Source organism: Phoca vitulina, unplaced genomic scaffold, assembly GCF_004348235.1.
Source record: "Phoca vitulina isolate PV1807 unplaced genomic scaffold, GSC_HSeal_1.0 scaffold2, whole genome shotgun sequence".
Lineage (NCBI taxonomy): Eukaryota > Metazoa > Chordata > Mammalia > Carnivora > Phocidae > Phoca > Phoca vitulina.
Genome location: NW_022589705.1, coordinates 66898881 through 67186213, shown reverse-complemented (window position 1 = coordinate 67186213; position 287333 = coordinate 66898881). Strand labels below are relative to the sequence as shown.

Genomic DNA, 287333 nt, shown 5'->3' with positions numbered 1-287333 from the left:
CATGATCCCGGGGTCGCGGGATCGAGCCCTGCATCAGGCTCCCTGCTCAGCGGGAAGCCTGCTTCTCCCTCTCCCGCTCCCCCTGCTTGTGTTCCCTCTCTCGCTGTGTCTCTCTCCGTCAAATAAATAAATAAAATCCTTAAAAAAAAGTTATTGTTTTTCTTCTAATTATAAAAGCATTTTAAGCTTATCACCAAAAAAAATGGGAACCTACAGCAAAGAGTAAAGAGGAAACAAAGCCGCAGAGCCCCCTCCCAGAGGTGAGCACCCGCATGGGATGCACCCCCTCCTTTCTTCATGCACAGACTCGGACAGAGCCCAGATTTCTACCCTGGGCTACGGCTCTCCTCTGGCTCCTCACTCCCACCCTCCCAGACCAGTGTCCACTGGATATTTTTGTGAATTGTGAGCTCCCTCCTCCTGCTCTCGGTGGACACTGAAGAATCCTGGAGCCGCCTGGCTGGGCGGGCCCCGCTGGGATCTAGAAGGCCTCTTGTTCAGAACTCTGCAGCCCTGGGGTTTGCTCATGGGATGAAGTCCCATCCAAGACAAACTTTATGGAGGAGGACAGACAAGACCCCACATCCCAGACTGACCTTGAGCCAAATCCAGATCACCGGCAACTTTCTCTGAGCCCTATTGGGGAATTCAGGCAGAATCGCCATTACAGTAAATTGTGGCTGCCTTAAAAGACCCCACGACCTCCCCACACCCTTAGATTCTTCTTCCCCCAAGTTCTCTCCCTTTGGTCCAGGGACCAGGCTGGCCCTTAGGTAGCACCCGCCCTGCAATGACAGAGCCTTCTGTCCTTTATCTGGCCTCGCTGATCCAGATCTGGGAAAGAGTCAGGGGCCAGGGGTGGAGGAGCAGGACCATGGGAAAATCCGCCCTAGGCCAAGCAGTACTCAGGGGCTGTTAGTGCCTCTTGCCTCCAGGAAAGCTTCAGAGCAAGCTCTGGGCACCTGTTAGGAGTCCAAGCCTTCGTAGAGGAGGCTTGGACTCAGGAGAGAGTCAGGAATAGGAAAATTCCAGGCAAGGCAGAACTACAGAGATTAGTAGATCTACTGAGGTTGCCTAGTCTGTCCACTGATTTCATAGTTAAAGACGCTGGGTTAGGAGTCCAAGCCTTCTCACCCCAGGTGAGAGAGGCAAGGGCATGCCCTGTGCTGTTCTGCCCAGAGCCCTGATTGGTGGGCAGAGACCTGCCAACACTGCAGGGAGCAGACAGAAGATGCACCCCAGGCTCGCCAGGCTCTGCTCCAGGCCCTGGGGAGCAGTGATGGCGGACACTGGGTGGGCCCTGCCTCTAGCCCTGGAGAAGCCCAGCAGCCCTGCCTCACACGCAGCAGCTGTGGGCAGTCTCTACCCCAGACAGTTGGCAGTGGGTCTGGCACTCGGGGAAGTGGCTTTGGTCTGTGACCCTGGCAGTTCTGAGGTTTGAGGGCAGCCCTGCATAATGTTTCTCCCAGACCCAACCCAGGTCTTCCCAGAAGACATTCCTTCTCTTGCCTTCTGAAGGTCAAATCAGAATGCTCTACCGGGCGGGGAGGATGGCTCTCCCTGTCCCTTCACACTTGCTGCCATCAGCCCCATTGTCCCCGACATCTGTGCCCATCCCCAGCTTCTAGGGATGAGGCCACATGGGTGCCCACCCCGTCCGGGCACTTGCCGGGGACACTGGTGAACGTTCTCTGGGGTCTCTCTCTCCTCCCACCTGAGACCCCCATCCCATCCTCTTCCCCCACCATCACTGCTGAGTCCATGTACCATGTCCCCCTGCCCCCTTGCTCACTCTCCCCATAGGAGTAACTGCCGTGGCACGGACAATGGGGCTGTATTGATTAGTACAATTCCTGGGCACCTCCGGCCCGTCTCCCCGGGAGCTAGGACAATGCAGCTTTGATACACAGAGCAGATTCTCAGCAGGTCCTTGGGCTGGGGGAGCGCTCACCCCCCCCACTCTCCTCCCCCAGGCCCCCCACCGCACAGCTAACTCTTCCTGCACTCCTTCGCACACTTGCAACTTTCTGGGTCACTTTTGCTGGTGTCTGTCTCCCTGGCTGGCTGGGCCTGCCCCTCCCTGGCACAGACCACTCAGCCCCTCTCCCCACCCCCCAGCCCAGCCTCCCAGACCGCCTGGCTCCAGGGAGGGGGCTCAACCTTCTGGAAGGTGACTGACCTGTCCTGGGGAGGAGGGGGCCACAGGTCCACGAGCCGAGGCCATCCCAGGAGGAGCACTCAGAGCGGAGCGCGCGTGTCTCCGCTCTCATTCACACCTCTGCCAGCTCCAGGCGACACTGACGCATCCCCTGCCTCTCCCGCTACAATTACTCTCACCTCATCTCCTCCCGCAGCTCTGCCTACCCCTCCCCGGCCCTCCCCCTCCGGCCAGTCCCCATGCAGCCCAGCGCGGGTGCTCCAGAGCTAGAGTGAGGCGTGGGGTTTGTTGTGTTTTTCCCTTGTTCCCAGCAAGTTATTGGAACAAAACACACACACACATACTCACAACCACAGAGTGAGGCAGAGCGAGCTCGGAAGAGAGCGAGCGGCCTCGGGGCCCAGATGCTTCTGAGCTCCCAGGCCTGGCACTTGGTGGGCCCCTGGTAGGGTGGTTGGGAGCCACTGGGCACTAGACTTGGTGAAGGGCAGGAAGAAGGGGGGGCATAGTCCACAGGGCACTACCAAAGCATCTTAGACTTCTTAGAGTGGCGTGGGCGGGGGGATGGTGGGCTCTGGAGCTGTTCCCTCCCTCCCCCCGTAGGAGTTGGAGACCCTCAACCAGCCAAGATGATTGAGTGTGTTCACAGAAGAATGTGGCTGACCACGCAAGAAAGATCTGGCCCGGGGAACTGCAAGGTCACCTGTCCTAAGAAAGATGGCACTAGCCCAGAGAGTGGTCACCACAGAGTCCAGGCAAAGGTAGGGCCACAGGACAGGAGCCTCGGAGATCTGTACTGCATTGCCCAGAGCCTGAGGACTCGCTCCGCGAGTATGTGCTGTATGGGCTGGGTTCAGTCCAGCAGGTGTCACCGTCACTGGGGCGGACGTCACTCAGACCCATCAGTCCCACTTCCCTGAGGCCACACTCACGGGTCAGTCTCCAGCTGATGCTGAGATAGCACAGACCAGTGGTCAGGAAGGTAGGCACGAGTGTTCTGGCCCCAGGAAGGCGGACCTCTCTTTGGAAATTGATAGGGTGGCAGAGGGCCTGGTACATGGGAGGGTCTCAGCAAGCCCCCACCAAACGGAAGCATGCATGAATTCTGATGTAAAGAAAACCTAGCTTTTCTGTGAGTTTGGTAAGTATGGTGACCTCAAAGGGAACATGTCAGGATGGTTTTTTTTTTTTTTTAGGATGGCTTTTTAAAAAAAAAGAGCACAAGTTTAGAGTCAGATAGACCTGGTTTAAACCCCAGCACTGCCAGTTTCTCACCATATATAGCCTTAGGCAAGTCACTTAACATGTCTGGTCTTAGTTTCCTCATCTCTGAAATAGGAATAATATCCACCCATCATCAAATCTAGTGAGAATTAGCACTAACAGTAATAGATAATACATATTAAGTGCTTACTATGAGCCAGACACTGTCCTAAACACTTTACATATATTCATTCATTTAATTCCCCCCCCCCCCCCGCCTGCCCGCAAATGCCTTGATGTAGATACCTTATTATCCCCATTTTGGGGGGTAGACAGAGACCAGTCTTGGCTCAAGCAAGTCACCTAAGAATGGTCTGAGACCCCACTGACTCAGCCTCTCACTGGGCCAGCCTCATGCAGCCAGGTCCCCAGACACGCTCCGCTGACTTCCTGCGCGCACAGACTGTGGGCCAAAGCCCTGGCTGGGCCACTGGCTTCAGGAAGGCCCAGTCACCCATGATGCCCAAATGCTCACTTCCACCCAGGGTGGGCTCTGGGCTCTGGCTGCCCTGGCCTGGGCAGGGTGCCCAGAACAGACAGCCCTGGCTGGACGGCTTTCTCTGGCCCCGGCCATGGGGACAGGAGGCGGCAGCAGCCCAGCTGGGCCCTGGCCGTAATGAGGCCTCATTAGTGGGATCCAGCTGCTCCAGCCCCACTTTGGGAGGCCGACTCCCCCAGCCCCCGCCTCTGACTTTCTTAATAAGAGTGGGCATGTCTCCAGAGGGGCAAGGAATCTAGTTGCTTTGTTGTGCCCTGTGCCTCCAGGGGGAAGGTCCTGCCGAGCTAGGACTGAGCAGGGGGGAGGGCTGCAGGGAAGCTGTGTGAGGGGAGGGGAGGGCACAGGACTGAGCAGGTGTGCTCCAGGGAAGGTGGGGAGGGGAAGCAGCCCAAGGGGAAGGGAGGCAGGATCTTAGGTCCAGAGAGGAGGCCTGAGGAACACTGGGTCTAGATATTGTCCATTTCCCTGGGAGGGCGTAGTTACACATCTCCGGTCACCTGGTTGGTCATCTAGGTCATAGCTCAGGCTGTCCCGGCTAAGAGAGCCCCCCTCCGTGCTAGGCCTTCTATAAGGAGAGGGCCCACTCTGTGCCAGTCCCTGAGCTGGGAGAGTACTTACAGTGTGCCAGCCCCTGTGCCCAGAAAGCACGCACTATACCACCAGGACCTGTGTTAGCAGAGCCCCCACTACGCACAGAGTCGGATGTTAGAAGAATACACAGTGTGCCAGGCCTGTGTGAAGAGAGCAGCCACTTTATATCCACCCAATGCCAGTGAGCCTCTGCGGTGGGTGAGGTCCTGCACTAGAGGAGAAGCCCATGTAGGCCAAAATCTGTGCCAGGCGAGCACCCAGTGGATGCCCAGCCAGGAGCTGGGGGAGCGCCCACTGTGCGCCTGGCACTATGACAGACGGGTGCCCACTGTGGGCAAGTACGTCCTAGGTGAGCACCTCCCATATGCCGGGGCTTGTGCCAGGTGAGGGCCTGGTCGTCGACAGGCTCTTCACCTAGGAAGTGCCCAACGTGGGCCAAACCCTGTACTTGGTAAACTCCCAGCGAGGGCCAAACCCGTATCAGCTGAGCACTTGCCACATGCCAGGATGTGGGCTGGGTGAGCACCCACTGTGTGCCAGGCCCTGCAATGGATGGTGCAGAGAAGAGGTGTACAAATCCTATCAAAGCAGAACAGAACAGGTCAGGGTGCGGCAGCCCCCGGTGGCCTGTGGTGCTTGCAAAGCCTTCTGGGATGATTTAGATCTCTGGCACTCACGGCCCTAGCCCAGGTGACTGTGCTCTTATGCATCACAAGGTTTCCCAATGGCAGCAGCAGCCAGTGTGCTCAAAGACACGGGGAGAGGCCAACGAGGCTCACCAAGGCCTCTGTTGCCCAAGACTCTGTGCCAGTGGGGAGCAGGCATGGAGAGGGGCCTGAATCAGCCAGCTTGTGACCTTGGTGTGAGGCTGTGTGGTCACAGCTGACCCAGCGGGGCTCTTCTGTCCTGGGCTCCTCTCCCCCAGCTCCCTGTCCTCTGAGCCCAGGCAGCCCCACCCCACGCGTATGCAGAGGCACTAGGTCTCCATGGAAGTATCACCCCACCCACCCCCCGGTGCCCCCAAGCATCCCAGCTGCTCCCAGGCTTGGAGGCACCCTGGCCAGCTGGGTTCTTGCATGGCCCTGTCCTAGGAGCTGCTGAGGCGTGAGGGAGGCAGCTGAGCTGGCCCGGCAGAGACCATCTGGGCTGGGGGTGGGCGGAGGGACACGTGCACCAGGCATGTGGGCCTGGGCACGTGCTGAAGAGGGGCTTGCTTCTCGGTGGGGCACCTGCCCCATGAAGAAAGGGCAGGAGCTCCAAGGATGACACAGGGTGTCTGCTGATGCTGAGGAGAGTGGGGGGACCCATGTCTTCACACCCAAACCGGAGGCAAAGGGGATGGAAGTAAGGACCCCACGGCAAGGGCTAGCTACCCCCTCCCCACATACGGGGGCACAAATGGCAGAAGAAGCCACAGGCCTGGGACTGTCCAAGCAGCTTACATGCGTGGCCCTCGGTAGCCTCTCTTCTACCCCTACCACGGCATAGAGAGGAGGGCATGTCTGGAAGGAGTGTCCTCTGCTCTTTGCCTTTAGGGGAGCACAAGCGTCTAATAAAGTGTTGGCTCAGCTGCCTACACCAGCCAGCCAGGAGGGATGGCGCTCCTCGGAGCCTGTGTCCTGGAGACAAGCCCTGAACGGAGATGGCTTCAGTTTCCAAACTGGGGCCCGAGAAGAGAGTAGCCCAAGGTCATCAGCAGAACTGAGAAAGAGGCAGGAATAGAATCTCTAGCAACCGCTGTGGTGGTGGTGGTGGGGGAGGGCGGTAGAGCCCAGGGGACAGATGTTATGGGCCTCAAACCAGCAGTGGCCGGCAGAAGCCAAAGGGCAGAGGGCATCCGAGCCCCGGCTATCTTTAGGCACATCCTGGGGCTGGGAACGGGCGTCCCAAGGCAGCAATCCCTTCCACAGACAGGCTGGCCGGGCAGAGCCCAGAGTCCGGGAAGCTCAGCTCCGGGCAGGGATTATGGGACGTGATTGATGCTCGCTCTGTGGCACACAAGGCTCCCACATCTCAACCGCTTGCCTGCACCAGTCCTTTCAGGGTCACTCCCGAGAAAGAAGAGCAGCCAGGGAATACCCAGAGGGTTTCTCAGGTTTCACAGGGCTCGGAATCTCCATGTAGCAGGGGCAGGGCCACACCCCACTTCCTATGGACCATAGGCCTGTGGCAATTCCCGGACTTCTCTGGGAAAGGGAGGCCATTTTTGGCCCTATCACAGCATCACCTCCAGCAAGTGTTCAGGTCACGAGACTTCATCTCTGCCCATTTATGAGCACCCCAAGTTCAGGTTGGCTCAGGAATACTTTCAGAAACTTGGTTCATTCAGACTGGTTCCAACCAGTAGGAGCCAGGCCAGAGCAGGCCTGAGGGGCTGAATGTTAGAAGTTCAGAACGGAGCAGGATAGAGGGTCCTTACCCTGGAGCAAAACCGCCCATCTACCTCTCCCAAACCATTCCTCTGGACCAAGTACTCTGAGCCCCAGAAATCTTTGGTGAGAGACAGGGCCTATTTAGGGGGTGGGGGAGCTCCGCAGAGACCCTAGGCCAATCGATCCTTCACAGAATGAGAAAAGCAATGGAAGGAACTGATGTGGGTGAGAGAGGCCAAGGGCAGGGCTGTGCTCAGTCACCAGCTTTTTCCCCTGACAGCTGCCCAGTCTAGCTTGTCCCCGAGGCAAGATCCCCAAGAGAAGAAATACAACCACTGCTCTTGGGATCGGTTCTGACATCTTTTTCCCGGTTCCTGCTTCCAGTGCCAACCTGCTCTGTCCCTCAGTGAGTCTTCCTCCTTCAAGCCCTGACCAGGCCCGGCTCTTGCCAGCTGCCTCTCCCGGGGGCTCCCTAGCACCTCTCCTGTGCTCTGGGGTAGCGGGCAAAGGAAGGGCCATGCCTTGGGGCAGGGGGAGAGGGGAGTTTTCTGAGGCCTCAGAAGAAGATTCAAAATGAAACGTTCTTTGTTACTTTTCAGAGTGAGAAGGAACCAGGGAAGGAGAGAAAAACCAGACAGGGTCCGAAGACCCTTTGATTAGCACATTGGAATGCTCCCTGCAGCGGGCAGAGCATGGGGTGGGGGTGGGGTGCTAGGGTGCCAACCGTGTGACTGTCCTGGGTGTCCTCCTGTCCTGCTGGCCAGAGCACCTCTTGTGATGAGGATGGGGAGTGTGCTCCTGCCCCCTGACGTGCCGTCATAGGCTCTGTGGCAGAATCGGCCCCGTTATGGGCTCTGAGCCGCAACACCATCCAGCCTGTCGGGTAAGGGGCCACCTGCTTGGGGCCTGGGACAGCCCTACTAGTCAGGAGCCCTGGCATGGCAAGCAGCCGGCAGGCCTCAGAGGGGGCGGTGCTCGTGATACCCCCTTCCACCCTGCAGTCTGGTTCCTGTACTCACCAGCATCCCTTTGGCACCTTTTCCTACCATGGCAGCAGCAGGTTGGGGAGCGGCCCTGGAGTCCTGGACCACACTCACAGGCTCTGCTTCCAGCACCTTTCAGACCACAGACCTCAAGAGCTGTGGAGAGAGCAGAGAGCCGGGTGGGAACCTGGCCCGGGAAGGTGAGGGCAGGCCAGGTGTGGCTGTCAGGGTTCTCCAGGACAGGTAGTGCTGGGCCCGGACCACCAGCTGGCAGGCCCTCACTCCCCTCCCAGGCTGGCCCACCCTCTGCCAGGCCCTTTCCCATCTCATCCTTTTTGGATGACCCTCGATCGGCTCCTTCCTAGCCCTTCTTCCAACCCTTCCCCTGGATCCCTTGGTCTCCAGGGATCCCGTCCCAAGGGGCAAAGGTCTATTTTTACCTCTCCAGATGCCCAATTCTATAAAAGATTAAAAAATGAACACAGGACTGGGACAGTGTCCAATTCCTTCATCGTCTGTGTGGATGGCTTCAACCTTTCTCCTGAAGGGGAGCCAGCTTGGATCAGCACGTGCTCCCCAAGCTCACCCCAGCCGGGCAGTCAGGACCGTCCTTCCTCACCCTGGTGCCACTCAGCTTGGGCTCCAGGACAGCCGGGCATGCTGTTATGTCACTGCCCTGGACCATAAGCTCTGTGAGCACCAAACACGCCGTGCACGGGACCACTTCCCTGCCCTGGCTCAGGCCTTCCCCTGCCTGCAACATCTTCCCTCCTGCTAACCCGGTAAAATTCTGCAAATCCTTTAGGACCATGCTGAAATGTCACCTCTTCTCTGTAGCCTTTCCTGGCACTCTCCCCAACCACAGTGAACAAACTGCTTCCTCCTTTCATTTTTTTTAGCAGGTTTCTACTGGTGTCCTTATCAACTCATACTAGACTTATTTGCTTCTGTCCATCAACCATGAGTCTGTGCGTTCCCTGCGGGTTGGGTCCGTGTTTCATTTACCCTCGGTGCCTGCCCCTAGCCCAGGGCACACTAGCAGGATGTCTTGCTTGAATGGGATTGAAGGGCAATGGGTAAGACTGAAGTATTGGAACGATGGTCCAGGCCAGCCAGAGACCTTGTAGGAAGCATCTGAGACACAAGGTGGGCGTGACGAGCCGGACGAGGTGGCAGACAAACGGAAGGAGTGGCCACAGGGCCATGCTGGTGTATACAGGTTTAATGTCAGACACGGATGTAATAGGGGGTTGTTTTTGACGGGCCTCAGGAGAGGATTCAACCTTCAGACAAGATCGGGCGCGTTCAGGGTGGTATGGCCGTAGAGGATTCAACCTTCAGGGAGGAATTCTCTCATGGGAGGAAAACCCTGGGTTAGGTGGACAAGAATGTTCAACCTCCATGGGGCCTGGTCCCAGGAGGGACTGGATTCATCTTCTGGGGCCTTCTCTACCCTCCCAGGGAGTAGACTCTACTCCAAAGGCTGTTCTGTGGCACTCCGTCCCGCCCACAGCCACCTGCCAAGGGCCGCCTCTCTCCTACAGGTCCGGGAAGGTTTTAGAAGGCCAGAAGAGACAAGGAGGAAGGTCCTTGCCTGTGAAAATCAGCACTTGGCTTCCTTAGGACTTGGCCCTGGCCACGTGATGTCGCACAGCCTTTTCCCCAGGGTGGGGGTAGGCGCGGATGTGACCTGTAACCATTTCCCTTCTGTCAGTCACCCAGGCTGGTCTCTCTGCCTCTCAAAGGGTCCTCCTAAAGAGACCCCTGCGCATGGCTTTGGTCTTCTGGGGGCATCAGGAGAAGAGGGGGTTTGTGCTCCGTTGTCCTCTTCACTCACTGCACCCCTCCTTAAGCTGTAAACTTTAGATCTGACTGTCCCAAAGCTGTCCCTCTTCGGCCAACGAATAGTAATAACAGCAGGCAGCATTATTAAGAGCCACCTCTTGGGCTGGTAATTATTATGCCCCCTGCTTAGGTAAGTAAACTGAGGACATTCTGCCCAGAACTTAGGCTCCAGGGTGTTCTCACTCAGGTCATCCCTGAGCACTGACTGCAGATACAGTCCTTGTGCTCAGAGTGTTTACAGATTGGTTTACAGAGGCTGCGTGGTGGTGGCCTCCAGGAGAATGAATGAGTTGGGCAGAAAGTTTTGCTGCTTCTCCTGCTTCTGCCATTTCTGCCATTCTGTTAAATGGCCCCGTCCATCCATTCAAAAAGTACCACATATGGACCACCACTGGCAAGTGGTCAGTTTAGCACGTGATGAAGAGCTTGGGCTCTGGGACCTGGTAGGCCTGGGCTGGAAATCTGGTTCTGCTACTCACTACGTATGTGACTTTGAGCAAGTTACTTAACTTCTCCGAGCCTCAGTTTTCTCAATCTGGAAGATGGGGCTAGTAATACTTCCTTTGTAAGTTCTGAAGTTTCTGCTTACTTTTGGACTCTATTGCAAGTCTTCCCCTCCAGTCCACTAATCTCCCCAAAACCCTAAAGCCCCGATTCCCCCTCATTGTTCTCCACGGCCAACAGGATATAGGCTAGACTGTTTAGCAGGCATTTAAGGCTGGCCACAATTAAATTCACTTATTCCACAAATATTTATTTCAGGCTTGCTCTGGGCCAGACCTGTGTTGGGCAGTAAGAACTCATCGGTCTCTGCCCCCCTGCATCTTGCAGGCTAGGGGGAAAGAGGGAAACTCGTGACTCAAACACAGACAATCAAAGATTGAAGGAGAAAGATCCTTCTATGAGAGTCGAGAGCAGGGGGATCTGGCCTTGTCTGAGAGTCACAGGGGGCTTTCCGGAGGAAGCAATGCTATATGGTCAGAGGGACTTATTTAGGCAAAGTCACAATAGTGAGGAAGAGAACAGGAAGAGAGATTCAAGCAAATGAAATATGTGCAAAGACCCTGAGGCTGGGCTCAGATTGCCAGGGAGAAAGTGGCCAAAGATGAAGGTGGACAGATAAGCAGGGTCAGGGCCTTTGGGGCCTGGATTTTAGTTTCTATCCTGAGGGCAATGGTCTCGATCAAAGGCTTTAAGGCAGAGTTGCACCTGGCAGGAGCAACTGGTGGAATGTGCATTTTGAAAACTCACCCTAGACACAGTGTGGAGAAAGGACTGGAGGGAGGGGTTAGTGGAAGAGAAGTCAGTCAGGAGGAGGCCAGGCCAGGGATGAGGGGGTGTGGACCAGGTCGGTGGCCATAGGGTGGGGAGAGGTGCACAGATCTGAGAAAAATATAGAAGGTGACTGGTAGGACTTGGTGATGAATTGCACAGGAGGTGAGGGACAAGCGGGGATCTCTGGTTTCTGCAGGTGCAACAGGAAGAAGCCCGAGCCAGACCCCGAGACAGGAGTGCCAGGTGCTGCAGGCCTAGGGTGGGGAGAGGGAGAGCTGGGTGTGAGCTGCCTGGGAGCCACTCAAGGGTGGATGGTGAGAGGGCAGTCATAGGACCCAGCTACTTAACTGGCTCATTGCTCTGTCCTTCCCTGTCCCCAAACGGGGCTGTCTGTCAATCAATTGTAAAGGTCCATCTGAGCCAAGCCCTGGAGTCCTCTCTGGGAATGGAAAGGTGACAAGCTCTTTCCCTGCCTTCAAGGACCTCACAGTTTAGGAGAGGAGGCAGCATAAACTCTATGTGCTGTGACGAGGGAGCGGAGGGGCTGTGGGGGCAGGGGAGGGCTTCTAGTTTTGCCTGGTGCCCAGGTCAGCTACCTGCAGCCACCTGTGACCATGTGGGACTATTCAGCATTCCCAGAGGTTCTTGCCTCCATGTTTGTGCAGGTGGTTCCATTGTCCCCATTACCATTGGTATATATCCTCCCCAGCTTCAAAACCTGTCCCAACGGCATTCTCTTCAAGAAGCCTTCCTTCCTCCTCCAGTTGCAGTCACCTTTTCACCGAACCCGCAAAGCACGCTGTATACATCTGATTAACACGCTCTTCACATGTAGTGTTGCGGCATGGTTACTTGTGTCCAGATCTGGCTCCCCACGAACTGGAGAGATCTTCCAGGGCAAACGTGTGATTCTTCTGTGTCCCCAGGGCTGGGCACAGAGCGGGCACCGCCGCAGTCGCAGTGTAGGCCGAGTAAGGGGGCGTTTTCTCTGCGGTCCTTGGAAATACTTGGGCATGCTCAGTGTCGCCCATTAGTCCCTTCCTAGAACCAGTTCCCTCACCCACTATTCTCCAACCTTCCGATGCTCCCTCACTTTGGACTTCTCAGACCCTTCTTCATTTTCCATTCCTCGCCCCCGCCTTTACCCCAGCCTTTATCTTCTAGTAACCGCAGCATCAAGCTTGCCTCAGCAAAGAAATAGACCCAGGCTTTGTGCTGGAGCTGTCAGCGAGCCGGGGACGCGGCTCCTTTAAGAGTGACCAGCGAGGGGGCGTGGTCTGCGGAGAGCAGGCCCGAAAGGGGGCGCGGCTCCTTTAAGAAGCAGCCGGCGGACTGCGAGGAGGCCCCGGGCGGGCAGGCAGGGGCGCGGTCGCTTTTGGAGCAGCGGCACCGCCTGTAGCACCCCGATTCCTCGAAGCGGGGTGCGTCCGCTTTAATCGGGGTGCGAGGTGTCGGGGGGCGGTGTTACATCAGCCGCCACGTGTGGGCCTCTCAGCTGGTGTGGAGGCGGCGGCTCCGCCCCCGGCCCCAGCGGTGGAAAAGTACCGGGGCGCCGAGGTCCCCGCCCCCTTGCCCCGCCCCCAGGCCGGCTCCGGCCCCTCCCGGCCCTCCTGGCTAGCCCCCCTCCCGTCCCGCCCCGGCCCCGCCGCCTTCTACCGCCCCGCGGTGGCTGCGGGGTGCGGGGCGCCGGCTGGGGGTGGGCGCCCCCGACTGCCAGGCCCCTGCCCTCACCTGTGGCCGCCCGGGCCCGCCCCACACGCACCCGGAATGAAGGTTGGGGTAGGGAGGGCGCGGATTTTCCCTGGAGTAGCAGCCCCAAAATAACTCCACGGCCGTAGTCCCTTCCCAAAGCCGTGGCCGGGAACCGCGGACAAAGATCCCGAGGGCGTCGGGACCCCCTGGCGCGGCTTCCCGGGACCCGCGGGCGCGCGGGAACCCAAACCGGGCTGGTGGGTGGGCGGGCAGATAGGGAGGCAGGCCGGCTGGAGGGGCCAGATAGGCAGCCAGGCCTGCCAGCGGTGCGAAGAGATGGAGTGGGAGCCCGCACGCGGGGCGCAGAGCCGGCCCGCCGGTTCCCGGCCGCGCAGGCCCCCGGCGCACAGACCCACTGGCGCCCCAGACGGACCGTGACACGCTCTGGTTCCGGCGCTATCCGCACAGCTCCGCGCCCGCCGCCCCCGACCGAGCCGGCTTCGGCACGCAGCGACCCCCCTTCGGGAGCGCGCCCCCCCTCCGTTCTCGCCCGCTTTAGCTCCTTGGTGACAGCGGTGACACCCAGACGCGCGCACCTACCCCCGATCTTTGCGGCGAGACAGACATCCTCGTGCGTGCGCCCACACACTTACCCACAGATGCCCGCATGCAAGCGCGATCATACACACACACACACACACACACACACTCACTCACTCACGCCCGCTGGTCCTGGGGCTTAGCCCCGCGGAGCCACCAAACCCAGACCGACGGCAGGACTGACAGAGGCGCGGGCCGCAGCTCTCCGTTCCCCAAGCCCCCTTACCATGCTGCAGCCCCCGGCCCAGGCGTGCTGGGTCCGCACCGCGGTGCGCCCAGGTGGCTTTCTTAAAGGGAAAGTTGCATCAGCCTCCTGAGGCTCAGTGCCGCCGCGAGTCCGCCCGCCCCGCCGCGCCGCTCGCGGCTCCTCCAGAGCTTGTTGTGTTTTGGTTTCGGGAAGGCGGGGGCCAAGAGTTTGGTGAAAGTTTGGAGAGTGGAGAAGGCTTGGGAGACCTAGCCAAGTCCCTCCCCTCCCTGAACAGCTCCCCTGGCCGCTCTTCCCCCCTCCCGCATTTCATCCCCACCCCACTGGCCGACTTCTCAGGCTCCTCCTCCCAGGGAATAAAATTACAAGCCTCTCCAGCTTTCAGATGATTGATCCCCAGGAACCCCTGGGAGTGGGCTCCACAAAGGAGCCCCCTTCTTCTCCCTTGCCTTGCTGCCCCCCACCCACCCACCCAGCTGGGGCCCTTGGAGGAAGCAGATGTCTTTGCCCACTTCCGACTAGGCTTGGAATAAAGCCAGAAGACCTGGGGCACTTTGGGGGGGCTGGGGCTGGAGTTGGCCCTCCAGGCCCCTGGTCTTCTGCGCCTGCGTTGCCCCCAGGGAGAAGTCAGAGCGAATTCCATTCCCTTTGGAGCGGTGCCTCTGGGGACTGTGGGCACAGCTGGGTAAAGCCCCGGTCCTAATCCTCGGAACTGGAGGTCTAGGGGTAATCCTTCCTCCAGGGACACTCCTTGGACCACTGGTTTGGTCAGCCCTACTCTGCTGCTTGTGTGGCTTGGCTGCAGACACCAATCTGGGCCCCTAATTCCCTCCCTGGGGAGACAGACCTGGGTTCCAATACTAGATAAAGGAAACTTTGCCAAAAGGACTTCGCTGAGCCTCAGTTTCCTCCCTTGTGAAATGGAGAGGATGAGTTGAGGTAATGCGTATCCTTGTATATAAAACACATCGCTGCAGGCCACCTCCCTGGGCAGCAATGCCGGGCTGTTGGTGGAAAGTTTGCTTCCCTCGTGAGAGCCACCAGTTAGTACTGGCTGTCAGAGGAACAGGTATTGCCCCAGCCTGAGTGGGGCATCTGCTCAGCAGGGGCCCAGCCTAGAGAGATAGTACCTGCCCCCCCGGACCCTGAGTCTGTTCCTCACTGTTGTCCGGTCAGGAAACGTTTTATTTGTTCCCTGGGGACAGTCAGCCTCCGGGAAGCTGGTCACACACGCCAAAGTCACACAAGTGAGATTCCACTTTATTAATTTACGGTCAGAGGCATGGAGCAAGATAATAGGTATCAGGCACAGACATTTCCTGCCCACAGGAGTGCTCTCAGGCCATACACAGTCCATTTCACAAACTTTCCCCAGGGCTGTACGCTCAGACCTTACAGCCTATTTACATTGGAGACCTGATTAGATCTGGAAAGACACTTTATCTCATCACCAGATTATTTGCATTTTTACTTTGTTCCCAAACAGCATGTTTGGGAGTTCTGTTCTACGAACGAATCGCAGGTGTCCTGTGTGTGTGCGCGTGCGCACGAGTGCGCCTCTTCCCGGGGCAGTCTGCTTGGCCTGTGTCCGCTTACCCTGTGGATTTGTGTAGGTGGATCTGTGTTTGTGGAGGGGTGATTGTGCACTGCAGCGACTCTGTGTGTGGGGGGTGTGTGTATGCCCCCAACTGCGGGGACTGGGCATATCTAATCCAAGCCCTCCTTGATTCTCCTGCCTAGGACATACATTCTGTTTCTGGTCTCTCTCTCCTTCCCTCTCCCCTGAAGCTTGTCAGAAAGGGGCCACCATACAGGGAAGGCAGAATGGAGGCTCTTGGAAGAGGCCCCCAGGTAGGGAGGGGGGACAAGGAAGTGTGTGAGAGGGTGTTTCAATGGCCTTCTTCCCTCTTGAAGCAGTAGCTGGAGGGTGAAGGGGCACAAGAAGAGGGCCTTAGCATTATCAGTGAAGTTTCTGATGATTATTATGGCCCAAGGAAACCGAGACTTCCTACCTCACACTAAGGTGTCCATATGAAGCAAGGCATGTTCAGGATACTCAGAGCCAGCCGCCCAGGAGGTCCTCAGGCTCTGGGGCTGGGGGCAGGGGAGGGTGAGGTGCTTAGGGTTCAGCTCTCTGAGGCCTTATTGGGAGGATCGTTTGGCATTAATTCCGGGGGCAAGGAGGCAGTTATCCCCTTAGTCCATGGGTTGGGAGGAAAAGATTTCCCCTGGGGTATTTGGTGGGGAAGTTGGAGATTTGCCCATGAGGGTTTTGCTAGAAAGAGATGACATAACACAAAATATATTTGTATGCATATAGAGAGACTCATGGATGTGTGCACTTTAAGCACCTTGATCCAGAAAGGGCTTTAGGCAGCCATACAGTGAGTTGAATCCCGAGGAGAAACTTGAGAAAGATTTTGGCTCCATGAGACAGGGATGAGAGCGGCTGTTTTTTTTTTTTTTTTTTTTCTTCCCCCAACTAGAATGAGGCCCCAAGGGAGGCAGGTCTGGGCCGAGCCCAGGTCAGAACTGGGATGGCCTTCGTCCCTGGCTGTGAGCTCCTGGCCCTGGGCAGCTGGTCCACAGAGTGGGAAGGGCATGGCTAGCCTGGACCACTGTCAGGAGAGTAGGGGGATCAGGCCTAGGACAGACAGGAGGACCGATGGGGTCCGACGACCTGCTGACCTGCTTCTTCCTGGGGCAGGGCAGCAAGAGGGCAGGCAGCCTGCGGCGGGGCCCCACCCACTGTGGGCTAAGGTGTGTCTCCCAAGCCTCCAGTTACAGTGCTATTTCCTGGGAAGGCTGCACCCAGTGTCAGATCCCCTGGTGCTGGCTGGCTTCCTCCTTTGTTGTCGTCAGCCTGCAGGATCAAGGCCTCTGTTGGGACACACAGAGTTGGCTTAGGTGTATGTCTGTGGCAATAGGGATAAGGTCAGACTTGGGCCACTTCTGGAGGGTACTGAAGGAGCTGGTGGCATGGGGCACTTGGTGGAGGGGTGCAGAGGGGCCCTGCTGAGACACTGGGGGAGGGTGGACATTGTTTTGAGTTGCAACCTGGACTGACCATTGGTCTCCACCTCCTTGGAGTCCCAGCCTCAGGAACAGGGCAGGATTACTGGGAGTGGCGTGCCTGGGCTTGGCTCTCAAATTCCTTCTCCCTTGAACTTGGAGCCCAGTGGTCAGGGCCTGGCACCTTCCCTGCCCTGTCCCAATGCAAGGGAGCAGGTTAAATTGGTTCCCGATCCAGGAGATGTCTGTGGGGTTCCATGTGTCCCTCAGACCATTCTGTTGTGCTGTCTATGGCCCTGGTCCAAGCGAGCAGCACGAGCCAATCATGGGGCTCAGAGCAGGGTGCCAGGCTGGATCTTAGCAGCTCCGGGTGAAATTAGGTCTATAGACTGGAAACGTAGGCTTTGGCCCTGTCTGGGGGGTAGCCCCAATGTCCAGAGCATGCAAAACCCAGATTCGGAAACACTGTAGAACTCCCCAAATCCAGAATTCCCAATGCCAAGGGTGCTGGAGCTCCTAACACTGTAGAGAACCCCAAACCCAGAGCCTCACGGGTCCAATACCCAGGGGGCCTCATGCCCAAGGTACCCACCATCTAGACCACCCAACATTCCTAATACCCAGCTCTGAGTGCCAATGTCCCAACCCAGTGGAGAACAACCTGGAGGAGATGGAGCAGTGCCCTGCATGGCCCAGGACCCTTCAGGGACTCATATAATCTGAGGAGTGGCCATCACTGAAGTTGGGGCTGTGGGTGGTGCTGGAAACAGCAGTAATACTTCCTTGATGCCCCCATCTTGGGTCTGGGGAGGTTAAGAGGGGCTGCAGGAAGGATGGCTTTCCCCCGTGCCTCTCCACCCCTCAGTCACAGGTCCCGTATAATCAGACGTCCATTTGCTCACCACACAGGAGTGTCCATCTGCGAGGTGCCGGGAATTTGCTAATCTCTAGGAATACAGCCACGAGAGGAGAGGGGTCCCCGCTCTCCCATGTGGGAGGTATGACAGTGTGTGTGTGCCAGAGCGTTGGTGTGGCTCACCACGTTGCCATCTGTGGCCCACCTGGGGCTGGGGCCATGGCCGTGAGATGGCACGGCTGTTGGCGTGTGATGGTGTTGGTGAGAGGCTGTGAACATAAACTTGCTGACACAAGCAAGCTGACGCATGTAACTGTCAGAGCAGGCCCGGCTATGTCCATCCATTGGGCCATCCTTAGAGTCCCTCCCTGCCTCGCCGCTTTCCAAGGGAAGTGATGCAAGGCCCTATTCGGCAGGATCAGGCCTCCCTGCGGGGCGCAGGGGCCAGGCTCAGAACGAGAGGTTGATACCCAGCGCCACCCTGCAGTGGGCCCAGAGATTCCTCCCACTGCTCCTGCCCCTGCCGGACCCAGAGCCTCTTTGGATTGAGAAGACCGGAAGAAGGGTGGCTATAAGTGAAGCAGCCAATACCAAAAATAGCCAGCCACCCTGGGGAGGGAGGATGCTGGGACACGACCCTCTCTTCCCAGCCCAGCCCAGCCCAGCCCACCCTGCTGACCTGGAGCCTGATGAGGACTCCTGTCTGAATCCCCTTCCCCAACTCCCATCTCAGTGGCCCCTTTAGACTCGAAGGAGGGACAGAGCAATGATGTCGCCACAAATGATGACATCACAGGGAGTTGTGACATTGCAGGGAGGGACACCAGGCTCTGGGTGTGGGTGGCATAGGGCTGGGTGGGTGGGGCCCCATCTGCTGGCAGCTCCCCAAACTCCCAGCAGCTGGGGATGGCAGGACTGGATAAAGCTGTGTTCAGGGCCCTGCCTTATCTGTCCCCCCCAAATGCCTGATAAGCCTCTTACAAGGGCAGGCCCAGGGAGCAGGCAGGGAGCAGGCTGGAAGAGGGGAAAGGGTCAGCTGGGTCTGGCTGAGCTCCAGGGCAGACAGCAGGGGTCAGGGCGTCCTGGCAGAGCCCCAGGAAGCAGAGGGGAGGGGTCCCTGGGAGAGCAATGCAGAGTGGTGGTTAAGAACAGGGATTCTGAAGCCAGGATGCCTGCATTCCTATCCCAGCTCTTCCACTTAATACGCGGGTAAGCTGCGCCCTCGGTTTCTGCAATATTCCTCAACAAGAATACTATTAGTAGTGATGATCAATCATAGTATTGTGAGGATCAATTACGTGTGAAGTAGGCATAGAAGAGGGCCTGGTATATAGTAAGTACTTGTCCTGCTTCCTACGTGAGATCGGGATCCTCACCAGGAGGTGCCCATCTTACCCAGCAGCACATTCTGGTGGGGTCTGGGGTTTTGGGGGGCTGTACAGCCCCGTGTGCATCCCTGTTCGCACGCCCACACCTTCCCAGTCTGCACCTGCCTCAGGAATCCTTCCCAGGAATCCCAGCCTTTCTGGCCTGGTTTCTTCCTGCACCCCTTATGGACACCTTGGAGCCCTGGTGCCCTCTGGTGACAAAAGCCATACATGGCAGTTGCAGCTGGATCCCAGGGCACATCTGGCCAGACAAGGTGCTGTCACTTGTCCTGTTATTTTGTGTCATCCTCACATCAAGTTTACAAGGGAGGAATCACCTCCATTTTCTAGAATCAAGGCTCAGGAAGGTTAAATAATTTGCCCAAGGTTACAGAACTAGTAAATGGTAGAACTTGAACTTGAACCCATGTTGTCCTGTCTCCCAAACCTACGCTCTCGCCTTGCTAACAGTATGCACACGGAGTTGCATGGCAACTCAGTAGATGCTTTTTGTGCCATACTGATAGCTTGAGTGTAACCATGACTGGGTGTATGGCCATTGAAATTCTCCAGCTGCGGATATAAAATAGGAATCGGTTTCGAGGACAATAAGGTTGGGTGTTTGACTACTGGGACCTTTTGTGTGGCTATGATGTGGCTGATTGCATTGTGTGAGTATAAACCATGGCCGGGCTTGTCACTGATGTGAAATTAGCCATGGCAAAATGTGTGGCTCGTCCACCCGCACGCACGTGTGTGTGTGTGTGTGTGTGCGTGTGTGTGCGTGTGTGCGTGTGTGTGTGTGGTTATTGAGACTGTGCGGGGGAAGGTGACAGAGGGCCCCGAGTTCCCAGCACCGTTTGCCTTTGCAGTCCCAGGCCTGTGTCTGCTCACCATGGCACACATGACGGATGACTTCACATGCCTGGTGTACTCCCAAGGGCCAAACCACTTCTTACCCCTCTCCCAGCCCCTTTTTGGAGGAAGTAAAGCAAATAGTACCACAAATGGAATTGACTTTCATTTTTTCCATGGGATATTTGAGAGAGCGTTTTACAAACCTCTGAATGATATCTCAAAAAAAAGTCATTTAAAAAGAAAAGTAAATACAGCTACTCTAATTCTTTAATTCGAATTTAAGCACCGATTCTCAGGGTGTTGTTCAAAATTCTCTGGGGGTCTCCAAAACCCTTCTAGGGGATCCACAAGACAAAAACGATTTTTATAATAATGCCAAATTATGATTTGCCATTTTCACTTTGCTGATGTTCACATTAGTGATACAAGGGCAGCAGTGGGCAGTTCTAACTCCGGTGCCCAAGGAGGAATCAGGGCGTGGCTCCCAACAGTACCAGCAAACTTTGTAATTTGTCTGCCATTATGCATGCACAGAAAAAAAAAAAAAAAGAGGAAAAAGGATAAAGGGAAAAGAGGGCCAGTTTCACTTAAAAATGTCTTGAGAAGCAGTAAAATTATTAATTTCTTTAACTTTCAACCCTTATGTGTCTTTTCAATATTTTTGTGACAAATGGGAAGTATCCGTAAAGCATGTCTTCTGCATACTGATGTATGATAGTGATCTTGGGGAAAAGCACTTATGCAGTTGACTTATGAGCTGAAATTCACTTTTCTCACTGGTTTTACTTAAAAGAACAAATGACAAAAAATAGTTATTCAGGCTTGGGTATTTGGCATCCACTTTCTCCAAAGTGAACGATGTGAGCCTGTCACTTCAAGGAAACAAATTCTTAGTGCTTGTCACCATTGATAACATTAGAGCTTTCAAGTGAAAATTAGAATTTGGCAAATATCTAACTGCTACCGTGAGTTTGAAACCTTTTCAATTTTGATGAGGTTGGTTATGACATCAATGAATGTGCATGGGTTTTTTGTTTGTTTTGTTTGTGTTGTATAATGAAATGTGTCAGTATTTGGAAGATTGGCATAACTCGGTGAACCAGTATCTTCCAAATGACCAGTATGTGATGTTAAAAGTCATGCATGGATAAAAGATGCATTCAAGGTGCGGGACAGACCAGTGGGTTTTCTTGTAACAGAATATGAAGAACTCATTAATGGAGTTTCAGATTCCACACTGCAACTAACCTTTAAGAAACTACACGTGCCGAGTTTTGGTGTAGTATGAAAGAAGAATATCCACAATGGATAAGGCTATTCAAACACTTCTCTCTTTTCTAACTACGTACGTTGTGAGGCTGAATTCTCTTCACATAGTTCAGCCAAACCAACATAGAGCGACAGATTGAATGCAGAAGCGGATATAAGAATCCAGCTGTCTTCTATCAAGCCAGACATTAAAGAGATTTATAAATATGTAAAACAACGTCACTGTTCTCATTAAAGTTTTTGTTTTGGAAAATACATAGCTATTTTTCATAGACATATTTTTTTCTGGAAACATGTAATACGTTGATATTGTTATTTTGAATTAATATGTATTTTAAATGTCTCTCAGTTTTAACTTTGAATACAGTGAATATTAATAGATAAAACCCGCTTAAACAAAACTTTTTGGGTCCTCGGTTATTTTTAAAATAACACAAAGGGGTCCTGGGATCAGAAAGTTTGAGAACCACTGAATTGGAGTTTTAATTTTATTTTTTATAAAGATTTATTTATTTATTTGAGAGAGAGAGAGAGAGCGTGAGCAGGGGGAGGGGTAGAGGGAGAAAGAGAATCTCAACCAGACTCCCCTGCTGAGCACGAAGCCTGACTTGGGGCTCCATCCTACAACCCATGAGATCATGATCTGAGCCGAAATCACCTGTCAGGTGCTTTAACTGACTGAGCTACCCAGGTGCTCCTGGAGTTTTATTTTGAAAACAGAAAAGACAACAAAATTGTATTATAAACATTAAAATCGCTAAGAGACTAGATCATGATTGTTCCCACCACTAGAAGAAATGTTAATTATGTGACCCAATAGAAGTGCTACAATGGCAGTCTCATTGCAGGATAACTATATCAAATCAATATGTTGTTTGCCTTCAATTTACACAACGTTATATGTCAATTATATTTCAATTTTTGAAAGAGAGCCCCTTTTTGGCCTAGACCTTTATGATTAGTGTACTATGAGAGGATAAGCTCATCCTACTGCCTACGTTACAAAGCATGTAAGCAGCAGAGTTTCAGTGTGGTCCTAGTGGGCTTGGCAGCATTCCGTCTCCCTCGTGGAGGGCGCACCTTCTCCCCACACAGCCTGGTCTTTCCGAAATGAGCACAAAAATGGATCCTCACGAGTTACTGCCCTCCGGACTGATAACATCGGCTGGCGGGCTGTGTTCTGCGTGGTTACAGCGGCTCTTGCTTCACACCGTCTCTTCCGTTTCTAAGGGCACTTCTTTTACACTATTATGTATTGAGTACATTCTGTGTTAAGAACTTTACATTCACTTTCCCATTTAGTCCTCACAATGACTCCACAAGCCAGTTACTATTCTTCCCATTTTATAGATAAGAAAACTCAACCCCAGAAAGGTTAGGAGAAACCTCTAGGAATGTAACTGAATTTAAGTCTCTTTTGTTTAAAGAAACAGGAATTTTTTTAAAGATTACTTATTTATTTATTTGACAGAGAGAGACACAGCGAGAGAGGGAACACAAGCAGGGGGAAGCAGGAGAGGGAGAAGCAGGCTTCCTGGAAGAGCCGGGAGGCGGATGCGGGACTCGATCCCAGGACCCCGGGACCATGACCTGAGCCGGAGGTAGACGCTTAATGACTGAGTCACTCAGGTGCCCCAAAACAGGAATATTTTTAAAATCATTTTATTTTTTTTCATCCCAAGGGCTCTCCCTAATCCCTATCCCCTATTTCCCCCATCCCCACCCCTTCCCCTCTGGTCACCACCAGTTTGTCCTCTAGAGTTAATAGTCTGTTTCTTGGTTTGTCTCCCCTCCCTTGCTCGTTTGCTTTGTTTCCTAAATTCCACATATGAGTGAGATTAAATGGTATTTGTCTTTTTCTGACTGACTTACTTCACTTAATATAATACTCTGAAGGTCCATCCATGTTGTTGCAAATGGCAAGATTTCATTCCTTTTCATGGCGGAATAATATTCCATTGTATAGATATACCACTAAAGGCCCTTTTGATTTATACATTCAAAAAGTTGTTCTTCTGAAGTTTAGTACTTTAACAATTATTTTTCATAACAAGTTACTACTGTAGGGAGATACCAGTACAGATCCTCCCCCGAGCCCCATTGGAGCCCTCACATTTGGGTCCTTGTCCCTGAGCACCCACTGAAGTCCCCTGTCATATTTAAGACATGTTTGCCCCAAGCCTGAAGTCTTGCACCTATGTCTTGCCTGGATTTTTTCCAGAACCTTTATGCTGAGCCTTCACACCCTCTCTTTTCCACTGGAACCTCTCTGAGCCCTTACCCTGGGGCAACATGCTTGAGCTCCTCACCCCAGCCTCCATACCTGAGCCCACTGATCAGTCCTCACAAGAGAACCCTGCACTTGATGAACTACAGGTGGATTTGGCCTCTGAGGTAACCCACTTCAGGGAGCAGCAGGGGAAGTAGAGGCTGGAGGGTAGGAATGGGGCCTGAGCTGAGAGAGCAGGAATGGAGACAAACCTGGGCACTCACTCCCCAGCCATGGTCAGGAATGTTCCCAGAGAGCATCGACCTCTCACCCCAACCTGCTGCAGTTCGAGGATCCGCTGCCTCCAGTATCCCCACTTCAAGGACTGGCAGCCGCCTTTGGAGCAACTGGGGTATCACCATGGCAACCAGGCCAGGCCAGTGTGGATGGGGCTGCTTAAAGACTTATTGCCCAAAACCCTAGGCTTGATTCTTTCATTTTGGTAATCCTCAGGGGCCCTGTGGGTGAGGGGTCCAGAATAGGAGGAACCATCTGCTCCCCACCATGTCTCTCAACCCAGAAAGATGTTTCTCTGGACTCAGCCAGATCCTGCCTAAGACAATCTAGTGGGAAACTCAAGCTCTCTATCCAGGAGCCCTGGCACCCACCAACACTGCAGATTCTGGTGGATCTTGCCCCCTCCTAGCACTCTGGTAGCAGAGCTAGAGGGGAGGCTAGAGGGTCTGACCTCTTGCCTCTGCCTCCCTGGGCTGTGATTTCTCAGGGGTGAGATCTTGTCCACTGAGTACCTGATGGGAGGAACAGAGGAGTGACTGTGGGGGTGGGGCTGCTCAGGGCTGGGTGACCTAGACAGAGGTCTTGTGTGGACGATTAGCTGTCACATTGGGTCTAAGCTCCTTACCCTCAGAATCTAGCCTCCCCACCCCCAGGTCTAATCCTGAGGTGGGGGGAAGGGCCTTGGTGCGTCCCTGATGACCCATTTAGCATAACCAGCTATGGCCCTCTTGGCGGGGTAGAGCCTCTCTCGGTCTCTGGTTTGTGTTGGGCATCTGTGTTTCTGTCTCCTCGTCTCTGCCTCCGTGTGTATTTTGCACCTTGTCTCTGTGAAGAGCTCTTTGGCCCTGACCCAGTGAAACTCTGGTTGGAGACAGAGGGCAGGGAGACACCGCTAGGTAATGGGTTACACAGAACTCAGTGACAGGACTGGTGACAGGAAGTTTTGGGGACACAGGCTGGTAGGTGACCTGGGGTTGTAGACAACATGGGGTCTAGGTGGCAATGTGTTGCGGGTGACCCAGGGTGTAAGGGAAATTGGGTTGTTTGTATTTGGCACCTGCACTGGGTCGCCCTGACTTGTGGCTATAACACAGGGTCGGGTGATTCAATGGCAGCAATTCAAAAAGAATCTGGGAGACCGGAGCGGCAGCAGTGGTTGTCAATGGCGGGGGGGCAATTTGTCTCTGTCTGGAGACAGTTTTGGTTGTCACAACCGGGAGAAAGGTGTGCTAAGCATCTAGTGGGAAGAGGCCAGGGAAGCTGCTCACATCCCACAGTGCACAGGACAGGCCCCTACAACAAAGAATTATGGGGCCCACATGCTCCACTCTGAAGCCGGCTGCCCAGGCTGAAATCCCAGCTCTCGCACTTTGCAACCTCGGGCAAGTTTCCTCCTATCTAGCGTGGAGTACGCTTCTGAGGTTATTGGGATTACTGAGCCCATACCTGGAAAGTGTTCATCATAGTGTCCAGCACTTAGTAAGTCTTGTTCATTGACTCCTGCCCAGAGAGAATAAGAGTAGATCTAGATTCAGGGACTCAGATATTCTCTCCCTTTCTCATTACAGCTTCTACTTCAGTCGGGATTCTTCCATGGCAGGAAACCATACAGCCAACAGCAGCTCCGGTCTTACATCAGCAGGGCTTAGTGGTGGGCAGAGGAACAGAGACAAGCTTTTCCCTGCTGCAGTATGTCTAAATCCTGAAGAACTGTTCTGATTGGCTTGGCTTGGGTCATGTGACTGCCCATATTTGGCAGGGCGCCATATAAATACGTTAACTCTTGTCATTTCCACACCACCAATGTGGTGGAGTAGGTAGACGCTCTCACCTTCCTCTTTCAACAGCTAAGGAAACTGATGCACAGGGGCACCTGGGTGGCTCAGTCGTTAACCGTCTGCCTTCGGCTCTGGTCATGGTCCCAGGGTCCTGGGATCAAGCCGCACATCGGGCTCCCTGCTCAGCGGGAAGCCTGCTTCTCCTCTCCCACTCCCCCTGCTTGTGTTCCCTCTCTCGCTGTGTCTCTGTCAAATAAATAAATAAAATCTTTGAAAAAAAAACCAAACTGATGCACAGAGGTTAAGTAACTTGCCCAAGTCCACATGGCTCATAAATAGCAAAATATAGGATTTGATCTGAGGCAGTCTGGCTTAAAAACATGCATTCGCAAAAGCCACCATCTTGAATATATTTATGTTTAGATATGTCCGTTTTTGTCAAAATGTACAATAAGAAGTAATGTTTTATTATCAAGGCTCAGTCATAGAAATGTTTTCAATACAAAAGTTTGCTCATTTCTTTTTTCTTAAGATAAAGTAGTGCTAATAGCATTAAGCCACCCATTCCCTTGGGTGAGCTAATGATAGATTAGTCCTGACTTTTGATATAACAGCCTTGGGGAGAGGAAACAATAAGAGCTGGCCCTGGGACAAAGGGTTGGGGTAGGAGGGAGGAGGGGAAGCAGGTGGGGGTGACCAGAAGACCTAGGTCTAGATAGAAAACAGCCTTGTCATGAGGTAGGGTTGCCAACAATGTTGACATATCTTTTATGTTTGCATAATGACCCTAGAACCAACTCAACGCTTTGACTTTTTCTGGAGCGTTGACAGGGGTCCAGCACTGTCAAATCAACTTCACTAATAACACATCTGCATCAGTCAGATACATTTTGAGGGAAAGAGTGACTGGATAGTGAGTGTATCCTGCCCTGGGACCAAGGGCTCAAGAATAAGGGGATAGATAGTGGTGCTACATTCCTTCCTTATTCATGCCACCTATTTCTTTCTTAGGTGCTTAGTATAAGGAATACTCAGATAGGAATGTGTAGGTGGGCTAGACAGGAAGAGGAAGTTTCCCTTGGGAATTCACAGAAGCCATTCTGCAGCAAATTGGTGTTAGAGGTGGAGTCATAGTGCCCTCTAGTGGACACTTCAGGAATTCAAGCAATATCAGATCCTGGTGTGGCAGGTTAAGGTCGGAGGCTAAATTCACCAAAGACAAGATTCACCACCAGAGGGGTGGCTTCCAGAGTGTTTGGAAAGCAGGCCCACAAAAGACTGTGTGTGTGTGTGTGTGTGTGTGTGTGTGTGTGTGTGTGTGTGTGTCGGGAGCTGTGTGGCTTCTCCTAACTCCATCACGTAGATGTCAGGAAATGGTTATGGAGGCAAATTGTGGGAGTAGCTGATGGCAATGGCCCAAAGATTTTATTTAAAAATGTGAGAAAACCAAAGGCTGTGGAGATAAGAACTTTTCCCCTTTCCTAAAGTAGACTAAGTACGGTGGTTTAAATAAGAAAAGGAGGCACAGCCAGTAACTTTCCAAGCAGAATTGGCTGCGTGCCTGGGGTCAGTTAAACTGAGAAATGCCCTGATTCCACAGATTCCCTTGGTTCACCTGGAAGAGACGGAGGACTGAGGGATATCATACCCACAGTGTAATAAAGGGATGTTTTTGTCAGAATGGGGAAATAAAAAGGTTTTGGGGGAAGAGCAGATGAGTTAGAGATTTCTTCTTAATGGTGAATGCTTTTGTCTAGAAATGTGCGTTTGACGTTTTCTTCTTCTGAGAAGGTACCACATTCTGTTTTTCGAACCAGAAACTTTCTCTGATATGACTGGATTTAGAGTTAGTTGGTTAAAAGTTTGTATTTGGGGATTGGGAAAATGTTCTTTTTGCTCCAATGGCTTCTCTTAAGTATGTAAATGAATTGCCTTACTCTGAGCCTAAATTTCTCTTGGTGAAATTGTCTTCATGTGTTTGGCTGAGGTATAGTTTGTTTAATTTATGAACACAGTAAGATGTATCTATGAATTAAAGATGTTGAAAAGTTAATTTATTCTGATAATAAGAAGATTTTTTGTTTTATGTGTGTAAATAATGCATGAATGCATTAGCCTAATAACCCTTTAATTGAAATAACTCACACAGAAAAGTTCATAAATCATAAATATATAGCTTAACACATCATTTCAACTTGAACACATCTTGTAAACTTAATTGTTTTAGTCAGCTCAGGCTGCTATAATACCATAGATCAGATGGCTCAAACTTCAGACATTTATTTCTCATGGTTCTGGAAGCCAGAAAGTCCAAGATCAAGGTGCTGGCAGATTCAGCTCTTGGTGAGAGCTCTCTTTCTCGCTTTCAGAAGGTTGCCCTCTTTCCACTGGGTAGGAGGAGGGGGGAGGAGAGCAGGAAAGGAAAGAGAGAGAGAGAGCACTCTCTCTGATTTCTTCTTATAAGGGCACCCATCCCATCATGGGGGTCCCACCTTCATGACCTCATTACCTCCCAAAGGCCCCACCTCCTAATATCATCACATTGGGGGTTAGGGTTTCAACATATGAACTTCAGGGGGCACAAACATTCAGTCCACGCAATAACCATTTTGTAAAGATGCCTCCCAATCGCCACCCTCTGTCCTCCCCAGGTAACCACTATCCTGACTTCTAACTCCCTAGAGTAGTTTTGACTGTTTTTGAACTTTGTATATAGTTAGAATTATACAGTATACATTCTTTGGTGTTTGTGAGATTCATCCACATTGTTATGTGTAGTAGCAACTTATTTCCATTGCTGTGTGGTATCCCATTGCATGAATGCACGATTTATCCATTCTAGTTTTCCAGTTTTTGACTATTATAAGTAATATAAATCTTTTGGTACACATACCTACCAGTGGAATTTCTGTCCCCCATCAACTTTAGTAGATATCATCAAATGGTTTCATAAAGGGGTTGTGCTAATTTATACTCCCACTGGCAATGTGTGAGGGTTCAGCCATGGTAAAAAAAAGTATTTACGCCACAGAAATTGGCAACTTCTACAAATCAGAGTCTTTCTCAGAGAGCCATTTGTTCAATAGTTGTCAACATACCGCTGCCAAAACCCACTGTCACAGAAACCACACATGCTTTCCAATACTTGGTAGAGTCAGTCTTTTTTTTCCCTCAAAAGAAATGATAAAAAAAATTTGATCAAAATTTTAATTGAATATATTTTAAACTCTGATATAAGAATTTAGAGAGATAATTTTATTTTATTAAGATCAAATATATGAGTCAGACATCTCTCATTTTATACACATATACATACATAGTTCAAATTTAAAAATAGTAACATTTTCCAGGCCTTTAAAAAATCATGTATCTTAATGTCAAAGATGAGGAAAAACCAGGACAGTCTTATATAGCTGGAGAGAGTGTAAACTGAGACAACTGCTTTAGAAAACTTCTGCAGTATTTACAAAAACGAAACATGAATACCCTCCATGACCGGCGATTCTACTCCTGGATATGTATACCTAATAGAAATGAATGCTTCTGTCTACCAGGAGGCATGGATGAGAATGTTCATAGCAGCTCTATTCATCTTAACCCACACTGGAAACAACCCTGATGTCCATCAACAGTAGAGTGGGTAATTACGTTTTGATGTATTCATACAACGGAATAATACATGGCAATAAAAAAGAACAAAGTATGGCTAATACAGCAACATGGATAAGTCTCACATAATTTTGACTGAAAGAAGTCACACATAAGAGATTCCATGCTGTATGATTACAATCATATGAAGTTAAAAACTGGCATAGCTAATCCACAGTGGTAGAGATCAGGTAAGAGTTACCCACGGGAGGGGTACTAACTTGCTGGGGACACGAGAGACTCTTCTGGGAAGCTGTACTTACTCTATTCTTGATCTGAGTAGTGATTACACAGGACATATGCATTTAAAATCAATTTGTACACATTACCATATCTAAATTACACGCCAAAAAAATGGAAAAGATTGCCTAGCACCGTGTTATTAAGAGTGATATTACTGAGTCAGATTCTTAAATTTTTTTAAAAGGTTTTTATTTATTTATTTGGCAGAGAGAGAGAGCACAAGCAGGGGAAGCGGCAGGCAGAGGGAGAGGGAGAAGCAGACTCCCCGTGGAGCAGGGACCCCAATGCAGGGCTCGATCCCAGGACCCTGAGATCATGACCTGAGCGGAAGGCAGACACTTAACCGACTGAGCCACCCAGGCGCCCCCTGAGTCAGATTCTTATGTCAGGTGCAGCTTCAGTCTTTTTCCATATTTCGTTGACATTGCGGTGTGACATGAAAACACCATCTTCCGTAGCTTAGGCGTGTGGTAAGAAAGGGGAGAACAAAGCTGTTTCTTCTGCAATATTTGGGACTACTTTTCATTTAGGTGGCTCCAGAGTTCATTAATCATAAGGTTTGGCAGCGGCTTCGTTTTTGGCTCGTATCTGCTATTCAGCTGTGGCTTTGGCCTGAACCCTTAGAAAGGTGAATAGCCAAACACTTACTTCAGTATCACTTCTGGTGTCTTTGAACTTGTGTGTGGTCCATGATCATGATTTCCATCACACCTTATCAAGGTAACAATGTCTGCAAATTTAAGTAAGCCATGTTATTTAGGTTTACTATTAATATCTGAATATTTGCTTTCAAATATGGGCAGCCGTTCCAGATGCAGCTCAGTGAAAATGTCCTTCTTTACTTTAGTTGCTGAAATTCTATCATCACTTGAAGTACAAATGTATATTTAATATTTCATGAATAAAATGCTGTAATAATTGATGATTTGAAAGCTGCTAATTGTGTGTATAAAAGCAATGACTAAGAACTTTCAAATAATTAAATACAGAAGTAGATTAACAGTTAATGCAATTTTTAAGGAAAAAAGATGTTAACTAGGTATTTTTAGGAAGAACTTTATATTATTATTATATTATTTTTTAAAGATTTTATTTATTTATTTTTAATGTTTCAAGTTTTTCTTTTTTTAAGATTTTATTTATTTATTTGACAGAGAGAGACACAGCGAGAGAGGGAACACAAGCAGGGGGAGTGGGAGAAGGAGAAGCAGGCTTCCCGCAGAGCAGGGAGCCCGATGGGGGGCTCGATCCCAGGACCCTGGGATCATGACCTGAGCCGAAGGCAGACGCCCAACGACTGAGCCACCCAGGCGCCCCAATGTTTCAAGTTTTTATTTAAAATTCTGGTTAGTTAATATATAGTGTGATATTGTGTGTATACACACACACACACACACACACACACACACACACATACCACATCTTCTTTATCCATTCTTCAGGCACTGGGCATATGGGCTCTTTCCATAATTTGGCTATTGTTGATAATGCTGCTATAAACATCGGGGTACGTGTGCTCCTTCAAATCAGAATTTTGTATCCTTTGTAAATACTTAGTAGTGCAACTGCTAGATTGTAGGGTAGTTCTATTTTTAACTTTTTGAGGAAACTCCATACTGTTTTCCAGAGTGGCTGCACCAGTTTGCATTCCCATCAACAGCGTAAGAGGGTTCCCCTTTCTCCGCATCCTCACCAACACCTGTTGTTTTCCGTGTTGTTGATTTTAGCCATTCTGACAGGTATGAGACGGTATCTCACTGTATTTTTTATTTGCACTTCCCTGATGATCAGTGATGTTGAGCATCTTTTCATGTGTCTGTTGGCCCTCTGTATGTCTTCTTTGGAAAAATGTCTACATTCATGTCTTCTGCCCATTTCTTAACTGGATTGTTTGTTTTTTGGGTTAAAAATTTTATTTTTAAGTAACTCTACACCCAACATGGGGCTCAAACTCATGACCCCCAGGCCAAGAGTAGCATGCTCCTCTGATTGAGCCAGCCAGGCGCCCCAAACTTTGTATTATTTTAAGGTCTAGAACTGTTTATAATAATTTAAATAATACAAATCAGAAACTAGTGATCAGATTTTATCATAATTCCAATTTTGAAGAATTGTTTGGTGTAAAAGTATTCATAACATTAATCAAAATAATCTTTTTTTTTTTTTTTTTTTTAAAAGATTTTATTTATTTATTTGAGACAGAGAGAATGAGAGCACATGAGATGGGGGAGGGTCAGAGGGAGAAGCAGGCTCCCTGCCGAGCAGGGAGCCCGATGCGGGACTCGATCCAGGGACTCCAGGATCATGACCTGAGCCGAAGGCAGTCGCTTAACCAACTGAGCCACCCAGGCGCCCCAAAATAATCTTTACTAGTGCACTACTTTCATTTATTAAAAAGACACCTCAGAAAAAATAAAAATATAAGACACAGCAAAGGAGAAGATAATTGTAACACATATAACCAACAGAAGATTAATATCTAGTGTATGTAAATAACTACTATAAAAGAACAAGAAAAAGAGAAGGTGCTCTCGTGTGTTCCCTCTCCCTCCTCAAATAAATAAATAAATCTTTTTAAAGGGGGGGGGTGCCTGGGTGGCTCCGTCGGTTCAAACTCTGACTCTTGGTTTTGACTCAAGTCATGATCTCAGAGTCGTGAGATTGAGCCCCAGGTCGGGCTCAGGGGGGAGTCTGCTGGAGATTCTCTCCCTCTGCCTCTGCCCCTCCCCCCACTCTCGCGTGTTGTGGGCGCTCTCGCTATCTCTCAAATAAATAAATCTTAAAACAAAAAAGAAGGAATTCAATAGAAAAATTTAAAAAAAAGGGGGCGCCTGGGTGGCTCAGTCGTTAAGCGTCTGCCTTCAGCTCAGGTCATGATCCCAGAGTCTTGGGATTGAGCCCCACATCGGGCTCCCTGCTTGGTGGGAAGCCTGCTTCTCCCTTTCCCACTCCCCCTGCTTGTGTTCCCTCTCTCGCTGTGTCTCTCTCTGTCAAATAAATAAATAAAATCTTTTAAAAAAAATTGGCAAAAGACATTCTCAGAAAAGAAAACATGTATGGTCAATAAATTGATGAAAAATGTTTAACTTTATTAATAATCAGGAAATCAAAGACCAGAATGAGATACCATTCTATATACAACCAGTTGGCAAAAATTAAGAACAATACTTTCTGAAGAAAACATTGATCAAAGAGATCTCTTACACATTGATGGTGGGTGTGCAAATTGAACAACTACTTTGGAAAACAATTTGGTTTTATTTTATGCTATTGAATAATCATCTACCTGGAAATTCAACTCTTAGTTATATACCCAAGAGAAATTTTTGCCATGTACATCAGAAGACAGGTGACAAGAATGTTGCCAGTAGCACGTTGTGTAAGAACAAAAAAAGGAACAATTCAAATGCCCAGTGGCCACAGAATGAATAGACTGTGGTATATCCACACATGGAATACTATACAGCAGTAAAAATGAGTGATATTCCTTTGTATGCCACAACATGGGTAAATCTTAGTAGCATAATTCTGAGTGAAAAATGACACAAATGACTATGCTTTTCATAAGGTTCAAAGATAAATAAAGCAAAAACAATATTTTATTTAGGCATCTGCGTATGTGATAAAGCCCTCAGACAGTAGTGACCTATTGAGGGAGACACGAGTCCCAAGGAGCACTTTGGCAGACCCACTTTACTGATAATATTGTAACTTGGGATGAGTGTTGAACTCATGGGTGTTCATTATATTATTTAAAAAATTAAAACAACGGGTAAGTAGTTCTCACTATCTCATCTGCTGTTACTAATAGGACCTTCAATGCCTTCAAACCCCAGCCAGGTCAGATGACCAATCCCACTCATAGACCAGACTCCCTGCTCCCTTGAGCGTTAATTGCTGCAGCCTTCTCGTGTGGATCATTGTACTGGTCAACGTTCTAAGTTGCAGGCTACAGAGTCTGCAATATTCAGTTTAAACAGGAAGGGATTTGGGCGCCTGGGTGGCTCAGTTGGTTAAGCATCTGCCTTCGGCTCAGGTCGTGATCCTGGAGTCCCGGGATCGAGTCCCGCATCGGGCTCCCTGCTCTGCAGGGAGTCTGCTCCTCCCTCTGACCCTCCCCCCTCTCATGTGCTCTCTCTCTCATTCTCTCTCTCTCAAATAAATAAATAAAATCTTAAAAAAAAAAAAAGAAATGATATAAGAGAAAAATAAATAAATAAATAAATAAACAGGAAAGGATTTATTACCAGGTATTAGGTACCCGGTGAAGCTGAATTTCGAGAGACAATGGGTTGTGGCTGAAGGGGGTCTGGGGTGATGCTGGTTATGAGTGACACAGGGCTTTCTAGACAGGCTGGAGTCTCTAGAAGAAAGCCTGTTATGGAGATTTTTTTTAAGTTTAAGTGATTTACTGGATGAGTACACGTGGGACAAGGTGAGTGAGAGGAACAGAACAGGTCAGAGGAAGAAAGTTCAGCATGGATGTGGACGTTGCCTTCTCTGGAGACTCCTCAGCCTGGCTCCCAGGGGAACATTGGAGCATGAATCGTACCACGGAATCGGTTCCTGTTTTAGGCAAGTGGGACAGGACAGCCCTTTGCACCCCAGGGAGGGTGCCTAATGTGCGGGGAAGTTGATTCCCATGTGGCTGAGGGCTATTATTTAGAGAAGGAACAACCAGCTCTCATAGCGACTGGGACTGGGTACATTGACCAGGGCACAGCCCTGGCAGTGACCCGGTGCCGACCTGAGCTCTCTGGGAAAGGTGGGGGTGATCTGGGACCAGATTGGGACTAGGTGGGGGGATGGAGGAGGGCAGCAAGACAGGGGGAGTAGCAGGGGGTTGTCTGTATACCTTGGAAGTATAAGCCTGGTTCCTTAAGACCCTGGGGGCTTGGCCTCCTGCGGCAGGGACCGCTCTTCCTCATCTTGGCACGGAGGGATGGGCCAAGCTCTTCCTTAGCCTTTCATTCCAGTGAGGGCCGAGCTTGTCATCACCCCACCCCCCGTCATCAGTGTCACCCTCCCAGTTACTCAGGAAGCGAGAACGCAGGCTCCTCTCTTAGCAACCTGCTCCCCCCCTCCCTCACCCTGTCCTTCTCCTTGATCTCGGGCTCTGACAGTGCTAGATTCAATGTGATATCTGATTCATTGGGTGATGGGCAGTTTCTTCCCAAGCTGCTTGCCTCAGTCTGGAGTGGAACATTCTGGCCTCATAGAAGGGCAAACCGGGGCGGGGGGGGGGGGGGGGGTTAACTCCTGCTCTGCCGGCATGATTCTCCAGGGCCAGAACCTGGGGTTCTGAAAATTGTTTTCTCCCAGGTGGCAGCAAAGGAAGCCTTGTAGAGGGCTGTAGATGCTCAACATACTTCCTCGTTTCCACCCAGGCCGGCCGAGAAGCACTGAATCTAAGAGAAAACAGTGTGTCCCCTGCCCCACCCTCCTTTTCAACACAATTGTCACCCTCTGCCCTTCTGTCTATACTTTCGGGGGTCACCCCTGCGACGTCATGAACCAGGTGGCCTCCCCTCTGCACACATTTCCCCCTCCCCCAGCAGCAGGCCCTGCTCTCAGTGGCCAGGGCCCCTCCTCCAGCAGAAATGTGTATTTCAAGGGTATTAACACAAAAAGTCAGAGCCAGCACACCCTAGCAGCAGCAATTCAGAGGCTGAGACAGCCCTGGGTGGGAGACATTTCAGTTCTCCCATCTTTCCAGCTGATGGATAGGGGGCATCTCGGCAGGTGGGGATGGGTATGGGGGCCTCAGCAGAGAGAGCTTTCCAGGGAGGGGTCTTGGCCAGAGGGGGCTCAGCAGGCTCTTCCCAGGCTGGCGGTCTCTTCTTCTCTCCTTCACCCTCAACCTTGAGGGTGCTGAGGGAAAGGCTGCATTTCTTTTTAGCCCCAGCTGCTTGGGTGGGTCAGGGCCCAATATCCCAACCCAAAAGGCACCAATGTCCCCCTTTCTCTCTTCCCGACTCTTGCCCAGCCTTAGCACCTGCCCTGCTGCCTTCAATGTCTGTCCCCTCCTTCAGACCCAGTGCCCCACGGTCCCTCGCAGTGGTGGCCACTGAGGTCAGGGGCTACTCCGGCCTCGGTAAGCACATGGGTGGGGACTCCACATCCTCAGCGGTCCTTCCTGGGCTCCAAATCCCCCCACCTTCATCCCCCGTGTTTTATTGATTAGCCCTTCTTACATGTTTAGCCTTCAAGAATATGGGTTTCTGTCTATAGCTTGTCAACATGCAAAAACCTCCTTCGTTTAAAAAAAAAAAAGGCCCCACTCTGTGTCCACCACACAACCCGCTCGGCGTCCTCCCTTCCTTCCTGTCTCCATCAAAGCCAAACCCTGCTGGGCCACCCAATGGACGAAACAGGCACGTCCGTGGGGCTCCACCAAGGAGGAGCAACCCTCCAGAGAAGGAGTGAGATAGCCACGGCAGAAGTTATTTTCAATGAAAAGTGGCAATATGTTAACTTTGCATTTAAAATAATTTAGAAAGGGCTTATTTGAATTTAAGCATACATGCAAGTTTTACATTAGCTTGGAAAATCAAAAATTTATTTTGTGTCATCTATAGGAGGGATGGGAACCTAATCTTTTAAAGGTGTTCGTTCTCTCTTTCCTCACCTCTCGACCTTCAACCCTGTGTGGCTTCAGACACTGTGGGGTCACTAACTGCTCCTGCCAAGGTCACCAATGACCTTCACATTGATATGTTTTGGGCTTGGGCTGTGACCACCTCTGATGTTGAATAGCTCTGCTGCGGGTTCTGTGACAACTGCTCTCTCCCACTGTCTTCTCAACTTCTTAAGCCTCACCTCTTCTGACTTCCTCTTGGTTCTTCTTCCCCGAAATGTTTGTGCTCCCCCGAGTTCTGGGCTAGGCCTTCTCCCCCTCTGGCCCTCTGGTATTCATCTTTCCTGGTCCAGCTCCCTCCCTTCTCGGGTCTCAGTTACCATCTGTAATTAGGTTACTTCCAAATACCACCCCCACCTCAGCTCCTTAGCTCTAGGTCTGTGTATCCAACGATGTGCTCTCTCAGGCACTTAGGTTCATTAAACCTGAACCTGATTTCTCCCCTCTCCCACAAAGCCTTCCATCGCCGCTGTGTGGGTGGGTCAGGCTCAAGTCAGCAGCACCTCAGTGAGCAGCTACATCATTCATTCCGTCCCCAGGTTCAAAGCTTTCTCTCCCACATCCTGCCTACAGCCAACTCCTGGGTCCATTGTCTATCTCCTAAGTATCTTGAATGTGCTTCTCTGTTTTCTGGGTCACCATCATCTCTTGCTTACCCTATTGCAACAGCCTCCCAATTGGTCTCCCCCGCCTCCACGTGCTCGGTCCATTTTCCACGCTGAAGCCAGGCTGGTGAGGTTTTGCTGAGTCCTCATTAGCTCGGAAGAAACCCAAGCTCCAGAGGGTGACAATCCAGACTCCCCCCCTCTGGTTCCTGATGTGCCCTCAGCATCAGCTCTCTCCACTCTTTGCCACCCACTCTCTGCTCCAATAGCATCTAACTATCTGGAGCTCCCATTCTGCCCCATCACACAGTTTCTTCCCTTTGCTGCCCCTCCCCCCACCCCTCTCTGATGATTCTTTTTGGGGGCAATCATAGCCAGGCCAGAGATGTGGGTGGCTTGGACTAGGGTGCTGACAACGGATTTGGTACAAGATGCTGGACCTACTGAAAGGAAGGTACAATAGGACTGATTGGGTTTGGAAGTATGGGGGAGAAAAACATGGTTGTTTTTAAGGGATTAATTCTGCTAACAGATGAGAAGGTAGTGGGAAGAATGGGTTTGAGCGGAAAGAGAGGGAGTTCAGTTTTGCAAGTGCTGATGGAAATGGCCGTTAGAAGTCCACTCAGGGAGATGAGTCTGGCTTCAGGGGACTGAGCTGAGCTGGAGCTGTACATTTATGAGTCATTGGCGTGGAGGTGGCACCTAAAGCCACAAGACTCGGCGAGAACACTGAGGATGTAAGGAGATTGAAAGCAGATGAGGCACGAGGGTTCCCACAATTCAGAGACTGGAGAGATGAGCCTCAGAAGGAAAAGATAGTGACAGAGGAGGAAAAGCGAGAAACTGCAGCACCCTGAAAGCCTAGTGGAAAAAGGATTTGATGGAAGAGGGAGTGGTCAACTCTGTCAAAGTTCAAATAAGCAGAGGTCTGAGAATTGACCGCTAGATGTAATGATGGGAAGGTCATTGATGCTGCTGACAAGAGCAGTTCAGGAAATGGTGTGGGCAAAAGCTTAGGGCCGTATGTCTGGGAGAGAAAGGACAGAGAAGGGTGGGAGTCAGGTGGATAGACAACTCTTTCAAGGAATTTTGCTGTAAAAAGATAAAGTAGATGCTAGCTGGAGGGCGGGTTAAGGACATGAGAGGTTTTTTTTTTTTTTAAAGATGGGAAAAATAACAGCACATTATTTCTAGGGGATTGCTCCAGTAGAGAGGAAAAGATTGATGGAGGAAGAGAGAAGAAACTTGGAAGAACGGAATCCCGAGGGGCTGAGAGAGGAAGGGACCTATCGGCAGCAGAGAGGTCGGCCTTGGACATCAGCTCTTCTGAACTGTTTGCATGGCTTCTTCTCTCCCTTCACTCTGCCCCAATGTCTGCTCTTTGGGGAAGTGTTTCCTGACCACGCTTCTAGAAGGTGCCACCCATCACTCTATCCCTTTATCTTGCTTTGCTTTTATCTGTAGCACTTCTTATAATAATATTCTATAACACACTTGTTTATTTTCTATCTTCCTCACTAGAATATAAGTTCCATATGGGAAGAGACTTGGTCTTGCTCACCCTTGTATTCTCAGCACCCTGAATAGTGCCTCACACAGTAACTGCCCAGTAAATAATTGAGCAGGAAGGAACAAGTGAATCTTCCCCCGAGACCCATTGCAACACATTCAATTCTCATTCCGTTCTTATTTTTATTCCATTCTTCTATAACTCATATGTCCTCCCCCAGTCACCCAGGAAAACATTCAGTCCCGTGTCCATTGGCATCCCTGTCATCCCCATGCCATCCATCCCCCATACCATCCTATGTGTACCCATCCTCTTCTAGGTCTGATTTCCTCTATCCCCACATCTTAATTCCCCTCAGACCCCTGTGTCAGCTCTCTTTCCATCCACATCAGGCTCCTCATCCTGACCCCAGCATTAAGGCTACCCTCATCCCGGTTCCCACTGTCTATACTGTCTCTGTCCCATCCCCCCCAATGCCAGCAGTATGTGGTCTCCTCCCCCACCACTGTTTCCTCCCCATTCCCTTCTGCCAACACCCTCACTACCTAACCTGCTTCCTCGCTCTGCTTGGAAATCTCCAGGGCCATGGTTGATACAAGCAGCTGTGGGAAGATAGACTGATGGGACTCCTTCTCATAGTGACTTAAGTAAATATTAACAAGCATACCTTATGAACTAGCATTATTCCTTACAATAGACAGAATAAACGACTCTCTGAAATTTTCTGAAACATGTTTTACAAATATTGGCATTATCACAAACCTTGGGACTAGGGGTTCTGAGCCTGAGAGATTAAGCCAAACTCTGTGGTAAAAACAATATGGTTTGTCAGAGGGCTTCCCCCCCCGCACCTTAATTTCTAATGTCAGGAAACACTGAGAATGTCTGTAAGTTATGATAAAAAACAGAGCAATTCAAATTGAATCTTACTTGGGACTCTGGTCTCTGCTGCAGACTGACTAGTCAGCTAACAAGCCTTCTTGTACTGTTCACTGGGTTGTAAGTACTTTGTCTTTCTTTATCTTCAAGAGAAATGATCAGCCCAGCACCTGAACAAACAGTATTTTCAGCTTCTTGAGATTTTTGTTTTTATAAGTCTTTCCCTTCATCCCAATTTGTGACCTAGAATTTCCTTGTAGTTGAGGCTGGACCAAAATATGTATATAATAAAATTAATGAATTAGGGGCCCCTGGGTGGCTCAGTCGTTAAGCGTCTGCCTTCGGCTCAGGTCATGATCCCGGGGTCCTGGGATCGAGCCCCGCATCGGGCTCCCTGCTCAGTGGGGAGCCTGCTTCTCCCTCTCCTCCCTACCTGTGCTCTTTCTTGCTCTCTCTCTCTCTCAAATAAATAAATAAAATCTTCTAAAAAATTAATGAATTATTTAATTATAGGCATACCTGGCTTTATTGCACTTCACAGATACTGCATTTTTTTTTAACCAGTTGATGGTTTGTGGCAACCCTGTGTTGAGCCACTTTTCCAACAGCATTTGCTCATTTTGTGTGTCTGTGTCATATTTTGGTAATTCGCACAATATTTCAAACTTTTCACTTTATTATATTTATAGTGATCTGTGATCAGTGATCTTTGATGTTACTATTATAATTGTTTTGGGGGACCATGACCTGCACCCCTATAAGATGGCAAACTTAATCAATGAATGTTGTGTGTGGTCTGACTGCCCCACTGACCGGCTGTCCCCCCATTTCTCTCCCTCTCCTCAGGCTCCCTATTCCTGAGACACGACAATACTGAAATAAGACCAATTAATAACCCTACAGTGGCTTCTAAGTGTTCAAGTGAAAGGAAGAGTCACATGTCTCTTATTTTAAATCAAAAGCTTGACATGATTAAGCTTAGTGAGGAAGGCATGTGGAAAGCCAAGATAGGCCCAAACTAGGTGTCTTGAGCCGAACAAGCCAAGTTGTGACTGCAAAGGAAAAGTTCTTGAAGGAAATTAAAAGTGCTACTCCAGTGAACACATCAATGATTTAAAAAAAAAAAAAAAGAATAAAGAAAGAAAAGCAAAACAACCTTATTGCTGATATGGAGAAAGTCTCAGTGGTCTGGATGGAAGATCAAACCAGCCACAACATTCCCTAACCCAGAGCAAGGCCCTCACGCTCTTCAATTCTCTGAAGGCTGAGAGAGGGGAGGAAGCTGCAGAATAGCAGAGGTGGGTTCATGAGGTTGGAGGAAAGAAGCCATCTCTGTAACAAAAAAGTGCAAGATGAAGCAGCGAGTGCTGATGTAGAAGCTGCAGCAAGTTTTCCAGAAGATCTAGCTAAGAGAATTCGTGAAGGTGGCTACACTAAACAACAGATTTTCAGTGTAGACAAAACAGCCTTCTATTGGAAGAAGATGTGATGTAGGACTTTCATACCTAGAGAGAAGTCGAAGCCTGGCTTCAAAGCTTTCAAGGCCAGGCTGACTCTCCAGCTAGAGGGTTAGTGAAGCAGCTGTGACTAAATTGAAGTTCATGCTCATCTACCATTCCGAAAATCCTAGGGCTCTTAAGAATTATGCTAAATCTACTCTGCCTGTGTTCCATCAAAGGAACAACAAAGCCTGGATGACAGCACATCTGTTTACAACATACTTTACTGAATAGTGTCAGCCTGTTGTTGAAAACTGCTCAGAAAAAAATATTCCTTTCAAAATATGACTGCTCATTGACAAAGCAGCTGGTCACCCAAGAGCTCTGATGGAGATGTACAACAAGATGAATGTTGTTTTCTTTTTTCTTTTTTTAAAAAGATTTTATTTATTTATTTGACAGAGAGAGACACAGCGAGAGAGGGAACACAAACAGGGGGAGTGGGAGAGGGAGAAGCAGACTTCCTGAAGAGCGGGGAGCCCGATGCAGGGCTTGATCCCAGGACCCTGGGATCATGACCTGAGCCGAAGGCAAACGCTTAATGACTGAGCCACCCAGATGCCCCATGATGAATGTTGTTTTCATGCCTGCTAATACAACATCCATTCTGCAGCCCATGGATCAAAGTTTAATTTTGACTTTCAAGTCCTATTATCTAAGAAATACTTTTCTTAAGGCTATAGCTGCCATAGAGAGTGATTCCTCTGATGGACCTAGGCAAAGTAAATTGAAAACCTTCTGGAAAGGATTCACCATTCTAGATGCCATTAAGGATAATCATGATTTATGGGAAGAGATCAAAATATTATCATAAACAGGAGTTTGGAAGAAGTTGATTCCAACCCTCATGGGTGACTTTGAGGGGTTCAACACTTCAGTGGAGGAAGTAACTACAGATGGGGTGGAAGGAGCAAGAGAACTACTAGGTTCAAAAGTGGAGCCTGAAGATGTAGCTGAAATGCTGCCATCTCTTGATAAAACCTGAACAGATGAGGAGTTACATCTTATGGACGAACAAAGAAAGTGGCTTCTTGAGATGGAATCTACTCCTGGTAAAAGATGCTGTGAAGATTGTTGAAATAACAAAGAATTAAGAATATTACAGGGGTGCCTGGGTGGCTCAGTCGTTAAGCGTCTGCCTTCAGCTCAGGTCATGATCCCAGGGTCCCGGGATGGAGCCCCGCATCGGGCTCCCTGCTCATTGGGAAGCCTGCTTCTCCCTCTCCCACTCCCCCTGCTCGTATTCCCTCTCTTGCTGTGTCTCTCTCTGTCAAATGAATAAAATCTTTAAAAAAAAGAATATTACATAAACTTAGTTTATGTACTAAAGCAGCTGCAGGGTTTGAGAGGATTGACTCCAATTTTGAAAGAAGTTCTGCTGTGGGTAAAATGCTGTCAAACAGCATTGCATGCTACAGAGAAATTGTGAGAGGAAGAGTCAATCGATGAGACAAACCTCACTGTTGTCTTATTTTAAGAAATCATCACAGCCTCCCCAGCCTTCAGCACCCACCACCCTGAGCAGTCAGTGGCCATCAACATTGAGGCAAGACCCTCTACAAAGGAGATTATGGCAAAAAGATTATGACTCGCTAAAAGCTCAGATGATGGTTAGCATTTTTTAGCAATAAAGTATTTTTAAATTAAGGTATGTACATTTTTTTTTTAAGAAATAATGCTGTTACACACTTAATAGACTATATATAAATGTATCTCTTCTATGCACTGGGAAACAATTTCATTTGAATCACTTTATGGCTGTATTTGCTTCATTGCATTGGTCTGCAACTGAACCTACCATATCTCTGAGGTACAACTGTATATAATATACAGATATTATAATAATTATATATTATTAAAATTACTTGATATATAACTAGTTATTGTCACATATTAATAAGACTGTTATTTCCAATGTAATTATGATTCCTTATGTAATTTTATTCCTAGTTTTTTTAGCAAAATACCAGCCCTTGATCATAAGTCATAATTCTCAATCTTGGTGCTTAATACTTTTTTTTTAAGATTTATTTATTTATTTGAGGGGGGAGGGGCACAGGGAGAAGGAGAGAAATTCTCAAGCAGACCCCACACTGAACAACCTTGAGATCATGACCTGAGCTGAAATCAAGTGTCAGAAGCTTAACCGACTGAGCCACCCAGATACCCTCTGCTTATTAGTGTTCTTTACCAATGAACACACAAAACCCTTTTTCTTGGCTAGAATAAAATCAAGAGACATGTGATTTTGTAAACATCACAGTTGAATTTGCTACCATTACTGTTGTATATAAATTTAACATATAAGAATGTTTATTTGACTCAGGATCTAATAAGTGTTTCTAAAGTAGGGACCTACTGCCATAGAGATCAAGCAGGTAGAGTCCTTGACCAAGTCAGTTTCTCTTCTACACAATGGGTAAGCATCACCAATGTCATTATCACCTCTGAGAATCCTATTTTGTTTGAGGTCCATACTAACCAAGATCCTTCAGATTGACATATTTTATTTTCTTATAAATTATAAAACAGAGGGGCGCCTGGGTGGCTCAGTCGTTAAGCATCTGCCTTCCGCTCAGGTCACGATCCCGGAGTCCTGGGATCGAGCCCCGCATCGGGCTCCCTGCTCAGCAGGAAGCCTGCTTCTCCCTCTCCCACTCCCCCTGCTTGTGTTCCCTCTCTCGCTGTGTCTCTTGCTGTCAAATAAATAAAATCTTTACAAAAAAATTATAAAACAGATTATTTTTTGCATCCCACAGAGTAATATAACAAATAAGAACACCATAGAGAATGATAATGTATGAGGACTATACGGCGTAAATGAACACCAGTGTGCCCATCATCCAGCTTGGGAAGGAGAGCTTCATCAATAGTTTTGAAGCCTTTTAGAAGATCCTTCCCATTGCATTCCTCTCCCTCCTCTCCAGGGATAATAGCTATTCTCAATTTTGTGGGTATAACCTCTTTGCTTTTTGTTAACATTTTATTACAGATTATATACATGACTTTTAAAAGTATGTTATTAAATTCCATGTATCTTTGAATATTATATGAAAGGCTTCATAATGTGTGTTATAGTTCAGTGGTTTCCTTTTTTCAATTCACACTTTGTTCTTGAGTTTATCCATATGGCTATGTGTAATCACAGTTTGTTCATTTTCAGTGTGTGTAGTATGACACGGTAAGAACAAACAACCATCTATTTGCTCATTCTCTTGCTGATGGGCATTTTTTTAGCTACTTCCAGATTTTGACTACTACAAATAATGCTGCTACAAACGTTTCTTTGCGTGTGATGTGGTTCCCATGTGCACAGATTTCAAAAAGTGTGAACCTGGGAATAGCATTCATTGGTGGGCTGTGGGGTCCATGGATTGTAAACTTGGCTGCCAAACTTTTTCCTGAAATGGTTGTGCCAATCCATCAGCAGTGTATGTGAATATCTTTTATTGTGACACAAACCTCGTATGCCTTCAGATTCCCTCAACTGCCTCCTTTTCCCTCTTTCTCTTCCTGAGCACCCAAACCGGCCCCTGGTCACCTGGCCAGTTCCAGATTTGGCTGAAATCCACACCATGGAGATCTGCCAGAGAGCCATGGGAAGCAGCCTGGAAACAAGAGAAGGAAATGGAAACAAGAGAAGCTAGGAGCCAGGAGCCTTCTTTCTCTCTTCCAAAGTGTAGTTCATCTTGCAACCCTTCTCACATGAAGAATGACCCTGTTTAATGAATAATCTGCAGTGTCTCTTCAAAGTTGGTTGCAAAGCACAAATCAAAAATCCGTGCACATGTGAAGCAGATCGCAAGAACAAAAGTTTATGGCCGCATTGTCTATGGTGGTCAGTAAGCATCCCACCACACCCTAGCTTCCCTTCCCTCCCTTCCCTTCCCCCCTCACCTCCCTGACCTCAGCTGGCGCATCTAAAATAAAGCATTCCTCCTTGTCTTAATCCTTGTCTCAGGCTCTGCTTTCTAGAGGGTCCAGGCTAAGAAAATTTTCATTACCTACTTCTTCACCAACTCTTGAGATTGTCAGGCTTTAAAAAAAATTTGCCATTCTGTTGGATGTATCTTACTGTGGTTCTAATTTGCATTTTCCTGAATCCAATGATGTTAACCAACTTTTCATACATTTATTGGCCATTGTATTTCCTCATTTGTGAAGTGCCTGTTTAATATTTTTACCCAATGTACTATTGGAGTGTATAACCTTTTTCTTTTTATTATTCATATGTAAGATGTTTCAGTTAACTCCTGGAGGATTAGAAAGTCTGACTATATAAGAGCACATGGGATGGGAGATATTATCTTTGGAAAATATGTTTGCCATATACAGGAGTTCTTTACATTTTCTGGATACCAGTCCTTCACTGAGTATATATGCTGCAACCATCTGCTGCCACTCTGAGGATTAGTTTTCCACCGTCTTAATGGCATCTTTTGTTGAATAGTACTTTAATTTAGTCAAATGATCTATCTTTTCCTTTATGGTTGGTGCTGTAAATGCCTCTGGGATACTGAGGCCATGAAGCTCTTCTTTTATAGTATCTTCTAAAAGCTTTATGGTTTTGCTTTTCACGTTTATATATTTATGCAGTTATCAGTTTATTAGTGCTCAGCTCCACAGGCACCCTCTTTTGTCCTGCTTTGTAATCCTGGAGCTGGACCTTATGAATGGTTCTCCTTTGTCAGCTGACACAATTCTAAGTCTTGCCAGAAGAGGGTGCTGGAGAGACACTGCAAGAGGAGGGTATTTTTCCTGGTCCTGGGGCTTTCCCTTCTGGTTCCAAAGGCGTGGCTGCCAGTAAGGGGCTTCCTTGCCATTGGGTGGCTTCTCATTGAGTTTTGCTGGCACTTGACAGGTGATTTCCTAACAAGTTTCTCCAGCACCCCAGTGGGAAGTTTCCTGCCAGCAACCGTGGTCTGGGGCACCTTCTCTCTCATCCAGTGGAGCCCAGCGATACCTTCTCCAGTGAGGTCTGCAACTCAGCCTTGGGTGGGGGGGGAGGGGGTGCTCTTCCAAATGTGTTCCTTTCTTGGGTGCTCTGCCCTGGCCACAGAGGTGGGGGCTGCTCCCTGCGTCTGCGATGCCTGCATTATTTGTAGTTCTCTACTCCTCTAAGTAGTTAATCCCCTTGTAACTAGTTAGTAGTTCTGTATATTAAATTTTTCCGGTTCACGTTACTCATGTGGTTTCTTTTGCCTGACTGGATCCCGATTGACAAAGTATTTAGTCTACCTAGAAATAATTTAGTATATGATATGAGACAGGAGTCCAACTTCACTTTTTCCAAAAAGATAGCCAACTGTCTTGGCACCATTTAGCGAAAAGCCTTCTTTTCCTCCATTGCTCTTCAGGGACAGCTCTGTTATATAGCAACAGTCCCTGTGTGCGTGAGTCTCTTTCTAGGATGTATGCTTTGTCCCATTTTTCTGTTTGTCTGTGCTTGCACTAATGCCTTCATGTCTTAATCATATCTCAAAATAAGTCTTGGTATCTAGTAAAGCATGTCCTTCCACAACAATCATTTTCTTCAAAATTATGTTGGATTTTTATCAAATGCTTTTTTTCTATTTTTTACCTAGAAGATAATCTTCTACGTGGCGCCTGGGAGGCTCAGTCGTTAAGCGTCTGCCTTCGGCTCAGGTCATGATCCCAGGGTCCTGGGATCGAGTCCCACATCGGGCTCCCTGCTCAGCAGGGAGCCTGCTTCTCCCACTCCGCCTGCTTGTATTCCCTCTCTCCTGTCTCTCTCTCTGTCAAATAAATAAATAAAATCTTAAAAAAAAAAAAAAAAGATAATCTTCTACTTTCTTCTTTAATCTATGGCGGATCACACTGATTGCTTTTTAAATGTTAAACTCTAGGGGTGCCTGGCTGGCTCAGTCAGTGGAGTATGCGACTCTTGATCTCTCGGGGTTGTGAGTTTAAGACCCACATTGGGTGTAGAGATTACCAAAATAAATAAACTTTTAAAAAAAATGTTAAACTCTAAACTGTTTTGTTGTTTCTATTTCTGCTGCTTCTATTTCACGGTGGCTTATTTCCTCATGTGGTAGTTTTTTTTCCTTTTTATTGCTTGCTCATATTGGGCTAAACAATCTGTAAGATTAAATGATATAAATTTGAACGCCAGACTCATGAGAGGGCAGGTTCATGGTTAGAACTCTGGACAGGCTATTATTATTATTATTATTTTTTCACTCAAAGTCACAACAGAGACAGGCAGGTTTTTTCATATTCCCCTTATACAAACCCAAAACTTACCCCCATTCCCCATAATGTTTATTTACCCCCCAAAGCTCTAGGTTTCTGATATTGACACTTTCCCCATGATAGCCTAGATTCTTTCTATGTTGGTATATCACCAATTCCAGCAATCTGTATCTGTTTTAGACCCCTGGAGGTTTTCTTTAGTGTCTTGAGGTCCTAGCAAAGAGTATGAATATCTATATTTGTTGAAATTTATCCAGTATCAGTGTTTTTAAGCAGGAGAGCATTTTCTAGTGAACCATACCGCTGGTGGCAGAAGTCTTCTTGTTGTACTATCTTCCAGAGTGTTATTATATGTGATAGTACCAACTTGTTCTAAGATCTCAGATAATTTTTCTTAATGGGCCTGGCAACACCATATATTTGGAAAGTTAATGTCCAAAGCCTTTCCGTTTCACTTATTTCTCTGAGATTCTATAATTTTGCTTAGGGGAGAGACTAGAAGTGGTGCATAACCAGGATAATATCCCCATAATCACATACGCCAGACCAATTCCGTGGTTGCCAAAAGTCAGCTCATGTACCACAGATGAAATAAGTCCCAATAAATGATCACCGACAGTCTAATTGGGCAATTGAGCAACTGAATAGCGGAAGATTAAGATACAGTGATGTATTGAATTCAGGGAAATATCATAAGGATTAATACAACATTCGTTATAATTACATTGGCTACTGGCCACAGGAACTAATCCATTTTGAATGAAACACTGAAACACTTTAATGGCAATGGCTATTTGTGGAAAGAGTATGGACGTATGGGAAATTACACTGGGGAAGGTGCATTTAGAGGGCTTTATTGGTCCTATTCCAGCAGCAATCAAAAGCAACTGTTTTGCATCTCTGGGCTTCAAAAGTCTTCCTAGAGGAGGGGCATCAGTATCTTGGGTATCCCATGAGAACTGACCCAATGCTTGGAGATGTGAAGTTTCTTTATGAACAGAAAGAACAGTTTTAAGAAGTGTGATATTTTTACCCCTGGATTTTGACATACCAAAGCCATACAACAATAATCAGACAAAGGCCCATCAGTGATTTTGGAATTTTTTTCTAATCTTTTAGATACTCCTTTTCTCTCTGGAGGGGAAGATCCTTTTCACTTTGGAATGAAACATTTTCTATACCTTATAAGCAAGAACCCAAACCAAACCTGTACATTCAGAAGGGACCCCGGGCCCACTGCCATGGTGACTTGGCAGAACTGACCTCATCATTTGGTCTCTTCGCCAAAAGAGAGGGGACCACACCCTCACTGTGTCTTTAAATTTTCGAGGTAAGAATCAAGCAAGGCCTTTTTTTACCCGATGAAATACATTGCTAATCTGCTTAAGTTTTTTTCCTTGCAGAAGAGAGGTTAGTGACAGAATTACTCCTTTAAAGTTGTAAACTCATATATTGCTCACAAAATGGCCCACGCCCAGACTCCATTGTTAGGATAAGTGTCAGCTGGCATCCAGAGGGCAAATAAGGAGCCGATATAAAATATCAGCCACGTTGTTCTTACGGCTAAGGTTAAACGTCCACGAAGTAGGCCTGAGAAGCTGCCATGCCTCTGGCACGGATGTCTTCTTGAGGTGGGAAGCCTGGACCAGTTTACGTGGATGGTAAGTACAAGCTCGGATGGTTCTCTCCAGGGAAGTTCGAGTGATGCTTCTTTCCTCTGATGCATCTTAAGGTCTAGGCAATCTTCAGTTTGTAGATTATAGTTCAGTTTCACCAGGGTGATCTTGCAGGCTTCTTGTTCCCATGAATAGAAGTTCTGACACACTTCAGTAGTGCTTTGGAAAAATGTAGCAAAATGCCATTGAATGCATAAATCTTTTCCAACTGGATGGCCACTGGCAGGGCAACGAGAAGTTTACACGAGCCTATCCAGTTCTTCTGTTGGCTATAGTTCTTATGATCTTTTTTTTTTTAAAGATTTTATTTATTTATTTGACAGAGAGAGACACAGTGAAAGAGGGAACACAAGCAGGTGGAGTGGGAGAAGGAGAAGCAGGCTTCCCGCTGAGCAGGGAGCCCGATGTGGGGCTCGATCCCAGGACCCTGGGATCATGACCTGAGCCGAAGGCAGACGCTTAACGACTGAGCCACCCAGGCGCCCCTAGTTCTTATGATCTTGAGAATTATGGGCAAGACATCTGACCATTTTGGTCTAAACATTTTGGCTAATTTCCTTTCTGAAATCCCATTTTGGCTTTCTACCACCCTGAGCTAATTGTGGGTGATGTGAGCAATGCAAATATTAGTTTCAGTAAGGCTTTACCCACTTCCCTTACAGTTTGACCTGATCACTGCTGAAGGATAAAGTTGCCTCAACCTGGGCAAGAAGTTCTTCAGAAGTCTTTGATTCATGGTGACTGGGTTAGCCTTTGCTTGTTGCTAAAAACATACTTGAATTACCAAGGCATACTCAAATGAACAACATTTCTTTGCCTAGGTAGAAACCTAAATATTTACAAATGTCCTGTGGTGGAGGATGAGCTACTCATATTTATGGGCAAGTTGGCATTACTGTTGGTTCAATGAGTATTTATTGAGGACCTGCTATATGCCAGACACTATTCTAGATGCTGGGGAAAAAGTGGTGAATAAGGAAAGAAGGCAAAAATTCCTTCCCCCATGGAGCTCACATTCTAATGGGAAGACAGAAAACAAACACAGTATGGAGGTAAAATAGATTAGGTTGGGTGGACTTCGTGCTAACGACACAAGTAAAACAAGGAAAGCGGATAAAAAGATATATGTGGTAGGCTGGAGGAGTATTGCAGTTTTAGATAGACTAGTCAGGGCAAGGCTTCACAGGTTCGGAGACCTTTGAATAAAGCCAGAAGGACATAAAAGGAGATGAAGAGCAGTAGAGGCTCTACTGAGGTGGAGGGGTAAACAGGAGACCATGTTGTTCCAGAAACCAAGAAAATGTGTTCAGAAAGGAGACGGCGGCCAACCCTGTCAAATGCTGCGGGGCAGCTGAGAAAGAGGAGGGCAGAGAGTGGGCCTGTGCTGCAGGAGTAAGGGGGGAAATCCTGCCTGAGGGGGCTTCCGGGGAGACAAGATGCAGAGAAATTAGAGATGGTGAGAACAGACCATTACTTCGAAGGATTTTGCTCTGAAGGGGAGCAGAGAGACAGTATAATAGCTGGACGGAGAAATAGGGTAAAGGGAAGTCTTTGCCTTCATGTTTTCTGGTTTTGGGGAGGGGGTTGGGAGATAATACAGCATCTCTGAATGCTGGTGGCAATTATCCACTAGCGAGTAAATATCAATGCTGTGGGGAAATTGCAGGAGCAGAGCGAGGGCACAGACAACTGAGGAGAGAAGGCAGAGTGCCTGTGGGGAGATGCTGGGAGACTGGCGGTCTGGAGAGCAGGCGCAGTGGGATGCTCTCCTGGTGGCCTCTGTTAGTGAAACAAGGAGCAAGGTCATCAGCGGGGAGTTAGGGATGAAACCTGTGTGAAGAGGGAGGAAAAGATGTAAAATAATTAAGTAGGAGAGTTAATGGACTAGAAACACGTAGAATAATTGCTAGGAAGTTAAGTGCCCACTGGAGGTAAGTGGTCAGGAACGTGAAGGAGTCCGGCCATCACAGCTGCCATGTTTTTCTGCAGACCTGGAGTAGCTGGAAGAACTGGATTCTGCCAAGGTTTGGCTTTTGCCAAGCACGTAATACAAATTGAGATCTGGCCAAGGGACTTGAGGGCATTTACAATGGTTCATTATGATTGATCATGAAATTTTCACTGGGTAAGGAAGTGTATGAGCTCAGGCTGCCATATCTAGAAACTGTGGATTGGGTGGCTTAAACAACACATTTATTCTCTCACACTTCCGGAGGCTGGAAGTCCAAGATCAAAGTGCCAGCAGGGTTGGTTTCTGGTGAAGCCTCTCTTCTTGGCTTGCAGACAGTTGCCTTCTTGCTGTGTCCTCACATGACCTTTCCTATGTGTGTGGACAGAGAGAGGGAGAGATCTCTGGTGCCTCGTTTTCTTCCTTTTTTATTAGGTGTAATTGACATATAACATATTAGTTTCAGATATACTACATGATTTGGTATTTGTACACGTTCACTACAATAAGTCTTTACTTAACATCCTTCACCATATATATTTACACTTTTTTTTTCTTGTGGTGAGAAACGTTAAGATCTATTCTCTTAGCAGTTTTCGAATATGCAATACAGTATTATGAGCTCTAGTCACCATGCTGTACATGATATCCCCACAACTTATTTATTTTATAACCAGAAGTTTGTATTTTGACCCCCTGCACCCATTCTGCCCACCCCATCCCCCACTTCTGGCAACCAGCAATCTGTTCTCTGTATCTATGAGCTTGGTTTCTTGTATTGTTTTTTGATTTTAGATTCCACATGCAAGTGAGATCTTAAGTATTTGTCTTTCTTGGACTAATTTCGCTTAGCATAATGTGTTCCTCTTCTAATAAGGATACTAGTCCTATCAGATGAGAGCCCCACCCTTATGACCTTATTTAATCTTAATTACCTCCTTAAAGGCTCTGTCTCCAAATGCAATCACGTTGGAGATTAGGGCTTCAACCTCGGAATTTTGGAGAGACACAATTCAATCCATAACAGTAAGGAAGGAAGCGGTCTAGGAGAATGACAAAGTGGTAAAATGAATGGATTGTAGGTAATGGTGAAACCAAAGGATCATCAGAGTTGGAGTATTAGAAGGTGTGAGCTGGAAATAGAGGAGGAGCTGACTGGAGAGTGGAGTGTATGAAATTAGGATTATAGGCGGTTGCAATAATTTGTAATGACAAAATCTAGGGTGTGACCATGGGGCTGAATGGCTGAGGCAGGACGTAAGTCTCCTGGAGGAGAGGACATGGAGGAACTGAGAGGCCAAGGTGTGAAAAGGCACATCTCTGGCTATGCTCAAGTTACAAGGAATGGTCACAGGGGCGGCAGTGTTGCGGAGACTGATAGTGAGCCAAGTGTTGAATCGCCAAGGAAGGAAGGGAGCATCACCTATGGGCAACAGATGATGCCCATAAGGCAGGACTATGTTGGGACAAAATTGTAGCGAACCAATCATAAGTCACAGTGGAAAGTATTTGTAATCCATATCCCAGATGCATTTTTGAGAAGCAGATGCTGAGATGTAATTTGAGGTGCAAGAAGCTTACCAGGGATCAACACATGTGAGTGGAAGTGGGAGGAAGCAGGACTGGGCAGAGGAAGAACTTGAACTATGATGCAGGTCCTACAAGCCTCAGCTAACCCAGCAGGGAGCTCGAGCAAGTATCACGCACCGCACCACAGTGATCGGTAGTCGGTGTTGGGCCCGAATAGCTGGGCCTTTGCCTGTCACCGCCCCTCTGGTCACCAGGTAGGGGATGCAGGCAGGCAGCTTTCTGCAGATGTGGCCGATTCTGAAATCACCGGCAGCTGGAGGCGGTCTGCCTAATGAGCTCCCTGCAGCTGGAAAACCAGCTCTCCCTGCAGGGGCATCCGGGTGGTGCTTCTCGGTGTCTACCATGAGGAGACCTGTATTTTTTTTTTTAAAGATTTTATTTATTTATTTATTAGAGAGCGAGCGAGAGAGAAACAGCATGAGAGAGGAGAGGGTCAGAGGGAGAAGCAGGCTCCCCTCTGAGCCGGGAGCCCGATGTGGGACTCGATCCCAGGACCCTGGGATCATGACCTGAGCCGAAGGCAGTTGCTTAACCAACTGAGCCACCCAGGCACCCAGGAGACCTGTATTTTATTTTGGCAAATATAAAAACCCCTATATGAAATGACAAATATAAACCCCTATATGAAATATAAAATAAATATAAATAAATACAGATAAATATAAAATAAAATAAATATAAAATATAATGTTATAAATAATAAATAAATTTAAATAATATAAAATAAATTATTATATATTATATATAAATAAGTATAATAAATATATACATAAATATAAAATAAATATGAAATATAAAATAAATATAAAAACTCTATATGAAATATAATATATAAAAACCCCTATATGAAATGGCAAATATAAAAACCCCGATATGAAATCTAGGTTGCTAAGGATAGTGGTGGCTGCCCAAATCTGAATCTCCTCACCTTCCATATAACATGGATGCACCTAGAAGGTATTATGCTAAGTGAAATAAGTCAGAGAACGACAAACACTGTGTCATTTCACTTATATATGGAATCTAAAAAAATAAAACAACCGAACAAGCAAAAGCAGAAACAGACCCATAAATACAGAGAACAAACTGGGGGTTGCCAGAGGGGATGGGAGCGGGTGTGGGGTAAAATGGAAGAAGGGTGTGGGAAGTACAGGCTTCCAGCTATGGAATGAATAGGAAGCAGGGACGAAAGGTACAGCATAGGGAATACAGCCATTGGTGTATTAGCGTTGTATGGTGACAGGAGCTACACTTGTGGTGAGCACAGCATAACCCAGGGAGATGCTGAATCACTATGTTGTACACCTGGAACTAATGTAACATTGTGTGTCAGCTATACTTCAGTTAAAACAAAAAAAAATTGAGAGGGGCGTCTGAGTAGCTCAGTCAGTTAAGCGTCTGCCTTCAGCTCAGGTCATGATCTCAGGGTCCTGGGATCCAGCCCCGCATCGGGCTTCCAGCTCAGTGAGGAGTCTGCTTCTCCCTCCCCCTCTGCCCCTCCCCCCTCTGTATCTGTCTGTCTCAAATGAATAAATAAAATCTTTTAAAAAAATTGAATACCCTAAAGAGCTTTTGTATGGGGTTGCCTCTATCAATATTCAATATTGAATATTAAATTAGATATTAAAACTGAGAATAATAAAATTCACTCAGTAAAATAATTCAATAAGATAGCAGGGTACAAAATTAACAGGCAGAAATAAATAGCTGTCAGGTATATAAATAATAATCAGCGGATACGATGGTAGAGAAAAAGCCAATTTATGACAGAGAAGACACTTAGGAATAAACTTAAGAAGTGTGCAAAGTCTATCTGAGGAAAATTTGAAAGTCTCCCGAAACATACAAAAGTAGACATAAGCAAATGGGAAGATGTCCCTTATTGTTGGACAGGATGAATCTACATAATTAAATGTCAGTTCTCCCTAGGTTAGTTTATAAATTGAATTGTGATCCCCCAAACTGTCATCAAGTTGGTACTAAAGTTCATATGGAAAAATAAACATGCAAAAACACGCTGGAAAAGTATGAGGGAGCAGTAGCTCTATCAGTAATTAAAATTAATTAAACCACATTCTAAGACCTCTCTAATTAAAATAGTCTTGGGTTACTTTTGCAGGCAAGGTGTAATTTTTAAAATCGTTAAGATTTGGGGGTGCCGGGCTGGCTCAGTCGGTGGAGCATGCAACTCTTGATCTTGGGGTTGTGAGTTTGAGCCCCACATTGGGTGTAGGTATTACTTAAAAAATAAAGAAAAATTTAAAAAATCAGTAAGATTTGTAGTTCTTTGATTTATTTTGTGTCTTTCCTATTAAAATTCCTGTGTGTGTTTGGGTTTTTTTTTTTGGAGGGGGGAGAGTGGGGGAGGGGCAGAGGAAGAGGGAGAGAGAGAATCATAAGCAGGTTCCATGCCCAGCACAGAGCCCGACTCGGGGCTCGATCCCAAGACCCTGAGATCATGACCTGAGCCAAAATCAAGAGTCCAACACTTAACTGACTAAGGCACCCCAGCGCCCCCAAATTCCTATGGTTTTGATAGATAGGTTTAATAACCTGACAAGATAGCTTTAGCTTATGTATTTTATTTGCTTGAGCAAATCAGCTCTGAATTTTAGTTGTGATAGATAAGCCAGAGCTTTTAGCGAAATGTAGCATCTGGTGTTATTGAAGAATCACACGTAGAGTGAAGTTAATGCAGAGCATCTCTGGGAGATTTATGGATTGAGGTAGTGACGGTTTTGTTTTGTTTTTTTAATCTGTTACATAAGTTTATTAATTTAGTAAAAACAATGTTTTTAGCCTAATGTGTACTCTACTAAATTTATATTTGTATTATTAATACAAAAGCAAATAAATATGCCTTCAGTGTTAAATTCTTCAACTGAATTTACAGGGGCTCTAATGCCAAAGTCAGATATTTTACCTTCAAGAGTAGGACCATTTAAAAGTTGTATTTTGTTTTATTTTTTTAAGATTTTATTTATTTATTTGACACAGAGAGAGAGATAGCGAGAGCAGGAACACAAGCAGGGGGAGTGGGAGAGGGAGAAGCAGGCTTCCCGCTAAGCAGGGAGCCCAATGTGGGGCTCGATTCCAGGACCCTGGGATCATGACCTGAGCCGAAGGCAGACGCTTAACGACTGAGCCACCCAGGCGCCCCCATTTAAAAGTTTTACTTTGATTTAATGAATTGAATGAAAAAATCTACCCGTTATTGACATCAATATCACTGATTTTTCTCTTAGATGCATATGATGCTAACTGATATCAAATTGGCATAATTTACACTGTTTCTATAATTCTCGTACTAGTGGAGCTGACACTTTAACAGCTAAAATCATGCAAGAAAACTGAAGAAATTGAAATGATTGCAATTAATTGAGAGCAAGCACTTGACCCAGATGAAAATCATGTTTAACAGAATGATTTTTAAATGTACCTTCTGCAGTGACACAAGTTAAATCTGACCTTTTTTTTTTTAAAAGATTTTATTTATTTATCCAACAGAGAGAGAGACAGCGAGAGAGGGAACACAAGCAGGGGGAGGGGAAGAGGGAGAAGCAGGCTTCCTGACGAGCTGGGAGCCCGATGCGGGGCTCGATCCCAAGACCCTGGGATCATGACCTGAGCCGAAGGCAGACGCCCAATGATTGAGCCACCCAGGCGCCCCAAATCTGACCATTTTTTTTAAAGATTTATTTATTTATTTTTGAGAGAGAGAGAGCACTCGTGCAAGAGCTCGAGTCGGGGGAGGGGCAGAGGGAGAGAATCTCAAGCAGACTCCCCATGAGCTTGCAGTCAACTTGGGGCGACTCGGGGCTCAATCTCACTCACGACCCATGAGATCATGACCTGAGCTGAAACCAAGAGCTGGATGCTTAACTGACTGAGCCACCCAGGCTCCTCACACTGACCATTTTTCAATGTAGCTGCTAATGTCTTAGTTTTTATGCAGCGAGTGATTTCACTACATCCTCCAAAGTGGATGGTAAATGTCAGCAGACATTTTGTGCAATTTACACATTTACATAAACTTTTTTGGGAAATGTAACACAATACATGTATTTTTATTAAATATGCACTTTTTAAAAAGTCATTGCTGTTGAAAGGATTTATGGAAAAATTTAAAAATAAGTTACTGAGCAATCATATAAATATGTATGTACAACTTAAAGTCAATGATAAAATCAGCTAGCAAGAACATTCTATTATTCTCTATACCAACTATGGTGCAATTGTTCAACCTCTATTTCCCAAACATATTTAATGGAAAGCTAGCCTAATTTCCTGATTCCTGCTAATACTATTCATTGGGAAACTGATGTCTGGCTTGTGGCTAAAGGTCATGGTGCACACAGCCTACGGCAAAATTGGCTGGTAACCAAGTGTCTAAGTGACCAGAAGAGAGCAGCATCAATGCCACTGGTCGCTTGTTTCCAAAAGCACTTGGTTTAATCAGCAAGTGTCCTGCATTTTGTCCCTGACAGAGAAGTTGATGACACATTCATATGTGTACACATATATGCGACTAGAAAGAGTTGAGAGAAAGAGATAGGCATCATCTCTGTTCATCTTTCATATTTTACCACATGTTAAAGTAGGAGCTTTGTTTCCGATACAGGCATTTCGTATGGTGCTGGACAAAATATGGAAACTGCAGGTCTACCAAATTCATCATGGCTTACTGAAGCGTAACTATTAATAATAATACCATTCTGCTCACCAGCAGCGCCAACGTGTTCATTTCCTTCCCATACCAAGCCAGTGTCAACTCCCATGATGGCGCTTCCTGCTTGGCCAGGTCTGGGAAGAGAGAAAGAGACAGTCACAGTTCTAGGCTGTGTATGCGAAGCATAAGTCTTTTAAAGAAAAAGCAAAAATCATGTTATCCGAATTCCCGGTTGCCTTGGTAGCCATGTGCAAGTACTCGTATCATCTCATTTGTACTGTTCCTTGCCAAAGTAGTAGAAGGCTTACTGCCTTACACTATGATGCCAGCACCCTGCCCATGATTGACAGAGTGGGCAGGGGGCACTTACAGAATGTTGGGAGAAGTTAGCAAGTCAGAAGGCGCCCGGCTGGCTCAGTTGGTGGAGCATGTGACTCTTGATCTCAAGGTTGTGAATTCAAGACCCACATTAGGTGTGGATTCTACGTAAAAAAAAAAAAGTTAGCAAAAAAGGTTGTAAAGAGGACACAAAAGATGTTGGCAAAGGAGATTGGGTGAGTCTGGGTAAGGTTCTCTTTTGAAGCATTTTGAAATCAAAATGAAGGAGAGAAAATTGCTATAGTGGGGGTGGGGTGTACGTCCATGTGTTTATGGTTTTCTTTTCTTTTAAAATATTTTATTTTTAAGTAATCTCCACACCCAACGTGGGGCTTGAACTAGCAATCCTGAGATCAAGAGTCGCACACTCCACCGACTGAACCAGCCAGGTGGCCCTGTGGTTTTCTTTTTTTATTTTTTAACATTTCAATCTCTCTAATAGATGTAGAAGTTATGCTATTATTTGAAGGAATGACCAGTTCCACAGTTTTCTCTGAGGAACTTCTGTCCCTGCACCAAGTTTGTTTACTGATCACTCTTTTTCAACTATATTTTCCTAAGCATTTAAAAATATTTTTTTGAGGGCGCCTGGGTGGCTCAGTTGTTAAGCATCTGCCTTCAGCTCAGGTCATGATCCCAGGGTCCTGGGACTGAGCCCCGCATCGGGCTCCCTGCTCCGTGGGGAGCCTGCTTCTCCCTCTCCCACTCCCCCTGCTTGTGTTCCCTCTCTCACTGTGTCTCTCTCTGTCAAATAAATAAATAAAATCTTTAAAAAATAAAAAAAATAAAAAAATAAAAAATTTTTTTGATAATGAAACGTTGATAGACTTAAATTGGCAAATTAGGTTCTGGACCAATTCCACTGTGGGGGAGTGGGGAGCACACACCCCCGCCTGCCCCCCCCAAGCAATTCCCTGGACCCCAGCTGGGTGTCCTACAATTTAACTCAATTCTGACAGTATCTATCCAGAGATAGCATCAGATCCCACAGGTGAAGGGTTCAGTTTTTGCAAGACTGTCCCTCCTACCCCACACTTAAGACACCAATTGCGAACCCAGATTATCACCTGCGTTTCTGATCGACCAGCTATACACTGGAAGTTCGCACAACACCTGCCTTGGACTTGAGACACCAGTCACAAATCCAGGTTGTTACCTGTACTTCTGACTGACAGGCTATAAATCAGAAGTTCTCACGAACCCCTCCTTGGGTTCGATTAATTTGCTAGAGTGGCTCCAAGAACTCAGGGAAACATTTTATTTCCTAGATCGCTGGTTTGATGTAAAGGGTGTAACTCAGGAAGGAACAGCCAGATGGGAAAGGTGCATAAGGCAAGGTATGTATGGGGAAAAGGCATGGAGCTTCTGTGCCCTCTCCAGGTGCACCACTCTCCCAAAGCTTCACCAATCTGGAAGCTCTCTGAACCCAGTCCTTTTGGGGTTTTATGGAGGCTTCATTACATAGGCATGAGTGATTAAGCATTGGCCATGGGTGATTGAGTTAACCTCCAGGCCCTGTCCCCTTCCCAGAGGTCAGGGGGATGGGACTAAAAGTTTCTTTCTTTCTTTTTTTTTTAAAGATTTTATTTATTTATTTGACAGAGAGAGAGAGAGGGAGAGAACACAAGCAGGTGGAGTGGGAGAGGGAGAAGCAGGCTTCCCGCTGAGCAGGGAGCCCAATGTGGGGCTCGATCCCAGGACCCCAGGATCGTGACCTGAGCCGAAGGCAGACGCCCAATGACCGGCCCCCCCGGGCCCCCCCCCCCCCCGCTTTTTTTAAAGATTTTATTTATTTGGGACTAAAAGTTTCAACCCTCTAATCACATGGTTGGTTCTACAGACAACCATCCCCCACTGTTAGGTGCAGTTCACCAGTCACCTCATTAACCTAACCAAAGACCTTTACTGGTCTCATCACTTAGGAAATTCCAAGGGCTTTAGAAGCTCAGTGATAGAAACTAAGATGAAGACCAAATATATATTTCTTATCATAAATCACAATATTGCAGTTGGAAACAGTTATTTTAACTTTAAAATAATTTACTAAATCTGAAAATTTATATACATTTCATCTAAAATGAAATGAAGATGAATCAGAGAAGAAAGATGGTGACATGTCAAAAAGGGACATAGGTGGAAGGCTGGAGTGGCTCTCTCTGGCCAAATCTGGGACAAGTTGAGCATGAAAATAAATAATGAGTATGGATTATAATCCATTGAGTCAAATAGGAATCCATGAGTCTATACCATTATAGAGAAATAAACAAGGGAGAAGGAAAGGCTCTTCCATATAGTAGAATGCCAACTAATAAATGTAGGATTAGGAAATTGGGAAATTACTGTCTAGCAACCATAGTAGTAACAATTGATTCAGGCAGGACTCACAAATGGATATTAAAACTAGTGGATGAATTAACATGGTCTCAAAGATCCCCACAAAATACTGATTGATTGTGAAAAGAAAAATAGTAACTTTAATCTCCAAGTATTTGGGGATTTTCCAGCTATCTTTCCGTTACTGCTTTCTAGTTTAATTCCACTGTTGTCTGAAAGCAGGCAGTGTAGGATTTCTAGTCTTTTAAATTTGTTAAGGTGTGTTTTATGGCCCAGAATGTGGTCTATCTTGTTTCATGTGAACTTGAGAAGAATCTCTTTTCTGCTACTGTTGGATGAAATAGTCTATAGGATGTCAATTACATGCAGCTGATGGATGGCACTGTTGAGTTCAACTATGTCCTCACTGATGGCCTGCTGATCTGTCCATTTCTTTTTTTTTTTTTAAAGATTTTATTTATTTATTTGACAGAGAGACACAGCGAGAGAGGGAACACAAGCAGGGGGAGTGGGAGAGGGAGAAGCAGGCTTCCCGTGGAGGAGGGAGCCCAATGCGGGGCTCGATCCCAAGACCCTGGGATCATGACCTGAGCCGAAGGCAGACGCTTAACGACTGAGCCACCCAGGCGCCCCTGATCTGTCCATTTCTAATAGAGGAGTACTGAAGTTTCCAACTATAATATTGGATTCAGTTATTTCTCATTGCAGTTATATCAGTCTTTGCCCACATATTTTGTTCTGTTGGTAGATGCATATGCATTAAGGATTGTTATGTCTTCTTGGAAAACTGACCCGTTTATCATTACGTAATGGCCCTCTTTATCCTTGATAATTTTTCTTACTCTAAAGTCTCTTGTGTCTGAAATTGATGTAGCCACTCCAGCTTTCTTTTTGTTTGGTATTAGCATGGCATATCTTTCTCTATCCCTTTACTTTTAATCTATATGTGTCATTATATTTATTTTTTTTAAAGATTTTATTTATTTATTTGAAAGAGAAAGAGAGAACACGATGGGGGGGCGGGGAGGGCCAGAGGGAGAGGGAGAAGCAGACTCCCTGCTGAGCAGGGAGCCCAACGTTGGGCTGGATCCCAGGACCCTGAGATCATGACCTGAGCCGAAGGCAGATACTTAACAGACTGAGCCACCCAAGTGCCCCATCTGTGTCATTATATTTAAAGTGGGTTTCTTAATCCCCTCCAGCTGGAGCAAACCAAGCTAGAGTACAGAACAGAACTTCTGATCCTCTTCAAGTTTTCACACTTCTCTCTTGCTAAAATGAAAGTATTATGTACAATAGAAAGATAAAGTGGGTTTTTTTGAGAAACATATAGTTAGGGCTTGTTTTTTTCATCCAGTCTGACAATCTCTGTCTTTTAATTGGTGTATTTAAACCATTGACATTTAAAGTGGTTATTGATATAGTTGGATTAATAGCTACCATATTTGTTACTGTTTTCTATACATCACCCTTGTTCTTTGTTCCTGTTTTTGTCTTCCACTTTTTTTTCGCCTTGTGTGGTTTTACTGAGCATTTTATGTGATTTCATTTTCTCCCCTTTCTTAGCACATCAATCAAAATACTTTTTGGCATATCAATAAAATTATATTTTTATTTTTTATTTTTATAGTCGAGAAATTTGTGATCACATCAATATCACCGGTAAAAGGACAAATAGATATCATATGTCTCCAGATCTGATGCCGTGAGAAGGACACACTTCTTACCGGTATTCCTGCCAAAAAATGCATAACCTTAATTACTCATGAGGAAACATTGAACAAACCCAAATTAAAGGATTTTCCACAGAGTAACTTGATTGTATTCTTCAAAAATGTTAAGATCATAAAGGACAAGGAAAGACTGAGGAATTGTTCCAGAATAAGGCTTTGCAGCATGACAACTAAATGTAGCTCATGGTCCCAGGTTTTCTATGCTTATAATGAATATTATTTGGACAACTGGCAAAACTGGAACAAGGTCATTTAGTATTGTAAAAGTATTAATTTCCTTATTATGATATTTATATTATGATTATATAAGAGAATGTCCTTATCTTTAGGAAACATACACTAAAGTATTTAGGGGTAGATAGATAAAGCAAATGTGATAAGATGTTAATATCTGAGGAATCTGAGTGAAGGGTATATAGGAATTCTTTGAATTGTTCTTGCAATTTTTTGTAATTTACTTTTTGTAAATATGAAATTATTTGAAAATAAAAAATAAAATTGCAATAGTGTTTAGTTTACTGGTATTTGGATGGTGTTAAAAAAGAGTGCTATAAGGGGTGCCTGGGTGGCTCAGCCGGTTAAGCATCTGCCTTCAGCTCAGGTCATGATCCCAGGGTCCTGGGATCAAGCCCCATGTCACTGGGGAGTCTACTTCTCCCTCTCCCTCTGCAGCTCCTCCTGCTTGTGCTCTCTCTCACTCTCCCTGTCAATAAATAAATAAAATCTTTTTTTTAAAAAGAGTGCTATAATAGCTTTATTTTAAAATACCAGTGTTTGCAGTACTCCAGAAATTAAATCCTTTGCAACTATTTAACTTAACAATGAACAGGACCCTGGGATCATGACCTGAGCCGAAGGCAGACGCTTAACGACTGAGCCACCCAGGCGCCCCAACAATGAACATTTTCAATATCAACCTAAAAATATGTGACAATTTTTAGGATGTGAAACCATTCTGTATACTCTACTAATGGTTACACGTCAGTATACGTTTGTTAAGACCCATAGGTTGTGCAACACTGGGAGTGAACCCTAATGTAAACTATGGACTTTGGGTGATAATGATGTGTTAACGTAGGTACATCAATTGTTACCAAATGTTATCACCGATGTGGGAGGTTGATAGTGGAGGAGGTTGGACATGTGTAGGGGCAGGAGGTATATAGGAACTCTCTGTACTTTCTGCTCAATTTTTTTTTGGTGAATTTAAAACTGCTCTAAAAAATAAAGTCTATTTAAAACTGTGTGAGAGAATACATACATTTTTCAAGTCTTTAGGGGTAAGCGAGAGAATTATTTGGGTTCACTTCCCTAGAGGATTTGTGTACATGTTCACCAGAATATTCGTATAAAACCAATCACAGCAGCATTTTGACAATAACTTCAAAAACCCTATTGGGCATCAACAGCAGAAGAGAGAAATATATTGCTACATATTCATATGCATATGGAAAATTATTCAGCAATAAAATGAATGAACTACAATACCAAAAATGAATCTTACAGATTGAGTGCATGAAGCACTATATAAATGATTCCATTTATATAGAGTTCAAAAAACAAAGCAAACTAAACTATATTGTTTAGAGCCATATACACATGTGGTATACAAGAAAAACAAGCAAGTGATTCACATAAAATTCAGGATCATAGTTACCTCTAGGGATAGAAAGGGTCATGTGATCTGGAAAGACTCTTGTATGGGTGAGGGGCTGCTTTTGGGGTGCTAGTTAAGTTCAATTTTTTTGATTTGGGTGGTAGTTAAATGGATGTTCACATTAGAATTAGTCCTTGTACTTTACATTTATATTTTATGCACTTTTACATGTGTTACGTTTCACAATAAAAGAGTTTTAAAAACAAATAGTGCTTATAATGGATGTAAAAAAACCAAAACCAAACAAAACACAATCTCAATTTTTCATGACACCAGTCTCCTGGTGTCCTTTCCTGAATTTGGCAGACAGGATCACCAGAAAAAATGCATTGAGGGACACCTGAGTGGCTCAGTCAGTTAAGTGTCTGCCTTCAGCGTCGTGATCCCAGGGTCCTGGGGATGAGTCCTGGGTCAGGTTCCAAGCTCAGCAGGAAGCCTGCTTCTCTCTCTGCCTGCTGCTCTCTCTGCTCCTGCTCTCTCTTTCTCTCTCCAACAAACAAATAAATAAAATCTTAAAAAAAAAGAAAAAGAAAGAAAGAAAAAGAAAAAATGCATTGATGGGGGGAACAAAAGCAGTAGTGTGTCCTGGGAAAGGTATGTGGCATCAACCAGAGCAGTGCTTCTTAATTGTTAGCCTGCCCACAAATCCCCTAGGGATCTTGCTAAAAGGCAGATTTTGATTTCTAAGTTCTGGGGGAGGACTAGAGATCCTGCATTTTTAACAAGTTCTGAGGTGATGCCAATGTTGCTAGTTCATGAACCACACTTTGAAGTAGCAAAGTGCTAGAGCATTTCCAGGTAGAAAGTCAGTTTAAGGTTTTTGAAGAATAATAACACTTTTTTTTTTTTTTAAAGATTATATTTATTTATTTGACAGAGACCCAGCGAGAGAGGGAACACAAGCAGGCAAGCAGGGGGAGTGGGAGAGGGAGAAGCAGGCCTCTCGCCGAGCAGGGAGCCCGATGCGGGGCTTGATCCCAGGACCCTGGGATCATGACCTGAGCCGAAGGCAGATGCTTAACGACTGAGCCACCCAGGTGCCCCAACACTTTTTATTTATTTTTTTTTTGATAGCTACAACCAAAGATAAGGCGTGGAACAGAGTATAAGGACAGTTAGAAATGTCTTCTCCAGAGGCGAAAAATTCCCATTTTTCCACAATGGTCTACAATTATGCATCAGTTTAAGTAGAAAAAAGAATAAATACAAATCATGACAGATTCATAAGCAGCAAAGGAATAAGCTGGAGCAGCAAAGGAAGGTTCAGCTTCTTGTGCATGGTGTAAGGCAGAGGGAACCTCTTGACACCTTCCTGCTGAAACCAAAACTTCCTATGTGGAACTTTCTAGGAGAATCTCACTGACCTGTCAAGATTGGTATTTGGGGAGAAATTAACAGAAAATGTTATTAAATTGGTAATGACTTCAAAGCTATCATAATGGGAACTTCTCTCATATGGGAACTGAAAATAGGGTGGATTTAACAGAGGCATTTATTAAGGATCATGTGATCAGAAGAAGCGATAGCTCATATCCGATTTGCTGGGTGTTAGAGAATGTTATCGCTTGTTTTTAGGCGGCTATCACAGGAAAAGCCACTGTAGGAGGAAGCGTGCAGCTGCTAAGCCTACCAAACAGATTCAAGATGGCAGTGAGTGTCACCAAATATCCAAGGAGACACAATTACAATCTTATGTTTCCAGAGAATGAATGAAGAGGGAATGTTCTCCCTTAGTCATTTTATGTGGCCAGCATAACTTTGATAACAAAACCTGACAAAGACACTTTGAAGAAGGAAAATTATAGGCCAATCTCCCCCATAAACACAAATACAAAAATCTTATACTCATTAGTACACTATATCAATAGAAAAAGCATACGATAAAATTTAATATCTATTCACAAAAACTTCTAGCAAACTAAGAATAAAATGACATTTCTTTAACCTGAGAAAAGCTATTTACAAAAATCCTGTAGCAAGCAACAAAACTTCTTTTTGAGATGGAAACAAGCCATGGATGCCTACATTATTACTTCAGTTCAACATTGTGCTTAAGGTCATAGCCTACAATGTATAAAAAGGAAAAAAATTAAATAAAAGGTAAAGGATTGGAAAGGAAGAAATAAAACCAGTGTTATCCACAGATGCTATGATTATCTGTATTTAAAAACCTTAAATAGGGATGCCTGGGTGGCTCAGTAGGCTAAGCGTCTGCCTTCGGCTCAGGTCATGATCCCAGGGTCCTGGGATCGAGTCCCACATTGGGCTCCTTGCTCAGCAGGGAGCCTGCTTCTCCCTCTGCCTGCTGCTCCCCATGCTTGTGTGCTCTCTCTCTCTCTAATAAATAAATAAAATCTTAAAAAAAAACCTTAAATAATCTAAAAACAAATAATTGTAATTCAGCATAGTAGCTAGATATGAAATCAACATAAAGGTCAATTGTATTTCTATATTCCTGTAAGAGACCAGAATTGAAATTGAAATAGCATTAAAAAAATGGAGTCATAGGAATACGTCTACTGAAAATATGTGCAAGACCTCTTTAGGGAAAATTATAAACCTCTGGTAAGAGACATTACAGGAGATCTAAATAGATGGAAAGACATAATATGGATTGGAAGAGTCAATAGTTTAAATGTATCAAGTTTCTCCACATGGACTTGTAGATTCATTGCAAATTCATTGCAAAAAAAAAAAAAAATCCCAACATGACAAGAATACTGTAAAATTTGTGAGGAAATAAAAAGGGCTAAGAATTACCAATTACCTCATGAGAAAAACAAGGCAGACGTCCTATGCTACCAGGGAATGGTACTTATTACAAATCTACTGTAATTAAGTCAGTGTGGTATTGATGCAGGGACTGGTCACGGGAAAAGTATGGGTTTGAATAAAGGAAGCACAAACCTACCCATTGGCAAGAAAGGACAAGTCAGCCTTGTGCACCTCCTCGCATAAATCACTACCTTCCTCAGAAGTGTTACTCTCCAAAGTCTGGAGCCAGAGTCTCCTTCCAGAAGTGTAGGAATGGCTGGAAGAAGTGCCCTTCATGAGAGCTGGGAGAATGCCTCAGGCTACAAGCCTCTGGGGACATGTCTCCTAGGAGTTCATACAAGGAGCACACTCAGACTGAGTCAATATAGGCCTTCACCATCCATGACTGTACTCATGAGAGCACACCTTCTTTTTCTTTAAATTTTTATTTATTTATTTGAGAAAGAGAGATCATGAGTGGAGAGGAGACGGAGAAGCAGGCTTCCCGCTGAGCAGGGAGCCCCATGCGGGATTCGATCCCAGGACTCTGAGACCATGACCTGAGCCAAAGGCAGATGCTTAACCAACTGAGCCACCCAGGTGCCCCAAGCACACCTTGTTCTGATGAATTCTCAATTCATACTGAAAAAAACCACTCACACCTATGAGGAGAAAACAACTTCTCAGCTAAATCTGGTGTGATCATCTATTAGCTCAATCAGTTCAATGACAGTGGTTAAAATAGGATGTTGAAAGGGACTTCTATTATTCCAGAGGGACTGTTAGGACCAAAGCTGAGGACAAAGCAGCATCAGGGACTCAAATAATTAAGGGATAGCCACCCCTTTGAGGACTTGAGGGGTAAATGAACTAATTCTGCTACTCCTAACCACCATTCCAAATCCCCCTCTCCAGGTAAGCAGAAGAAAAGGGAGGAAGGAGAGAGGGGAAGTGGGGTTAGAGATGTGAGTCTTGGGCCTAGGGAGAAGAGCTATGGCTTTTTTTATCCCTTCATGTGGTGGTGGAGGGGATAGGAGCAGGAAGAGGAGATTCCATACCCTTCCCCAGGAGGCAGGGGGCCATTAGAGATATTGGAGGTAATCACAAAGAGACTGGTATCCCGTGCTGGACATGCACTGGGTTTGGTCTGCCTTCTGTGTCTGGTTGAGCAGGAAGAAAGCAAATTAGGGAGACGGCAGGGTAACAAGAGGGTGCTACCACGGAGAGCAGTGTGTACTCCTATGATTCGGAGTTGCCTGTAGGCCAGTGGCCACCATGGAAGATAGCTGAGTTTAAGCTACCCTGCCAGTTCCCTACTCAAGAGTGCTGTGTGAGGAGACCCAAGCACCTGGGGGCTGTGGAGTACACTGGTTCCATCCTGATCTCCAACCTGATGCCACACACTTCATCATTCCATCCTATCCCCATCTCCATTTCCCTCTCCTTACAGATCCACCTTCCCATCTCCTTTCCCATTCCCATCTTCTCTATCCCCCTCTCTATCCTCTGCTTCTACCCCATCCGCATGCCCATCTGGTCTCCATTCCATCCTCATCTCCATTTTCACTCTGATCTTCATTCCTATCCATCTTTATCACCAGCCTCTTTTCCCAGTGTCCATTCCTATCCCATCCCAATCCCCACCCTGGTGCCGCTCGATCCCCATTACTATTTTCATCCTATTCCCAGGGCACCCCATTCCTATTCTTACACATTCCTTTTCACCCTCACTTCCTCCAGGGTGAAAATTGAGGAAGATTCATGAAGAACGCTGAAAGTTTGGGGAAATGTTAGGGACTATCAAGGTTGATGGTCCCTCTATACAAAATTTCCTCCCCAGGCTCCAAGTATGAAACTTCAAAAGAAGTCACTCAAGTTAGATTTCAGATTGAACGTCTCCACCGTTCAAGGTGACTACAGGGATTGGGATGCAGAGCAGGAGGGAGTAGAAGGGAGGTAAAGCAACCCTGAGGGAGACAAGAGGACAAAAACACAAAGAGAAAAGCTAAGGTGAAGTCAGAGACCAGAAGAGGCAAAAGAATAAGAAATGAGGAGTAACAGAACTCAAGTCCAGTTAATATGGACCTCTTTCCCGTTCCTCCCACTCTTCCCCACAGGTCAGATTTTGCCACAGATACTTAGAGAAGGGGAAAGGTGTGGTCTGCCCCTTCATTCAATCCTTTGTCTGTTCAGCATTGCTTTTTTATTCAAATGAAGCAGAAAAAAGGAGCTGGAAATGGACAATTATCTCTGATTTACCTGGCCACAGAGAAGATCCTCTTTAGGATGGAAAGGAAAAAGAGTGGGCTGTGATGGAGCTGTGAACAGAGGTGGAACTGTAATGATGATGGTGATGGGTTGATGAACAGGAGACTAGAGTTTTCAATTATACTGAATGACTGGAAGCTAACGTGCCTGCTCAAGATATTGTTAAGGCACTGGAAAGGGAAAGGTGACAAGTGAAGTTGAAGGCAGTGATTAGAAAATAATAAAAGTTTTGGGGCACCTGGGTGGCTCAGTCATTAAGCATCTGCCTTCGGCTCAGGTCATGATCCCAGGGTTCTGGGATCAAGCCCCACATCGGCCTCCCTGCTCAGTGGAGAGCCTGCTTCTCCCTCTCCCACTCCCCCTGCTTGTGTTCCCTCTCTAGCTGTCTCTCTCTGTGTCAAATTAATAAGATCTTAAAAAAAAAAAGAAAAGAATAAAAGTTTTGTGTTTGTACCCCAAGTGAGTTTCAGACCATCCAACCAGCCAGTTACCTGATGAAAATTAATAAAGGGAAACCTCCTCTGGAATGGAGTTGGGAGGCCAGAAGGGGGAGCTCTCACTTCCTCCCACTCACAGGTGCAGGGGTCTGCAGTGGTCAAGGGCAGACCCAAGGGGGAGAGGTGCACCTTGCGAGTCCCATTTCTTTAGCTACTCCTTGACTATCCCAGCGGGAGGAAGAAAGGTTTCCTCCTTCCCTGACAACAGCCCAGCCAATGAGAGACCGGCACAACACAGCCAATGAAGAGCCATATACTCTGAACTCCCAGTTTATTCCAGTGGACATCCTTTCCTCTGTAAGAATGTTCCTCCCTTTTGTTCTCTGGCCTTGTCTGTGGTTGTGCAGTAGCTTGTTTGTTCCAGATGGCAATTCTTTGCTATTCCCAAAGAAACCCATTTTTGCTGGTAAAATAACTGGCAGTTTTATTTATTTATTTAAAAAAATTTTTTTAAAAAGTAGGCTCCACACTGTGGAGCCCCATGCAATGGGGCTTGAACACACATCCGCGAGATCAAGACCTGAGCTGAGATCAAGAGTCGGACACTTAACCGACTGAGCCACCCAGGCGCTCCCTGGCAGTTTTATTTTTAAGGTTGATGCTGCTGTTTAGAGCCTCTTCTCCCAAGACCTTGCTGTGTGTTCCCCTGACCTTACCTAATCGTGAGCTTGGAGGTTTCAACAGTCAGATAAACCCATACTAAGAAAGCCTTGCTCAGAGATTCTGAAAGGTTTCTTTCCTTCTATTAGTGCTGGGAATTCAGCAGCAGTGGAAGCTCTGTCCAGTTGCCTTCTGTTAAGATTAGCAGTAGAAACCCATGTTAAGCCTAATCATGTATTCTCATGACTCCTGGAGTGAACCCCAAGAGGCCTTGGGACTTCACTTTTGTGGACTCTTTTTCTTTTCTTTTGATTCTTTGTTTTTGTCTCTGGTTATTGGCTAGGTCTGTTTGTCTGCGACTTGCCTAGCTTGTTTTGGGGCTCTGTCCCTTTCCATAGCTGGTCCGTGAACAGAAGGAAATCAGACCACTAGGCCAGGCTGGGCTGCACTGCTGAGAATGCAGTGTGTACACAAGAGTCTAATTGTGCAGGGGTGGTGAGTTTTCCCCATGGGAAGCAGTGATGAGCAGGAATCTGGTTTTATGGTTTGACAATTGGTGATCTCTGCCAGGTGAATGATGAGCTCTTTCTGTTGGGTGAGAGATGACAGAGAATCTGGTTTGTTAGTTTTGTTGGTCTTGATAGTTTATTTGTGAAATCAGATCACTTAAAATATTTTGTGCCCAATGGAAAAGAGAAGGGCCCTTTGAGATCAGGACTGGTGAGTTACTGTTTATACTGACTAGTGACAGGTAAAACTGAAGCTGCGAACTCTGGGTGTCTACAGGCCTACAAATGAGAAAAGCCTTAAATCTCATTGTGTGCGTGTGGACTGTTTTCCTACATCCTAAGGGTATGAACAAATTAGATTATAAAGACTCTCAAATTAAAGGACATTTATTCTGATTGGTTTATAGAGACTAGCAAGAGCTTACATAAATCCAATATTGCTCAAACCCCCTGAAAACAAAGAAGCTGAACTTCTAATACTTTAAATGGGTTAAACAAAACAAAACCCTTTCTCATAGAAACTGCTACTTCAGAAGAAATTTTATGCAAAATCCAAGTTTATGCAATCAAGCAAGGTTGAATGCTGGACGAGTCAGACTGACCTGAAATTTTACCTTAAGAAATTTGTCTTTTTCCTGATTTTTAGCAGTGTAGAGTATAATACAAACATAAATTTTAGTTTATTTGATTTTTTTTTCTAAAGAATTGATTTGAGAGAGAGACAGTGGGGGGAGGGTCAGAGGGAGAGAATCTCAAGCAAACCCCCCACTGAGCATGGAGCCCAACGCCAGGCTCAATCCCCTGACCCCAAGATCATGACTGAAGCCGAAACCAAGAGTTGAACGCTCAACCAACTGAGACACCCAGGCATTTTTAAGATTCGTTTTTGTCTTCTCATGAAGAGAATTGGTGAGCTGAACATTCTAAGACACAATATACTCCTCTGCCATGGTTGCTCCTCTCAATCATCTTTAGTATAACTTTTACCAAAGTATCTAGCTTCTGCTTCAGAGAGGGAACAGGGAGGCAGGACATTGAGAACCCTCTATCATTCACAAATAATGGAGGATAGTGGGAAGAAAGGCAGGCAGGGGCAAAGGCAGGCAGGGGCAAAGCAGGACCCCCCCCCCCCCCCCCCCCCCCCCGGCCAAGAGGAAACTACCCTTAAAAGGAAAAAGACCCCATCCTGTTATTTACACAACCCTGGAAGGAGCCCTCCACCCTTTCCCACATTAACAAACTAGCTGATAGGTAGATGAGCACGTCGACACAAACCTGATTGGGTGACAGGTGTATGGAGGGTTGATCAGATTTAAAAAGCCTGCCAACACTCTCATAAAAATCCACAGGGGGCGCCTGAGTGGCTCAGTCAGTTAGGCGTCTGCCTTCGGCTCAGGTCATGATCCCAGGGTCCTGGGATCAAGTCCTTCATTGGGCTCCCTGCTCAGCAGGGAGTCTGCTTCTCCCTCTCCCTCTGCCCCTCCCCCTGCTCGTGCTCTTTCTCTCGCTCACTCTCTCAAATAAATAAATAAAATCTTTAAAAAAAAACACCAAAACCCGTAGACTTAGAAACTCCAATGGCAACCCTCTCTGGTCCCCTCCCTCTTTGGAGGCTTTCTCCTATCACTCAATAAACTTTGCTTTGCTGCCCACCACTTTTCATCTGGTCTGCCTCCCATTCTTCGAAGCAGCGTGACCAAGAACTGCGGGCACTAAAGGAAAAGAAATCCTGAAACACAAACATTTTATCAAATTCTTTTAGATTACTGGACCCAATTGCAGTATGCGTGTGTGTGTGTGTGTGTGTGTGGTGTGTGTGTGTGTGTGTGTGTGTGTGTGTGTGTGTGGTGTGTGTGTGTGTGTGTATGGCAGCTTCCCCAAACCGACAAAGAATTCTTCTTGGACACCAGCAGGGTGTCCAAAAATTCAACTGCATTCTGACACTATCTCCCCAGAGGTAGCAGCATCAGATTCCACAGATTAAGGGTTTAGTCCTACAACATTGTCCCCACCACCCCAACCTCAGAGGCCAGTCACAAGTCCAGAATGTCACCTGTACTTCTGACAGACTGGCTATAAATTAGAGGTCCCACAACCCCCTCCTTGCGCTCAATTAATTTGCTAGAATGGCTCACAGAACTCAGAGGAAAGCATTTTACTCGCTAGATCACCAGTTTATTGTAAAAAGGATATAACTCAGGAACAGCCAGATGGAAAAGATGCATAGGATGAGCTTCCATACCCTCTCCAGGCATGCTGCTCTCCCCAACATCCATGTGTTCACCAACCCAGAAGCTCTCTAAGCCCAGTCCTTTTGGGGTTTTATGGAGGCTTCATTACATAGGCATGAGTGATTAAATCATTAGCCATGGGTAATTGAGTCAACCTCCAGGCCCTGTCCCCTCCCTGGAGGTCAGTGGGATGGGACGGAAAGTTCCACCCCTCTAATCACATGGTTGGTTCCTCTGAGGACCAACCCCCATCCTTAGGTGATCTAGGGGCTTTCTAAAAGTTGCTTCATTAGCATAATAGAAGACACTTTGATCACTCCCTTCAGTTAAGAAATTCCAAGGTTTAAGACCTCTTGGCCAGAAATTGGAGGAAAGCCAAATATATATTTCTTACTATAAATCACAATATCACACAAACCAACAGAACTTATAAGAACACATGCTGCTTGATGTAAATGAATCAGGCCAAACACTGTAAGGCAAGAGTTTTAGTATGATTGAGAATGATCTTTGGAGAATAGTCATGATCACAACAGGGAACTATTAAGAAAAATCATATAAAATTGGTAATAAGGCAAAAGGATAACTACATGTCATTTTTTAAAAGTTTTCTTAAAAAAAGTTTTCTTAAACTTATTATTTTGAAATAATTTTCAATTTTCAGAGAGTTTCAGTGATAGCACAAAGCATTCTCGTGTACCTGTCACCCAGCATCTCACAAAGTTAATATCTTATGTAACCATGTACACTTTTTTTTTAGTTTTTTAAGGTAAATATTTTATTCTTGAAAGCTATCATGGTAAAAAGCCCAGTTCTTCCTCAAGCTTTTATTTCATTGACTGATTATATTATTCTTTTAAAAAATTTCTATTATTTCATATTTATATAGTTTCATTTAAGTTCATATTGCTCTAATATTTGTTATTATTCTATTTATAAATCCAGAAAACTTTATTAATCCCTTTAAGGTGGTTTTACAATTCCATTGTACTTCCTTAAGTTTTAACTGCACATATAGAATAACATACTCATTTATCTTTTCTTGATTGGTTTTTCTAAGGGTTGATCAATTCTTTTTTTAAAGAAGTTTATTTATTTAAGCAATCTCTACACCCAATGTGAGGCTCAAACTCACAACCCCGAGATCAAGAGTCACATGTTCCACTGGCTGAACCAGCTAGGCACCCCAGGCTTGATCAATTTTATTAATCATTTCAAAATATCAATTTGGGCTTGTTGCTTTCCTTTGTTTTATGCTTGTTTTCTGTTTCATTATTTCTGCCTTTTTCATTATTTCTTTTCTTCAACTTTCTATTTTTTTCCCCAGCTTTATTGAGATATAATTGACACACCATATTGTGTAAGTTTCATGTGTACAACCTGATACTTTGATACCCATATATATTGCAAAATGATTACAACCACTGCATTAACAACTCCATCACCTCACATAATTATCTTTTCATGTGTGTGTCTGTGATAAAAGCATAAAGATCTACTTTCTGAGCAACTTTTAAATGTATGATTAGGTATTGTTAACTATAGTCACCATGCTGTACATTAGATCCCCAGAACTCACTCATCTTATAACTGAAACTTTGTACCCTTTGACTGACTTCTCTCCATTTCTCTCCACCCCCCACCCACCCAAGTCCCTGGCAACCACCATTCTACTGTTTCTGAGTTCAGCTTTTGTAGATTCCACATATAAATGAGATCATATGGTATTTGTCTTTCTCTGTCCAACTTATTTCACTTAGCAGAATGCCCTCAAGGTCCAGCCATGTTGCAAATGGCAGGATTTCCTTTTTATGGCTGAATAATATACATAATATATATAATGTTACATAATAATAATAAATTACATATAGCAATATACATAATAATATATACACACCATATAATATATATGTGTGTGTGTGTATTCTGTGTAATGTGTACTGTTGGGTGGAATGCTTTGCATATGTCTATTGGTTCCACTTGGTCTAAAGTGTAGTTTAAGTCCAATGTTTACTTACTGATTTTCTGTCTGGAGGGTCTATCCATTGTTGAAAGTGGGGTATTGAATTCTCCCACAATGGTATTGTTGCCTATTTCTCCCTTCAGATCTGTTGGTATTTGCTTAGTATATTTTAGGTGCTCCAATGTTGGATGCATGTATTTTTATAATTGTTATATCTGTTTATGAATTGATTCCTTTATCATTATATAATGACCTTCTTTACCTGTGTTACAGCTTTTTTTCTTTTGAAGTTTATTTATTTATTTATTTATTCAGTAATCTCTACACCCAACACGGGGCTCAAACTCACAACCCCAAGATCAAGAGTCAGGTGCTCTTCCCACTGAGCCAGCCAGGTGTCCTTCTTGTTATAGCTTTATTTATTTATTTTAATTTTAATTTTGTTAGTTAACATACAGTGCAATATTGGTTTCTGGAGATTCACAACTTACATCCAACACCTAGTGCTCATCACAAATGCCTCTTTAATAGCCATCTCCCGGATCTAGTCCATCCCCCACTCACCTCCCTCTTGAAGTCTATTCTGTCTGATACTGCAGAGCTACCCCGCTCACTTTCGGTTTCCATTTGCATGGAATATCTCTAGCCATCCCTTCATTCTGAGCCTATGTATGTCTTTATTTTATTTTATTTTATTTTATTTTTTTTTTAAGATTTTATTTATTTATTTGACAGCGAGAGACACAGCGAGAGAGGGAACACAAGCAGGGGGAGTGGGAGAGGGAGAAGCAGGCTTCCTGCAGAGCAAGGAGCCCGATGCGGGGCTCGATCCCAGGACCCTGGGATCATGACCTGAGCCGAAGGCAGATGCTTAACAACTGAGCCACCCAGGCGCCCCATATGTATGTCTTTTAAAGCTAACGTGAGTTTCTTGAAGGCAGCATATCTTGGGTCTTATTTTTTATCCATTCAGCCACACTATGTCTTTTGCCTGGAGAAATCAGTCCATTTGCATTTAAAGTGATTATCAATAGATAAGAACTTAATAATGCCATTTTATTGTTTTCTGGCTGTTTTGTTCCTTTCTTCCTCTCTTGCTGTCTTCCTTTGTGAATTGATTGTCTTTTTCTGTAGTTGTATGCTTGATCCCCTTCTCTTTTGTGTATCTGCTGTAGGTTTTTGCTTTTTGGTTACCATGAAGCTTACAGAAAACATCTCACAGATGTAACAACCTGTTTTATACTGATAACAATTGAACTTTGATTCCACACAAAGACTCTACTCCTTATTCCCTCACTATGTTTTGACGTCTCATCTCTTTTTATATTGTGTATTAAAAAATTTTTGTGGCTCTGGTTATTTTTAATATTTTAACCTTTATACCAGATTAAGTGGTTAATATGCCACCATATTATAGTATTTGAGTATTCTGAATTTGACTATATGCTTACTTTTACCAGTGGGATTGATACTTTCAGAAGTTTTCATGTTACTCATTAGCATCCTTTCATTTCCTTTAGCATTTCATGTAAGGCAGGCTTACAGTTTTAATTCCCTGGGCTACATTAACTCGTTTCATCTCTGTCTTGGTAGGATGGGCTGCTATAACAAAGTCCCCTCTACTGGGAGGCTTATAAAGAACTACAAATTCTTTCTCACAGTTCCGAAGGTGGGACATCTGAGGTCAGGGTGCCTGAACAGCCAGGTGCTGGTGAGACCCCTCTTCTGCGTAGCCTCGCAAGGCAGAAACAGAGTGAGGGAGCTCACTGGGAGACCTTTTATAAGGGCATTAATTCCATCCATGAAGGTTCCAGCCTCATGACCTCATTACTTCCCAAAGCCTCCACCTCCTAATACCATCACCTTTCAACATACGAATTTTGGGGGGATCAGAAACATTCAGTCCACAACAGTCTCTCATTTAGCAAACTTACTAAAGTATCCCCTTCCTATGAAATTATGTAAATCTCTGTTCCTTAAATGCTCTTTGAATCAGCTTTCCCAACCTTCTGATTAATGAGTTAACTTTTTAAAAATTTTACTTTGAAAAAAAATTTCTTTTAAATTCGACTTTGACAGAATTAGCATGAATCTGGGGTTGAGGGTTGAGATGACATTCCCGAGAAATTAAGATATGCTCTATAGTTATATAATTTGACAATTCGGAAAACTCTCCTAGCCTTTTTTTCCTCTCAAAAAAAACTCCACATTAAAACATATAGAGAATAATATAATAATGAATACCAATGTACTTGGCTCCCAGGTTTGTCAAATCTTAGCATTTACAATATTTGCCCTAGATTCCTTTATTTATTTTTAATTTAAAATCAATTAATTAACATATAGTGTATCATTAGTTTCAGAGGTAGAGTTTAGTGATTCATCTAACACCCAGTGTTCAGGGGCACCTGGGTGGCTCAGTCGTTAAGCGTCTGCCTTCGGCTCAGGTCATGATCCCAGGGTCCTGGGATTGAGCCCCGCATCGGGCTCCCTGCTCCGCGGGAAGCCTGCTTCTCCTTCTCCCACTCCCCCTGCTTGTGTTTCCTCTCTCGCTGTGTCTTTCTGTCAAATAAATAAATAAAATCTTAAAAAAAACAAAAAAATGAAACCTTCCTTTAAAAACAAACAAACAGACAAACAAAAACCCCACCCAGTGTTCATTACATTACATGTCTTCCTTAATGTCCATCACCCAGTTACCCCCTCCCCTCACCCACCTCCCCTTCAGCAACCCTCCTTTTGTTTCCTAGAGTTAAGAGTCTCTTATGGTTTGTCTCCTTCTCTGTTCAGTCTTATTTTATTTTTCTCTCCCTTTGTCTATGTTCTTCTATTTTGTTTCTTAAATTCCACATATGAGGGGCGCCTGGGTGGCTCAGTCGTTAGGCGTCTGCCTTCAACTCAGGTCATGATCCCAGGGTCCTGGGATCGAGCCCCACATTGGGCTCCCTGCTCTGGGGGATGCCTGCTTCTCCCTCTCCTGCTCCCCTGCTTGTGTTCCCTCTCTGGCTGTCTCTCTCTCTCTGAATAGATGAAAAAATCTTAAAAAAAAAAATTCCATGCAAGCTGGTGCAGCCACTCTGGAAAACAGTATGGAGGTTCCTCAAAACGTTGAAAATAGAGCAACCCTACGACCCAGCAATTGCACTACTGGGTATTTACCCCAAAGATACAAATGTAGGGATCCGAAGGGGTAGGTGCACCCCAGTGTTTATAGCAGCAATGTCCACAATAGCCAAACAGTGGAAAGAGCCAAAATGTCCATCAACAGATGAATGGATAAAGATGTGGTATACACACACACACACACACACACACACACACACACACACAATGGAATATTATGCAGCCATGAAAAAACCCCGAAATCTTGCCATTTGCAATGACATGGATAGAACCAGAGGGTATTATGCTGAGCGAAATAAGTCAATCAGAAAAAGACATGTATCATATGATCTCACTAATGAGAAATTCTTAATCTCAGGAAACAAACAGGGTTGCTGGAGTGGTGGGATGTGGGAGAGATGGGGTGGCTGGGTGACAGACATTGAGGAGAGTATGTGCTATGGTGAGCGCTGTGAATTGTGTAAGACTGATGAATCACAGACCTGTACCTCTGAAAGAAATAATACATTATATGTTAAAAAAAAAAAAAAAAGAAAAAGAGAAAGAAGATAGTAGGAAGGGAAAAATGAAGGAGGGAGGAAGTCAGAGGGGGAGATGAACCATGAGAGACTATGGACTCAGAAACAAACTGAGGGTTCTAGAGGGGAGGGGGGGGGGGGATGGGTTAGCCTGGTGATGGGTATTAAAGAGGGCATGTATTGAATGGAGCACTGGCTGTTATATGGAAACAATGAATCATGGAACACTACAGCAAAAACTAATGATGTAATGTATGGTGATTAACATAACATAATAAAATAAAATTTAAAATAAATAAATAAATAAATAAATAAATAAAAATGAAAAAATATTTAAAAATTCCACATGAGTGAAATCATATAATAATTGTCTTTCTCTGATTGACTTATTTTGCTTATCATAATACCCTCTAGTTCCATCCACATTATTGCAAATGGTAAGATTTCATTTTTTGATGGCTAATATTCTATTGTATATATGCACCACATCTTTATCCATTCATCTGTTGATGGACATTCCCCAGATTCCTTCGAAGAGGAAGAAACAGTACCCACATTTTTTAAACTTTCTAACTACTTTTCTTGGATCTGCTTCCTTACTCTCTCCTCCCCCCTGCTACGAGAAACCACTATCTTAAATTAGGTATTTTTCATTGTCTTGAATGTTTTTATATCTTTATTACATAAGTATGTGTCCATAAACCATATCTAGTATTATTTTATATGTTTTGAAACTATGTATAAATGTCATCCTATTGCATGAACTCATTTTTATCTTTGAGTCTATATTTTCATTTAAAAACTTCCCTTTTTTCTTTGAGCTTTTTTAAATAAATAAACTATTTGGGAGTCATTTAAATTTCAGAAGAGTTGCAAAGGTAGTACAGAGAGTTACTGTATACTCTTCACTCAGCTCCCTGCAATATTAGCATCATACATAACTGCAGTCCATCTGTCAAAGCTAAGGAAAAAATACTGGTAAAATCCTACTAACTAAACTATAGACTTTATACAGATTTCACCAGTTTTTCCACTAATGTCCTTTTCCTGTTCTAGGTTCCAATCCAGGATACCACATGACATTTAGCAGATTGCATTCTCGAGATTCATGATGATACATGGCATTCTTATTCATTCAGCTTGAAGTTAGAATTCCACTGTTTGACTATAACACAATGTGCGTGTGTGTTTTAAAGATTTACTTATTTATTTCAGAGAGAGACAGAGAGAGAGAGAACACAAGTGGGAGGGGCAGAGGGAGAGAGAGAATCTCAAGCAGACTCCTCGTTGAGCGCAGAGCCCGATGCAGGGTTCCATTTCATTGACATGAGATCATGACCTGAGCGGAAACCAAGAGTTGGACCCTTAACTGACTGTGCCACCCAGGAACCCCACACAGTGTGTTTTTATTCTCCTATTGGTAGATATTTGGGTTATTTCCAAGTTTCTTTTGCTATTATAAACGGGTGCAACCCTTGTACCTTTGTCCTTCTTTTCTTTTTTTTTTTTTTTAAAGATTTTATTTATTTATTTGAGAGAGAGAGAATGAGAGAGAACACATGAGAGGGGATAGGGCCAGAGGGCAAAGCAGACTCCCTGCCGAGCAGGGAGCCCGATGTGGGACTCGATCCAGGGACTCCAGGATCATGACCTGAGCCGAAGGCAGTCGCTTAACCAACTGAGCCACCCAGGCGCCCCCTTATTTTCTTTATACTGTCAGGAAACAGAGAGAAAGTATCTCTGTGTAACTTATAATGAAGTCCAAGGCTGTACCTTCAAAATCTGGCTCTGACTTTCTTCTCTAGCTGCCTCAGCACTCCCAGCCAACCCTCCAAGCTCATGGTTGAGTTTTGGCTCGCTTATGTTTTCTAATCTGCCTTGTGCTTTCCTGGTTCCCAGCCTTGCCTTTTCTGGTCTTCTTCCTCACCCCCCGCCAGCCCCAGTGACGTCTGTTACAAGGCTACACAGACTGAAAGCCAAAGGAGGTTAGTAAGTATGGTATAAGGAACAATTTTGTTACTTAAAATGCGTGCGTGTTTTTTGATTTTTTGTTTTGTTTTGTTTTGTTTTTATAATCGCACAGACTAAAACCACACAGAGGCATGTGAATGTAAAGGTAGAGAAGAGGGAGGCAGGCATGCCCTGCCGGGGTCTCTGAGGGCAGCACCAAGGGAGCGTGTTCAACCAAACAGGTAGGAAACCCAGAGAGCAAGGACCACGGACAAGTGCCTTTATGGGGGTCAGGGCGGAGTACCCAGGCAAGAGGCAGGAGGGGATTTCTTCGGTGTGTTTGAATGCCACTAGTCACAGTCAGGGCAGGGCAAAGAGGGGGACTTGCGGCAGAGACCACACTTCTCACACTGGTGCATGGGGGCTCACAGTCTGTTTGTGGGGCTCTTGGAGTAGCAGGAAAATATGAAGTTTAAAACATTTATAATCCAGGGACGCCTGAGTGGCTCAGTCGGTTAAGCGACTGCCTTCGGCTTGGGTCATGGTCCCAGGGTCCTGGGATCAAGTCCCGCTTTGGGCTCCCTGCTCAGCGGGAAGCCTGCTTCTCCCTCTGCCTGCCACTCCCCCTGCTTGTGTGTGTGCTCTCTCTCTGACAAATAAATTAATAAAATAAAAAATCTTAAAAAAAAACACACAAAAAAACCCCATTTATAATCCAGTAAAGAAAGCTTGGGCTTGGAATGAAATGGGCTCAGGCTTCTATCTAACAACCTCTTCACTGGACAAAGAGTTACTAATCGTGTCCCTGTGTCAGACCCAGTGCTAGGCACCCAGGTTTGTCTGTAGCCGCTTTTCTTCCCGTTCGATATTCTAACAGCTTCAACTTGGGAATCTGCACCTCCAGCTTTGATTTTGTGTCCTGAGTTTCTAACCCATATATATATCTAAATGCTTTCTGGGCATCCTTATTTGGCTATCTCATAGGTAACCTCAAAGTCAATCTGGTCAAAAATGGATTTGTTATCTGTAAAATGTCCTGAATCTGCTCCTCTGTCAATGTACCCCATATCTTAGGGAAGTCTCAGCAACCTCCCAGAACTCAAGGTAAACACCTGACAGTTTCACTCCAATGCAGCACCAAGTTCTGTTTATTCTATTACCTTTGTCAAGTGCATTCATGTATCCTTCACTTTTGCAGCTACTCAGTGCCTTTTTTATGCCAGAACATAGGGAAATATAAATAAACCAATGTTGGGGCGCCTGGGTGGCTCAGCCAGTTAAGCGTCTGCCTTCAGCTCAGGTCATGATCCCAGGGTCCTGGGATCGAGCCCCGCGTCGGGCTCCCTACTCCCCGGAGAGCCTGCTTCTCCCTCTCCCTCTGCCTGCCGCTCTGCCTATCTGTACTCTCTCTCTGTCAAATAAATAAAATCTTTAAAAAAAAATAAATAAATAAACCAATGTTTCTCAACCTATCTTGGTGAGGGAACTTTTTCCCACCCCAATCCGTCAGGATGGATTTTTTTCTAAAACACAATGAAAACCAATTACTAGGAAAGTAAAATGGAAAAAAAAAAAAAAAAAAAGGACATACAAAATACAAGCCACAGTTTTTCATTATTAGATTCAACACACAAAAATAACTTGCCAATAGCTATAAGAATTTTAAATGTTCCACTCAATTTCTGTACCTATCTCATTGCAGACTGGTAAAGTTTGCAAACTGGGATCATCCATGGCCTCCACTTTGAGTAGCACAGAGGAGAGAGGCAAAGGCAGAACAGGGCGTGTATAAGTGGGCTTCAGAGTGGGAGGGGAGAAGGCAGAAAAGAAAGATTCTTTTTTTTTTTACGATTTTATTTATTTATTTGACAGAGAGAGCGACAGTGAGAGAGGGAACACAAGCAGGGGGAGTGGGAGAGGGAGAAGCAGGCTTCCCGCAGAGCAGGGTACCTTGGGATCATGGCCTGAGCTGAAGGCAGATGCTTAACGACTGAGCCACCCAGGGGCCCAGAAAAAGAAGATTCTTGAGCAACTAAATACAAACCACATTGTCAAGAACAAAAGCCATTGGCTGTCTGCACCTGGGGCGGTGGGAGCATAGAGCAGGCACCTAACCCCGTGTGAGTATCAGGATAGGCTCCCTTATGGGGGTGCAGGACGGGGAGGAGTTAGCCAGGTTGGGGAAGCTCTAGTGACAAGTGGGCAGAGTGCTCCCAGCCGAGAAACAAGTTCTAGAGGCATTAAGTAGCCTTTGGCTTGGGAATTACCCTCACTATGATTTGAGGGGCTGCTTTTCTCTGAGTCAGCATCCATTTCCACATAAGATGGATATGCTAATCTTTTCTTTAAATGACAGAACAGAAGTCATGAAAAGTGCCTACAGTAGAGCCTGGCATTTGGCACCGTGCTGTGTTTTGTGTAAGGGGTACGCTCAGGAATCAGAGCTGCCTCTGGCGGAGGGGTACAGTGGGCTGGGGCTCAGCTCATTAACTCAAGGCTGGAGTCTAGAATGACCCCGGTTCTGAGGCATGATAAGGCAATCAGGGGGGCATGCCTGTTGGACAGTCAGCCAAAGATGGGGTGTAGTTTGAGGTGGGGCAGGTAGCAGGACCCTCAGAGTAAGCATCTCTTTCCCACAAGCCTCTGGTGTTCTAGGCTCTAGGGCCACCTCGGTGGCTCGTGGCTTAAGTATCTGCCTTCAGCTCAGGTCATGATCTCAGGGTCCTGGGATCAAGCCCTGCTTTGGGCTCCCTACTCAGCGGGGAGCCTGCTTCTCCCTCCCCCTTTGTCCCTCCCCCTTTTTATGCTCTCTCTCTTTCTCTCTCTCTCAAATAAATAAATAAAATCTTAAAAAAAAATAGGCTCTAAATAAAAAGCTAAAGGGTGGTGCTTGTTCTGTCCTGCCCTGCCTTGCCTTGGGGGGAGGTTGATAGGATAATGACATTAATGGAGCATTGATATGTCACAAAGCTTATCTTCTCAGGGACTGGTTTCTTTCTTTTTTCTTTTAAAGATTTTATTTATTTTTTATTTATTTTTATTTTTTCTTAAAGATTTTATTTTTAAGTAATCTCTACACCCAACGTGGGGCTCGAATTTATAACCCCGAAGTCAAGAGTCCTATGCTCTTCTGACTGAGCCCTCCAGGCGCCCCTCAAGAGAATCAGGAAAATTAAATCACACATTCCAAAATCTCAGAACCAGAGCCATCACTAGGATTGAAACCCATGCCCTGACTCCAGATTTCACCTCTTAACCAGATGATGCATTCAGAAAATTTTCCTGATTTTTATTATTTCTGAAAACGACTCATTTTTATTTAAAGCACAAAAATTGAGATATAACCTATATATTTGTACATGGAGAAAAAGATACCAGGAAGTTTGCAAAACGTTGGTCACTGCCATGTATATACATATACATCCAATGTATATACACATACAAACAATGGAATATTATTCAGCCATAAAAAAGAAGGCAATCCTGCCATTTGTGATAACATGGATGGACCTTGAAAGCAGTCTGTATGTGAAATAAGTCAGGCAGAGAAAGACAAATATGCTATCACTTATATGTGGATTCTAAACAAAAAGCAGAACAAGACACTGAACTCAGAGATAGAACAGATTGGTGGTTGACAGAGGTGGGGGGGAGGCCGGTGAGGAGGAGAGGGGTGGGCAAAGTGGGTGAAGGTGGTCAAAAAGTACACACTTCCAGTTGTAAGATAAATAAGTCCTGGGGATGTAATGTACAGCATGGTGACTATAGTTAATGGTACTGTATTGTATATTTCAAAGTTGCTGAGAGAGTAAATCTTGAAGTTCTCATCACAAGAAAAAGATTGTAATGGTAGTGATGGATGTTAATTACACTTATTGTGTTAATTACACTTATTGTTTCATGATATATACAAATAAATCCTTATGTTGTACACCTGAAACTAATATAATGTTATATGTCAATTATATCTCAATAAAAAAATAAAGAAAAAACATAAGATCATGTAAGCTTACATTAGCATATTACAGACCTTTTTTTAAAGATTTTATTTATTTATTTATTTATTTGACAGAGAGAGAGAGGTGGGGGTGAGGAGCAGAGGGAGAGGGACAAGCAGACTGCACTGAGCTCGGAGCCTGATGAAGGGCCCTATCTCACGATGCTGAAATCATGACCTGAGCCAAAACCAAGAGTCGGACGCTTAACTGACTGAGCCACCCAGGCATCCCTATTACAGACCTTTTAAGAAACATTGCATTCGATGCGGAAGTTAATTCAGAGAGTGTTCAGTTATATGTGTTTGGAACTCACTTTAGGCCTGGGTCATGTCTCCAACACGCGTAGTATTAGATATGCCTGTGTTTACACAGTAGCTTCAAAAGCTTTACAGTGATTCATTATAAAGGCAAAGAAACAGAACTTGACTTACTTCAATTCTGCCCTTCAATATAACCAACTGGAGTTTTGTGTTAAAATTTTGAACAGTGAAACAATTCAAATGACAGGCAAAATACTTCTGTTTGGTTAAGGGCAAATTTTTCTTTTAACTTTATTTATTTATTTATTTGAGAGAGAGAGAGAATACAAGCAGGGGGAGCAGCAGAGGGAGAGGGAGAAGGAGACTCCCCGCTGAGCAGAGAGCCTGTCTCAGAGCTCATTTTCAGGACCCTGGGACCATGACCTGAGCCGAAGGCAGACACCCAACCAACTAAGCCACCCAGGCGCCCCTGGTTAAATGCAAATTTTAATTCACACACAAAATATTTTACTGAATTGGAATCACACTTTTAAAATGGAAATTTAGGGGCATCTGGGTGGCTCAGCTATTAAGTGTCTGCCTTCGGCTCAGGTCATGATCCCAGGGTCCTGGGATCAAGCCCCGCATCGGGCTCCCTGCTCAGTGGAGAGCCTGCTTCTCCCTCTCCTACTCCCCCTGCTTATGTTCCCTCTCATGCTGTGTCTCTCTCCGTCAAATAAATAAATAAAATCTTAAAAAAACTCTTAAAAAAAAAAATAAAATGGAAATTTATTTTAAAAAAATTCTTAGCTGTTTTAAAATGAAAGATGAATCAGGAAAGTAAATGTTACATCAGTGGTACAATTTAGCAGTTTTGGTTTTATTAAAATCACTTTGTCAGTTGCTGAATGATCATTTACATAAGGTGTTATATCAGATTGTAATGAAAGGATCAAAGTTCAAACAGGTTGATGTGAAAATGATTGACGTAAACAGTTGTACTTTTTTCATTTTTTGGTACTGTAATATTAATTGTATGTATGTATTTGTTTTACTGGCATGAATATGCATACAAGCTTTGTAAAAGAAAAATTTTCAGTCCTGCATTTCTTTTCTGGACATTCTTCTGCTTTTCATTTCATGGTCACTCGAAAATATGAAATTTGAATTATGAAAATAATGTTATCCTATAGAGGATGAGGTGTTAATAAACAATCTGCTCCGTGTGTCAAATATGATTCATTCCACAGACATATTTGAGATGCCATGTTGGGAGAAACACTAGTTTATGGTAACTGGAAGAGGCATCACATGAGAATCAGAGATGGTCCCAGAAGGCAGGGACACCTGAGCTGAGACCTGAGCAGGTGTTAGTTATAGGGCACAGCCACGACTTCTCAAGGGCCTGTCTTGACTTGAATTATCAATGTTGCTCCCCCAATTAAGCTATCTCCTTCAATATCAGTGTCTCTTTATTGGTGGATCCCTGTTCAGCCTCCCTTAACCCTCCCAACTACCACCTCATTTCTCTAACCCCATTTATAGCAAAACTTCTTTTTTTAAAAAAAATATATTTTTATGACATAAACTCTCTGCCCAACGTGGGGCTCGAACTCACGACTCCGAGATCAGGAGTCCCAGGTCCACCTGCTTTTTTTTTTTTTTTAAAGATTTTTATTTATTTATTTGAGAGAGAGAGAATGAAGAGAAAGAGAACATGAGAGGGGGGAAGGTGAGAGGGAGAAGCAGACTCCCCACCGAGCCAGGAGCCCGATACGGGATCTCCAGGATCATGACCTGAGCCTAATGCAGTCGCTTAACCAACTGAGCCACCCAGGCGTCTTCTACCTGCTTTTGTTAGTCACCAAGGGCCTCCATCTTGTCAAGTCCTGGTTCTTATCTCAGCAACATCTGATGTGGTTGCACAGTCCCTCTTTTGAATGCACGCTTCTTTTGGCTTCTTGAAATATAATCTCCTGACTTTCCGCCTACTTCTCCGTCTGTTACTTCTCAGTCTCCTTGGATGAACTTTCTGTTCTGCTGAACCTTAAATGTAAATGTAGGAGATCCTCAGGTTCTGTCCTGTCCCTTTCTCTAACCAGCTCCCTAGTTGATTTCACTCACTCTAATGGCCTTACAACCACCATCTCTGTGCTGACAACACCCAAATTGACATTTACAGCCTTAACCTTTCCCTGAGCACATTTAGTAGACAATTCAAAGTCAATATGCTTAAAATCAAATTGTTTCAGCTGCCTCCAAATCTACTCTTCTTCTTATCTTTCCATATTCCCAAATGGTGCAGTCATCACTCAGTTGCTCAAGCCAATAATCTAGGGGTCATCTTTGATTCCTCTTTTCCTCTCAGCTTTTTACCATTCCAACCCATTACCAAGTCCTTTCCCTTCTAATTCTTAAAATATTCTGTAATCGCCATCATCCCCCCCTCACCAAATACAGCTCTTTCTTGGAGGGAGAGCTCCCTTAGCTTTCTAACTGGTGTCCCTGCTTTGATCTCATCTCCCATAATCCATACACCTCAAAGGAGCCCAATGATGTTTTTAAAAAACTTAGATCCTATCAATTTCCTGTTTATAATCCTTAAGTGGCTTCCCATCACACTTAGAATATCTAAGTTCAAACTGCTGTCCATGGTCTCCAAGACCATCCCTATCATGTCATTTCACTCTCCCCTGAGCTCACATGGTAGAGGTTACCTGGTCCCTCTATGTTTCCTCTGGCAGGCCAAGCTCTCTCCTGCCTCAGATCCCCCCAATCTTCCTACGGGGAGGTCCCTTTCAGGCACTCAGTCCTCAGCTCACATTTTCCTATTTTGTTTTCTCACCACCAAAGAAAATTATAATAACTATTGACTTTATTATATTCATTTGTCTGCCCATTTCACATGAAAATTCCTTGAGAGCAAAGACCCTTGGTTCTGTCTTGTCTGCCGTTGTATCCCTAGTTCCATAAGACAGTGCGGACACACAGGAGGTACTCAGTATTCTGGAAAGAAGACGCGTGCTACGGAGCTCCCACTATTTGGTTTGTACACACAAGGGACAGAGGAACCTGGTTTATAGCAGAGAAGATCCAGGCCTCTGGGAGCTTATGACAAAGAACCCTGACCTGGTGGGGTGCTGGTGGAGGTTCTCCTGTCTTCTACACCCCAGTCTGCGGCTGCCTCCTGCCTCCTGCCCTGGTTTTTCCACTCTGAGGTCTCCAAGGCCTGGAGTCTGGAACCTTGGTGTCCTTACCCCTACCTGGGTGAAACAGAGATGCTCAGACTGGAGGGTGGATGGGGTAAATCGGGTGGGGGCAGACGTAAGACACAAGATGTGGTGACGGTCTGAGGTCCCCTGTTAGTGACCCTGCTGTGTCCAGGCAGGACCTGGATGCCGCCGCAGCCGGGCGGGCGGGGTGGGGCGGCTGCTGATGGGTGGGTCTGTGGGTGCGGCCCTTGGCTCCGCCCCTCCCGGCGGCACGGTGCTAAGTAGAAGCTGAGCTAGGCAATTGTGATTGTGGCGTGGTGGCGGCAGGACACCTGACCTGAGACGCTGAGGCAGCGCGTCTCAGCTGTGCTCTGGTGTGGGCCTGGACCCGCACACGGTTCTGATGTGCAGCCCATCCCAGGCTGAGATGGAGCGGGAGGCCGAGAGGCTGAGACAGTGGCAGCCGGCTCAGTACCAGCTCGTGCAGGTGAGTCCAGAAGTCAGCGCCAGGGCCGGGCGTGGCGGGGGGGGGGGGGGTGGGTGCAGGCTGGGGGTGGAGGGAAGCAGAAATCTGAGGTATTAGAAGTGTGAGGGATAGGGTTAGGAAGGGGAGGGTTGGGAGATCGCGGACGTAAGTCATGTGTCATTTATGCAATTAATATTCACCCAGCATTAGCACCTGTGCTGGGCTCTGGGGGTAACGCCCTGCCCTGTCAAGGGACTTGAGTATCCAGGAGAGAAGAAAAAGTTAGGGAGTCAGTGGGAAGCAGGCAGGGAGGAAAACATTACTAAGTGGCAGGCCTTTGCCAAGACCCTGGGAATGCAGTGGTGAGCTTACTATAAGATATTATGCCATTTTATTAATAAACAGCTGAATGATTGGAAGTGTACAAATTACTATTAAGGAGAAGAACAGGGTCCACAGGAACAAATAGCAGAGGTGTTTGAGTTGATTTAGGAGGTTGAGAAGACAGCTAAGGATTTGGTCTGGAACTGGGGAACTGGATGGGTGAAGGGTTTACAGGACTGAGACCAGAGACAGTAAGCTCCTACCTTGGAGGAAGTGAAAGATGGACCGAGAACTAAGGCCAAGAGAGTGATGCGAGAGTGGCTACTGAGATCATGCAGGGCTTGAGCCAGTAGGAAGCCACTGAGGAATTTAAATGTGATCAGTCATGATTAGATTTGCATTTTGTAAAGAGTGCCCTGATAGAGGTGGGCAGAATTCAAGGGGATTGTTGGAAAGGTACTGTGATAATCCAAGTGAGAACTAAAATGGCAGCCTAACTAGGGAGGGGAGCGTGGAGATAGAGAAAACCAAATAGATCTTGGACATGTTTTGGAGGTAGACACCATAAGAATTGGTAATTAACTTGCATCTAGGTGGTGAAGGAGCCATCCAGGACACCTTACCAGATTTCTGGCTTGCACCATTGGGCAAGAATAGTGACATTTTGTGAGAGAGCAAAGGATGAGAAGGAACAGGCTTGTTTTTTACTCCTGTGGGTGGGCAAGTAAGGATGAGCAGGAGTTTTAGACGCAGTCCATTGAAGTGCCTTTGGGCTATCCAAGTGGACAGAGCATTAGGCGGCTGGAAGATTCAGGAGAAGTCTGCCCTGGAGCTACTGGTTTAAGACTAAGTGGAATATAAACCTAAATGGATCATTAGCATGAGAAAGATTGCCTAGAAAGTAGCCAGTAAGGGAAAGCTATAGAGGCGACTGAGGAGGAGGGAGGGCCAGGGCGAAGAGAAGGAGAAAAACCCAGCAAGTGTGACAATGTGTTCCCAAGGTCAAGGGAGGAAAACATTTCAAGAAGAGTGGCCAGGAGTCTCAGAAGCTCCTGAGAGGTCAAGCAAGAAGGGGTCTGACAAGTGTTTGGACTTAGTGACATGAAAGTGGTTGTTGACCTTTATGAAAGCGGTTTCTGTGGAGAAATGGGGGCCAAGTTGAATTTGGGGAGTAATTAGGCAAGGTAGTGGTGAAGGTGTATATTTTAAGTATCTCCAAAGAAGTTTGCCTGTGAAGGATCAGGAAAATAAAAGAGGGCCATCACTGAGAGGGAGGAAAAAGGGGCTGAGCACCCCAGAAATGCCCATCCAATAGACAGCTATCTCGAGGCTGTTACGAGCCTACTTTATGCTAGTTGCATATAGTGGTGAATAAAACAGATAGGATCTCGCCAACCCTTCTAGGGTGAAAGAAAATTATTTTCTTCCATAGTCAAACATTTTCAAACCTACCAAAATTCTTAATATCATCTTAAATGTAATTCTTATTCAGATTCCCCTAGTCGTCCCTAAAATGTCCTTTACGCTAATATGTCCAAACCAGGACCTGCTTTAAGACCACACACTGCATCTGGTTACATCTCTTGAGTTTTTTTTTTTTAAGACTTTTTATTTATTTATTTGACAGAGAGAGAGACAGCAAGAGAGGGAACACAAGCAGGGGGAGTGGGAGAGGGAGAAGCAGACTCCCCGCTGAGCAGGGAGCCCGATGCGGGGCTCGATCCCAGGATCCTGGGATCACGACCTGAGCCAAAGGCAGACGCTTAACGACTGAGCCACCCAGGCGCCCCTCGAGTTTTTTTGAAATTAGAATAATTTTCTTTTTTCCTGACTGACTTTCCATTTTTCATTATCCTAACTTTTGTAGACTGTTCCTTCTGGATTTATCACATTGCGTTCTCGTGGTATAAGTTAGCTTGATCTTCTAGCTCTTGTGTCACTTGTAAACTGAAGTTAGACCTTAAAGCTTCATTGGATTCCTGATTGTTGGTAAGAATGTCTCATAGGTATGGTAGGCTTCCTCTTCATCAGGAGACACATCTAGCTCCCCACATTTGGGTGACCCTAGGCTTGGCCCTTGAATTAAGGTACCTGATTAATCTCTCTATTTAAGCTTAACGTTTAGCCTTGTGGTCAGAAAGTAATCTATGTAATGTTATCTTGGATATATCCAAATGCCCAGTTCCCTATCAGTCATTCACCCACTGGTGTCAACCAAGTTTCCTTAATCAAAAGTTTTATTAAGGGTTGTAAAATAATGATTTTTCAATTCTACCATTCCTTCTACATTTATTAGCTTGTGTTCTTCTGTAATGTAGGATTTTTCTTAAACCACTGGACTCTTTTTGGTGATTTTGAAATAAATTTCTTATTGGAAAGATACAATAAACACTTAATTTTCACTTCAATTCACAGTGTTCAAAATTCTATTAAAACCAATAGTCATTATTCTTTTTGATGTTCAAATTGTCACAAATTTGGCCAGTGGGAACCCCTTTTGTGTCCTTTTTTTAGACATTTTTAAAAAAGTGTGGTAAAATCTATAAAACAAAAATATCATTATAACCACGTTTAAGTGTATGATTAGCGGCATTAATCATATTCACATTACTATGCAACCATCCCCACTATTAATCTCCACAAATTTTTTCATCTTCCCAAACTGAAATTCTTTTTAATTTTTAATTTTTATTTTTTTTAATTTAAATTCAATTAATTAACATATAATGTATTATTTGTTTCAGGGTACGGGCCTGTGATTCATTAGTCTTATATAACACCCAGTGCTCATTATAACACATACCATCCCCAATGTCCATCACCCAGTTACCCCATCCCTCCACCCTCCTCCCCTGCAGCAACCCTCAGCTTGTTTCCTATGATTAGGAGTCTCTTATGGTTTGTCTCCCTCTCTGGTTTTGTCTTGTTTCATTTTCCCTCCCTTCCCCTATGCCCCTCTGCCTTCCAAACTGAAACTCTTTAACCAATAAAAAGTAACTTCCCAAATCCCTGGCAGGCAATCAACGTTCTTTGTCTCTTTGAATTTGACTTCCTTAAATATCTTATATAAATGGAACCATACATTTTTTGTCCTTATTCGACTTAGCTTAATGTTTTCCAGGCTCATTCATGTTGAAGTATATCAGAATTTCCTCCTTTTTTTTTTTAAGGCTGAATAATATTCCAATGTAGGTATATGCCACCTTTTGTTCATCCATTCGTCTGCTGATGGGCACTTGGGTTGCTTCCATGTTTTGGCTACTGTGAATGATGCTGCTGTGAACATGGGTGTACAGATACCTAGTTCAGTCCCTGCTTTCAGTTCTTGTAGGTAGATACCAGAAGTGGAATTGTTGCATCATATAGTAATTTTATTTTAATTTGTTGAGGGGCTGTCATTACTGTTTTCCACAGTGGCTGCACCATTTTACATTCCTACCACAAGGATTCTAATTTCTCCATATCTTGCCAACACTTTGGGTTGTTGTTGTTGTTGTTGTTCTTTTTGATAACAATCATTTTAAGTGGGTGTGAAGTGGTATCACATTGTGGCTTTGATTTGCATTTCCCTAATGATTAGTTATGTTGAGCATCTTCCATTTGCTTATTGGCCATTTGTATATCTTTGGAGAAAAGTCTAGTTAAGTCCCTTGCCCATTTTCGAATCGGGTTATTTGTTTTTAGGTTAAGTTTTAGGAGCTATCTATATTTTCTAGATATTAGTCTCCGTTAGATATGTGAATTGCAAATGTTTTCTCCCATTCTGTGGGTTGCCTTTGTATTCTGCTGGTGGTGTCTTTTGATGCACAAAAGATTTTAATTTGATGAAGTCCAACTTCATCTCTTTTTTTCTTTTGTTGCCGTTCCTGAGTGTCATATCCGAGAAATCATTACCAATCCAACGTCGTGAAGCTTTTCCCCTATGTTTCCTTCTAAGAGTTATAGTTTAGCTCTTATGTTTAGGTCTTTGATCCATTTTGAATTAATTTTTGTATGTGGTATTAAGTAAGGGCCCTTCATTCTTTTGCATGTGGATATCCAGTTATACCAGCGCCATTTATTGAAAAGGCTGTCTTTCCCACCATTCAACGATCTTGGCACCCTTGTTGAAAATCATTTGACCATATGTGTGGGGGTTTATTTCTGGGCTCTATTCCTTTCTGTTCGTGAATAGGTCTATACTTAATGCCAATAGTACCTTGCTTTGATGACTTAGCTTTGTAGTAAGTTTTGAATCAAGAAGTGTAAATTTTCCAATTTTATTCTTTTTCAAGATTGTTTTTGGCTATTTGGGGTCCCTTGAAATTCCATATGAATTTTAGGGTGTAGATTTTTCTATTCTTGCAAAGAAAGGTATTTTGGTAGGGGTCGCATGGAACCTGCAGATTGTTTTGGGTAGCATTGACATCGTAACTATTAAAGTCTTCTAATCCATGAATATTAAGATGTCTTTCCATTTTTATGTCTTTAATTTCTTTCAGTAATGTTTTGTATTTTTCAGTGATTAAGTTAACCTCCTTGGTTATTTCTAAGTATTTAATTCGTCTTGATGCTATTGTAAATTGAATTGATTTTCTTTTTTTTTTTTAAAAGATTTTATTTATTTATTTGACAGAGAGATAGAGAGCAAATAGGCAGAGGGAGAGGGAGAAGCAGACTCCCCGCGGAGCAGGGAGACCGATGCAGGGCTCAATCCCAGGACCCTGAGATCATGACCTGAGCAAAAGGCAGACGCTTAACCGACTGAGCCACCCAGGCGCCCCTGATTTCCTAATTTCCTTTACAGATAGTTCATTGTCAGTGTATAGAAACAACTGATTTTTGTGTGTTGAATTTTAATCTTTTTTTTTTTAATTTAAATTTTAGTTAGTTAACCTACAGTGCAATATTGGTTTCAGGAGTAGAATTCAGGGATGCCTGGGTGGCTCAGTTGGTTAAGTGTCTGCCTTCAGGTCAGGTCATGATCCCAAGGTCCTGGGATCGAGTCCTACATCAGGCTCCCTGCTCAGCAGGGGGCCTGCTTCTCCCTCTGCCTGTCTCTCCCCCAGCATGTGTGCTCTCGCTCTCCCTCTGACAAATAAATAAAATCTTAAAAAAAAAAGTAGAATTCAGTGATTCATCACTCACATACAACACCCAGTGCTCATCATAAGTGCCCTTCTGAATACCCATCCCCCATCTAGCCCATCCCCTCCACCTCCCCTCCATCAACCCTCAGTTTGTTCTGTATCATTAAGAGTCTCTTATGGTTTGTTTCCCTCTCTCCTTTTTTTCCCCCTTCCCATATGTTGATCTGTTTTTTTTCTTAAATTGCACATATGAATGAGATCATATGATATTTGTCTTTCTCTGACTAATTTCATTTAGCATAATACACTCTGGCTCCATCCACATCATTGCAAGTGGCAAGATTTTTTCTTTTTCTTTTCTTTTCTTTTTTTTAAGAGAGGGAGAGGGAGGTGGGAGAAAGGGCAGAGGGTGAGGGAGAGAGAGAATCTTAAGCAAGTTCCACACCCAGCACAGAAACTGATATGGGGCTTGATCTCATGACCCTGAGATCATGACCTGAGCTGAAATTAAGAGTCAATCACTTAACCAGCTGAGCCACACAGGTGCCCCCAAGATTTCATTCTTTTTAATGGCTGAGTAATATTCCATTGTGTGTTTTTATCCATTCATCAGTTGATGGATGTTTGGGCTCTCTCCATAATTTGGCTATTGTTGATAATGCTGCTGTAAACATCGGGGTGCATGTACCCCTTTGAATCTGTATTTTTGTATACTTTGTGTGAATACCTAGTAGTGCAATTGCTGGATCATAGAGTAGTTCTATTTTAACTTCTTTTTTTTTTAATTTTATTTATTTATTTATTTATTTATTTATTTGACAGAGAGAAAGACAGCGAGAGAGGGAACACAAGCAGGGGGAGTGGGAGAGGGAGAAACAGGCTCCCCGCTAAGCAGGGAGCCCGATGTGGGGCTTGATCCCAGAACCCTGGGATCATGACCTGAGCTGAAGGCAGACACTTAACGACTGAGCCACCCAGGCGCCCCTAATTACAGCTTCGTGGTTCCACTGGGACTATTTTAACTTTTTGAGGAACCTCCATACTGTTCTCCAAAGTGGCATTCCCACCAACAGTGCAAGAGGGTTCCCCTTTCTCTGCATCCTCGCCAACACCTGTTGTTTCTTCTGTTGTTAATTTTAGCCGTTCTGACAGGTGTGAGGTGGTATCTCATCGTGGTTTTGATTTGTATTTCCCTGATGATGAGCGTTGTTGAGGATCTTTTCATGAGTCTGTTAGCCATCTGGATGTCTTCTTTAGAAAAGTATCTATTCATGTCTTGAATTTGAATCTTATTACTTTCGGGGTGCCTGAGTGGCTCAGTTGGTTAAGTGTCTGACTCTTGGTTTCAGCTCAGGTCATGATCTCAGGGTTGTGGGATGGGACCCCGAGTTGGGCTCTTTGCTCAGTGCAGAGCCTACTTGAGATTCTCTCCCTCTCCCTCTGCCCCTCCCTGCCACTCACATGCATGTACTCTCTCTCTTTCTCAGATAGATAGATAGATAGATAGATAGATAGATAGATAGATAGATAGATAAATAAATATTTTTTTAAAAAAATGAATCTTACTACTTTTGCTGAATTTATTAGTTCTAACAGGTGTGTGTGTGTGTGTGTGTGTGTGTGTGTGTGTGTGTGTAATCCTTAGGGTTTTCTGCATATAAGATCATATCATCTGGGAACAGATAGTTTACTATTTTTTCCAATACAGATGCCTTTTGTTTTTCTTATCTAACTGCTCTGGTTAGAACTTCCAATACAATGTTGAGTAAAAATGGTAAAAGCAGGCATCCTTATCTTCTTGATCTTAAAGAGCCTTCAGTTTTTCATCATGAATATGATGTAAGTTGTGGGTTTTTCATAAATGAAATGTCTTTTATCAAATTGGATAATTTGTTTTTTGAGAAGGGTTTTTTTGAGAGTTTTTTTTTTTCTTAATCATGAAAGGGTATTGGATTGTTTCAAATGCTTTTTCTGCCCCCCCCCACCCGCCTTTATTTTACTTTGATTTTCAGATGCTGAATCAGCCTTGTGTTTCTGGAATAAATTCCACTTGGTCATGTTGTATAATCTGATTAATATGCTGGTGGAAAAAAATATGCTGGTGGATTTGGTTTGCTAAATTTTTTTTTGAGGATTTTTTTGCATCTATATTCATGAAAAATGTTGGCTTGTTGTTTATTTTACTTGTGATGTCTTTGTCTGGCTTTGGTATCAAGGCAATGTGAGAATGAGGTAGCAAGTATTCCCTCCTCTTCAATTTTTTGGAAAAATTTGAGAAGCATTGATATCCTTCTTTAAATGTTTAGAATTCACCATAAAGCCATCAAGTTCAGGGTTTTTCTTTGTCCTAGAGGCTTTTGATTACTGATTCAGTCTCTTTACTAGTTATGGGTCTGTATAGATTTTTCTATTTCTTCATGATTCAGTGTTGGTAGGTTTTTGTCTTTTTAGGAATTTATCCATTTCGTTTAGTTATCCAAATTGTTGGCATGAAATTATTCATAGTACTCTCATAATCTTTTTCATTTCTGTAAAGTTGATAGTAATGTCCTCACTTTCATATTTTTCTTGATCAATTTAGCTAAAGGTTTGGCAATTTTGTTAATCTCTCCAAAGAACCAACTCTTGGTTTCATTGATATTTTTCTTTCTTTCTTTTTAAAGATTTTATTTATTTATTTTACAGAGAGAGAGTTAGCGAGAGCAGAAACACAAGCAGGGAGAGTGGGAGAGGGAGAAGCAGGGAGAGTGGGAGAGGGAGAAGCAGGCTTCCTGCGGAGCAGGGAGCCCGATGCGGGGCTTGATCCCAGGACCCTGGGATCATGACCTGAGCCAAAGGCAGACACTTAACGACTGAGCCACCCAGGCACCCCTCATTGATATTTTTCTAATAGTTCCTTCCTTCTGCTAGCTTTGGGGTTAGTTCGTTCTTCTTTTTCTAGTTAGGGTATAAAGCTAGGTTGTTGATTTGAGATTTTTTTTTATTATTATAAACATTTATAGCTGTGAATTCCCTCTTAGGAGGGAAAAATGTATAGAATATTTCCTATTTAAATTCACCATTATTTTTAATTGATTTTTACTCTGATTTTTATAATAGAATTTTTCACTTGCTGAAAATCCTGATTTCTCACAATATTATTTTGAAACTATTTTAATGAAAAATAACACTCAAACAGAGACGTGAATATAAGTGTACGGCCTAATGGATGAGCACAAAGTGAAGATCTATGAAACATTGCCACCACCACAGAAGCCCCTCCGATGCTTATCATTGTCCCCCCCTCCCCTCTAATATAACTTGTAGCTTATTATCTAGACGTAACTTCTTTGAATTCCTTTATTTCTGCTCTGTGGGGTTTCTGTAATTGGTGTAAAAGCCGAAATTGCTTTCTTAAGTTTCTTTGTGTGTGTGTGTGTGTGTGTGTGTGTGTGTGTGTGTGAGAATGTGAATGTTGCTCATTTTTCCTTGATCTGTGGCAACATTTTTTTCTGGTGATTTTTTTAAAGATTTTATTTATTTATTTATTCGAGAGAGAGAAAGAGCAAGAGAGCTCGTGCAAACATGAGCAGGGGGAGGGGCAGAGGGAGAAGGAGAAGCAGGTTCCATCCCAGGACCCCAGGATCATGACCTGAGCTGAAGGCAGATGCTTAACCGACTGAGCCACCCAGGCGCCCCCATTTTTTTTTTTTTTCCTGAGATTGCAATCTTCAGTTTCTGTTGGTGTTTTAGTATCTTTTATGGATACTGTATTTTTTACTTATGTTTTGGTTTTCATATTTGAATGGATTGGTCTTTTCTGGACTGTCACAGTGGAGGAGTAGATGGGAGGTTATGGAGCAGTGGAGCCAGGAGTAATGATTTTCAAGGGGCCCCAGTTTTTAGCTCAAGAGCTCTCTCTAATGCTACAGTGATGGACAACTTTAAAAAATATGATATTTGGATCCTGTCCTGTTTCAAGAGGTTCTACCACCAATCTCTTCTTTACTTCCCTTCACACCAGTCAGTCATCCAGGAATACTGCCTCTTGACTTCCAAGCCAATCTCCTACCCTTGTTAAAAGTCTGCCTCTTGGGGCACCTGGGTGGCTCAGTTCGTTAAGCGTCTGCCTTTGGCTCCAGTCATGATCCCAGGGTCCTGGGATTGAGCCCCCCATCAGGCTCCCTGCTCAGCAGGCAGCCTGCTTCTCCCTCTCCCACTCCCCCTGCTTGTGTTCCCTCTCTCGCTGTGTCTTTCTCTGTCAAATAAATAAATAAAATCTTCCAAAAAAAAAAAGCCTGCCTCTTTTCGTCGCCTCCTCCAATGTTTGATCTCAGACTTGTCCACAGCAGTTCCAACTCAGCTGAGACCCTCTTCTGTAAGTAAATATTTGCAGATGTTTCTAAATTTTGCTAAAGCCATGACCCATCTGAACCCTCAAGTCTTCTTACTCTTGTGGCTTTCTGCACTTAGGCTGATTTTGGATGTTCTCACCCTCACACTTAAAGATAATCTTTGAAGGTTTTCTCAGAGTTTTGCTGAAGGTGTAGGTTGTGGAATATTTTATTTGCTCTCTTCATTGCTTTTTATGAAATAAACAAAATCATGACAAGGAGGAAAAATGGCATGAGTCACATTTAGGCTTCCACTGTGCTCCTTATCAGCTAGACTTGCAGCTTAGAAAGTCCAAACTGGAGAATGGTCGGGTGGCAGGATAATTCAGGCAAGAGATATTGGAGGCTGGATTAGGGTGGAGTCTGGAGATGGGAAGGAGGGACATGTGGAACTGGAGAATTTGAACTAGGGTGAATTTCACTTCTCTCTCTTCAAGGATACTGAGAAGTCAATGTCCATCTTGGACACAGCTCCACCTCCTAGACGCAGTGGAGGGCACACCTCTTGGAATGATGGCGCATCAGGCATTCAACACTTCCTTCAGTACACAGAGCTGGAGAGGATCCCCTTGGCCTTAGCTGAGGCACCCAGGCAGAATGCAAGTGAAATGGGGCCACAGTTCAGTATGTCACTGCCCGAGCGTGGTGTGAGCTACTGCTCCCAAGTGACTTGCACTCCTTCCCAGATGATTTACTGTGAGGGACTGCCTCCCTCCCAGCCAGGAATAATGATTTTCAAGGGGCCCCAGATGATGCCCTTAGGAGAGCCCAGTACTCCAGGGGTGGCCATGACCTTTGCTAGGAATCTAAGGATGGCCCCCAGTGGGCTGCCAGTCTCAGCTCCCAGTGGAATCTCAATGACATCCCACATCAATGTGCCAACAATGCCTTATTCTGGCCTCCCAACAGTACGTTCTAATAGAGACTCTTTAACACCTAAAATGTTATTGGCCCCAACCATGCCTTCTATTGAGGCCCAGGCAATGCTCCCTTCTTTGACTCAGATGTTGCCCCCTAGAGAACCCCATGATTTTAGGATGAACCCAGCTGGGTCCCCATCATTTCTGGCTTTAGAATCCCAGGACTCTCTCAGCCAGCCAGGCTCCCAGGAAGACCCCTTACCCAAGCAGCCCATGCATGCTCCACAGAGAGCGGAGTGGAACTCCAGGGCCCAGGAAAGGGCTCTCAGGAGGAGATCCCCGGTTTCAAGGCCTTACTGCTGCCAATATGAAAGCTGCGGAAAAGCTTATACTAAGCGCTCCCACCTTGTGAGTCACCAACGCAAACACACAGGTGAATGAGGTGTCAGATAGGTGGGGTAGGGTTGGGTGGGGTAGAGGAGTCTCTGGGCTTTAGATCTGTGCTAGACCATTGGTTTGTAATGGCTTGGGATTAGCTTGTCATCCTTCAAGCTTGGGGTCAAGCTATATTGGCCCCACCAATTTGCTTTCCCCCCATCCAGTGTGACCATGCCAAAATCATGGGGCTGCTGATTGTGTTGCCTCCTCACTACTTTCCCTTGGTTTTCCTTTGGTTTCTCAACCTTGACGGCTCTTCCTCAATAGAGTCAGACCCCTTCCTATGCACGTGCTGGCATATTCTTCTACTTAATTTCTTCTGTTCCTTGTCACCTCCCCACAGGTGAGAGGCCCTATAAATGCATGTGGGAAGGCTGTATATGGTCTTTCTTCCGTTCTGATGAGCTTGGACGACATACGCGGATACACACCAGATATCGACCACATAGATGTGATCAATGCGGCCGACAATTCATGAGATCTGATCATCTCAGGCAACACCAGAGGATTCATCGACGGGCACCAGGATCCCCAGACCCACAGGCCAACAATGGACAGATGGCTGGTCCTCCTGCTCCTGGTCTTTAGGCCAATCTCCTCTTCTCCTCATCTTGGCTTCTCTACCCAGATCTTGCCTGCCTCTGACCAGCTAGTCTTCAGTAGGTACAGGCTTAGATGAAGACAGAGAAAGTTTATGAGGTGGTGTTAAAGCCTGTATGAGCTCTGGACCCAGTCAGAGACTCCTCAAAACTGTCTTGCATGCCCTCACCTCTCTGGGGCCACCTACTTTTGCCAAGGTTGGCCGCATGGGAAACTGGAGGAAAGTAGAGATTGAGAGCTTTATCAAAAAGCTCTTTATCTTGTGTCACTCCCCAGCTTGAAACTCTTTAGTGACTCTCCTTTGCCTGCTACATAAAATCCAACTTCCTTATCTTGGTCTTCTATAGTTTCCAGAGCCAAACTATGTTTAAATCCTGAATTTACCACTTACTAGCCATGTGACCTTGGAAAAAGTGTTTGATCACTATGCCATGTTTCCTCATCTGGTAAATGAGAAAAACAGTATTGGACTGTTTTGGACACATCTTATGTACTGAATCAAATTCTCCCTGGCACTCATCGGCCACATGCCCAGAGATTGACTCTCCTCTAGCTTCCAGACTTGGTTGGAATGCCCCACTAAAGGGCATGGAATCTGGCATCTCAAGTTGCTATTAGCAACCCAGAAGTGTGGGGGAGTAAACGCTCCTGAGATAACATTTGACTAATGGGAGATGGGAGAGAATCGGGCAGATAAATACCTTCTTCCCTCCTTTTCCTCAATTGCTGCAAGGTACTGTTTCTCCAAACAGTTCCACCAATGGGGAAATCACCCAGGTAGCCATTGGACACACCTGCTGTGTTTCTTCAAGGCTTGTCATGAAGCAGGACCCAACTGCTATCACTTTCATTACCGTCAGTTCTTCCTTGCCTTGCTTCCCTTTTCTCACTCAGTGCCCTGGGTTTGCACCTCTCAAATAAAACATCAGTACTTAGTTCTTGTTTTAGGCTCTGTTTTCTAGGTGATCTGGGGGTGGAGGTCATTAGACTGGGGCAGAGAAGGACAAAGCCTATTGTAACTTCCTTTCCTCCCCTAACTGAGCCCAGGTACCTGGACTACCAAACACCAGGTTTTAAAGGCCCTGTCCTGCCCTTTTTCCTTCCGTAGGGTAGAGAGCATAATGACTATCCTGGGTACTCAGGTAGTTTTGAGTCTCATTTCTGGACTTCTCAGCCAACCATTCCACTCACCAGCAAACTAATAGAAAGGAACTTGCCCAAACTCAGGTGGCAGAGCTGGGATCCCAACCAGAATCTCTCTACTCTAGAGATGATACCTTCTGCAGGTGTTGCCAAGCCCTGCCAGATGATGGCCACAGAGAGATGAATCAGGTCTGGTTCCTGTGGCCAAGGGATCATCTTGGTCTAGGGGCTGAGAAGTCCACCTAGGGGTGGTGGCCACGGAGAGGAGAAGCACCTAAACGGGAAGGTCAGAAAGGCTTTCTGGGGGAGGTCACCATTGAGCTCAGTGAGTATATGTAACATCTAGTAATCCCTTAAATGTTGGAATAAACTGAGCAGGTGAATGAAGAGAAAAGAATTCCAGATTCCTGGACCAACACAACTGCTCAGAGAAGAGTCAACCAGCAAGCTTCCATTCATTCGACAAATGTTCTTTGAGCCCACTGAAAAGAGCATCGCTGCTGTGGGGACTCATGGTGGGGGGCACAGGGACAATGGAAAGGTGTGTCAGGGGAGAAAGACTTCTCAAGGAGGTGACTGAGTCAAACCTGAAGGACTCATGGGGGTTAGCCAGACCTCCATTTCCTGGATGTCTACCCTTGGTCATGTCCTGTGTTGGACACTAAGGACACAGAGCATGACAGTGCCTTGCTGTGGGGCATTAAAACCACAGTTAAACATTCTGAAAGCACTCAGTGTTGCCAAAGAGAGGAGCCAAACCTCTGGGGGCTCAAATTTATTCTGGGCATTGTGGAAGTCCCACAGATGTGGTGACGCCTGTCACCCCCATCCCCACCCTCACCCCCTCCTGCATGGCCACCTTGGTCTGTTCCCCTCATGGCTCCAGTGTACCTGGGCCAGGCATTCAGGTGCCTTCCACCCAAACTCTGAGTGAGAGGAGTGGATATGATAAATAAGGGCAGGGGGTACTCGATTGTGACCCAATGAGTGCCTTAAGTTTCTTTCATTCCCACCTGGGCACTGGGTCCCTTCTGTGAAGCAGGACATCTCAAACTCAATGGGCCAGGGCTGTTCTTCATCCCCTGTGGCTCACACACATCCCTGCTGGTAGGGTCAGAAGGTCAGATTGCTTGTTAGAACATAAAAGAGAGGTCTGTTGGTGACCCATCACTTTCACCAAGGAATGGAACTGGGAGGAGCCAGAGCGGGCAGGGGTGTGCCACATACACTACAGTGGGGGGGCAACATGGGCCGCTGCCCTTGTGGAGGTCACGATCTAGTGGAGGAGGGATGATAGACATGTACAGAGTGCAGTGAGGACAAATAACAGGGGCTTGCCTGTAATAGCACAAGGGGCTTAGGAAGGCATTCCCTCGGGAAATAGGTTTGAGCTCAGAGGTAAGGACTAACTAGGAGGCAGATAAGGAGGTGAGGAAGTTATTGGAAGAGAAAAAGTTTACAGGTTACCTTATGGCAGGTCATGGCTAAGCCTTCTCCAGTATTATCTTGTTCAACACCAGGCAGGATAGTGGGTGGGGTAAAGACCTTGTGGGCTCCCAAGTAAGATTAGATTTTGAATCCTGCCTCCCGTCATTTCCTGGCCATGTGGCCTCGGGGCAATTTACTTATCTCTGCATCAGATAGCAAGTGGGGCAAGATTGACACCTTCAAGCTAAAGAGAGAACTAGTCCTGTTTAAGAATGGTTTCTTCTGCTTAAGAGAAAGGGAGTGTTCCAGGTGAGAGCGGAAGATGGCTCGGACAGGGTGTGGCAGTGTAGGTGGAAAGTAGCAGAAAGATTTAAGAGATAAAATCAACCTTGGTGATAGCTGGATTTGGTTGGGGAGGGAGTGGTCAAGGATAACTCCCAGGTTTATAGCTTGTGTTCTAAGTGACATGGAGGGAGAATGGATGAAGTTATTTTTCTATATTTTTATTGTTGATGTCTATCATGTGCAAAAAAGCTTATATACAATTTAAAGTAATAATTTATTTACCCTTTATGCCACTTCAAAAAAAGCACACACTAATAGATTTGAAGCCTTTGTGCTCCCTTCTGACCACATTCCTCATCCTCCGCAGAGGTAACCACTGTCCTGAATTTTGGTGAATTTGTTTGTCTTTCTTTGTTTTTACCATATGTATATGTTCTTAAACCATATAGTGATTTGTTTTATGTGGTTTTGAACTTTGTTTATTCTGTTTGGGGCTCACTGAGTGTCTTCCATCTAAAGGTTTTAGTCTTAATAAAATTTGGAATTTTTTGGCCATGTTTTGTCAATTTTTTGTCCCCCTCCCCTTCTCCTCTTGACACAGAATCTGCCCATGTTATAGACTGTTTGCTATCGTCCCACAGGCCACTGATGCTCAGTCCATTTTTTTCAGTCTTTCCTTTCTCATTTTAGATGTCTTTGTGCTAACTGATCTTTTCTTCGGCAGTGTAATCTGCTCTCAGTTTTTCAGATACTGTACTTTTCATCTCTAGAAATTCCATCTGGATCTTTTTAAAATTTTCTATTTCTCTCATTATCATGCTCATATTTTTCTCTCCCTCGAACATATGAAGCATAGTTAAAATAGCTGTTTTAATGTCCTCAGATGCTGGTTCCAACATGTTTGTCATTTCTGAGTCTGTAATGGTTGGTTTTTCTCTTTGATAATTGTCCTTACTTACCTGCTTCTTTGAATAGCTGATAATTTTGTACTGGATGCCAGACAATTGTGAATGTACATTGTTGGTTGCTGGATTTTGTTTTATTCCTTTACATATTGTTAGTTTTTATTTCTGGCATGCATTTTACTTTCTTAGAGTTAGTTGGATCTCTTTGAGCCTTACTTTTTTTCCTTAGGGAATTTTTATTTATATGAGACTTACAGTTTAAGCTTTTTTAGAACAGTCCCAGAACTGCATTTTTCCTGGGGCTAATTTAACCCCACTACTAAGGCAACATTCTGAGGATTCTTCCTGGTCTGTATCTTATGTTTTTGCATTCTAGTTGGTGAAAACAGACTATTTCCCATCCTGTGTGTGATCCAGGAATTGTTCTGCCTACTTTTCAGTGTTTTTTTTCTTAGTCTTGAGTAATTTCTTCTCATGCTTGATCAGTACTTAGTCAAAGACTCAAAGGGACACATCTCTGGATCTTGAGCCACCCAGGTACCCCTAATCTTTTTTTTTTTTTTTTTTAGAGAAAGAGTATGAATGAGGGTGGGAGTGGTAGGGGCAGAGGGAGCGGGAGAGAGAAAATCCCAAGCAGGCTCCATGGTCAATGAGGAGCCCAACATGGGGCTTGATCTCACCACCCTGAGATCATGACCTGAGCCAAAACCAAGAGTCCGACGCTTAACTTACTGAGCCACCCAGGCACCCCTCATTCTTTTTTTTTTTTAATTGAAGTATAGTTTACACACAATGTTACACTAGTTTCAGGTGTACAACAGAGTGAATTGACAAGTCTATACATTATGCCGGCTTGTGTGTGTTTTTATGTGTCTGTTGGCCATTTGTGCATCTTTAGAAAAATGTCTATTTAGTTTCTCTGCCCATTTTTAAATCATTATTTGTTTTTCTCCTGTTGAGTTGTAAGTTCTTTATATATTTTGGATATTAATCCTTTATTAGATATATAATTTGCAAATATCTGGGAGAATTATGTTTTTTAAATAGCACTGTAGTGAGAGATCCTAAGGTAGATGGGATGGGAGAATGAATCCTAAGATAGGTGGATGGGAGAATGAATCCTAAGGTAGGTGGATGGGTTGGGATATCTTCACAAGGTAGAGATGTGGCAGGATGTGAAGGCAAGCAGAAGAGATAGCTTCTTGGAGGAGGTGGAGGATGTAGGGGAGTTCCCAGATTATGGAAGAATTTCATAAGAGTACAGTGAGCTAGTTTGAGAGGGAGCTTGGGGGAAGGATGGGAAATAAAAAAATAAGATGGGGGAAGCCTTTCCAAAAGTCTTTGGAACATTGTCCTTGCACAGTGTTAGAACTTGCATTGTATTCATTCTCTTTCATTCATCAAAAAATTTACTGGGTGTCTACTGGGGGCCCAGGAGTCTCGGTGATGGGGATACAGTGGCCAAGTGGTCAACTCGATCTTAACTCCTCCTGGAGCTCTGAGCTAAATGCAGGAAAGGCTGACTCCAAAAGAGATGATTACAATTGCATTTGGAAAGCCCATCTTGGTTGCCCTGGGTGAAGAATGGGTGGGTTATTCTGGGCTGAAGAGTAGGCAACTGCATTTTGGGAAGGTGGAGGATAGTGGCCTGCATAGGCAAGCAGATGATTGAGAAGTGGTTGGATAAGGTATGTAAGCTGAAAAGAATTTCTGACTTCATGCTATAGGTCACCTCCTCCGAGCCACAATCGCTGCTGGTTGGCTGTGCTGGCAACTAATCCCGCACTGGATGCATTTGATGATGATCCTGCTTTTGTCAAGCAGGTGCTGGGAGCTGCCTGGCTTGAGGCTCTGGGGCTGCAGCTAATGCCCTCAAAAGGCAACTTCCCTGGGTCCGGCCTGGGTCCAAAGGAGAACACCCTTGCTCTGTCTGGGCTGGTGTAGAATTCAGCCACCTTCCACAGACTGGAGAGACAGTTTTTAAAGAGAATCCTAGGTTCTGGGGCAATGGGGATGGAAGCTACCTGCAGAATGGAGCCCTGAGTGGGTACAGAAACGGTGTGAGAGGTCAGGTGGGGGAAGGAGAGGAGGGATGACATGTTAACAGGCTTTGAGAAAACACTGGCACATCTATTCCACTCTTACATATGACGTAGCAGGAAATGAGTGGCTTTTCCAATTAGTCTTTTTCTTTTGGCTTTCAGATGTTCTTCATTCACTCAATTCTCCCTTGCCTGACTCACACCTCATGTGATGAATCAGACTTTTACTTGTATTAAGTGTTGATAAAAGATAATCAGGGCCTCTGACTTTCAGTTTTCTTTTTCTTTTCCATCCTCCTTTTCCTTTGCCTGGTTCATTAAAAACATTTTAAATAGATAATATGTACATGTAGTACAAAATTCAAAAGGTAGAACGTATTAGTCAGTGAAAAGTCCTACTGCTCTTGAGCCTCTCCTTGGAAGTGATGCTACTTTTGGTTATGTGCCCTCCAGACCTATCTGTATACATAAATAGCGGATTATTCACACTGTTGGGTCTCCTGCTGTCTTGACTTATCAGTACATCTTAGAGACTGTTTGGTGTAAGCAAATAGAGAACTACTAGAATCTTTTAAATGGATACGTAGAATTCCGTTGCGTAGATGTACCATATTTGTTTCATCCATCTTCTATTGCAGGACATTCAGCCCATTTGCCATGAAACAATGCTATAATCTTAAGAAAGTTGTTTTATTTGTTTATTTATTTATTTGACAGAGAATGTGAGAAAGAGAGAGCACAAGCAGGGGGAGTGGCAGGCAGAAGGGAGAAGCAGGCTCCTCGCCGAGCAAAGGAGCCTGATGGGGGACTCGGTCCCAGGACCCTGAGATCATGACCTGAGCCGAAGGCAGATGCTTAATCGACTGAGCCACCCAGGCGTCCCTACACTGTCTTTTTTTTTTTTTGGCAACCTTGACAGTTTTGAAGAACACTAGTGAGATATTTTGTAGAACGTTTGAGGATTTGTTTTTTTGCATGATTTGGCTAGAGGTAAATGATGTGTTTTTAGGAGGAAGACCACAGAGGTAAAGTACTATTTCCAGCAAATGCACTAAACATAAGATCCAAGTAGACTCTCATAGCTCTTTGGTCTCTTCCTTTCCCACCCCAGTGTGTTGATAACGGGCCACACATGTCCATGTGCTATGTATTTCTAGCCCAGTGGCCTCCATTCAGAGGCTTCCTTATGGGGGCCTTGGTGATCTGAATCAGTACTTTCCCACTCGGAGCCCTCCATCCCTTCCTCCCCCAGATTCCCCAGGTCCATAAAAAGGCAAGAGCCTTTCAGTTCGGGGCTCCTCAGCAGTGGGGGAATTCCTCTGTCTGTATCCAAGTGACTTTACTTGGGGGCTTTAGGGAGCCAGCACCTCTCCTTTTCACCTCTTGCTTGCACTGTCAAAGTAAGTAAATAAAGCCTTGATTTTTACCTTCAGTTTGGCTCACTGTCCTAATTAACCATCTTGGCGCCTGGCAACTCAACAAATTGCTGCAGCAAGACAGGGGGCCCACTGAGCACAAAGCCATTCTGGAAGAATAGAACACCTGAGGGCCCCACGGGGCACCTCCACAGCCATACCAATAGGACTTGGGGGGTGCTAGCAGATTATTTACAGAAACTTTTCAGTTCTAAGGGGAATCATTGGTCCCTTTTAGCACTCCACTCCCTGGGTGGGCTTGCCCAGTGGGTCAAATGAGAAATCCAACAAAGGGAATTCTAGGAAAGCTAGGGAATCCGTTCCCTAGCTACTGCTCATGGTCCTCCAGAAATGGGACCAAAACTGTCAGAGAACCCACATGCTGAACTGCGCCCAGTAACTATTGGCTCTAAGCAGGTTGCTGATGCCAAGGGACATCCTGCAATGTAGTGTGTTATTGAGACTCATGCCTTCCGTGAAAGAGTGTAGAGGCCTTTTTCCTGTGGCCCAAAGAGACCTAGAGACCTGGTGAGTTTGCCTCCACGATGAAAAAGATCATCTTGTTAAAGAGATGGTGAGAGAGAGGTGCCTTGTGGGGCGCATTGCTACAGACTCTTCTTTGGAAGTGCCCTGACCGTGGGCAAACATCCGAGACCTCCTTCCTCAATGGGTACTCTGTGGCTGCAACAGGTTTGTCCCACCAGTGACAAGTTCCTTGTGTGACCACACTTGCAGAGGCTCTAACGTCCCTGCAAACCATCCTTGTGGTCCCTTGGGTCTACCATGAGGGACTGAGAATGATGGTCAGATTGTTAGCCAGACTCAAATTTCCAAGTTTGTTCATGCTACCCCTGCTGGCACTGGTCACCAGCCTAGTTAAACCTCTTCATGAGATCAGGTCAGTTCACCCATGATCCAGTCCAAGCCTTACTGACAAGTTCCTGGACATGGAACAGGCAGCCACGGGCAAGAAAGCAAACTGACCAGGGAGAAAGAGTGGCATTAAGAGTAATAACCTAGCGCCCTCTCCTGGGCAGCCCAGGCAAGGCCTTTCCAGAAAGATTTCTGAATTTGGTTACTTTGTAAGTCTCAAAGGAGGAAATTGATAGGGCAAGGAAATCAGGGCCTGTGGGGTACCTGATTAGCAGTCCCCTCCCAGTGAGCCTGGAGATGATTCAGGGAGTACCACTAATCTTACCTGGACCTCTTGGCATTCAAAAACAAGACTTTGGGACAGGCCAAGTCTCCTCTGTTCCCAGGGGGGATCAGAGGCCTTATGCCAAGGTCAAGGTTCAACGGGGAGGTGGGGGAGAGTTGCACTTCTTGGGTCTTCGGTTGCTGGTGCACAGGTGACTGTGATCCCTGAAATCCTAGCTCCAGGATGAGGGGGAAACAGATAAAGCTCTACCCCTGGGACCCTTGCCCATGCCTAGCTATGGGTGGGTCCTTTAGGGTCCCCACAAACTTCCTGGCTATGGCTCCCACTAGCGAATGTATTATTGGTATAGAAGTATTGCCTATGTCTATAGATGATTTGTCTTTGCCCCAAATCCCTAATAAGAACTGCTGCATTTTAGTGGGGCATGTGGATGAACCTACCCTATTACCTACCGGCGCCTAGTACCACTGTCTATCCAAAACAATACTGGCTGCTTGAGGGAGAAAAAGAAATAACCATCCACATTGCCCATCTCAAGGAAGCCAAAGTTCCATGAGATGATGTCTTCATTCAGTAGATCAGTTTGGCCTGTGCACAAGGCCTAGGGTATCTGGAGACTCATCATTGATTAGAGGAAGCTCAGTGCCATAGTTCTGGAAGTACCTGGTATCATGATTGTCACAGAGGCTACTGCCCAAGCTGAAGAAACCTGGTATGTAGCAATTGATATTGAAAATGTTTTTCCTAGCATCCCTTCTCTACCCAGATGATCAGGATCAAATTCACCTTTAAGTGCAACGCATTGCAATACACCTTTAATGTCCTATTACAAGGCTACCTAAATTCTCCAGCTCTCTGCCATCAGTGTGACCTGGAAAAAGTCCTGCTCCTGGAAGGAGCACTAGCCTTTGTTATATTGATAACATCCTCCTAGTGGGCCCACACAAGGGCACCACCCAAGAACTGGATTGCCCTATCGATCACCATGCAACAACCCAAGTGGCTCATTAACACAGACAAGGCACAATGACCTAGTACCCAGTGAAATTCTTAGACACTATCTCATTCCAGAGATGACTGCCCAGACAAACACTAACGGCGCTCTCACATAATCAGTGTAGGGATCTTGGTGGCATCCATCTACTGGGTTACCAGAAAGACGGCTACCTTAGAGTGGGGCCTTTAACAAAATACCTGGAGGCTCTCCAATGGGCCACCTGGTTGACCTTCCTCTGGTCCCCCCAGATCTACATTTACCTTTGAGTTACAGGTATCAGCAAAGCTCTGAGTTCACCGATTACAGCCTATGGCAGAACAGTGCCATGGTCTAGTCGCACCACTTGGTTTTTGAATCCATAAACTCCTGCAGTTGGCTGAAAGGTACACACTCTTTGAGAGGCAATTATTGGTCTCTTAGGGTCTTTCTGGTACCTCAAGTGCACCAACCTAATTAATGTGGACATGATACATTGCCACAACTGGATTCTATAGGAGCAAAATATCTCCCTAAATGTAAACTCACTCCTGTCAGAGAAGGAGGCAACCAGAACATCTGGGAGAGAAGTGCAGGATCTTCTATCAGAGCTATTTTGGCTACAGTGGTGGTGGCCTTCTTCCCTCCACTCACTCCTGCCCTATAGAGGCTGTGTGGTTATTCTCATTGTCCTCCAATTAGAAATGGTTGTACACTATCTGTCCTTGCTCCTCGTTGAGATTATTACTAACACTATCCCAGCCTCAACTCCTTGGCCCAAGTACTGTTGGCTAACCTCATAGTCCTTGGCTTCCTGCTGACCAGCCCGGGAGGGTCTGTGTAATTGCCAACAACTTGGATCAATGAACCTGGCAAAATAGAACAGTCCATTAGGTGGCTTAGATAGAAGGCCTCCTGGCTTTCTAGGGTAGATGCTAATGAGCTATGTATCTTTTTCTGGCTTGGCAGCTGTTGGGGCTCATGGCTATATTCACTCTTCTGGGCAGGCCTGATATTCTACTTAGAGTGACTTTGATCATGGCCCTCAGGCTGATTAACCAGACTTATTGCAATGTCTGGCTCATTTGAGTCCATCACGGAGTAGCCTGTGCTTCTCGCTCAGGCCCTGAAGGATCAAGGGGTGGAGCTGAGGAGTCCACTTCCAGGCCAAAACCCTGTTTGTGATCTTTCAAGCCCAACCATAGGTAATTACAAGACCTTGCCTACCAGTCCTCATGGGAAAAAGCTGCCCTCCCCACACCAGACTTGGTGCACAGCAGGTGCACTACAATTTTCTGAAGGGAGTTGTTGTCAAGAAGTCACTACACAGGCCAGCCCTGCTCACAGGCATATCTGCATTCCCAGCCTGGGCACCTCCATTCAGAAGGCTCTTTACTGGGGAACTGCTGAGGTACTGTTTTTTTCCTAACTGACTTAATACTTTTCCAATCCTAGCACTTTCCCTTCTTCCTCCTTCTATTATCCCCCCATGAAAAGTTAGGAGAATCTTTTGGTTTAGGGCAGTGAGAGAATTTTCCCCATCTGCACTGCATGTCCCTTAACCTTTGCCTGGTGCTGTTTCATGGGGAAAGATGGAACATGGGAGAGCTGACAGCTCTTCTCTTTACATCCTGCTTTCTCTGTAGCAGGAAGTAAAGGCTTGATGGTTACTTTCAGTCTGGCTCATTGTCCTAATTGGCCATCTTGACACCTGACTGCATACCACTGGGTGATGGAATCTCACAGATGTTCACTTTTTTTATACTTTTAATTTACATAGATTATTTTGTATAATACCAAATACAATATTAAGAGAGAATCTTTTAAATGCTGTCTGTGTCCTTTAAAGACTCAGGGATCTAGTGTCTGAGGGTGAGGTGAAAGTGTGTGGGTCAAAAGCACCTCAAATGCTGCAGAGCCAATTGAAGGCCTGGGGGTTTTATGGTCCACTTCCCTTTTAGGGCTCCAGGTAGAAAGAGCTTTTCACAGTGCCCTTTTTGGAAAGGAGGAGTGGGATGGATCACATCCTTGGCTTTACCCAGACTTTTTTTGCCAGGAGGATATTATATAAGCTGGGGTTTGGACAGGAGTCAAGCCCTAAGAGGGGAGAAACTTTAAGAGCTGGAGAAGGACCTAGTCAGCAGGGAAAGATGGCGGAGCTTCTCTGAAGCTGTTATCACATCATGCCCATGCAAAGACAAACAGACGGCAGGTCACCCCTCACTGCAGAAGCAATGAGCAAAAGGGCCCAAAGCCCAGTGGCAAGGATAGATCCTTCCCCTGGCATCACATGACCACTTCTGTTCCAATGCTATCACTCCCTGTATCCTGACAGCACATGGAGAAGGTAGGGTGGGAAAGAGACATTTTGCCTGAGAGAAGAAACAGTCATGACAGGAAGTTCAACTTCTGAATAGATCTAGTACTCATCCAAATGAATTTCATTTAATTTTAGACCATTTTACACTAGAAGTGACCAAGTGTTTCCTTCCTCTTAACCGCATAGAAATGGAGACCCAGAGAAACATGGGCTCAGATACAGAATGCTACATTCTTTACACACTGAAACTATGTACAAATTTCAATCATCTACATATATACATTTTTACAGGTACACATAGAGGCAAATGCACAGAGCAAGATCTAGAAGGATTGATAGCACAGGATCAAAAGTTACCCTTGGAGTGGGGAGTGAATGAAAAGTGCTTCTGATTCTATTGAAATGCATACATGTATTCTTTGTATGTTTCAGAAAAAAATTAATGAAAACCTTAAAAGCTTACAAATAATGTTAAGCTCTTTCTATACAAAGACTTGGTAGAGAGAATTTTTTAGCTGAACTCATTTCCTCATGTCCTGATGAGTTCATAGTCATGGGCAAGTATTATCTATGGATTCTTTGATGCTGCTTCAGGTGATCAGATCGTGCAAAATTCCTGTTGCATTTAGTACACAGGTAGGGTCGCTCCCCGCTATGCTTTCTCTTGTGTCTGTTGAGCTCATCTGAACGGGGGAATTTCCATGTGCATCCCTTCACATTGCATTTGTATGGCTTCTCCCCTGGACCAGAAAAAGAGAGAGATTTGTCATGCTTCCGGGTAGCATGGGACAGGGAAGCGGAAAGTGAATAGAGAAGATAAAGGGTTTGAGCATGTTTGAGTGGGAGAGAGAGAAAGCCAGAGGAGAGGAGACCAGAGGTGGTAAGTGAAAGAGGAAGACAAGGAAGGCAGCGTGAGCTGGAAAGACAAGAGAAAAACTGTGAAGGAGTGAAAGGAAGAGAAAAAGAGAAATAGGAAAGCAAGGGTCAGCAGGAAAGTCAGTGGGGGAATAAGGAGGTTAAGGGTGGGTATCTGTTGGGACTTAGGAGAGGTCCATGAAGTGTCAGTCCCAATAGAGGTAGGGTCAAAACCAACCATACGAGGGCAAACAAATCCTTCCACTTATTCCCATCATCCCAGCACAGGTAACAACACAAAAGGCTGCAGCCAGATTGGCTTTGGCCCAGAACTATGTAGTCTGTTTCTGGGACTGCTTTATACACCCTTTCAAATAGGCCAACCTTTTCTAGTCTTCTGAAGTCCCAGACTTAGAGGTGTCAACAATCTCAAATGATCCCAAAGTTTTATAAAGGTACATCCCTATCCCTCAGCCCTCACTCACCAGTATGTTTGCGCTCATGGATGCGAAGGTGGGAAGGCTTAGTATATGATTTCCCACAGTCCTGGTATGTGCAAGTGTAGGTCTTCAAAGTGTCAGGATTCTTCTGGAATTGACGACTCTGGGTCTTGATGTTGCACTTCTGCTTTTCTAGGGATTGTCCATGGATCAAATGGGAACTTGAAAAGTACAGGAACCCCGGGTATGGCAGTGATGATGATTGATGTGGCAACATATGGCCTCCATAGAGAGTGTGGTCATCAGCGAAGGTTGTCATATGATCCCCCTTAAGAGTCATCATCTGACCTCCATAGCAGGTCTGGTCACCACTGTATGTTGTCATCTGGCCCCCAGGGAAGGTCTGGTCACCAGTGAAGGTCATTGTATAGCCCCCTTTAAGAGTTGTCATCTGGCCTCCATAGAAGGTCTGGTCATCATGGTCCCCATAGAGGATCTGGTCCCCACCAAAGGTCATCTGTCCTCCATAAAGGGTCTGGTCATCATGAAGGGTCTTCATCTGGCCCCTATATGGGGTCTGGTCCCCACTGAGGGTCATCTGGCCTCCATAGAGGGTCTGGTCACCACTGTAGGTCTCCATCTGGCCCCCACTGAAGGTCTTCTGGTGATGGAGATAGAGGGCCTGGTTACCACTGAGGGTCTTTATCTGCTCTTCACACAGCGTTGTCCTTTGGTTCCAATTCAGGCTATAGTCACCACTGGAAGTCATTGTGTGGCCTTCAGTGAAGGTCTGGTTACCACTAACAGTCATATGGCCCTCTTTAAGAGTTATCACCTGTCTTTCATAGAGGATCTGGTCATCACTGGTCATCATCTTCATCTGGCTACCTTCATCGTGGATTGCTATCTTGTTTGCAGTGACAGTTATTTTTTGGCATTCAGCGAGTGTTTTTGGGTCATCAGTAGTATCTGTCATCCAGGACATTGTTGTGGGTTTTCTCTCATCAAAGAAGGTCATCTTCTGGTTCATGGAAAAAGTTTCACTTAGGTCTTCGGAGGGGATATTAAGGGCTTTAACAGTGGGTATTGTTGAGTTCTGAATAAGGTCTGTCCCAGGAATGTTAGAACATGCAGAAATCATCATTGTGGATGTCAAAGGAGTCATCACCTTCTGGGTTGACTCCTGTTGGTTGTCCTCACCATGAGCAGTCTGAGATATGTCAAGCTGCGGTTCTGGTGCAGCTGAGGTTCTTGCCTTATATGTCTCAGACACATCCTTGAGAAACTCCTCAATTTCCTCAATTGTTTGAAGGAAAGAGTCTGTGGAAGTCTCTTTGCTGTTGCTGGATAACTGAACTAGATCTTCCGTTGTGGGATCCTGAAAAAAAGTTAGAAGTTCAGGGGTCTTACCCAGCCCAAATCCCAATTCCATATACCCTTCCTCTCCATCTCTGCTGATCCTTTCCTAGTCTACCCCACCATCATCTCTTGTCTAAAAGCCTGCAGTTGCTTCTCAATTGGTCTTCCTGAGTCTGAAATAAGAAGGAACAAACATAACATAATAAAGGCCATATATGACAAGCCCACAGCTAACACCATACTGAATGATAAAAGGTTGAAAGCTTTTCCTCTAAGACCAAGAACAAGACAAGGGTGCTCTTCTCACCACTCCTATTCATCATGGTACTGGAAGTCTTACCCAGAGCAATTAGGCAAGAAAAATAAATAAATGGCACCAAAATCAGAAAGGAAGAAGTAAAATTTTCTTTGTGTACAGATGATATGATCTTATATATAGAAAACCCTAAAGACTCCACCAAAAAAACTGCTAGAAGTAATAAACAAATTCAGTCAAGTTGCAGGATACAAAATCAATACACAAAAATCAGTTGTGTTTCTATACACCAGCAGCAAACTATTGGGAAAAAAATTAAAAAACAATCCCATTTACAAAAACACCAAAAACAATAAAATTCTTGGGAATAAATTTAACCGAGGGTGAAAAACTTGTACTCTGAAAACTGTAAGACACTGAAGGAAGACACAGAAGACACAAACAGAAAGCTGTCACCTGTTCTTGGATTGAGAGGATTGTTATAATGTCCACACTATCCAAAATGATCTACAGATTCAAAGTAATCCCTAACAAAATTCCAATGTCATTTTTCACAAAAATAGAAAAAACAGTTCTAAAATTCAAATCGAACCACAAAAGATGCAAAATAACAAAAGCAATCTTGAGAAAGAAGAACATAGCTGGAGGGATCACCATTCCTGATTTCAAATTATGTTACAAAGCTTTAGTAATCAAAATAATATGGCACTGCCATGAAAACAGACACATAGAGCAATGAAACAGAATTGAGTGCACAGAGATAAGCCCACACATATAGGTCAACTAATCTTTGACAAGGGTGCCAAGAACACACAATGGGGAAAGGATAGTTTCTTCCATAATGGTGGGAAAACTGGATATGCATGTGCAAAAGAATGACACTAGACCCCTTTCTAACACCACTCGCAAAATTTACTTAAAATGGATTAAAGACTGGGGCGCCTGGGTGGCTCTGTCTGTTAAGCGTCTGCCTTCAGCTCAGGTCATGATCCCAGGACCCTGGGATTGAGACCTGCATCGGGCTCCCGGTTGAGCAGGGCGCCTACTTCTCGCTCTGCCCCTCCCCCCTGCTTGTGCTTGCACTGGCTCTCTCTCTGTCTGAAATAAATACATAAAATCTTTTAAAAAATGGATTAAAGATTTAAATGTAAAACTTGAAACCCTAAAACTACTTAGAAGAAAGCATAGTGAAAAAGCTTTTTAACATTGGTCTTGGCAACAATTTTTTGGATGTGATACCAAAAGCTCAAGCAACAAAGGCAAAAATAAACAAGTGGGACTACATCAAACTGATAAGCTTCTGTACAGCGAAGGAAATTATCAATAAAGTAAAAAGCAACCTGTGGAATGGGAGAAAATATTTGCAAGCCATCTGTCTGACAAGGGGTTAATATCTAAATATATGAGAAAGTCATACAACTCAATAGCAAAATACCAAACAATACCATTGAAAAATGGACAAAAGACCTGAATAGAGATTTTTCCAAAGAAGATATACAGATGGCCGACAGGTATAGGAAAAGGTGTTTGTTAATCATCACTAATCATCAGGGAAATGCAAATATAAGCCACAATGAGATAGCACCTCATTAACTGTTAGAATAGCTATTATCAAAAAGACAAAAGATAACACAGTTGGGGGAGGATGTGGAGAAAAGGGAACCCTGTGTCCTGGGTTGGAATTCGTAAACTTGGTACAGTCATTATGGAAAACGGTATGGAAGTTCCTCAAAAAATAAATAGTAGAACTACCATCCTCTTCTATGTATTTATCTGAAACAAATACAATCAGGATCTCAGAGATATCTGCACATCCATGTTCATTGCAGCATTATTCACAATACCCAAGATGTGGAAACAACCTAAGTGTCTGTTGACAGGGCGAATGGATAAACAAAGACAATGTGGGGTATAATATATACAATGAAATATTATTCAGTCATTAAAAAGATGGAAATTCTGGGGCGCCTGGGTGGCTCAGTTGGTTAAGCGACTGCCTTCGGCTCAGGTCATGATCCTGGAGTCCCTGGATCGAGTCCCGCATCGGGCTCCCTGCTCGGCAGGGAGTCTGCTTCTCCCTCTCCTGCTCCCCCCCTCATGCTCTCTCTCTCATTCTCTCTCTCTCAAATAAATAAATAAATAAATCTTAAAAAAAAAAAAAAAAAAAAGATGGAAATTCTGTCATTTGTGACAACATGGGTGACCCTGAAGGGCATCATGCTACGTGAAATAGGTCAGACAGAGAAAGACAAATACTGTATCACTTTTATGTGGAATATAAAAAAGAAAAGTCTGAACTCAGAATCAGAGAGTAGAATGGTGGTTGTTAGGGGATGGGGTGTGGGGAAATGGGAGAGGTTGGTCAAAGGGTACAAACTTGTAGTTATAAGGTGATGAAGTTCTGAAGATCTAATGTACAGCATGGTGACTGTGCTTAATAATGCTGTATTGTAGACTTGAAGTTTGCTAAAATAGTAGGTCTTAAGGATTCTCACCTACACAAAAAGGTGACCACGTGAGGTGATAGATGTGTTAATCACCTTGATTGCAGTGATCATTTCACAACGTATACACACATCAAATCATCATGTTGTACACTTTGAATAGATTCGAGTTTGTCAATATACTTCAATAAAACTGGAGAAAATAAAAAAAGATTCTCCGAAAAGGAAAAAAAAGGAAAGAAGGAAGGATGGTGGGAAAGGAGACAGAGAAAGAAGGAATCAGTCCCCCCGGCTCTATGCCTCTTTCTCCAGATGCTAGCTAATTTTTAACCGAACCCACCCAGGTCCCTCTGCCTCATCGGCCTCGCCTTCTGCCCATCCTGCCATCTCTTCCACGATGTTTGCAGTCGCCCAGGACCAGGCCGGTGGTCTGGGGCCTCCGGGGCACCAGGCAGGGAGCGGCCATGCCCTCGAGCCTTCAGGGACAGCAACCAGCAGGCCCGGCCCTGACAGTGTCTCCTCGGCAGGCCGCGTCCGTCTGGAGGAGGGCACCCCCTTGGGCAGGGCAGCCACGCGGGGGTGGGGGTGGGGGTGGAGCGCTCAGAAAACACATCCCCAGAGAAATGAACCATTTCGAATGTTTCGGCCCCCAAGTCGCCATGAGGGGCTAGGGCTCCCGACTGTCCACCTGAAGAGTTTCGGAACCCCGCCCCCCACCCCAGCACCCGGACTTTTGCCCCTGCGTTTGAAGGGGCAGACTCACCATCAGCGGCTCGAGCGCGTGGACGGAGAGGCTGCTGTCGTGGGCCTGGGCGAAGCGGCACTGAGAGGCCGGGCGCACGGCCTGGCTTCATATAGGGCCCGGCCGGATGCGCCGGGCTCGCAGATTCGCGCCTTTGGTGGGCCACGCCCTCCAGGGCGGAGCCCAGGGCACCCATCCCGCCACCTGTGCAGTCTCGACCTCTCCCGGGACTGCGGCTGATCGCGTTACCTGCGAGGCGCCTCCGGATGTTGTTCCAGTCGTTTCCCGACATTAGCCCGTTCATCCTCAAAACGGTCCTGTGAGGTGGATGTTGTAATTGTCGTCCTACGGTGCGAAAACTGAAGCTCAGAGAGGTTAGATCATTCGCTGGAGTTAAAAAGAAAGCCCATCGCAGAGATTAGAACTAGATCTAAACTCAAATGGTTTTGCGCTTGTAGTCTGTCCTTAAACATACGAGGCTTCAACCCTAAATCCAATTCAGCCACTGAGTTCTGCAGAGTCCATCTCTTTGCTGTAAATTGAATCAAATTACTAACAGAGTAAAGCTCTAGGTTCGATCAGGTCACCTAGAAATGGTAATGGCATTCCTGATGCCCAGCTCCCTTCCCCCACTCCTCAGGTCCCGGAGACTGTTTCACCCCAGCAAAGTGACACAGGCCTGGGGTGGCATGAGTGACTTCTGACCTCCTCCGGACTCTGCTCTAGGTCTCCGTTTGGTCCCCACCACCGAGGGCCCAGCCGTCACCAACTAGCCTTGGGGCTTTAGCGATTCCCAGAAAGTCCCGCCCTAGGGCCACCCCCTCTCCAGCATCAGGTCTCTAAAATTTTTAACGTAAGTTGCCCACGCCCCTTTGCCTGGGGCCTGAGATGGGTTGAGAGGTGAGGGGAGAGGGGCCGCGGGGACTCCCAGACCCTGGCTCAGGCTCTCGGCTGCTGGAAGGCCTCGCTGAGGAACTGCCATCGTGGGATAAATTTATAATCCGTACTGGTTTCTCGCCCGCACAATTCCATCTCCCGGCAAGTACTAATCTGCTTTCTCTCACTATACTAATGTTTTTATGTGCTTTTAAATTCAAGTAAGTGGGGGCGCCTGGGTGGCTCAGGTCATGATCCCAGGACCCTGGGATCGAGCCCCATATCCGGCGCCTTGCTCAGCGAGGAGCCTGCTTCTCCCTCTGCCTGCCACTCCCCCTGCTTGTGCTCTCTCTCTGTCAAATAAATAAATAAAATCTTAAAAAAAAATAAATTCATGTAAGTGTCATTATTCACCACTTATTCTGAAATTTACCTCTTTTCACTGGATGTTATGTCTTGACAACCATTCATGGCGGATAGGGAATTAGCCTTTTAAGTGCTGCTTTTGTCCCTTGTATGAAGAGAGAAATGAGGAGGGGCCTCCAAGGCGTCTCAGGGTCCCCAGGAGAGAGCGGTTTTTCTGATTTTGAAGCAAGAGAAGTAGGGAAACGTTTAGGGTGAGCACACCACCAGGGCAAAGGACAGTCGGCTCCTCTGGAGGTTACCTTTGAAGAAGTTGGGAAATTACCGTTGAAGAAGGGAGGCCAGTCCACTTTCATAGATGCATGGAAAGTAAAGGGCATAAGCTCTTCAAATTCAGTGCTGCCGATTGAATTTGTATTGATCTATTAAAGAAGTACAGTAAATAGTTTGAAGAAATTAGTCTTTAGTACTCTGAATCTTAATCTTAAATCTCTATTTGAGAAAAAAAAAAAAGTGCCGGGCAAGTGAAAAAAGTAAATTGGACTAGAATGAGTTCTAAAACTTTGGCTAAAAAGTAAACATCACACTCTAATAAAAATTTAGAACTTCATGTAAACTATGTAAACAACTAAGTTATTGAAAACATTTCATTTTATTAAAAGATTTTATTTATCTGGCAGAGAGAGCACACAAGCAGAGGGAGAGGGAGAAGCAGACTCCCGGCTGAGCACAGAGCTGAGCTGGGACTTGATCCCACGACCCCAGGGTCATGACCTTAGCAGAAGGCAGCTGCTAAACCAACTGAGCCACCCAGGCGCTGCTGGTTGTTGGAAACATTTTAAATAGTATTCATCTAATTCCTTTGTCTGAAGAGTGTGCTTGATAAAAGGAAATCTGCCTTTGGCTGTTGGTTCATGTCACTGCTGGGTTGTAGATACAGAATGCAGATGTGCAAGTTGATAGCAGGTCAACAATTACTAGTCATAAAAAAGGTTTTAAAAAACTCTTTTGTACCAAGACTTTTTTTTTTTAAGTAGGCTCTGAACCCAATGTGAGGTTTGAATTCACAACCCTGAGATCAGGAGTCACATGCTCTACTGACTGAGCCAGCCAGGTGCCCCTGTACTAAGAATTTTAACTGATATTCAGAAAGTAAATGAAATCAAGGAAACTGAAATTTCATCAATATTAATTTAATACACTTAATCAAGGTAAACCCTTTGATAACTTGTTTGGGGAGTCTGGTTTTTTTTTTTTTTTTTAAGGTTTTATTTATTTATTTGAGAAAGAGAAAGTGAGAGAGAGAGCACAAGAGAGGGGAGGGTCTGAGGGAGAAGCAGACTCCCCACTGAGCAGGGAGTGCGACACGGGACTCCATCCTGGGACTCCAGGATCATGACCTGAGCCAAAGACAGTCACTCAACTGACAGAGCCACCCAGACGCCCGAGTCTGGGGTTTAAATGATGGCTGTGACTTCTAGATTTTACTTGTGTGAGAAATAAACGTGCAAACAGTTTAATTTATGTAAGACTCTGGATTTGATTTCAATAAAAAGGCTAGATTAAAAGAATCACCTAAATTCCTTAAAATTGCCTTATGAGGCATATAGTTTATTATTATTTACACTAATATGTAAGAATTCTAAATGTAAACACAGGTGTACAATTAAGTTGAATTATAATTTAAATAAATAATGCCTTTATATGGAAGCAACCTAAGTGTTCATCAACAGATGAATGGATAAAGAAGTTGTGGCATACAGGTACAGTGGAATATTATTCAGCCATTAAATAAAACAAGATCTTGCCATTTGTGACAAACCGGGTGGACCTAGAAAGTATAATGCTAAGTTAAATAAGTCAGACAGAGAAAGACAAATACCATATGATTTCACTTACATGGGGAATCTAAAAAACAAAACAAATGAACAAACAAAAAAGCAGAATCAGACCCATAAACACAGAGAACAAACTGGTGGTTACCAGAGGGGGGTGGGTGGGGGTGGAGCAATATGAGTGGGAGACACAGGCTTCCAGTTAGGGAATGAATGAGTCACAGGAATGAAAGGTACAGCATAGGGAATATAGTCAATGATATTGTAATAGCGTTGTATGGGGACAGGTGGGAGCTCCGCTTGCGGTGAGCAGAGCACAACGTACAGACTTGTCCAATCCCTATGTTGTACACCTGAAACCAATGTAGCATTGTGTGTCAGCTGTATTTCAATTAAAACAAAACTAGTATCTGTATAAATTTTATCCTTGTAAATCTCAGACGAAAATGAAAATTATGTGAGCCTATGGAATAATGCTAACTGTACTAACAGGGTAAAGGGCTTTTTAAAAAAGATTTATTTATTTATTTTGGAGAGAGGGAGTGTGCAAGTAGGGGGAGGGGCAGAGGGAGAGAGACTCTCAAGCAGACTTCTGTGCTGAGAAGACCATCGCGGAGGTGAAGTGCCCTATCAGAGGTACATGGTATGAACATGACTTATTTCTCTTCTGGGTAGAAATTACCTTATGGCAATGTGGAAGTTACTCTCTTTGTCTTGACAGTTTTCCCCACGTTGTGGGAATGGCAAACAAGGCAGTTTTTACTGCATTGTTGAACAATCTGGAAGAATGAGGAGCATAGCAATTTTTTCTTCTAAAAGCAAATTTCTTTTTCTAAAATGTTTTTGAGGAGACTTTGCCTTAGGACACCCAAGCAAAGAGGAGGAACAAACCTTTGGTGATATTCAGTGACTATCTAGGCAGGGGGCACAGGCAAAAAATAATCTGGAAGCAAGAGAAAGCTTGGTTGTGGAGAAAGGCAGGATAAGGAAAAGTCACCAGGAAAAAAATATGGTCAGTTCACCACTTCACAACTGAGAGCAAAGGTGACTGAGGATGACAAATGGCTGTACCCTTGCCTGTGTTATTCGTCAGGACAATTTTTATTACAACCAAACAGAAAGTAACAAGATCATTAGACACTTCTACTCCTTCAAGTGTGAGAAGCCTTCTTGTTTCACAAATGCCTCAAGTTGAACTATCCAAAAATGTAATGCCAGTCAGTCCAGATGGTAACATGCTTGAGGCTAGGATAGGTGCTTGGGTGAGGCCACCTAGGCAGAAGAGATGAAGGAAAAAGAGCATTTTTCTACCTAGTTTTGAGCACCGATTATGTACCCAGAGCCCAATTATTTTTCCTTTGAGCTACCAGTCTCTCTCTCTTTCATACATTTCTTATAATTGCTAACTTTATTATACGTTGATAGTTAACATGTGTACATCTATCTACATGTATTTATATAGTCACATCAAACAATGTTTAAATATTATTCAAAGCTTTAAACTGTTTTTTTTTTTTAAAGATTTTATTTATTTGACAGAGAGAGACACAGCGAGAGAGGGAACACCAGCAGGGGGAGTGGGAGAGGGAGAAGCAGGCCTCCCATGGAGCAGGGAGCCCGATGTGGGGGCTCGATCCCAGGACCCTGGGATCATGACCTGAGCCGAAGGCAGACACTTAACGACTGAGCCACCCAGACGCCCCAGCTTTAAACTGTTTTAAAAACAAAATTAACTAATATGTCTTGTTCTGGGACAGAGTCACACAAAATAGTCTACTGGTCCACAGAAGCAGCACCTTGTCCGAGCGTGTTAGGTTCAGATTCTCTGGGCCTACTCCAGACCTACCAAATCAGAGTCTCTGGAGGTGGGGCCCAGAAATCTGTATTTTGATAAGCTCACCAAGTGATTCTTATAAACGCTGAAGCTAATGCAAAGATGCACTATTTTAAGGCAATGATTTTAAGACATGGATTGACTTTACATGACTTAAAAATAAAAAAAATAGAATGTGTTGTTTAATTTCCACAAATTCATGAATTTTCCAATTTTCCTTGTGTTCTTGATTTCTAACTTCATCCTGTCAAGGTCAGAGAAAATGCTTTGTAGGATATCTATTTTTTTTAAAGATTTTACTTATTTATTTATTTGTCAGAGAGAGAGAGCACAAGCAGGGGGAACGGCAGGCAGAGGGAGAAGCAGGCTTCCTGTGGAGCAAGGAGCCCGATGCCGGACTTGATCCCAGGACCCTGGCATCACGACCTGAGCTGAAGTCAGATGCTTAGCTGACTAAGCCACCCAGGTGCCCCCTCAAAGTAATATTTTAACTGTAGGAACTATTATTGTTTCATTTTACAGATGAGAAAGCTGGAGTTTGTTTGTTTGTTTGTTTAAAAGATTTTATTTATTTGTCAAAGAGAGAGAGCACATGCCAGAGTGAGCACAAGCAGGGGGAGCTGCAGGCAGAGGGAGAAGCAGGCTCCCTGTTGAGCAGGGAGCCCGATGCGGGGCTCCATCCCAGGACCCTGGGATCATGACCAGGGCGAACGCTTAACCAACTGAGCCACCCAGGTGTCCCATAGGATATCTATTTTTACAAAATGTATTGAGAATTAATTTGTGGTTTAAAATAGGGTCTATACTGGGGAATGTACCATGGGCACTTGAAAAGGAAGTGTATTTTGTTGTTGGGTAAAATGTTCAATAGTTAGAACTGGTTTTGTATATGTGTTGTTCAAGTCCTCTCATTCATTCTCTCTCTGGTTGTTTATTGAAGAGTGGGGTATTACAGTCTCCAACAATTATTGTAAAACTGTATTTCTCCCTTCAGTTTTTCAGTTTTTGCTTTTTATATCTTGGTTTGTTATTACATACATAAATGTGTATAATTGTTATATTTTCTTGGTGTATCAAATCTTTTATTAATGCATAACATCCTTCTTTGTCTCTTGTAACCATGGAGCCCAACCTGGGATTGAACTCACAACCCTTAGATCAAGGCCTGAGCTGAGATCAAGAGTTGGACACCCAACTGACTGAGCTACCCAGGTGTCCCATCTTGTAACTGTTCTTGATTTAAAGTCTGTTTTGTCTGGTATTAGTTTAGCAATTTCCCCTCCTTCTTGGCTACTATCTGTATAGAATATCTTTTTCTGTTCTTTCACTTTCAACCTATTTGGGTCTTTGGATCTAAAGTGAGTTTCTTGTAGACAGCATGTAGTTGGATATGTATTTTAAATCCATTCTACTAATCTCTGGAGAGTTTAATACATTTACATTTAACCTAATTACTGACAAGAAGGGATTTAATTCTACCATTTTGCTTTTTATTTTCTATATGCCTTATAGCATTCCTCCCCATTTCCTGCACTACTGTCTTCTTTTGTATTTAATTGATTTTTTGTAGGTTTTCATTTCTTTCTGGTTTTCTTTTGCATATATTCTATAGCTATTTTCTTTGTGGCTACCATGGGGACTATCTTTAACATCTCAAAGCTTTAATGTTCTAATTTGAATTTATACCAGCTTAACTTTAATAGCATATAAAAACTGAGCTCCTATGCAACACTATTCCCCTTTCAGGAAGAGCTAATGAGAATGATATTGCCTGAGTTGAGGCATGTTTAAAATTGCTTTCCTATAGCCTTGGTATTATAGGTAAACTGTCCCACAATATCTCTCCTTTTGTAGATGCTATTCCACTGTCTTCTTGTACTGAATGTTTATGTCAGGAACATAATGTTGTACTGATTTTCCTCTTGTTAAATGACTTGGTCTTTCTGCTCAGAATCCATAAGAATTTTTTTTTAATCTTTAAAGTCTGATAATTCTACCTGTCCTGAGTCAATTCTTCAGGCAAATGTGGTGCTTTTAAACTATAATAAAATATATACACTTGGATCCTATTTAATTTCAAAACGTTTTTTAAATTAGAATTTAAAAAATTAGTTCCATTCCACTGTTTTGCTTTTCTTTCTCAGAGACTCCAATTATACATCTGTTGATCCTCCTTGCCTAAATTCTGTATCAATCACTTTCTGATCTTTTTATTTATTTATTTTTTGAACTTTTAAACATTTTTTTATTTAACTTTCTGATCTTTTTAAAAAAAACTTTTTTTTTTGAATCGTTTTCTTGGCTTTTTTCACTTATATTCTCTATATCATTTACTGTATTTTCAGCTAATTTATTCTCCCTTGGACATCCTGTAATTTAATCTTCATTTCTGAGATAATTTTACCTTTGTCAGTCTCTTTCCTGACCTAATCAACTCCATTTTACATCATCCTCTGGTTTGGTCTATTTTGTATTTTTTGCATTTCTGTTTCTTGTGATCCGTGCCCCACCCCCCACTCCCAGCCATATCTACAATTGCTTTGTACAGTATTCTAAATTCAGGTTGGATCATTGTTTTGCAATTTTCCTCTGCTGTATGATAGGAATTTTTCTGAGTGTTTTCATCTGACAACACATAATTGATTTTCATTTTTAACACTTATTGTATCTTTGTAATTATGCTTGATTTTATTTATTTATTTATTTATTTAGGCACTTTCCAAGCCACTTTCTATGACTTCTCTATCAGAGAAGTCTCAGACCTGCTCTCAGTAGTTCCCTTCAGGGAGGGTTCCTCTCCCCTCTGCTCCTCCCCCCCACTCTCACTCTCTCTCTCAAATAAATAAATAAATAAAATCTTTTAAAAAATCATGGATGAATTGGGTCTTCTTATTTGAAAGGTCATTTCCACATGGCAGAACCTGTAGATCACTGTGGTCTTTGTGCCTTCCACACACTAGGTGACACCTAAATCAAGGAACTGTCGCCATGTTTCATTTCTGGTAAGTTTTGACAAGTCTGTCTTCAGAAAAAAAATTTTTTTGAAGATTTTATTTATTTATTTGACAGAGAAAGACATGGTGAGAGAAGGAACACAAGCAGGGGGAGTGGGAGAGGGAGAAGCAGGCTTCCTGCTGAGCAGGGAGCCCGATGCGGGGCTCGATCCCAAGAACCCGGGATCATGACCTGAGCCGAAGGCAGGCACTTAATGACTGAGCCACCCAGGCGCCCCTGTCTTCAGAAAATTTTAATGTGGGAATATGGGAATTTCTAATTAAATTGTGACTTCCACCTCTCTCAATGCAAATGTTACCTCAGGGCCTCTCTGTTTTTAATTAAATCCTTCCTTTACTGTCAGCCCATTGGGTCATAATTCCCTTTAAAAATCTCCATCAGGAGACCTGGTGGAGAATTTCTAGGGGACACACCACACCCCCAGGCCAGGAGGCTTCTGTGTTAGTAGCTCTGACTAAATCTCCAGTGTCTACTTCCAAAAATTCTGTTTCAGTGATCTTTAAAAAACAAGAATTCTTCCTTCTGTGCCTCTTTCCTTCTGGTCTTGACATAGTAGGTTGAATTATTTGTTGTGTTTCGCCACCTAAAATAGGTTTTGGGTAGGATTCTTCCAGAAGCCCCCTCTGAGGCAAGGACCTATATGGAAGTGGCTTATTAAGGAAAGTTCTCAGGAGAACCAGTGAGGGAATGGTGAAGTAGCTTCCCAAAGGGGCAGGAACCAAGAGCGAGGTTGCGTGTGATGTCTCAGACACACCTAGTCCTGCTGGGACCTCTAGGGCAACAATTAGGCTTCAGAGTTTGTTCTGTCCTAAAGACATAGGCTTTTTTTTTTTAAGATTTTATTTATTTATTTGAGATAGAGAGAGAGCACAAGCAGGGGGTGGGAGTGGAGGGCAGGGGCAGAGGGAGAGGGAGAAGCAGGCTCTCAGCTGAGCAGGAAGCCTGATGTGGGGCTCAATCCCAGGACCCTGGGATAATGACCTGAGCCGAAGGCAGATGCTTAACTGCTTAACCGACTGAGCCACGCAGGCGCCCCAAGACATAGGCTTTTGTACTCCCAGCCAATGACTAGTTAAGGGCCACCTGGGGTGGGAGGTCAAGTGGACTTGTAAGACTCCCAGGCACTTCCAACCCTCTACGTGGTGGGACGAAGTGGAATGGCGTGTGGGGGTGGGGGAGGGGGAGGGGCAGTGGGAGTCCAGGGCCCAAGGGCAATCCTCAGAGAGCACCAAGTAAGTGTAAGCTTTTAGCAGCAAACCATGGCGAAGCTGGAGGACGGGTGCACAGAGCTGATAAAGGCGAACTGAGAGCATGGACCGGGGGAGCCCTGCAGTGACCACTTCTTGCAGATAAATCTACCCTCAAAGTACCTGTTGTGAGCTGAATTGTGTCCCCCTCAAATTTGTATGCTGAATTCCTGACCCCTAGTACCTCAGAATATGACTGTATTTGGAGACAGTCTTTGAAGAGGTAATTAAATTAAAATGAGGACATTAGGATGAGCCCTAATCCAATCTGACTGGTATCTTTATAAGGAGGAGATTTTGACACAGACAGATATACAGAGAAGACCCTGGAGAGAAGACGGACATCTAGAAGCCAAGGAGAGAGGTTTCAGAAGAAACCCATCCTGACAAAACCTTGATCTCAGACTTCCAGCTTCTAGAACTATGAGAAAACAAACCTCTACTGTTTAAGCCACCCAGTCGGCTACGGCAGTCCTAGCAAACCAATATGGTATCCTTTGCATCTGGAAGCAGAAGGTGTCCTTTCTGTAATTATATCACTTTTAAAGCAAGAAAAATAAAAAAATTTAAAAAATTCAAATGAGAGCCTTTCTGTACCTAAGATACCTTGTAGGAAAGCCACAAAGTTAGTAAAAATACTTATATTGTAATTCAATATTTCTACTCTGTTAATGAAACGATTTTGCCTTAATTTCCACTTGCCCCTAATTCAGCCACAACACTGTCCAACATGCCAACTACTGCTAAGTATTTCATAATCGCAGACTTAGATTCTACCTTTGTTCCTATCTACATAAAAAACATTCCAGGGGTGCTTGGGGGGCTCAGTCAGTTAAGTGTCTGCCTTCGGCTCAGGTCATGATCTCGGAGTCCTGGGATCGAGCCCCATGTGGGGCTCCCCGCTCAGCGGAGAGCCTGCTTCTCTTAGTGCTCTCTTTCTCTCTCTTGTGTTCTCTCCCTCTCTCTCTCTCTCTCCCCCCCCCTCGTGTTCTCTCTTTCAAATAAATAAAATCTTAAAAAAAAAAAAATTCCAAGGCCTATTTTACCAAATGCTTTAAAAAGTTTTAAATAATATTATATTTCCTGGTTGCTTAGTCTCATTCAACATAATGGTGATCTATTGCTCTTCCTTCCTTCAGTAGATGCCCGCAAACAGAACAACTACCTTTCCTGTAGCCTAAAAGAGCCACAATGCTTTTGTGAAAAAAAATTATAGTTATGGTGCCTGAAATCCACTACCTGGAACATAATATCTGTGCACGGGAACAGCATCTCTACAACAACCAAGGAACAGCTATTTTTGAGAAATCCAGACATATTACAATTTCACAGATGTAGTCTTTATTGGGTATGATTGGAAATGTCCTTTTCCTTTCATGAATAAGAATAAGAGAAAGCTATGACTAACGGAATTCCATATTCACAATTTTTTTTTTGCATTTAAATTAACATTATTGGTAAGTATGAGATACCAGAACTGTGTAAGGCACTTAACAAGCCTTGGTCAGTGGTGCTTCCAGAGACATGGTGAGCAGGGGAAATAAATCAAAATCAGAATAAGTGTCTATTCCATTGGGGTCAAATCACTACCACTTTATGATGTCATCAACCTGCCCCAAGGTGCGTGGCTGTCCCCAAGTGCATGTGGCTAAAAGTTAGTCACTTTGCTGGCACTCGGGCAACAGTGATGGCAGTAAGCACATTCAAGCACCTTGGTAAGGGGAAGTCCATGTCATCGAGCCCATTTAATTTATGAATCCATGGAGCAAGTTCTGGGGTGACTAAGAGAGGAGGCTGACCAACATCCAGAGAACAGGTCCTCTTGTCTTCCAGATTGTGGAAAGTCTCCTCCATTTTGAAGATTCACAAGATGCATAAATACATTTACAGTTTGGACCAATTTTAAGAGGATCTTGAATCCATCTACATACCTCTTCTCCCATCTTCCTTGTCATCCATTTTCTTATCTTGCCCCTTCCAAGTCCCTGACCATATACCTAGAAATTTGCCACCCTTTTTGTGTCACTGTAGGACCTTATCTCAGGTCAGCTTCCCTAATAGGAAAAGTGGACAACAAGATGTGTTACCTGAACTTCTACCCACTAGAAGGAGTTTTCTTCTCTACAGTCCTTCAAGGACGTTCTGAATATAATATAATGGCACATATAGTGTAATAGTATACTTTTGGCCACTGCCAGTGTCCTGTGCCGAGTATTCTCTAAAGGCTAAAAGCTTTCCCTCTTAGCTCACTGATCATAGGAAGCTCTCTGTGAGGTCCTAGGTATAGGCTGAGCATGGAAGACATATGATAGGAGTGGATGTACTGGGGACGGAAGCAGCTCGTGCAGCTTACTGGTATGTTCAGACTTGGGCCTGATCTTATAAGTACCACTTGTAATTAATGGACGATGTGCACTCTAGTTTATGGTTTGGCATCAGTTTGGGCTATATAGTCACCAAATATTTCATGGTTAAGTGTTTTTATACTGTCCTGGAGTCTAGTAGCAAACCAGGTGCTAGTTCTCAAAAGAGCCATTTTCTGAAGAGATGGTTTCTAAATGATACTCTATTAGGGCAAAGCTAGCTTCACCTGGCAATTTCAAATGATTGTCCTCCTGGCCTTAATGTACATATGTTTCTATCACATCAGTGTATCTCAAACCAAAGGCCACCAGCCCCCATCTTTACTTTGTTCTAACTGGTCGAATAAGAGATTATCTCATGCCTCAATTTTTCCCCCACCTTCTCTCCCCCCCACTGATTAAAAAAAAAAAAAAAAAACCAACATGAAGAAGAAATAAAGGGTTAGAGAGCCCTTTGGGAAATTTTCCTATATTGGGCTCTGGATCCCATAAAACTGCCATATAAGTATTTATCCTTCTCATGGGAAGCATATGGGATTAACAGACTGTGACAATGGTCTTTTATTTTTCCATAATATTTTAACTTCTATCTGTTAAAAACCTTTCAAGACCAAAGAAAGCAACTTAAAGAAAGCAATTTATATTATAAAACTTTTATTTGATCTAACACTTGATCTTGCTCTTTTGAGTTCAATGGCTTCACCAGGGGAGATGTGAGTGAGGGAATTCATACCTTTTTATTATGGAAAGTTTCAAACATACATAGAGAGAATGGAATCCTGAGCCTCCATGCACCCATCACCCAGCTTCAATGGTTATCAACACTCCGTTCCTCTTACTTATATTTTGTCCTTCTCACCACTGGTTTTTTTTTTTCTTTTGCTAGAGTATTTTAAAACAATCCAAGACATTATATCATTTCACTTGTAAATACTTGGGTAAAAATCTCTTATCACATACAGATTAATTTTATAACCATAACATAACCATAATTTTATTATCATACCCAGCAAAATTAATAATTCCTTAATTCATCTAAAAATCAGTCTGTGTTCAGTTTTCCCCAGTTGTCTCAAAATGTCTTTTTATAGTTGGCTTATTTAAATCAGGATCTAAACATAATCTACATATCGCATTTGGTTGGTAGGTATCTTTAGCCTCTCACTCTTTTAAAAAAGTTAAATACAGGCTTTCTATTGAAGTAATTTGTATTTCTTCCTAGTTCCTAAAATAGACATCACATTTCTAAACGGAACAAAAAAGGCTTCGCTGAAGAGCCATGTATTAGACTTTCAGACTGGTGTAAGAAAACTGATAAATGAATAAATGAATTTGAATAAATTAAGGTGCACATTCAGAACAGAACGGTAGCTTTTAGTTAGAGACACGCAAACCAAAGGCAAAAACCTGCCAAGATGAAGGCAGGTTTTTCATTGTTTATTTATTTATTTATCTTTTACTGCTCCAGTCAATGAAAGGAAAACTTGACTGAGGCCCCAGGGCCTGGGCCTCGGGCAGGAGGCAGCCCCCACAGCCAAGGAAGAGCAGTGCAGGGGCCTTAGTTGACCTTCTCCTTGGGGCCAGATTGCTGGCCTTAGCCGCACTTCTTGAAGCGGGTGACAACGCCGGGGTTTGGGCGAACGTCACACGTCTGCCGATCATCTTGTCGCAGTTGTATTTCTGGGCCAGTGGGTGGAGGGAAGGCTCCATGATGCCACCTCGCAGGCGAAGCACCAAGTGCAGGGCAGACTCTTTCTGGATATTGTAGTCTGAGACAGTGCCGCCGTCCTCCTGCTGATCGCCCGCAAAAATCCCGCGCTGCCGGGCCGGCGGAATGCCCTCCGTGTCTTGGATTTTGTCTTTGACCTTCTCAGTGGTGTCACGGGCTCCATCCACCTCGAAGGTGACGGTCTTGCCGGCTAGGGTCTCCACAAAGATCTGCAACTCTGCGTCTGCCGCAAGACCGCCCCCTTGAAGAGGAGGAGTCTTTTTTTATTTTTTAAAAAAATAAGGGCGCCTGGGTGGCTCAGTCTTTAGGAGTCTGCCTTCAGCTCTGGTCATAATCCCAGGGTCCTGGGATCGAGTCCCATATAGGGCTCCCTGCTCAGGTGGGAGCCTGCTTGTGCTCGAGCACTCTCTCTCTCTGCCAAATAAATAAATAAAAGATCTTGAATATATATATGTATATATACATATACACAACACTATGTGTTTTCTTTGTTTCCCTTTAAGTTCATGTAGTGTTCATCTTGATATTATATAAAGTGCATTGCCAAACTAGAATACAAGCTTTTAAATACAATTTAAAAGTTTAATGGATATTTGATGCAATTAAAAAAAAAAGATGGCAGAGAAAGTTCCCTTTGGTTTAAAGTCTTATACCAAAAAAAAAAAAAAAAAAAAAAGCCTTCCTTATACATACACAAGCAGTGTTTCCTTTTTGCCTTCACATACATTAGTGTAAGATATTACTGCAAAATCAGGGGACTCCAAGGCAAACACTTGGGCACAGAGCAGGGTGACAGTCATTGTAAGGAATTGCTTTCTTCCTGTGCGAGAAGCCACTCTTGTGTTGGCAGTTTCCCCGGGGAAGAAGTGGAAGGCTTTGGTGAAGATTGTCATCCATCTCCAAGGCCAAGTTGAAAATGACTGTTTAGGATGTTACTGCAAAAGCAACATAGGCGGGAGAGCTGTTTCAAATGTTCTTATAACTGAACTTTAGGAAAGCACACTTTATAAAGAGGTGCAAGAAAACCAAACACGCAGACATCCAAAGTAGGTGTATCTCCAAAGAAGAACAGGGATGTTCCCAATCTGTTTGCCATAAGGCTTAGGCACCCCTTGGCATGTTGTGTATATGCGCTTCTGCTTCTCAGAGGTGGAAGAGGGGAGGCTCTCCTCTGATTAGGAGAATACTATGCTCAGTGCTCCCTAGGACGGTTTTCTAGGCAGGATCAAACTAAAGAGAAAAGGAACTCATGAAGCATACCCAAGAATTTTGTCACAGTAAAGAATTGTCAGTCCCAATAAAGAATGTGGAAAAACTCCTAGAAGCTGCTTTTTTTCTTTTCTTTTTTTTTTTTTTTTTTTGAAGATTTTATTTATTTATTTGACAGAGAGAGACACAGCGAGAGGGAACACAAGCAGGGGGAGTGGGAGAGGGAGAAGCAGGCCTCCCACGGAGCAGGGAGCCGGATGCGGGGCTCAATCCCAGGACCCCAGGATCACGACCTGAGCCGAAGGCAGATGCCCAACGACTGAGCCACCCAGGCACCCCAAAAGCTGCTTTTTTTCTAGGAGAGCAATGTAAGCCAGTGCACCTGCCCCCTGTTTTGCTGAGAGTTCATAGTCAGATCTGTACTTGTGTTCTTAAAAAATTTAGTGTTTTTGCCAGCTGAGAAATAATGTCAGTGGTCAAAATTGGTACCTCTCCTCTTGAACCTCTCTGTGTATTATCTATGATACTGATTTCAAGAGTGCACCAGAAAATTTGTCCTAACCCATCACCACCAGGGACTCACTGTGTACAGTGAGAACCCCCCTGACCACCACTTCCCCAGCAGCTGAGCTCCAAGGCCACCATTTTGCTGGGGCTGAACTTTGCCACTCTTAAGTCTCTATCAATCAAATAGAATGGCCACTCTTTCTTTGTTACTGGTTTCATTTTGGTTTTGTTTTATGCCATTTATTTATTGAAGAAACTGGGTACTTTGTCATGTGGGATTTCTCACATTATGGATTTGGATTTGTAATCTTGTGATGTCATTTAACATATTTTTCTATCCTCCATATGCTTTATAAACTGATACCTGCATTTAGAGGCTTGATGATCTTTGTTTTTGTCATGAATATTTTGTAAGTGGTGGTTCTCTAGGTTCTACCACATCAGATCAGGAGGCACAGGGTGTTGTCCAACTTGTAGTGAGGTTGAGATTAATCAGTGAGGTCAGGAGATTCCAGCCTGGTTTAAAGTTTGTCATCAACTTTCCACCCAAAACTTTTATTTTATTTTTAATTTATTTTTTTAAAGATTTTATTTATTTGTCAGAGAGAGAGAGAGCACAAGCAGGGGGAGCTGCAGGCAGAGGCCTCCCCACCCAAAACTTCTAATAATAATTGATGACCATTGCCTAGATCCATTATTTCATAAAGGAGTGCAAAATAGTGATTTTTCTGTTTCCACCAAGTTTTTTGCATTTATTAACTGTGGTTTTTCTATAAATTACTTTCTCTCATCATTGATTCCAACAGTCTGAAATATAAGACATGCAGGAAAGGCACTTAGATCCTTCCCCTAAAAAAAAAAAATCAACTTTCAGAATAACGAGATCATACTCTAGCAATGTCCAGGGGTGGTCAATGAGGTTTTTGGGTTTTTTTAAACCACTACATTTTGGGGTGGGCTTATTATGCAGCAATAGGTATTCAAAACAATGAGTCACAAAGGATCAGCATGTAGCAATGAGGTTTCAAAAAATTATTAGCATCATGAACTCATGGACATTTATATATTCCATGTGTTTTCATTCTTTGTAGTCAATATTTTTCTTTTTTTAAAAAAGATTTTATTTGTTGGGGCACTTGGGTGGCTCAGTCAGTTAAGCCTCTGCCTTCAGCTCAGGTCATGATCTCAGGGTCCTGGGATGGAGTCCCACGTCGGGCTCCCTGCTCAGTGGGGAATCTGCCTTTCACTCTCCCTCTGTGCTCTCTCCCTCTGTGTCTCTCAAAAAAATAAATAAAATCTTTTAAAAAATATTTTGTTTGTTTATTTGAGATGGAGAGTGAGAGAGAGCAGGAGTTGGGGGGGGGAAGGGAGAGGCAGAAGCAGACTCCCCGCTGAGCAAGGAGCCCGATGTGTGGCTTGATCCCAGGACCCCAGGACCCCAGGGCCATGACCTGAGCCAAAGGCAATGCTCAACCAACTGAGCTCCCAGGCACCCCTGCATTTATTTTTCTATAATTTTGCCATTTTTCTACTGGGTTGTTAGACTAGGATTTGAATTTCTTTTCACTATTTAGAAAATTTGTATATATTAAGGATATTAGCCCTTTGGGATATTAGTTACAATTTTGTCCCATTTTTAATTTTCTTAATTTTTATTTTTTTAAAAGATTTTATTTATTTATTTATTTATTTGTCAGAGAGAGAGAGCACAAGCAGGGGGAGTGGCAGGCAGAGGGAGAAGCAGGCTCCCTGCTGAGCAAGGAGCCTGATGCAGGACTTGATTCCAGGACCCTGGGATCATGACCTGAGCCGAAGGCAGACACTTAACTGACTGAGCCACACAGGCGTCCCAGTTTTGTCCCGTTTTTTAATTTAACTTTTGACATTGCTGATGATGTTTTGAGCAGGGATTTAATTTTTTTTTTAATTTTAGGTAGGCAAATTTATCCATTTTCCTTTATTGATTTCAGGTATAGAATCACAGTTGGGAAAGTCCTCCTCGTTCCTAGGTCGTAAAGAAATTGACCTATACTTTCCTCTAGTATGTGTATGACTCAATCTTTTCTTACATTTAGATATCTGATCCATTTGGAATTTATCCTAGCGTAAGGTGCAAGGAGTGAATCCAGTTTTATCTTTATCCACATGGCCATCAGTTGTTCCAACACCATTTTTTTATCAAACGCTAAATTTCCATATGCCTTTGGAGTCTATTTTTGGATTCTATATTCTCTTCTATTAGTCATCTGTCTATGCACCAATAGCATAATGTTTTAATTACAGGGGCTTTATAAAGGTTTCGATGTATGGGTAGTTGCCCTTTGCTATTTTGGGGGGGGCAAGGGGGAGATTCCTGGCTAGTCTTGTATTTATTTTCCAAAATAAATAATAATCGACTTGTCTAGCTCCAGAAAAAAAATTAGTAACTTGGATATTTTCATTTTTTTATTATTTTTTTATTTTTATTTTTTTAAAGATTTTAATTTATTCATTTAAGAGAGAAAGAGATACAGAGAGAGACCATGAGCAGGGGGAGAGGCAGAGGGAGAGGGCGAAGCAGGGTCCCCGCTGAGCAAAGAGCCTGATGTGGGGCTCGATCCCAGGACCTCAGGATCATGACCTGAGCCAAAGGCAGATGCTTAACTATCCCCAAGTAACTTGGATATTTTTATTGGGGTCACATTAAGTTTATAAATTTTAACTTGGAGAAAGTTGATATCTTTCTGATACTGATTCTTCTGATCAAAAATATGGCCTCTTTTCCCATTTGTTCAAGTCTACTTTTTGTCCTGTAAGAATGTTTTATGGTTTTTCTCATATAGATTTTACACAGTTCTCATTAAATTTGTGTCTACATTTTGTTTTATTTTGCTTCTGCTCTTGTAAATGGGATCTGGGATCTTCTTTCCCATTATTTCTTCCAAGTGGTTACTGTTGTTACCATTTCTTCTAAGTGGTTATGAAAACTATTTCTGTATGTTAATTTTATATATTGCTACTTTACAAAATGCTTTTACTATTCATAGGAGGTTTTCATTTATTACAAGTTTCCTAGAAACATATCATCTGCACATGTATGTACTCTTATCTCTTCTTTTTAAATTCTTATGCCTCTAATTGCTTTTTCTTGTGTTAAAATAGTGGCCATCCTTGTCTTGTTTCTGATTTTTGCAGTGAGTTCCAAACCAAGTATCTGGTACTGAGTGTCCTATAATTCAGTTCAGTTCTGACCATAACTACCCACAGGGGGTCTGTGAAGACCCCACAGGTGAAGGTTCTCAGTCCCACAGGACTGGCCCCACCTCGGATGCTGGTTGAAAATCCTGGGTGGTGTTCTTAAGCCATTTGCCCTTCTGCCTTGCTGGCTACAAACTGGGGGCTCCTTACAGCCTCCTCAGGTTGGTAATTCACTATTTACAGTTACCATTTTATTATAAAGGATACTAATGAACAGCCAGATGAAGAGTACATAGGGCAAGATCTTATGTATTTCATCGAGATTTTCATATTTATTTCCATAAAATTATATAAACAGTAGGCTATGTTTTGGTGGCCACATATCCCTTATCATTTAAGCTTATATATTTGTACTTCTCTCTTCAAGAAGAAGTTATCTAAAAGTTTGTGTGCATTATTAATGTTTTCAAATAATAGGCTTTCTTATGTATGTACTACTTTTACTCTGTTTCTGTTTTTTTAATTCACTAATTTTTCACTCTTATCTTAATAATCCCTTCCTTATGCTTTCCTTTGATCTTTTTTTTTTTTCAAGGATTTTATTTATTTGACCGAGAGAGACACAGTGAGAGAGGGAACACAAGCAAAGAGAGTGGGAGAGGGAGAAGCAGGCTTCCTGCTGAGCAGAGAGCCCAATGCGGGACTCGATCCCAGGACCCTGGGCCCATGACCTGAGCCGAAGGCAGACGCTTAACGACTGAGGCACCCAGGCGCCCCACCTTTGATCTTTTTCTATCAAATGTTTCATTTACCTTCATTTCATTGATATAGGTATCTAGTGTATGAATTTTCCTCTGATAATGATTTTTACTGTAGATCATGTATTCAGATGGGATGATTTCATTATTAGTAGTAGTATTTCCAAGAATTCTATTTTTTTCATTTTCCCTTTTTCTGCAGGAATCACTTAAAAGTATGTGCATTAAAAAAAAAAAATTCCAAGTGGAAGAAACTTGATTATTAGTGCTATCAATTTCTAGCATTGGAGTTAGACGGCCCTGTTTGTGTTATTTGCATTTTATTGCAGTTTTTCTTTATGGCTTGAGATACCCATATGAACATACCCATATGAACTTCAAAGTGAGGTATATTCCCTAATATTGGGATTCAGAGTTTGATGTATATTTGTAAGAGTTACCATATTGATTATTGATTATGTTGGTAGGTCAGTGCGACTCAAAGTAGCCAGTCTACTCTGTCACTATAAACACATAACAGTTCAGCTGATCCCCCCGCTTTGGTAGCAAGACTTTCTCCATGAAGGAAGTGGCACATTGATTTACATTCTGGGGCAAGCTTCCTATCTCACAGCATCTGGTAACCACAGTTCATGAACTGACACCTGTCTCTAACCACATTTTATGTAGCACTGGATTAGGTTTCCTAAATCCTTATTCTTTTTTTTTTTTTTTTTTGTCTACTTGATTTGTCTTTGCCTGAGAGTAATGTGTTAAACTTTTCTCTTGTTGATGTGTTTCTAGTTCATCTGCATTTCCTGTAGTTTTTACTTTACAAAAGTTGATCGCTGTGTTATGAAGCAGATATGTATCTCCATTGTTAATTTAGCCAGTAGCATTATAAAAAGCCCTTCTTTTTCTTTTTAATGTTTCTTGGTCAGAATTCTAACTTGACAGACAGACATGACAGACATGACCCTTGCATTTTCTGTGTTTTACATTTTGCCTGGTATATATTTGTCTGTCCATCCTTTTATTTTTAAACAGTCTCAGTCTGTCTGTTCTGGGGGTTAGACTTTGTAGTAGGGTTAGACTTTGCTTTGTTTGATGATTTGAAAATACTTTTAATATGTGAGTTTGCCTCATTTATATTATTGATAAAGACCCACATGTTTTTTCTTTTTCAATTTAAAATATTTCACTATAGGGATGCCTGGGTGGCTCAGTCAGTTGGGCGTCTGCCTTTGGCTCAGGTCATGATCCCAGGGTCCTGGGGGATCGAGTCCCACATCGGCTTCCTGCTCAGCGGGGAGTCTGCTTCTCCCTCTGTCTGCCGCTCCCCCTGCTTGTGCTCTCTCTCTCTCTGACAAATAAATAAAACCTTAAAAAAAAAGTTTAAAATATTTCACTATATGGTCATCTGGGTTTTTTTCTCTCTCTTTCTTTTGAGCTTCAAAAAATATTTCTTTTGGATAGGGAGTTCTATATTTTGTTCTAATTGTTACTTTCATGATAATACCTTTGCAAAATACCATTTCCTTCCTTTTTTAGATAATGGTCCACTGGTCCCCTATTTTGAGCAATATTACAATTAACAAGTTCCAACTTCTTCACCTTCTGCTTCCTCTCCTTGACATCTAGTTAAAGTGATATATTATTATTCACTCTTAATAACTATAAGGCATTGGTGAGCTTATCCTATTTTTCATATATTCTGCCTTTCCCCCATTTTTGATATGCACTTTATCTACATTGTCAGAGCACATAATAAGTACATGCCATTCTGTCGCCCTTACCCTTGACATTTGCTTTTAGTTCTACAACTAAATAAATTCAGTGTTTACCGCCAGTCCTCATGTTGAAGCTTTTCTAGTTATTTCACAGTTTCATAAAGGTCATTCTCTAGTAGATTCCTCAGGAATGATCTCACAGGAACAACATTTGCTGAATTTTCACATGTTCATAACAACTTGTCTATGGCCTTTATACTTTCTGGTCATTTTAGCTGGATATAAAATGCTTGGCCCATATTTATTTGAGTATTTTAAGGATGTTACTTTATTGTCTTCTGGTATAAAGTGTTTTGGTGGGAAAACACTGAAGCAAAACTGATATCCTTTTACTTATAAGTAATTCAGTCTTCTTGCCTCACTCGGGTCATTCCTCTCCCCAGGATAGCCCGCATCTGATGACTTGTTGGGATGGGAATACAAGGGCCTGGTCCCCTCGCTCCATCTAGAGACAACTCTGAAGGGTCATTTCACCTTCAGAGCACCTCATGGGGCCAACTGAGGCCTTGTTGGGATTTTATCCCAATCCAACTTCTCCCTCAAACTAATACAATAATGTAAATAATAGAAAAACCCAAACCTGCTTTTCCCCTTTTCCGCTGCAGATATTGGTACCAAGAGTACAATCTAACAGATATCATAATATCTCTGTTCCAGAGTATGCTTCTCAAGGACCTTAACCCACAGTACTGTTTTCATGAGTCAAAACAGCCCCTCATCACACCTCTAACTGACTCTGCTCTTCTGCTCTAAGCAACCTATGTTTGTTCTTTCTTGGAGATGGAAAGCAAATGTGTAACTTTGGTAAACCCCCTGCTTAAAAGCCCCACCCCCAACTTTGTTTAGAACCCATTTTGGTGAGGTTTCCTTTCTTCTTCTTCTTTTTTTTTTTTTCCTTTCTTCTTCTTATAAAAAAAAAGGATTTGGGGTGCCTGAGTGGTTCAGTCGATTAAGCGTCTGACTCTTGGCTTCAGCTCAGGTCATGATCACAGGGTTGTGAGATCGAGCCCTGCGTTGCACTCCATGCTCAGCCTGGAGCCTGCTTAAGATTCTCTCTCTCTCCCTCTGCCCCTCCATCCCACTCTCTCTGTCTAAAATTATTTTTAAAAAAGGAATAAACCTAGACTTCAGTATCTAAAACAAGGTAAGAGTTGAGATAGGATATAAAAAGGTGCCACCACTTGTGAGCGTGAGCATGAAGAGAGTAGCAAAAGGTGCCAGAGCCCCACCTTCACTGGTGTGACAGCATCTGTGCCCTCGGGGCTTGGCTGCACTTCAGACCCTCCTTTCTGCCACCAGCCCCCATCACCCCGTCGCCCCCATCACCCCGTTGCCAAAATCAGCTCTGGGTCTTAGGACTGTTTGGGTAATTTAAAAATCTTTCCTTCAAGCAGAGGACAGGAACAGTATGAATAAAATCCAGATAGTCGTTGGCAATGGCTTTGACAGGAAAAAAAGAAAGTAAGACCCTTTCGGGGCACTTGGGTGGCTCAGTCGGTTAAGTGTTTGTGTTCGGCTCAGGTCATGATCCCAGGGTTCTGGGATCGAGCCCCGCACTGGGCTCCCTGCTGAGCAGGGGAGTCTGCTTCTCCCTCTGCCCCTCTCCCTGCTCACTCTCTTCTCTCTCTCAAATAAATAAATAAAATCTTTAAAAAAAATAAAAATAAAAAAGAGAAAGTAAGACCCTTTTGATCAGTATCAGTCTCTGAGTGTGATTTCAATTTCCATCCTATTTGTATAATATGAAATCAAACTAGTCTTGTTTAGAGAGGGAGCATTCCCCTCTCTATTTTGGCAGTTTCTGGAATGAGATCTGCTATATGAAGTTGTTACTCTCATTTTCTCTTTCTTTTTCTTAAAGATTTATTTATTTATTTGAGAGAGAGAGAGAGAGAGAGAGCATACACACGTGTGTGGGGGGAGGGACAGAGGGAGAGAATCTCAAGCAGACTATCCACTGAGCCCAGAGCCCAATGCAGGGCTTGATCCCAAAACTGATGAGATCATAACCTGAGCCAAACCAAGAGTTGGACCTTCAACTGACTGAGCCACCCACATGCTCCTGTTACTCCCATTTTCAAATCCTCTGTTTCATTTTTACACAAAACAAATGTTGAGGGACAGCAATGGTCGCTGCCTTCCCTGTTCCTGACTTTAATGGCAGTGCATTTAGCCATTTAATATGATGTTTGCTCTTAGTTTCTTAGAAAAGGAAAATAGACTAACTCTTTATCATAGTTAAGAAATGTCTGGTGCCTCTTGTTTTACTTAGTGTTTTTTCCAGGAATGGTTCTTGAATTTTCTCAGCTGCTATATAATATGATTGTATAACTTTCAATTTGATTTTATTAATATGATTAATTGGGTTGATGGATTTCCTAATTTTGTATTAAGGGCCTGAAATAAATTCTATTTTTTAGGTTTATTCTTAGGTGGTTAATAGTTTTTGTTGCTATTGTGAATGTAATCGTATTTGCTATTACATTTTCTAATTGGTTATTGCTGGCATATAGGAAGGCTATTGATTTTTGCACTTTGATCTTGTGTGTGGTCACCTTGCTAAATTCTCTTATTTGTTCTAATACTTTGTCAATTGATTTTTTTTAGGTTTTTCTATGTAAGCAATAGTGTCATCTGCAAATAATCACGATTTGCCTCTTTCTTTTCTAATGCTTATGCCTCTATTGCTTTCCTTCCCTTCTTGAATTGGAGAGAACATCTGACACCCTTTTTGAATAGTAATGGTGATAAAGGTCATTCTTGTCTTACTCCTGACTTCAATTGGAATGTGTCTATTGTGTCACCAGTAAGTGTGGCATTTGCTGTGGAGTTTTTGTTGTTGTCGTTGTTTTTGGTTTTATTTTGTTTTAAAAGATTTTATTTATTTTTAGAGACAGAGAGAGAGCAAGTGCCCAAACGGGAGGGAGGGCCAGAGGGAGGGGGAGAGAGAGAATCCCAAGCAGACTCCACACTGAGCGTGCAGCCAGACATGGGGCTTCATCTCACAACCCCCCAAGATCACGACCTAGCCGGAACCAAGAGCCAGATGCTTAACTGACTGCACCAGGTGCCCCATTGCTGTAGGTTTTTATTATTGCTTTATTAAAAACAAATAGTGTGTCAAATTAAGGGTGTTCTTTTCCCAGTTTGCTAGGAGACTTTTTTCTTTTAGATCATTAATGGGTATTGAATTTACTAAGACAGTCGTATTTTAAAATTTAAAATTATTAATATAATGTTAAATTGATATATATTCTTTTTAAAGTATATATATATATATATATATATAGAGAGAGAGAGAGAGAGAGAGAGAGAGAGAGCATACTCATTGAATCTAAGATGCTGTGATCCTGGCAAATTCTTTTTTTTTTTTTTTTTTAAGATTTATTTATTTATTTTAGAGAGAGAGAGAGAGAGCACAGGAGGAGGAGAAGAGGAAAAGGGAGAGAGAATCTTAAGCAGTCTCCATGCCTAGTGCAGCCTGAGGCCGGGCTCAATCTCATGACCCTGAGATCATGACCTGAGCTGAAATCAAGAGTCGGACACTTAACTGACTGAGCCACCCAGGTGCCCCTAAACTGTAAGGCAAACTCTAACACCTGATTGATAACTCTTGCCTCACATTCTGTAATCCCCGTATCCTTCAGGATTTCAGCCATCATCTGTGCCTCTTTTGGCATGCTCTTGGGAGAAGCCATCTCACCAGGTTCCATGACATCCAGTGATCAGACTTCTTGAGCTAAATCACCCACATGAATGTATTTCAGTCCTGGTCTTGATGCAAGTTCTTTGCCTCACATGGTTTTTCCAACCTCTGGTGTAGTTTGCTTTTCCCACCCTCCGGCTCTGCCTTACCTTGCACCCTGACTGGTTAGCAGAATGTTCAGCCTTTTCTTATTTCCTTAAATTGTTTATATAAGGTGAGAATTATGTATTATTCAAAGTGTTCCTCTTTTAGGTTCTGATATTGTGCTATTTTCATAATTTGAATTGAGAAAAATTTCAATTTCTTATACGCTTTAAAGTCAATTTGAATAAATGAGGAATATTCTGTTCCTTGAAGGTCAACTAGAACTTATCTCTTTGTAATTTTCAGCCTGTTACCTTTTAAAATTGAAGCTCAATAACAATATTTTTAGTTTTTCTAAGGTTATTGCTCTATTTAGTCTCCTAATTCTCCTTGGAACAATTTTGGCTGCTTGTTTTTACTAGAAGGCATAACTAAAAATTATGCCTTTAACTGATAAAGACGTTGATATCAGAACAGTCATGAATTTGGTATTTTTTTGGGAGGGGCAGTGAAAACCCAGCTAATATCAAAGGCAGCCCTGGGCCTGCCGCTAGTAGATTATCACCTGCAATCAATTATCACCTGAATGAAAGTTGCACTGAAGGCAAAGTTTTGGGGATCCAAATGACCTCTGCTACAGAGCAGCATGAGGGCAGGGGGCTTCGGGGAACTGCAGTGATGAGGGGTTTCTTTTTGGACAGAGTAAAGAAAAAGAATGTCAAGCTCAATATCCTGAAATTTGGGCTCAAGACAAGTCCCAAACCATTGACTTTCTATGTCTATGATAAAAATAACTTATCTCTTGCAGTCATGGGGCTGATTATAATTGAAAATCAAATCTAAAGTGTGATACCAAGAATTGTTGTAGTACAATATCAGGTAAAATGACAGCCTTGCCAGGTCTCTTATGTGAATATTGGAGCACTGATCAGAAAAGAAAGCATTCAGATGACTTGAGCATCCAAAATTCTACCCCCTTGAACCTCTCTTGCTGACAGAAGTTCTTGTTTCTTCCTCTGCTGAGGTTAATGAGTGACTCCTGACAATCCTTATCAGCAGGAAGAAATAGTGACATAGTTCTGTGAAAGCCTTCTGTTGACACCTTCTGGTAAATCAAGAATGTGCCCAGGGCACCTGGGTGGTATGGTCCGTTAAGCGTCCGACCCTTGGTTTTGGCTCATGTCATGATCTCAGGGTTGTGAGATTGAGCCTGACGTCAGGCTCCACACTCAGTGTGGAGTCTGCTTGAGATTCTCTCTCCCTCTGCCCCTCCCCCTGTGCTCTCTCTCTCTCTAAAATAAATAAATAAATCTTTAAAAAAAAATGTGCCAGGATACAGCATCTTAGATTCAATGAAATAAAGTAAACCCCGTGAAAATACACTGCAGGGGTGTTTCTGGAGGTAGTGAATCTCTTAAGTACATGTTGCTTCACCTTGCACCCTCCTACCAAATGAAAGGGGCAGAATACCATTTCATTGGTTCACATTAAAAAACAATTAAAGTAAAATTCACATAACATAAAATTAACTATTTTAACCTGAACAATTCGGTGGCATTTCATACATTCACGATGCTTTTTCTTCACATTTTAACATCTCTGTCATGAGAATTCATCTTATAATTAATGATATATTATGGCTTAATTGATAGTGTTTTTAAAAATTCTTCATGGTGGAATATAAATGAAGGTGTGCTTTTCAGTTGATGGTGACTTATTGATTAGTTGAAATATGGTACTTGGTGTTTTTCTTGGATTTTTGAGGAGCATAATCATATTTGGGTGTCTTGCACCCAACTCATTTACTGAGTGACCTGAAAGGCTGTCAGCTTTGAGAGGAATCCAGAACAAAGGAAAATGGCCCAGTTGGTCGAGGCTTCCATGTAAATAGGCCACTTGGTCTCCATGACCCACCAGATCCAGTCATGTTGATGTCCCATGCTGATGGAGTGGATAGCAAGCCCAGGAGGAACATTGCAGAAGAAGCCCCTGGGATTTAAGAAGAAAGCTGTGCTCTGTTTGGCAAATTACTGATCTCCCTTTGAGAAACAGCTTTATCTTACCGAGGGGGCCCTGATAGAGACTGAATGCTTGTCCATGGGACAACCAGGTGACCTTGCAAACTGAACTGCCCAACATGGCCTGCACACTATTTGGTCCACTATAAAGTCTGTAGTGTCCAATAGCATTCAACATCAAGAAGAAAGGATACGGGGGCGCCTGGGTGGCTCAGTCGTTAAGCGTCTGCCTTCGGCTCAGGTCATGATCCCAGGGTCCTGGGATCGAGCCCCACATCGGGCTCCCTGCTCCGCAAGAAGCCTGCTTCTCCCTCTCCCACTCCCCCTGCTTGTGATCCCTCTCTCGCTGTGTCTCTCTCTGTCAAATAAATAAATAAAATCTTTAAAAAAATTAAAAATTAAAAGAAAAAGAAGAAGAAGAAGAAAGGATACACATGAGGCCAGGCCTAAGCTTGTTCTTTTTGCTACCTATCCAACACCTATGGTCTCAAGAGGCAGAGATTGTCCAAATGGATGAAAAAGAGTGAAACTCAAATATGTATAACAGATGCACTTAAAATGTAAACATACCAAAAAGATGAAAGAAAATGGACAGAAAAAAGATATACCATGCAAACAGCAAGCTTGCGAAGGCTGGAGTGACTCTAATATCAACTTCAAGACAAAGACTATTACCAGAGATAAAGACAGATATTTCATAATAATAAATGGGTCAATTCACCAGGAAGATATAATAATTATAATAATAACAGAGCTTCAAAATATGTGGAACAAAAATGGACAGAATTAAAGGAAGAAACAGATGATTCCACAATCATAGTTGGAGATTTTAAACCTCCCTCGGCAACTGATACAATAGACCAAAAAAATCAATAAAGGAGGTTATATGAACAATACTGTCAATCATATTGACCTACTTGGTATTTACAGAACTCTGTAACAAACTGTGGGACACACATTTTTTTCAAGTATACATGGTATGGTCACCAATGGACCAAATGCTGGGCCATAAAACAATTCTCAATAAATTTAAAAGGATTGAAATTATATAGAACATGTTCTCTGGCCACAGTGGAATTAAATTAGATATCAATGATCATAAACTACCTAGAAAACTCTCAAATATTTATAAATATAGTAAGCCACATAGTTCTAAATAATCCGTGGATCAAAGAAGCAATCGCAGGGAAATTAGAATGATAATGAAAACGTAACATAATTTGTAGGATGCAGCTAAAACAGTGTTATGGTGAAACTTAGAGCATTAAGTATTTATAATGGAAAAGAAGAGAGGTCCACATACCCCTAACATTTTAGCATGGGATGTTGACTTGCATCCCCACCTTGATGGCTCAGGGGATGGGGTAACTCTCAGCTCATGTCGCGCGGTTTCAGTCTCACACTTAATGTCTCATGGTCAGGGATTCAGTTTCTACTGGGCCCAGCTGTAAGCCAGAAACTGCTTTTCAAGTGGCGGTGCCTCGTGTGCAGGCGGGATCACAGCCTGACTTCGAAATCCTGGGTGCCCGTGCTGTGATTCTCCCCTTGGGATTACCTGAAGGTATAAGATCCTTGTCACAAAATATTTCCCAGACCATTGGGTCTGTTGGATAATCAGGCCGAATTGCTAACACAGCTTGCACTGCAACCTGGACCTACTGGAGAACCCCTTTTTGAGCCAGCCACCTCTCTGACCTTACAGGTTACCTGGTAAATGGGTCAGAGCAGTAGGCCTGGATGTTGGACAAGTGGCCTCCAACCCCAAAGATGACCACCAAGCTTCATAACACTTTCTTTGAGGTGGGTGGTACAAGGTGCGATGTCTTGTCTGACTTTGATTTTTATTTATTTGGTTAATTTAGAAAAGCAAGAGAATTGACTTGCAAAGAAGTTTTGTAAGGGACTCCAGACTTTAGAAGCACTGGCTCGCCAAATATGAACATGTATTTAAAAGAAAAATGTCTCAGTTCGAGCTGTTCTAACAGAACTCCTACAGACTGGGTGGCTTAAACAACAGAAACTTAGTTGATCACAGTTCTGGCAGCTGGGAGGTCCGCTCTGCAAAGAAAAAGAAAAAAAAGGAGCTAAATGCCATAAGACAGTCCGGAGGTGAGGGTAGGGTGAGGGAAGGAGCCAGGAATCCATTCTGGAAAGCTGGTAACTGCCGATTAGAACACTGGCAGGGGAGGAGAAGAGAGATGCATGCAAGAGAGAGAATTCCAGAAACGTTGAAATGGCAAGGGGAGAGAGCTCCCGAGAGACCCTGGAGTATTTGGAGGTGAGGGCACCAACAGCAAGCTTTTCCCTTGTGGCGGATAGGGGAGGAGTGCCCACTGGGCTGCACGTCTGGAGACTCAGTGCTGGGGGTTGGGGGCTGCCCAGAGAACCCCACAAGAAGGCCTCGCTCCACTCTCAGACTGCAGGCTGCTGGAGCAGCCTGTGTCCTTCAGTCGTTCCCGGAAGAGGGCTTCATCATTCTTGATCACAAAACTGATCAGGGCCCACATCATCAAAGCCCTTGTCCCCCAGCTTCTTGCTCCAGAGTTCCTGATCCCAGCGAACTCCCCACGGGCTTTTCCCCCAGGGGATGTGCCTGGAAGTCTCAGGGCCTCAGGGAGGGGCCACTTTGATTGGGCCCAATGGGGAACTCCTGCTCCGTCTACATGTTTCTTCTTACTGCGGAGTAACTTTCCTATGATAAAGTGCCCAGCTCCTAAAGGTACCCATTGAAGGCGTGATCACGTTTGTCTTTCTGCTGTATACTCAGGGCTAGCGCAGGGCCTGGCATAGAGTGCCACGCTTCTTACTCTTTTATTTTATTTTTAAAAATTTATTTAAGTAATCTCTACACCCAACGTGGGGCTCGAACCCATGACCTGGAGATCATAAGTCTCATGCTCCACTGACTGAGCCAGCCGCGCTCCCTGAGCGCCACACTTCTATGTGGCTTACAGTAAGCGCTAGACGATTTGTTGAAAGAACTAATGATCAAAACTGCATCAATTAACATTCTCATCAACAGGGTAGGCTGGTGACTACAGCAGTAGTCTTGTCAGTACGGTACTCTTGTCACGAAGAGGTATCACAATTATTATTTTACGGTTTTTACCTACCTGATAAGGCCAACACTGGTGTCTCATTATAGTTTTCCATTTTTCATTTCTTTGAACACCAGTGATGCTGCATGTTCATCTGGACATGTACTGACTGTAGCACTTTTTCTGGGACTTTCCTAATCATGCTCTTTGCCCATTTTAAAAAGTGGGAAATTTGTCCTCGTTAGTTGGAAAATGTTCCTGATAATCAAGCTGAGCAAGACCAGGTCGGATTGAGATGCTCTGGATCTTGATCACAGCACGCGCAGACTGCCTCCCCTTTCCCACAGTGTCTGAGGAGCCTGTGCAAATAAAGCATGTGTGCACCTCATGCTGGGAGAGCTCAGGGGATGAGGAGACCCACTGCTGCTGCTAAGGAGTGCATAGTCTTGGTGAGGAGCAGGACGGAGGGTGAGGAGGTAGAGGGGAGAGGGCGAAGGGAGAAGAAGAAAGGAAGGAGAGAGCCAGGCCTGGCCCTCGGCAGCTCCAGTCTACTATTGGTCCCAGATGTGAATAGACAAACTGAGGAGGGATGGGCTTCTGGGTCCCTTTTAAATTCCGTTTCCTATATCCACAGCAATCAGTTCCTAATTCCAGGGGCTGCCACCACTGCCTCCCACCTGGTTCTCCTGCCTGCAGCTCCGCCCTCCCCACTGGCAGGCCATTTTGCCCACTCCCACATGCCCTTCAATGGCTTCATACTGCTCTTAGGGATAAGGAAAAATTCCTTTAAAGTTGGCTCTGAGGCCCCAGAGTGTCCCGGCCTGAAGTCCCTCTCCCTGGCTCCGCAATAGGTCACTGCAGTGAGAGAGTCTCTCCAGGAGTGATGCTGTGTTCCCACAGAGGGTCTGCTGGGTGAGGATTGCAGAGCAAGCCCCTCTCTCCTGGTGGACAGTGGAACCTGTTGCCACCTGCAGTCTGGTTGGGGAAGTGTGGGCAGTGGCTCCTCAGATGGGTCGAGAGAAGTATCCTTCTCTTACCCCTTTTCCCAATCCCTGGACTCAGTTTCCCCAAGGGATGAGCTAAGCTCTGGACCAGTCGTCTGGGGAATTACCCAATGACAGCAGCTACAGTGGCACTCCAAGGATGAGGATAGAATCTAGACTGTGGCCAAGAAAGGATAACATCTTATTGCTCATAGGGTAAAACCTGAACTCCTTACCCTTATACATACCTCTGATCTCAAGTCTTCCTATTCTCCCCCTCCTCACTCACCACCTGCTACACTGGCCTTTTTTCTTTATGTGCCTTTAATGTAGAGAGTTCCTTCCATCTTAGAGATTTTGTACTTGTTACTCCTCCTGTCTGAAACATTCCTTCCCCAGGTATTCTGCAGCTGCTTCCATCATTTAAGCCTCAGCTCAGATTTCAGGGAAGAGTTTCCTGACCACACTACATAAAGTAGTCCCCCATCCTATCACCCTATATTATTTTTTTCATAGCTCTTGTCACCATCAAAACTGACACTGTTTTATTGTTTATATGTTCAGAGTTTCTCTTCTTCCACTAGATATAAGCCCCACCAAGGGACATTTGTATCTCATTCACCCACTGCATTCCCCAGAGCCTAGAACAATGCCTGATACATACATACATTTATGTACCATGATCCTCATAGAAATAAATCTATCAGGGGAGGGGCGCCTGGGTGGCTCCGTTGGCTAAGTGTCCGACTTTTGATTTCGGCTCAGGTCATGATCTCAGGGGCATGAGATTGAGCTGGTGTTAGGCTCTGCACTGCGCATAGAGCCTGCTTAAGATTCTCTCTCTCCCTCTCCCTCTGCTCCTCCCCCCCACTCATATGTGCTATCTCTCTCTCTCTCTCAAAAAAAAATCCAATAAATTTCAAAATATATATATATATATTTTTAATATATCTTAAATACTTAGGCAACTAAGTACAAGTAGAGTCAAGTGTTTGACGCAGAGGTGCAGGACTCTTTCCCATTGCTCTGTCCACTTCTGGCTCCAAGGAGTGGGCAATTTCTGCCTTACCCTGTGGGCAATTTCTGCACAAGACCCTGGCTTTGCCTAGAGACTGTTTAGAGCCCAGAAGATTCACCCAGAAATCAGGTCTCTGGAAAAGGGCAAGGTTTCTACTTCCAGGCCCAGTTCTCCAAAGTCTTGGAGTCTAGGTAGGCTTGCAGCCCAGCTGCTGCGTGCCTGGCCTCACCAAGCCAGAACAGGCTACTACATTGATAGCTGACTTGTGCAGGCTGTGTGCTCCTCTAGTCCTTGCTTGGTTCTTTGGCAAGCTGGCTTGGGGTCTGGTTTCCTTAATGCCTTAACAAGCCCACAGTCCATGTTCAATGACTACGTGTCTTCCATGTTTGCAGGTTGGTATGCAGAGGCTGAAGCTGGGAGCTGCTTTCCCCGTCCCTTCCGCCCTTCCTCAGGACCTCCTGTTCTAGACGGCTCTCTCTCCAGGAGATTAGTAAATTTCTTCCTTTAAGAGAGACTTCTAGCTGCTCCCTGCTTGGGGCTGTGTTCTTGGGCCTCTTTGTAACCCACACTAGTCCAGTTAGCTCCCGGACTAGTTTAGTTCCAGGAAGCTGGCTCCAGGAAAGCCCCATGGGAGGGGAGCTCCATCAGAGGAGGTGCAAGTGAAGGTCCAGACCTCACTCCATCTTGGCAGCCATCCTGGGGATGCTCCGCCTTGACTAGTTTCTCTCTTCATCCCCGACGCTTAGCACAGTGCCTGGTACACACAGCATTTAATGAACAGGGGCCATTAATACCACTAATTCATTTAATAAAAAAATTAAACGTGATAGGCAATTTGCTAATGTTTTGCATGGATTATCGGTACCTCATTTAAGCAGGTGCCATTACAATTTCCATTTTACAAATGAAACGGGTTCAGAGGAATTAAGCGACTTCAAGGTCATGCGCTGTTTTTATTGCCCGAGATGCAACAGAGTAATGTAGAGGGAAAATGCCAGAAAGCAGGCAGCACCCGAACACTGGCGAGCCCGTGGGAGCCAAGCCCGCGACGGGATCACCACAGGCAGCCGCTTTCGCACTGGGTTGCCAGCCGGCTCCATTTCCGCTCAGCACAGACCGGAAGTGTTCCTGCCGGCCGCGTTTCGAGTGCGCACGACCGGAAGTTTCTGTCCGCGGCTTTGCGGGGGTAGGGGAGCGGTGCCTCCGGCAGTCAGGAAAATCCAGCTGCCGAGGCGTTGGGGCTTAGGGGGCAGTCCGGGCCGTTAGGGAGACCCAAACGGTGGGACGCAGGCGGAACCCCCGACCCGACCCGGACTACCCTTCTCCTAGCGGGCCGCCTCTTCACCCCGCCTCACTTGGGGCTGAAGTGGCTCCGCCCCCTGGCCTGAGCCTGGTCCCTTCTCAGGCACTGACCCTTGACCTCGGGGCGCTCCCCCATCAGGCGCGATGGCTACAGGCGCGGATGTGCGGGACATTCTAGAACTCGGAGGTCCAGAGGGGGATGCAGCTTCCGGGACCATCAGCAAGAAGGACATTATCAACCCGGACAAGGTAGCAGGGGCGCCTGAGAGCCTTGGGTACTAGACGTGAAGTGGTGGGGAGCAGTGACAACGGGGGGGGGGAATGGGGGGTGGTGCTGCGCTTCTAAGGAGATGGGCGGTAAAAGGTGGGACATAATGGGTTAGAGAGTATGTGTTACCTTGATGAGATGGGATGGAGGTGGTGGGACACGCCTGGGAAATGGTGGGGACCAAGAAAGTGTGATACTCATAAGAGATGAGAGTACCAAAAGAGTGAGACACTTGTAGGATATGGGGGGCGGGGTGGCACCAAGTCAGTGTGACATTCTGAGACGGTGGAAAAGTATCTTCTACTCTCACAGGTCAGGGTTCTACCCAGGTGAGGTGGGGTTGGGGAGGGGAATGACCTGCCCCAACTAGGGGTGCCCCTATGAGTGGGCCTTCTCAGTGTGTCATTGTGTGTCAAGTGTGTATGTGTGTCATTGTACCTGTAGGTGCTGTTTTGTTCAGGGATTGAGCTGGGCTAGAGAATTTTCAGGGAAGGGAGTCTAGGCTGTGGTTCTTATCCTGTGGTTTCCCTTCTCAGAAAAAGTCCAAGAAATCCTCCGAGACACTGACCTTCAAGAGGCCTGAGGGCATGCACCGAGAGGTCTATGCACTGCTCTACTCTGACAAGAAGCAAGTATTAGAATCCCAAGCCCCCCAGGTTCTGGTTCCCTGAGCAGTCTGCATGTCCCTATCTCCTGGTTTTCTCTGCCAGTTCTCTCCCTGCCTCCCTCCGCAGTTGGGGCTCCTGCTAACTCAGGAGGATGCAGGAGGAGCTCAGACCTCTCGTTCCAGGATGTGACTTTCTTGCTCTAGGGTAGATCAGCCTGGGCCCAGAGGCTCTCTACACACCTCTGACTCTAACCTCCCATCTCTCCAAACCCTACTGCCAGGGATGCACCCCCACTGCTACCCAGTGACACTGGTCAAGGCTACCGCACAGTGAAAGCCAAGTTGGGCTCTAAGAAGGTGCGGCCCTGGAAGTGGATGCCATTCACCAACCCAGCCCGCAAGGATGGAGCTATGTTCTTCCACTGGCGACGGGCAGCTGAGGAGGGCAAGGACTACCCCTTCGCCAGGTTCAATAAGGTGAGCCATCACCATTTGGACACAGGCCAAGGTCTCTGAGCTACTCCTGGGAGCTCTCAGCCTCTTGGGGTTGGCTTCAGAGGCACGGTCAGTCTTTGTGTCAACCACAGTTGCCCACTCAGTCCACATGGCAAATAGCTGCAGGGTGAGACTTCATGGGTCTCTTCCGCCCATGGGATCCTGTCCTTTCCTGGGCCTGGTCTGGTTTTTGGTGGCTTCTCTTGGCCCTTCAGATGTTGCTGTTCCTCAGAGCTGTGTCCTTGTCTCTCTGTACTTTCTCCCTAGGGTGTCTCATTTTCTCTGTGGCTTCAGTTGCCTGCTACATGCCAGTGACCCCACTTAATGTCTCCAGGCCAGAGCGATAGCCAATCATTTACTTAATGTCTCTCCGTGAAGGCCCCACAAGAACTTCAAATAGGTACCCTTGAGCAGAACTCATCCATTCCCTCTCTTCCTCACCCACATCAGTGAGTGGCACCACCGTCCACCCAGCTACCCGAATCAGAAACTTGAGAATCATCCTTGACTTCACTTCTCCTGTAGTCTCTAATTATTTCAGTCAACAACAGGACAAAGAAGGTAGGGGAAGACAGATAACAAACATGTAAGCAAGTAAATTGGATTCTTTCAGATAAGAGCCGTCAGTAAAATGAAACCAGGATATGAATGGAATATGAAATGAGTTAAAGAGTGAACTTGGAAGCGTAGGGGAGGCCTAATTTAGGTAATGTGGTTAGGGTGGGCCTCTCTGAGAAGGTGGCATTTGAACTAAATCTCAGTGATAATCTCATCGAGTCCTGCTCTTTCTGTTTCCATAATAAACCATGTCTGCCTTTGTTCCTCATTCCCTGTGCTGGCACCCTAGTCCGAGCTGAATCATCTCTGGTCTAGGTTACCGAGGCTCAGAGCAGGGCCTTACCCACACTCCCCCAGCCAGTGAGAAGCAGAGCTGGGCTAGGCTAGGATTTCCTAGGCTGTTGTTCAAGCCATTATACGATATGGTGTCACGGTCCCTACAGCCCGGAGTAGCCTAGACTTGGAGGCTGAAAACACTGGGGCCTGATCCCATGACTTCAAGTCCCGACTTCCCCCCCCCCTCAGCCCTGTGTAGCCAGCTGTCCCTGCACAGCTCTGCCTGGATGTCTCACAGGCTTCTTGGACTGAGCGCGTCGGGGTATGACCCATCATTCTCCCCCACCCCAGACAGACCTGGTTTTCCTCCATCTCAGCACCATCCTCAGACGCCCTCAGGTCCAGCGGAGGGAGAGGCTGGAGGTGTAGGATTGAGAAGGGACAACCAAGAGGTGAGATGTTGAGGCGATGGGAGGGAAGGTTGGATCAGACAGAGGAGAAGATGAAAGAATGTTCATTCTGTATTTGGTAAATGCTGCTTCATGCCAAGTCAAGCCCTAGGCATTGAGAACAAAAAAATGCACCAGAAACAATATCTGCCTGCAGGAAACTCTCCATAATGTTGGGGAGGGAGTGGGGAGAGCCACAGGCAGTTACAGTTTGGTAGGATACATGCTGTTTTGGGAGGACCTGAAGGCCATGGAAGCTTCCTGGAGCAGTTAGGGCTGGAGTTGTGTCCTAAAGGATGTCACCAGGCGATGTTAGAAAAGGAGTGTAGTGACTTTCAGGCAGAGGGGCCAGCAGGAGCAAAGGCAGCGATAGAAAACCCGTCCCACGTGTGGCCTGCTGCAGGCATTTCCCTCCTGATGAAGCCTAAAGCCCGGGGTAGGACATGGTGGAAGGTGAGGCCTGAGAGGTCAGCAGGGCCAGGTCAGGCAGGGCTTGGCAACCAGGCTCAGGAATCTGGGCTTGGCCCTCATATCCTTGGGTAGCGACTGACAGATTTTTAAATAGAGTACTGTCAGGATCCAGTTCGAGTCTTAGAAAGATCATGGTGACTGCAGGTGGAGAATGAAGTCGGAGTAAGGTGAACTAATGATCTTCCCTCCAGTACTGCTGGTTCCTGGGGCCCCACTCTCAGTCTGTGACTCCCCAGCTGCCCTCTTGCTCAAGCCCGAGACACAGGGGTCACCTGTGACGGCGTCTTCCTTCACCCCTCATGTCCAGGTGCCAAGTCCTGTGGTTTTAACCCAAAGTTACGTCTGTGCCCTGTTCTCTATCTTCCACTGGTGCTGTTGTAGTTCCGGCCTCTTCCCTTCTCCCCTGGATTGTTTCCAAAACCTGCCAGCTGGCCTCCCAGGCTCTTGTTTCCCCCCATCTGTCCTTATTGCTGCCGGGGTGGTCTTTACAAAAGAGAATCATGATCATTTCTCTCTTCTCTTTCAAAGTAACCTTACTGCCTCCTGTCACCTCTTCCCTGACCAACCCTTATCCCCAGGCTGGATCAGGTGTCACTCATTATACCCTTAGGTATACCTTTGGCATCAAACTCGCCACACTGGACTAAATTATTTTTTCAGCTGGACTGTGAGCTCTGAGAAGTTAAGGGCACTGTCTGTCTTATTCAGCACTGTGTTCCCAGCATAGGTCTGGCAGGCCCAGGATAAATACATGAATGAATGAATGGCTCCCTCACTTGACTGTGAGCTCCTTGAGAGCAGGACTGGCTACACAGTTCTTGAGCTTTTTTTTTTTTTTTTTTAATTAAATGGAATTGAAATACATGGGAGGGATACCTAACCAAGCCTGGGAAACCAGAGTGACTTCCCAGAGGAGCTAATGCCTGTAAGAGACCAAAAGGATGAGAAGTTACCTATTAGAAGAAAGAATGTGGAAGTGGGAATGCACTTCAGGCTGAGGGGGAGAGCCTGGCGTGTTCCCGACACTGCTAGTCATTTGTTTGGAACTTCGGGTGCATGAGGGACAGTGGCTGCAGAGAGGGCAGGTCGTCCACCCATCGGTTGGTTGATTCTGTAACTATTCATCGATACTTAGAGTGTGCTTGGTCCTGTGCTGACCTGTGCTTTTGAGGAGTTTGTGAATTAGCTAGAAGGCACTTTTAGTGTAGTAGAGAACTTCTGAGGATTTTAGGAAGAGATGTTTGGGTGACATGATCAGATATTTATTCTAGAACAGTGCTTCTGAAATTATCTGTGTGAAAGACCTTAAAAAAATATTTCCAATCCATCAGAGACTGATAGTAAGGTTATAAGAAAAGACCAAATACAAGTCCGTGTTTGTTTTAAAAATTTTATTTACTTATTTGAGAGAGAGTGAGCACAAGTGGGGGGCATGGAGGGGTAGAGGGAGAGGGAGAAGCAGACTCCCCACTGAGCACAGACCCCCAACACAGGGCTCAATCCCAGGACCCCGAGATCACAACCTGAACCACCCAGGGGTCCCCCTCCCCCGTGTTTCTTCATATTCGACTCAGTGGCATGTGATTTCTGTGAAATTATCGTACTCTCACTCCTACTTTTCCAGTTGCCTACTCTCACTTTCCATACTTACGTAGACCACTGGTACCAGTTTGCAAACAGCACTGGTCTGCAGCCTATCCTTTAGGTAGCACTGGTCAGAGAGATCGCATCTTGGCTGCGGATGGAGAATTGCTGGGAGGAGGATCAGATGGAGGCAGAGAGGCAGGTGGGGAGGCTGTTTCTCTGATGCATGCGGTGGTGGTGGTGGTCTGACTGCGATGTGGCAGGTGGAGATGAGAGATCCTGGGGTAAAAGCCACAGCTTTGTGGAAGGGGAGGGGTCAAAGGTAAAGGTGGGAGTTAAAGATGGTTTCCAGTCTTCTGGCTTGGGTACCTGTGTTGGCTAATGGTGACACTGACTGAGAACTGAACTGGAAGAGCTAGAAGTTTGAGGGAGGGTGACGAGCTCAGTACTGAACACTCGCATCCATTTCTGTTGAGGTGTAATCAACATATAATATTCTGTTAGTGTCAGGTGTACAACATGATTCATATTTGTTGTATATTGCAAATGATCAGCACTATCTGTCACCTGAACACATGAAGTTGGAGGTATATGTGTATGTGGGACCTCCAGTAGGAGAAGTCTAAGAGGCAGCTGGAAATAGGGTCTTGAGAGCAGGTTTAGAGCCAATGTGGTTGGTCTTTGATAGAGAAAAGGGACTTCCCTAGTCCAGCCTAACATTGACCCCTTCCTGGGGTCTCTGACTGACAGGCCCAGCTGGTGGTGGTGCTTTTTGTCCATGAGGAAGGTCTGGGGTTGGGGGCGTGGCAGAGGGGAGGCAGGGACGTGTGTAGGGGTGCATGTACTGGGAGTAGGATTCAGGCTCCTTTATTCTGTAGAGAGAAGGGACCTTGGCCTGCTCTGGGGAGCTGCAAGTGTCATTGTCACCACTGGGTGGCAGGAGTGCTTCAGACAAGGGTTCCAGGGACTCCGGGATCCTGGGCCTTTCTCCAGTATTTAGCCATCTGCTCTACTCCAGAGTTAACCTTTGGACTCCACAGAAGCACTTACATGTGAGCCCCTCACCTGAACCCTGGGGACGGGAGCATGCATCCTGTCACTGAGGCTCCGGAGCCGAAGGCATGGTCAGGTCGCTCCTGACCCAATCCAGAGGCAGGCTGCGATCCTAGAGCCTGCCGGGGTCTCTAGGCAAGCAGTGTTTCCTCACGTGGAAACAGCATTTGCAGGCTGCCCTGTCCTGTGCAGGGCCCCCGGCAGAGGGTTTGCTTTGGTCCAGCCTCGGGATGGGCGGTACACAGGAGGGGCTGTGATCGCGGGGGCTGGAGCCCGCTGGCCGTGACTTGATGTGGTGTGCCCCACTCTGTCCCTCTGTGCCAGTAGACTGTGCAGGTTCCCGTGTATTCCGAGCAGGAGTACCAGCTGTACCTTCACGACGACGCTTGGACCAAGGCAGAAACGGACCATCTCTTTGACCTCAGCCGCCGCTTTGACTTACGTTTTGTAGTTATCCATGACCGCTACGACCACCAGCAGTTCAAGGTGAGCTGGTGTCATGCATCTGCACGTGCGCCCAACCCCTGCGCCTGGCAGGCCCCCTGCCTTCACGCGACCCCGCCCCTGTGCCTCTGGGCATTCATCGTCCCTTCCCGCCGCGCCTTTCTGTTCAGAAGCGTTCTGTGGAGGACCTGAAGGAGCGGTACTACCACATCTGTGCCAAGCTTGCCAACGTGCGGGCTGTGCCGGGCACGGACCTCAAGATACCGGTATTTGATGCTGGGCACGAGCGACGGCGGAAGGAGCAGCTGGAGCGTCTCTACAACCGGACCCCGGAGCAGGTCGGCCCTGAAGCCCTTGGCTTCCATCCTGCCTGCTCTCGGTTTCCTCACGAGCCACTGTCCCTGCTCCACACCCCTTCCCCTCCCTCGCGGTCCCTCAGACAGCCCGGTGGCCCCGCACCCCGGCTCTGCGCCGCCCCCTGCCGTGCACACGGCGGCCTCTCGCTCTCCCAGGTGGCGGAGGAAGAGTATCTGCTGCAGGAGCTGCGCAAGATCGAGGCCCGGAAGAAGGAGCGGGAGAAGCGCAGCCAGGACCTGCAGAAGCTGATAACAGCGGCGGACACCACCGCGGAGCAGCGGCGCACGGAGCGCAAAGCCCCCAAGAAGAAGCTACCCCAGAAAAAGGAGGCGGAGAAGCCGGTGCGGAGACGGAGTCAGCCCAGCTCAGGGTGCAGGGCTCCGAGAGCACCCAGAGCTGGCGGGGTGCCGGGACTAACCCTGGGCCCTCTCGCTGCCACACCTCGGTCTCCGTAACTTCTCCCCCAGGCTGTTCCTGAGACTGCAGGCATCAAGTTCCCGGACTTCAAGTCTGCCGGCGTCACCCTGCGGAGCCAGCGGGTACGTGTCGCCTCCGTCACCGTGCTGGGGCCCTGGGCTCCCCGCAGCGTGCGTGCGGCAGCCGGGGCACCGGCGCACCGGGAGGGGGTGCCACGTGCTGCAGAGAGGGAGGTCTCGGGGATGTGGCTGGGCTGGGGTCAGAGCTCTTGCTCTGCTCCACTTGCTGGTTATTTCCTTTTCGGACGTAGAGCTGCCTCCGGGGTTCACTTCTCTCCCACTCCCCCTTGCTTTTGGTCCCCCTCATCCTTAACCACTTGTCGGGGAGAGGGCTTAGCAGCCTGGGTCATTGCAGATGAAGCTGCCAAGCTCTGTGGGGCAGAAGAAGATCAAGGCCCTGGAGCAGATGCTGCTGGAGCTTGGTGTGGGTGAGTGGGGACTGGGCCCGCAGGAGCTACCCACCCGCGGCTGCCCATCAAGGCTGGGCGGGGGGGGGGGGGGGGCACTTCCGGTCGCTGGCCTTCCCGCACACCCTGGCTCTGCCCGCGCCCTCCACCCGCCGCCTGCAGAGCTGAGCCCGACGCCCACGGAGGAGCTGGTGCACATGTTCAACGAGCTGCGGAGCGACCTGGTGCTGCTCTACGAGCTCAAGCAGGCCTGCGCCAACTGCGAGTACGAGCTCCAGATGCTGCGGCACCGGCACGAGGCCCTGGCCAGGACCGGCGTGCTCGGGGGCCCCGCCACGCCAGCACCCGGCCCGGCCCCGGCCTCTGCTGAGCCAGCCGTACCCGAACCCGGCCTCGGCCCCGACCCCACCAAGGACACCATCATTGATGTGGTGGGCGCGCCCCTCACGCCCAATTCGGTAAGAGCCTGGAACCGGCCCCGCTCCGTCTCGTGCCGGCAGCGGGAGTGGTTACTCTGCTGGGTTCTGGGCCTGAGGGTAGGACAGGGTGGCCAGGGGGCATCACCTGCCCTGAGTGTGAAACACATGCACCAAGCCCGAGTAGAGCTTCGGGGGCCCCTGACTCCAGCGCCTTCTGTGTCTTCTCAGAGGAAGCGACGGGAATCAGCCTCCAGTTCCTCTTCTGTGAAGAAAGCCAAGAAGCCATGAGAGGCCACACGGGGTGTGGGTGCTGCTGTGTAAATAGAGCTGCAGAGTTGGACCAGGCTGCTTCCTTTTCCTTCCCACCACTGTGATGCCTCTGGCTGCGGGGGGGCATGTGGGAGCAGTCACCACCCCGACTCCACAGGGGTGGCGCTGGGACCTGCCTGCGGGGAGGCCCTTAGCAGCCCTCTCACCGCTGCCAGTTTTGCCCAAACATCTGTACTTGGTTCTGCACTCGAGGTGGTTCACACATTGCAGTGGCCTCAGATACCAGCCACTGGAACACTGCCTCATGCTTTTAGACAGTCCCCGCGGCCCTGTGCTTATTCAGGGAGGGTCTCACAGGTGCTCCAGTGACAGCCAGCCGCACCGGTGGCCTTCAGCCCAGAGCAGCCCGGAACGTGCTCTAGCCCTTGTACACCTTGGACGGCAGCAGGCACAGCAGCGCCTGGTCCACACACACCCAGAGCCTCGTTTCCCCGACTTTATTCAGTGGCACGTTCACAGCGGGGATGGGGGTAGACACAAGGTGGGGCCTGATCTGTCCTGGAGCCCTGGGGGCACCACACACCATGCACTACAGATGGGAGGGGGCACAGGGGGGCTCGGTGGCCCCAGCAGAAGCCTGTGTACCAGGGAAGAGGCGGTGAGTGCCTGGGTCCCCCTAGCCCAGGCCCACAGTGGGAGGGGCTAATGCTGGGCTGAGGTTGAGGGGTTGGGGTGGGGGGCACAAAGTGTCTGCTCCAGAGGGGCCGAGTGGCCAAGGCCTTACCCAGGGCACAAGCCCACAGGGCAGGCTGGGGGACACTGGATGTAGAGCTGTGCCACTCTCCCTTTTCCCCTCTGGTGAGGGAAAGGAGGGTTCTGGGCTGGGCCAAGCAGCTACCCTGTCCTGCCCCATCCCGTCCTCGGCCAATCAGAATGGCTTTGATGTCTGCTTGAAAATGAAGCCTTGATATGCAAGTGTCTTCATGATGTTGGCAATGTTCTTGCAGTCATCTGAGAAGAGAAACAGAAGACATTTAGATGGGTCCCAGATCCTTCCCCTCTGTGCCCACAGGTGCTCTTACATGGGTGGGGGAGGGGAGCAGGGTCAGATTCAGGAGCCACAGGCTCTAAACTAGGGGGTCCTGTGCCCTGGTGGCAGCATCTCCAGCCTCAGGTTGGGCTGGATGAGGCTGGGCCGGCAGGAAGCGTGGTCTCAATGCTGCTCAGTCCCATAATTCATGCTGGAAATTGGCCGGCATGTCCCACCCCGGCCCCAGCGGTGATGTATGGGCGCCGTCGCAGTAAGAAAAAGGCAGAGTAAATGTGTAATTTCTCCCTTGACGGCCCCCGGCCGCTGGGCGATCCTTCTTGTTGCCGCCGCGTGGGGACGGCCCGTCCGCCACACTCCGTCTTCCCGCCACCCGCCTTGATGTCTCCATTTCATTACTGTGCGGCCATTCATCACGCCCACGGCCAGGGTGACTTTGCCGGCATTTGCGTGTGTGTGTGTGTGTGTGTGTGTGAGTGAGTGAGTGAGTGAGAAAGAGATATGGCCCAGGCCATAATCGCTGGTGACGAGGCACAAGCCTTGGCACTTTGGGGCCGGGGGCCTGGTCACCCTGCTCTGGGCACCTGCTCCCCCGTGTTGCCCCAGAGCAGCGGAGAGGGTCCAGGTTTGCGGACCTTTGACACCTGGGCCAGCAATCTTCTACTAGACATGCCTGTGTGCTCAGTCTAAGCCCTGCCTCTCCCCCCGACTAGGCCCAAAGCTGGTGCCAGTCAGGCTTCGGTTCTGCCTCTGGCTGTACCTAAGTGGGTCTGCTCCTGCCAGACCGTGTCAGCAGTTTCTCCAGTACTGGTCCCTGTGAGAAAGTCCTGGAACCCCGGCGGCTGCAGGAGCAGGTACTCCGCGCCTTCGGTATCATGGACATAGGCCAGGGCTAGTTCTAACGCCACCAGCAGGAGGTGCAGCTGCCCAACGCTTGTCCCTCTACAGAAAGCCAAGGACAGAAATGGCCCAGGTGCCCAGGGTTTTTCTGTTCCACTGCCCAGAACACCAGCCAGCTCCCCATCCCTTCGCCTGCCCCTCCTCCCACCCTTCTCCCACCTCCCATAGATGGTCCTGGGCCATAACCAGGACCTCAGCCGCTACCAGCCCTCATGGGATCGATGCTGTGATTGCAGAAGCATTATACTTAGATGTCATAATCAGGTGTGGGGCGGTGGCAAGGTCAAGGTGGGGTCAGGAGGCCTCTGCATCTGTCAAGGGCCAACCCCTTCCATTGAGCCCTCCAGCCTGCCCTTGCTAGAACCTTAGACTAGGAAACGGGGCCCAACAGAGCTAGAAAAGGGCTGTGGAAGCGGGAGTCTTGGCCAGCCCAGGTCCCGTGTCATTAGCCAGATGCGACTCTGTGAGGGCAGACAGGTCACACAGGGTCCTGTTTCGCAGACCTCGACATGAACGTACCCAAGGGGAATGTGGGCATGGAAAAGTGATACCCAGACAAGGGGACACCCTTTTCCTCCAGGGACTCAGGAAGCCACGAGGGCTGGTCTGAGGCAGGACAGTGGGAAGACAGATGGGTGGGTAGTGGCGGCCATGGCAACTCCAGACGTGACCCGTCCCCGTGGTTTATGGGCCGGACACGCGCCCCGCTCAGCTGAGGCCCCATCATTTGTCTCCCTTAGTGTGTATGCCTGTGCTGTGGGGGTAGAGGGTGGAGGGAGGGGGATGCGACAGGAGTGAGGCAGCTGACAGGAAGGGGAAGGGGGCAGGCTGGAGATGGGGCAGGAGGGTTTATGATAGGGTCCAGAGGCTGTGATGGCACCGTCAAAAAGGCTACGATAGGGTGATTTTCTTCCCAAAAAAGTCCGGCCTTGTCAGGGCACCTCCAATCCTTCCTGTCTCCTGCACTCTGGGGACCATGGCCGCTGTGCATATTAAGAATAAGTCCCCTCGTTATCTGCAATTACCCAGCGGCCACACACCTCATTTCTTCCAGCAGAAAAGAAAATTAGTTTTCTATTGACTTCATCTGGCTCCTCCCTCATTGCTGGACAAATCGCTCAATCTGCCTCCCCTGGCCCAAGTGAATGTGCCCAGCCCCTCCCCGCCAGGTCACCAGCCATCCAGTGGGCCAGCACTGACCTCCCACCTGTGCCTGGCCCCAGTCTGTCCTTGACACACTGGCTGGCTTCATCCACACCCTGAGCTTCAGCGAGCCCTGAAGATCGCCATCTCCTGCCTGCACCTCTCCTAAGCTCTGGAACATCTCTTTCTAGATCCATACAAACTCAAAACATCCCAGTAATGCAATTTCCTTCCCCACATGTCTTCACTACCCAGTGTTCTCCATCCCAGTGAACAGCACCCCAAGTGCTCCCAAAGAAGCCTGAGAATCGGGCTTGACACTTTGCCCTCTCCTTCCCCAAATCTCAAGTATCAACTGGATTTTATCTTATTCTGTTTAATCATCTACTTCCCTTCATTCCGCCCCCCACCCCAGTGCAGACCCCATCATCTCTTGCTCTTACACAGCCTATCTTCTTTCTTCTCCCTCTAATCCATTCTCTTGTAGCCCAAGTGATCACATCCTTGTCTCTCTAAGTTCTTTCAATGGCTCCCGCCGCCCTCAGGTTCAAGGCTATACTCTTTAACATGACTTAAAGGTAAAGGTCCTGTAAAAACGGGTCCCTGCTCTCTCTGGTCTCACCTCTGCCACTCTCTACCCCCAATCCCTGTGTTCCAATCTCCAGGAACCTCTGTTTTCTGAAAATGACAACGGCAGACGCATTTCTAGTCTTAACTTTGCCCACTGGCTGTGTGCTTGTGGCAAGTGCTTACGTTTCTTTGAACTTCAGGTTCCTCCACCAGGGGTGATAAGGGTCGCTACATGTGTTAACTGTGAGCACTGAGCAGGTGACACCCTTCCACACCCCGTCTTTGTCGGTGCTTTAGGTTTGGAATACGTCCTCTTCTTGGAGGGGAGGCAAGGACGCTAGTTTCCCGGGTGACCCAATGGTGAGAGGGTCTATACCGTACAATCTCTGGCACAGATGACAGACAGGCCAGCACACGCGATGAGAGCAGCCAGCATTCATCGCACAAGCTCACACTGACTACTGATCCTGTTTACTGAGGATTCTGGAGGCCACCTTGCTGTAACTGGTCCACTACAACCAAGAAAGAGAGACCCAGAATTGGGAAGACACTTGTTTCAGTTCACCAAGTCCGTGGTATGGCAGTTATGGGCTTCCAGCCCAGGCTCTTTTTCTAGCCCTTGAAACCTCATGAGTCAGTGCAACCTACTGATCAGTTTAAAAAGTCAATGGCACAGTTAGAAAATGAGGAAATGGGGCAGAGGTGAAGAGGCAAATCTGGGCCTTTTAACAGGCCAGGAGTTCAGAGAGAGCCAGCAGCAGGGTGAGGCTGGTGACAACATGGCCTCTGGGAGAGTCCTCTGCTTGAAGCCCTGGGGCCACATGGGTCAGCAGCCTCCCCTTCTGGCACCTCTCACTGAGCTAATGAGGCCAGCCTGAACCCATTATGGTGTAGAGGGTAAGGGGTGGGAGGCACACAGTCTTGTGCCCACAATGGAGGCCTCCGAGGTAGGTCTTCCTTACCTCCAAATTCTAGAAGACTAACCTGATTTTATGTTCCTGCAGGGTTATCAGCTTGTGACAAGATGACTCTCTTCTGTTTGGGGCATTAATATTCTTAACACTGGAAATATTTTTATATTGCCAAGACCATAACGGGAGATGTGCAGCTGCTTAAATCCCTCCGAGAGGTGAGTGGGGCTAGCACCTGACTTGGATAAGCTTGTTGGCTGGGCCCAAGGGTAGTCGAATATCTGCTTGGCAAAGCTGCTAGTGGAAGGGGGGCTCAGACCACTTATAGGACACCCAGTGAAGGCTGACACAGGACAATGACCGGAAGCCGCTCCAGTTAGCGGCACTTGTCTGGGGACTGAACAGTAGAGGGCAGGAAGCAGGGCCTGGGTGAGGACCACCCTCAGCAGGGAAAGGGCCCAAGGAAACTCTTGGAGGACCATTTATCCGTGCACTCATTCATTCAGCAAACACACACCGACACTTCTGTGCGCTGGGTGTACATGGGCCGTGCCGGGTCACAGGCCTCGCTGCAGACTGTTGCTCCCTGCCCTCAAGGAGCTCAGAGGCAGGCCTGGAAGTGGTGTGGTGTGAGCAGTGCTACGGGGAAAGGCGGCCCAGAAAAGGCACCAAGAATCAGGAAAGGGCTCCCCAGAGGACAAAGCCAGGCAGAAGTCTGAGGGCGCATGGAGGTGGGGGCGGGGGGGGAGGGGAGCTGGCCAGCAAGCCGGGCTTGAAGTGCAGAGGTGATCCCGGCATAGTGAATAGTACGGGCACCTTGCTAGAGGGGAAACGTAGTGTGTCCAAAAACACGTAAGTCTAGCAGGCGGTGGGCGTGATGAAGAGTAAGAGGCAGGGGAGTGGCGAGAGGCGAAGCTGGCCAGGTCAGCAGTGACTGGCCAGAGGAAACCCTGGAGACTGGATGCTAAGCTAAGGAGCTTCAGAGCTTCTTATTCTGGGAATGACGGGGAGACGCTAACATATATGAGGAGGGACAAGACAGGAGCCTATCTGTGTTTCAAGGATTGGAGGGGTTAACCATGAAGGCACAGACACTGACTAGCAGACTGTACTATGGTCCAGGCCAGAAACAGTGGCCCAGAACCAGGCCAGTGGCGGCGGAGACGGAGATGGGGATGTATTGACGGTGTGGAGACGTGGACAGAGGCAAGAGATTTTAAGGAAACAGAATGAGCAAGCCTTAATGGGGGGAGATCAGGGTGTGGGTCTGTAGGGGGCTGAGTCTAGGATCTTAGTCAAACTCATGGAGGTAAGGCAAACCTGAGGTGCTGTAGGTTTGGGCCAGTGATGACCTTAGTGTTAATCTTGAGATTCCTATGGGACATTTAAATGTATCAGGCATTTCCTTTACAGCTTCTAGGCTTTGTATCTCACTGAGAAAGGCCTTCCCTATCCCAGTGCTATTAGAAAACTATCATATATTTTCTTCTAATACTTTGTTTTTATATTTAACTTTTTAATCTGTCTGGAATTTATTTTCATATATGGTGAGAAATAGAAGATCTAACTTTACTTTTCTTCCCTAGTGGATAGCCACTGTCCTATCACCATTGATTGAACTGTCCACACTTTCCCCACCCTTCTGAAATGATGCCTCTATTATATATACAATTCCCATACGTGAGTCTGTTGGAGCGAGGAAGGAGAATGAATATGAAATGATCAAAGTGGCAAACTGGACTGGGAGACATCAGGGGCAGCAGGGTGACACGCTGCTGACTTTATAGGGCTGCAAGGCAGTGTGGCCTAAAGGAAGACTCAGACAAACCTGAGGTCTCCTGCCTAAAAAGCTCAGCCTGGTAAGCACACTGTCTTAGTGATCTCCAGGAGCTGGTGAGGAATGGGGCCAGAGCCCATGGAGCGGGGATGGGGTGGGGAGAACAGCACTGGAAGCAGGAACCTTAGTAAAGACGAGAGAGCAAGAACCCTGGTGTGTTGACATTCTAGAACCTCATTTGGCCGCTACATCTTTCTGTTTGCACATCTTGGCAGCAATGTGCCTGAGAGCAAAGGGCCAGTGGGTCAATGCTGGGCCCGCTTGACAGAAGACTGCCAGATTAATAAGTCCCCAGCCCCAGAGGGGACATAATTATACTAAAAAATTATTTGTTCTTTGGCTGAAGTTTAAATTTAATTGGTGTCCTGTATTTTTATTTGCTAACTGGGCAACTCTATGCTGGGGGCCAGCATCTCAAGCTGCAGCTGGGTACAACTCAGCGTAGAAGAGCACAGGGTGGCTCCGAAGGAAGACAGGAGCCAAGGCAGTGAATTTGGGACTGAACCAGCAGAAAGCCCTGGATATCCTAAGATTCTGGGTTCGAATCCAAACTCCATCACTTCGTAACTGTTAACTTGAGCAAGTTACGGTGCTTTTATTTCACCTCTCTGTGTCTTGGTTTCTTCTTTTCTAAAATGGGAACAATAATGATAATTATAGCAACTACTTTCCTCAAAGGGTTGTTGAAAAGATGAAATGAGTTTTTATTTGTGAAGTGCTTAAAACAGTGGCTGGGTGAGTGATTATTATTGTGGTTGCTATTCCAATAATATCCAATAATAATGTTATTCCGGCAGTAATACCCTGAGATCCCACAAGCCCGTTCCCTTGTCCCAGACATGGCCCACGCAGTCCCCTGGGCGCCCAGACAGGGCTACCCTGGCCCACCTGACACCACCCCCAGATATAGAACCCTCTCCCCAGACACGGCTCCCACAGCTCCCTCTGCTTCCCCCCAGACAGGGCCCTTATAGCCTCAACTCCAAAGTGACCCCTTCTTCTAGCCCCTCCCCTCCGCCCCCTCCACCCCACCGAGGTGCCTGGAGGTGCCACAGGGCTGATGGTGAAGGATGACGGTGGTTCCACAATAAGGGGAAAAGGCAATTTCATCTTGATTAGCAGGCGATTTCTCTCTCCGTAATAAGCGCGCTCCAAATAATTAGCGTGTTTTACGTAATAATGAAATTACAGAAATGCAGTCCACTTATTCAAACAACTCACCATTACCATATTTTTAAATATTAGACTTAATTAGAGTTTACCACTTCAGAGAAGTATGCGGACCGAAGATGTTTTTAAAAAAATCCTCATAAAGTGTTTATTAAGCGCTGGTAAAGCTGGGATAATGATGTGTTTGGAAATTAAGGCAATCAAACACTTACCGCCGCTCCTGGAGGCCGGGCATGGAAATGAGGCCATTACACGCCCATTACCCGCCAGCTCAGAGCCACTTGGGGGGCGGGGAGAGCGTGTGCCTGGCCGAGAGGGCAGAGTGCCCGGAAACGCCTGTGCCAACACCCCACAACAGCCTGGCCAGCGAGCAGGCGTCAAAGCCTTATGTCACTTACATCACATTTGGCCACCAGAAGCCCAACTCAGACTTGGCCAGGCAAATGACCGGATTGGTCCCAAATGCCAAAGATGACACCCAAGACCAACCCTGACCCAGACTCCCAGGCTGGGCGGGACCTGTCACCTCCATTCAAACCCTAGTGCAGAGTGGGGACAAAAGCCTGCTTGGGCAGCCAAGAGAGGTCAATGAGAGGAGGCAGAGGCTGAGGAAGCCACAGATCCAGAGCAGGTGACTGCTCCCAACTCTGGGCCACACAGGAAGGGCTAGCTACAGTGGTGGGAAGGGTCTAGGAGGGAACTGGGGAATTGAGCCATGAGCCAAAGATACAGAGGAGCCAGGCCTCGGGCCTGGGAACACACCTGGATCAGGGAAAGCAGGCAAGAAGGGTGGTGGGAGAGGGGCTGGTGGCTCCAGGCCCCATTTATCCCAGTGAATAACTAATTCCAGAATTTATAGTGCTGGGTTTTTGTTCTGTGGCCATTTATATCTGCGAGGGGAGGAAATGAAGAGGCAGCACGGACGCCACATCTTTCTGTGTTATTGCTTGTCTGCCATTTGCAAATCATTATTAATTGTGGGCCCTGGTGGCGGGCTGGGTGGGGGCCGGGCTGGGTACATCCACATAGCTCTTCATCAAGGACCCCAGCCGCTGCCCCAGAGAGCCAATTACCCCGCCCTGATTGGGATCAGATAAAGAGGGAATTTTTACAAATTAGGGAATAAATAGAATTTCCACACAGGGCGCGGGCAGGACCTGAGAGGCTGTAATGAAAAACCATCCGTCACCATCAGCGCGGCCTGGGCACGCAGCCCCGGCACTCCCTCCCCTTGTGGGCCCGCCCTAACGCTCAGGGGCCTGGGTGTACAGGTCTAAGGACACCGCTACTCCCCACCCCCACCCCAGGCCCAGAAGCAGGGACAGGACTTCCCTGGTGGGGTGTCTCTACACCGGGTGGGCTGAAGAGGCCTAGGCCCCAGCTCCAACACTTTCCCTACTGCCTCCTCTTCCTTTCCCTGTCTGCCTCTCCCTCTGGATGTTAACAAGGACGACACTGAGGTAGGTGGTCATGAGAAAGGCCAGAGTTGGGGACCACAGGGCAAAGACCACATCCATGCCCCTACAGCTACGGCAGCCCTAGGGCAGAGCCCCGGCCCTGTGGACCACTCACTCTGGGCTCCCATTAGCGCTCCTCCCCTTGGATCATTAAATATGTATATCTTATTACACGCCTTGTTAGAGTATCGAGCTCTATTGACTGATGATAAATCCTGAGCCTCGTCCTGGCCATAAATTTATCTGGAGATGATGAAGACTCAATAATCTAGTCAGGCAGATAATATCATCGGGCCTTAAAAAAGATCATTACATTATATGTCAGAATTAAAAGTGAAATACGCCGTAGTAACAGGGCGGCTGCTCTGGCCATTACATCGGGTGCCCGCCTCCCCCACTCACTCCTAGCCAAGGCCCCATCCAGGTAGAGGAGCCGAGAAGCCTCACCCTCCTCCTCCTGACTCGGGACACTACAGCTGGAAGTGCCAGAGGTTAGCCAGATAACCCAAGGCCGAGCGAAGGCGACCCGGCCGGGGTGGGGTGAGAAGAGGCAGCTCCTGAGAACAGCTGGGCACATCTGCCATCCCTGGCGGCCACCTCTGCCCCATTCCTCCTTACCCTGTCCCTAGGGGTCCCCCGTGGGACTGTCTTCTGAGGGTCCTTGAGTGGCTCCAACAGGAAGGTGACAGGGCCTTACCCCTTTCCAGAATGGCCTGACCAACCAGGGTGGATTTTTTTCCAAAATGCCAACACTGGGATTCAGACAGGTTAGGCCACTTGCCGGTACCGCCCCAGGCACCTGTGACCTGGCCCCAGACCCATGGTCAGCGGTGCCTCTGAGGCCTTTCTCGTGAGCGTGTGCTAGCAGTCTAGGCCCTGGCCACCTCCTTCCCAGGAGACCCGCCTGTCATAGCCTCTACAACCTGTCCTTTGAGAAACTTGCTGCCAGCCTCTTGGATCTTTGACCTCAGCACTAACGACCGTTTCCACTGTATCCTATTTCCACTCATTTCCACTGTTACACCTTCTACCTTTTTAACATCCTCCACTGCTCTTCCTTTGAAATATTAAATTCCAAATGTCCCTAGTTACTGGCAATAATACACTTTTCTTTCATCTCACTGCAACCTTGAAACATTAATACCTCTACTCCATCCAGATACACCACCCGCCTCCTCTCTTTCCTTTCTCCCCTGTCTACTTTTGACTGCTTACCCAACAGTCATTCCCTTGCTGCCAACCTGGCAGAGCCCACGCCTCCCTCCTGTGACCAGGGTCAATCCTCCGGGTCTGAGCCACCTGTGGTGATCCCGTCCCCCTTGCCGCTCACTGGTTTAGTGGTGGCCGTGTGTTCTGGCGAGTGAGAATGAGGGTAAGTTTGCTGAAAGACCTTCAAGGAAAACTTCTTCACTCTTGTGAAGAGAAACACAAGGAGGAAGTAGTCCTTTATATTCTGCGGGAGGTTTTCATGTTTGCACATAATGTCTGGGACTGCAGAAGCCATCTTCTAAACGTTAGGGGAGTTAGCCTGTGAAGAACATGCTGAAGATAACAGAACAGAAAAATGGGAAAAGTCTGGGTCCTTTATGACATTGCTGAGATGCTGAATTAACTAATCCTAGGATCACCTTATCTCCAAACTTTTGTGAGGTAATAAATCCTATTATTTAAGATATCTTGCATTGAGTTTTCTTTTTCTTGTAGCCAGAAGCATACTAACTGATACAGAATGTAAAGACAGGAAAGAGAGTGACCTAACAAATGGGCCCTATAACATACACTTGGCTGAAGGGAGGAGGGAGGGCAAAGGGCAATGACGGCCCTGTTATTTCAAGCCAGGAAGTTGGTAACTCTTGTTATGCTCTCTTGAAACATTTGACCAAATTGTTTCCTGCTATATGGCAAGACACAGGTCATGTTACTACTAAAAAGGCTAAAAGAGTCAAGTTTTGATGGGAACCCACATGAAAACAGAGAGGGAAGAAAACGCAACTGAACGAAGGAAAATTTTTTATGTCTATGGCTTGTGATCTAAGTTGCCTGAAAGTCCCACAGCTCCACAAAGTCATCGGGGGCTCAGACTTCTTTCTACCCTTCTCAGCATGTTGCTTCTAATTTCCAGGTTATCTCCTGGTCCAAAATGGCTGCGGGAGCTCCAAGCATCACATCCACATTTTAGGAAAGAGGAAGAAGGAAACAGCAAGAACAATGTACTTCCCGGCTGAGTCACTTCCTTTTAAGTATCATTCCTGGAGGTCTCACACAACTCTTTTCCTTTTATCTCACTGGCCAGAACTCAGGGACATAACCATATCTAGCTGTATGAGGAACTAAAAAGAAGTGGTGTTTTAACTGGGTACACACCGCTGCCCCTGGTGATACCAGGGCTCCTTTTAGTGAGGAAGGAAGACAATGGATATTGGGGTATGACGCAAGCGGTTCCCGTCCTAGCAACATAACCGATGCACCTCACACAGGAGCCTGGATTCCATGGCCCATCATCTCAGTCCTTTCTTGCCAACATTCTCAACTCTCTTGCTCTCTTTTCTTTCCATCACCCTTGCCTGGAAAAACCCAAACTGCCCTCTCTATGCTTGCACCTGGGCTGAGCGTGACTAGAGAACATCACAACCATACAGATTTGTGCTCCTCCTAAAACCAGAGTCCGCAAGCTCACCTGGGTGTATGAAACCGCCTGGCTGACCTCCTACGCTCCTGATCAGCATGCGTGTGCTCTCCCTTTCTCCCTAGTGGCCTTTTCTCTACTTCCCACCACTCTCAAGTCCCCCCCCACACACACAGTGTGGTCTCCTACTTCACAGGAGACACAGGAGGCACCGTCTTCTCACTTGTTACAGAGGGAGGAGAGAGGGTGCGTCCCCATGGCACTTCTAAAGCCCATCCCTCACTCCACCTGGGTTTTCCACCCCATTTCCTCTTTGGGGGCCTTATGTGATGAGCAAGCCCCTTTCTGATAGAGCCTTGATTGTTTTTCTGCACTGCTTCTTCACATAAGCATGTAAACATATCAAATCTCTCCCATCTTTAAAAACACCCTCGCCTTAACTCCTTTTCCACGGGCCTGGTAGCCAACCTCTCCTCCCTTTCATAGCCAAACTTCCTGGTTAACGCTCAAGGCATCCTTCCCTCATTTCCCACCCTACAATCTCATTTCCCCACCTGTGTCCTACTGAACCGCTTTCTCGAATGATCCCTCCGACCTCACAGGGCTGAAAGTCCAGTGGTTTAGATGGCCCCGGTGGACTAACTCGTGCCCTGAAGCTCTTTTCCCCTGGCTTCGGTGACAGCACCTTCCCTCCCTATCCAACTCCTTCAGCTTCTTTGTACATGTCTTTCTTCTGATTGTCCCTACAGAGTGGGTGTTGCTCAAAGCTGCCACTGGTCCCCTTCTCATTCTCCACTCTCCCACTGGGCATACTTGGCCAGCCCTGAGCTTATCTACCCTAGATGTCCCAGTGATTTCTAAACCTATATTCCCACTACCACCACCCTGGTCCAGGGCACCACCACCTCTCACCCTAGGAGACAGCAGTGCCCCTGCCAATCTCCTCCAAGGTGTCCTTCTAAGCCACAAATCTGGTCATTTCACTCCCTGTCTTAAAACCTTTCAATGATCCTGGAACAGAAAAAGGACAGCATTGGAAACACTGGTGAAATCCAAGTATGACCTTCAGTTTAGCTCACAGTGTAGTACCCAAGTTCATTTCCTGATACTGAAAACTGTACTGTGATTATGTCAGATGCTAACATGAGAGAAAGCCGGTTAAGAGATGTATAGAAACTTCTCTGTAATGTAAAATTGGTTCAAAGTAAAAAGTTTAAGAGTTAATCATTAAAATAACAACCACCACTCCAACAGCACCTCACTCTCTCAGGATAGTGTCTAAACTTCTTTATAAAGTTCCGGGGATCTGCCCAGGTTCCCCCTCAGGCCTCATCTTCCCCACTCTCCTGCTGGACCCCAGAGTTCAGGCTCTTTAGCTTCTCAGCTTTTTCTGCACGCCCTCCTTCTGCTGGAAAGCCCCGCCCCTTGCTATCATTGCCTCAAGTGCCTTACCTGGGCCCTCATGTTTGTGTTAGGGATCCTTCTACGTGTTTCACAGCACCCCATGTTCCTCCACTGTGATGGCCTGTGTCACCTCCTGCTAGATCACAAACCCGAGGGCACTAATGTTACCTGTGCAGAGGCCCTCAGTAAACACGTATTAAGTGGAAGAAAGGAAGAACTGGAAGAAAAGAAAGAGGGAAGGATGGGAGACAAGATCACAGGCAAACCTATTACAGCCCTGACATCCGTTGCCCAAAGCCTAGACATGCCAAGGCCCTGAAGATTAGTCAAGGTCCTTGTCCTCAGCTTGCAAAGTGCTGGGGGCTTAGCCCCTTCCCCACCTCCACTCCTTCCTAGTATCTTGATTTCCCCAAGACCTGCCGGGCCAGGACACTGGCTGGGACCTGAGCTCTCAGCAGTCCGGCCACCAGTCTGTCCAGCAAACTGACACATCTGGGGGCAGCAGTATTGGTGGTGGGGTGATGCCCTGGAGAAGGGCCTGGCTCTGCCTGGGGACTCTACGAGGGGGGCTGCCCTCCCGAAGCCCAGTCCCACCTGGTAAATATTTCATCCTCAAGCTGCTCAGCTAATCCCTATTAATTTCAATACCGCCGCCTTGCCTGGCTCAGCTCCCAATGCATTATTTATCCCCTTTGTTTGTTTGTCGCTAACAGGTGGGCCCCAGCGGAGGCGCTGACTGGGGACAAGCCCACTCCATCACAGTGTGGCTGTGAATTAATCATGAGGACTAATGGGAAGCACCTCAGCCCCAGGCACTGCCCTAGCTGTCTCCCCCTGCCCTGGCACCCAGGGGTGGGCCAGGGCCACCTCAGCTCAACTCAATTCAAAACAACACATTTGAGTTACTATCTGCCTACAAGAGTCAGACACAAGGTTACCCTTTGGGGATACAAGTTGAACAAACAGACATAAGTGCCTGCCCTCAGGGAACTTACAATCCAGTTGAGGAGAGAGGTGTTAAATGACTATTTCTTAATTAGGATCGTGAGGAAAGGCTGTGCAGGGGAAGTGCTGGGTGTTAGGAAGGTGTGCACAGGGGAGGACCTGACCAAGTCTAGGAGTCAGGGAAGGCTTCCCTGGGAAAGCAAACTTTGAGCTGCTCTCTGAAGGCTGAGCAGGAGTTAATCAGGCCAAGGACCCATAAAGCCATGTGGGAAGGCCAATGGCAGTTTCCAGAAAATGGGGGAGGCTCTTGTGCTGGAGTGCAGAAGGCATGAGGAGAGCGGCTCAAGAAGGGGCAGGGCCAGCTCGGGGATGCTCTTCTCCCTCCATGACTGGCATTTTGTTCCTGGTGGACTGCCATGGACACATCCTGAACACCTGATATGCTCACTCACACCACCTCTGCTGACTTGAGCAACATGTGATTTCTTGACCTTCTGCTTGTGGTTCCTAAGAGATGGTCAAGATCATTAACCCTCAATTGCACAGATTAGGAAACTCAGGTGAGCATTCAGCTTGGGGCTTATGAGAAGGCCTGTGTGGGCCTCTCAGCACCCTGAAGCTTAGGTGTGCCCATGGCAGGACAGGGCTGGATCTGGCCCATTGACTCTACGTGGGGACCAGGCACAGGGCTGAGAACACTGAGCTGCCTCAGCCACAAGTGCTCACATCACCTCCCAGCAAGGAACCTCCCTCACCTGTGCAATCCAGCACTGGACTGGGCACCCAGAAGACCTCAGCAAACATCTTCTGAATGAATGACTGAACAAAAGTGAATGAATGCCCCACAATCCCCCACAAAGATCCTTACTCTCCTCAAAACGTTTACAGAGAACTAAAATAGACAAATGGGCTAACTGGTACCTGGGGCGGGGGGGGGGGGTAGGTTTACAGTATTTTTAAATGCATTACCTCCTTTCTCCTCATAGTAAGCCTGGGAGGTAGGAGTCACCATCAACCCCAATTTAAAAAGGAAGAGACAGAGGCCCAGAGTGGTGAATGACTTATCCAGGACCACACAACCTGGAAGTGATGAACCTTGACTAGAACAAGGTCACCCTGCTTCTAGGCTCCTGGCTCCACCATACCCATAGGTCTGCCCCTCTGTGGGCATTTCCCCAGGGATCCCCCTTGGTGGCTCCAGGAACCCTAGTTCTCAAGAATGATCCCGAAGTGGTCCCAGCTCATTTATGAACCAAATGTGGCTCTGCCAGGGCAGAGGCTTCACTGTGCACGTAGTCAGGGTTTGTAATTCTAGTCAAAGTGGCCACTTGGAAAATCCATATGTTTCCAGGCTCCCTGTACATCATGGTGTCAAGTCCTAGAGCAGAGGCATCCATCAGCACCTCCCAACGCCATGCTCTTGTGTGCCCACATCCCCTTCCCACCCGTGTGCCTGTCCCTGGCTCCCAGCGGCTCAGGCAGTCCTAGCCGGCCCTGTGCAAAGGCTCACGCTGGCCTGCCTGCTTGGTCCCGCGGTACCCTTGCCTGCAGACTAGTCTGGCTGCTGGGCCCCACCCCTGCCCCAAATGCTGCCTCGGCCCTGCCTGCTTCTCTGCTCTCTCGGAGCTAGGCAGCCAGCACGGAGGCAGCCTCGATAACTCGCTAACGTGCTGCCCATGCTGTTCTTAAAAATTTATGACTGTGCAACATGAAAAATCCGGCTGAGGAGCCGTCATTAGCCGCGCTGCCTCCCTCCCCCACCAGAGCCGCCCTCGTAAATTGAGATTTATGGCTGCAGCAGGCGGGGCGGGGGCGTGTGCAGGCGGTGAGGATGTTGTAGGGGAGACAGGGAGACCGATGAGACAGCGGTGGGGCCGGGGGCTCCCCCCCGCGGCAGCTCCAGTTTATCACAGCCTGCGGTGAGACCCTCCGAGAGCAAGGTCTTGCCTGGGGTGTGAGCCCGGCACAGATGCTGGATTCCGCCTAGCCGGGGGACTGGAGGGGGAGGGGCCTATCCCGTGCCAATCACTGGCTCCTTTAGGTGGAGGACCAGATCCTGAGGTCCAGGTGCTGAGCAAAGGCCTCTCAGGAGGATGATTTGAGGAGGAAGAAGGTTGGACCTAGGGAGGCATCATCATCCTAGTTGGAGTGACAAGGCCTGGGCCCCCAGAGCCAGATTCTCCAACCAGAAGCACGTAGATTGGGCTGTGATTGTGGTATCCCAACCAGAGAATTGGAGGGCAGGCAGGGAGCGGGGCATAAGGGTGCCAGCAGTCTTCACTTCCCCTCTTTTCTCTGGTGAGGAGGGCTGGTGGAGAGGACCAAGTACTAGACCTAGTCACAGAGCCTCCCCAGACAGAGCCCAGGCTGGGGCTGAAGAGAAGAGGAGGTAATCCCGCAAGCCGTTCCCCACCCCCCGTAGCCCCCCATACCACCCCCCCCACAGACCCTCCATATTACCTCCCCGCTGCCTCCTCCCCTGCTCACTTAGCCCTGTCAGCCAGGCCATTATGAAATTGGGGTTTCATTTACAGACTAATTAAACATTACAGCTTGTTCACAATTACAACGCGGGGATGAGGGAGTAACTAATTACGGAAGAAATGAGCTAACATTTATCTCTGCTCCCACCCTCCCTCTCCCCACTGCCCCCTCAATCTGGCTTCCTCCCACTCTCTGGTCAGTACCTGCTTTCTAGGCTTATTTCCTAGGATGGGGGACTGGAAGGGCTCAGCACCCACCCACCCTGGACACAAGATCTGACTATTGTTCCCAGACACTCTGGGGAGGGGCTTAGCTCTCAGGGCCCTGCTGCAGGAGACAGGGCTTTTGTGCAAGACCTTGGGTGTGACTAAAGTAAGGGACCCCGTGATGGTATGTGTGACTATGACATGGGGGGGGAGACACTCTACTTTGGTGTGTGTGAGTGTGACAGTACTGTAGGGCTGTGTGGCTCTATGTAGCTGTATCCTGTAGGGCAGGATTTTGGTGTGATTGCTGCAGACAACTATTTGTGTGATGGGGTATGCGTGTGAATGAACCACACCCTCACCCTCAAACCCCAGGCAGAAGAGAAAAGAACTAGGTGGCTGCAGGAGGTAATGGTCAAAGCAGCCCTGGGTCCAAATAACCACTGGGCAGCCCTATTCATTCCTGCCTCAGAAGCAAGAAAGGGAGCAAGGTTACCCTGTTCCGGGGGCTCAGCTCATCCCTGCCCTCAGGTTGGTCTTGGCCTCTGGCCAGATGCCCCCTGGGGCCCAAGAAGCCTCCTGGGGGCCTGGGGTGCCCCCTGTGGGCAGGAGTCCTGGGGTCTGGCTGGCCTGCTGCAGAGTTTAATAATAGTAACAGTGAGAGTAAGCGTTTCCATCCTTCCTGCCTTTGGGCAGAAGAAGAAAGGAAAGAGGAGGGAGAGGAGGGAGTGGAGGGAGCGGGCTGAAGGGAGGCTTTGAGGCCTCAGAACTCACATCAAACGGCCGGATCTGGGCCTAATTGTCTGACCCCTGCCCCTGCCTTCAATCAGCTCTGCGGCTCCCCGCCCGCCCCTCGCCTAACTAGCAGCCATGTTCTCCTCATTAGGACAAGCTCCCCTTGCACACGTGTCCCCGGACATGTCCCCAGCACTCTCAGCTCCCAACCTTGCCTGGTGGGAGGGTACAGTGGGGACCCAGTTTTGGAGGGGCCCCTGGGACAGCTACAGCCTCCACCACCACAGCTGCCTGGACTGAGCGGCTCAGCCCCTCTCCTTGAGCTGCAGGGGCCTGGATGCCACATGTGGTGACATATCCTGGGGCTGGCTCAGCCGCTGGGTGCGTTCTGTCCTCTGTGCGTCCTTCTTGCTACAGCCCGACTGTCTCAGACACACTGCTCCTGAGGGCGGCATGTGTTTGAATCCTGTCCCTTTTGGTCTGGTTCAGCCCGGCAGGGGGTCTGGGCTGGGTCAGGGTCTGTGTTCAGAGGCTGGGAGCGGAAAGAACGTGTCTGCCCACTGTGCTAGGGTGGCCCCCTTCCACGGGCCCAGGCATGCTGACGTGTAGAGTGTCTGGGCTGCTGCCACCGCTGTGAAGCAGCAGAAGCTGGTGGTTGCGAGCTCTGACCGTAGAGAGATACAGGTTTAAATTCCGGCTCTCCCACATCCTTGCTCTGCAGCCTTGGGTGAACGGTAACCTTCCTGAGCTCCAGTTTGCTCACATACAGTAGTGCTGACAGCCCCTAGCTCACAGGGTTTGGGAATGAGATGACAGATGGGAACTCCTCTCTACTACATCTGCCACTCAGCAAATGTGGAGGGATACTGGTGTTGGAGGGTGATTCAGACCAAGTTGCCCCCTCCATAGGCCACAGCCCCACTTTGCCCAGGTGGGGGTCTGGACCCTGGTCACCGGTGTCAAGGACAGGAGGAGCTGTGGGGAAGGGGCTAATACCAGGGGCGGAAGCACCGATGCTAGAGCCTAAGCTTGGGGGCAGGGATGTCACACAGCAGCATCAAGTGGCAAGGGCAGGGCCCAGCTTAAGGACTGTCAGCGGGCATGAGGTCAGCTGAGGAGGTCTGGGGCTGGTCCATGAGGCGCGGCCCCTCCCAGGAGTACTGTGGGCCTGGGAGGAGGCATGCTGTGAACACAGCCAGAGTGAAGGCTGTCTGGCTACGCATGGTGCTCATTTTCAGGGTACCAGACCTGGATGTGATCAGGGGAGGGGCTGGCCTGGTCTGGGCCCTGACATTGTCTCTCACCTTAAAGCAGTGGTAATGACTTGCAAATATTGATGAAAACGCAAACTACAGAGATTGTGTTTTTCGGGGAGTAAAGGTGGGGAGCAGGGATAAGGAGGAAAATAAACTGAAATGAAGTCCAGTTATCTCCCATCTGTGGCTGCTCCTAATCCCCCAGCCCAAAGGAATCCAATGCAGCCCCTTATCTGCCCTGTCAATCACTCCATCACCGCCCAGTGCTCGGTGGGCACCACACGCCCTCACACACTCAAGCACATGCACACACACGCACACACTCACTCCACCGACTCTTGCTCCAACACTCCCGCCCACCCCCAGCCCATTACTCCTCTGAGTAGGAGCAGCCAGCACGCAGGTCCTGCCAGATGGATGCAATTTGCATAATATCAGCAGTGGAGGCTGCAAGATCACCAGGGGTCAGGGCGCTGACATCCCCGCACAGTCTATCTGCAAGTGCTAATTTGGCCGGCATTGATCTGTCTTTCTGATTTCTTTGTCATTTACGTCTGCGACGGTTTGACAGGAGATACAGAGAGAGACAAGGGGAGGCCAGGCCAGGCCCGGGGCTAGGAAGGTAGGGAAACAAAGATTGTACTTCCCAGTGCATCACACACACACAACACATATATACACATACCAGAACCTTCCCCCATCCATCCGGCAGTCCACCTGTCCATCTGTCCGCCCATTTTTCCACCTGTGGTTGCTACTGAAGACTAGAGCTCAGGAAGGAAGGAGTGAATACCCCTCCAGGTGAATACTGCCTCCAGGCAGGCCAAGGGAGCCCCTGTCGGTGCCTGGAGAGTTATCCCTTCTCATGGCCACCTGTCCCCCAGCTGCTCACTTTCTCTGGGCCACACCAGAAAGAATGAGACAGGAGTGGGGGGTGGGGGTAGTGCCAAGGAAGCACATACTCCAGCTGTCTCTGCCCCCTCCTCGTTCGGCAGCTGTGCCGATGACTCCTCCTGAGCCCGCCCTGAAGATGGTGAAGTGGAGGGGGTGGGGGTGCTGCCCCCCGAGCAGCACCTTTCTGCCTCTCTGGGATAGCCAGGGAGAGGGCTACTAGGTCTGCAGGGGCCTTATATCAATCCTTCACCACCCTCAGGTCTTCCAAAGCCCAGACTGGTTTCTAGCTGATTCTGAAGCCCCTCAGCTCAGCCAGAAAGCCTTAGATCAGATCAGATCTAAATGCTACCCACTGAACCCTCGGCCACTGTCCCCACATTCTTCTGTGCCTTGGGAGAAGGGCTCCCCATAGGGATGGGGGCACTGCCTGGATAGATGTCAATGGTAAAAGGGGAGGGGAAGATAAGATTGCAACTCTGGAAAGAAAGAACCCACTGCAGAGAAGTGGACATGGTCACCCTGTCAAGGGAAGCAGAAGGGCCTGAGCCTTCCAAGGGTGAAACCCCCCTCCCTGCCAGCCACAGTGGCTCTGTCGTGGCCCCACCTCCTTTCCCTTGCTGATGGTAGCAGAGCAGGGTGATCAGAAGGAACTCCCTGCTGGGCAAGAGGGGGGCTGGCGTTTGGTGTGTGCTAATCCCGGGCCTGAGGTCTTCAGAGAGACCTGGGGAACTTCAAGGAGGGGAAGGCAAAGCTGTACTGTGGACGAGCTCATTAGCCAGCACCCCCACCCCCCCACGAGGAGGAGGGCGGGCGGCCCAGGGAGCGTGGCGGCAGAGGCGGCAGAGAAAAGGCTGTCACTGTCCTTTCTTCCTTTTGGTACAAGCATCTCCCTGAGCCGACGATTCTCCTGCAGTGACACCTCTCACGGGAGCTAATGAGATCCGTGTCACGGAGCTAATGCGCTCTGACTGGACTCTTGATAGACACCCTACTCCTTCAGGGGAGACCACAGGCCAGTACTGCCCCCCTGGGGCCAGGCCCCCACCTTGCCTCCTGCCAGCCCAGCTCTTTTTGCCAAACCATGCTGGGTAACAAGCTCCTGAGAGTCCACTTGGTGTCTGGCCATCCCTCCTTACCATGAGCCTCAGAGGGACCCTCCTCAGGCCCTGAGCAGAGGGGCTAAGAGACCAGGGCAGGACCACCCAGCTGGGCATCAGGGAAGGTTCCAGTTCTTCTCTCAGCCAGCTGAAATCAGCAGTCTGTGGGGCCTCCATGTCCCAACAACAGGTGAGATTTTACTGACATTTCCTGTGCAGATTTCTGGGTCCTGCTGTTAGAGAGATCAAGTATGGAGGGCCTGAACATCACCCCCAACAAACTGTGAGTGGGGTCCAAGGATGTATTTTGTACATGCACACTGGGAAGTCCAGGCAAGATTCCCAGAAGAGGTGGCCCCTGGAAAACGGGCAGGATTTTCCTGGTCAATGAGGTGGAGAGCAAACAGATCAGAGTAAGAACTGTCAGAGCCAGAAGGAGGTCAGAAGCCAAGAGTTGCCGGGCTCTGGCTCTGAGGGAGACTGTAGCAGGCTTTCTTCCTCAACAAGGCTTTGTCGAGGCCTGTATGTTTCACACTAACTGAGGGAAACGAGGGAAGTGAGCTTGTGTTCCTCCTCATTGTCTCTGTTGGTAGCACAAAGCCCGACACCAAAAAGGTGCTTCGTAGTTCAGTACAGCGGTAAGAACACAGACTCTGCACTCACATGGACCTGGGTTTGAGTCCTGGCTCTTCAATTCACCTGGCTGTGTGACCTCAGGCAAGTCACTTAACTGAGTCTCAGCTTCCCAGTCTATAAAATGGGAATGATAATGCCTGCCTTCCATAAAACTGGTGTGAAAATTACATTAGTTAATAAAAAGTACCCCCAAATACATGCTGACCCTCTGCAGAAACACAAGAAGTACCATACAGCACTCCAAAGTCCCCCGTGGAGGCTGCCCTGCCTCAAAGCCTTTGGTCCACAGCAAGGATGCAGACGGAGTCCACTGACCGCCGGCCATCAGCAGTCCCGCGTACATGCAGTCCCTCTTCACCCACAGCCCGCTCCACACCACCCTGTTCACCGGGCTCGCAAGGCCAAATCCACCACCTCAGGAGGAAGCGTCCCTCTCCTGACTAAGAGGCCATGCCGACAGCCCCCGACACCTCTTTACTGCCTGGAGCTCCACGCCCTCCATTCCTGAACCTACCTTTCCCTTAGCTGCCAGGGCCAGCTCTACCTGTGCTGACGACCGTACCTGAGCTCCGTGGGGGCAGGGCACTCTGTCATCTTCACCACTACACCTGTCACGGCTCCTGACACATAGCAGGCGTAAGGTAAACGTTCACTGACTGGTCCTCTGCCTCCATTCCCAGGGCCACTGCTGGCTCTGAATTAACCACCGCCTCCATGCACCTCACTGAGCTGCCCCTTCTGCAGTTTCTCCTTGCTAGTCCTCCCTGTATAAACTCTCAGACGGCTCAAACTGAAGCCCAACTCTGACCAGGTCACCGCTCTGCCAGGATCTGCCCCCGCCCCCGGCTCCCCCGCAAACAGTTCAGCCATGCACATCCATCCCAGCGGGCCCTCTCCCCTTCCACAGCCTACCTCCCAGCCCTCCAGCACGCCTGCCCCTTGCTCTCTCAGGGCCACCACACCCGGTGCTCAGCAGGAGTCCCCACCAGGTAGGCCCCACACTCTCCCTGCCACCCATACCTTAGAAAGAGACTCAGTAGATCTCTCTAGGACCTAGGATCATCAGTGATTTGCGCACAGAGCCGCTGCCTAGCCCCCTCCATGGCACCGTGGGAGAGCCAAGCGGGTCCCAGAGATGGCTAAGCTGTGGGATCTGCAGAACCCTTGCCCAGCATCACCAATGCTGCCCCCCCCACCAATATGCACACCACTCCCCACTTCAGGCTGGCAGCTCCTCACGCAGTTAATTAGCACTATGTCACTGAGGACCAGCCTGAGTGGCCAGTGACAGGAGCTGACCCTTGACCCCAGGGCTGGGAAACAGTCCACATCAAACTCTTACAGCGCGACCCTTTTAGCACGCACAGTAACTCGGGGCACCGCCAGCTGAAGCTCATTAAAGCTGTCTCTTTGGCGCGAGGGCCATTAACCTCACTGCTCAAAACCAACACCTCCCCTCCCCGCCTCTCCCAGCCCAATTAATGCCCTGCATCCTCCCTCCCCTCCATACACCCTCACCCACACCTCAGAGCCAGCTGGGAGCGGGCAGGGCAGCCCTCTGCGTTCAGAGATACAAAGACCCAGTGCCAGGAACCCCCAGGGCCCTGGGGAGGCCATGGTGTTGGCAGGGCCACAGAGGAGGGGGCTGCTTGAGCACCTACTGTGTGCCAGGCCAGGCACTGCACAAGCCCCTTACACGAGCAGCTTCCCTGAACCTCCCCAACAGCCCTGACAGCACTGGCACTGTCTCTTGTCTGAGGTCACAGGGCTCTGGGTGGTAGAGCCAGAACTTCCTCTGGCTCCAAAGCACTTACTCCATTATCACTTGTAACCTTAGACTGTCCCCTGTGGCCTGGCCAGACGGAAAAACCTTCTTCTCTGGGGAGGGAAGGAACACCTCAGGAGTCCTAACAGAGAGGGAAGAAGGAACCGCTTCCTCTCACAAACACACCCTGGGCCGCATCCACAGACACAGGGCACCCAGCTCAAGGCCAACCCAGCCCCGCTGGTCCCTCAGGTAAGTGAGATGTAAATAAAGAAGCAGAAGTCACTTTGGCACCCGAGGACAGGGGAATCCTCCCCTGGGGCAGTCTAGGTGTTCCTATCACGGCCCTTAGTACCCTGGGTACCCAGTTCAGTGTCTGTCTTGTCCTAGGATGTCACCTCCTTGAGGATAAGAATCTCCACCCAGCATGCCCAGCACCCACTAGGCACCAGGGATCTCTGTGGAAAGGATGAAAGGCTAGTCTGTGACAGGTGATTGGGTCCTTTTGGTGTATCCTGCCGGTCCCTCTGCCGCCATAGCTCCCCAAAGGTACACAGGTTATGATAATGTCATACCACCTCCCAGGAATAACCCCCCCACCGCCGCTCCTCCCCACTTGGAACAAAGCCTATGCTTGTCAAGTACCCCGCTTGAAAGCATTTGCATGACGTGTGCCCACACACAGAAAATCAGATACACAGAAATGAACAGACACACTTTCTGGTGGATACACACACAGGCTGATGGTTGCTTCCATATACAGATGAATGCCCTCAGGAAAATCAACCCAGATATATTGTTACACTCACTCACACACACACGCCCCCCAATACTGATATATCCGAAGTTAGCAGAGCTTCCAATGCCTAGAACCACAGCCACTCCATCCCCCTCCCAAGCAGGGATCCCTCTGAGGGTGCACCCCCACCTGGTACCCCAAGTGGCCCCTCCCAACCCCGGCACCGCTCAATGGAGGCTGCTCCTCCTGCGGGGGAGTCAATATCCTGTGGACGGAGCCATCGGTCAGAAGGACCCCGACTAATTAAAAGCTGGTGAGGTTTAAATAATTCATCTCCTTAACTCCCATTGATCGCCCAGTTTAGTAGCCACAGACTTGAAACAATATTAAACAGCCTCCTCTAGCTCCACGGGGGTGGGTAAGCTGACATGTGCCCACCCCTCTGAGGACATCACCCACCAGAGATGCAGGCAGGGTTGGGGGTATCTTGGCCTGAATCCAAGGCCACCTGTGACCCACCCAAAGCCCAGACCCCAGTCTCCTCCTAAACAGCGTTTTGAGAGATCTCTTCCAATGGTCTGGTTCCACTCTCCCCTATGCCACCCTCCTTTCCCCACTCCCCCCACCTATGGAAAGCATCCCGTTAGAGCATAGAGCCACAGAACCCCTCTGTGTGCCAGGGGACTGGGGCATGCGGGCAGGGGGCTGACTGAGCTGCCAGGGGGTATATGTGGAGGGACTGACCAATGCCGCTGTGGGGCCGGCCTATGTGTTGCAGGCTGAGGCCCTTGTTCATGTCTAGAAGTCCATTCTTGGGCCAGCAGCCCATGGCGAAGCTGTAAGCCTGGAAGACAGGAGGCAAGAATGGTTAACAGAGGCCCTGACCCCCAATACTCACCACCTCCACCCTCCAGCCACATCTTCCCACTAAGGGCTTACTCTCATTATGTCACTTCATGAGAGTCCCCTCACTGGGTCCCCTTTCCACCAGGGCCCCCACCAGAAAATCCCTTCTTCTTTCAGAGCTCCTTTTATCTTAGGCATCTCTCCATCAGAGACCTCCAGCCCCCAACAGGTGCCCCCTTGCCAGGCTCCTCTAGAGAGCTCCCATTTATTAAGACCCTCCTTCTCAGGACCATCCTGTCATCAGGGCACCCCCTTCACCCGGCAGCCCTGTTAGATACCCCTCCCCCACAGTGTACCCAGCACTGTGCTGGGCCCCTCCCCACAGTACTGCTGGTCATAAAGCCTGGTGTCGGGAAGGACTTGGAGACCAACATATCCAAACTTCACTCTATAGATAGGAAAACTGAAGCAAGAGGGGGCCAACCACAGGCCCTTGGTCTACTTGCTTTAGACCGAGAGGCAGGCCAGGCTGTGGAAGGCTGAGTGCCATGCATGGGCTCAACTGAGGAGGAGTAAGGTCACCTGGTCGACTCAAGCAGCTGTGAGGGGAACACATGAAAAGAATGCGTGTGTGTGTGTGTGTGTGTGTGTGTGTGTGTGTGTGGTAGGGGGAACAGATCTCTGCTGAAGGTCAAGTACTCACTTATGCATATTCAAAGCGGCCACCCATCGATCTGTACTTAATTGTTTTCCTGGGGTTGGGGAAGGAAGTGCTGGGGGCATCGATCTGCTCAGGCCCCTAGCACTTCATTGCTCCCCTCCATCTGCTACTCGCGCCACCTGGCCGCCACCAACCTCCATGGTGGGAGGCGGTACATGGCAGGACCAGGGATGGCACTTTTCTTTCACAATCCCTTACAGGCACAACTGACTTGACGTCACAGATGAGGAAACTGAGGCCCAGAAAGAAGAGACTTACAAGGGTTAGAATGCTATCAAGTGGCCCAGTGGGAACTGAATTCCTGCTCCACCTGCTAGCCAAGTCCTGGGCTTCTACCAGGGGCCTTGTGCAGCTGGCTGGCCCTTCAGACATTACCCATCCCCTCACCTTTGAAGTCCTGGAACCCCAGGCTGCCCTGCTCCCAGTGGCAGGAAGCATATGGGATAGGGTCACTAGGAATGTAGCTTGGGGGAGTTCCCAAAAGCTAGGTGGGGAGGCCACGAGGGGAACTAAGGTGGCTGCAGCCACGTTCAAACAGGCACTGCAGTGCCCCCACCCATGCCCTGGCCTGGAGGTCCCCATCCCACTAGAGACTCCCTCACAGTGGGGAGGTCCTAACACCGGGTCAGAAACCAAAGACATGAGGCTGGACACAGAGTCTGTGCTGAGGCCAAGGGGCTGCCAGCCTTCCTTCCCAGCTGCAGGAAGCAAGCCCCGGCTCTGCGGGTCCTTCAATCTTGGCACCCCCCCGAGCCGCGCTCCTTGACCACAGACGATACCAGCCACAACTCAACGTCCCATCCAACCTTCCCACACTTTCCCAGGCCACGGCTGGCCCACAAATCGGGGGCTGGGTGTGAGGCTCAAGGGCAGGGGAGAGAACGCTGGCTTGCAGCCAGGGCAGAGCTGGGGGAGCGCCCGCAGCAAGGGAAAGTAGCCAGTGGGTGGTGCACAGCTGGATGAGCTGCTGAGCGTGGTCGGGGCCACGGCTGGAGCGCAGTGGGCCAGAGAGCAGTGGCGGGCCGGCTTTCAAGTACTTTAAAATCACTTACAAAGGCCGGATTAAACGATCAGAAATTCCATTTAATAGGACAAATAAAGAAATAACAATCTACCCTATCAGCCTGGAGAAGGCGAGCTGGATGGGTTTTTTTCCCCTCTAAAAAGGAAAAAGGGAAGGAAGGGGGAAAAAAGAAGGATAATGTGTGTTTACTCAAGCAAAGAAAAAAATATTTAAGTGATGTTGGGGAGAAGATTGCAGTAACTAGTGAAGAATAACATCGTCTACTTTGCTGTCAAATCACACCCGAATTTCAGTAATAGATTCTCGGCTGACACTCAATTCAATTCGAAGGTGATCCTGCTTTATCCCAGCCCATCAAATATTAAACACTTGCATTAGCAGGTGCTGCCGCTTCCCGGCTTAAAGCGGCGGGCGGGCAGCGGGCTGCTGAGGCCCCTCTGCTCTGCTCGTGGCTTGGGGACAGGGCAGCTCAACGTTATCTGCACGTCATCCTGAGTCTTATCGCAGCTAAGCGGGAAGACCACTTCAGATAACATTAGACGCTTGCCCCGATGCGTCACTGTGATTAGATTATTATTATAATTATGACTCCCCAAGATCTTCCCTAGACTGGGACATGTGGAAGGGGGGTGGAGGGTGGCAGCGCCCAGGAGGGCCAGGCTGGGCCTGGCTGGAACAGGGCAAGCCGGAACCCAGGCAGGAAAGCAGAGGAAGCAGGCAAGGCAGCGGCCCGGGTCCCGCCTGACGGATGCCTTTCAGGAAGGGCAGTCTAGCTTGTCAGAGCGAGGGCGAGATGAATTGGCGTCTCCAGCGTGGCCGCGGGTGTCATGCGCACAGTTTCATATTCCCAGATAAGGCATGATAACCAATTGCTGCCATGACATGGCCTCATCCAGCACTTCCTCAGGGGGGCACGGGCGGGGGGAAGGGGGCAGCACGTGCACATGGGTCTGCCAAGCTCCTAATAAGAGGGATTTAATTTTTACAAATGCTGCTTCCAGCGGGGCCTTCACATACCAGCCAAAGTCCAAAATGATATTAAAAATGGTTAATTAAAACTGCTCTCCTTCAGCCTGGTCTCTCCCCCTGCTGCCCCTGCTGCGAACCCGGGCATGTCTCTCCCAGGTACTATCACACACCCCTGCAGAGCTGAACCTTCAGAAGTGACCACCAGCCTCGGGGCACAGTCCCACAAGCTCCCTCCAACTCCTGCCATCTGAGGTACCCCTCAGTCACAGCCAGCAGACACAGAAAGCCACCCAGAGAACACAGGGTCCTACAGCAATCTGTGTTCTTACCAATGTGTGGTCTGGATCCTCACACCTGCTACCCCTCTACGCCGGTACCCACATGTCCACCACCCCCAGCACTCACTTCTAAAGTCCCTCCCTGCCAGATGCATACACCATCAAGTATGCACACCCACACAGGCACCAAACTCTCCCTAGGTTACTCGGCGCATCCTTCCACTCCCCACTCCCTCCAGATGTCCCCCACAAGATTACATCCGTCTATGAATCTGAGCAGAGCCTTCCCAGGAGCCCTGCTCAGGACAAGGTGATGTGGGTTGTGTCTCAGAGATTCTGGCTGAGAAGTCAAGGCTCGGACTAGGGAACCAGCAGAACAGGAAGATCAGGGAGGCTGTCCCCTGTGGCTGTCCACAGGGACAGTGGAGAGAAACAGGCCTGTGTGACGTTGGAGGCAGCTAGGAAAGCTTCCTGGAGGGAGTGGTAGTGGAAGGCTGGGCGGGGATTTGACAAGAGTCCAGGCAGGAGACACAGTAAGGACAAAGGAGAATGGCAGGCGCAAGCTTGGTGAGAGCACAGGCAAGGGCTTGGCTGGGGCTGGGGCAGCCCACAAGCAGGGAAAGAGCCCTCTCTTGAGGTGCTGGCTCCCAGCTCTGTGTACCAATGGCAACACTGGCATCAGTCAAGGGACCTAATTATCGTCCATCCCCTCTCTCCCGCCTGCTTCCTTCCCCTGCTCCCTCCCTCTCTCTTGCCAGCCTGCAGGGTGTGGGGTAAGGGACCTAGGAGTTTTCTGACCTCAATCAGCGCGGGTGTTTTAAGAGCTCTTGCCAAGAGCCTGTGCTCAAGCCCCCTTCCCACACTGCTTCCAAATTCTTGGGGTGCCACTTCTCCAGCTGCACCTCTCCTAGCCACCGGGGCCCACCCCCTCTCCCCCAGCTGTGGCTTCCTGGCCAAAGAGTGGGGCGGGTGGAGTTGGGGTGAAAGATGCTGGGTCTACCAAACCACCCCACCGCAGCCCTGTGCCAGGCAGGCACGCACACTTCCCTTCCCCTGGGCTGCTGTAATTTCCATGCGCAGGGAAGCAGGTGCCGAGCCACTCCCGGCTGGCTCTTCTCTCGCGCGGCTCTGCCCGCCTTGGCTGCTGCCCCATTAGCTTAGTGGCCAGCCATCTGCGACGGGCCTGCCGCGCAGCCCTGCTGTAGGCGCGGCGGGTGGCCCCCTGTGTAACAGGGAGCTTTGCCATTAGCGCCTTTAATATTCTGACACCTCAGCACAGCCTGCTATTACATGCAAACGCTGATCGCCCTGTGAAATTACATTGCTGGGCCCGCGAAATGGAATCGTGTATAATCAGCCTCCTCCATGCACTGTCAGTCCCATCACAAACACGGCGCCCGGCGGCTTACGGGGGCTTAGCAGCTGCGACAAGTGTATTGGGTTTAATAGATGAAGTAGCCCTCCTCGGCAGCAGCGTCAGATCCTTCAAAGAGGAAGGAAGAGGCATCGATGGCTGCTAGGGTGTCTCTGCCCACCCACTCACTACCTGCCAGGGCCCTGAGGGTGGGGTGGCCACGGAGTGGGCAGGGTAGCGGATGCGGTTAGAACCCAGCTCAGACTCCACACAGAAGCACGGACTGCTCTGTAACTTCCAGAAAACCCAGAGCTTCCAAGCTGGAACCAGCACATTGGACCTATCCAGCTTCCTCATGAGGTGGGGAGGAGGAGGCCTTTAACCAGGCCTCTGGGTGACATGTCACCTGGTGGACCTAAGGCTGATGGGTCATTTCCCAAGATGAGGAAATAAATCAAATCACCTGCCATTCCCACAAACACCCAACAGATGAAGCTGTAAGGGTGATACTCCGGAGGATGGGGGGAGAGAAAGCCTGACAGACATAACTACTACTTAATTCCTTATCTAATTGGCCAGCACTTCTATAGCTGGTGGAGCCAAGTACCAAGGACACAGGTAAACACGAGGATGGCAGACCCAGCAGCCCAGGCCTCAGAGAAAGGCAGTGTGGTCCGGCTCAGGAGTCAGACAAACATGAATTTGGTTCCCAGTTCTGCCAGTTATTAGCACTGTCACTTGGGAGGAGTTATCAAACGTCTCTGAGCCTCAGTCTCCTACACTACAACATGGGATGACAGTTCTTTCCCCGGGTATACCTGAGGTCACTCGGGTCCGCTCCCACTGCAACCTCCAGATATTCTTGATGCCGTCACCCAAAATGCGCACTGCCTTTGAGAATGCTGCTCCCTCTCCCTTTTCTGGGCTCAGCCTAGCAACCAGTTGTGGCCGACTGTGTTTTCCAGAGATGGCTGCAACACCATCTCCCATCTCACATGCTCTTCTTACAATGTGACTTTGACACCCCTGTTACCAAGAGAGGGAGTCTATGTCTCTCTCTTTGAAACAGCGTTGGCTTTTGCGACTATTTCAACTAACAGAGTAACACAGAAGTAATGCTATGGGACTTCAAGGCGATTTCAGAAATAGAGGAGGCAGCTTCCTCCTCACTCACTGAACACTTGCCTTGGAGCCCTGGGTGGCTCTGTAAGTAGCCAGACTGCTCCCGGGCAGCCATCTTGTGAGGAAGCCCAAACTAGTCTGTGCAGAGACCATGTACAGAAGCCAGGAGACTAGGCAAAGAAAGAGAGATGCCCAGCCAGCCCCCAGCTGACCCAGTCACACCCTGTGCCAGCTCCAAGGACTAACTACAAATGCATGAGAGAAGCTGAGTCAAAACCACCTTACTGAGCCCTTCCTAAATTCCTGACCCACAGAAACCTCGAGATATAGTAAGATAGCTGCTGTCGTGTTAAGTCACTAAATTTGGGGGTGACTAATTATGCAGCAATACTAACTAGAAAACCAATACCTACTCACTTCTGGATACACTCTGCCAAAACCTTCAACTTGTTGCTGCTTTGAGACCATTCCTCCCCTCTCTCTTGGACTCCATTCCAGGTCATCATCCACTAGGTAACTTCAGTACCTACAGGACAGCCCACCCATACACCTTGCCTACCTTTCAGTTTCTCAACTTCCTGTGCTCTAACGACCTTCTCCTCTACCTATTTCAGCCATCCATCCTTATGGCCACACCCGGGGCCTTGTTATCGCCCAGAACTGCTCTCCCTAAGCAATCTTACAATGACAGATTCCCCTCTGACGCCAGTCTCCTCTCCTTCCAGCTTCTGTACCCTCTACTCTTGCTCTTTTCCCAGTCTGTCCATCCCCTTCTGGTCTCGATCCTTTGTCTACCAGGCCTGGAGCCCTGGGATCTATCACTTCAAGCACCCATTTCCCAGTCTTCAACCCCCCTGCCCGCTTACCCTAGGTACACCTTCCCTGAAAAAACCCAATGGTGACTCCATTTCTCCACACTTGCACCTGAGCTAAGTGATGCTGGAAAGTCACTCTGATGCATCAAAAGTGGCCACTATGGGTACAAGATCACAACCTGAGCAATTCTCGGTGGTATACAACAATCCGACTCTTCTCTGACTTTCACAAAGCTAATAAAAGCTGTGGCACAGAACTCTTTCAACTGCATGCCCCTTGTCTACTAATGCATCTGTATCCTTCCCTGCATCTCTTCCTCCACCAGCGCTGTTCCAACAGAAGGGACACCTCACTTCTTGTCTAAGGCCAATCCCGTACTTGTGCTCGACATCTCACCCTTCTCCTGCCTGCTTAGTCCTGCTCCATCTGGGATCCCCTTTTTTCTAAATCCTTAACCTCCCCCTCTCTCCTGGCTCCTCTCCACTAGCATTTTAGCAAATGTTTGAATCTCTATCAACTTTACACAACTTCTTGGGTCTCAGGTTCCTCTTTGTAAAATGGGGGTAATAACAGTTCCCACCCCAGAGCTGATGTGAGGATTAAATGAACTATGGTGTGTAAACTGTTTAAAACAATGGCTGGCCCTCTGAAAATGTCAGTATTAGATTATTATTTTTAAAACCCTCCATTCACTCCATATCCCCATCTGGTGACTGACTTGTTTTCCTGTTAACAACCAAACTTCTCAAGGTTGTCTCCACTTGCCTCCACTTACCTCCCCCATTGCTCCTTAACCCCTGCAGTCTGGCTTCCGGCCTGACCGACATCACTCAGCTCCTGCTAAAGCCGATGGTCCTCACCACGCTGCCCACACCTAGGGACAGTGTCAGAGCTTTGCTGTCTCTGCCTCTCTGTGCCTGCTTCAGCTTTCACACTCTTCTCCTTTGGTTCTCTTTGAGTTCTCTTATCTCTCTGATCTGCCACTTTCCTCATAATCTCCCTGTAGTCCCTTCTTCGTGCAGACCATCCTCCTCCTCATGCGCTCAGGTGCTCTCGCTTCCTGTCTTTGTCTACACTTTACCACTCTCCCTGGGTGACTTTTTCAACTTCCTGTCTTCCACCTCTCCAACTTCCAAATCGATACTGTTTGCCACTACTTGAGTATCAACCACATATATTCTATTGCCTACCTGACATTTCCACCTGGATTTCACCCAGGTACATCATTCTTCAAACATTAAAACAAACAAACAAAAAAACCCAAACCAAAAAAACACTCCTCAACATCTCCTCTCCCAAGTTATCCTTCTCTTGGGTTCCCAAATCCCAGTGAAAGCCATTATCATCTCTGTGGTCTCTCAGAAATGTGGGGTCAACTGTGCCTTCTTCTTCTTCCTTACTGCCCCCTGAGTCCTGGGATTGCTGTTTCATGCCTCCAAGACTTGACTTGAGCAGTTCCTTCAGCCTGCCTAGAATGCCCTCGGCCTTCTCCCACTGTTTGTCCTAATGAACACGTACTCTTCTTTCACCACTAACTCAAAGTACCTTCTTTTATCAAATCTTCCCGGACTCGTCCCTTCTTTAAACCCATCCATACTCTGAACAGCATCTGTAACACCAGATTTGTTTACATAACTGTTACCCCACGATGACGCTGGGAGATTCTTAAGGGCAAGGGCTGTATCTGCTGTTTCTCTAAATGGTCTCCGTTGAGGGAAGGGAAAATAAGACATCTCTTTGGGCCTAATTTTGCCAAGCAGGAAAGCCTGGTTTTCAGAGTTGCTGCTCCTGTTGACCCTATCCAGTCTCCTTCAAGAACCACTGCTGTTCTTGCCCAGCAGACCAGCAGTCCCCCCCAACAGTCAACCTTAGAACTGGGGGCTCGGCATCCTGTGTTAGGAGAGAAGGGGAGACTGTTTCTGTCCCCCTTCTTTTTCTGAGCTCTCTGGCTGTATGGGTAGCTCCCACCCCGTTCCTGGGGCCCAGCAGAGGCGTGGCCAGCACAACTGTAACAGCAAAAGGATTGACACGCACGTCAGCTGACAAAACCCATCCTCTCTACGCCTGGTGGGTAGTTCTCCATGTTCATGGTGTTCCCTGGCTACCAACATCCTTTAGGGGCCCCAGAGCTGCCACTGCCTCTGTCCATCCCCAGACCTCGAGTGGGATGAGTGTTGTGTCTGTACTTAATCTTCCCGCACACAGCCCACAACAGGACGGCTGCCCCTGGTGTGCTGGACCACCACCACAGCAAAGGCCGGCTTCGCAGCATTGGGAGGACAGCTGCCAACTCCATTTGATCCCATGAGGGTCCCGAGTCTATTTTCAGGTGGAGTAATCCAGAGCCTTTGCTTCACTGCTGAGTCAGAGGGGACTTGGGGACACCGAGGTTTCTGAGGCGAGAACCAGATAAGGAGCTCCTGAGCCACGCTACCTGAGCCCCCACGGAAGAGGCTGGCCTCTCTGGGGCTCCACACACTCTGTCACAGAGTCGAAGGCAGCAGGTCTCAGCCAGCTGCCCAGGGTGAGAGCTAACTTGTGTGTTTTCTTTGTTTTCATTACAATTTCCTCTCCCATTGCTTCTTTTTAGCCAGCCCTTTCCTCCCCGGGGTGCTGGGGATTGAATGAAACACCACCCCCGGCTCCAATAAGTGTATTTCAATTACATCTGTCACTGCATAACGATATAATGATATATCATGTGATATTAAATCCATGGTAATCATATCAGGGATTTTTTTTAATCGTGCACTAATCGCATTATTACATCTCTATAATTAACAACAGGAGGTATGGAAATTCAGTTAAGGCAGAAGGCTCAATGTACTCCCCTCACCCCATCCCCGCCCTAGCTTCCCCAGATTAGGGCCCGATTAGGAGTTGGGAACTGCAGGGCACTAGCATGATGGGCCAAAGCTCCCACCTCCCAGTGCCTTGGCCAAGGGCAGAGCCTTCAGCATCCAGGGATGGCAGAGACAGGTCAGACTGAGACCAGGAAGTCTTGTACACGCTCAGTAAAGAGCCTGGGGTACAGGCCACACAGAGAGGCCCAATGACAAGGCTTAGCTGGGCCTTCTAGACCTCCTGTCACTGCAGCACCAAATCTTCTCCCTGGGGAGGGGTGTTACCTTTCCTTCCAACCAGCAAGGCTCTCAAAGGTGCTTGCAAGGCACAAGGCGAATTCCTGCCTCATGGTCTCCTAGATCAGAATTCCTGTTGCTCCTGCTACACACATTCCCTGTCTCTGACCCAGCCCTCTGTGGTGGCAGCTCTTAACATCACCAAGTCCAGCAGCTGTGATGCCTCTTGGTTCTAAAGTCCCTGAGCTGAACAAACCCAATTCTTCCGGGGGCCATTCCTCCCCAGTTCTTTCTCTGAAGCCTGGCGCTTCATATTGCATGACCAGTGGGTTTTTGATAACGACTGAGGTTGTTCCCCCATTCCCCAAAATGGTCCGGGTTCTTACGTCCTCGCACCCAGACCTATATGGAGAGGGGAGGGGCCTGGGACTGCAGCTTGAACTATGTCAAATGACCCTGTCTCTCCCACCTCCCCCACCCCTCCTGATCCTGAGCTGTTAGGGCTAATCCCCTCAGGGGTGTCAGAACCAGTCTGCAAAGCAGAATTCTGTGTTTCAAGTCCAAAGCTTTGAACTTGGCATGTAACTAGTCCTCAGTGAGGGGCAGGCATTTTGCTAAGTTTGACTCTCAGAAGTTGGACAGGCCTGAAGATAAAAGAGAAAAATCATGTCCTTTTTCCTAATAAAAAGGAGACACTAATAGCAGTCAGCACTTAGGCAAGCACTTTAAGTTTCTAAAGTGCTTTCCAAATTAAAATATAATCCTTCACTGAGCATGTGACACCACCAGCACCAGCACCAGCCCCTCACACACGAAAGCACGTGCCTGCCTGCACACAGCACACACACCTTCGCTTTCTTTCTCCCTGGGAAAAATGAAAACGGTGCTCAAAACCTTCATCCCAGACCTCCCTCCATCTTCATCGGCTTGCTCATATAACACACACTTATTGAGCAATTACCATGTGCCAAGCTCTGTGCTAGGTGTTGGAGACACACAGATCAAGTGGACTAGGACACTGCCTTCAAGGAGCTTCCAAGCTAGAAGGAGAAACAGAAACTCACACTGAGATCCTGCAACAAGAGCCTTGAGGTAGAAACCCTAACCAGGTGTGGAGGGAAATCAGCTAGAAGACTGACGTGGCTTTCAGGAGGACATCCAAGGCAGGGTGCCTAGAGAAGGTGGACATGTGGGCCTGGAGCTCAGTTCAGAGGTCTAAGCTGAGACAAGAAAGTCCTAAGAATGTGTATGGGTGGCACTTGAAACTGAGTAGGTAAGATCACCCAGAAAGAAAATAAAAAAGCTCTGAGGGTCAGAAGAGGCCCTCTCTTCTTTGATGTGTGGAGGGAAAAGAGAAAGGCCGAGAGATGGAAGGCTGAAACCCTAGAGCCTCCAGAACCAATGCCCAAAGAGCCTCCTCTCTGGGCACACCCACCATCCTGTCCCCGTACGCACTTGTCACCACCACCTTCACTCTGCCTGGATGTTCGATGGTTCGATGGAAGAGTGCAGGCTCTGCAATCACACTGACCCACTTGTGACAAACATTTACGGACAGCCTATTACATGCCAGGCCACTTGCATACATTGGCAAGACAGACACAGTACCATCCTCAGAGACCTTCACAGTCTGTTGGAAAAAGTGGATGTTAAATAAACAGCTACATAAATAACCACTAAGTTGTACCTATAGTAAGGACTCGAAGAAAGGTAGGCTGTTAAGACAGGACAGAAGATGGGAACCTGACCTAGATGGGGAACACTTCCCTGAGGACAGGGAAGCAGGAACTGACGGACTGGAGGGGAAGGTGTTTGGGGTCTAGGGAATGATGCATGCTAGAGCCTTTAGGCAAAGGTAACAGCACTTGGAAGGAATCAAACACTTGGTATCCTTGGAGCACAGGAGGCAAGTATAAGATGTGCCTGATGAGGAAGGCAGGAGATGCCTGGCCATGTAGGGCCTCACAGGGTTTCATTATTGTTTCCTAAGGTGATGGAAGCCATCCAAGGGTCTACCACTGTCATGCAATGTGATCTTAGGGTGCTGTACCAAAGTCAAAAGTTAGTTGCTTTGCACACCTATCCCTCCCTATTCCTAAGGATAGTCAGGCCTGGAAAAAGCTAATAAAGAACCAAGACCATTTTCTCCTGGAAGGAGAGGGGAAACTGCACAAGCAGCTGAACTCATTCGTTTATTCACTGAAGACTCACACACTGAAGGCCTGCCAGACCCTGGCACCTCAACTGAATCACATGTATACTCTGCCCTCAAGAACTCACAGTCCTTTGCAGGGAAATGAATACAGATGCCACGAAGTGCCCAGTCACTGTGACAAAGTGATCAGTGAGAACTGCAGTAGTGTTACGAAGGAGGAAAGTGCTTAGGCCCAAAGGCATCTGGAGCCCCAGTTTAGGTGTGTTGCCTCCTGGTCCTCTCCTCACCGCAAGCAGCAGCTGGCTGGCTGGGACAAGCACTCCCACACAAACTGCACTTTGGGCTGGGGGCAGAGTGTGAGGAGGACCCTGAGCCAAGGCTCCCAGGAAAGGGCTGGAGACCAAGCAGAAATGAACTTAAGCCAGGATCTTCTGACTGCACAAATGAAGGTTGGAAGGATGTGACCAAAGCTACAGAGGGCAGAGGAGGGAAAGGCTCACTGTATCATCTCAGGATGACGGAAGGGGCACCTTTAGAATAAGCAACAGGGCTTAAATAGGAAATCATTTCAGGAAATGATTCAGGCAACTCTAGTCCCCAGGACTGTTCCCTCTTTGGAAAGTGAGGGGCTTAATTACTTGACTTCTTAGGTCTCTTCTTGATCTGAAATTCACTGGATCTGAGGTGAGCCTCCCACAAAAGTCAGGCTTATTTCTGATCCCACGTCTTTGCTTACACTATTTCACCCCCCAAACACTGGCCTTCCTCCACCCTCTCCAAATCCTACTTGTCTGCCAGGACACCACTTTCAGGAAGCCCATCCTGATTTCTCTTCCTCCCTCCCCCATATCCCACCCTGACCTCCACAGTTCATACTATGGTTCTCCCTATAGCACTTTGCTTAATTACATATTACATGGGGTCTGGTTCTCTTACTTGACTGGTCTGGAGACTGTCTTGTCTCTGCCTGACCCCTGACATCCATTTCAGAGGCAGGAAGGGAGCTCTACTCTTCCAGGCCCTAGAAGCAGGCAGAAGTCTGGGTCCCCACTCCCTCTGCCCACAGTCCTTTGAGAACTCGACAGGCCTCTACTTGAAAAGGGTGCTAAAAGCAATGATGTCTCCAAGTGCGATGGGAGATATTTGTGTCTGCTTTACCCTTGGCTTTTTGCTCCGGTTCAGGTAGGAGCGGGGTGGGCCGGCTGGCAGATCTGAGAGCGCGGCACGCCCCAGCGGGCAGGGCGCACAGTGCGGGGAAGGCGCGAGTCAGTCTGGAGTGCTCCCCATTTATCAAGCTCACGCAGGCCGCCAGCCGAGCGAGTCTTTCTATCATTACACCTCTCAAAATCCGATTCATACCACTAATCCTGCCTTCATTCTCCCAGATTAATAACATCTCTTTCAACCTTCACAGTGTGATAAATAGACAAAGAGAGAACAAAAGGAGAGACAGAAGAGAGAGAAAGAGCTGGAGCAAGTCCCCATAATAGAGAGAGCCGAGAAAGAGGAGAGGGAAAAAAGGAGAGCGAGCGAGAGCAGGCAGCGGCCGGAGACTACAGCTACCTCAGAGAGCCGCTGAGGAGAGCGGGCCGCTGCGCCCCGCTAGGCGCTCCGCTCCGTCCCTGAAGAGAAAGAAAGGCTCGTTAACAGCTCCTTCCTGCCTGCACTTTTGTTCAGAATCTTTTCTTCCCTTCCAATCCTGCTTTAGGTCAAATTCTAGTGAAAATGAGTCTCCCGGCTTCCCGGGCTCCTCCCAGCCTCCCTACCAGGCCCAGGGAACCAATCGAGCCCCTGGCAGCAGGGCTGGATCTAGGCCCAGGCAGGGCTGGGAATGGGTTTAGCAAGGGTGGGGCAAGCTGGCCTAAAGCTTCCCCAGAGCTGTTGCCTTAGCCTGGCCCCCTGCCTTGCTCGTCAGGCTGACCAGGAGAGGAAACAGAGCAGAGGGAGGGCCCGGGGTCCATTTCCTAAGGCTCTGTCCTGTACATCTCTCTGACCTAAAGCTCTGGCTGGTCCAATCCAAGGCCCCTAGCCCCCAGCAGCCCAGCTAGATGGTGAAAGTAGGCACCACTCAGGCTTGCTAAAACTGAGGTGTGGCTCATACCATCAAATTATGATGGAGAAGTGTGCCTGGGAAAATAAATCCCACTGGGTCCCAACCCTAGCCCTAACACAACTGATCTGTGACGATTCTCCTTGTTCTCTCTGCCCAGAAGCTCGCCCACACTTGTCTCCATAGCACACTCCCCATCCTCCTCACAGACTCAGTTCAAGAGCCACCCTCCCCCCCACCCCCCGCCTTCTGGATGCCCGTCTGAGCTTTTCCAGGAGAATTCAGGCACTCCCTCTTCCGGGCTCTGGAAAGCAACACCATTTACATCACCCTGTAGTGACTATCTGTCTCCCTCACTCCACTGGGAGTCTGTCAGAATTCTGAGTTCTCTATTCCCAGGTCCAAGCTACCCATGGCACTTCCATTCTTTCTTGACTTTGCCCAAACTATCCCTAGCAGAAGACTAAGCCAAACAAGAGCTGACCCTTCCGGTGGACTGCAAATTATTCCTAGGCAGCCCGCAAGCCTAGCTGAGAGGCAGCGGCAGAGGCATTCCGCCCTGGGGAACCCTCTTGGCTCTGCACACCCACTTCCTTCACAATCCATCAGGTAGGACAAGGTGGTTTTTTTTTTTTTAACAGTACAAAAACTTCATTGACTTAAACCTGATTAGAATATGCCAGATGAGAATCAACATTGTACAGAAAGTTGTACAGAATTTTTTACATAGAAAACTTTACATCCGTACCACATACGTTTTATCCATCTGAAAAATTTTTTTACATCAAGCGCCTCAGATTACTCTATCCCTTACTATACTCTTATGGTGGAAGGTGGGGTGGTGCACATACAGAAGGAAGGCCTGTTTTGCCCAACCCAGCCTAGTAGGAGGAGCCGTCCAAGAGAGCCAAGGCTTCTCCAAGGATAGAGGTTGGCGGTAGAGAGAAGCAGAGCCTCAGTAAAAAGCTGGTGGCCTTGTGGTCTGTTTAGAGGCAAATCCTATCTAGGGAATATCTTGCAGACACTTGCCAGCTACTTTTCTCTGAAAAGCCTCCCCCTATCCCCTGCCCAAAACACAGCCCTCCTTTTGGATCAAAATGGCTGCTACCTACTCCCATCATTCATTCCTGGGGACCCCATCACTTCCAGCTCCAACCCTTAGGTTTGGGGAAAGAACTTGAAAGCTCAGAGAACTGGAGGCTTCATAGGGCCAAGTAAAAGAGCAAAGTGGGTAGAGTGTAGTCCTTGGGATCATATCCCTCTCACAAAAAAAAAAAACAGAAAATCTGTTATAACCTTCCTTCAGCACTGTATCAGGACTCTCCACACTCACCTGCTCCACCAGGCCTCCAAGATCAGATACCTACAATAGAGGGGGTGAAAGAATGACAGCGACCGACATTTGTCCATGAGTCCAAGTGACCCAAGGTAAGAGGCAGAATCATACAGTCTCAGTGAAGGAGAAAGGGTCCTCCCTACAACCAACCTAGCCCACTGGTACCCTGATCTCCAGGGCAGGCTAGGTTTAGCTGGCACACAGGTCCATACTGCTTTCAAGCCTAAGGCCACAGGAGAATTCCAGAAACATGGATCTCGGCCCCTTCCTTCCCGAAGAGCCCACATTAAAGGCAGATCAGAGAGCCTCAGCCAGTCAACCCCCCTGCAGCCCTCTAGACACCCAGCCAGCAGGCCCAGACACCCCTAAACTTGCTCTAACCAGCTCCCAAGCTCTAAACTCCCAGGCAACTTCCTGGACAACTTCCCCAGGGGCTCAGAAAGATGCTCTAGCTGTTGCAGCCCCACCGCAGACAGGAGGACAATTCCAGGCCCTGAGAAGTCAAGTCATGGCAGCCCCTCCATCCTCTGCCTCTGTTGCCAATCCTTACTCAATATACAGTCTCAGCACCAACCTTCTAGGTAAGCCTCCACCAGGTCACCCAACTCTGAAGGATGAACCTCATTCCTTCAGGGGGACTGACCCCTTCAATTGAGAGGGACAACCTACACCCCAGTAAGGGACTTGTCTGGGGAGCAGATAGAAGGAAGTCAGACAGACACAACAGGGTCTCTGGCAGGTCAAGAAGCTAGATCCCAGTGATGCTTTTCCCCTGAACCAGACTTCGAAAGCTCACCCCCAGAGTATCTAGTTCTAGAGCCCACTCCTCCAGGCAGCCAGTGGCATCGAGCAGGGAGGAAGTTGGGTCCTAATGTGTAAAAAGCTCCAGCAAAGCAAAATCATTTACTCTTCAGTGTGACTGCTCAGCAGAGCTAATAAATCTTGCATGAGCAGGGCCGATTCTAATTTCCTAATATGAAAAGGCATTTGGATTGAGAGAGAGGGGGAGATAAAAGTGATTGAATCTCCAATAGTCCAGGTTACTGACAAGAAACATCCTGCTCAGCCCTGAGAGAAGGATGGCAGCGCCTGCCCGCCTGCACACACCCATCCGTTCTGCCCCCCTCTTGGCGCGATACATCTCAGTCTCGTCTATTGACAGGACGTGGCTTTAAACACAGTTACACAAGTTATCATTTCTGCCTTCTGATCAATCTGAATTTTCAGGACAATTACCCTCTTAATCAATGATTGCTATCAGCAGCCCTGCGCCTGGACGGATTTCTCAGCAAGGTAATCATGCCGCCAGGCTGGACGGCGCGTGCATAGGCAATGAAGCTCCGGGTGGGGTCTCCTCCCTCCCTCCTGAGTCCCCCATATCCCAGCGCCGCTGCCAGTATCGAGGACAAGGACGGCAAAGTGTGAAGGCCACTTCAAGGAGTGATGGGACTAGACGGAAGGGAGGAGGGGAGGGGGCCCAGCCACCCAGTCAGCCTTTCAGACCACCTGATTATGGAACAAACCTATTAAAACCCTAGATTTACTGCCCACCACCCTGATGCATCTCCACATGCCCTTCTGCCATCATTCCTACCTCCTAATTAGCCTAATAAAGCCCAATTCTAATTATGGGCTCAAACTATTAGGGTGAGTAAATGCAAAGAAAAGAGAAATATTGGCTTTACTAATCTCTCAGAGGCTATTGGTTCTAGAAATTCCTTTTCTTTTACAGACCTGGTTCATACAGGCTACTGACTGGAATGGCAGGGGCAATCTCTTCTCCGCCTCAGATACCCAGGCATCTGCAGCTGTCACAAAGCCAGCCTGGCCTAGAGCCAGGAGGCCACCCAGCTCAACACTCCCTCCAGGGCCTTTCCACAGATTCTACCCTCCTTGCACAAAACAATCCAGGGCCCCCCAGGAAAAGAGGGAGCGGGGGTCGGGGCTTAGAGTCAGTCTCTGCCTCAGTGTTGAGTTCGCCAGAGACCTTACTGGCCTTACTTGCCATCAAGGGGGCAACTCAGGAAAGCTTCTCAGATTAGCTGTTGTTGGGCAAAGGACTGACACCAGAGAGGCCAACAGTGGAATGAGAAGGGCATGGTCCAGGACACTGACAAAGAACTTACGCCTCAGCATGGGTGGCAGATATGTGAATATAGATATAGGGGGCAGAGTGGCTTGGGAAATTTGCTATTACATCCCAAGAGGGAAGAGAATTAGAGAGCATGCATGTATTCATACACTGATATTTACTGAGTGCTAGCCACGGGCTAAGTGGTGGGGATACAGCAATGAGCAGTACAGGAGTGACCCTTACTCTTAGAACTCACAATCTACTTGGAAAGACAAGTGTAAAACAATAATAAAATAATAAAGTGCAAAAATAATAAAGTGAACTTGTACACAAATATTCATAGCGGCATTATTCCTAATAGTCAAAAAGTGGAAACAATCCAAATGTCCACCAACTGAAAAATGGATAAATAAAATGTGATATATCCATACAATGGAGTATTAGTCAGTAATGAAAAGAAATGAAGTGCTGATTCACGGTACAACATGGATGAGCCTTGGAAATGATGCAAAGTGAAAGAAGCCAGTCACAAAAGACCACATATAAGAAATTCCCAGAATGCAAGAATAGGCAAATTTATAGACTGAAAGTAGATTAGTGGTTGGCTAGGGCTGGTGCATTTTGGGGAAATGGGAAGTGACTGCTAATAGAGTTTCTTTTAGTGGGACACAAGAGTGTTCTAAACTCAGACAGTGATGATGGTTGCACAGCCTCAGGAATATACTAAGAAATACTGAATGGTACACTCTAAATGGATAAATTGTATGGTATATGAATTACAGTTCAACAAAACTTTTTTTTTTTTAAGTACATTACCATAGAATAAGTGCAAAGAGCCCAAAACAGGCTCACCTAAGTGAACAGAGCCAGAAAGCTCTACCATGGTACCTAGGCACTTAATAAATAGGTGTGTGAAAGAGAAGGAAGTTGCCAATGGGAAACACAACAAGTTTTCAAAGAGGACATAAAGAAGTTAGGTCTTGAAGGGTTAAGTAGAAGTTCAGTAGGCAGAATGCAGCAAAGGGCATTCCAGGTAAATGGAACAAATATGAATAAGGTCTGCAAGTGACCATGCAGGCTATCTTGGTACAGCTGAAAACCCAAAGGGGTTTCAAGAGGTAGGCCAGAGAGCTTGTACTGCACACAGCAGACATCAAGATTTTTCAAGTAGAGGAGTCAGATGATCAGTACAGGAATAGCTTGGGCTTTGACGGTTTAGGCATGGGAAACAACATGTCACAAGTGAAAGGCCACGGTTTCTGAAGTCACATATCCAGCATTTAAATCCTTCAATTTTTCTCCCAATAAACTCAAATGACCGATGAGGGTTGGAATTTTGTCTATTTTGCTTGCTATTTTATTCCCAGTGCTTGGCAGAGTGCCTGACCTAGTAGGTGGTCAACAGCCATTTACTGAATGAAAATGAATGAATGAATATGTTGAATCCAGTCCCATTTGACAAACATTGATTTAACATCTACTGCGAAGTTCGCACTGGTTACACAGTGTGAGCTCTTCATGGGCAGGGTCCCTGTCGGATCTCTGCCTCAGTGACTCACACGGGTTCTGTTTGGCACAGGGCAAGTGTTCAGATTGTATTAATACCCCTCCCTCTCCTGGTCTAGGAGGTTTCCCTCAGACCCAGTGAATCTTGGATAGGTGTGGCACGAACACGCTGCAGTGGCTGACAAGAAAAAGGGAGCTAAAGCTCTCAGGGTGCAGGGCTTTGGACCAGGTGGTGGTACCCAAGATATTTGTCCCACAGCAAGCCATGGTGCTCTAGGAAGGCAGCAGGCAATTCCAGTTATTAAAGCCGGTGAGGACCTGAGTGGGAATGATAGACCCATATTCCCACAGCCCACTCGCAGCATCCTCTGCAGACTACCCTGCACCCAAGGCCCACGTGCAGGGAGGGGGCCAGCACAGAGGTGAGGTGGGAACATAAGCTGCAGGATGTGCGGGTGGATGAGGAGGAGAAGGTCTGGACCTCACTTCCTGAGCACCCTGTCCTGACCCCAGAGATCCGCCATTTCCACTTCTCCCCTCTGGTCAGGAGAGCCCTTCAGCTCACGGCTGACCACGGTATGAAGGGGGCTCCTCAGTCTCCCAGCCCCCAATTCCTGTAGGGCCTCCCCTCCCCTCCCCGTTCTTCCCTCCCTTTCCTTCCTGCAGAGCTTCCCTTGAGCCATAAAAATAAAATAAAACACAAACACCCACAGTCCAGGAGGAGGGCGTCAGACAGATAATGGGCATTTTATATCTTTTTATGACACTCCCCATAGGCAGCTCGGCAATCACAGCGCAATAAAGGCAGGCATGCAGCTTGCATAGTTAAACAACTGCCGGGTAATTAGGCACAGCAAACACACCACTGGGGAGGCCACAGGGTTGCCCTGGGATCTGCCTGCAGCCAGTCCTCCCTCCAGCAGCCAAGTAGGTGCAAAGCCCAGGCCCAGCACCATAAGCCCTGGTCATGGTGCTGAAGACAGACCCCCAGCTGCCGCCCTCTGCACACTTGGGCTCATGCCCGTGTACACTCACAGGCACAGCTGTCCGCACCCATACATAAACACTTCCCAAGCAGCTAAGCTTGGACCGCATCTTCCCAGAAGGACCACTCCTCTTTTCCAAGTAGGGCAGCCTAGCATCTCTCGAGGGCCCTGCGTTAAGGCCCTTGAAAAAGTCACTGGCCCAGCAGCAGCCGGGACAGGCTCACCCTGCTAGCTCTGAGCTTATCGAGTCACACAGGCAAGGGACATAAACACAAAGACATGCTTACATGGATTCTCTCTCTTGTGAATTCTAACTCATACAAAGCTGAATTCAAAGTAAATTATTTTTAAAAACACACCCAAACACACTAGACACAATTCCTATTACTGTACTTAACTACCTCTATTGTATTTTTCCCCATTTCCCCTGCTAGACTGGGAGCCCTGTATAGGTAAAGACTAGACCTGATTCATCTCAGAGTCTAAAGGCCCTGATACACAGGGCTTTGGAGAGTGACTGGTGGCTGAATGTGAATTTAGAGGTCCCGGTGCAGGCAGGGCACAGGTCACGAGGTCCAGGCTGATCTAAGCTTAGCTTACAGATAAACGTCCTCCCAGCACCGAGGACACCTCACTGTGAGTCCACACAATGCCTGTTCCTTCTCTAGTGACCCAGCCAGTTAAATTCAGAAATTTCAGGGAACTGGTGGCGAATTCATGGGACAGAATAGACAAAACCCTGCTACAATCCTATTTGAAGACTGAGATGGCCAAAGGTCCCATATCTCGAAGCCACCCAAATCAGCTTTGAGGAATCAGCCGGGGAAAATTAAAGCACCCTAAGCCACTCTTCCCCCAAAAGAGCTGACAGCAGGCCAAGTGAGCTCACACAAAGGCTTTGGGTTGAACTAGCAAGTTTCATATGAATGTGAAAACATGTCCAACTATTTGTTCTGGTCTCTACCTGGCCATCACTCTGCACCTGCCAAGATAATCAACAAAGGGGACCAAAGGCCAGAGGAAAGGCCTGGGATGCAGCCTGCCTTTAAGGTATTGAGAGGCCCCCTTCCTACCACACTCCAAAGGAGCAGGGAGACAACAAGCTTCACCTCACCCCATGTTCTCATGGAGAAGCCCGAAGCCTCAATGGCATTCAATTCTAGTCCAGGCCACCCCAAACTGTGACAGGACCAGCTATCCAAACCCCTCCCTAATACCTGAGCCCCAGCTCTCTTGACCTGATGCCAGGCAAGGCTCTGCCTTCCCTGGACCCTCAACTTTTTCTAGTGGGATAGTGGAGTAGTCCCAAGGCTGGAGATCAAAGTAGGTAAGGGTTTAGGGGAACTTCTCTCACCTTCCTTGCATTTGTCTCATTTTTTGCTGAGAACAAAAAAGAGGAAACCTAAAGTACCATGAATGATCTCAGAATGGCAAAGGTAGAAGAGATTGCCTTCTCCAGGCCCCCTTATTTGTTAGATGAGGAAACTGAGGGCATAGAAAAGGCAAATGACCCAACACCAGAGCCCATGTCTTCAATCTTCCAGCTTCAAGTTCAGCCCAGGGTTCTTTGTATGTTGCTGTTCTCTAGAGATAAGGGCCTCATCTGCCCACCTTTAAGTGGGCACATATTTCCAGAGACCCCATATTTACACCCTTACCATATTCCTACACGTGCATGTGCAAACACCTGAGTATACAAAGATACAAACCTCCCACATGGACAGATACACTTCTTTAAACACATACAGATATCCATGTACACTGGCACACCCCCGTACACACAGACAGACCCCAGTAATTAGGTGCCACTTCCAAGAGACTGGGATTATGAGGCCAATCCCTATCCTTCCCCAGTCACTGCCTTTCACTGACCATACAACTAGTAATGGCTGGTATGTGTCTGCCCCCCCTCTTGCTCCAACCAGGCCAGATCAGAGGAACTGCCTTTAGGTGGTATTTGCTATGAGACAAGTGACAAGAAAGCCACCAAAGGAGAGAAGTTGAATTTACATCCTGGTCATGGGGCCTTGGGTGAGCTTAATTTCTCTGAGTCTCTACTTCAGCACCCATAAAACAGGGACAAGAGCCCCTGCCTTGCTGCACAGCTGTGAAGATGAAATGAATGAACGTGTGTAAAACACCTGGCACGGAGGCTGGCGCCAACTGGGGCTCCAAACGTTGGTGCTTTATTATTGACACTGGCAGACGTGGTCAGCCCTGCTTTTCCAGAGTGGCAGCAGGGCAACGTGGGAGGGAGAAGGGAGGCAGTGCTGTGCCTCCTGCCTTCAACAAAGTCTCTTTGTCCTTTTCTCTCCTTTTCTGTAACTCCTTCCAGTTTCTAGGGTCCAGAGTCACAGTAACAACAACAACAACAACAAAACAAAACAGAACACAAAAAGAAAAAAAAATGAGGGGCGCCTGGGTGGCTCAGTTGGTTAAGCGACTGCCTTCGGCTCAGGTCATGATCCTGGAGTCCCGGGATCGAGTCCCACATCGGGCTCCCTGCTCGGCAGGGAGTCTGCTTCTCCCTCTGACCCTCTCATGCTCTCTCTGTCTCATTCTCTCTCTCAAATAAATAAATAAAATGTTAAAAAAAAGAAAAAAAATGAAACAAAACAAAAACTTGGGAGAAGGCAGAGTAACTCAGGGTTCCCTTACTTCTCTCAGACTTAACACTGAGTGTAGATGAGTCAACCTCTCCCTTGCTTCACCTCTCTCCGCAGCGGCCCTCAGCTCTTCCAGTCTTCCTGACAATCCCCTCTGCTGGCCTAGCTCTGTGGATTGAGAATTCTGATGGGTTCAAGAACGAGATCTAGTCCCTGTGCTTGAGTGGCTCACGGTCCTGCACAGGGACAGACTAGGCCACACAAAATAACCAAGAGGCCTGGACCTTGGGCTACTCTGGGCCCCAGAGGCTAGCCCGAGGGTTACAGTCTAGGCTCAATAGTCGGGATGCCTAGGCTTAAATCCAAGCCCCAAACAGACCCAGGAGCGCTCACACGCTCCCTTGTTCTCAGGAGTCACTTTCTCAAGGACACAAGAGAAAGACAGAGGAGTATCACCTGATAGGACACATCTCTGAGCAGCAGCCGGCAAGAGGCAGACCACGTGGCGGGCCTCGCCGCAAACACCTGCCACGGACGGCACTGCAAGCAGCTCCAGGATAGAGATCGACTTGTAGCGGCAGCAGGGAACCTCATGCAGGAAGAGAGAATCGCAGCTGCCTTGCGCTGACTGCCTCACCTGTTCCATTTCCCCTTGTGGCCACACTCACGGGGGATGCAGAACAAGGCGGGCTAGCCCCCCGGCTGAGAGTGTGCTAGGCTAGCCACTCACACGCCAAGTGCCAGCACTCTTCTAAAAGCTTTACACACTTCACCTAATTGATTCCTCTCGCTGTTTTGTTTTGTTTTTTTTTAACAGAAAGGGAGAGAGGGTGGGGAGGGGCAGAGGGAGAGAGAGGGAGAGGGTCTTAAGCAGGCTCCATGCTCAGCGCGGAGCCTGAGGCGGGGCTTGACCTCACAACCCTAAAATCCTGACCTGAGCCAAAATCAAGAGTTGGACTCGTAAGTGACTGAGCCACCTGGCACCCCGATTCCTTGCTGTAATTTGCCACCTTCTGCTAAGGATATGGAGGTCTTTGGGCACAGCAGTGTCGGACTGCCCAGAGCTGATCATGCTACAAGGCATGGCACCCTCTTTCCCTTCCTGCTATCCTGGGCCCATAGACTCTTCCCTCACCTGGACATTAACGTGGCATTTTTCTGGAGCGACTGCCACATTCTTAGCAGGAAGCTTTAGGCGGGCTCCATCTAGACATAGGGCAATGGTACCTTCCTGTCCTCACTTGCTCCAGCTTCTCTGGGAGAAGGCATGGCCCACATCAGTAGCTTAAAAACCCTGCAAACTACTGCATGTAGTTCCCCAATCTGGCAAGTTGCTGCACTCTGCCAGGCCTTTGCGTACATGGCAAATGCCTCCGCCTGAAATGCCCTTCCCACCCGGTCTCCCCAACCCTTACAAGGCCCAAGTCAAATGTTTCAGTGAAATCTTTGCTGACTTTCTCTCCTGCACCCCAGACAAACACGACTCCTCCCTCCTCTGCGCTGGAGGCAACAGAGCAGTAAGAGCATGGTCTCTGGAGTCTACTGCCTAGACTCGGATACCTGCTCCAGCACTCACTAGCTGTTGAACCCCGTGCAAGGTACTTAACCTCTCTGGATCTCAGTCTCCTCATCTGTAAGATACCAGTAATAGTGCTTATCTCACAGAACTGAGGATTAGTGACCTAATTCATATAAAACATTTAGAGCAGTACCTCTTCATTTTTATTAATTACCTCTGCTTTACAAAGGAGGAAACCAAGATTCTGAGAAAGTAAGTAACTTGTCCAAGGTCATAAGGCAGGTAGTGACAGAGCCAGGAATCGTCTGAAGGTAAATGTGACTCTGCACTCCACTGGACACCAGGCGTGCTGATGGCAGCTGGAATCAAGAACACGAGATGGTCAACTCTGTTCACTACCTTCACACTCAGGGTAAGCTCGTCCACAGATGGCATTGAGGCTCCTTGTCCCTGGCACGCCCATGAATTCTGCTGGGGGAGCCTCTTTCTCCTAGCTCCTACGCACAAAGTCTGCCTTGAGTGCCTCTCTCCTTCACCCCCGTAGCCTAGTCACCTCAGTCCTGGTGGCCAGTAGGAGGACAAAGGAGGACATTTCATGTCCAGGACAACTCTAGGAGTGGGTACTATTTTTCTTCTTCTACAAAGAATGATACTGAAGCTGGAAGAAGTGACTTTCCTGAAACCCCACAGCTAGTAAGTACAGTGAAGATTCTAAACCAAGCCTACTGGACTCCGGAGCCTACTTCTGTGTGTCAGGTATTAGTTGTCTTTTATAGATTCAGAAAGGTTAAGGAATTTGCTTCAAATCACATGGCTAGTTGGGAGCAATGTTAGAAGTTTGAGCCAGACTCATCTGATTCTAAAGCTCTTTCTCTTGCACTAATGGTCTCCAGCCTGTGAGCTACATCCCCAGGGGCCAGTGTCCACACCAAGCATCACCTGAAGACTAAGGGAAGGGTCCATCTCATAGCCAGGCTATTTGTTTACATAGGTTTATGCAGATAGTGTTGTAATTAACAAATACAAATCCATTTAAAAGCCAACCAAATTCACTGTAGCTTTTTTCATTATGTACTTCCCTTATCTTATCTCTAAACGCCCAAAACATCAGTTCCACCAAGTGCTGAGGCGGAAAAGGAATGTCTGTGAAGTTTTCTGACATCACTAAGAGCTGCATGTACTCTGCCTGCCTACCTCCTTAAGAACTCTCCAAAACCACAGGCAGGCACTTTGTCAAGGTACTTTCCCAATCCTTAGTTACAAACGCACAGTAGAGAAGTGTCTTCTGTGTGGAATAACTGTCCATAGGTCATTAGCAATGACAGGAGGCACAATCCCTTCCAGGACTTGAGACCCATAAATGTTAAGAATCAATGCCATCTCTAGCAAAGAGGACTCAAGGAAAGGACAAAGGAAGGAAGGAGTCAGGGAAGTGAGTTTCTGTCTTTCTGACCCTGGCCTCCAACTCCTTCCCTGCCCACCTGCCTAAGATATATGGTCTGGGGAACAGAACACCCCTACCCAGGTTCAAATCCTAGCTTTACCTCTTCCTGGCTATGTGCCCTTAGGCAAGTTACTTAACTTCTCTAAGCCTATTTGTCTGGGAAATCTGGCAGGGGAAGAGGCATGTGGACTCCCGAGCTCATTAGTCCAGCCCTATATTCAGTGTGGGTTCAAGTAGTTCTTGTTGACACCCAGTGTGTGCCCAGTCCAGTGCTGAGCACTAGAAATACAGAGACAGGTGGCATGTAGGCCTCAAAGTGCTCACAGTCTACTAGGAAATACAAACGTGTGAGCAGATAATTGCAGGAGCATGTGATATACACTCACTACAAAGTGCTGAAATCATACAAAGGAGGAGGTGATCGACTATTTCTACCAGGGGTCGGGGAAGATCAGCAAAGCCTTCACAGAAGAGGGTTTTGAAGGATGAACAGGAGTTTTCTCAACACACAAAAAGGGGAAAGGCAATGTAGGCAAAGGGAACAGAATGAGCAAAGGGAAGTGAAAAAGTCCCTTTGAAGAGTGTGTTTGAAGAATGGCAAGAAGTTTGATATGGCCAGAATGTTAGAGGGATAGGAGATATGAAGCTAGGGATGCTGCAAAGGGCCTTGGGTACTTTGCTCAAGAGAAAGGATGGGCCACAGCCTTCCATACCTACCCTCTTGGCTCCAGTGCTTTTCCTGTCAAAACAAGCACACTGCAATCGCACCCTTTCCTGTGCCTTTGATTTAAGAGTTCCTCTCCTGGCCCTGACAGTAAGGCATTTCTGTCCCATAGATTATAACTCACTCTGGGCTATTATTCAGCTCCCCAGCCCTGGCCCTGCTGCAGTTAGTCCAAACATAATATCCTTCATGCATATATTATCTGTCTCCCTATTATCTGGAATCATTTCGGAATTAAATTTCAGTCCTGCAATATTGGCTTCAGGAGCGGCGCGCTTTATGGGCTAGTCAAAGGTTAGAATACCAATCAAAATAACAGTGCCGATGCAGCGAGACATTTTAATATTCCAAAACCCGGTAATTGTAAAAGGACATAATATTTTTTCCCTGATTACCCCAAAGGCAACACATGTTAACAAGGCGAGGGAAGGAGTGAAAGAAATTTCAGAGTTCAGACAGCTGTAAGACATATTTAAAGGAAAAGCTGGGCAGGGCACTACACCATGGGGGCAGGGAGATGCGGAGAAAGGAGACATTCTTTCCAGCTCCAGCTGCCCCTGATTCCAAACACAGCACTGTTCCCTCTGCTACCTCTGGACCACACCCCAAGAACTCATGCCCAAGGGCAGACATTGCAGAATTCAGGATGAAAGGAGAAAGAGCTCAGGACGTCGAGTCTTGAGGCCTGGGTTCTAGTTTCAGCTCCACAATCCAGGAGCCTCCAGCCCCCAAGACTGGCTCCTCCCAGGGCCTCAGCATCAAACCCAGCAGCAAGCGCTCCAGGCTGCTCTCCCACTCGTCCCCTCCTTGTCCCATGCCTGTGCCCCCACCTCTCCCTCATTTATACCTGGTGCTCTGTGTCCCTTCCTCTGTGCACATACTTCTAGAGGCCCTGGCCCATAGGATAGTGGCCCATAACTGCCCACTGCCCCACGGACAATGCTCTGTACTTTGGATGATGCCAAAGACCTGGGCCACAGCATGTCTGGTTCTGACCACCGAGTGGTCCAGAAACATCTGTCTTGGTACAAACCCTCTCGCCCTCCGAAATAAACAAACAAATAAAACAAACACCTTGCAGGGCCCCTAGATCTTCACACCCCTCTCTTGGTTTTCAGTTCTGTTTTGTTCTTGTTTTTTCCAGATTAGCTTCTGAATAACCCCAATGGAGGGGCTCTGCAGGTGGCACCACGTGGCCACCATTCTAGAGTCCCAGACTGTCAGGCTGCCTATCACTTGAGCAGCTTTATCCCCACAGCTCCAAAATAGTGACCTGACCGACAGAGTTTCAGATCTTTTCATTCCTGATGGCTTCCCAGCTAGCTGAGCCCACTCGCTGGAGCCTCCAATCTGCATCATTCCGACCTGCTGACCTGCCTATGGCCCCCAGCAAAGAACTTCATTAAGGCCAAGAATTTATTCCTCCATAAGCCCTTAATTTATTACTGCACTGATTGGGACTCTGAATGCTCCAAGGTCAGGAAAAGTCACGCTCAATTGTAGACACCAACCTTCCCTTCAGCAGTTTCTCCTGCTGTCCGCTCCCAGGGGAGGGGGAGACAGAAAGGCTTCTTGGAGAAATGCTTCTCCTTCTTGGAGGGACCCAAGAAGGTCTCCTCTTCCTTATTTTCTCTTTCACAGCTGGTCCCAACCCACCCCTTCAGAGCACCCAGAAATTACAGTAAGGCGGAGAGCACAGATGGCAGAGGAAAAGTGGAACAGCAGTCTTCATATTCTGGCACATCTGGGTCTGTTAAATTCTAGGTCACCCGCTCCCTACAACTTCTGAGCATGTCTGGTTGAGCTCTGTCAGGACTGACTCAGAATCCTCCTAAGACTGCCTGTCTAAACAGGCCCCGAGGGAATTCCAGACCATTTGTGAGTGTATGTGCATGCACTTGCATGGCTTGGTCTGAATGTACACGAACTGCATATGCATGCATGCGGGCAGATATTCGTATATACATTTATCCCTATGTGTCCATGCATATGCAGAGAGAATATATACGTTATGTGTGCATGTGTGTATCCACATACTCACTTCCTTAGGGAAGTCGCATCTGACCTATCCCTTTCTTAACCTCTTATTTACACTAACATTTTCCTCCACCCAATCTTAGCTACTCACTCCCATGGGTGCACCTTGGAACCTGCCAACACGGAGAACTGCCCCATCTCTGAAACCACATCCTACGCTAACCATAATCTCTTATCTTTCTATGTGGCATGCTCAACTACACCCGATACACCTTTCCTCGCCTTACTGGGACCTAGCTACTTTTTCCATATCCATCAGGCCCCCTGCTGTCTTCTCTTTCCTCAATATCCAGCGAGGATCTCATAGGCCATCTTGGCAACCACCGTCTTGCCAGTATTTTCAACAACTCCTTTGTTCCTTTCATCACACTTCTTGGGAAAGTCTCCACCCTGGATGAATCTAAATGTCTGCTTTCGGCATGCTGAGCTCTGCTACAGAAAAGCCCTACAATTGAACAGAGTGGTTCCACTATGAATGAATGCCATCAACCTCGACGGGACCCTCAATACTGCCTAGAAATCCTACTCTATTTCTCAAGTTGGCTCACATTTCTACTCTTTACTAAAACTACAGCAATCCTTTTCCACTTCCTACAAACCTTCCCAGTCCTCCCCTATTAGTTATTAGCAAGTGGCTCATCTACTTCATAGAGAAAATGAGCCATCAGATGGGAACTACCTCAACTTGCCATCAAATCTGCACTCCTTCAGCATCTACTGCCCCCACCTCGCAGCAGAAGAGGGGCCTTCCTCCTGCAGAGAGCCGATTTCCACCATTTTCTGCACCCCATCTCCTCACCATCTCAGAGACCTCTCTCACTCCTGTATTTTCAAACTTCCTTCTCTAACAGTGCCTACAACCAAGCACACGTCTCCCATCTTACAACATGCCACCTGCCTCAACCCCACACGTGCCCCATCACAGTTCTTGTCCTTTCTCTCTCCCTCAAAGCCATGTTTCTGAAAAGGTTAAAATTTCTCCATCGCCTCATTTACTCCCCAATTCGCTCCAATTTGGCTCCAGTCCCTCCCACGCCATCGAGTTTTCACCAAGGTTGCCGAGGCCCTTCCGTCCCAGACACTCATAGTTCAGTCTTTCTGTTACATGGCTCTCTGTGAGCTGACTGATCCTCTTGTCCTGAAAATTCTTTCTTTCCGTGGTCTCTGTGGCACCACACCCTCCCTTCTCTACCACTCTTTACTCTCTCGTTTTTACCCTCTCTTTAGCACAAAGGGTCAGGCAAAACTAAATTTCAGTTCTACCTCTGCCAGGTACCAACGTGGGACACTGAGCAAGTTGCATCTTCACTATGTGCCTGTTTTCTCAACCTTAAAATGTGAAAAACAGAGATATGCAAATAATAACAGATTATCATTTCAAGAAGTAATCAACATAAAAATTACTAATGAACAAAAAAATTAATGAACTATTCTGTATTTAAGTGTGTAATTTATACTTAAAATACATCTCAATTCAGATGCTAAATCTTCATTAGAAATATTAGATCTATATTTAGATTTTAAACAGCTAACAGTTGAAAATGTAAACTCACCAACACAGGTTGTTCTAAATATACTTAAAAAGTTCTTCAAGAAAGTTTATTTACATTTAAATTAACTAAACTTTAAAGTGAAAAAGAAAAAACTGGCAATTCTACTGGACAGCACAGGTCTAGCACACAAAATGCAATCAATAAATGAGAATTTTTATCACTACTGTCAGTGACTACTCCTTCTCTATGTCTGACTCTTCCTCTTCTATCTATTAAGTGTTGATGTTTCTCAGTGTTCATCCTAGGCCCTCTTTTCTTCTCACCCTGTATATTCTACATTCTCATGGCTTCAATGATCATTCATACACCAACAACTCCCCTGAATTTATATCTCTTATCCAGACCTTATCTCTGAGCCCCGGACCTATATATTCAACTACTCCGTAGCTTCACAAGAATGTCTGAAAGCTTCTAAACTCTACGTGTACCAATTCATCTTCTCTTCTAATCCCCGAACTTCTCCTCCTTCCATTACCTCAGTGCATTCATTCCAATTCATCCAGTTGCTCAAATCATAAACCTTAAGAGTCATCGTGGTTTCCTCCTTCATCATCAATCCTCACAGCCAATCAATCACCCTTTCCTGTCCATTGTACAGTCCGTTCTGCTATAATACTTGTTTTGAAAGACAACATTCATTCCAATGCAGTCAATGTATTAGGAAACAGTTTAGCATAATGCAAATTCTGCCTTTGTTTATGTGTGATTTTGTTCATCATCAATACCAGATAAACACAGGAAAGTATACCCAGCTGAAGAGAGCTGTGTAAGAATACGCAGAACGCACACATGCTTACACTTCAAACATACAGTAGCTTCCTAGAACACTACATGTATCATAAGCCGCATCCATCTGGCTACAACTTTCCAACCGATTCCAGAGAACTCGTCTTCTACCACTTTGCAGTAACTCACAAGCTGCAACCTTTCTCATGCCCACTGCCAATCAAACTTCAGGGTTTTTTCAAGGTAGAGTGCCATATTTATTGTAGTATTTATGTATTTCTTAGCCATTTAACATGTGTAAAATTATGCTACCATTTTTTATTAGATTCCTATCTTTTTTTATATGTCACTGATGAAGTTTTTGAGAATTGTGCTTCTAACCCCATTTTCATTTCAACTTTTTATTATAACTTTTCATAGCACGGTGATTTTTAAGAAGGTCTATGTTGCATTATAGCAGAACTGACTGTACCACTTAATACTCTAGAATTAATCCATTTCTCTATATTTCCACTGTTATCAGTTCAATCCTGGTAACTATCAGCTTTCACCTGGGCTGTAGCAGTGGTCTAATTCTGTGGTTCTCAACCAGGGACAGTACCTCCCCACTCCCACCCCTGTCTAGGCCCCTGGAAATGTATGTGCATATGGTGGGGATGGAGCGTTTTCGATTGTCACAATGACTTGGAGAGAGGCACTACTAGCCTTCAGTGAACAGGGGGACAAGAATGCTACAAGTTCAGCAATGTTGTCCATACAAGGATTTCTCCCACCCCAAGATGCCAACTATAGCCCCATTAAGAAAAACCAGTACTGATCCCCCCATATCAACACTCAGCTCTCTCTACACTGTAGCCAGAAAGAGCTTTTTCAAAATGCACATCAGATGACACCTCACCTATGTTTAGTACCCTTCAACAGCTTCCCCTTACCCTAAGGATAAGGATCAAAATCTAAAGTGTGTTTGGCCTCCCCCTCAAGTTTCATCCCTCGCCACTCTCCTCTCTTCCCCACATTCACTATGCTCCAGGCAGTCATTCATTCAACAAATAATGACTAAACATCACTGTGTGCCAGGAACTATTCAAAGTGATGAGGACAGAACAGTGAACAGAAGAGACAAAAATTCTCCACTCTTCATGGAACTTGCATTCTAGTTCCATGAAGCTGCCAGGCTTCTCCTTACCTCAGGGCCTTGCCACATGCTTATCAGCCAATTCCTACTCATCCTTCAGATCTCAGCTTAGACACCCTTCCTCAGGGAACCATTCTCTGACCATGCCCCCCTAAGTCAGGCCCCCTTATGAAATGATGCCATGACTCTGGACTACAATTACAATTATTTAATATCCATCTATTCTGTTATATCTCTAGGCCTAGTACAATACCTGGAACACAGAGGGCACTCAAGAATACGTGTTTACTGATGAAGATGTGTATGTTTTTATATATATATCCATGTGTCTTCATGCTTTATGAATATGTATAAACATTCGTGCCTGTGTATTTCCATATATTTCTGAAGGTGAATATGTGACTATGTATTTACACCCATATGTATGAGTGAAAATATACATACAATTTTGGATATGCCTACTTGGGTATATTCATTCACTTGAGTAAACACGTGTATATTCATGCACCTCTGTGTGTGTGTGTGTGTGTGTGTGTGTGTGTGTGTGTGTGTGTGTATGTGTGTTCTTTTGGCTCCTCAGTGACAGTTCTGACCTCCTGGAGGGAGCTGGGAGCAGGGCCCCATGTCTTCTCTAAGCTGACAGTTCAATAAGAGTGTAAGATCATTCAATGATACTCCAAATGTCAGCAAACACTGGCTTGCTCCACTCTGCTACAGGGGAAGTGGGTGGAGACGGGTGATGTGGCAGCCTGGCCACTGAAAGGCTACTCTTCCCTGATGCAGTGCACACCATTTCTGGACAGGAGAGGCCTTAGGAAATGGGGATGGTGAATTCAGTCCCAGTTCACTCAATGGGCAAGTCTTGGCAGCCAAGCAGAGCAAGACACCCCCGCCCCTACTTTTTCCACGGGCAAAGTTCTGCTTGCGGAGTTGAGGAGAAGAGGAAGAGGAAGGAAAGTAGGGAGGAAAGAGTAAGATCAAGGACAGGAGAGGGCCCTGGAGACAGCCAGGGCCTGGTCACACAGGGGGAAAGAAGGGCATGGAGTAAGACGTTACACAATACCCACGCAACCCTGGCAATGACCTCTCTGGCTTGCTTTTATTGTTACTCTTTTTAAGGGAGCGGGAATCTTTGTGCACCCTGCACTAACCCATGCCGTAAAAAGGTCAGAAAGATCACCATGCCCCTGGACCTCCAGGGCCCTGCAGCCTCTCCGTCTTGAATGGCTGCTGGCAAAGACTGGCCCAAAGTCCGGAACTGAGTCATCTCTCCTGCTGGGCCCTCAGGCGCATCTGGAACATGATGTGGCTGGAGGGCAGAGAGGAAGGGATTAGACCCCTCTAATGCCACTCGCCTCATGCCACTCTTGTTTTTCCTAGATCTGCTCAGTTTACCTACCAAGACGCAGTCACAAGGCTAACTGGGAACAGAGTCTCCAGTTTCCACTTGTCCCCATTTCCCTCCTATGGCTCGGCACAGTCTGGCAGAGAACCACGCTGAACGGGCTCAGGACAGCTTGCCTCCGACCCCAGTAGCATCAAGGTAGCCTTGGGTGGCAATGTTAACACACGGGTCGGCTGTTATCCTGCCGCTCTGCCAAGGAACCTGGAGGCAGGGAGCTAGCCAGACACCAAAAAGTCTAGTGAACTTCACAGAGCAATTGTTCATGGTCAGCGCCTGCCTCGCCTGGCCGGGCCTTCACATTACATTTGCTGAGGCCAGCAAGCAGCCTCAGATGCACTCTGACAGCTGACATGCTGTCTTCCAGGAGCGCAGACCTAGCCACACCCTCGTGCAGAGCCCCGCCAAGCCCTGCGTGAGCAGGCCTGTGGAGCCAGCTCTCAAAGATCAGTCAGCCAGCCAGCCAGCCACAATTCACTGAGCACATACTCTGTTCTTAGCCCTGATCTGGCCACCTCAGACACAGAGAGGAACCAGCCTCAGTCTCCGTGCTCCAGACGGACAGGTCTGTGAGGAAACAGATTGGGACTCAGTTTCAACACTCAAAGATCACTGATATCCAAAGGGTCGACGAGTCTCAAGACAAGAGACTGACTGCTAACCTTGTCAGAAGAGGTGATACCTGAGCTGAATCCTTAAGAAGAGCAAATGTGCCTTATGAAGATGACTGGGGGACGCTTCAGATAGAGGTAAGGCCACAGGCGAAGACCTGGAGGAAGAACAGAGCCTGGCCCCCTCAGCCAAAGATGGAAGGTAGTAAGTAGCTACTGCTCAGGTCCAAGGGAGATCAGCTGGAGAGGTGGGTAAGGGTCAAAGTACAAACAGGCCAAGGACCAAGTGTAAAGAACCTGAGTACCAGGGGAAAGCAAAGGAGTTCACAAATGTCACCATAAAGAATGGCTGCCCTGAGATTGACGGAACAACGTCCAAAATCATTCTCCTCTACTGTTCCTCCACATGTTCACTTAGCTCCAGCCCATACACACACCAAAAGCATGCTGCTCCCCTGGAAAGTCTTCTCTCCTCTTCAGATTCATATTCCACCTTCCTTGAATACCCAGTTCATGACCCAAATCCTCACAATACCCTTCAATGACGGCTCTCTTCTCTAAGTCCCCCTGGGAGCCACTACTCTGACCCCTGGTGTGTTCTCTCTTCTCTGATTTTCTGGGAGTCACTAAGCTGATGAGCGGCATGGGGTTCTTAAGGCTGCTCGAGGGCTGTTGCCCTTACATCAGAATTATGGGGGTGAGTCTCTCTAGCGGACTGGGCCTCCTGGAGGAATGATCGCAACAGAGGGAAAAGAAGGATCTCTATCTTGGGAGTCTATTCCTATACCTCCTTTCTTCTGCTTACCTAGGAAGTATAGCACACACTAGGAAAGTACAGTTTTCTGGGTAATTCATTCTCTGCCAGGCCCCAATTTCATAGCCACATGGGGTCCCTCCCAGCCCACAGCCCCAGCACCCACTCCCCAGGTACTTGGTGCTGCATTAGGGCCAGTCTCCTTCCTCATACTCAAAGGGAATTGGGCTGTAGTTTCCATGGTCCTTGTCACATAAGCAAGGCTCTGCTGGGGCGAGGCAGGACCAAAGCCAGCCTGAACCAATTCTACCTCCCAACCAGAGGGTGATACCAGAGCCACTCAGGACAGTCAGAGGCCACACTCATGATCACATCAAAGAAGGATACTTTCCCAGAGGCTCAGCTAGCGCCACATCTCTCCTAAAGACAATGCAGCTCAGCCCAGTGATTTAGTTCTAAGCAAGAACCTAGAAAGTCCCCTTCACTGGGACTTCTCTGCACATCTGGATGACACCACATTGGATAATGTTATACTCTACCCTGCAGCCTGGTCCCCAAACAGCTCCTCACTCCCAGAAAGGTCCACACCCTTCCAGTGCATGTTAGCTAAGGAAGAGGAAGGAGGGATGTTGAGAAAACAGAACAAAAAGAAAAGGAAAGAGATGACAACAAAAAGAGAACAGAGATGAATAAAGAAAGCAAGGGGGGAGGGGATCTGAGGACAGGAGACCCAGAGGAAGCACCCGAATGGGGCTCAGACACAGTACCTTTTTCAGATTAATCCACTGCTTGAAGTAATCCGCCACTGGCAAGCCCAAGTACTGGCACTGGCCTGGGAGCCTACAAGAAAGGGAAAAGAGAACAAGTTGGGAACACCCATGTCCCAGGTATGGAGTCTGAATCTAGGAAATGCAAACACACCTCCTCAGAAGGCTAACCCATTAGCCACGGGTCCCACCCTGCCCAAGAAAGGCACCCCACCTCTAGCACCCTGGACACTGGGTTCCAGATCTAAATGTGAGCACCTGGAGCCTCTATTCGAACTAACAACAGCAGCTACTATTTTCTGATGGCCTGCAAAATGCTAAGGATCTTACTTGCATTGGCATGTGATTCCTCAGCACGATGCTGGGAGGCATTGTTGCCTACCTTTTACAGATGAGAAGATGAAATTCAGAGGGGTCACCGAGAGTCCCACAGCTAAAAACTGATGTACCAAGAACTGAACCCAGGTCTATCTCACCCCAAAGCCTACGTTCTTTCCAATGCACCAGTTTGTAGTTGTTTTGTTAGAGCAGAGAGGCAGGGATCTAAGACGGGAGGAGAGAGAGAGGAGCATGTGAGTTGGTGATAGCTGGGCAGGGGCTCCAGTTCATGTTTAGGTCTCTAGCAAGAGGTTTTCTGCTGATAGAGAAGAGACCACGCAAAAGGATAAGAGGTCAGAATTTAAACCAAAAGCCCTTTCTTATTATTTATAAATGGTCTTCTCCCTCTATGCGTACCCGCATAAATCCATTCAACCAAACATTTACTGAAGTTTAATAATAGACAGGCACTTAGGGCTCAAAATGTTAAGACTTAGCCCCTGCCTCCAAGGGGTTCACAATTTGTTCAGTGGGATGGACAATAAAAGAAATAGACTAAACAGCCTTAAGTTGGAGCACTGGGATACATGAAAACATGGAGGAAAATACCAGAAATAGTAGCTGGGAAAGAACATAGAACTTTCTTGCTAAGAGAAGAGCTTGGCCATAGGCAATGGAGAGCCTCTGAAGAGTTGTGATTTACAAAGATTTATCTGGGGACGACAAAAACAATACCCTGAAAAAGCTGGGTAGTAGCCCAGAGCTAGACAAAGGCTGTAGAAATAACAAGCAAGGAACAGACATGAGATGTGAAGGAGGCCCTGGCAACCAAATGGGATTGGGGGGAGGGGGGGTCCAATGAGAGGAAGCGGTAGAGCCCAATTCAAAGGTTTGTGGCTTGGCTAGCTTCATGTTACTCCCTGAGTCAGACATAGAGAGGGAGGCAGGGGCACCGAGAGGATATCGGACACCCAGAGCAAAACAGTATTTAGTCAGTTTTATGACTTTTTAAATTCTCTGCCCAAATCACAGTGGACTGCTCACTGCCTCACCCCTGGTGCACCAATGGAAGGAGGCACAAGTTTGGGAATGCAGTTTTACGTACATGCATGGCACATGGTGGGCACTCAATGTCTGCTAAGTTCAAAGTGCCTAGGAGACATGTGGCAGGGGAATGATATCTACAGAGGCAGCTGCATATCCAGTTTTGAGCAGAGGTCTGGACTGGAGATATAAACTGCTAAATCATTAATGTAATTTAAATGAAATTAAAGCCATGAGAGTAGATCAACAGGGAAGAGCATGGACTGAGATGAGCAGAAGGCCCAGGCTAATGTCTCGGAAGTGTTACTGAGCAAAAATGAAATCAGGTCACCCTAGAAGACCATCGCCACACACATGGAACTCACTACTTTATGTGGCAATCAGCCCTAGTTTTGGACTCTTTCAATTCTAGAATATCCTTTCTTTTTTTTTTTTTTTTAAAGATTATTTATTTATTTATTTGAGAGAGAGAGAATGAGAGAGAGCAAGCACATGAGAGGGGGGAGGGTCAGAGGGAGAAGCAGACTCCCTGCCGAGCAGGGAGCCCGATGCGGGACTCGATCCAGGGACTCCAGGATCATGACCTGAGCCGAAGGCAGTCACTTAACCAACTGAGCCACCCAGGCACCCTAGAATATCCTTTCTTAATACTAAACTAAAATCTGTCTCTCTATGAGTCTTTAGAAACTAGAGAGTGAGACTTCCATCTCTTCCTTACAGAATACTCCCAAGATCTGAGGGCCCAGGAAGCTTTCCCCAGAGGTCCCTTCTCATCTCCTTTTCCAGAATTCCACAGGAGATAATGTACCATGAGTCAGGACTCACCCAACCTACACTCATTCCTAGAGGGCAGAGCTCCTGGACCTTTTTCAGGGTATCAGATACCCAGAGTCACTCATGCTCTTTTGACCTCACTTTATATCAACCTGTGGTCAACCTAAACAACCTAAAAGCACACTTCCCCTTTCTGGAATATATACAACTGATTTTTGAGCTTAAATTACAGGTCATTAGTGTCAAATGCCACGGAGTGGTCAAGCAAAATGACAGCTGAGAAAAACCCAATGAATTTGGCATCAGTGGGTTGGTGGGAGCAGAAGGCAGCATGCAATGTGTCAAACTGAGTAAGAGATAAGAAAGTGGAGACCACAGTATAAACTCCTTTTTGAGGAAGTCTGGTAATAAGAATCCAGTTAAGATGACTGGTTCCACCCCAGAAAGTTCCAGGGCAGTCCAGCCTCCCCTCCATTACTCCATTATTTGGCAGACACTGAGAGGAAAATGATTCCCATGTTTCAGGCAGTACACTAAGAATTTACTTTTCTAAGACCCAAGATATCTTACTTGAAAGGGAGGTTCCTCTCAAATATTCAGGTGGCACAGGGACATTAATTACAACCAGTCAATTTCCCAGAAGGGAAGTTCTGGCTGAGACCACGATGAAGGAGTATCCAGGTAACACGTCCCCATGAGGGAACCAAGGACCAAGAATATAAGGATACTAGGCAAGGTTTTGAAGGCTGAAAGATAGCCTTAGGAGCTACAATGTGGTTGCTTAAGGAGAACTGAATTGTTTGGATAACTTTATTTCCTTCCATTTTTCTTTCATGTTCCTTATCCTTGTTATTTGTGAAAATGCTTGCTGAGCTCAGCTATTGTTGAAAAACCACATTAAGGTCTGTGAGTGAAGGGGCCACCAGAAGCAGCAGAATCTGCAAAGAAACAGGTCAGGGTGACCGGCCAGCAAAAGGCAGCGGTCCTGGGCCACCTACCATATTCTCCCTTAGCCATTCCCAGTTTCTTTTAGATGACACGGACCAGAAGTCCTATTGGCTGTGGCCAACTCTGATCGGGGGCACAGGGCGAGGGGGTGGCGGCTCCCTCTTCAGCAAGATTTCCAAGGTAGACATTTCTACCCAGGTAGGAAGGGTCTGGCACAGTAGAATCCTACCTGATCCTCTCGGAGGGAGACCTATATCAGAAGGGCCACACCAAAGACAGACTAGACAGACCATCAGGCGGGTTGGTCAGCCTCAGACACAGCTCAGCAGCAGCCCTGAGTGCTATCTGGACCCCGTGGCTGACTGAAGCAGAGGAGGGCGGGACTGTAATTCTCACTTAGGCTCCAGGACTTGCAGGTACACATGCAGTTTGCAGACTCACAGGCATTCAGGTTGCTGAGTCCTCCAGTCTGCGGCTGGTCCTAGCCCTGTGACTCCAAGACACAAGCAGTCGAGATGCGGCAGGGTCCAGGCCCATCTTCACAAGAGACACAGAGCCAAATGCCAGAACTTGAACTTCCAGGTGCCTCATGGGAAGACAGCTACACTTTCTATGACAGAACCCTCCCCAGCTCAGGGAGCACCAAGAGAAACTATGAGAAAGGCAGGTCAGAGTAGTTGTCATCCCCTACATAAAACAGGAAAGTGATGCCCAGAGAAGAAAAAGGATTTGCTCAATCACACAACAAGCCAAGGGGAGAACGAGAAGTAGGATCTCAGCCTTCCGACTGCACAAGGCATCAGTCATGCACAGGCACTCGGAGTTCTTTACAGTCCCTGGGAAGGCAAGGGCTGGGGCCTTAGAGAGGCAGGTAGCATGGTAAGCATGGTGGTTACTGCTCAAGGTCTCAGCTGGCTCCAGGGTTCTTAGGAGCCTAAGGCTAGGGTCCGTGAGTACCAGGGGGTACATGGTTCCACCAATTTGGAAAGGAAGAGGGCAAAAGTCCCCCTGACACAAAGGGTCTGAATGCCGTGAGTTCCTACCAGATACTGATCCCAGGAAAAGAGCCACTGGCAGTGGGCCCTGGACTAGCCTGCGGGCATGAACGTGCAGGCAGGTTTACGGTGCCCAGGTCTCCGTGCAGCTGGAATCACTGGGCACAGAGCTCCTCAACTGCCCAAACATCATCTGGCCATGCTTATTACTGCTGCCCAATGAAATTTTATGCACCGAGTCCACAGGTGTGATTTCCCCTTCTTTATGAGGGTCGGAATGACATCACTGATAGCCAATAGAAAAGAGCCAATTATGTCCAGGCCATAAAAAGGAATGAGATTTTTTCAACCAAATCAAAACTTCCTTCAGCTTCATGAATGCAAGGGGCCCCCTTTAAGGAAGGGCCCCCCAGTCTTGCGTGGGCTCTAAACCGAGGGATTACAATCGCTTTCCAAATACTGGGGGCCGAGGGCTGGAGAGGGACTCCGCCTTCAGCGTTTACCATATGAAGCTGCTCCTATCACACTGGGCCGTAGGGTCATCAGCATAGAACATCAAACCCTCCTCAAAGATGCCTGACTAGCTCCTCACTACTTCTAACTCCAGGCAGGAGTTAGAAAAGATGGGGTATTCCTCAAGTTCCCTTATTACTCCTTCCAAATAACAAAAAAGAAAGGAGAGAGCCCTCCCCCACTTAGAAAGAACAGTGTGGGAGGAGGAGGGATACAAGAAACTGCCCCCTCCAACAAGCGTAGGGCACAAAGCATAAGGAACCCGGCCCTCCCCACACACCCCTCATCCAGCCCCACCACCTGCAGCCCAGTGCTGGGGCTGGGCCCAGACAGCCCTGATGGCAAACAGGTGTGACCAGCTCGGCGCCAGCCAAGGCAGGGGACTAGCTCATTAAGGGAACACCACCCTCGCTAATGGGTAGGGGCAGGATGAAGCCATTGTGAACAGGAGCTCAGCTTTGAAGATTAGGTGACGCAGATCTGGGGGGCTCTGCTAGAACTGCTAGGCTTGAGTTGAGGAGGCCAGAGCAGCATCCATGGAGGTCTGACAGAAAGACTGGCAGACACCAACAGCCAGGACCAGCAGGAGCACAGGCACCAGTGCTGGGAAAGGTTATGCATGCAATTCCTTCTGTGCTTTTCTCATTCTCTCTAAGTCTTAGGGGCAACTCCAAATCAGGGAGATACAGGACACTCTCACTTTTAGCAGACTTGAGCCCTTAAAGAGCAGGAGGCCAGCCAGATCTGGAGCCGTATGTGATCCCTTTCTGCCTCTCTGGGAAGGCCGTGAGACCCAGATCTTGAAGTAATGTAGGCTGTCAGTCCTGGTGTCCAAAAGCTCAAGGAGGCACATACTGCCCACCTGCAAGGGCAAACTATTTTGTCCCATCTGATATGCAGAAATGGGGAAGTATTAAGGAGCAAAGGGAAGAGTAGGGAGAAAGGCTCAGTCTTCTCCCAAGTCACTGTTGTGCCACGGAGGGCCAGAAGGCCCAGCCTGGGCAAGGAGTAGGCCAACACACCCAACCAATCAGCCAGATGGATGCTCCTGCCAAAGGGACACCTATGAGGGGGAGTGGGGCTTGTTTCCACGTAGGGTCTCTACACTTGCTCATTCTGATACAAACGTGCCCACGAAATGTTGTCACTATCCTGTGTTTCAGAACTGCCATGTCTCCGAGGCCTCGGGAAAGGTCCCATTCCCACTGGATCCCAGTCTGGGAGATGCACCCAGTCAGAGCCTTCACGGCCGGCGTGATGAGTCTGCATTCAGCATGGGCAGGCTATCCCAGCTGAGGCAGCACTTAGCTAGGGACACAGCTCTTTGTCTCTCCTGTTTCCGTTCCCCCCCACCACCAGAGGAGATAAACAGACCCTGGGTGATAAACGGCCCGCCTTTCACGATCACTTTTCCTCAAGTTGAGGAGAGTAGCTAGTGATGGATGGGCTGGAATTTGGTTATCGGGAAGGGCTGTCAGCCAGAGGTGCCTATCTCCTCCCCCACTACGCAGGGCATCATTACCCTGTGGCATTGAGGTAAAATATGAGCAAGGGGAGGGAAGGAAGAAAGAGGGGAAGGCTGGGCTTCCACACAGAGCAAATTGAGCTACAATGAGAGCGGGCACAAGGCTGGGATGTTAGTTATCTGCTGCGACACCTTTATCTCGGTGCAAATTGGTCCTTCCTCCCCCACCGCATCCTCTTGTACAAACAGAGGCAGGCACAATGTGTCACCACTGCAATAGTGTAGCAATTTAACCCGAATTAGTGAGGGGGTCAAGCCAGGAAATAGGGGTTTCTCATTTCAACAGGTTCCTTAGTCTCTGCTCTGAACCACCACATTGGGGGGAGGACGGTGGACAGAAAGCAGACTCATAATTGAATTCACTCACTTGGCCACCGCTAGTGTATAAAAAATTAATGCTGGAGCCTCCGACTTATCAAAGCCGGTTAGTTTCCGTCTCACCTGTGAGATGCACCACGGCAGAAGACATTGCCTGGGCCACCCCTGGCAGGCTGAGCTCTCAGTGCTTCCAGACCATGCAGGGATCAGCAAGGTCAGGAAGGCAGACAAAGGTGCTGCCCAAGACAGCGGCCCCATGCCAGCAACCCCTCCTAGAAGCCTACAGGATAAAGTGCAGGGTGGGGTGAAGGATGGGGGGTTAGTGGGGGGGGGGTGTGTAGAAGATGATCACATTAAAGATGATCCTGGGCACTCTACAGACAGAAGAAGCATTCTGGCTCCACTCTCTACCCCATGTCCAAGGTGCTTTTAGAGGGGTATCCAGTAACCCTTCTCTGCCTCCCCCAAACAGATAAGACACACACACACACACACACACAGTTGTGCTGAAATTGAGGAAGCCAATGGCAGCACTGATGGCAATGCCAAGGCTAAAAGAGGCAGGAATAGAGGAGTCAGGCCCATTCTCCAATGGCTCCCCCACTGCAGTCCCGGAGCTAGAGGGGGGCGCGGGGGAGGGAGCATCAATATAACCCCCACCCAGCATACGGCTCTGCCGCACTAAGAGACAACTTGGTCAAGTGCCCACGTGTCCTTGAGCAAGTTACGTCACCTCCATGCGCTGCTCTATGAAGGTTGTAGGAGCCAGCCAAGGAAACACATTCCTATATAAGCACGCGTAGAAGGGAGTATGGCTATAAGGAGGTCAGCTGTGACCAAACCTGCAACAGCCTTTGGAGAGGCTTCCGGGCCACCTGCCTTAAGACAGCGCCTTACTCAGGAAAAATACACTGGAGAAGCTTTGCTAGGGATGACACAGAAAGGGGTAAATTCTAAAACCACTGAACAATGGCAAAAAATGAATTCCGAAGCCTGGGGATGATAGAAGGAGTTGTGCATGGAGGAGGCACCTTGGAACTCATCCTCCAAATCTAAAGAATCAGCATACAAATAGGAGGGAACAAAAATCAAGGGCCCAGTCTAGACACAAAATGGGAGAACATTCTACCTCAACTGCTACCACAGACTTAAGGGTATCACTGAGACCCAGGACCCTCAAGGGCAGATGCCAATCAAACCTGATTCCTAGACTCAGGGAGCTTCCAAGACCACCCAGAAGATAATCACAGCATGAAACATAATGATCACTCCAGGAAAGACGACAGAAAGGGCCATCCTATTTCTGGTGATGGGAGAGCACTGCTGGGGAGCACGTACAAACACTCTGCTTCAGTCCCCTCTGTTAGAACACACACACTCTCTCTCTCTCTCTGTCCCTCCATTCATTCCTCTCCGCCTGCCCACAGCCCTGGGAGAGTGCCGACTTCTCAGCCCACTTTGCTCCCACACTTGCCCCCATCCTCTGGGACAGCTGCAGGTTACAATTCCAACCACAGGCTTCAGAAAGATGATACACTTGCTGGAGCCTGCAAAGGGTCAGGAGAGAGTACTGTTTGAAATACCAGCGTGACAGCTGGCTCCTTGTCTGTCTCTTCCTCCCCCACCCCCCTCCCCAAACTTGTCATGGTACAAGAAGTCTATAAGCAGCCCATCAGCTTTAAATATCAGTGTGCGTGAAGCAGGAGCACGAGAGCGAGGGAGCGGGAAGCAGACAGCGAGCGCCTCTGTCGCCACTGCCTGTCAGGGAACACTAATGAATTTCACCACCAGCAGCCATGCTTCAGATGGGGGGGGGAGGGGGGGGGAGTTTTCTAGGGAGAACCTCGCAGTATTAAAACATCTTTTCCCAAAGCCCTGTTAATAAATGTCACTGCAGAGCCAAGAACTACAGCCCACTGCTAGGACTTCAAGGCAAGGGAGGGGTGGGGACAAGCCCTAAGGTCCTCCCAACAGAAGGAGAATGCCAAGTGTGAGGCTGGAGGGGGCCAGCTGAGCCCTGCAATTGGGAGGGTGACCACCATGACCCATGCTCATCTTGTAAAGGCCTTGGGCTGCCTAACTGAGAGGACCAGGACGGGAAGGAAAGGCCTCAGGTGGGCGGAGATCACCGGCTATGCCTTCCAGGCCAGACTTACTGTCCACCCCCCTCCCCACCCACTTCAGCCAACTTACTTCACAGGGAGGCCCATGGGCAAGGGACTCCAGGGGCTCCCTTCCAGATCTAGGGGAGGTGGAGGAGGAAACTCTGGCACCAGTCCCAACAGGAAGTACTTCCCCCACAGGTAGCAGGAGCCAGAGCTTACCGTAATCTCCGTTTTACAGATGAGGATGTGGAGTTGAGTGGGAATGTGACTTTCCCAAGATCCTACAACTAGTAAGTAGTGGAGTCAGGACTCGAACCCAGGTCTCTTAATTCTAAAGGCCCATCTCTTTCCACAGCACCATGCAGCTTCTCTGAGGAAGGGCTGATCACCTCATGGCCTCCTGTGTGTCCTCTACTCCCAAGCCCTGCCCATCCCCTCCATTCCCTCCCACTGGTACACACACACCTTTGGCCTGGTATAGGCCACAGCTGCCATGTAGCACAGGGCTGGGCTCCAGGCCAGGGTGAACCCGGCCTGGCAGAGAAAGCCCTGGGAGTGAGCCAGGCCATCACCTGGGAGTCTCCACAGCTCAGAGGGCATGGCTGCAGGCAGAAGCCTTCCCTCGGGTACCCTCCGCACAGCTCTGAGCAGCAGTGTCTGATCTGGCAGCGACCTGCTGTGCAGGGGGCAAATGACATTTAATTTCCTCTTGGTTTCCCTATGGTACAGACGAAAGGCCGTCACCTGCGTCTGGGTCTGGCGGCACAGCTGGAAGTGTTCCCAGACATGCTGCTCTGGAGAGTTCCCAAACAGAAACCAGAACACAGGCAGAGCAGAGGGACGCCCCATAGGCCAGGCTGCTGGTCGTCCCTTAGAAAACCAACTTCAAATCCCCATTGCCAAGCAGTTGCTCAAAGCCTCCGAAAGGCACTGATAGGTGAACGGCACCTCCCTGCTCCACTGCTTGCCAGCCCACTTGCCTACCATTTCTCCCACACGGAGCCCACAAAAATGACCACAAGAAGCACACAAGTGCCACAAGCACCCTGTGGTGTTTAAGATGTACATTAAGTATAACATGCACTTCCCCTGTGCCACAAATAGTTCAGGAAGTCAAATACCTTCTATCTCCCCAGCCCCTCTCCAGTGAAACGGTAAGACAAGTGTCTCTCCAGGCTCTCCCCAAGGCCAATTCCCCCAAGGAAAGGGCACGGTGCCACACCTGTTGTGACTGTGGGAAGTGTCAGGGCTGCCACCAGGTCCTGGCTAGAGCTCGTTCCCAGATGGAATGGCAGAGGCCCCAGCAGGCGGCAGGGAGGAGGGTAGAGGCAGGAGGGGAAGCAGGTGACAGGAGGTTTCCAGGGCACTTTGGTCAGTATCTCAGCTGATGAGCTATTCTTTTTGGCCAAGGAAATCAAGAGCTCCTTAGCAGTCTGAGCTGTTTCCAAGATATCTCAGTTGTCCCCCACTGCAGTCTCCACCTGGCCTGTGGCCATCTTGACCCTTTGCCTGGGCTGCTTTTGTGTGGCCTACAATGCCCTCTGGAGGCTCCATGGAGAGGCATGCTGCAAGCGGTCAGGTTCCGGGATGTAGACTGATCTCTGCTCCGATATACTCAAGGACAGAGCTGTTCCCCTCACCCTCTGGCTGATCTCGCTGCCCTGATCCCAGCTCCCTTGACTCCCTCAAAACATGTTAAGCACTTGGCCTACACAGAGTCACACTTCCAGGTGGGCATTAGAATAGGCTAGTGGTTTTTAAACTGTGCTCAGTGGGGTTCTAGGATTCTAGAAGGGACATGAGGCTACTTTGTGAACTGGAGGAAGAATGGCAGGGCCCTGCCCCAGCTTCAACCAGAGCAGCTCAACTTTTATATACTTTGTAATATTGGGATTTCTTTAATATTTGGTTTTAAGAAAAGTTCCCTGCTAAAAAATACTACCCATTCAGTCTCTCTACTGTGCACCTCTGGGCTCTCATGGCGTTTGTTCTGTATCTTCTAAGTTCTCATCCTCCACCTCACTCAGCTTGTAGTTAGTTTCATGCGGGCTGCTTGCCGTCCCAACCACCTGTGCTCCTGACAGCCCCCAGCACAGGACTTCTCTCCGTGGGGGCTCACTCAGGGGGCTGACTCGGGGCTACTGCTGGGAACGCCAGCACTTGCAGCGTACACAGTGGTCAGCACCTTCAGGGGTAGTTTCCAAAAGACTTCTTGAAAGAAAAGAGCTGCAGTGGAGGATGACATTCACAAAGAAGGTCCTAGTGAAGACACATGGCATATGCCACTCTTAAAATCACCAAGTGGGGTACAGCTGCTACCATCATCAATCACCCAAACCGACCTCTGGGGGAACCAAAGAGACTTTTGCAAATGGCCAATCTTTGGGCAAAATGCAGACATTCCAACCGGAAATATCACTCATTAGAGGTTTCCAAACCCTGAATGTGGGACCATCTATGGAAACACAAGATGATGCTCATCAGCTGAGTACTCAAGGGTCTGCCACCTTGTAGAAGGGTCACTAGTCCCACAATTCTGCTTATAGCACTGGAAATGGGTGAAGCCCCTTAGCCCCATAAACCAAACCCACTGCCTGGCCTCCTTCTCCAGCCAGCTCTGGGGAAGGGGCAGGAGGGAGGCAGGGGTCTGTGCTCCTCCTAGCTAAAGCCACTTGTTAATAGGCCCTAGATTCCCTTATCCCCGGGGAAAGGAAGGTAGCAATGAGCCCTCTCCCTTGAACGCCCCCTCCCCCCCATATGCCTCCCAGCAGGGCCAGGGAAGAGAGCCATTAGTGTGTGCCTCAGCAGACAATGGGGAGGAGAAGTCTCCAGAGCAAAGGACAACTGCAGCAATTAGAATGCAGGGAGGTTCAGAAGCTATTTAACTGGGTGACCCCTGAGGTCGCTGCATCTGACTCCCATCCCTGGATAAATATTGTATGAGAGGGGAGGGGGGAGAGCGAGGGAGCCCTCAGAGTGCTGCTCCTCCTTCCACTCTGTTCCCCACCCGACACGGCTGCCTCCAGCCACACACACCAGGAACATTATTTACAGCCCTGACAGTCAGAGCAATCACTCTGCTAACCAAGAGAGAATGGACTTACCAAAAATTGACTATGGCAATTGAAGAAACCAGGGCTGTGGGGGAAGGGAGCTGAGCCAACACTAAGATGCAAGGCTTCCTCCACATTCTGGGTCCAGCTACAGCAAATATTTCCCATCACCCCAAGACCACTGGCAGGTGAAGCTGGCCCTAACTAGTAGAGTAAATCAGAAATGGTGCATCCCTCCATCTCTTGGGGGCTTCATAATTGAAAAACTCCTGGATCTCATCACTACCCAGGTGTTCCTTACAAAGATGGGAACCCTAGCTACCTGCCTAGAGGAAGTGGGACTAGCCACATGTCATTCATCCAGCTGGTTCCTCAGCTGACCTCTAGGAAAAGACCACCAGCAGGAGAGTCAGCCATAGCAGAAAGGGGTCAGGCTGGGGGAAGAAGAGGAAAGCGTCTGAGTGCGGGCTGCGCCTCGGCCCCCACATGTGCCGCTCCTCCAGTCCTGCTCTAATGCACCCTGACATGCCTCTGAAGACAGAGAGCTGTTTGCAGTCAGCACCGTGATTTGTTAGTAATTATTTCCATGGTGTCACATTGCTGTCACTCTGTTAACAAAGAGACAGGCTGCCTCGGGCTGCCTGCAAGAAAGAATCGCAGAGAAAAAGGCCTGTCAGGCTCCCGGGATTCTCTGGGCTGGCTGGCTTTCTTCCCCAAACCAACATCCTTGCAGGCTTTGGAAGAAACAGTTTTACAGAACTATCAAGTCTGAGTATGTCACCCTTTAGCCAGGGACACTGAAAATTTATCCCACCCACTCACAGCCATCTTTCCCAAGCCCTACTGAGCTAAGCAAGCCCCCAAAGTCCACAGATCATTCAGGCACAGGCCACTATACCAGCTGCACCCTCGAGTTCCCGAGCCTTCATCTTCCAAGACCCCTGCTTCCTGACTCCTCTTCCTCACTGGGGTGTTTGTAGCCTCTCAGGGGCTCTCAGGAGCCCAACACAGGGAACCTATTTCAGACCAAACTGAAGCAGCTGCCCCACTGGCATGGATGGTGGTTAAAGAGAATCTGATGGTAGGGCATCTTCCCTCCTTGAATATGCCAACCACAGTTCAGGACCAAAGCTGCTCCAGTGTCAATGCCCCTGTAGTCTCCAGACGCCTGGACACCTGTGAAGAGATCCCCACAGACTGCCCCGTCGTTCCCAGTGCCTGGATCGGTCCGGTATCCACATAAGGAGAACTGGTGGTTTGCTTTAGCACAGAGTAATGTCTCCATTACCCTGGCTGGGCATTAGAGGACAGATTGGCAAGCGCTGACAAAACAGAGGTCGCTCACCTTACAGGCATGGAAAGTTGGGAGATTAATTCTCTCCTCTCACAGAGGGAATCAGACTCCTGGACAGTGGAAGGGAAGCACCAATACTGAGAAACCCCTTCCCTGCCGAGCAGCAGTAGCAGGAGAGGGAGACAAAAGCCCACAGGCCCTACAGAGGCCTTGTCAAGGTGGCAAGGGCCATTGCCCCCCAGCTCCCACGGAACCCCACAGGATAGAGGAGCCTGGGCAAAACCAAGATTCTTCTGGCACCAGGGTCCAAAGGGCAGAGGGCAGTGCTGGCTGCATGCACTGGAAAGTAAACTCTATGAAGGCAGAATGTTTTAGAAGTTTTCTCTCTTTGCTCACTGCTATATCCTCAATACCTAGCATAGTGTGAGACAGAGTGGGTATTTAATCATCTGCTGAAAGAATAACTAAATGGGTCAGTATGGCTCAAAGGCCACTTCCACAGGCCTGGGGCCAGCCTCTCCCTCAGAGAATAGGGAAGCCAGCGCAGATTCCAGAAGAGATAGGGAGGCCACATATCCAAAGGACTGGGGTTAAGTTTTAAAGTATGAGGGAAATTTGGGCAAGCTGATAGGCCTAGAGAGATTCTCATACCAGACTGAACATTCACATGCTCATTCGACAACCATGTACCGAAGGGCTAAAGAAGCTATGTAGTCCAACAAAAGAAGAATAAAGTACAGTATAGAAATACAATGGAACACCATACGGCAATGAAAAGGCTGAACTACTAATACATACAACAACCATGGAAGACTCTCTCATATGTTATGTTGAGCAAAGGAAATCAGACATAGAAGGGTACGTTTTGTATGATTCTACTTATTGGAAGTCAAGAACAGGCAAAACGAACCAAAAGTAAAAGAAGTCAGAACAGTGGTTACCTGACAGACGGGGAGCATTACTGACTGAGAAGGGGCACAAGAGGATTTCTAGGACGATGGAAAAGGTTTTTTATCTCGATCTGGGTGGTGGCTGCACAGGTACGTACTTGCATAAAAACATATGGAGGTGTACATTTCACGTCTGTATGCTTTATGTACCCTACTGTGCCTATTTCATACCAAGATTTCTAAAAATAATAGAAAAAAAAAGGGTTAGGTCTCAAGAGTCACACAGAGTTTTTAAAAAAAAAAAAAACACAGAAATATCTCACCCAAAGTAAAACATTTTCCAGGAGCAACAGTGTCTCCTTCTCCTTGGGCGTTCAGGGGACAAGCCCTCCAGCCTTCACTCTCTAGTTGCCAGAGGACAGAGGAGCCCAAACAAATGGCCAAGGCCTGGGAAGGTCCAGAAATATTCAAAACACAAAGAAGTGCAGCCCAAGTGCCAGGCCTAGGAGGTAGTAACAGCCTCTATTCCGTCCCAGGTGAGCTGTGGGGAAGCAGAGATGGAATATACGGTCAAGCCATGGCCCCAGCTGGTTCTGAGGCTCTCTGATGCAGCCTGGCAGACTGGCAGATTCTGCCACAAAGCATAGAACCAGACTTCCAGAGACAGTCTCAAAGAGCCACAGGACCAATTTGTCTTCCTGACAAGCCGGGCAGACACTGGCTGAGCTACCCCAACTCTGGGTTACGCAAAGGTCTCAAGGCCTACAGCCCCTGCTGCCAGCAAGGAGGTGATAAGACCCTCACAGATGGTCAAGGGGAGTATAACTCTGGGGGCCAGTCCTTAGGCAGCAACACTTGCCTCAGGCCCAGTGAAGCAGTAAAGAGCCATCCAGTCAGTGGCTCGGTAGCAGGCTAACGCATGAGGCTCCCACCACCACACACATCTCAAAGCCTTATCGGCTACGACACAAATGTCTTTATCAGGATTTTAAATAAGCAAAACTTCCATTTCAGGGGTTCCAAAAAAATCACTAGAGTGCTTTAAACCTTCTTTCACCTTCCTAGCGGATGAGGAGATGAGGCCAACATTAGAGCCCCACCACTCAGCCTAAAAGTGCCCAGAAAGTGGATCACCAGAGGCTCTGCTTGCCAAGGAGGGGCCGAACTTACTGACCAGACAACAGAGCTTCTCCCCAGTGCCCCTCCAGGTCCAAAGTCCTTCCAGAGCAGACCAACTGCCCCAAACTCCCAGGCTCTGAGGTAAGGACACAGGCTGAGCTGCCTGTTGACCTGCAGCTCCAGGACCACATGGAGAAGAATGGAAAGGGGGCTCAGGCAGGGACCTAGGAGTCCCCGTGGACTCCAGAGAAACCTGCTCCTGCCCTAGGGCCTGCCCATAGGAAATGGGACAATCCCACTAAGCCCACACTCAGGAGCGCCTTTACCACTAAGTACTAGGCACCAAGACATGTGCCAGAGGGAACTCTCATGTGTCTGTGAGTAGGCTGGCCCCAGAGGCCTGCAAGCTCTTGGGGGGAGGCGGGGCACCCCTCGCTCCTCAGAGCCCAAGAACTCTCGGCCCAAGGAGCTGTCAGGCTAACGAGGCTACCCCACTGCCACTCCATCTGAGCGTGGCAGGCTGCACCGCACGACTGGCTTCAGGTGGCTCTTCCTTAATTAATGGCATCCCAGGCTCTGCAGGGAGCTTCACCCTACAATGAATGGCCCTCTCTCATTAGAGGCAGGCCTGCCATGATGTATTCAGGGCGAGGGCCAGGATTCATTTCCCTGTCTGTGGGTTGGGGATGGGAGGGAGGGGAGAGGCAGCGGGGAGAGATTTATATCGAGTGACTTGGATTAGCTGCAGCTGAAACATGACCCCATCAACTCAAGCTGCCTTCTTGGGGCTAACCCAATGCACCTCTGCTGACGAGAGGGCTTTAGGGAAGCTGAAGGGAGGGCAGAAGGTCTGGTTCTTGTTCTCTCTGGGCTTAGGCTACAGCTCGAAGGCCCAGAATTCCTATACAACCTCCAGAACCCCCTCCCCACCCGCCACACACACTCAATATGCACTGGGAGCCTGGCCTGACTCTGAGCCAGTCTTGCCCACTGAGAGCCTCTTCATGGCCAGGAAGCTGACACACTGGCCTCCGAGCTATAGGACTGCCCATGGCTGGCGGCTGGTGGCTGGTTTTCCTAACTACTTTGTGTAGGAAATACCCTCCCTCCCTCCCTACTTCAGAGGAGGAGTGCACAACATAGTAATGCCCCCTTATCTGCTGTCTGGGCAGGATCCAAGAACATTATGCCACAGGGCATCTCAGACCTCAGGCCACCCAGCACTAGGGAAAAGACAGGCATTGGTCTGACACAAAAACATGCTGTCGGCTACCACCTCACCATAGTGAGCCTCTACGGTAGGGAGATTCTGTACAATACTACTCCTCTCCACCTCCCTCTGAGGCCATCTCATAGGGATCACAAGACTGAGCAGGGGGACCTGGGGTCTTCTGGGCAAAAAGGTATCCACATTTCCAGCATACTCTTCAGAGACTTAGAAAGAAGGCTACCCGGCACGCTGCTATTCACACAGGTGGTTTTAGACCTGGGGGCTGGGTAGGTTCAGGTTGGCAGCAAACAGCACACAGCCCTACAAATTCCCCCTGTAAATCCCACTGAATTTGACATTCAGTTTTGCTTGTGTTTGGGATAAAAATCACACATCAGAGCCTATCCTCTCCCCATTCTTAGCCCTCTTAGAATGCCCAATTCAGGGGCACCTGGGTGGCTCAGTCGTTAAGTGTCTGCCTTTGGCTCGGGTCTGATCCCAGAGTCCTGGGATCAAGTCCCGCATTGGGCTCCTTGCTCAGCGGGGAGCCTGCTTCTCCCCCTCCCCCTGCTCATGCTCACTCTCTCTGTCAAATAAATAAATAAAATCTTAAAAGATTTTGTTGACAGAGACAGACACAACGAGAGACAGAACACAAGCAGGGGGAGTGGGAGAGGGAAAAGCAGGCTTCCGGCCGAGCAGGGTGCCCGATGTGGGGCTTGATCCCAGGACCCTGGGATCATGACCTGAGCTGAAGGCAGATGCTTAACAACTGAGCCACCCAGGCGCCCCAATAAATAAAATTAAAAAAAAAAAAAGCCCAATTCACTAAGAGAGCTGGAGAGTGGGCCCTCACCTGCCCCTGCCAGCCAATCAGAAGGCTGCTCTGCAAGCTTGCAGCGTCCCTAGGAAGGCCAGGGCAGAATGCCTATCATCTGTACACACACCCACTCCGTGTCATCCACGCTTCTCCCTGGCCCTCGTGGAAGAGCATTCATTTACCCTTCCTTCCCTACTCGGAAAGAGATGTAGCTCAGTTCCGCTTTGCTAAGCCCTATTTGGCAATGTGTCTAAACACATGCAAACTTAATTAGTTCAGGAGGGGAGCCCAAGCACTTGCAGTGACAGATAAAAGTATCTGGAAATGAGACAAGTCAGGACTGCCAGGGAGTTCTTACTCAAGCCCCTTCCCCCAGCAGGCTGCTAATCAGAGGTGATGCAGCTCAGAGCTGGGACCAACTGGCCCACCCATGGGCAAGGGGCAAGGTTTTCATGAGCTTAGTGACATGATGAGAGCCCCCCACATGCTTCCAAACATACTACAGGAGACAGGTATCCAAAATGATGCTGGCAGTGGTTTCCTTAAAACAGATCTGAGGACTCATTCATTTGTAGCTCATCAAGGAGGCTCTCAGACAGCCCCAAATCATCCCTCACCACACCTCCTGGCCAACCATGCCCCCATATCAAAATAAACCTAACAGTCCAGACCTCCACCAACACCAGACCGGGTACCAGCAGCCTAGGGTGTCAGAGAACATCTGCCACTCAGTGCAAACCAAGGCAAGAGGGAAGGGAAATTCCCACCATATCACAAAGCCATGGGCCATGAAGGGCAGAAGCAGATGGGCAGATGGCATAGTGGTTAAACACACGGGTTCTAGGGCCAGAATGTCTAGGTTCAAATCCCTGTCACAAACTGGTTGTGTGCCCTTGACAAATTACTTACCCCTCTGGACTCCAATTTCCTCATCATTTATTTAAAAAAAAAAAAAAAGTTATAAAAAGAATTTAATTCTCAGGATTGTGATAGAATTAAGTGAGATAATGTGTAAATAGCACAGCAAGACTCCTGGTATGTAATAAGTGCTCGATACATGCTGGCTATCTTTATTATCTGATATAAATGTCTCCAGAGCAATCCCAGCCCTCAGTCTTAGAAGGCACAAATCTCTCAGAGAGCCCTTCAGCCAGCTCCTAGGACCAAACTCCTCCACAGCCCAGGCCTGTGGGCCATCTCACACAGTACCCACCATGGAGGGAGGACCCAATACCCCATGCCGGCAGTGAGAAAATCCAGGAGCTTCCTGGCATTAGCAGCATAGTTCTCCAACCCCTCACACTCAGGTTGGTGCAGGAAGGCCCAAGATTTCCTCTTCTGTTCCATTCTCCCTGAATCTACCTTCCATCGATCCTCTGTCGTTCTTCCTGAGTACAGATTCCACAGGCTCACTCCATTACTGAGCTGTCATTTATTCAACAAACATTTATTGAACAACTACTACATACCAAACATTGTCCAAAATTATAATGGTGCCCACAATCTAGTGAAAGGTACAGATAAGTAGAGGCAGGCACAATACAATTTCATGTATAAATAAGTACATGTGCTCCAGAAACACACAGGAAGGCACCTAGAAATTGACGTTAACAAGGATCATGAGGAAATGGCCAGCTAGAGCATCCAGCTGGTGTTGGGGGGGGGGGCGCGCACAGAGAGTACTGAAAGATGAGGTTCGAGAAGTAAGCAAGAGCCTTGAGGTCTCATTAAACAGCATGACTTTGCCTTGAGGGCAAGAGGAAGCCTTGAAAGTGTTTCGTAGGCATGTGACTTAATTTGCTATAGTTAGGAGAATGTCATGGGGGTAAAACTGGAATCAGAGAGACGACTTAGAAGACTTCTGTAATCCAAGAAGAATTTGGTGACCTGAGGGGCGCCCGGGTGGCTCAGTTGGTTGAGCGTCCAACTCTTGATTTCGGCTCAGGTTGTGATCTCAGGGTCGTGGGATAGAGCCCCGTGTCAGGCCCAGGCTCAGCAGAGAGTCTGTTTGAGATTCTCTCCTTCTCCCTCTGCCCCTCCCTCCGCTTGTACTCTCGCTTCCTCTCTCAAATAAATAAATCTTAAAAAAAAAAAAAAGCACCTGGAGACTTGAACTAGGGCAGCCGTAGCAGGGATGGTAAGAAGGCAAAGACTTTGAGAAACCTCTGGCAGGAAGAATCAACAAGATTTGGCAATTAATTGGTTGTGGCTAGAGAAAAGCAATCAAGGATGGTTCTCAGGTTTCTGACAGAACTACCAGACAGTGGTTCCAGTCACAACTTGAGAGCAAGCTGGAGGACCAGGTGTTGGGAGAAAGGGGACACCTGAGCTTTAAGGGGCCTGTGGCATCCAGATGGAGATACAGAAATAGGCAGTTGGATGTGAAAGCTTGGGGTTCAGCTGGCAGATAAAGCAGACTGCTTTTCTCCAGCAGGATCTCTGCTGCCATGTCAAAGATGGAACCCCTCTATAGAGACATTCCCTGCCTGGGTAGGCAGAGAAGACAGAGAATTGGAGAAAGAACCCTAGACGCCATGAAGAGCTTCAAGAACCACGAGGTAAGGCAGGTAGGGGAGGTAGGTCAGGTAGGGGACGCAAGCTGACCAAGGGCCAAAGCCATACAAGTGACATTTCTTAAACAAGTTGAGAAGGAAAATTAAATCTGTGCCCACTAAATTAAAACCCACCTCGGCAGGATCTGTGCCTACAGCATCAAAAGCCACAGAGTATCCACTCATCTGGCTTTGACAAAAGATGGACACAAAATGATTCTGTCGGGACTGGAGCAGATTTCTTTTCTCCAGTGGGATTTCTGCTGCCACTTCAGTTCCCATTTCTCAGTGCCTCACTAATCAGGCCCTTTCCAACAAAAGTGATGGGGGAAGCTGGTTGGGGGTGGGTGTTGGGAGAGAGGGGAAGGGCAGCAACGAGAAGGAGCCGTGGCTCTGGGAAACTAGAGTGGGAAATGAAAATATTTGCTGAATTCCTTAGACTTAGTTAATCTGAAAATGGATGTCAAAATAAGAAGTAAGCCCCATACTAACAAGTTGTGGATGTCAATTTAACACCACCCTTGTCAGGCTCCTCAGCAGCCTTTACCAGGTGCATAAAAAGGTGATGGCTCTGACGAGAGCCATCTGACGAGAGGTTCCAGGAACACCGATAAGCTGTGCACTGTCACGAAGCACTACTTAGGTTTCCTCTCTGGCTGTTTTTATTTTGTTACACATTTAATTAAGAGCCTTCCCAGCAGTTATGCGGAGTCCTGCTTCTAAAAGGCAGCCACAAAGCTCTCCTCCCCCCAGCCCCTGCTACCTGACATCTGCTTCCCTCCTGCATATTCTTTTTCAGAGCTTCACTGGTCTTTTCAATGCAAACACAAACCAGCTTACCAAAGTCTGCCCAACCCATCTCTTTTAGAAGCAACATGGTCTTAGAATTCAAGTCTGTCTAGCTAGGAGTCTACCAATTTGGGTCTCAGTTTCAAATTCTGTTTTGTTTTGTTTTTTCCATCTATAAAAGGGAGCTATCACCTTCTACCAGGGAAGATAATTAGGAGGACTGAATGAAATATGGTACATGCTCATTAAAATTTGGTTTCAAGGCGCCTGGGTGGTGCCAATTGGTTAAGCGTCCGACTCTTGGTTTTGCCTCAGGTCATGATCTCAGGGTCCTGGGATGGAGCCCCATCTCAGGCTCCAAGTTCAGTGTGGAGTCTGCTTGAGATTCTCTCTCTCCCTCTCCCTTTGCAACCCCCCCCCCCCAGCTCATGCTGTCTCTCTCTCTAAAATAAATCTTTAAAAAAAATTTTTTTTGTTTTTTTTTTTTCTATATGTTTGGATATAGACCCAATCCCTCTTCTTGATTACATCAGTTCTTATGAAGATGGAAAGCAGCCTCCTGAGTCACCAAAATCTGTCCCAGGCTCAGTGGGCCGAACTGGTGCTATAGGCCAGAATGGGCCAGACCCAAAGACAACACCCTCTGAAATTCCCTTTGTCTCATGGAGAAACCAACTTAGGAGGCCTGGCCAGAGAGTCCCCACACGGACACACAGGGAAGTTTTCGTATACACACATATGTACATGCCATCCCTAGTTAACGCAGGAGATTCTGAAATGTGGGTGTCTGGGATATGAACACACCAGAGTGAAATCCACTTGGAAGAGTGGGAGTCCTGGGAGGCTATCTGGAGACACTGTGCCTCTGGACTGGGCCACATGAGCCACAGACACTGGGTATCAGCCTGAACCCCAAACAGCTTCTCTTATGCCACGTACCTCCACCTCAATCCCTTCTCTGCTTCAAGTACTCGGAGCTGCCCAGGATGCCATAAATAAGAGCAACAGCCTTCCTCCTCCTCTGTGGAACCCTCCCCTGATTCATATCTGCTTCCAGATCCAGCCTCTGTAATTTCCCTGACACATGAGTGTCATCTGGGAACACTGAGATCCCCTGGAGCTCTGGGAGTCCTGTGCGCAACCTAGAGTATGCAGTCAGTGTGTGTATATGACCTGAGGGATGTGTGGGTGTTTATGTGATCTGGACTTGTTCCTCCTGTCTCACCTAGGGATCTGGTATCCAGTAGCAGGCTTGACATCCACCTGAGTGCGTAACTTCACCTCAATACCCAGCACCCAAAAGGCATAAAAAAGGACCTTGGTGAGAAGATAATGCCTAATTTGGTAGGAAATGTCACTCCGGAGCCACTATTCCTCACCCCCGACCAATACCCCACCTATGCACGAAAGTGTACACGCACGCACGCGCGCACGCACACACACAGAATGCTTGCAGCTGCCTTCAGTCACAAAGAACACAGAGATATCGATTCTATCAATCCTCAGCAAACAGTGCCCCCACCACCTCCACCCCATTTTAGCTCCCTGGGGGCTGTCTGAAGCCAGGTATCCATGAGGATAGACAAGAGGCAAAAGTGTCAACCTAGCAAAGAAACCAGTTCTGTCTTCCATAACCAGGGAAGGACCAGGGGACAAAGGAGAAAAAGCAGTGGGGACAAAGGAGGCTGGGGAATTGGACAGCTCCCTAGAAGCAGCCCTCTCTCATCCCACCACTGGGCCTGCAGTTGAATCATCAGGGCCTTGTACCCCAGATAAAAGGGTAGCACAGCAGAATGGTTAAGAGACAGGACCCTGGAGCCAGGTTGCCTGGGTTTGAATCCTGGCTCTGTGTGTCTTAGGCAAGTTACTTAACCTCTCTGTGCCTTAATTCCCTTATCTATAAAACAGGAATAAAAGTACCAAGGTTTATTAAATGAATTACTATTTCTAAAGCATTAAGGGTAGTAAACACTATATATTTGTTAAAAAAAAAAAAAAGAAAGGATCTTCTTTTAACTCCTTCCTTCCAGGGCAATAACATGCAGCCCCACAACTGGAAGGACTGTCCTGAGCAGTGGGACCTGGCAAAGGCAGGAAGGCCCTGACAACAGCCGTCCCGGTAGGGTCCTTGACAGGTCTACTCCCAGCTCCAGAGGCAGAAGGCAGGGTTCCCAGTCCTCTTTTCACCTTGGCAGCCCCAAAGATCCAGGGACTCCCTGACTCAGCTGCCCTGTAGGCTTGGACGTGTAAGCCTGCAAAAGGCGACACCTGGTCCCATAGCTTCCAAGCCCTGCCAGCAAAGCAGTGCTTCTCATACTCACATGACTTTCAAGTCCCAGTCTCCACAAGTGACAAAAATTGACTTGACGTTTGGATCTAAGAGGCCTTCTTTCGCCATCCACTCATCGACCCTCTGAAAAGTACACAACAAGAACAGATGAGATTTTCCTTTCTTTTTTTTTCTTCCCAAGTCTGTGAAGAGCCACACCAGTGAAACACAGATAAGCTGCTTGTAATCAGAGCAGGAGAAAACTGTAATCTTATCCAGCCATGGCTCCGCTCTGGGCTCTCAGCCTTGGCTCAGGGCTATGGGGTCACTGGGAGGATGATCCCTGCAGGAAGATCCACAAACCCGAATGAGTGGGGGAAGGGAGCCCCTCCACTGCCCCACTGCCCCACTGCCTGGCAGCCCACCCCAGACGGGATAAGGACACATCCTGGTAAGTCGGTCCTCAAAAGCAAAGCCTAGCACAGACACAGGATGCCCTGGGCCATGAGAACAGGCTGGAAGGAGGCCCCAAGCAGGAACTCCAATCCACAGGTTCATTCATTCCCTTATTCATTTCACCCTCCCACCAAAGGTTTATTAACCAAATTTATGAATTTGGTTATTCCCCAAATGACGGTGAAGTTAATTTTCACTGTGAGTCTAGCAGAAAAAGCTCCCTTGCTGGGATAGAACCCCACCTTGATCCCTGGGGTGGCATGGCCTGCTTCAGTCCCTGAAAGCTCATAAACTGGCCCAGACTTTATGTTTCTCCTCTCCTGGTTGAGGACTCAAATTCAAATTCAGTGGACTCTTTTGAAGGCTGAGCTCAATTCCTAGACAGGGACAAAAACTGCTCCTAAACATACTTTAAGTATTTCTTTCCCTTCATCCCTTTGATCAGGCTTATTATTTGCACTCACATTGGAAGTACAAATACTAAAATCAGTATATAATGAGAGAATTATCAGAAAGCATTCCTGAAGCATTGCCTATTTTTCAGAAGATCCCAGGCATGGGGTGAGAGTACAGCAGATGACCACCACGCCACTCACACAGAAGGATTAGCTTTTAAAGGCTACATCGCAAAGTAGCCAGAAATGCAGGATTGAAAGTCAAACACATCTGGGTTCTAACCTTGGCTCTTCCATATCCTGGCTGTGTCACTGATAGGAAGTCATTTAAAAGTCATTTAACCTCTCTGAACTTCAGTTTCCTTCATCTATAAAATGAGGTAGGATGACTAACCTTACAGGGTTGTTTTGAGAATTAAATGTAATAATGTATTAAGTGCCTACCACAAAATAGACAGTAGGCTGAGAAGGCGAGAAAGGCAGATCATCATAATACAATATAATAGATGCAGCCCTGGAGAAGTGACCAGAATGCTATAGGACCAAGAGGAGGAAATGACTAGCTCTACCTTTTACAGAGAAAGGAGTCAGAAAGGAAGGCTTCAGGAAGACGCCAACCGAACTAGGGGACTTGGTGGTTGGGTTTCCCAAAAGGGTGGAGCAGAGTAAAGGATGTCCCAGGCAGAGGCAGAGGCACGATCATTTTGTATTTGAGAAGCAATTATATGCTCAATGTCTGCCTCCCCCACCAGACTATAAGCACCATGAAGGCAGGGACTTTTATTTGTTTTATTCACTGTCTAAATCCCTAACTCAGCAGTGTCTTCTCAATAGATACCTGCTGATTGACTGAAACATGAGTAGGGGATAGTGTGACCGATGTCTAGCGTGTAGAAAGGAGGGACAGGAAATGAAGCTGGGGGTTAGGCAGGCCAGACTGTGAAGACTCCAGCAGGTAATGGAGAGCTCACTGAAATCGTGAAGTAAGATTACTCCTAGCAGGTGTAGGCTAGCTCCCTGGGACATCTTAGAGATCCTGGAGGCCTGGTCCATACCAAAGCAGTCTTTGAGTAGGGCCAAGGATCCTAGGTCATTCCATGGCTAGAGCAGTCCTACCTCTCAGGAGGTCAGAGCTGCTCCTTAAGCCAGACTGTGCAGACCCTCTTCACAGTCTGCACACCGGAGAATCCCCCTCAGCCCAAGAGTCTCCCTAGCAAGCTAAATTCAGGACCTTCCACTGCGGAATGGCTTGTCTCCCCAGCCACTATGGCCCAGTTGCACAGAAGGACATGCACACACTCACATTCATGTATCCTTTCCCAAGACTCTACATAAGAAAAGGAGTAAGGCAAACCTAGGGCTCCCTATCTCATCTAACCCTGCTCCAGCTCACTGGCCTTAAATCCCCAAGGTACGTGCCCCATCTGCTGGGGGGGCTCCCCAATGCCCCAACTCCTAAAAAGTGGTCTTGGAAAAGAGAGCAAGACAGGATTGTCAGGAGCCAATGCCCAGCAGGACCTTTCCCATGAGAAGCACTTAATACTCACAGGGGCCCTTGGAAGCTTAGGGCCTAGGCCATTCACTCATGCAATAGGTATTTAGTGAGAACCTTCTACTGTAAGCCTGTCCAGAGAAGTGATACTACATTTGTCCTGCAGTATCACTGTCTTTTTCTGTCCTTTTCCTTCCCTTCTCCGCTTAAATGGATAAAGAGTTAGAGGAATCACCAAGGGAGGGGGGTGGGAGGATGGGTTAGCCTGGTGATGGTATTAAAGAGGGCACGTTCTGCATGGAGCACTGGGTGTTATGCACAAACAATGAATCATGGAACACTACATCAAAAACTAATGATGTAATGTATGGTGATTAACATAACAATAAAAAATTAAAAAAAAAAAAAAAAGAGAGGAATCACCAAGACAATCCCCAATCAGCTGGGCTGGCCCTCCCAGCTACTGAAGGTCTAGCATGAGTCCTACCTGGACTAAATGAGTCAGGCAAACACCTAGCTGGCCACCTGCTCAGGGCCTTGGTTAGGACAAGAAGTCAGCTTTTTAGCTATATGACCAACTCAGGGCTAATGAGACAAAGTAGAGCCCATTCTGGTCTCCTTGCCAGAGACTCCCTATTCAGGCTGATGCCAGGAATCTTCCCTCTTCACCCACAAAGTATGCTCAAGTATCAGAAAGTAGCTTTGTGGATAAGACTCAGAATCCCCTGAGCATTCTGCTCCAGGCTGGCCTGAGGTTAGCAAGAGGAAGTCTCCTGAAGACCATCGCTCCCTGTCAACCAGCACAACTGAGGGGGAAAAAAATCCCATAATCTCAATAGCTCTGGTTCACTGCTGGCCTACAGCAGGCATCTTCCTCCTCAGATCCTGGCCAGAGACATTCCCGGGAATAGCTAGCTGCCTGCAGTCTGGCCTCCCTCAGGGGGCAGGCCCTGGCTGGGACAGAGGAAAGAATGGGTCAGTCCCCACTTTCTCTTTGAGTCTGGTCTTACAGGGAGCAGTTGATGCTGAGGGGCCCCCTCAATCATAGGAGTGAATCTCCCCTCAAAAAAAGAGGGTCAGTGCGGCTGGGAGACACCTCAGAACTCATCTTCTCATCTCCCAACCTACTGTAGGTACCCTAACACTGACCCGACCCAGAGCTTGACCAGTTAGAGAACCTAGGCTTGTACACTCCCAGGGACAGGGAGCATACCTGCCACTGGGTGAGCCTAAACCTGACTCCATCCTGAGGAGCCCAGGAATTCAGTCTGCATTTCTCTCTCCCATGGGACAGGGCCTCTTGGCTAAATAAAGAGATCTTCCTCCCTCTCCCTGCTACCACCCAACTTCCTCCAGGCTGACTACCTAGATGTGCCCTGCTATACCCACCCCCCACCCCCTACTCTGCTTCCTCCTGTGCTTTGATAGGGGCTGAGCTTTAGGTTTACTGGTCTTAAAGATAATAAAGCACCTAATGGGATCCACAGGCTTTTTCTCTTCTCCCCTCCCCTGAGAGAGGAGGGAGGGGGAAAGGGACCTTCTCCCTCCGTGAAAACCCCCAGGCCAGAAGGGGTGGGAGACAAGCTGAGGCCAAGCCCGGCCCGTCCTTATTCCCTCAGGCTGGAGCACAAGAAGCAGCGTCTTAACCTTTTCCAGCTCCCGGAGGAGAACATCCTAGAAGTGTGGTCTCCGCCAAGGGTTCTAAAGCCTTTCATTTGATTTCCCTCACATAGGCAATTGTCGTAATTATTCTGATTCGGAATCATTACCCAGCGCAGCCTCTGCACCCCTGACAGGCACAATGCATCCAGCGGCAGGCTGCAGTGGGGCAGGCGGGCCCAGCGCACCTCCTGGAGGAGCTGACAGCAAACAAAAGCCATCAATGGGGAGTTCTGGGTGAGTTAATGAAGCGCTCACATGCCACAGGCAGCCCACACTAAAGCTAAACAAAAACACCTCAGTCCCCAGGGCTAGTCCTGCGGTCCTACGCTGGGCTCCCCTCTTCCCCGACCCACCCAGCACCGGCTGCCCACGCTGTCCAGCCCAGGGCCGGGGGCCAGGAGGGGGCGGGGGCCCTGTGTGGAACTCGGGGCAGCACTGGACATCTTGCCAGTAACCCTGACGGGAACAGCTGGAGATGACAGATCAATGGTTCAATACTCTCAACAGCATGTCACCGATGTGACAGCAAATGTTATTCTAATCAAGCCATAATCATAGTCAAATTACACGGCTACATTCTCAGGAGGGGAGGGAGAGAAAGGCAGCGGGAAAGGGTCAGAGGTCAGGAATTAAAGGTCACTCAACCTACCTCCAGCACTTGCTGCAGGCTCGGCTGCCCATCCACCATGGCTTGAATGATCCCGGTGAGCTGCAAGGAAAGAGAAATAGCCAGTAGGTGGAACTGCAGGGTGCAGGGTCGCAAAGCCAGACTGGATCCTTTCCTTCCTCCTTCTACTAGAAAAGACTCTGGCCTGCAACACTTTTGGCTCAGAACCTGCCAGAAGCCTTGGGAATGAAGTCCCAGGACATAAGGTGAACTTTCTCCACAACATCCTGCCCCGAAAGGGGGAAACACATCTACATGCTGACCACAGGGTGTGTTTCATACCCATTTCAGCTTTCACTTTGAAAAAAAAAGGAAAAAAAAAAAAAAAAGATTTTATGTGTCTTGTATTCAATAGGCTCAGTAAATCCCTACAAATTATGATCTAAAGTAAATTCACCTCCCAGCTTCACAGAAGTTCCTGTAGACCTTGAGGAATGCTCACATAGGACAGCAACACTTGGGTTCAAGTCTGGGTCTCGATGTCCAGCATTTCCCCATCTAACACCAGAGAAGAGCCGGGGGAACCCCACAGGCATCCACCCTTTACCGTGAATACCTGGGTCCTCAATACCAACTAGGCAAGCAAGAAATAGACACTTTTTTTTTTAAGATTTTATTTATTTGACAGAGAGAGAGAGCACCAGTAGGCAGAGTGGCAGGCAGAGGGAGAGGGAGAAGCAGGCTCTCCGTTAAGCAGGGAGCCCGATATGGGGCTCGATCCCAGGACCCTAGGATCATGACCTGAGCCGAAGGCAGACGCTTAATGACTGAGCCCCAGGCACCCCAAGAAATAGACACCTTTAACTGATTGGGAAACTCAGACGGAAAGGCCTAATAAAGGAACCTGGTCTAGAGAATTTCTGACTCAGGCCTATGCTCACCCAGGTCAGGCCTAGGTTCAAACAAGCTTGTTGCTTTGCTTTGTTTTGTTTTGAAGTGAAAATATCCCTCGAATACAGACTAGGACAGACTGCCTCGGGGACCTGAGGCAGGAGACCCCTATCCACAGACCTGGACCCAGCTGGAAATCACCATGCCCAATGTGCCCCTGGCTACTCCTATAGAGAGCAGCAGCTCAGGCTTGCTGGGGAACTTCTTTTTTTTAAGTGTTGGGGGGGGGGGGATTAAACTCCAATTAAACTATAATTACATTTAATGAATATCAAATACCCAGCTCACAGGAACCGCCGGCTCTAAGAGGGAAGTTTAGTTTCTCATAGAGACTTACATGGAATGGTAATACACACCTTTTAGGGAAGAAATTTTCATTTTAAGAACGCTGAGTTCCTCTAGGTGGGTTTCTGTAGTTCATCAAGTCATTATTAGGTGGTATTTTAAGGAAGTGTAAGGACACAGCCACTCTATTTTATATTCCAGAAACTGTTTTTATATTAATCTGTATTTTAATTGGGTAACAGCTGCTGCCTACAGACTTCCCATGGTCTAAAAGGAAAATAAATTAGAAAGATTAACTACACTGTTGTTTCACAAGGCTTTAACCCACAGCATGCCCACCCGGCTGGCACCTCCACACCCTTTCCTTGCTTGGGAGACCAAAGAACTGCCCAGCAGAGGGAGGGCCTGAGCCAAAGAGAAGAAAAGTTGGTCCACTGAGGGCTAGGGGTGGGGCTGGGGGGTGAGGGGTGAGGAAGAGCTCTGGGTCAGCGGCTTTAATCTTATGAGTGCTAAGACTCCTCTTTTTATTTAGTCAACAACTATTCATGGACGGCCTACAATGTACTGGGCCCCATTCCAGGAACTAGGGATCCAGCTGTGAGGAAAAACATGAAACCCCTGCCCTCCTGGAATCAGCACTCTTCTTGGCAGCCCCTCCATGCCCAGCCCAGCCGGCACACAAGGCCTGTACACCTTCCAGAGCCACACCCTGAGCAGGCAGCTGCCCTGGGTTTGTCTCAGGCACAGAGGGGCCAGAGTCCAGAGTAGGCTTGTTGCTGACTCCAGGTGCAACACCCAGATGACTGACGAGCACCCATGCACCTACCCCTGCCCTTCCTGGGCCCGCTTCTCTCCTGCTTCATTCTTCCAGGGCCAAGCCACACCCCCAGGCTTGGAGCTGGTGCTCAGGGTCAGGACTATCCTGGAAAACCTACAGCCAGGCACTCTCACTTCTTGGAAAAGCTCTGGGGTCTGTGTGCCAGTCTCATGTCCTGTCTGAGTCTTCTGGGGCAAAGTTAGGTCTACCACTTCTCTTGACTCCTACACCAAGGGTCACTGAGATGAGATGAACACTGAAGGGCTTCCAGAAAGGCTCACTCACAGAAGAAACCAATGGCACCCTTGTCAAGAGACCTCCCTCCTTGGAGATGGGACTTAGGTCAGCATCTATGCACTCCACAAGCACCTGCTCTGGGCCCAGGAAAATCACTCATGTGCGGAGAGAAAGTCACTGCACTAAAAAGGAAAACCAGGGCACTGCTCTGCGCGATCTCTCACTACAGACTAGGGCCCACCTTTTCCACCCTGGTGGTAGGTGGTAGGGCTCCGGGGTCCTAGGGCTTTCTCACACTCCTGTCCAGTGGTCAGCAATCCTAGAATCATCAGCCTGGAAGGAGCCTAGTGAGCCCAGCTCCCTCTCTCTCCAGGCTTCCCAGACTACTTGTGGTTCAGCAAGACACGGCTTACAGCTGAGCTCCTAAAGGGCTTGAACTCAACCCCCAGAGACACGGGGGCTTGAACTATTGGTTCGGCTAGAGGCATCCTTCCAGGGGGAGGCCTCACTCCCCTGTATGAATCCTTCCAAGGATGGACTACATCTTATCAGCTCCACCAAGGCACTAGATGAAGTGTGTGAAATTAAGAAATTAGTCCCTGTACCTGATACTGACAACCTATAAGACATCTCTAAGACTTACACCAGAAGCGATGAAGGAGAGAGCTAATTTAATAAAATAAATACTGGAAAGTTCTACCTTAGGCCTAACTTAAATCCTTCATGCTGCAGTTTACACCCAACCCCACTTGGGTTAATATATATTTGTAAAAAGCTTTCACATCCTCACAATGAAAGGTACTAGAGGAAAGCCAAGTATTATTAAGCTGAGAACCAGGGCTCACAGGCTAAACAGAGCTCAAAGACCTTAACCACTTAAAGCTGGAGAGGTGAGAGGAAGAATTAATGTGTGCTCTGTGGCTCCTTTCACCAAGGGATTACAGATTAACTCCCGCTTCTCCAGACTCGGAAACCACAAGGCGAGGGGCTTTTGACCCTGACTGATAACATGACTGGTTACTGAGATCCCCTACCCACACAGGGGCTTTGTCCAGGAACGAGCTGGCTTCATCATAAACACTAGCAACTACAGGAAGCAGCCCAGGACACTCAATGCCAATAGCATGTCAGCATCCAGTGCTTTCTCCTTTCACAGTTTATCTCCAACACAATCGTATTCTGACACCAAGACAGTTTGTTGATTACATAAGCACTTGTCTCTGGTGTGCAATCTGATAATCAGACCCACTCTTTCTCCTCAGACAAAGAGACCAATAAATCTCACTCTTTATAAGTATAGGTGCAAGACAAAGCCCTTTACTGGCATTTAGCAAAATTGGTATTTTTTCTAGTTTTTTCAAGACAATGACAACAACAACAAAAAAAACTGCACTTGGTCAGGGACTGTGCAGTAGCCCAGCTGCTAGATGCAGAGATCTGACGGGTTGGAGCAGATTCTAGAGGTGGTAGGGAAAGGGCTTGGGAAGGAGTGAAATTTATCCCATCCTATCTCTGTCAGAAATAAGTCTCCAGGCAGACTATCACCTGAAACGAAGAAAGGATCTCAAGAAGGCTACTAACATGTCCATTACACAGAGCAGTTAAGAGTGTCTATATGTGGGCTACAGACCCACTCAAGGCAGCATCCCTCTTCTTGCTGCCCAGCACTGAGCCTGTCTGTCCCTGCCAAAAGCATGTACTCATATGTGTACTCATGTGTCATGATGTGCATGCACACACACACACACACACACACACAGAGGCCAGGGTTCTTAAGAACTTCTTATGCACAAGAGAAAATCCTACTAGAGGAGATGCTCAGGCACAATCCAGAGGTGCTGGGTTGTTCCTCACACCTACTAAGGAAAGATTCTCTCTGACTGTGATGATCTCTATCTCTACCCCAAAGGCAGCCACTGCCACACTGGACAAGGTCCCACAGTGATGGCCCCCAGCCCGTGTCCATGCCTCTCTCTACATTACAACTCCATCTGGTATGGAAACAGGGCAATATTTAGATGATCTGAGGTCTTCCAAAGAAGTCTTCACTTACTTGAAAGAACGAGTTAGCAGGACAGTTACTTCGGGGCAGGGGTGGGGTAGCAGGCAGCAAGGTGTGGTTGACTACTCCTTGACAATATTCATTCATTTAAGGAACACATGTTAAGTGTTTACTTGGCACCAGACCCTAATGATGGGCCAGAGATGGATCAGACCCAGGTTCTGCCCTCAGTGAACTCACTCACGGTCTAGTGGAGAGACACGTAAGTAAATACAGTACAATGCATCTGATCAGCGCTTTGGGTGGTGGGACCAGCCATGGGCTTGGGGAAGGCTCCCCAGAGAAGGTGACCCTGAGAAAAGTCCTAGAGGACAAGTAGGGGCAGGGAAGGAAAGTGGGAGCCGCATACAGGCAGGAGCATCGTGTGCACAGGCAGACTGTGAGGGAGCGACCTTAGGTGAGGGAAGTGAGGGGGCATGAAGCAGGGAGATGTGAGGTTGGACAAAAAGGCCGGGACCAGGTCAGGGAGAGTTGGAGGCTCTGGAAGCCTGAGGCGAAATGGCACCCTCGGTGCCACAGCTCAGTCACATCTTCACTTTCAGATAAGGCTTCTGGACAAGGGTCCCAACCCCACCGTGCCTCCTGCCCTCCAAATTATGTATGTGTGTCCAGGGGTGAAACTTTCTAAAAAAGGAAAAATAGCTCTCATCATAGTCTCACAATCCCTCCTCCCTTACCCCCAAAAAGAAACAGCAGCAGCCCTGATCTCAAAAAGATCTCTTTTCCCAATACTCTCAAGAACCCACTCCTGCCCAGGGCTGAGCTCCAACAGCACTGTTCCATGCCTAAAGAACTAGTAACCTTTCCCAAATTTGGGTCTGCCCAGCTGCACCAGGCAGCCTAGCTGCAGCTGGAGTCCCCAAGGGGGGGATCTGCACACAGAGAGGAAGACGAGAAGGACAAGAGGATACTGCATTTTCAGGCCAGTGGAGGCTCAGGTAACTAGCTGGCTTGAGGAAAATCTTCCCTTTCCACAAGGAAGGGGATTTTCACCATTAAAATGGTGGTTTTTTCCCAAAATGGGCAAAAAAAGAACAGATTAGCGCCCCCTGGTGGTACAGGTAATTTCCAGGGGCAAGGGGGAAAAAACGTAGATCCCAGAGGGAGCAAGAATCTCGACATCATTAGTGGGAACAACAAAGGGGCTGCGAGCCCACACACTTTGGCAGATGGACGCCTGCCTCAAAGGCCTGCCTGGGCTGGGCAGGAAACACTGGCATCAAGCCCAGCAGCGACCCCTGAAACTTCGTATCTGGGCTAAGTCAGCCTCAGAGCCCGTGGGGCCCTCCCACCAGTGGCAGGCAGGCCCTTTCCCAGCATTCCCCACACCAAGACAATGGTTTGGGGATCACTCGAGAACTTCCTTCCTCATGTTTCACTCATATGCAGAAAGTAAATCTCTAAACAAAGGCAGAATATCTCGAATGTACCCCAGCCCCAAATTCTTAAGAAGATTCCAGAAACACTCACGTTCTCCCATTACTTCTGCTACCACACATACTTGGCCTGTGATTCCACCACAGCCCCTGGCCACCACAGAGTGCATAACACGACACGTCACAGGGGAAAGCAGTCACAGAAGGTCTCAAGAGTAAGAACGCTTCAGGGGCACCTCCTCTCTGCTACTAGTTCTTTTGAGCCTCTAGCAAGCATCAAGATCTCAGTTAGCCCAATTTCACAATCTGCAAAATGGGGCCAATACTAACCCGCTGGCAAGGTGGCCGAGTACAACACCGGCACGGGATAAGGATAAAGACATTTCAGCCTCATATCCCACTTGGACTGCTCTTCTCGTTCCTCAATGATAGGGTCGTGCTTCCCACAAACTCAACCACTGCTTCACGCAGGGCCACTTTGCTCAAGGACAGAAAAACATCACCAGAGGCTAAGAAAGCCTGAACCTAACCTCTCCTTCCAAGAAGCTGAAATTTTTACCTCTTGTCAAGAGGCCCCAAGGGAAATAGAACTGAAAAGTAGCTGAACCCCGGCAGTACCACCCTGGAGTGGTGCAGCACTCCAAGTGCCTGGTCACCAGGACGGGTAGGGACGATAAGGGAGAGAAAAGGTTGGGGAAGCTGGGACAGATGGTGCCACTTCTCCTTGGGTCCCCAGTGACCACAGTGGTGCAAGCGGAGTGGCAGACTTTGTAAAAAGCCAGCTGCTGGCTGGGTCCAATGCGCACCTGCCTTACCCACTAATAAGGCTCCAGCTGCCCCTAAAGCAGCATGTACAGTGCACCAGTGACCCAAAAGCTCCTGTCCCAGCAGCCCGTGCTGCCCTGCTCCAGGGCCCTTACCTCTGTACAGAAGGGAGTAAGCTGTGGATGGACTACTGGCTGGACATACATGTGAAAGGTGGACTCAATCTCCATGGTCCGACCATTTAGCTTCAGGATGGGGAACTCGATGATTTCCTGGAATGGCAAAGACACAGAAAAAGAAGAATACATTTTTTTAACCAAACATTATAAGGAAGAGTCAAGAATGAGGGACTGTTTTGGACTCATTAGCTCCTGCCAGGCCAGACCCAAGACTGAGTGAGATGGTGCCAGCTCAGTTCCAATCCCAACCTTCCCACTGTTACTACCCTTACAGGTGGCAGGGACTAGACACACACCCCACCCCCACTGTCTCTGGAAAGGGGAAAGAAAGACAGTAGTACAAGCTGCCCCAGTTTCCCCAACTGCTTCTCTGCCAGAGGCCTGTTCACTGGAGCCCATAAAAGTAGCCCCACCCTGTCCCCTTGCCCAGGCCTCTGCCCTGGATGGGCCTGGATCTCCAGTCACCTAGACAACCAGCCATAAGACCAATCACAGCCTTCTGCATTTGAAGTTTAAGCAGAACCGATGAGTTTCTTCATTCGTTTTTTTTTTTTTTAAAAAAGATAAATAATAAATAAAGCCAAAGGGGATATAAAGAGAAAAAGAAAACTGAGTAAGAGTAATAGGAGCTGGTGCCTCCCACCTTTCTTTCAGGCAGTACACCCTCCCCCAGCCTGCCCCCCCCAATCACTTAGCCAGCCCTTCCCAGTCCACTGGAACATAATGGAAGAGACGGAGGAGGAGTGACAATTTGTTTGGTGTCTCTAAGATTAATTTGTCTCCGTTATTTAATAGAGATGCACAGCACCAAGGTCCTGGTGTGCAAACAGGCTTGCAGAACGCTGGCTGTGCAGCGCGCCTCCTACATCGCTCCTGGGAAGGGAGGAATGCACCAGAGGGGGGAGAGGGCAGGAGAGCACACGCGCATCAGAGAGAAAAGGGAGAGCGAGGAGAGAAAATAAAAAAAATTATTACTTTTTAATATTCAAAAACAGTTGGCAAAATTTAATCAAAGCAGAGGAAAAGCTAACATTTTTACCACTTTGACATTTTTATTAGCGCTTTCATAAATTTTTAAAACATGAATGGAATTAGTTTACAACACAAAAAAAAACTGCCCTGAAAACATCTGGAAGAGACAAATAGGAAATAATAAAAAAAATAAATAAAAGCAAAATCCTCCGAGTAAAATTAGCATGTGGAAAAGGCCTCCACTGCAGAGAGCGAAGGGGGGCTTGGCCCACTCCGTGGCCCCAGTAGTCAGCTCCAGCAGCATCCCTACCCCAGGTCCCCGGTTCTGGAGGGGACCCTTCTAGTATCACTAAAATCAAGGCAAACCGGTTCTCTCCAGGGACAGCCTGGGGGAACAGCATGGAAGCTGTTGACACCTGACCACGTGCAGGACATGGACGAGTGGGAAGACAGGAGAAATGGCCAATCTCCTCGATGTCCCAGGGCAGCCAGGTAGCCTCTCCCTCAAACACACCTAAGACTATTGGGCTTGTTCTTAAAGCATCTATTTTTATCCAACACATTACAGCAGGACTGAAGACTAAATCAAGGCAGTCAGATTTCATGACTGAAAAATCCAAAGGTTCTGCTCGCCTGGTCTCCCCAAAATGGGGAGGCTGACAGGAGCCCCCTGAGATAGGAAGGGCAACAAGGTTGAGGCAGAGGGGCCGTGGCAAGGAGGTCCCAGCTTTGCTTAAATTAGGTGACACCTTTCCTCCCAACTTGAAGAGACAGGGGGAGTTATCCCCCAAATCCCTGGGCCTCTCTCACTCCTCACAAAGCACTCCTTAGCAGACCTGATAGAGGACAGTTCTGTGCTGAAAAATAAAATGGAGGCACACATACACACAAAATACATATCGGTCCCCTTAGCAGACCTGATAGAGGACAGTTCTGTGCTGAAAAATAAAATGGAGGCACACATACACACAAAATACATATCGGTCCCCCTGAAAAACCAGATGTCCAAGATTTCCAAACACTAACTCTGAAGTGGGGCTCATCGGACGCCTGAATTTCTGATGTATCCTGCTTCTCCCACTATGGAGAAGCAGCACTTCCCCAGTAGGAGCTCCACAGCCTGGTTAGTTTGGCTGCCCTGGTGTCTAAAGAAGCAAATACAGCCAGTTCCTCACTAACAATGTTAGCTGGGCCCACAATGAAATTTAACCTGTGACACAACTGTACTTTTCATTTAAACTTTCATTTGGAGAGAAGCAGTGTTTGGAGACCTGCAGTTTGTCCTGCTAATAAAGACAAGTGTTGGGACCTTTAAGGATGCCATTCATCTTTGGCTTTTATTAAATTCAATTTTCTAAAGCCCATGATACATTATGAAATTAGGAGTTGACATTCCTCTGGAAACAAAAATATCTATCAAACATAAATAGAAAAAAAACCCTCTATTACCAAGAATTTATGGCTTAAAGTTGATCTCTTTCCACTTTTTTACAAGCACATGGTTTGTTTTAGATATCTGAAATGTTATTATAGATCTAGAATTTCATTAGTATTTATTATAAAACAGTAAGCGCTTCAGCTCCTGTTCTGACCAGCACCAAGTCGGCATCCCCAGTAGATTCTCTGAAAACTTGGCCTTTGGGTTTCCCCACTGCAGCTTGCTCTTCAAGCTCTCCTGCTGCTGGCTTCCTCACCCCTGGAGAAATGGAGCTAACCTCTGCTCACACTCAGTAGCATCCTCCCAGAGAGGAAGAATAAGCTAGCCCCAGCTCTAAGCAAAAAGACGGGGGGAGATCCCCAAGAGGCCTGGGGGCCAGGGACACAGTGGATTGGACCTATCATAAACATACCTCTCCAGAGTCACTGGCCCATCAGCCAGGCCTTCTCCCCAAGACCAAGAAGAGGGACTTTCAAGAGCCAATCTTAGAACATGACTCTGCATGGGCCCCTTCTCAGCACCCTCAGCAGCTGTTGTAACAATGACCTTGCACACTGGCATACTCATTTAAGCCAATGAGGATGCAAAAGAGGAGCTTCTGATAGAAGACCTTCTGAGGAGTCAGAGCACAAAGGATTTCACTTAGGTACTTCTTACCTTCCCATATTACCCAATCAAGCCCAGAACCTCAAAATCCTGGCCCCAACAGCCCATTCATGGGAGAGGAACCCTAATCTCTACCAACGGGGCATGACTCTGCAGCCAGTGCACCCGGAGCAGGCCAAACACTTCAACAGTTTTCGGCTCGTAAGGATCGCAACGGAAACACCGAAGTTACAGGTTGATCACATTAATTCCAAACAAAGAGCTTAGGAAGATGTGCCTACATGCTAGCTTCTGGAGGCAGTCACTCCGATAATGAAACTGTTATTCCTGCTTCTCCTCCTTTTCCCTCCCTCAATCTCCTCATTCCCCTGGGAAGAAGTTTTTAGGAGTAGTTGAGTGTCTGCTTGTGCAGAGGTAGCACCAGGAATGAAAGAAGAACCAGTGTGTGTTTACCAGCCCTCTCTTCCTGCCCTAAGAACAGTTTCCCAATTCCTTACATCTGTATGTCATTCGCATTCAATTAAACTACCTGAGCAGCATCTACTGGGTGCAGGGCACTGTACCAGTGTTAGAGTGGGATTTAGAAAGATGTAGCCTCTGCTTTGGGGAAGTGCACAGACTAGTGAGCAGAGAAGATACTGAACAAATAATGAACAATGCACTATGATAAATATCTTAGTGGAGGGACATACTGAGTGTTAGGACTTTCAACTTATAATGTGCTTGCAAATACATTTTCTTATCTTACCCTTATTAATCCTGGAAGATAGGTCATATCAGCAGCAGTAGCAGCAGCTCATAGACCAACACTATTAAGCACCTACTATTTACCAGGCAGGGGCTGGGTGTGGAGGCAGAGACAAATACAATGAGATGTGGCTCTTCTGTCTGAGTCTGGGCAAAGGATAGAGAGGAGCTGGCCCTGACACCCTTGGGGACACATGGAAAATGGAATCATTTCATTCCTTCCATTTGTTGTTTACTACATGGCAGACAGTCTGCTAGATGCTTAACAGGAACGACCTCATTGAAGCCTCCTAACAACTCAGGAGGTGGGAATCGCTATGATCCTTATTTTACGGATAAAATAAGGCCCTAAAAGAAGCGGTCACTTGCTTAAGGTTACACTCCTTGTGAGGGGCAAAGCTGGGACTCCAAATGGGGAAATGAGACTTAAAGAGAACAGCTTTCAAAATCTGATGGGTCAAGAGCTGATTCTTCCAGACTGAAAGGCTGTCTTTAGGAAGCTCGGTCTGCTGTCTCCTAGGAAGAGAGGCTGCTCTCGAGTTACAAGAGCACTGAGCGCGGCCTACCCGGGCAGAAAGTCCTGGAGGACCATTGCCGCACAGGCTCCACTGCGCTGCAGTGACGTGGATGGCGCTTTGCCCTGAGCTCGGGGACGGTGGGAGCCTTATGTCTGCAGCTCCAGCACCCAGCTCTGTCCTCGCATGTGGACCTCGCTCTCTGCGCTTCTGGTAACATGAGGGGCCAATAAAGGGCAAGGTAGAAGCCAAGCACATGGCTCTAACAGAAACATCTCTGTTTTTACAGAGCTCTCCACAGGTCAGGGAGGTGAAGGTGACAAACAGGATAAAGGTGGTGGTGGAGCCAGGATTCAAACCCAGACACAGAACACCCCAAAGCACTTTCTGTCTCTCATCTTTAAGTGGCTTCTCGTCCTCCCCCAACTGCTACAAACCACCAACATCCCAGTTTTCTGTCTGTCCAGACCAAGGGTTTCCTGGAACACAGAACTTTCAGAGCTAAAACTGGGACAGCTGGTCAACCTACACTGTCCACAAGCTACCTGCACCACTAGGTTGTGCAAGGAAAGAGTATAATAGCCCCAAAAAGTTGGTCTGCTGATGGTGGATGGGAACTAGCCACAATTTGACAACTCAGGACAAAAGCCTCAGAACTTGGATTGTTCAAAGTATCCAGGGTTCCAAACCTACCATGTCTGTTGTCTCCTTCAATAAAATGTCAGCAGCAAACCTTTGTTTTTTTAAGGGGAGGGAAGACAGATAAAAAGGAAGCACCAAGTAAATATTCTTTTACCTTTTTAAGTGAGCAGAGGTATAAGCTGGAGCAAAGGTTTTAGACATAGCTGCTTTCTAGTTGCTCAACGAGGAACACCAGAGATTATCTTGATTAACTGAGGACAAAAGTGCAAGAGCATCTCAAGTGAAATTTCACACCTACAATCAGTAGATTACAAGAAATAAATGTGTAGGTTGCTTTCAGGGTATTCAAACTCCCTTCAACTAAAGTGTCTTCAGTGATAAGATTATATATTTGAAGACAGAACAACAACAAAAGGATTTTTAAGGAGAAGGGACTTAGGTTAGACTGCTGGAATTTCTTGACAATGGGACAGAAGGTTTAATAGCATTCTTACAGACTTTTTCTCCAAAGCACAGATTCTCCTTTGCCTGAGCTGATGGTTCTATGGTCCCGTCTGAAATAAGGCAATCAGCAAAAAATTTTTCATGGCTTCCTCCTCTCAACCTAGGAACTGGCATTTCTTCAATTTACAGATGGCAACAACTAATCTATCCCTTCCCTCCATCCTATGAAGAAAATTCCAAAATGTGCAACACCCCTGCACAGAAAGGTTTGATAAATCCAAAAGCGACATCACACCACAAGGTAGAAAAAGCAGTACATGGCTTTTATAAAATATGAGTTTTATGCAAATACTTGGTTTTTGGCTACAAGTTGCATGCAAAGGTAGGCCCTTCCTCAAGGGATCAAGTAGCCTCCTGGCCACAGGGAAGAGGGGAAGTTGAGAGGGGAAAGTGAGGGCTGCACTGGGCAACGAACAGGGCATGGTTTGCTTAACGGTTTCTCCCTTGGGGGAAAAGAAAGACATTTTATGCACAAGGAGCTTATTTCTTAAACAAACACTCGTGGTTTTGATTTACACCACAGCCTGCTCCTAAATAATTTATGGCGGGTTAAATTTATTGCCGAGCCCTGGCTGGCTGCAAATTCGAATTGCCAAATAATTAGATTTTAGGGCAAAGCTTATAAATTACCCGTCGATTTGTCCGGACTTGTTTGTCAGTTGCTTTGTGCTTCGGGTCATCTTTGGCATTTGGCTGTTTGGGTTTTAATTGCTGATTTACACTTTGACAGATGAGAGCTGATGCTTGAAGTTTCAGGACAAGGAAGGGTAAAAAATCAGAGCTTTAAAAGGCTGATTTTTCACCTACATGTCCCTTTTCACTATCCCCATAGACCCCAAAGCAATTAAAATGTAGAAAAGAGGCTGAAATAGACACTGCTATTCTTTATTGGGGGGGGGGGGCGGTGTACAGAATGATTTATAATTTACTTTTACTGAAATTTGAATTTAAAAAACAAAACCATAATACCAATAAACGAAGGAGACCAAAAGTTTTCAAAACTGCATCCTCACCCAGGAGTGTGTATGCCTGTGTCTACCTTCACGTGACTCTGGATCCGCCTCAGTTCAAGCATTTTTACATGCTCAATTGTAAATAATTGCAGATATTAGTGGTCTCAGTGAAGCTGACCCTCCAGGGCAGCAAACCTCCAAATGATTCCTTTGTAGCTACCTGTATACATATTGGTTATAAAATTAATTTAAGCAAATCTCAGGGTTGCGTGCAGGAGAGGCCCCCCCAGAGGCAGGACTAAGGGAGGGCATGGAAATAGAAGGGTTCTGGGTCCAACTTACCATTCCAGTAGAGGAAAAAAATCTCTCTGCGTGGTGCCTCAGCTCTACCCACTACGCTGGTAGAGGGCCTAAAGGCTTTCTCTATGCTTCCCGAAGCAGGGCCTGCTTCCCAGCCACCTGCTCTATCCCAATACCTTGCAATGGTGCCATGATTAAGAATACCACTAGTAAGAGCTAACTCCTACAGCTATTATATGTCAGGTACTGTTCTAAGCACTTATATTTTATCCTCCCAACAGTCCTATGAGACCGGTGCTTTATAAAACCCCTTTTTGCCGATAGGGCAACTGAGGCATAAAGAGTACAAGCAACTTGCCCAAGGCAAGTCATACTGTTAGTAGGTGGTGGAGACTGGGCTCAAATCCAGAGTCCAGTTCTGGAGTCTATGCTCTGAACCATTATGCTATATTGCTTCTCATCAGAATAGCCTCTCCCTCAGTTTTCCTCACCCTGGAGGTCCAGAGTCCACATTCTGGGACTTGGGCACATGCAGCCAATGACTGTTCATTTAATCAACCAGTAAGGTGAGGAAAAGTCAGGTAACACACTCAGGATCACAAGATGAATCAGAGGCTTGGTTAGTCAAAGACCATTTTCCCAATGAGTGTAAATACTGCACTAAAGATCTACTATTTGAGGGTAACACGTGATCAGGAGAGGCCCAAGCCCACTCAGGCAGACAGAGGTTCTGGTCAGGCAACTTGGGTAGGAGACCAGAGAAACTGGCTGGGCTTCAGGAGGCCCTGCTCCTAAAGGGGCTGCTGGTCTGTTCACAGAAGACTCATCTCCATGGGTGCTTCATAGATTCCCTGTTCTTTGTACAAAGCTGCTGGCCAGAAGCCAGGACAGGGAAACGGTTTTGCTGGCATGACAGTAGATTTTTAAAACCACTGACCATGGAGCAAGCAATACACAAACTGACATCCTGCCTACAATGCACTGAACACTTTTCTCACACATTGGCTCATTTGATCTTACATCTCTGTAAGGCAGGCAGGAATCATTGCCCTATTTTATAGACGAAAAAGCTAGGGAAGTCAGTGGGTCTCAAAGCATGTTTCCTCACAGGGAGCATCCCATCACTTGGGAATTTATCAGAAATGCAAATTCCTAGCCTCCACCCCAAACTCTGGATCAGAAACCCTGAGGTTGGGGCCAGTAATCTGTGTTTTAACCAGCTCTCCAGGTGATTTTGATCACAATTCTGATTGCTAAAGTTTAAGAACCATTGGTCTAGACTAGAGCAATGTCTCTCAGACTTCAAATTACCCAAAGATCTTGTCAAATTACAGATTCTATTTAGTGCTGGAGCAGGGCCTGATATTCTGCATTTCTAACAGGCTCCTACATGATGAGGATGCTGCTGGTTCTTGGACCACACTTTGAAAAACACAGGTGTAGTCTAGAACATCTATGAGATTACCGCCTTATCACAGATATAGTGACCAAGTGAGAATCCGAGCCACAGGTCTTAGTTCCTTTCTCAGAACAAACCCTTACTTGGCCCACTTTCAAGCACCTAGGACAAGCCCTTTAGATCTGCCAACCACTCCTGGCTCTTGCCATCAGACATTTCATTCTCCTTGCTGCCACAATCAGGGGAGAAAAACTGGCATGTCACATCCCAGAGCTTTATTAAGCAAGCTGGTAACTCTCTGCTAGGGAGCCAACAAGAGGTCTTCTTTCATGACAATGCGTGCTCCCTCAAAGAATACCATCAGGATCAGGGCATCAGCTACCCACAGAGCACTCACACTATCCTCTCCAGAAAAACACCTTCCTTCTGTCTAAATGAATCAAAAAGCAGTTCTGGATACTTCTCCAACGAAGACTTCTTGAGAAAGACCTGTGGCCACAGATCTGGAACAGGATCCCAGCAATTCCTGCAAATATCCCGAGGCACCAAGCTGGGGATTCCTCACCAACATCAACCAACCGCCACATTCTGCACCATCACCATGAACTTCCTTTTAAGGCCTACCCCTGGCCTTGTTTCTCTAGTCACTTACCTTTCTAGTGAAAGTAGACCTTATTAAAATGGCATATTTCATATCCCATTCTTCAGTGCCTACCTCCTCTGTTCCCAACTACCAATCCCTTTCAGTCCACCAGTTGGCCTTTCATTCAAATGCTGCTGGCACTGGGGATAGGAAAAAAACCAACCCGTGAACAATGCAGACAGACTCCCTGGAACTCCATTTTCAAACATCACAATCTCAAGCCAGGGCTCTCAGTTGCTATCACACTTTTGGAGAGCAAGATTCCAAGCTTTCTTTCCATTTCTCATCCTATCTACCTAATCATCACTACCTACCTCCCCTAGGCCAATGGCCAAATGGTTCATCAAAAAGATCCTACTTGAAACACCACTAAGGAACTCACCTTATTGGTTCTCCCTGGTAATGACTCTTCAGTTCGGAGCACCCCATTTACAACAACCATAGGTTCCACCTTTACTCCTTGCCAAATCTCTTAGCACCGCTGACTCCCAGGGGCCCACCAGTATCCAAAGGAACCATCAGCTACTTAAAAGCATGGTTCTCAAGCTCACTTCTTTCCCAGCACATCTAAAAGCTACAACACATAACTTCTTCTTTCCATGCCCACCATCACTACCTTAGTCCAACCTACTAACAACTCTTCCAAATAACGCCTCCTAATCAGGTTCCCCATGTCCATTTTTAACCCCTTGGAACATCTTCCCCACCATTCCCATGAACTCTGGCTTGCAACACCTCTGTTTCTTCTATCCCATTCAATAACACCTTCACATTTTCTCTTCTGGCTCACCAACTTTGCCCCCAGCCTCACCTTGGACTCTACGCTCCTTCCTTTCAGCAACATCAGTATCTCCAAATAAGAGCTTCTGCCAGCATTGAGCCTTCAGGCCAACCCTTGGCTGGAAGGGCCTCCCTAGAACTAGACACTGACCACAGCACTGGAACAGAAGTGGACGGATCACATAACAGATGTGTTTTCCTGTCCACAGACCAAGATCGCCCACTGGCCACTACAGACAGGGATAGGACCAAAACAGCAGCCAATTCCAAGGTACCTGCACATCAGATTAAAAGCTTTGCTGATGTTTGTCTCTCTCTCCAGAGTCCACTTACCTCCTTTCTGATCTCTCAGCACCGAACGGGGCTTTGCCCGTGACAGCACTCTATACGCACAAACCCTTCTCTGCCTGTCCCAGCCTGCTCACCCTCTGCTGCAGACCTGCCAGCCTGGGGGGCTAGTGTCAATCTGGGAACACTCTTGTTTCAGGCTTTTAGGCTATGACTCAATTTTCACAGCGAGAGCTCAAAACTCATCACATAAATGTATAGCTGTGGGGTTGTTGTTTTTTTTTTTTAAGTATTGTGAACACCCAGGATAAGAGAATAAAAAATAATCACCCCAATAGCATCTTAATCAAAATGATGCAGGACGCTTTTCCCCAACAAGACAAAGAGATGGAGAAAGCATCTCCTAATATCAGTTTCCTCATGTCAAACAACTGAGATCAGTCTACAAAGTAAGGAACGTAATCAATATTGGAGAGAAGAAAAACAAGATAGGATGGAGGTAGGGAGAAGTGAAGCCTATGGACCTACCCTAAACACTCCTTTGGATTTCACTTCTTCACTACCCCATCCCAAACTCCCCGTTTTCCTTCTATGGCTGTGTACCCGTTGCTGCTGCTGAGAGAGAGAGCTCACCCCCCATCTCGAAGCCCTCCAGTTACCTCTGCTCTAGCACATTTTCTGTTGTTACCCAGGCCCACCTGCCTCTTCCTTAATCCTTCATCGCATCTCTCGACGTTAGTCAGCCAGTTGCTTATCTGTTTGACAGTTCTAAACCTCCCCAGTCTATGGAAGGTAGGTCTTCCCAAGGGATGTCTCGCAGATCCAGATCCAAACTGCCAGTACTTTTAGAGGGTCACAGGGAGGTGCCGTGTCATTCTCCAGCCCTTCCTTCTCCCTGAAGGCCTAGCAGCCCAACCCCGTGCTGCCTTTAATAGCAGCTGGGGTATCCAATTAGCCCTCCCCGGCAATGCCTCAGGGCCTCAGCTCACATATTAGTTTGTTGACCCTTACATTTTTGCCCACACTTTATTGGCTAAAATTCTCTCAAACCTCTCCTAGCCTTCATACTCTCACAGATCCCACTAAGATCTTCTAGCTTGCAGGGCTCCTGGGTAGTTCAGTCTGTTAAGTGTCTGCCTTTGGCTCAGGTCGTGGTCTCAGGGTCTTGGGATTGAGACCCACATCAGGCACCCTGCTCAGCAGGAAGTCTCCCTCTGCCCCTCCCCGCCCTCCCTGCTGCTCGTGAGCGCGCTCTCTCAAAAAAAAAAAAAATTAAAATCTTAAAAAAAAACCAACAAACATCTTCTGGCTTGAATGTGAGAAATACCATATAACCAATAGAAATAATCCTACTAAACAAACAGTGAAATATTTGTCAGGTTCAAAGTCTTCATTCTCTCTCTTCCTCATTTTCAACTCCCACAAACAACCCTGCAATCCAGGTCAGTTTTTCAGACTTAGGTCAATTCATCCTGGCTTACTCTGTGAGCACCTTCTTTCATTCCTGCTACAACAATTCTGAGAGGCCATAGGCTGACCTGGCTCTCTTGGATCTCCTACATTTCTCTAACAGCAAGGCTATGTGACCCCTCCTCCACACCATGAGCAGGGTTGATCAGTCCCCTCCTTTGAGCGCCCACTGCACCAAGTACTTACCTACATGATATAATCAAATGCTTAACAGTGGTTACATGTAGGTCTACCCTCCTCGACTATGAGCTCCTTGAGGGTAGGGACCATTTCTCACTTGTTTCTATGTCCCCAGGATCTAACACAGAGCTTGAAGTTGCTGTCCAAAGAGTAGAATGAGGCCTTTTCATTGCCTCTAAGGTGGTTACAATAAGGTCCTCCCCATTCCTTTGCTTACTTGGTTGGTTTTGTCATATCCAACAAAAACTTTAAAAGGCAGCTCAGTGTCACTGTTCGTTTACAGTCCCTGATTTCATTCATCATTTATCAATGGCCCTATTCTTTACAGCTCTTCCCCACCACCAACCTTAGCCCAGTGTCTAACAAAATCTGCATTCCAACAGCTGTCTCAGCCCTGGGGAGGCCACCAGGATAATAAGAGGCTAGGGGGAGGTTTCCTGACTTGTACTAAATTATGTGGTGATTTTGTTACCAATGACCCAGTGCTCCCCAAGGAAAGTTCCTGGTCCCACCCCCAGGCAACTCCACAGCCCTAACTACACACCACAGCAGCTTAAAGGTATACACCCTGGGGAAGATAGAGAAGCAGTCAGAAGAGAGCAAATAAACCCACTTCGATCTATGCCTCTGCTATGCCAAACACATAAGGCAGCACCACCCTGCATCGGTGCTGCACTCCCGGGATGTATATTTTACTTCCACATTGCTATGTCTGCTCCAAATAAAGAAGGGCCCTTCGGCTTTCACGTGAAGTTACAACAAGGCCAAGACCCGGACACAGCAAACACTTGTTCTCATTCAGGGAGCAGTTGTGAGGAGCCCCAGTGACAGTTGGAGGGAAGGGACGGTGGGGGTGGGGGTGGGGATCTGGATGAGGGACCACCAGGAAACAGCAGTCTGTGAAGGAGGGGGCTTCTGGAGGTGGAGGGGAAGCACCACTTTTATGGAAGCAGCAACAAAAAGGACAAAAGCGCCTAGTGGGCTGTCCCAGTCCCACCACCATCAGTGGCCACCAATAGCGGAATTCATTTACGGTGACCCTGGAAGAAGAGATGTGTTAAAGCAGAAATATAACTAAAAAGAAAGGCAATAATTGGTCTGATGGGCAAGGGAAAAATTATACCAGGAGTCGGGAGCCTGTGCAAGAACACTTACAGCTCACACAGTCGTCATAACTCAGCCCCCTCAAGCATTTTGTGCTCTGCTTATGGTGTTAACTTTAATGTCTTAACATATAACACCATCCGCACTAACACAAAATACTACACACGCCAGATGAGGCTGAATTATAGTTGCTGTGGGAAGCATAACTTTGAATTTCCTGATTTTGGTGCATTTAATCTCAACCATAATGTTACATTAACGTCGGTTTTGCATTTCATTTCCCAGTTTAGAAGAATAGCGTCAGCGCCTTCGCCTGTCTGTAGAGAAAAAAGCGCAGGCTGACTGGGGACACAGGCAGATGACCCGCAACCCAACAACTGGGCCCTCGCAATAGAAAGCCTGGCTGGGCCCCTCCTACTTGAAGGAGCTGTGACTGGGACAAGTGAATGGGGCAGGAAGGGTGGGTTCTTTCTCTAGGGAACTGTCTTTCAGTCCACTTGGAGGGTGTAGAAACCAAGAGCAGGGAGAAGGAAAGGTGGATACATAGGAAGAGCAGTATGTGTGTGTGCATACTGGTTGGGGGCAGGGGAGAAAGGGTAGGGGGAGCCTGCCTTTCAGCCTTGAATGGACAAGGGAATTGATATAGTTTGATTTGTAGGGATCTTAACAATTTCTGTAAAGTTTCCCAAAATGTCTCTCTCACAAAAGACTAATAATGATGTACCAGTTCTAAGTCATACTGAGTATGCCTCTCAAATGCCTCTCTTTTATGCTATTCCTTCTCCTGTCACCATTAACCTTCCTCCACCCTACCCTCCCGAAATAACCCAGCATCTGGACAATTTTCTATAAAAGAGAAACTCCTTTACTCATAGTTCTAACTCAAAATGCAGATGGAGTTTCTTCAAGGTTTCCTAGAAAAAAAGAAAAAAAGAAAGAAAGAAAGAATGAATGAATGAAAGAAAAAGAAAGAAAGAAAGAAAAGTAAAGAAAAGAAAAGAAAAGAGGAAAAGCCCCTGTGGACAAAGACCAAACACTAGAAAACCTCAACCCCAAAGGTCATTTTTCTCCAAAGTTATGGGCACTTGAATACAGATGAGAAGGAAAACAGTCGCAGGGCTGTGGCAGAGCAGTGAGGGAAAGACCACGCTCAGGAGCTGATGGCTGGCCAGAGGAAACCCAGGGAGGGAGGGCAGACAGCAGCCAGGACTTCGCTCCCCAGACAAGGACAGTAGGGCTGCCCTCTCCCCAGCCATCCGGAGAGCTGAGGTTATTTCCTTCTCCCCGTGTGCTGTGGCCTATACCTCACTGTCCTCACTTACATTTACTTTGTTCCTTTCTAAACACTGAGGTGGTAAGAGAACTTGCCCCCAGGTTAAAGATGGACAATTAAAGATCCCACCAAAGCTTTCAGGCTGCTCCCTGGGCCTGAGGGTCACAACCACCATTATTCGATGCACATCCACACCAAAATGAACAACTATGAACTCCTGCTAGCCAGAAGAAAGGAGTCAGGATTCTCTTAAACCAGATAAAAACCTACTTCCCTATCAGGAAACAATTCCTAAAGCAAGAAAGGAATTCTATTCCTCAAACTTAGAGTCTCTAAAGCAATTTAATTTAGGTGGAATTAAATGTTAATTTAGGTGGAAAAATGTTTTCAAATGTAAAAGTTTCATATTCTGCCAATATCTATCATGTTAATCTGAATCAAAATGTAAATCAAAACGAGTGCAAAAACCTGCAAAAAAAAGTGAAGCCTATTACTGGTAAACCGACCACTCCAGCTTCACCTAGCTGAACAAAGTATAAAAATAAACAGCAAAAATGATGACAAATGGAAAATACCAGATGTTTTACCATGTTTATTACCAATATTGTTACTCACCCGAGTACAACAGAGCTTATACCTGTTAGTTTTCATGGTGCCATTTCTTAAGGACAGTCCCAATAAGCTGACTCGGAGACTTCTGAAGACCAAAGAAATCAGAAAAATGAACCCCATGCCAAGCCTCCAGATAGATCCTGGCCCCAAACTTGTTTCTGCCTCCTCACTCCCGAGGGATAATGGCACACTCCCATAAGGATCAGAAATGTCCTATATAGAGGCCTTGAGTATTGAAAGCCACTGGGAGTCAGGGAGGAGGAAGGCTGATCCACAGTCCCAAGCTCATCCCCAAGAGGCACACAGACCTTGTCCATAAAGCATCTCTGTCAAGTGGACAGCCATTAAGCTATTCTGAGAGAGCACTAGGGAGGGCTGGATTCAGCTAGCAGCCCATCTTCTAGTCCTTTTCCAGTCTCTTCTAAAAGTTCATTCTCATCCCAAATCTCAATCTTTCCTGTTTCCATTTAAATTCATTTCTTTTTTTTATCCTTACTAAAATGAAGAGCGGGGTGCCTGGGTGGCTCAGTTGGTTGGGCGACTGCCGTCGGCTCAGGTCATGATCCTGGAGTCCCTGGATCGAGTCCTGCATCGGGCTCCCTGCTCGGCGGGGAGTCTGCTTCTCCCTCTGACCCTCCCCCTTCTCATGTGCTCTCTCTCATTCTCTCTCTCTCAAATAAATAAATAAAATCTTTAAACATAAATAAATAAAATAAAATAAAATGAAGAGCAAGTTATTAGTATACTCTTTGGAACAACTACCTCCCATATGATGAATTTATTCAGTCTGAATAAGAAATAAGTCACTAAAACCATATTCAATTTCTCTTCTTTCTTTCTAAGTCCTATTTTTGTGCCCCTAGTGATTTTTTTCCCCTCTTATCCTGAGCTTTTCCAATTTCTCCACTGTCCCTGCTGACCAGAAGACCTACACAGCACAGAGGCTCTAATGACAACGTGACCTATGATAACCTCAGTGGAAGGACACTATCCTATGTGGGACTGACAACTTCTCCTATCCATCTTCCAAAATTCCTCTGAATCCTATCAGGATCCTGCTACTTGCAAACTTTAGAGAAGTTTTGTTTGTTTGTTTGTTTGTTTGTTTGTTTTTAAAGAGAGAGAGGCTTTAAGTTGCCACAAACAAGTCTCAAATCACTCCTGAGCTACCCATCCCTTTCCTGAGAATGATCCCATGGGCAGTACAACAGAGCTGCCTGGCCCCCAACTCACCTTCCTACCTGTTGTTCACAGCATTGTGGAGGCTTAATGAAGTAGAGATGCATTACATTTATCACTTACCCCAGATCCACTCAAATCCATCACTATGTCACAGCAAGAAGTTAGATTGATCTGACAGGATTTGCTCTTCTTCGCAAACCCATGTAAGTTATTACTTCAGTAGTACCCTATGCTCTTCTAGCTGTTTGCTGATTGATTATCTGACGATCAGGTCAAGTATCTTCTCTAGAATCACAGTAAACTAACGGGTCTATAACTTCCAAGATCATTCGTATTCCCCTTTTAAAGATAAGCAAGACAGCGAATGCTTCTTCCTGAGTTCTCTAAAGCAACAGCTAATGCTTTCTAATAATGAACCAGGGCAGCCAATTCTTTAAGTGCCCTTGGAATCACATCATCAGGGTTCATTGATTCTGGAGATAATCTTTAATCAGGCCCAGATCCTGGTAAACGGCATGAAGTCCTACCTCAGCCTAGGTCAGGAAGGCCTTGGTGCCCAAGTCTGGGTGGAAAGTTGGTGATAGAAGTGATTTAAATCTGTATTGCGGGGCACCTGGGTGGCTCAGATGGTTAAGCGTCTGCCTTTGGCTCAGGTCATGATCCCAGGGGCCTGGGATCGAGTCCCGCATTGGGCTCCCTGCTCAGCGGGGATCCTGTTTCCCCCTCTGCCTGCCACTCTCCCTGTTTGTGCTCTCTCACTCTAATAAATAAATAAAATCTTAAAAAAAAAAAAAAAAAAAAACTGTATTGCATTATATCTTCAGCATTGCAATAAATAAATAAATAAAAAGAACAATGCCCTTGAAAGAGAGATGGAAGGTGATACTGACAGACCAAATTGAGACATGAATCAGGCTTCACCTTCAGCAACATTGACAGGACCCTCTGTAGGACAAGCGAACAGAGCTACATAATTATCTGAGCTTACAATCTAACTGAAAAGTTCAGAAATAAACATATGTAGGCATGTGCCAGAAAGCAGAATGTAGAAAATGCCATAAAGGAGGTGCCAAGTGATTATGAGAGTTCAGAAGAGGGATGAATCATATGTAATCGGGATGTGTTGGATTTTAGACTCATGTCCCACTAGGGCTTACTCAGTAATTGAAATCTACATCAGTAAGGGAAATAATATGGTGTGTTAAGATACGGATCCTTGATTCCTAACCTGGGAGAATCTATGTAACCAAAATTCCCACCCACCACCCAGGAACAGCCAGCACAGAATCTCCAATAGTTCTGGGAGGCAGAGAAGACTCTACAGCATGGGCAGGAGCAAGAGGCTGAGAAAGTAAGGGCGGCTCAGGCAGCAGCCAAGCTATATTCCCTTTTATGCGAAGTTCCTTCCCTCAGGACATTCTCCTCATCTTGCTCCTGTCTTCCCAAACTTCCACAGGGCTAATTCCAATGCTCCCAAGGACAGTCCACTACTTGAAGGGAGAACAGGAAAAAGGAGAGAGAAGGGGGAAGGTAAAAGGGTGGTGGTATCTGCTTTATGGAAAATAATCTACTATTCTAAAGATAGAACCTCTTCATGGGAAAAAAAAACCAACCATGAGAAATGAACTCAGTTTATGTTTGAATGGACCCCACTCCTCCCTGTCTCCCAAGCGCCTGATGCTACCATCCCCCTTTCCCCATCCTCCCTACCATTGAAAGCTGCTCCCAAACTAACATGTCTACACATCCCAAAATTACACCCCTAATAACCCAGGCCCACAGGGAAGAGTTACAGTCCTAGAGCCGGGCATACTCAAGGCCCCCACAGTACAATGAACTGCCACATCAGCCCCCAATCGTTCCCCCCAAACCAACCTCAAGCACGCCAATATCTCCAAGAACATGTGCCTCTCTGCTGCTAATCCAAACCTCCTAGTAGCACTACCTTAAAGGGTAAAAGGTCTCTGGACACAGTTGATGACTAAGGAAAAAAAGCAAGCAAAGAAATTTTCCTTTCCAACAGACCAACAGTTGTACTTCTTCAGGTTCTCTAATGCATCCCCAAACTTAGTGGCTCCAAACATCAATAATCACTTCTTATCTCTCACAGTTTCTGCCAGCCAGGAATTCAGGAGTGGCTCAGCAGACCAGCCTGGCTCAGGGTCTCTCCTGAGGTTGAAGTCAGATGTCCACTGGGGCTGGCAGATTCACTTCCAAGACAGCACCAAGAAACATGAATGGCAAGTGGTACTGGTTTTTAGCTAAGAACCTCAGTTCCTGTACACACGTGCCTCTCCACAGGCCATTTGAGAGTCCTCAATGCATGGCAGTTGGCTTTCTCCAGAGCAAGTGATCCAAAAGAGCAAGGCGAACCACAGCGCTTTTTATGACTTAGCCTCAGAAATCACACTATGGCTTTTCCTCTATGTTCTACTGGTTATACAAGGCTAGCCCTGATTCAGTGTGGGAGAGAAACTACCAAGGGTAGGAATCCCAGGAGGCAAGGATCATTGGGTGCCATCTTAGAGGCTGACTATCACAGTATTCCTTAAAATAACATGCGGTAATAGTAGGAGAAGGAAGGCGGGAAGGGAAAGGAGAGAGGAAGGATGGGACAGAAGGAAATATTTTGATTCCCGAAGGCTGAGACCAGAGAGAAACAATATGCCCAGTTGTCTCCAGAGACTTCTCAGGTCTACCTTACCCTACCATGCCTGAACCAAGTCCAGCTTCCTAGGCAGGAACTCCCGATGAGCAACTAAAAGCCAGGAAGACATGAGAAAGTTCCCCTGGAACCCAGAAAGCAAGACTAACCTCCCTCCCTCCTTGCCCACCCCACCTTTTCTGAAGCAATGATGCAACAGTTACCTGAGGATGAATCTGTGGCTTGTCGCACGTGGCCTCAAAGTCCAGCACTAAAAAGTAGTGATACCTCTGGGGAGGGAAGGGCACCATTGCCGCCATGGATGCGCCAAAGCCGTGGGCCGCCAGTTTTCTGGTGGATATGGAGCAGAACTCCGGAACACCACAGGGAGAAAATAAGTGGGAGCCCAGCACTTTTCTTGCTCTTGAAAGTAAATATGAAGAAAATCGAGCTGCTCCAGTCTGTAAAGGTGCTAGCATTGAACATCCAGAAGCATCTAAAACTTAGGGGAGGAAAGTTTAAAAAAAAAAAAAAAAAGAAAAGAAAAAAAAAAAAGAACAAAGAGCCTGGGTTACTCCCCTCCCACGGTGGCCCTGTTCCATCTGGTCTTCAGGAATAGTCACACAACACGAACCACTCCCCAGTGTTTCTGGACCCCTTTTCTAAATCAACAGCATTCATTCCTGAAGTCAAGACCCTAATGCTGGCCCCTGCAGCATTACGACAGCTCTGAGTCTCCAAGATCATCCTCAGAACAACCTGCCACACTGGCCTTCATCTTTAAATGGAGCTCTAAAGTTCAAAAGAGAGGAGAGAGAAAAATTCTGTGGTCATTTCTCGGGTGGCAAGAGTTAATGTAAAGCTAAGGTTCCTAAAGTAACATGAGGTGACCCAGCTGTACAATCAGTCCTGGGAGCTAAGGAGCATCAGACAAACAGTGGAAAATGCCAAAGAGTCTCTCCTCAGCTCCATTACAAGCCATTTGCCCCTGGCTTTCCAGTCGGTATCACACACCTCCACGTAGCCTCCGTGCCATCTCCCAAGGTGAAATGGAACGCAGCCAACCACAGGGGAGCTTGCTCCTGCAGGGCCGGTGATGCCCCAGCCTCCGTGCCAGTAAGTGGCACCCTGGGGGAATGAATGACGCCCGGAGAGCACAGCTGGTAACAGCCTCAGGCCTTCCCGTTCCCTGCCTTTAGGCTCACTCTCTACTAGAGGCCCTGAAGGACTGCGGGACTTTTTTTAAATAGGGAAGAAAAAGAGAAAACCCAGATGTGGCAGTAATGGGAGCATTGCTTAAAAAAAAAAAAAAGTCTAGTAAAGTTTTCTGAGTGAACATGTGGAAAAAAAAAAAATCCGAATCACTTTTCAAGTTTTCCCTTTAAATTTGTAGAATGTCTGCTCCTTAGAGGGTTAACTAAATATAAAAATCAAAGCCTAAGTTTTACTCACAAATAACCCAGGCCTCCTTAAAAAAAAAAAAGGAACAAAGAAAGTTTGTTTTTACCCCTCTTACACCCAATATTCAAGTTCCCAAAGTCAAATGAGAAATCTCACTGCTCGATGCAGATATGGCCATAGTTTATGCCTTCTGAAGCCCCATTCTAATAGAGCCAAAAACTTGCCTCTGAAAGGCTGCCAATGGACACTGGCTCCTTCCTGCAGGGCTGAGGGGGGTAGCAGCCTGTGAAGTCCAGAGCGCACTCAGAAGCAATGAGGTGACTACTACCTGAATGGACATGTACAATCAAGTATCACTTTTCCTTCTGGCTCTTCCCTGACTCACTGAATGACCTACAATAACTTGCCTGCATATTTACTAGGACACATGTGGGTCCTCAATTTCCCCAACCCCGTAGTGAGATTCCATGGGGATTCAGAGGTGCTAAGACTGAAAAGTATTTTAAGTTCTTCATGGATCCTACAGAGCACAGTGCTTGCTTTCAACATGGCTTTACAGCATTTCCAAAAACGCAGCCCAAACTCCTCAGCTCAGGATAGACAAAGGCTGGCTTGGATTTCACTATGGAATCCCTTGGAAAGGCAAAGGGGCCAACATCCCTTCAAACACCAGAATCCAAAATAACTTCACATCACCACCCCTGCCTTGAACAGTACTGGAAGCCTTGCTGAGACGGGAGACACCAGTCTGTTCAGATTATGCATTATAGTTTGGATCCAAAGTCTCTCAGGGCCTTAGAACTCTCCTCTAACTCCTTGAAGTCAGGCTGGGATAAGGACTTTTGAGAATCCTAATGTTTGTCAATATTCATAGAGAGTGTATATAGTATATATAGTCAACCAGACCCCATCTGCCAAATACTACCGGCAATTTAGCATCATGATTAAGGAGGCCTTCCAGGTTTGCATCCTGGCTGAGCCACTTATTTGCCATGGCACCTTGGGCAAGCTCTGTTCTTCCATCCCTCACCTGTAAAATGACAACAATAATAGCTCTTATTCCGTAAGTGAGAATGAAATGAGAAGGTACGTGTAAAGCACTGTGAGCAGTGTCTGGCATATAGGGGCTCAGTATCACTTACTATTATTACTACTACTATTCTTTTGGGCTACGCCCACCTGGCCAAGCCTGGACCCCCATACTTGGAGCCTATATATCCAATTAATGCATGCATAAGGCAACCTCAGAAGTAACATCCAAATCTCCTGCATGCCCAGAATGCTCTAGGCCTCCCATGTAGCATACTATATGTGCGCTATCCCCTTCCATGAATGACACACTGATGACCTGAAGCCCTCTTGCCTGCAGGCCTTGCTTTTCCAACTGATTTCACCCACATCAAAAAGCTTCTCTTGCAGGAAGTCTTGAGAATAGACAATGGTAGGAGACCAGTCTTCCACATGTCAGTAATCACTGTATTCCATACTTCCTTTACTTCTAAAACCCAAGTTCAACTCAAGTCAAGAAACAGAGGGCAGCTCTTCCTCTTCTCTTCCTGAAAAATTCAATCTTATGGCTTTAGTCATTAGTTGTGGCAGAGGAAGGTAGTATCTACAAGTTGAAGTGGGGGGGAGCAGAAGAGTCTGAGGGTGGGGGTGGAGGGTATCAGAACCCAAGCACAGTAAGGAAGGCATCTGTACAGAGGCAAGAAGGTGTGACGTAGCATGTCAGAACCCACATGGGGTGTGGAGGGCATGGGGAGGCGGGGAGCAAGCCTGATGCAGGGAGTCATGGGCAGGGTAAAAGAGGCACTCAAGAGGGGGAAGGAGCAATGGTAACAAATGGGAGATTGGTTACATACAGAGGGATTGATCAAAGAAGGGCGTATATTAAGGGTAATGAGAACCAGGTTTCTCATTGTTACAGGATGGAATTAAAATATGGAAAGAGGAAAAAAAAATCCATGGTGTCAAACTGAAATTGGAGGAAACAGTGTGAACTCATGGTTTCTGATATATAATATATAAAAATAAGCTAGACGTGAGTATGGAGACACACACACACACACACACACACACACACACACACACACACACAATCTATTTTCTAGCTGTCTATTGAAGGGCCAGGGAGCAGCAACACTCTAGCAGCAATGAGCACACCTAACACCCAGTTGCCTTCTAAATAACAGTCTTCAGTGGAAAAACCAGAGCTCTTTGGAGAAATGGTTGATTCCACAACTATGGCAGGGAAAGTACAAGATGAGCCTAGAACATCTTGTTTAGGGGCCAGAAAGCAAGGAAATGCTCAAAAAATGATGGGAATTAATCAAAAGGATGCAGAAGCCAGTTTGAAGGGGCTCCCACTGGCAATAAATAATGATATTAATAGATTATATTGCATTGAATAAAAAAAGGAAACCATGAATCTAAAATACACAAATTAATTAACTAATTAATAAATTAAAGTCTGGTAAGGGATATTCACGTAGTTTTAAACTATCTCCCCACAGAATGCTTATTAATCGTTAACAGGAAGTAAGTATACAATGGAGAAGCCTGGGAGACATCACCTTAATCAAGTGATCAAAATGAACACAATGGGATAAATCAAAATCATGCACCACATGATAGGATGCAATGAGAAGAAAGCATCATTTCTGTGATATTTCTGTCAAAGATGCATAATCTAACTCTAATCATGAGAAAATATCCAACAAACCCTAATTGAGGGAGAGCCTACCTAATAACCAGCCTGTAATCTTCAAAAGTATCAAGGTCATGAATGTCAAGGAACTTTTACTGAGCAAAATCTAAAGGAGATCAAAGGGACTTGATAACTAACTGCAATGCACATTCTGAACTAGATCATTTTGCTACAAAAAAACATTATTGGGACAATAGGCAAACTTGAATGGGGTTTCAGAATTAGAAGGAGGTAAGGTACCAATATTAATTTCCTGGTTTTGCTGGTTGTACTATGGTTAGGTAAGAAAATGTCCTTGCATGTAGGAAATATACCCAAAGCATTCAGGGTGATGGGACATTAGGTCAGCATTAGCTCTCAAATAGTTCCACAAAAAATTCTTTGTACTATTAATTCCAACTTGTATGTAAATTTGGCCTATTCCAAACTTTTTAAAAATTATTTTTTTAGGGGCATCTGGGTGGCTCAGTCAGTTAAGCGTCTGCATTTGGCTCGGGTCATGATCCCAGGGTCCTGGGATCGAGCCCCACATTGGGCTCCCTGCTCAGCGGGGAGCCTGCTTCTCCCTCTCCCACTCCCCCTGCTTGTGTTCCCTCTCTGGCTGTCTCTCTCTCTGTCAAATAAATAAAATCTTTTTAAAAAATTATTTTTTTAATCTATACGCTGCAATGTGGTTTAAAAAAGGGGGGGAGGGAAGGAGAGAGAGAGAAGAAGAGATGGTATGTGAGGGCTCAATCTCTCCATACCGCCCACGGAAGGTAGGCTGTGCATACAGCCTACAGCCGACCTTAAGAGGCAAAGCCAGCCCTTAAAGCATCAAGTCTCCATGATAAGAGCCCCCACTCAATGCCCGCTCACGGAGCACTCCTGCCACCATTAGAGCCTTCTCAGGAAAGAGCCCTGCACTCCCTGCAGAGGCATCCCACTTGCCTTGCACCCTCTGGCCTCTTGGGGATTCCCCTTTCCTAATGCTGCTTTATACTTTAGTCACAAGTTTGTAGACTCTAAGTCTATAACTTGTATCATCAATCGGGACTTCGAGTATCTAGTCAAGGGGCAGAACTCAAAAGGAACAGTTTATGATTCTATGTACTTCTGCATACTGTGTTTCATCAGAGACAAGACTTATACACATTTATTCTCAGGCACCCTTTTTCTTCTCCTGGCAATTAAAGGTAGTAAGTAGCCTATGGCAAGGAGGAAAATAAATGATTCCCTCCTCAAAATGAAAGGTCCAGCCCCCAGTGGAGACAGGGGAGTGGTAACTAGGGACCGCCATGGGGCCAGTCCCATTTGGAGAAACAGGCCTGCGCCACAGCCCCCGGAGGATGGTCTCTGTGCAGAGTATTTACACAACAGACAGCAATGGTCCTCTGCAGCCATTACCATCGGCCAGGTAAATAACGCATGTGCCAAAACACACATTTAATGAGGGAAATAATATGCCTTTATAAAAAGCCTCAATCTGTATTTACCTGAGAGACCAGAGAAGCACCAAATCACCAGATTAGTGGAACCACAGAGGAGTCATTCTGGTGTCTTGGGTAAATAGACATTTTATAGCCTTCCATTACTGAGGGGGGAAGAGAGAGCAAAGGGAGGGGGCCATCCTTTAACATCCACATCCACAGGCCACAGGAACGTGGGGGATAGGAAAGGAGAGGGCCATCATGAAATATGGGGTCTACTCCCACCCCATCTCCCCAGCTGCAAATACAGGTGACCCTTGAACAACACAGAGCTTAGGGGCACCGACTGCCCCCCGCAACAAAGTGGCAAATCCGCCTATAACTTTTGACTCTCCAAAAACAACTACTAATAGTACTGTTGACTGGAAGCCTTACCAATAACAGTCAATTAATACATATCTTATATATGTATTGTATACTGTATTCCTACAATAAAGGTAGAGAAAAGAAAACGTCAAGAAAATCATAAGAAAGTATTTATTGTACTGTACTGTATTTATTGAAAAAAATCGACAAGTCAGTCGATCTATGCAGTTCAAACCCATATTGCTCAAGGGTCAACTGTACTTGGAATCCCTGGGGAGGGTTTAGGCTGGTACCATCCCTGGATTCTATCCATTCCATTAAAAACCAGACTGGGAGGCAGGAGCACATTCCAGAGAAACTGTAAGGCACCAGAGGCAGGCTCTGAGTCTAGCCAACTAGAAGCACCTGAGAGAGCTGCAGCTTCCCCAGGTCCCAGTCCCAGGGCAAGTCCCTGTCCCAATCTGACTGACAGTATTACAAGGGCTCAGGTACCTGAGTCAGAGAGGCATCAACAGAGAGCACAGTAATACCTGTCTGGAACCACTCAGTCATAGGCTCTGTATTAGGCAGCTAAAAATAGCCTGGGAAAAATCTAAATAAACTGCATGCCTTCAAAAGTCATAATCTTCAAGCTAATGAATGTACCTTGCTGCCAGAGTACTTTCTGTCAAAATCACAGATTGTCAAAGGTGAAAGAAAACCTAAGGGGAGACACAGTACAGCCTGCCAGGGAAAATGAGCCCCAGGAAGAGAAAAGGACTGCCTAAGACTCACATAGCATAGTAACAACAGAACCCAGGGTTCCTTACTCCCACACCAGGGTCTCAGACCACTGCCCCAACACAAGGAGCAGGCCTCACCGCTCACCTCCCAAGCTTCTCTGTAGTCTCACAGTGGAGGCCGGGGGGCCTGAGGGTTCAGCCTAGTCTGCTGAAAGCTAGAGGGTGAGGCAGAACAAAGCTTGACATGCCCTGGAACCTCTACACAACTTCCTGATGGCCCCAAAGTAGAATGGAAGCAGGAACTCTAAAGCTGGGTCCTCACCTCAACAAAACACTCTCCTCCTCTCTACAACCTGTCACTCCCTTGGCCTGTAGCTACCTACAGTTGCTTCTGCTCCAAGGTGGGGCGAGGGAGAGCATTCTCAGCATCAGAAGCAGCTGCTAACCCTAAATTACCAGGAGAGCTACAGTCACTAAAGACCTTCAGGAACACCACATTCTGATGGCAACATTACAGGCCATAGGAGGTTTACTCTCCTCTTCAATTAGCCGTCTCAGCAGCTCAAGGCAGCACCTAAAAAGAAGTGACTGTGATTGGCCTGCTGTTTGCTAACTTACCACTACATGCAGTAGTTTGGGCAAATTCCTTCGAGGGGCCAAAGCTGGGAGACATCTCTTTGCAAAGTCCTAGAAGTCAGTTGTGACACCCATCGCACGTGAGAGGGGACAAAAGTTTGTTTCTAACACACCATAAATAGGATAGAAATGAAGGAGGGGCAGAGTATGGTACTCTTATCCCTTTAAGTACCTCTCACACTTGTAGACAGCATCTGACCCCAGAGGAGAGATACCAAGAACCTGCCATTCCCCTGCTTCCAAGATGGAACTGGTATAGAAACACAGCCCAGATGTTTAAACACTAGAATCAGACAAGTCTAGGTTCAAATCCTGACTCTACCACACATTCTTTTTTTTTTTTTAAGTAGGCTCCACACCCAACATGGGGCTTGAACTCATGACCCCAAGATTAAGAGTTGCATACTCTACCGACTGAGCCAGCCCTTCTACCACATTTTCTTAATAATAACAACTATAATAATAATACCTATCTCTTTGGGGTTCAGGTCAACCACACAATGTATATAAAGCACTTTGTACAGTTTAAGCACTCAATAGAAGGGAGCTACTGTTGTTAATGCATGAGAAAGAGGAGAGGGAAACACAATTATAAGCCAGGTACTGTATTAGTGATCCACATATTTTATCCTCCTAACTCTCAAGCAAAATGGGGAACAATAATCCCATTTTACACATGAGAAAACTAAGCCTCAGATGTCCTCAGTTCTTCGGGGCCCTGTTCTCCTCTCTCATGTTTGAGGGCCCACATTCCCCACTTGATTGAGTCCCCTATCCACCAAAGGGCTAAAAATACATATCAACTTCAGTTTTTCCTTTGAGGTAAGGTGGTGACTTTAAAAGTAACTCAACCATATTCCGGTTTCTCTTCAAAACGCATAAATCTTTCGCCTTTTACTGAAAGTAACTCAACCATAAGCAATGATCAAGTCTGTCCAAATCATCCAAATTTGTTCTCATAATACATTTATCACATTTTAACAAGAAAAACAAATTGCAGTCCTGGGTACCAAAAAGCAGAAGAAGGAAGGGGTGCCTTGGACGAAAACAACTACAGCACAAGAAACTCAAAGCCTCTTCTCAAACACAATTCCACAGGAGCAGAGAAACTGGCAGGAGGCAGGGTGACGACTAGCTCTTGCTCAGGTCCCCAAATGTGATGTTTCCTTTTACAAATCTGTGCCTTGGCAAATGCTACTCCCCCTGCCTTGGAATGTTATTTCCATTTTCACCAGCTCCTTCTTCAAAATGCAGCTCAAAATTCCCTTTTAGTAGCTTTCTCTGATACTCCATCAGAAAGTTAATTGCTTAAGTGTGATCCAGTAACACACTCTATTCCTGTTTCATAACTTTTTGTCTCACTATATTGTACATCTACTTTTTGTCTCACTATATTGTAAAATTTTAATCTATTTTTCCTACTATAATTTTCAGAGCCTTAGGTGAGAAGGCTGTAAGACAGCAGGTATAAGTATGTGTGCGTGTGCGTGTAAAAAAGGCATAATTTCTTTGACTTGTTTTTTGTCAGACCCTTTAATGCATTTTAAAATTTCAAGTAGCATTAAAGAAAAGCATCAGTTTAATTTTTTCACCTAAATAGCGCATGAGTTTAAAAACTCTGAGAAACACTGAGATTCACACAGATCCTTAAGGGCAAGGACCACATTTTATTCATTTCTGTATTCCTAGCACCCAGCACAGGGCCAGGTACAAAGTTAGTGTGAATCAATGTTTGCTGAATGAATATGCCCGAAGTCCTCATGTCAACTGCTCTGGAATCAGAACATGTTAGAACAGAACAGACCCTAAGCACCAAGCAAAGCTTCTTTTTTTTCCTCTCTCCTTCCTAGCCCACCCCATTCTGTCCTCCCCAGTTAAAGACAGACAGAGACACCACATTGCCCTGGTGCTGGAATACTATTAAAAGGATTAATTTAGGGACCGGTGTTTGGACTGTCACATCCAATCACTACCCACAGATCTACAGCTTCCCAAATCAAGCTCATGCAAAGAGGAATCAATTGCAAGGACACAGAGGGTCTGAACAGGCATACTAATGGCCTCCTGAAGTGCCAGCGGCCAGCTCTGACACTCCCATAAATTATCTGCCTTTTGATTTTACCTGTAGCTGTGGGGCACAAGGCACAATTTTGAACATATCAAAGCAATCTCTTGTAACCCAAGGCTCCCCCAAGAATGTCCCCAAAGGAGGAGGGGCTAAAAACAATGACCCAAAGGGAATCTGCTTCCCTGGTCCAAGCAGTCATCAATTAAAACCCAACAGGACCAAGTGGATAAAGTGGGACCCAAATCACTCCTAGCACATTTGGACAAAGCATGCATCAGTCTGCAGTTCTGCAATGACTACACATCTCTCACTCAAAGGAAGAGAAATCACAGCAATAAACTAACACAATTTCATCTGGAGGCAAATCTGCACTAGCTCTGACAGTACCTCACAGCATGACCTCAGGCAACACACTTAACCTTCGTGGGCCTCAGTTTCCTCACAGGGGTAAGCAGGGACAGTAATACTGACCACCTGACTCATTCCCAGAGTGGTGGTAAAAAGTAATAAAAAAACATTCAAGAGGACTTTACGAAGATGTAGGGCCACAAGGGTGGCAACACTAATAAATGACCCTGACCAACTGGGAGAAATGACTGGTCACACTTTGGTGAATTTCTTTCGGGTAGCTGCTCACTCAATTCACTTCCCTGATGGTATTGGGGCTAAGGTCTACCCTGAAGAAAGTTCTGATTTTCTGGACTCCTGATGTCTGAAAATTTTCCATTATGAAGAGTGGCCCCTTCCATTAATTATAACTTCCTTCTGTCTACTGGCTCTCACCACCAGTGGTTATGTTCCTATCATATGGCCATAATGACAACTGTGAGGACCCAAAACATACTAAGCCAAAGGCCAACTCACCCAATTGTGGGCTGCTTTTTAAAAAAATTATTAACTGTGTAAAATACTATTAGTAAACAAAAGTTATTAAACCCCTGCGCTAAGAGCTTTACATACATTATCTCATTAAATCCATTAATCAACCCTTATCTTTAAGTCCCATTATCTGCATTTTACAGATGGGAAAGTAAAGCTCAGAGAGCTAAGTCACTCGCCTGAGGTCACATAAACACCATAATGTAAGTTATCAGAAACCTACAGGCTTCCCTCCAGCAATGCAAGTAGGCTTGCAGGAGGAGGAAGACAATTTATTGGACACTCAACACTTTGGCTCCTGTGCCTGGCATATACCATCATACCTGAACCAGGAGACAGTCCCCAAGCCAGAAAAAAGGTCATCAGGTTGCTACAAGCAAGGAAAGTTTGACTGAGTAGGACACGTAACAGAATGAGGACAATTCCCTGGAAAACTTAGGAAAATGGGTCCTTCTTTGTTTGTATAGTTCAAAAAGTTTAAAGTAATTGACATTAAGCTATGAGCCCTAAGGCCAACATCCCTACCAGGGCTCCATTTATTCTCTACTTCCTTGATTAGAAGAGTTCCCCAAACCTTTTCATTCATTCTACACCTACTTTCCCTTCCTACATCTTTTCTAGTATGTAAAACAGGAGCTGGTATTACCAACAAATTCTTTGGTAGACATGCTTTAAGCTCTAGTCGATGGCCAGGAAATTAATAAACATAATCAGTATATACATTATGCAAAAATTCAGTTATGCTCAATTTTTAAGGGTCAAAATACTGCCTCAAAGGGTTAAATATAAAATGCTACCCATGCAAATGTCACAGGCTCCTTAACTGGTCTCTGCCTCCAGTATTGTCCCCTTCAGTCCATTCTTAACACTGAAATTAAAACAAATGTTCTAAAACACAAATCTAATTATCAGTCCACAGCTTAAAACCATTTAATGGCTTCTTACTGCTCTTATGATAGTCTGGTCCAGGTGTTGGCAACTATGTTCCACAGGCCAAATCCAGCTGCCACTGGTTTTTATAAAGTTTTACTAGAACATAGCCATGCTCATTCATTTTCATACTATGGCTGCCTTCATGCTGTAACAGCAGAGTTGAATGGAGTTGAACAGTTGTGACAGAGACCCACAAAGCCTAAATAGTTACTATCTGGTCCTTTACAGAAAAAAGACCTAGTCCAACCTAATCCTAAGAGCTTATAAGGCCTTGGCCTCTGCTTACTTTTCCTGCTTCGCTTCTCACTATATTCTCCAATCCCCTGCCCACTGAGTACACTATGTTTTAACACACTGAACTTCAGTTTCTCAAACTCAACAAAACTCTGACCTTCACACTTGGTCCTTCATGTCTTCATTTAATTCTAGATGAGGAGCCTACAAGTCTGGGTTGCAGACCCTTCTGAGTACTCCTAAAACACCTAAACTTACCTTCTAGCACTCCCAGAGTGTATCAGAACTGCTTCTTTACTACCTCTCTCCCCCCTGAATGTGTAAGCCCTGTGGCATCAGAGACAGCACCTGCCTTGTTCACCACTGCAATTCCAGTCCTAGCAAAGTATCTGGCCCTTTGTTACTAAACAGCCTCTGAGATCCTAGATATTAATCATCAGAGTCTGCCTTTTCAGGCAGCCCTGATCCTTGTAAAATGGAGACAGGCTGGGATTCACCATCCACCCAACAGTGATTCCCAACCCAAATCAAACCAAGATCCCAAAGGTCTTGGTCAAATGCATTATCAAAAGCCAAACCAATGTGTTCCTTCCTATTATCTTAAGCTGTGTATTTCTCAGGATGAAGGACTACTCCAGCTCTATTCAACCTTCCTGAACCTAAAGTAGGTGCTCATGCAATGCCCACAGAGAAATCACGACAGAACTTGAGAGTATAGATAACCCACCTCTAATTCTCCCCATTCAGTAGTCTTTGAGCACATGGTGTCTAATCGGAAAAAGCTACAGAAAAATACAATCTGCACCAACCACCACCCCCTCACCCTCCAAACCCAAATATTCATAAGAAAGAAGTCGAGCCAAACTTGACCATGCAACAAGATTCTCACCTCTCCTTACTTCGAAGATGCCAAGACTGCCAGCTGGGGATGCTGAAGGTTCTGTGAGAGCTGGAAAGCCCCAATGCTGTGGATAAATACACATCTCTGCAACAAGTCTATTTCAGTATAAAGGATCAAATCCCGGACTGCTGCTATTTGAAACAATTTAAGGACCACACCAAACCTCAAACTCCTGAACTCAAACTACTTTGGGATAAGTTATCTATGTGGAAGAACAATGCCTGAACAGAGCTTTCAGAAGCTACTAGTACTATATATTTTTGGAATGATGGATTTCATGTTCTCTAGTAGCATACTTTTCTTCCTAAGGAGGTTATCTCCTAGAAACACTAAACATTTATAATATCTGAGCTTGGACTAAGAAAGATGGCCATGAAATGGTGTCTCTCGGGATAACACCAGAATCCTAGTTTAGTCAAGGAGGAGACACTGGTAAGGCTGACAATATTCAGAACTCAGGAACTGACACCAGGATTGGGGGAGGGGCTGGTTGCCACAAACCCACAGGCCATACTACAAATGGCCAAATAGACCATTAAACACTTGCAGTATACTTCCAGGTCTATCTCAAGTCCTAAGAAAGTCAAAGTGTAACCAAACCCTAAGTCAAATCATTAATGGACACCTATCATATTTATCACCTAATTCAGATTTTCCAAAAGACTAGAAGTTGCAGAGGTGCTCTTGTAAGCTAGCAATGTCCTTTGCACAGAGAAACACTTAGGTTTGGAACCAATCTATTCCTGTCTACCACTCTACACATTTAAGACTTTATGCTACTCAGATCCCCTGGGAAAGACCACTCACAGACTTACCCCACCACCAAGAAAACACTTTTCAAAATGAAAGGGAATAAAGGCACTTTTATTTGGAAATTTCAAGTTGGAAGAAGAGCTCTCAGCCAAGCTCTAGGACCTAGCTAGCTGATTATTTACAGGATCTTTGGGCAGGAATTGTTAATGAGCTTTTAATTTGGAGTGCTTAAGTTGCCAAAGTGCTCTGAGCTCCAGTGAAGCACCACAGAATCCATAAAGGAAACCTTATCAATCACTTCCCGGCAGCTCCCTTCCCCCACACCCTACCTCCCTGACGAAAGGCAGCCAAGTGGGTTTCTAACCAAGATCACAGACACACACATTAGTGGAGTCACACTCCAAGTCCCTGTTTATAAATTGGCTTTTAAATGGTGGGGGATTCAGGTATAATATACTTAAGCTCCAGGAACGAACCCACTAAAACAAGGCATGCCATGTATGATAAAGTCAGAATAAAGCAGAATTTGATGAAGCCAATTTCTGGTAGAAACTCTACAATCAAAAATCATTCAGCCAATCACAACCTACTATAGTTCAAATAGTGTACAGTCTTCAGCCAATGGGATTCGTGGTTTTTTGCCCTTCAGCTCGGAGTATGATAAAATGTCTGATAAGAGCTAATCCCATAGAGGTGGCTAGAGACCTATAGCAGAGACAACGATGGGCATTATCAGTTTGCAAAATCCAACCCTAAGGGCAGAATTCAAACCCCCAGGAAGGAGCCACATGCAGCATCTTCCAAGTCAACCAGGAGAAGTTACATTATGCAAGAACTCGCAGTCACACCTCAATCCAAGTTCATGCTTTTTTGTTTTAAGAGAACACCTGTTGCTGGAACATTTGCAGGAAAAGCAAACAGAAAGCTAGCTAGGTTAGGCCCGTTATTCACTCCTTCCACCATCACTACTACCACTGCTACAGATTTACAAAGAGTTAAAGTGCTAACCTCGTGTGTGTGCTGGAGAGGGAAGAATGGGGTTATTCCATCTACTACCTCTTTGCTGAGTTTCTATCCACTGTGCTCAAGCCTCTCTTCCTCTTACCTAGTATAATCCCAAGTAAAAAGTCAGCACCCTTAATCACCCCACCCAGTCGGTCTGGCAAAGCCCTGCCCGCTCCCTCTTTGCCAGAACGTTACTCAGTAGATCATGCATCCAGGGTGAGCACATGAGCTAGCACCCCAGACTGCACAAACTGCGCGCCGCGACCCTCACCCCGCATGCATTAACCAGGGCCCAATCTGGGGGCCTCTCCGCATCACCCACCCCAGGGTGTTGCCCCCAACTCGGGCCCATCCAAGTCCAGGGGAGAGTAAGGGGAGGGGCAGGGGGCCAGGAGACCAGCCCTCCTTCCCAGGGCCGCCCCCGCCCCCCGTCAGCGGCGGGAGAGGCTGTCGCCATGGCAACGCCCCCTCCTCGGGGCCAGCGCGGCAGGCTCCCTCCAGGTGCAGGCCCCGACGTCTCCCTCGGCCTCAGCAGGCGCTCAGGGCAGTTTACGGCGGCGGGCGCGGCCCGCGCCGACTGCGGCGCCGGCCAAGCAGAGGCAAGGCCAGCTCCGCCCGCTCCCCACCGCCCGTTCCCGGCCGCCTCAACAGCGGCAGCCAGCACCACGAGTCCACAACACACCGACTCACCTCCGCGCACTCTGACCCCGGCCGACGCGACTGACGGGCGGGCTCGGTGGCCAACCGCTGAGCCCGCCGCTTGCTTCTCCGACCAATGGGCTGCAGGGGGGCGGGGCTTCTTCTCCCCAAATGCTCGCTCTCCCGCCGACATGCGCGCTAAGGTGTGTCAAGATGGTGACTCCCTTCTGCTGGCCTTATGGGACTTGTAGTTTTGAGGTGGCACGTACTCAGAAGAAAGTGAAGGGGGAGCTCCCTTCCGAACTGGGAAAGGAATATTTTAAATAACGAAAACTTTTTAAGGCCTAGAGCGACTCAGGTCCCCCACTTCCGTTTTCCCACCTCCCAATATACTCACGAGGTGAGTATAGGCTCATAACATGACGTGTTATATTTAGATAACTTCTCCTCATGATTTGTTCCTTCAACAAGTCATTATTATCATCCACTCTCAGAGGTGGGCCTGGGGAGAGCTGAAAGGAGGCAGATTTTAGGCTAAGAAGAAAATTCTTAGATTTCTGAAGGGCATTCCTACAGAAGAGGGAACTGACTTGTTTGGGTTGGCTCCAGAGGGAACGTCAGAGTTGAAAGGATTCTGGCCTCAACTATAGGGAGCTACCGCAGTCTATTGTCATCTGGAGAGAAGTCTGCCTAAAGCCAGAGATGTGTTTCTTCATCTGGTTTGTGGCTCTTTGGGAAGTCATGGATAACACGTTCTGAGGTGGGAAACCCTGGCCTTGGCCAAATCAGTGATGGCTTTGACAGCTTCCCAGTGAGCCAGGAACCATCTTCTGGGCCCAGGTTTGGTCACCAAGCCTCTGTCTTCCGTTTGCATATTTTCACATAAGAAGATGATGTCATTTCTGGGCCCACCATTTCTGTGAGATCTGACCTTAACATACTGGTTCCTGCCTGAGCTGGGAATGCCTGGTAATACCCATATTAGGGAATGTCTTCCTTAATCCCGCATAATGGACTAGGTGATTCTACTCTGCACCTACAGAATTTATTGCATTGTTTTATAATTGTCTATTTCCTTGTTGTCTCTCCCCCAGGGCTGTAAATTCATTTAAGGTAAGCATTATTTCTGTATTGTTCATGGTATATCAGTAATACCCAGCACAGTTCCACAAATAAAGCAGGAATCTGGTATATGTTTGTGGACAAATGAGGAAATAAACATCAGCAGGGACAGATGTCACTTAACCCTAAGTCAGTAAAGTGGAGGCACATCTTCCTATCTGATTCTTGGGGCTGGAATTGGGTCTTCCTCCTCCCGTTAATGTCATCTAGACATTAATCCCAGTTGATTAGTCAGTCAACATACATTTATAGTGCCTCTGCTAGATGTCGGCAACTGTTTTTGATGCTAAGATTCATTGGTGAATAAGGCACACAAAACCTGTATCCTTGAGAAGACTTTATATTGGGGAGGGGAAGGTAGATGCAGAACAGACAATAAACAAACAAGTAAATAGATAAGTTAGACAAATGAGGGGCACCTGGGTGGCTCAGTCGTTAAGCGTCTGCCTTCGGCTCAGGTCATGATCCCCGGGTCCTGGGATTGAGCCCCACATCGGGCTCCCTGCTCCGTGGGAAGCCTGCTTCTCCCTCTCCCACTCCCCCTGCTTGTGTTCCCTCTCTCGCTGTCTCTCTGTCAAATAAATAAATAATAAAATCTTAAAAAAAAAAAAAATTAGACAAATGAGAGGCTCTGAGATGGTCTCTCCTGTCCCTGGCTTTCGTATGTCCTGAGTCTGGTGTAAGAATAGGGTACAACCAATCTTCTTGGCTGTAAGAATGAAGTCAACCTACACTGTCTGGATTGGAGGCTTCCTTTAAGGCCTAGCACCAATATCCTCCATGGAGCCTTCCACGGTGCCCTTAACTTCCCCAGAATGTGCTCTTTCCTCCTTGGTGCTCTAGAGCTCACCCCTATAGCTTCCAGGACCTCACCGGACTGTATTATATATAAGCTCTTTTTGGACAAAGACCAGGCCAAATGTATTCAAATAATAGAACAGTTTAAGAGATCAGTATATTCTCGGTGCCTTACACTGCTGCCTAACCCAACATTTGGCTCCCTCAAGCCTTTGGCTCTGTGGTGATTCCCTGTTTTCTTATTTCCCAGAAAACAGAGCCTGAGGTAAAGCTTATGTGGTAAAATTTCACTGGGAAATATAATCCCAGGGCGGCAAGAGTTGAGGAGGCAAAGGGAAGTGAGGCAAAGAAGAAAAGGAAGAAAATATAAGGTTGTGTATTATAAAGTTGCCTGGAGCTTCAAACACAACTAGTCATTGAAGCCATGTAGAACCATCACTTTGTAAGGGGAAAGGGAGGTTGTATTACCCCACCACTCCGGTAGCCACAGGGGGTGCCAGATCCCACACCCTAAAGCACAGTGGTTCATCTGAGACTAGAAATGATGAGAGAAGTCATAGCCCCTGGTTTGGTCAAATTAGGCCCATTGCAATCCCACCACAGTGGGCACATTGGGGGCTCTGTCAAAACTCTCCTGAGGAGGCTAAAACAACCAGATGTGTTAGTAAATGAAATGACAGTAATGGCAGCTGGGCTGTCCAAAAAACAAGTGGCCAAGGCCCGGGGTGAGGGTACAGTTGAGGCAAGTGAATCTTTGGAGGCAGATGAACTGAATCCAGTACACAGACACAGATAAACCTCGGGCAGCTTCCTGGCTGATGGATTAAATGACTGAGCTAAAGTGAACACAGCAGGAATTAAAGAGAGGCCCAAGTTGGTTCTGCTGCCCTCTGAAACCACAAGGGAAAACAGCAAGATGGCCAGCAAAGCTGGGACCTTAACCAGCAGTGGAAGGGCAGAGAATCCAGGACCCAAGGACAGTGCAGGCATGACAGCCGCCAAACTTGGCACAGCTGAGAGAACCCAGACTGGGTCTAAAACCATTTTATCTAAGAACTGGGAAAATTGCTTCTGCCGTTCACAGTCCCTGTAAGCTACGTAAGACAGCATCGTGCACTTAAGAGGAGTGTGAGCTCAGAGACAGCCTGTTCAGGTTGGGGTCCTGACTCCATCTGTGACCTTAGGCAAGCCACATACCTTTCTGAGGCTCTGTTTCTTCCTCTCTGGAGTGGAGATAATACTAGTATCTACTTATTAGAATTAAATACAAACATGCTTAGCATAGCATCCAGCATAAAGAGTTCAGTAAATATTGGCTGTTATTACTATTATTCTCACCCCTCCCCCATGCCTCTGTCCAACTCCTCTTCCCACCATGACCACCACCACCCCCCCTTGTCACGCCCCACACCCTGCCCCCCACGGTCTCCGCTGCAGGAGCAGTGGGAGCCAGACCTGGCCATGCCTTCTCTGCCCTGCTTTCCCCAGGGCTGTTCCCCAAGAGCCTGAGCCATTCATCTCCCTGGTGACCTGAATCTGAACTAAGAGATGGATGTGGGGTGGCTGAGGCCAGGGTGGTAATGTGCTCCCTTATCTCCGTGCCCCTCACTGGGGCCTAGTTAATTTTCCCTTTGATTTTAATATAGATTTATTGAAAGTTTCAGTTATCAAAACAAACTGCAGCAGCAAATTGGTGTTCTTTGCAGGCCTACAAGTGCCTATAAAGCTGCCATGCTCGGGAACGAATGGCGCTCTCCGGGAGGTCAGTCATGGCAACAGGAAGTCCCTGGGGACACACACACTGCAGTTTAATATTTTTCTTATTAGCCTTTTTCTTCTTGGCCATCTAAGCCTCCCCTTTAAATCGGAAATCAAATGGAGCCACCTGCCCAGGGAGGCTCTCTTCCCCAAGCTGTTCCACTCTGCCTTCTCTGTCCTAGCCTCCTATCATTTGTCCTCAGACTTATCCCTGCCTTGCTCACTGTCCAGAGAGCGTGGGGATTCACATGGCCCAGAGGTGTGGCTCACAGCCCCACCCCAACTATGGAAGCTTGGCTTGGGCTCTCCAGCCACTCTAGTCAGAGGTAAAGCATCCCTAGAAAAGATTGGGGCCTCAGGCCTCTTCTGGATCTGGTGCTCAGAGGGGAGGGAAAAGACAAGTTTTTAAAGTAAAAGAGTTGTTTTCAAAAAGAGAGA

The 287333-nt window shown here is 47.1% G+C and overlaps 5 protein-coding genes and 1 pseudogene across 21 annotated transcripts in view; 2 read left to right on the top strand and 4 right to left on the bottom strand.

The window, feature by feature from the left end:
• Positions 1-13759, bottom strand: part of SLC6A9 (solute carrier family 6 member 9) — a 31558-nt gene extending 17799 nt beyond the window's left edge. For 2 of the 8 annotated variants that reach the window (XM_032430655.1, XM_032430685.1), the window contains exons 1-2: positions 12718-13260; positions 7903-8022 (exon numbers count right to left, since the gene is read on the bottom strand). In XM_032430655.1, coding sequence (XP_032286546.1) covers positions 7903-7932 — 30 coding nt within the window. In that variant the 5' untranslated portion in view covers positions 7933-8022; positions 12718-13260. The other 6 variants (XM_032430637.1, XM_032430680.1, XM_032430647.1 and 3 more) reach the window with 5 other exon arrangements.
• Positions 13760-86640: 72881 nt separating this feature from the next.
• Positions 86641-98678, top strand: KLF17 (Kruppel like factor 17). Its single transcript, XM_032414726.1, has 3 exons — positions 86641-86700; positions 96883-97738; positions 98087-98678. Exons 1-3 carry the CDS (start codon positions 86641-86643, stop codon positions 98329-98331), a joined length of 1161 nt encoding a protein of 386 aa, XP_032270617.1. The 3' UTR covers positions 98332-98678.
• Positions 98679-129091: 30413 nt separating this feature from the next.
• Positions 129092-130171, bottom strand: LOC116638598 (ubiquitin-60S ribosomal protein L40-like). Its single transcript, XM_032414719.1, has 2 exons — positions 130115-130171; positions 129092-129628 (listed from the first exon to the last, which is right to left on the bottom strand). The coding sequence occupies exons 1-2, from the start codon at positions 130169-130171 to the stop codon at positions 129092-129094; spliced, it is 594 nt and encodes a 197-aa protein (XP_032270610.1).
• Positions 130172-130260: 89 nt separating this feature from the next.
• LOC116640225 lies at positions 130261-131225 on the bottom strand (annotated as a pseudogene).
• A 17566-nt stretch (positions 131226-148791) lies between these two features.
• On the top strand, positions 148792-157267 carry DMAP1 (DNA methyltransferase 1 associated protein 1). Of its 2 annotated transcripts, none has more exons than XM_032430534.1 (10): positions 148792-149189; positions 149745-149836; positions 150097-150292; positions 155029-155187; positions 155316-155483; positions 155658-155843; positions 155970-156041; positions 156334-156406; positions 156548-156843; positions 157033-157262. In XM_032430534.1, exons 1-10 carry the CDS (start codon positions 149085-149087, stop codon positions 157090-157092), a joined length of 1407 nt encoding a protein of 468 aa, XP_032286425.1. In that variant the 5' UTR covers positions 148792-149084; the 3' UTR covers positions 157093-157262. The 2 variants fall into 2 exon arrangements, with proteins under 2 accessions (XP_032286425.1, XP_032286434.1); XM_032430543.1 differs by having other exon boundaries at positions 148798-149189; positions 155059-155187; positions 157033-157267.
• A 278-nt stretch (positions 157268-157545) lies between these two features.
• ERI3 (ERI1 exoribonuclease family member 3) lies at positions 157546-283312 on the bottom strand. 9 transcript variants are annotated; one of them, XM_032430567.1, is made up of 9 exons: positions 282901-283258; positions 280809-280884; positions 268789-269060; positions 250289-250405; positions 243683-243742; positions 239081-239172; positions 216493-216565; positions 181642-181741; positions 157546-158085 (listed from the first exon to the last, which is right to left on the bottom strand). In XM_032430567.1, the coding sequence occupies exons 1-9, from the start codon at positions 283033-283035 to the stop codon at positions 158003-158005; spliced, it is 1008 nt and encodes a 335-aa protein (XP_032286458.1). In that variant the 5' UTR covers positions 283036-283258; the 3' UTR covers positions 157546-158002. The 9 variants fall into 9 exon arrangements, 8 of the variants coding, with proteins under 8 accessions (XP_032286458.1, XP_032286496.1, XP_032286489.1 ...); XM_032430589.1 differs by lacking the exon at positions 282901-283258 and adding an exon at positions 283269-283312 and having other exon boundaries at positions 157548-158085; positions 268789-269066; XM_032430559.1 differs by having other exon boundaries at positions 157889-158085; positions 268789-269066.
• Between the last annotated feature and the right edge of the window lie 4021 nt (positions 283313-287333).

What these genes read in the sequence shown, in the direction of transcription:
- KLF17 (XM_032414726.1), top strand. Translation starts at nt 86,641, where the DNA reads ATGGAGCGGGAGGCCGAGAGGCTGAGACAGTGGCAGCCGGCTCAGTAC. An exon ending in CTCAGTACCAGCTCGTGCAG is followed by an intron (nt 86,701 to 96,882) that starts GTGAGTCCAGAA and finishes TCTCTCTTCAAG; the next exon opens with GATACTGAGAAGTCAATGTC. An exon ending in TCACCAACGCAAACACACAG is followed by an intron (nt 97,739 to 98,086) that starts GTGAATGAGGTG and finishes ACCTCCCCACAG; the next exon opens with GTGAGAGGCCCTATAAATGC.
- LOC116638598 (XM_032414719.1), bottom strand. Translation starts at nt 130,171, where the DNA reads ATGACTGTCACCCTGCTCTGTGCCCAAGTGTTTGCCTTGGAGTCCCCT. An exon ending in TGGAGTCCCCTGATTTTGCA is followed by an intron (nt 129,629 to 130,114) that starts GTAATATCTTAC and finishes AAATAAAAAAAG; the next exon opens with ACTCCTCCTCTTCAAGGGGG.
- DMAP1 (XM_032430534.1), top strand. Translation starts at nt 149,085, where the DNA reads ATGGCTACAGGCGCGGATGTGCGGGACATTCTAGAACTCGGAGGTCCA. An exon ending in CCTTCGCCAGGTTCAATAAG is followed by an intron (nt 150,293 to 155,028) that starts GTGAGCCATCAC and finishes CTGTGCCAGTAG; the next exon opens with ACTGTGCAGGTTCCCGTGTA. An exon ending in ACAACCGGACCCCGGAGCAG is followed by an intron (nt 155,484 to 155,657) that starts GTCGGCCCTGAA and finishes TCGCTCTCCCAG; the next exon opens with GTGGCGGAGGAAGAGTATCT.
- ERI3 (XM_032430559.1), bottom strand. Translation starts at nt 283,035, where the DNA reads ATGGCGACAGCCTCTCCCGCCGCTGACGGGGGGCGGGGGCGGCCCTGG. An exon ending in CATCTTCGAAGTAAGGAGAG is followed by an intron (nt 269,067 to 280,808) that starts GTGAGAATCTTG and finishes TCCTCCCCTAAG; the next exon opens with TTTTAGATGCTTCTGGATGT. An exon ending in AGTGGATTAATCTGAAAAAG is followed by an intron (nt 181,742 to 216,492) that starts GTACTGTGTCTG and finishes CCTGTCTTCCAG; the next exon opens with GCTTACAGCTTCGCCATGGG.